Source organism: Podarcis raffonei, chromosome 3 (assembly GCF_027172205.1).
Source record: "Podarcis raffonei isolate rPodRaf1 chromosome 3, rPodRaf1.pri, whole genome shotgun sequence".
In the NCBI taxonomy this organism is placed as follows: Eukaryota; Metazoa; Chordata; class Lepidosauria; order Squamata; family Lacertidae; genus Podarcis; species Podarcis raffonei.
Genome location: NC_070604.1, coordinates 101,121,240 through 101,409,597, shown reverse-complemented (window position 1 = coordinate 101,409,597; position 288,358 = coordinate 101,121,240). Strand labels below are relative to the sequence as shown.

Sequence of the window (288,358 nt, the reverse complement as noted above, 5' to 3'; positions counted from 1 at the left end):
AGAACCAGTGACTTTCCCCATGCCCAGGATTGATGACATTTTGACCAGGGTGAGGAAGGGAAAGATATTCACGAAACTGGACCTGAGAGGGGCATACAACCTGATACGAATAAAGAAAGGGGATGAATGGAAAACCACCATGTTCACCCCTTTGGGGGCTTTTGAATATCTCGTTATGCCATTCGGATTGCAATCAGGCTCCGCCTGTTTTCAATCGCTCATGAACCATGTCCTGGGACCTTTGCTCTACAAGAATTGCGTGGCCTTCCTCGATGACGTGCTGATATATTCAGAGAATGAGGAGCAGCATGTAAAGGATGTCAGGGAAGTGCTGAGCCAGCTGCAAGCAAACCAGCTGTGGGTGAAATTGGAGAAGTGTCAGTTTCACACCAAGGAGGTGGAATTCCTGGGGTACCGCTTATCAGACAAGGGATTAGCCATGGATCCAGGCAAGGTCCAGGCGGTGCTGGAATGGAAGACACCAAAAACGAAAAAGGATGTGCAAAGGTTCTTAGGGTTTGGGAACTTTTACCGTAAATTCATCAAGAACTTTGCCCACTTAACGGCTCCCATCACGGACTGTCTAAGCAGCAAGAAGAAATTCGTTTGGACGGCGGAGGCGGAGCAAGCATTTGAGGAATTGAAAAGGGCATTCGCTTCGGAAGAACAACTCCTGCATGTGGATTTACAAAAACCCATGAGAGTGGAAACTGATGCCTCAGACCGGGCGGTGGGGGCGGTGCTGCTTCAGCCAGGGAGCAATAAGTCGGAATGGAGACCATGTGCCTTCTTTTCGCGTAAGCTGAACAAATCCGAGAGGAACTACACCGTATATGACCAAGAACTACTCGCCATTCACGAAGCGTTCCGGAGATGGAGACACTTACTAATTGGCGCACAGCATAAGGTGCAAGTGTGTACGGACCACAAGAATTTGGAGTATTGGAGAACGGCACGAGTGCTCAACCAACGACAAGTGAGATGGGCCCAGGAGTTCTCCAAATTCCATTTTGAAATCTGCTATGTGCCAGGTCCAGAAAACATCAGAGCGGACGCTCTCTCTCGCAAACCTGAATATTTGGAGGGGGAGGGAGCGCCTGAAGAGAGACATATTATCCCAGAGGACCACTGGGTGTGTGGGGCGGCCTGGGTGGGGCAAAGAGAACTGGTAGAGGGAACGGTAAATGATGAATACGCCCAGGATAAGCTCAGAGGTTTAAGGAGAGAGGGAGAAGACCCCGGAGGTTTTGAAGAAAGAAACGGGGCATTGTATTACAAAGGGGCACTATATATACCCGAAGGGGAATTGAGGGGGAGAGTACTCAAACAGCTGCACGACAATCCCACAGCGGGGCATTTTGGGCAACACAAGACCATGTGGTTGGTGACCAGGGAGTTTTGGTGGCCCAAGGTGAGGGAGGATGTACGGGAGTATGTGAGAAGGTGTGACCAATGCCAGAGAGCCAAAGGAGAAAGGCGGGCACCAGCAGGGTTATTAGAACCGTTACCCACACCAGAACGACCGTGGGAGGCGGTATCGATAGATTTTATGACTGATCTGCCTAAATCCCAGGGGAAAACCGCCATACTAGTCGTAGTAGACCTGTTAACTAAGATGGGTCACTTTGTAGCTTGCTCACATGCAGTCACGGCGGAAGAGACAGCGAAATTGTTTGTAGAACATATTTTTAGGCTGCATGGCGCCCCCTTGAGGGTGGTCTCCGACAGAGGGAAACAGTTCACGTCCAGATTCTGGAGGAAACTTATGAGCTTGTTGCACGTAGAGGTCAACTTTTCGACTGCCAGGCACCCTGAGACCAATGGGCAGGCGGAGAGGGCAAACGGTATCCTCCAACAATACCTGAGGTGTTATGTCAATGACAGAGAGAACGATTGGGTCGAAAAGTTGGCGCTAGCGGAATTTGCTTACAATAATGCAGAGAATGTGTCCACCGGGATGAGCCCCTTTTTGGCTAATTATGGGTGCCACCCCAGGGCGTTTCCAGGGGGAGGAGGGGAGAGATGGAGTGTCCCGGCCGCTGAACATTTTGTAGAAGAAATGGAAGCGATCCATCGTCAACTCCAACTCAACTTAGAAAGGGCCAAAGAAGAATATAAGAGGCAGGCAGACAAGAGCAGAAGGGAAGGTGAAACCATTAGGGTGGGGAGTCAGGTCTGGCTATCAACCCAAGGGTTGCCGTTCAAGGGGGGTTGCAAGAAATTGAGACCCAAAAGATTGGGACCATTTGAGGTCATCCAACAGGTCAACCCAGTGGCTTTCAGACTCCGGTTACCGAACCACATGAAACTGCACCCAGTATTCCACAGGTCATTACTGTCACCATATAGGGGGGAAGGTGAAGGGGTATCCACACGGGGGCCAGCCATAGAAGAAAGGGAAAGCAGCAACCATGTGGCGGAAATCATCGACTCCAGGTGGAAGGGTAATCAGGTGGAGTATTTGGTCGCGTGGGAAGGGGAACCGGAGTCGGAAAACACCTGGGTGACGGCAGAGGAGGTCCGTGACGAGATCTTGATCGAAACGTTCCACCAAAGGTTCCCCAGGAAACCTCAGCCAGTAGCGAGGTTCCGGAGGGAGTACTTTGGCACCACCGACGATGAGGAGGAACTGGAAGGATTCAGGGAATCGGAGTTGGAAGGAGGAACAGACTCCGATGAGGAGGAGTACTTGGAAACCGGAAACAGTAAGAGGTGGAGGGAAGTGTTCGAAACTTCGGAAGATGAGGGAGGTTCCTTCAGGGGTTTTGCTCCCTCGCCTCCCGCAGAGGAGGGGAGGGAAGGGGGTGAAGGGGGCCCTGGAGGGGAGGTGGATGTCAGGAAACTGCCATCTGAGACGCAGGAGGTGAAAGGGCTCACGGAGGGTGAGAGAGACCATTCAGCTGAGGAGGGGACCAGCAGGGGGAGAAGTGGAGTTCCAAGGGAAAGTGAGTCGGAGGGAGGGCTCAGAGACACTTCAAGCGAGAACAGTGGGGAGGTTTCAGGACCTCCTGTAGGGACACCCACTCCTCGCTGGAAACTGTCACGCCGAGAGTCCAGAAGACGCGTTTCCGTTAAGGAGCTTTTATGCTGGAAGAAGTTCCGTAAACGCCCACTGTCCGATTCAACGAGCGACTGATGGAGCCATGCTTAAGGAGCTCCGTCACAGACAGAGGTTTGTGGACTTAGCCAAACTCTGAGGGACTAGGATTTTACGCACAAGCAGCTCACCATCCCATCACAATATGCTTCAGGTTACAGACTCCGCTAACCCAGAAGTAGTACCTCGGGTTAAGAACTTTGCTTCAGGATAAGAACAGAAATCAGGCTCCGGCAGTGCAGCAGCAGCAGGAGGCCCCATTAGCTAAAGTGGTGCTTCAGGTTAAGAACAGTTTCAGGTTAAGAACGGACCTCCAGAACGAATTAAGTTCTTAACCCCAGGTACCACTGTATTTTTATATTTATTTTTATATGTAAGTGGAAATCAGAAGCATTACTGCCTCCAACCGTGGAGACAGAGCATAGCTATCATGACCAGTAGCCATCAATAGCCTTACCACCCATGAATTTGTCTTCTATTTTAAAGCCATCCAAGTTGGTGCTCATCACTGCCTCCTGAGCTCCATAGTTTAACTATGTGGTATTTTCCTGTATCTGTCCTGAATCTTCCAGGATTCAGTTTCAGTTTCATTGGATGTCCACAAGTTCTAGTGTTATGAAGGAGGGACTAAACTTTTCTCTATCCACTTTCTCTATAGGTAGGTAGCAGTGTTGGTCTGCCGTAGTTGAACCAAAACAGAAAAATTCCTTCCAGTAACACCTTAAAGGTAAAGGTAAAGGGACCCCTGACCATTAGGTCCAGTCATGGCCAACTCTGGGGCTGCGGTTCTCATCTCGCTTTATTGGCCAAGGGAGCCGGCGTACAGCTTCTGGGTAATGTGGCCAGCATGACCAAGCCGCTTCTGGAGAACACTGTTTACCTTCCCGCCGGAGTGCTACCTATTGATCTACTTGCACTTTGACGTGCTTTTGAACTGCTAGGTTGGCAGGAGCAGGGACAGAACAACGGGAGCTCACCCCGTTGCCAGGATTTGAACCACTGACCTTCTGATCGGCAAGCCCTAGGCTCTGTGGTTTAACCCACAGTGCCACCCACGTCCCTTAGCACCTTAGATACCAATTAAGTTTGTTCTTGGTATCAGCTTTCGTGTGCATGCACACTTCTTCAGATACACTGAAACAGAAGTCACCAGACCCTTATATATAATGAGAGGGTGGGGAGGGATATTACTCAGAAGGGTGGTGGGAATGGGTGGGTGATTGGCTGATAGCGAGAGCCAGTGTGGTGTAGTGGTTAAGAGCAGTAGTCTCGTAATCTGGGGAACCGGGTTCGCGTCTCCGCTCCTCCACATGCAGCTGCTGGGTGACCTTGGGCCAGTCACACTTCTCTGAAGTCTCTCAGGCCCACTCACCTCACAGAGTGTTTGTTGTGGGGGAGGAAGGGAAAGGAGAATGTTAGCCGCTTTGAGACTCCTTAAAGGGAGTGAAAGGCGGGATATCAAATCCAAACTCTTCTTCTTCTTCTGATAGGTGTGGTAAACCAGTTGATGACTGTTAATGACTGGTGACTTCTGTTTCAGTGTATCTAAAGAAGTGTGCATGCACACAAAAGTTGGTCTCTAAGGTGCTACTGGAAGGAATTTTTAAATTTTGGTTCCACTTTCTCTATGCCATGCATAATTTTATAAACTTCCATTATGCCACTTCTAAACTAAAAAGTCACAGTCCTTGCAACCTTTCCTCATAGTGGAATCATTCCACCTCCCTGATTATCTTGCTTGTCCTTTGCTGAATCTTTGACAACTCCTTTTTGAGTTGAAGTGACCAACTGTGGTCACACCATAGATTTGTTGTCCCAGAACTGTTGGAACTGCAGTTTTAAGCACAAACATACCTGATAGCAAGCCCAAGGGGATGATGGGGCTTCTGACACCAGTGTTACATGCCACCCCAATCTCCAAGTGGTGTGAGATCCCAGGGGCACCAGGCAGTTTCTTTTCTTTGTTGATGGCTCATCTCCTTGTCTTTGTTCTGTCTTAATGGCTCATCTTTCAGGCAGTCTTTGAGCACAGGGAGCTGAGGCCAGCTATTTAGAGTCTGACTTCCAGTTTAACTCTCCAAGCATTGATTAAATTCTAACACTTACTAAAGCCAGGAATTATGGAGTTCTTACACCCACGAACTCTGGCACCCACAAACTCATAATACTATTTTGGAATGTTGTTTCTGTAAAGAGTGTCCAAGGGTATCAGAGTGTTCCTATTGTATTGCATTTTAAGTTCTCTAAATGATTTCATTTGACAGAATTCAGTGGGGGGAAGAAGAGTTGTGTCTTTTGTTCAGTGCCCACACACCAGGCAGTCCACTTGGCCTTGACGCCATTCAGAGAAGGGAACATTTAATGCAATTGCTGGTTATCAAAGAAATTGGTCCTGGCATCCTTTTTGCTCCTCTCCCCTTGCCTGGCTGTTCATTTTCCTAATGAAAGCTCCACCAATTAATAGTGCCCTTTTCCAATCTCACTAAGTGAAGAGTTCTTATCTCCTGCTGCAGGCTGTGATTGATTACAGGGCTGTAACTCTATTATTGTCAAACTGCAGTAATTAAGAGCTTGGAATTATAAGAAGGGTTTCCCCATCTCATCTCATCTCTATTCAAGTATTGTTTTTCAATTCTGGTGCTCATTCAACTCTTCTTAGGAAATGATGGGAACGTGTGATCTGATTCCTAAAACAGCTTGCCAATGGAAAATTAGTTTCCTGCTCCCCACCTCTCTCATCCACACTGCCTTTCATGCAAGAAGTTTTATCATTTATCTTATGCTTATTTCACTCCCCCAACCCAAAATTCAATATATTGGTGGTACCTATTACACTAATTGGATTCTGAGCTATGCAAAAAGATTTGCATGCATATGAAAATGTATTCCCAAATAAAATTTCCCTTCCAATTGAATTTGCATATTTGGATTCAGCCTAGTGCAGAGGCTCCTTGAAGCTACAGGAGCTCCTTGTGTGCAGGAGATCACTGTTGATGCAAGGACTTTCCAGTGAACCTAGAGGTTCTCAGGACAGGTAAAAAGGACTTTTTACACAGCATATAGTTAAACCACAGAATTGGCTCCTACAAGGTGCATTGATGGGCTGATGGCCATCAACTTTAAAAGGAGATTAGACAAATTCATAAAGCTTTCAGTTCCTAAAGCTGGCTACAAGTAATGATGGTGATATATTGTCTCCAGTATCAGAGGTAGTGCTCTAGTGCTCATGCCCCGCTTATGGGCTTCCCACAGGCTTCTGGTTGGCCACTGTGAGAACAGAATGCTGTGTTAGATAGCTCTTCTTATTCTCCTCTGGCCTTAGGAAGTCATCCAAACCCAAGACCCACCAAGTCAAGTGTGCTAGGACCCAGCAAATCTCACCCAACTGCATCAGGAAAAGGAATCTTAGACATAGCAAATCTATCATTTGGACTTCTGGGCCCAGGGAAAGATAAACCACCTACAGAAGAAGAACAACAACTTGGAGCAGTTGGAGGTAAAATCAAGTAACTGATCATGGCTCTGCAACTTCTAAGTTGGAATTGTAATGGACTTAATTCCCCTCAAAAGAGAAAAGGTGTTTTTCATATATTAAGAAAAGAACAATTGGACTTGATATGTTTACAGGAAACACATTTAATGAGGCTACACAGGAAAATACTTATCAATAAAAGATTGGGACAAGAGCTTATTTCGTGTGACAACGTTAAAAAGAGAGGAGTGGTGATATATGCGAAAGAGAAACTACTACCGAAATTAATTTTTAAAGATGAACAAGGAAGATATTTGGCAATTGAAATTCAACTTCAAGGAGAGAAATTTCTGATTGTAGGGGTGTATGCACCGAACGAGGGGAAATCCGAATTTTTTAAGAAGTTGCATGAGATCCTTTTGGACTATATGGACTATAATATAATCCTGATGGGGGACATGAATGGAGTCGTATCTACTAATATGGACAAGGCACAAAAACAGGTAGTCACCAAAGATGGTAGACTACCAAAAACTTTCTTTGAACTAACTGACAATATGGACTTGAATGACATTTGGAGAATTAAGAACCCCCTGGGGAGAGAGGGAACTTTCTTCTCTGCAGCTAAGATGACATGGACTAGAATTGACCAAATTTGGATTACTAGAGGAATGGCACCAAAGATAAAGAAAGTGGAAATCTGCCCTAAAACTTGCTCTGACCATAATGCTGTAAAGATGGAGATGAAGCAAACATCAACCGGCACCTTCAGATGGAGGATGAATGACACCTTATTTAGAGATGAAGAAGTATATAAGAAGGCCCAAAAAACTTTGAGAGATTATTTTGAAATAAATATGTCAACAGATGTTGAAAAAAGAGTAATCTGGGACGCAAGTAAAGCGGTGATGAGAGGGTTTTTGATACAACAGAATGCAATAAAGAAGAGAAGTCAAAATGAGAAAAAAGACAAAATTTTAGAGAAAATAAAAGAAGGGGAGAAAAAACTGAGAGTAAAGCCAAAGTCTTCGGAGATTTTGAGAGAAATAAAACTTTATCAAGTACAATACATGGAATTGATGAATCAGGAAATAGAATGGAAAATTAAACAAATGAAACAGAAGACATTTGAATCAGCGAATAAATGTGGGAAGCTATTGGCTTGGCAATTGAAAAAAAGACAAAAATTAAATACCATCACAAACTTGGAAGTAGAAGGGAAAGACATACATAACCCAAATGAGATTAGGAATTGCTTCCAGAAGTACTTTAAACAACTATATGCACAAGGGCCACAGAATGAAATGGACACTGACTGTTTTTTGAAAACAAATGGATTACAAAAAATTTCACAAGAAAGCAAACTAATGTTGAACTGTAAAATATCTGACCAGGAGATAGAAGGTGCCATCCAAAATATGCAACTAGGCAAGTCTCCAGGACCGGATGGGCTGACCTCCAGATATTATAGATCTTTGAAACAGTGGTTATTACAACCTCTGAAGGAAGTCTGCAATGAAATTTTGGAAGGGAAAAGGGCACCAGAGTCGTGGAAGGAGGCTTATATTACACTAATACCGAAAACAGAGACTGAAAAGACTCAACTTAAGAACTACCGTCCCATATCCTTATTAAATGTGGATTACAAAATTTTTGCTGACATTTTGGCTAAGAGACTGAAAAAAGTATTGATGGAGGAGATCCATAAGGATCAAGCAGGCTTTCTTCCGGGAAGACATCTATCGGACAATTTGAGGAACATAATTGACATTTTGGAAATGTTAGAAGTGAATATAAACACTAAAGCAGTTTTTATATTTGTGGATGCGGAGAAAGCTTTTGACAACATCTCTTGGAGTTTTATGAAAAAGAACTTACAGGGTATGGGGGTGGGTCAAGGTTTTGAGAATGGTATAGGTGCAATATATTCTGAACAAAAGGCCAAATTAATTGTAAATAACGTGGTCACGGAAGAATTCAAGATTGAAAAAGGGACACGACAGGGGTGCCCAATTTCCCCATTGCTTTTTATATCGGTCCTGGAGGTCCTGCTGAACATGATTAGAAGGGACCGGCTGGTTAAAGGTATACAGGTCGGAGCCAAACAGTACAAATTGAGAGCTTTTGCAGATGACTTAGTCTTAACGTTACAGGAGCCAGAATCTAGTACTAAAAGGGTTTTGGAACTAATTCAAGAGTTTGGTCAGGTGGCAGGATTTAAACTGAATAAGGCAAAAACTAAGGTGTTAGAGAAAAATCTAACATTGATTGAAAGAGAGAGGTTTCAGAATGAAACAGGTCTGACTGTGGTTAAGAAGGTGAAATATTTGGGGATTAATATGACAGCAAAAAATGAGAACTTGTTTAAAGATAACTATGAAAAATGTTGGACGGAAGTGAAAAAAGATTTAGAAATTTGGTCAAATTTGAAGCTTTCCTTGTTGGGCCGAATCGCAGCTATAAAGATGAATGTATTGCCTAGAATGTTGTTTTTATTTCAAACATTGCAAATTGTGGACAAGATGGATTGTTTCAAGAAGTGGCAGAAAGATGTTTCCAGATTTGTCTGGCAGGGCATGAAGCCTAGAATAAAATTTAAGATATTAACGGATGCAAAGGAAAGGGGTGGATTTGCCCTGCCAGACTTTAAACTTTATTATGAATCAGCAGCATTTTGCTGGCTGAAAGACTGGCTGCTTCTTGAGAATACAGACATTCTAGATTTAGAAGGTTTTAACAATGTATTTGGGTGGCATGCATATTTGTGGTATGACAAGGTTAAAGCACATAAAGCATTCAAAAATCACATGGTCAGGAGAGCGTTGTTTAATGTTTGGATTAGATATAAGGACTTATTGGAAAATAAAACCCCAAGGTGGTTGTCACCAATGGAAGCGAAAGCACAGAAAAAGCTCAATATTTAGGCCAAATGGCTGAAATATTGGGAAATTTTGGAACAAGAAGGTCATAGATTAAAATTGCAGAGTTTTGAGAAACTAAAGAACAAAGTGCAAGACTGGCTTCATTATTATCAGATAATGGAGGCATATAATTTGGATAAGAAAATCGGCTTCCAGGTGGAAAAATCAAAATTGGAAACAGAACTGTTAGAACCTAAAACTAAGATTTTGTCAAAGATGTATAACTTGCTGCTGAAATGGAATACTCAGGATGAGACGGTTAAATCTGTTACGAAAAAGGAGCAATGCAGAAGCGAGCTCCAGGTGGCTGGAATGGTAAACAGGAAACTGATGTTATTGGAATGTACCGTGGGAATAAGAGACAGTGTACTGAGCACCGGATGTTAGCTCAGAGTGGCACATGACCCTGTACTGGAAGTACATGGGTGGAGTTTTTCTCTCTCTACAGTTGTGAATCAGAGGGTACAGACGTGTTTTCTCTGTACTGGTGAAAGACAGGAATAAAGACATGTAAATATTTTCCTGTCTGTCTCATCCCCCCCCCCCCCCCCGGTTATGGGAGGGGGAGGAATGGTGTGTTCTTTTCACGTTTGAAAAGGATCGCCGAAGAGACCTCCCTTGATCTTGCCGGGAGAACGCTGGCAGGGGAGGTCAACAAGGATTCAAGCCGGGCACCTGGAGGGTGGTCAAATTCCTCAGAGCTAAGCTGGCTCTGCTGGCTTGAATCCGACAAAATCAGCTATGATTAAATGGGCACAAGATGTAGGACATAACATTATGTTTGCTGACTGGGAACAGTTGTGGACCACAGGTATGAAATTTACGGCATGTAATGCCTTAAGGGAGAATATCATGAAAATGATATACAGGTGGTACATGACCCCAGTCAAGCTGGCAAAAATTTATCACTTGCCGGATAATAAATGCTGGAAATGTAAGGAAAGTGAAGGTACATTCTTTCACCTTTGGTGGACGTGCCCAAGGATTAAGGCTTTCTGGGAAATGATTTATAATGAACCAAAAAAGGTATTTAAATATACCTTCCTGAAGAAACCAGAGGCCTTTCTTCTAGGCATAGTTGGCCAACAGGTGCCAAAGAAGGATAGAATTTTTTTTTAATGTATGCTACAACAGAAGCAAGAATACTTATTGCAAAGTACTGGAAGACACAGGATTTGCCCACTCTGGAAGAATGGCAGTTGAAGATGATCGATTACATGGGATTGGCAGAAATGACTGGCAGAATATGTGACCAGGGAGAAGAGTCGGCGGAAGAAGGTTGGAAGAAATTTAAGGATTATCTACAAAAATATTGTAAAATTAATGAATGTTAGAATGATGTTGGATGGAATTTAAGAGGTTTTCAGCTGTAATGTTCTGAGGGATAGGGGGGAAAAAGAGAGGTGGAATTAGGTTAAGAATTATGGTTAAGGATTTGCTGAATCAATAATTTGAATTGGAATACAAAAAGGGGAGGTATGAGGAGGTCGGGAAAATAGGTCAATGAAAGTAAATTACTATGACCTTAATGTGTTTTTAATTTTTATGTATCTTTTTTTGTTCTGTTTTTTGTATTTTTTTCCTTTTTCTTTTTGATTTTTTATATCTTTATTGTATTAACTTTGAAAATCTTAATAAACATCTTTTTTTTTTTAAAAAAAAGGACCCAGCAAATCTCTGGCTCAGTCAGCTGATTCCCATTGCAGCCAGGCTACACAAGTGTGAGCCCCACATCCTGGCTCAAGCTGGCGATATGGCAGCATAATTCCCTCATCTCAACTCAGCTGGCTGAGCTGAGACCGGCAGATCTTACACTGCTGTAAGCCCTGAAAAATAGGCATTCCAGGGGGTTGACAGGAATAGGATCAGGCAGGATCCTTATTCTGACTCTTAGCTCAACCATGTTAAGCAGCAGAATATACGCCCGCAAAAAAGGGTGGTTTACTCAGTCTACAGTAGCCCCATTCCTGAATGGCATTTGAAGTAGGGATAATCTATGCTGGCTTAATTTAATAAATTCCACTAGCTTCCTATATTTAGAATTATTCTGTAGGTCTCCATTCATTTGAAATTATGTGTATGAGATCCAGAAGGAAAATCAGTGGTGCTCTACATCATCATGCAATGTCACAATATATCTAGGGTAAAACCTTATTGGCTACATAATATCACATGTCAGTGGTACTAAGTCACTGATGGAAGAACCTGGAGCATCAGAGATGAAAAAAGAAGGAAGGAGGGCGAATCTACCAAATCAATCTTCTTCTTCTTCTTCTTCTTCTTCTTCTTCTTCTTCTTCTTCTTCTTCTTCTTCTTCTTCTTCTTCTTCTTCTTCCTCCTCCTCCTCCTCCTCCTCCTCCTCTTCTTTATTTTGAAAGGGGGAGATGGACATTTAAATTTACTACCACAATGGTCAGTTTAAATGGGGTTGGTTTTTTCTTTTGCGCTACTGCTGACCACCATTGGAGGCAATATGCCTGTGAATATAATTTCCTTGGAATGACAACTGGAGAGTTTGCTGTTTCACTCAGGCCCTGCTTTTGGACTTCCAGTGGGCATCAGGCTGGCCACTTTGAGAAAAAGATCCTGGACCACATGGGCCAGATCCAGCAGGGCACGTCTTATGCTCTTATGTACTATAATGGTACATGTAATTGAATTTCATGAAATTTCAGACCAGCCTTCTCTAAATGTGGTCCAGTGCCCAATCCCCTGTGAACAAGGGAGATCTGGCATTGCCTTTCTGCTTCTCAATTCCTGGCAACCGTCAGATTCCCTAAGTGATGTGCTATTTTACTTAATCCCATAACAATGCCAGCCTGTCCTCGGATGCATTGAGCCTGAAGCAAGCTGAGCTGATTTGCTCTCTCTTATCCCTGTTGTAATGTTCCCTCCTGCAGTCACTCTGCAGGATTCCACCTTGATGTTTCTCACATGCTGCATAAGACGAAGAGCCCGGTGATTATTTCAAAGAGCTATGAATATGCTGCTATGGCTGCTATGGCTTCATCATAACCATTACAGAAGATAATGACAGAACAGTAAATAGCAGCTGATGTAGGCAGATCTGTGGGAGACGACAAGAGCTGCAGACCTTTTGTTGCCTCTTCACAGCATCTCTCGTTTCTCACTTTCGTCCAGAAATGGCAATTATTGGGTTTCTTTTTTTTAAATTTTCTTGTTACCACATATCTAATCATCATCACCACCACCACCATCATCATCATAGAATCATAGAATTGTAGAGTCAAAAGGAACCCCAAGGGTCATCTAGTCAAACCCCCTGCAATGCAAGAATCTCAGCTAAAGCATCCATGACAGACGGCCTTCCAACCTCTGCTTAAGAACCTCCAAGGAAGGAGAGTGCACAACCTCCTGAGGGAGACCATTCCACTGTCGAACAGCTCTTACTGTCAGAAAGTTCTTCCTGATGTTTAGTTGGAATCTCCTTTCTTGTAAGTTGAAGTCAGTGGTTTAGGACCTACCTTTCAGAGCAGGATAAAAACAAGCTTGCTCCACGTGACAGCTACTTAGATATTTGAAGATGGTTATCATATCTCCTTTCAGTCTCCATTTTTCCAGGCTAAACATAGTCAGCTCCTTCAACTGTTCCTCATAAGGCTTGGTTTCCTTTCCTCATAAGGCTTGGCATTAATAATAATAATAATAACAACAACAACTAGAACACAGAAAGCTGCTGCGCACCGAGTCAGACCATTGATCTAACTGGCTCAGTGTTGTCAACTAGTTGTAGGGTCTCCAGGCTTTCAGGAAGTGGCATTCCCAACCCTACCTGAGGATGCTGTGGACCTTCTGCAAGGAAAGAAGTGGTACCTCGGGTTACAGATGCTTCAGGTTACAGACGCTTCAGGTTACAGACTCCGCTAACCCAGAAATAGTACCTCGGGTTAAGAACTTTGCTTCAGGATGAGAACAGAAATAATGCGGTGCGGCGGTAGCGGGAGGCCCCATTAACTAAAGTAGTACCTCAGGTTAAGAACAATTTCAGGTTAAGAATGGACCTCCAGAACGAATTAAGTTCTTAACCCGAGGTACCACTGTACTCTGCCACTGAGTTGCTGCTGCTGTTGCTGTTGTTGCTGCTGGTGCTATTCTGTAGAGCAGCAACCAACAGTTGCTTCAGATGTCTTGTGAAGACTTATCCTTTTGCCCAAGCTTTCCCTGGCCCATAAAATTGGACCCTTTACCCTCTTTTCTAGGTGCTGAAATCCCAAGGAAGCAGAAAAGACTTTTTATGTATGTGACCACGGCTGCATGGATTTTACTGGCCCAGAGATGGAAAGAAGATAAAGTCCCTACCAGAGAAGAATGGCAGATGAAGTTGATGGACTATGCCAAAATGAATCAGAATCAGAAATCAAGAAGACCAAAATTTAATAAAGAATGGGGAAAATTTATAACTTATCTTAAAGACCATTATAAACAGTTAAAATCGTTAGTAGGATTGGAATATCACTTGTAGTTTAATGGTGAATTTTGGATATACTGGAGATGTAAAAGTTTTGGATCATCATAAAAGATGCAGGAGGAAATGATAAATAATAGGATCCATAAAGGGGAGGATGGAAGTCCAGGAGATTCCTTGGAATCTTGTTTTTATGATTTATGTTTGATATAGGATTGTAAAATTTCCATCTGAAAAAACATATAAATAATTTTTTTAAAGTTTTAATCCTTGGATGTCTGTTCTATTCACTTTTATATTGCTGTTTTATTGGTTTTATTGGTACACACTTAGATATCTTTGAAATATTAAGCATTATAAAAATGCTTTTAAATAAACAAATATGGTAAATAAATAAATAGGTTTATGCATTGCCCCAGTGGTTGTGGAATCTCTGGTTCCATGGGGGGGAATATATAGTCCTAGTTGGTTGTGAGCTCAGCTCTGTATTACGCCTGCTTGCCAGCTTGGCCTTGGATGATCAGATGACACATTGTTTGATGGCCATTCTCTGTAAATTACAGGGACGGAAACATTTTCTCCTGACTAATGACCATCTACGTGTGTGAGCAGTATAATTAATAGATCTCATCTACTGGAAACATCTCCCATCTCCAGATTGCTTTTAGAGCTTCAGAAACCAAAACAGCTGATCAAGCTGCTCTTTCAGATGCATGCATAAAAATTCTTCCATATTAACCCATCACTCTCAATCACTCTCATTGATCACTGTTAAGCTACATCAACTACTAAGTTAGCTGCTGAGTAGGAGCATGCACAGAATGTATTTAATGTTACCCGCTTTCTCCTCATGAAACTCTTGTTGACCTCTGATGGTGTGACCAGGCTGCCCAAGAAAAGTTTTGGTTTGGTACTTAACTTTTTTTTCTTTTTGGATCAATTCCCTCCATCTCTTCTTGCAAAAATTGCATGTGGTTGTTGTCCCCTGTCCACAGCTTCAGACCTCTTTTGTTTCTGTCTGTTTCCATTGGCGGTGTGCAATGTCTAAAGAGCTCCCTGCTATGGCTGGTGTTGGGGACTGCAGTGCTAAGAGGGCAATTCAATAAGTGGCATGCGCATGGAAGCACTCATGTACCAGCATTATGATCCAATAGACAATTTTGCCCATTACATTGTATACTGATAAAAAAGAGTTCCTCTATCTCTACTTTAGTCCACCCTGCCTCAGGAATAGGTTCTATTTGTCCTTATCACTGTTCACAGCAGATCATAACAGTAATAGCATGGCCAATGTTGTACAGGATGATGGGAATTAGTCTAAACAACATCTGGAGGATAGCATGTTGGCTTCCATGGGATACATCAAACTTGGTGAAACTAAGCAGATTTGGATCGGGTTGATGATGCCTTGAGGAGAGACTGTCTGTAAATCCTAAGGGACATTGCCTTGCTTTTCATGGTGGAAGAAAGGTAGGATATAAATGCAATTTAATAAAAGCAATACTAATGATAACAGTAAGGAATAAATTATTAGTAGGTTAGAGCTAGTTATTGGTCCAACCAGCAAGGTGGTGGGGGTGACTTTTGCCAGTTCTCCCATCCCCTATAGGCTCTTGTATCCTCTTTTATTCCAGAGGGTTGGGGAACCCTGTGGAACAGGAGGTGGAAGTGGGGGCCACAAAGGCAAAAGGAATCAGTAAAAGCCTCCTTCCCCAATCCACCAGTGGAACCTTTCTGTTGGATCAAAAGCCTTCTGTTGACAGAAGCAGCCCTTCTGCTCATGGGTGGCAAAGTCTGGATCCAACCCATCATAAATATGTTATAGACCCATCAGTACTTTCTCAGGCAAATGGTTCTAGAAAGCTGAGACTGATTTTGTCAAAGAGATCACATTTATTTGTCTGCCTGCGGTCTCATCTGTAGTGTGTGGCTAATCCTGCCATTTTGTCCAGATTGTCATCGGTGAGCTTTTCCAATCTTCTGCAGTGTCATTTGTTTTTCCTCCAGGCTTTCCACTGAGCTCCTCATTTTGTCTCTCATCTCTATCCCTGGCCTGGCTTCATGGGAAAGTTCTCAGCAGGGGGAACATGAATTATGCAAACTTCTGAAGCGTCCCTGCTCCAATGTCACGTTTTTATCAGTCGCTTCATCAGGCACAACAGCAGCCAGAAGCCTCATCCAGAGGAAGCAAAACATGCAAACACCACAGATTTGCCAAGTTCTAACCAACAAAATCTGCTAGTCAGTTTTGGTGCCAAGCCCAGCACAATGCTGTTCTCATGACAGTGGCCTCCTTGCTGGCTGCTCTAAGAACTCTGTAAACAATTTTGGGGGAAATAATAGATGCAGTGCTTTGGGCTATGTTACCATAAAACCTGGGATAAACAAACCAAGGGACACATTGCCCCAATCATGTGGTATTTCTGGCTCAATTGGGAAGTAAGAATTTGACTGGCTGCCAAGTTAACAATCGTGTGCACTTGCAAGTGTGTCCTTGAATGATCAGATTGAAGAAATGGCCTTCGCTTTCCTTAAAGTCCATAGCTGAGATGATCTACTGATCATCATGTGCTTTCTGTGCAGAACATCCCAGTTCCAATCCCTGGCATCTTCAGATAGGGTTGAGAAAGAGAGAGAGACCCCTGCCAGAAACTGTGGAGAGTCAGAAGTCAATGTTGACAATCCTGAGCTATAGACACGAATGGCTCGATTCAGTGTAAGGCAGCTTCCTATGTTCTTAAAAGGTCCCAAATTCATTCCCTGGCATCTCCAGGGAGACACTCCTGCCTGAAACCCTGGAGACTTACTGTCAGTCAGCAGACAACTCCCAGTAGACAAACACAACATATTCCAATTACAGGCACAATGACAGAATAACTAATACTGAGCCAGATTAGATCACAACAGATGATCAAATTATCTTAAAAGAATCATTGCCAGTTTGGTGTGATTTTTATGCATCAGTGTAGCCCCTCCAAAGTGAGATGTGGCTATTGGGAGGACCTGGGGCAGATGAAAGCGTCTGGTTCTGCTGCTGCAGATGCACCATGGGGTTTCTTCTCTCTATGCGCCTTCCAGTGGTCATTCTTTGGTCACTGCTATGAATGCACAATCTGACTGTCTCCACACACTGTCTCCAGGCATCTGCAAGGGATTCCCACATGGTGGAGTTGATGTTGCCAACTTTCATGTGCTGCCATCTTTGCAACACAGATTTAGATGAAGGACAGCTAAACTAATGGCTTGAGTCCTCCTAATTGTTAGTATTGTAATGTCTCATTCTCACATTGCATACTGTTGCGGTTGCCTTTAATTACTTAATTGATGTATGAGTATGGGAACTATTTAAATGTCTCCTCCCTCTCTGCTCTCTGCTCTGCTCCTCTGCTGAAGAAGATGGGTGTGAGAGCCGTCTTGTTGTTTTGTTATTTGCTTTATAAATAAAACCTTTGATGTTACTATTCTAACCACAGTTGCTTCTCCTGCATTCTGCTGTAAAGGACTGAGTTTACTATCTGCAAACGGGCGTTTAATGCTCACATTAATATGGTTACACATGGAACCCACAAACTAGAACTGGCTCTTGGCTGCTCCATCAGGCTTGAAGGATGCAACAAGATTCCTTCCCCAATGCATTATTATTAATACTATTATTTGGCTTTATTAAGAACCTTTCACAAGACAATACAGATGGACTGAACACAGGTAGTGCATCTTTCCACCATGCAGCATAGGTAGTGCAGAGGAGCAGGCACAGTACTCTGCTCTGTTGGGACCTGAGTCTTGCATGGGAAGTGAGCAAAGTCAGACCAAGTCCCTTGTAGGCAGCATCTAGATCAAGGGAAGTAATAGTGCCACTGTATTCTGCTCTGGTCAGACCTCACCTGGAGTACTGTGTCCAGTTCTGGGCACCACAGTTCAAGAAGGACACTGACAAACTGGAACGTGTCCAGAGGAGGGCAACCAAAATGGTCAAAGGCCTGGAAACGATGCCTTATGAGGAACGGCTAAGGGAGCTGGGCATGTTTAGCCTGGAGAAGAGGAGGTTAAGGGGTGATATGATAGCCATGTTCAAATATATAAAAGGATGTCACATAGAGGAGGGAGAAAGGTTGTTTTCTGCTGCTCCAGAGAAGCGGACACGGAGCAATGGTTCCAAACTACAAGAAAGAAGATTCCACCTAAACATTAGGAAGAACTTCCTGACAGTAAGAGCTGTTCGACAGTGGAATTTGCTGCCAAGGAGTGTGGTGGAGTCTCCTTCTTTGGAGGTCTTTAAGCAGAGGCTTGACAACCATATGTCAGGAGTGCTCTGATGGTGTTTCCTGCTTGGCAGGGGGTTGGACTCGATGGCCCTTGTGGTCTCTTCCAACTCTATGATTCTATGATTCTATGATTCTAGGTCAAGTCTAGTCAAATTCAGTCAAGTGAAGTCAAGGTAAGGTCTCGTGAAACAGAAATCAGGACCCTGGACAGCTCCCAGTGGGCCCTGCTTGCCAAGCAATGGCAAATTGTTGCTTGAAGAGGAAGCTGTACCCATCTGAGGTCTTCTAAGAGGAGGCAGAGCTGCACTAGACTAATATAAAAGATGCATAATGGTGTAATCCTGTACTAAAATTAATTCCAAGCTGGTCATGTATATATTCATACTTCTCCCATATCAATTTTTTTTAATGAAATAGGGTATACAACTGATCCCTAAGGGAGTCTACAAATCATTTTTCTCCTTTGAAAAGGCTTTATTTATTTTTCTGTTGAAAAATATGCCACAGTTTGAATCACTGGAGTGGAAAATGAAGTAGCCTTTAGAATGAGTGCTTATACTCCCCAGCCAGAAAGCACAATCCACGAGTTTTGGAAGTCCCCAAAAGATTAGGATGCATGGCAGAAGCAAACAATGGCATTGCTCCTTATCTTTTCCTGATAGGAATCCAATATTTTGCAAGTAAAAAGAAGTAAATAGGATAGACGAAGAAAAGTATTCCCTGAACAGTATCTTAAGGCACATGACAAAGCAGCCTTGATAAAGCGGAACATGTCTAGTTCTGAGCAGTGTCAGGATGGAATACTGCTGAGGAACTCTATGTGCACCTTCTTGAATTCTATTATGAAACAAGTACGCAGGAAACTTTATAATTCATGCTATCTGTCATGGATGCTTTAGTTGAGTTTCCTGCCTTGCAGGGGGTTGGGCTAGATGACCCTTGGGGATCCCTTCCAACTCTATGATCCTATGATTCTATAATGGAAGAACATAACAGCACTGCTGGATCATGCCCAAGGCCAACCTAGTCCAGTGTTGTGTTCTCACAGTGGCCAGCTAGATGTCCATGGGAAGCCCATAGCAGGACCTGAGCACTTCCTCCACTTGTGACAGTGCAAGAAGAAGAAGAAGAAGAAGAAGAAGAAGAAGAAGAAGAAGAAGAAGAAGAGGAGGAGTTTGGATTTGGTATCCCGCTTTTTCACTACCCGAAGGAGTCTCAAAGCGGCTAACATTCTCCTTTCCCTTCCTCCCCCACAACAAACACTCTGTGAGGTGAGTGGGGCTGAGAGACTTCAAAGAAGTATGACTGGCCCAAGGTCACCCAGCAGCTGCATGTGGAGGAGCGGAGACGCGAACCCGGTTCCCCAGATTATGAGACTACCGCTCTTAACCACTACACCACACTGGCTCTTAGGAGGCCTCTATTCCCCTAACACAACTACAATTCCCAGAGTTCCCTGTGAAGAGGGATTGACTGCTAAACCACTTTGAGAACTGTATCTCTCTGAGGGGACTGGGGGGGGGGTCTCCTAACAACTCTCAGCACCCTTAACAAATTACAGCTCCCATAATTCTATGGGAGAAGCCATGGCTGTTTAAAGTGCTATCATAGTGTTTAGAATGTATGGTGTGAATGTGACCACCATGTTCTAACATACTGGACAAGTTTTGAGGTAACAAAAGCTGCTAGTGCTGCTTTATAACTAATTGCTTTGTCAACCTATTACAAAATATAATGTCTGAATAAACACAATCCGGAGAACAGAGCCTACCTTTCCTGAAATTGAAAAATTGATGGACTTTATCCTCTGTGCCACATTGCTGCCAAGGAATAAGGGCACTGAAGTGAAGACACAGTGACAAAATAACTAGGAATGGGATTAATTTCAAAACTAGATTAGGTAATAAACTGTTTCCTGTCAGGCAGTCTCACCCTGATAACAGAGACTTCTGATACGAAGGACTGGTTGATTTATATATTTGATATCTTTTAAATATATTGATTTCCACAGCCTGTTCATGTTTTTAAAAGTGTACTACGAAATAATGTTCCTTGACAGAAGATTAAATACTGAGATTAAAATAAACACACATGCAAAAGAAAGCCGCTCTGGGGAAAAAATAATAATTCTAAAACAGATTTATAGTTTGAATTTTAGAGTTTGTCATATGATGAATGTGATGCTAATAACCAACACCATGATGAAGGTCTGCTATGCTTGTGTATACTGTATAAATTGTCAAAATTAATAATAACAATAATACTTAAAAAAAACCATTCTACAAGTTGTAATTGCTTCTATTTTTTTCTTCCAAATGTTACCTGTAATCTAAAAACTAGAAAGTGAAAATTATTTGTTAATTAATTTATGAAGTACCTTATTTACATCCAGTAGGCTATCTCTATAAGGGACGTGGGTGGCGCTGTGGTCTAAACCACAGTGCCTAGGGCCGATCAGAAGGTTGGCAGTTCGAATCCCTGCAACGGGGTGAGCTCCCATTGCTTGGTCCCAGTTCCTGCCAACCTAGCAGTTTGAAAGCATGTTAAAATGCAAGTAGATAAATAGGTACCGCTCTGGCAGAAAGGTAAATGGCGTTTCTGTGTGCTGCTCTGGTTTGCCAGAAGCGGCTTAGTCATGCTGGCCACATGACCCGGAAGCTGTACGCCGGCTCCCTCAGCCGATAAAGCGAGATGAGCACCACAACCCCGGAGTCATCCGCGACTGGACCTGACAGTTGGGGTCCCTTTACCTTTACCTAGGCTATCTCTAACAAATCATTCGTGAAAACCTACAATTATTTAACTCTGAATTCATCCTATGAGTTCTGGTATAAATACATTGGCAGACGCCTGTCCATTATATACCCCACATACTTTGAAGCTGGTCATGAAGAACATGCTATGAATGTTGAATTTCACTGACTTCCAAGTTCTGCATCTGTGGCCCACTGTGGAAGTCACAAAAATTCAGACCTGAGCCGCCAAGGAGGAGTCTGTATCAAAATCTCAGGCTGAATCAGATGCTGAGGGCCGGGTTGGGTGGCCAGAGTCCCTGTAGTACCGGGGAACCCAGTTTACTGCAGGCCTGATGGGCCACCACATACAGCAGTCAGACACAGAAACATGGCTTTCCATATCTAGCCCTGACAACACAGGATGTTTGTAGTTAGCAGTCGTTACTTTTTCACAAAAGGCAATGCTAGGTTTGAGCTTTCCACAAGAAAAGTCATGGGACACAGTGCATGTATGATTGGTCCCCATTATCTTTCTCTAGGAATTTATTATTGCATAAGAACAAGGAACATGGCATGTGGAGGTGGAGATTTAATTCTCTCCAACTCCCTGTGGTGGCCCCAATAAAAATCCACCTCCCCCTTGCCTGTTATTAACCCTGGAAGAAGGACTGGCCCACCCATGAGGCAAGGCGAGGTGACTGCCTCAGGCGGCAGGATCCACGGGGGCAACCAATCCCAATATAGAACATCATTCCTCCCCACTAGTTTCTGATAGAGATCTTCCCTTACCATTTCTTCCCAGGCAGGGAAGCGGGTGCCATTTTGTGGTTCGCCTCAGGAGCCAAAATGTCTTCAGCCAGGCCTACCTGCAGGGAAATTTCCCGTTAGTGCCAATGGGAGCTTCCCTTGTAATCTGTCTATCCAAATACAGTGGTACCTCGGGTTACATATGCTTCAGGTTACATACGCTTCAGGTTACAGACTCCACTAACCCAGAAATAGTGCTTCAGGTTAAGAACTTTGCTTCAGGATGAGAACAGAAATCGTGCTCCGCCGTTGCTGCGGCAGCAGGAGGCCCCATTAGCTAAAGTGGTGCTTCAGGTTAAGAACAGTTTCAGGTTAAGTATGGACCTCAAGAATGAATTAAGTACTTAACCCGAGGTACCACTGTAAATTTTTATGCTGCTCTTCAAACAAGGGAAGCTCCCAGAACAGCCTACAGATTTAAAAGAAACATTAAGTCAATCCCTACTTTCAGGTTTGACGCGGGTGGCGCTGTGGGTAAAACCTCAGTGCCTAGGACTTGCCGATCGTATGGTCGGCGGTTCGAATCCCCGCGGCGGGGTGAGCTCCCATCGTTCGGTCCCAGCTCCTGCCCACTTAGCAGTTCGAAAGCACTCTTAAGTGCAAGTAGATAAATAGGGACCGCTTTATAGCGGTAAGGTAAACGGTGTTTCCGTGTGCTGCGCTGGTGCTGGCTCGCCAGCTGCAGCTTCGTCACGCTGGCCACGTGACCCGGAAGTGTCTTCGGATGGTGCCGGCTCACGGCCTCTAGAGCAAGACGAGCACGCAACCCTAGAGTCGGACACGACTGGCCCGTACGGGCAGGGGTACCTTTACCTTTACTTTCAGGCTTACAATCTGAAATACATGACGCAAAAGGCAAAGAGTCAGGAGGAAATTACAAGATCTAAATTACAATACCTTCTCAGAACTTTGGAAAAGTGGGAGTGTGTGCCAAAATGTGCTGTTCCAAAGTTCTGCAGTTCTAGTGAAAATCCCTGCTTCCCTGGGCATGATATTATCTTTGAAAAGAGAAAAAGGCATGATTCCCAGTGATGTGATAGGCATCACTTCTAGTCTGGCTTGCAGTGGAGATTGGGGCTCACTGCAAGCCAAACTGAAATTCACCACCCACCCCCTGTTATTGCTGGAAGCACATTGGCTAAGCACCATTGGAGGCACCTGATCCCTGAAGGTAAGATGGCTTCACCAAGACATTTGTCAAAAAGCTTTACAAAGCCAAATGCCTCTGGCTCTTGCTGCTGGCCTTGTCCAATTCAGCAGCTAACTCACGAGTTCCATAAAAGCCTGAGACTCTTATACTAGCACTAATACCCTCCAACACCCAAGAAGCCATCCTACATCCAGTATCAGAGGGATTATTAAGTTTTTAAGTGCTGTTCTGGCAGCAGTGAAGTGGCTTCTAATGCAGGTGTATTTTCTTTTTTAAAGGAGGGATTCCCCCCCCCCCATCAAAAAGATTTTCAAAGTTGAGATGAGGCTAGAAAGAATTCATCCAAAGTAGAGATGGACTTAGTGCTGCAAGTCACACTGAGATGATTCTGTCTTAAAAGCACTCATTCACTCTCCTTATTTAAAAGTCCCTTTTACTGCTGTATTATTATACAGAGCAAACAAACCTCTGTTACTCTGTATTAAGAAACAGTGCCATTGCATTTGTCGTAAGCACTAGAGAGAGCAGGGGAAGGGAAGGAACCCTAACCGAAAGGTATTTTTCAATCTCAGCAGATCCAAACGCACAGCCTTCTCCTGTGAATACCTGTCAAGGTTCCATAAAAAATAGTTTAAATCCCACAGCCTTGTGGAAAATCACAGATTGTTATCTGTAATTCTGGACGGGTTTCTGTTTTATTAATTTCCATGCATTACAGAGCATATCACTTATGAATAGTTAATTTCTGAGATGCTAAATCTACTATGAGAATATAAAGCAGCTTGTTAAAATTACAAAATCAGAGCACAATCGGTTCCACAAAAGGGGATGGATGCCAAGAGTGGGAAAAGGAAACAGTTAACGTGGTTGCTTTTGATATATGGGGATACATTTAAGCATGTGGCGCTACTTTTTCTGGATGTTCAAAAAGCTAGAGAGAATGGTTGGTACAAAAAGCCAGAAATTCTTAATGAAATAACTGGTTCTTATAGGGAGTAATTCTATGTTTTGTAGACTGATGTGGGCAGAGAAGACGGTCAGCTCCACCACAAAGGCTAAGCTGCTGTCAGTGTGTTGCAAGAGGCAGGGGTCCAAATAAGGTCTTAGAGACAGGATGGCAGGAGAGACTGTGAACCCATAGGATCGCAATGCCCCTTGCTCCCCTGATGCCTGGTTTAAAAAGAATGGTTTAGCAATCAATCCCTCTTTACAGGGAACTTGGGGAATTGAAGCTCCGTACAGGGATCCTGATGTTGGGAAAGATGGAGGGCACAAGGAGAAGGGGATGACAGAGGACGAGATGGTTGGACAGTGTTCTCGAAGCTACCAGCATGAGTTTGACCAAGCTGCGGGAGGCAGTGGAAGACAGGAGTGCCTGGCGTGCTCTGGTCAATGGGGTCACGAAGAGTCGGACACGACTAAACGACTAAACAACAACAACAAAGAGAATAGGCATCTACCAACAACTTTCAGCACGCTTAAGAGGCCACAGCTCTTGGAATTCTTTTTTTGGGGAGGTGGGTGGGAATCCACAAACGTTTAAAGTGGTACCACAGGGCTTTAAATGTAGGGTGTGAATGTGACCCAAATCACCTCCAATGGTCCTTCTGTCTCTTAACATTCTGGCTTCTAAAAGTCAGAATTCATAACTGGAAAGGCTCTCTTTCGTATCCCAACCTGCCACACCTCAGAAGGCTGGACAAACAAACAAACAAACAAACGAATGAATGTGTTCAAAGCAGCTAACAAGCATACAAATAAAAGAGGAAGCCAATCGATACAAGAAATACAACTGTGCCCCTGCCCATACACAAAGGTTGTACGCTCACTTTGATAAGAGTCTCACTGTGTCAGGGCTCCAGTAAAGCAGAGCACAGCATGAACTGTCCAGTCTTTGAGCAGAAAGGAAGATGAAAGCATCTGACAATGCCTCTTTTATGGCCAATTATGCTGCAGGATGGCTCTTAACCCTGAGCTTAAGCAAGGCAAAATGTCATTAAGTTGAAGTGCGGAGAAGATTATAAGCACTTTATTAAAATAGTGCTTTGCCTGGCAATATATATATATATATATATATATATATATATATCCATCCTCACTAGCCAAAGGAAGCAGCTGCAGCTAGCTTTAACCAATCTATATACGATTTGTACCAGTGTGTAATACCCTATAATTTCCAAGATATATAAAAATTATCTCTTTCCCTATCATTCATAGCAAACTCATTTCCCCACTGAATTTCTCCACGGCATGTAAGGCAATTGTCTCAACCTTTTAGATCTTACCGTTTCTTATTAGTTTTGCTTCCCTGTGTTAAAATGGCAGGGTTTTTTTAAAAAGAAAAGGAAAGGAAAAGGAAGTAAAAGTGTGACCATTGGAACAGGACTCTGGAAAACTGGAAACTGGAACATTGCATTAAGCAGACCTGCTTCAGGTGGGTTTTATGATATATAGGCTATTTGCCTCCATATCCCTTTCTGCATGTTAAGTCCCATCTGCATTATACATTTAAAGCATTTCCCAAAGCATAAGAGGGTTAAAACAGACCTCCTATTCTACTTCCTACCTTACTTTATACTAAGACAGAGATAGGCAACGTTGTGCCCTCCAGATGTTGTTTGACTACAGCACCCAAGAACTGCAGCCAACATAGCCAACGACCAAGTATCATGGGATTTGCAGTCCACTTTAAAAAGTGTATATTGTTTTAACAGCCATGCTCTCCCCCAAATCCTGGGAACTGTAATTTTAAAGGGTGCAGAGAATTTTAGGAGACCCCCACCCTATTCTCCCTCATAAATTCCCAAAATTCTAGGGAAAGAAAGATTGGCTTAAATCACTCTGGGAATTGTAGCCTTGTAAGGAAAATAGGAGTCTTAACAAACCCTTAACAAACTTCTGTCCCCAGAATTCTTTGGGGAAGCCAAGACTATTCAAAGTGGCTTGATACTGCTTTAAATGTATAGTAGAGATGGAGCCTTAGGCAGCCTAGGCTACTAGCATTCATGATGCACCATCCTTGAGCCAACCAGACTGCTCTGGGCTGACACTGTGGATGTTAGCCACAACCTGGTGTCCATTGGTAGCATGCAAAGAAGGGCAACACATGAGTGAGAGCAAGCTAAGCTTAGAGGAGACATAAGCTACGTACTCATCAGTACAGCAAAATGCTCTTTCAAGGACCAATTTGAACTCAAATATTAAAATATTCTTTCTTTCTTTCTTTCTTTCTTTCTTTCTTTCTTTCTTTCTTTCTTTCTAATAAGCAGCTTGAGTTGGGGGTCTGGGTTGAATAAGAGCTGCAGAATGGGGACAGGAGTGTGTGCTAGTCATGTCCCCTTCCTGTGATTCTAATGGTCACCAGTCTGGTCCTGCTATTGGTGCCAACAGGAAGCACTGGTTCCAGTAAGGAGCCCACACCACATTCCCTATTTGGCTTGTCTCACTTGTGATATCTATTTATTGTTTTGAAATTTCCCCAGAAGGCCAAAGCAGTTGTGTCTAGTTTGGCATGGTCTCCAAGAAGGACTTCTGCTATTAGTCAACCATTTCTCAACACCGGTGTTTGAAAGGCTGCTCAAACACTGAAGCAAAGTCCTGTTGGAATTGCTCTCATCCTCTTCCAAAACAAAATCTAGCTAGCTCTACCCCTGGACCTTGTCGACACTCAGGGAAGTGGGGCGTGTGTACACAACAGCATGCTAGTTAAGATTTTAATCAGAAGCAGGTGTTTTGGAATGGCTTCCCATTTGACGGCTTCATGAGAATCTGTCTGTATTTGAACTGGGCAGACTGTTCCTGTTTGCATCCTTCAAATTGATAATTGCTTCCTGCTCTCCTGAAGGACATCAGTGTTGGCATGGGAATAAATCACATCCTTTATACAATGCACATGTTGTTTCTCTACAGATGTTTTGACCATAGAATTACAGAGTTAAGAGGGATCCAGTCCAACCACCAGCTCATTGTATGATCTACAATGCAGGATGCAACCCTACAGCAACCCTACAGCATCCTTGACAGGAGACCGTCTAGTCTGTCCCCAGTGAAGGAAAGCCCAGCAGCTCTTAAGGCGGTATATGCCAATATTGAACATTTCCTGCCATTAGGAAGGTTCTCCTAACATGTAGCTAAATTATAAAAAGGTAAAGGTACCCCTGACCGTTAGGTCCAGTTGCGGACGACTCTGGGGTTGCACGCTCATCTCACTCTATAGGCCGAGGGAGCCGGCGTTTGTCCACAGACAGCTTTCTGGGTCATGTGACCAGCATAACTAAGCCACTTCTGGCGAACCAGAGCAGCACACGGAAACACCGTTTACCTTCCCGCTGGAGTGGTACCTATTTATCTACTTGCACTTTGATGTGCTTTTGAACTGCTAGGTGGGTAGGAGCTGGGACTGAGCAATGGGAGCTCACCCCGTTGTGGGGATTCGAACCACCGACCTACCGATCGGCAAGCTCTAGGCTCTGTGGCTTAGACCACAGCGCCCCCCACATCCCTGGCTAAATTTTGCTTCCCTGCAAATTCAACCCATTGCTTCTCATTTCTGTCCTCTGCTTACACACCATGCATTCAAAGCACATTTAAAGCACATAGCTCCTCCAAAGAATCCTGAGAAGTGTAGTTTACCACCTCAGAGCTACAATTCCCAGTACCCTTAAGAAACACCAGTTCCCAGGAGTTTTTTGGGTGGAAATAATGTGCTTTAAATGTGCTTTGAAAGTATGGTGTCAATGCAGCCTGTATCTGTTCCACCTTCTGCATGACAGCCCAAGATCTTGTCTCCTCCCACTAATCTTCTTTTCCCCAGGATAAAGATATCCAGCTGATTCTGCCAGCTCACAGGGAAGTGACTTCTATGTCACCTCAGTAGAGTTAGGATTCATGTCCTAATGGGAGTCCCTGTTGGCATAAGTGTGCTCAGCACATTCATTAGGGTTCGCACCCAGGATTTTTTTTAAAAAGGCAAACATTTATTGAATGCTCAATCATAAAGCACATATAGTGACTATAATTGGAGAGTGGGTAACACTTAGCTCTTCTTTTACTGTCATTTCTGGAGCCAAACACCCCACTGCCACTTTCAGAGACAGATGCAAGCAGAAGCTGCAGGTCCATTGCAGCCTTTTTATTCTGCCTGCATCTCTCTCTGTCTGCTTCACCCCATCGCTGCTTCCCCACAACAGCTGAGGGAGCCAGGTTGGTGTTCCATACTATCACAAACCTAATATTTTTAAAATATTAGGATGTGCTGGGGTACACCTGGCACATTTCATGCACCTGTCTATGCCTGCTAGTCTTCAATGCATCTCCATAATATTTTTCACACAGCTGCCTATTAATCTTGGCATATAAGCCTCTCCTCATCCCCTTTGCTCCCAACTGCTCTTAATCTTTAAACATAATAAGGTATTGCCTAGACGATGATTTCAAGATCAATTCGTTCTTCCCCTTGCTCCTTTTTCTTTTTGTCCTTGGCACTCAAGTCTGGGTTTTAACATTGCACAGTCATCCACCCACTCATCCCTTCAACGTGAATATGAAGCAGTGATCTCATTGTGCGTGTTAAATTTTTAGGGTTCTGCAGGGCACAGAAGTTATATGCACTCGGTGGGTTTCCACCAGTTGCACCACGGGTTCTCAAGGAAAACACATGTTTTCGGCCCGGAGATGGAAGCAATAAAGCAAATTGTGCATTTTGACTTTTGGACACAGGCACTTCCCATGTGTTGTTGATTTGGGACAGTCATGGCTGGGCAAACAGAGGAAGGAGAGGAGGAGAGATGAAGGGCAGGTTTGTGAGCTCACAGGTTTCTCCCAATCTCCTAAACATGTGCTGTGCAAACAGGGGTGCCATCTTAAATAAAATATTGGGGGAAGGGGCAAAGACAACCTGTCCTGCACAATCAATCACATGATGTGGGGCACACACACCATTTGAATGGCAATGCCCACCAACTTGGCAGCCCCCTCAAAAAAGTGGGGACAAAGACCTATCAGCCCCTAGGAGCTGGCTCCTATGTGTGCAAATCCCTAATTTCTGAGTAGCAAGAGACTGCAAGGTTCCTGCACTTTCCCAGAGTTTGGTCCATTAACTTCAATGAATCTACTCTGATTACGACTCTGGATTGGATACAGGCTTTCCTTTCTCTGATATAAAGGATAGATCTTTTCAACACCTTAGTTAGTGGCTTTAATTTTTTTAATGGAACTTGGATGCGCTCCTTCAATGTGACCTAGTCAAATGAGTGCCCCCCACCATGCTTTATTAAAGAAATGCTGAAACACATCAGAGAAAGTTGATGGGAGACTAAAAAGAAGGGCATCCTTGATGTCTCCCTTTACAACAAAGCTTGCTATCAAAAGGATCAGGTTCCTTTCGCTGCAGCGGGAGAAATGTCGAAAGCCATATGGGAGTTTTAATCTCTTCTTGGGTTGGAAATAGCTGCCAGACTACAGATAGAAATGGGGGATTCTTTGATGTTGTCAAATAATTAGCTTTGGTTCTCCCTCTAGGAATATAAGCAAAGTGATCATACTTGATGGAAACAGAAAGTTATTAAATTGGAGGGGGGATTAGTACTTCTCTGTCTGGTTATCCATTAACAGAGGTATACCTGAACTTGGTAAAACCAGCCCTTGTCGGGGGCACAGGTCCTGGCAGAGGGCCATAAAAACCACCTGGAAAGCTCAGTTGGTAGAGCATGAGACTCTTAACCTCAGGGTCGTGGGTTTGAGCTTCATGTTGGGCAAAAGATTCATGCATTGTGGGGGGTTGGACTAGATTGCTCTCTTGTTCCCTTCCAATTCTACAATTCTATGATTTTATTAGACCATGGTATGTATTGTGTAAATGTGTGTGGCAATCTCCTGCCACTATCACAGCAAGATCAACTGCAGAAGAAGCTTCCCATCCTTCTTGCGCTGCAGCCCAAAGGCATTCGGTAAAATGATTTTCTTTTTCAGGGCAGGGGTCCTGATACAGCTCTTTGCCAAGGGTGCAAGGAACCCTATGTACGCCTCTGTTCATTAGTTAGTCCATTAGCTAATTTTCTCTGCTTGGAACAACCGGCCTAGGCAGAGATCTTCAAACCTCTTCCAGATCGCCCACACAAACCTGCCCAAAGCCAGTGGGCGGGGGGAGGGAAACCCAGGCACCATTTGTTTGGGTCTTTTAGCCAATCTTTTAAAGCTTCAGCAGTTGGAAGCAGGCTTCTCCAAAGCCCGAAGGCTTGGGAAATGCAGGGAGTTTTCTGCCTTCCAGGACCCTTTGCCAATGATTTCGCAGATGCCAGGCTCTTAACCCCATAATTTAGGCTATAATATTCCGCTTCAGAATTCAAGTGCTGCAATGGCAGCTGCATGGCACCCAATATCAACTGCAGATAAAAATGATAATGGCACTTTTCAACTGTGTACACGCAAAACTGCAAAGATTGTGTAGGACATTAAGCCATCCTGTGCCAGGCAACCTCTCATCTTTAGAACAGTTCCCACGCAGTTTTGAAATGCCAGCTCATGAATCCCCACAGCTTTTGAAGTAGATTGAGATATTAAATGTAACTATGTTTTATTTCACCGCCACCTTATTAGAATAAAAAGAGATAATGCTCATACATAGTATCATCATCTGGGGAGAAAATTTCCTTACCTTATCATTCAAGATAGGAGGCAACTTATTTTCCAGACACAACCATTTAACCAAAGAGTCTAGTTTGAAAGAGTAAGCTTTCAAGAGCTGGTCAAGATAAGTTTATTTTATTTCATTCTTGGCTTTGAAACTTAATAGCCCACCTCTGGATTTCACAGAAATCAAAGGATGCTGGATATCACTTTGGAACGTCTATCCCTTTTGGTTGACCTTGGGGATGCAATTGTAGAACATGGAAGTTTTTTTCTGTAACAACAGTGGTGGCATCCTGTATAATCTGGAATTGCAGCAGGAAGACATTTTGATGATCATAAAGTGTCAGCAAAAGGCAACTGTAAGCACATCTTAAGACACTCTGTATGGGTTTGTCTTAATGTGTTTCCACTCACACAAGCCAAACTCCTGATTGTCACTGATCCTTCCTCACCTTAAATCCCTGCAATCAACTTAAATTCCTCCTCCCCTCCAAAATGTTATTCCTGGAGGTTTAGGGACAGAACAGAACATGATATAATGTGGTGTGATACAGCAGGTAGTGGGGATTGGCAAAAAAATGGGTGCCCAAACCGGGACAAGTGGAAGCATTTTCCAATAAGGCGAATCACCATTGGACTGTGGTGTAGCGTGGGTTGCCAGCAGCCAGGGCAAGGCAAATATTGTGTCCCCTAAGCCGTGGACCATGTGCTGTGCTTGCCACACAGAAGGTGTTAAGAGGAACAGCCAGGGGAATGCCTCTTCACCACTCAGGAAATGGCCCCACAGGCAGGCCTCATGAGAAGAAAACAGATGGAGTATGCATGCACCTAATGACATCAGCATCATCCTACCTGGGAGTAATTAAATGGGACTTCTGAGTAGTCACGGTTAGGTTTGCAGCCTTATTAAACATGAGTTTACAAAATTCATTTCTAACGTGAAGTCTTTGGAAACCTTGAAAAATTAATTGCACACACCCCCTCCGTTCCACTGATTCATGTCTTTTATATCTTCACATCTGGATGTCTAAGTCATTCTCACTAGACTTCAAGAAGCAATTATTAATTTCATCCCTTGCCTCTACTGGAACAACTAGTCATCAGGTACTCTTCCTTGATACAATTTTGGAAGGGTTGATCAGAGATATTTCAAATGGTGCCCAGCTAACACTTAATCCCACCCCTTTCTACACTACCATTTACCATCAACAAGACAGCCTTCTCCCGAAAAACTGTAGACATTCTGCCAAGCAGCTGTAACTCCCATAGAGAAGCCAAGGCCTGCTCGATTGACGTCCTGGCTCTTAAGCAAAAGATTAACATCTCTGTGGAATTGATTTTGCACAAACTGTGCCTCCATGTGTGACATCCCCCCCATTGCTGCCTTGATTGCTTGGTACCACCTTGGCTTCATCTCAGTGATATGGGGCCAATTGCAGGCAACACTCCATGCTTTGATGAAACCATTAATCACTGGATTTTACTGCCTTCTATAATTTCATTGCAAAATGAAGTCTCACTGAAAGTGAGAATAATGTTCCCATGGAAACTATTTATGGTGTAAAGGAACCAAAATGAAAGGGGCATATGTGTATGTGTATGTATGTGTATACACACACGTATATAGAATGCTTTCCCTTTTTTAAAAAAGTATTTGTTCACAGTTCTGAATCTCTACAGTAAACACCATTTATTATTTGTAGCTTCAAAATGGCTTCCCAGGCAACCTGAGCACCAATGGAATGTGGTCTTTAGTGGTGGACTTGAGCGTCATGGCTCCCTGTGGAGGCCAGAATTTAGCAGGTCCTCTGCAGGCCTTGTGCTGTCTTCCAAAGGGAGGTAAGAAGGCGCCCAGCTTTTGGAAGGAGGCACAATGGTTCCTAAAGCCCTCTCAGCTCGGAGAGCACTAACTAGTGCTTTGGGAGAGTGGAGGGAAGACTCTAGGATCCTGTCAGAGCCCCACACCTCCTTCCCAAGACCAGAGCCTCACTTACTGGGCTTTGAGATGGCGCCCCCTTGACTCAGCACCACCCACACAGCCCTAAATCCACCCCTGTGGTCTTGTTACTACAAATTAAGTGCTGTTTGGCCTCTGTGGTGTGGGCAACAAGGATATAACTACAGTGTTATTACAGAACAACTGTAGAGAGCTGTGTGTGTGTGCATGTATCCTGAAATCTGCTTTTAGGGTTGTGATCCTACCACAGACCTTGAGTGCTGAATGAAGTTCTTCAAGGGCATCATCCAAATCCCAATGACTGATGGGAGAAATCTATCCACTGACCCCAAGGAGCAATACCGCTCCCAAACAGGGAGGCCACCAGTCCTGCTTTACAGTAGTCCTCTCTTTGAAGGTCTGTCTGGCCCAAGACCTGCTCAAAGATAAAGAACCATAAGAAGAGAGAGCCTTGATGTTGCCCATCATCAGTGCCTGAACAGGAGACTAAATAGGCACATAGAGTCACTTGAAGTTCCCCAGAAACCCATCCCTACCCCCATGAGAGAGCAGGGAATCACCTGGAATCAAGCAGAGGGATCTCACATGAATGGACCTCTCACCTTCTGCTCAAGCAACCATTTGATCCAAACCACCTTGCTTATATACCGCTTGGGCTTGTGAAAGCCTGTATTGTAACTTAAGCAAGTCTCCCTGTAGTCTTGCAGCCCTGCATTCACTGGGGCCACCTACCAACTTTTCTCCAGATCATCCATTGGATCATTTGCAAGCTCTTTTCATCTTGCAAATATACAAAGCCGAAACAGGCTGGCAGCCAGCAAGGACACGGCATGTGGAAGTACTTTACTACGTTTTCACATAGTTTTATTTTGGGCTTTTTTAAAAAAAAAGCGCTCTATTCATTTGGATACTTCCATTTGCATTCACCTACTTTGCTCAGTGTCAATATAGACGTCTTGTTTTTAAATGTAATAAATATTATATGCGGCACTGTGACATTTCCTCCACGTAAAATTGTGCATTTCCTTGCCTTGAAAAATGTATGGCCTCAAGTACCAGAGTAATGGTTGCTTCTTAGCCTCTTGGGCAACACAGAAGTGTTGCGTGATAGTGAATAATGTGACTCTTTGCACAATTCTTCTTCTCAAGGCTGCTTCTCAGTCCAAGTTATTGGAAGCAGCAGGGACCAGCTCTTAGCTGAAAACGTCATTGAATTCAAATTGGAGGGAATTACAGTTCTCTTAACAGAAATATTCAGCTCCTACTTATGTAGCCTTAGGGACCAAACTAGATGTGGCTTTAGCACCATAGAATTGTAGAGTTGGAAGAGGCCTTGAAGGTCTTCTAATCGAACCCCCTGCCATGCAGGAATCTCCATTTAACCCATTCCTATGAAAATCCGCTCTCCTATTACTCCAGGAAGGAAGTCCCCACCTTCATCTCCCCTCCTGAGACACATAGCAGGTAGACCGTGGTGAGATGGCAAGGCAGAATCAGCATATTTTGCTGTCCAAGTCAGAGGAGCAGATGATCTACCTCCACCCCAAGTCAAGTTCCCAAAGCTGGTCAAGTTATTTGGACATCTGAGATAGAGATTCCCTCATGGCAAAATAACAAGAAAATAGCAATGACACACCATCCATTTACTAGCACTTTTATACCACTTTTAACAGCCCTTGCTTTCTGCGAAGAATCCTGGGAGTTGTGGTTTGTTAAGGGTCTCCTAACAACTCTCAGCACTCTACAGTTCCCACAGTTATTTGGGGAAACCGTGACTCTTAAAGTGGCATAAGAGTGCTTTAAATGAATGGTGTGGCTATGACCTCAGTGCTTCAGGAAGTGCGAATTAGAGAGGTTCATATAAAAATGTGCTCCAAATCTAATTTATCTCAATCCTTACCTGTAATGCAAGGTACCTTGAAAACCTACATATAGCAGATGCTCATGGGCCATGAGCTACACCTTTGTAGGATCTTCTGGTTAAAAGAAGATTAAAGGTAAAGGGACCCCTGACCATTAGGTCCAGTCATGACCGACTCTGGGGTTGTGGCGCTCATCTCGCTTTATTGGCCGAGGGAGCCAGCGTACAGCTTCCAGGTCATGTGGCCAGCATGACTAAGCCGCTTCTGGCGAACCAGAGCAGCGCACGGAAACGCCGTTTACCTTCCCGCCGGAGCAGTACCTATTTATCTACTTGCACTTTGACGTGCATTCGAAGTGCTAGGTTGGCAGGAGCAGGGACCAAACAACGTGAGCTCACCCCGTCGCGGGGATTTGAACCACCGACCTTCTGATCGGCAAGTCCTAGGCTCTGTGGTTTAACCCACAGTGCCACCCGCATCCCGGAAAAGAAGATTAGCAGCAGTCTAAAGTTGCCTACCACTACTTACTAATGTTTTCCGGAGTATACAGCCTTTGTTTATTTTGCCAGGCATTCATTGCCAAGCAAGTGTTCATTATCCTTCCTTGGATTGTAGTGGGTCTATTATGAGAAGTCAACAACAGGCACATATCTGACGATAACAGAAGATGCCATAGCATCGTTATTAAAGAAAATCCCACCACAACTTAGCTAATTATAGCCTGGCTTGTCTCAATTTGCTTCCTACCATCTGGGAATACCGCTTGCTCTCTTCATACTAATTTATTAGCTCAGTATTTCCTAAACATTATTTGACCCGGGGTGCAGCTGCTCCTGCCTCTCATTTATTTGTTTGCAGATTTCTATCTAGCGATGTTTCTCCGTCACAAAATAGATCCCAACTGCGGAGCCCATTAGGAGAGGAATTTGGGCCAGATGCTGTCATTTGGCTGAACTGAGGAAGGGAGCAGGAAGCAAGGCCAGGAGGATTGTCTTTGCACATCAAGACTTGGTGACAATATCATGTCAAAACAGCCTCAGCTTAGATAATGAGGATTCCCAATGGTCTCTCTTTCGACAGAATGAGGTAGCATTGTTTACACATGTCTCTCCCAAAACATCAGCACAATTCCCTGAGAATCATGGGGATAATGCTTTGGGATGGGCCACAGGTCTGTGGCAGAGCACATGTGTTCAAGGCAGAAAATCCCATATCCACAGAAAGTCTAGGTTAGGCTGGGGAAGAATTGTGCCTGAAACCGTGGAGACTTGCGCTGGAATTAGAATCACCCACAGGCCATTTCATTGGCTGATTCAGCAGGGGTCAGCAAACCTCTTCAGCAAGGGGCCGGTCCGCTGTCCTTCAGACCTTGTGGGGGGGCCAGACTATATTTTTTGGGGGGAGGGAATGAATGAATTTCTATGCCTCACAAATGACCCAGAGATGCATTTTAAATAAAAGCACACATTCTACTCATGTAAAAACACCAGGCAGGCCTCACAAATAACCCAGAGATGCATTTTAAATAAAAGCACACATTCTACTCATGTAAAAACATGCTGATTCCCAGACCGTCTGCGGGCCGGATTGAGAAGGCGTCCGGCCCCCGGGCCTTAGTTTGACTACCCATGTTGTAGGATAAGCCCAGTCTCTGCTGGCTCATTGTAAAAGAGAGTGCAAATATACTGTCAACACGCCACCCCAGACTCCAAGCGGGATTCCAGGGGATAGGTAGAGAGTGTGGTGTCTTTATGATATATGGTTTATTTACACATATACAGTGGTACCTTGGGTTAAGAACTTAATTCGTTCCGGAGGTCCGTTCTTAACCTGAAACTGTTATTAACCTGAGGTACCACTTTAGCTAATGGGGCCTCCCACTGCCGCTGCACCACCGGAGCACGATTTCTGTTCTCATCCTGAAGCAAAGTTCTTAACCTGAAGCACTATTTCTGGGTTAGTGGAGTCTGTAACCTGAATCGCCTGTAACCTGAAGTGTCTGTAACCGGAGGTACCACTGTATACAACCTGAGCCTGTGATGGAGGGGTTCACAGCATTAACACCCCAATATGTTTTTGCTTCTTCCATAGCCACAGCTTTGGATTCCAACAGAAATCAGGCACAGCTCTGTCTCCCAGCTGCCCAGTCTTCAGTCTTGCTTCTGCTTTATGGTCTGCAGCCCAGGCAAGGACCACGTCCTTTCTGTAACTCTTTCGCACAAATCTTCCTTTCAACTTCTACCCTATAGACATTAACAGTGCAATCCTATGCATGCTTGCACAACAGAAAGCCCAACCGAGTCCTCCTATAAAGAGATGAGAGCATGATGTCACTTCCCCCCCCCCAAAAGAAGGTGCTGGCACTCTGTACTGCTGAGTATCTTCAGACAAAAGCACTGAATATAGATTGATGCCATTTCTTTATTTCTAAAAATGTTATTATTCCACCATTTCCCCATTCGTCAGCCCTCAGCAGTAAAAATCCTCCCCAATAAAATTTTAATAAACATATGTAATAAATATTTCAACTTTTCATATGACTAACTCATCAGCAGGTTTTTCTGGCTCACTGTTCATAGCGGCAATTCATCTCCCTGTTATAGATATTCTGAAAATAGCTTCTGTAGAATTCCAGAAGTCTGAGTGAGAATCAAATAGAGAAACTCTGCTTCACTCTTTCCCTCTCTTCTGCTTTCCCTGTCTTGATGAATTGGGAAACCTTGCAGATGGAGTGCTTGTCCAGACACTTAGGAGTAAATATATGCATCAGGCTCAGAACAGCAAACAGGCACCCAAATCGAACATTTCTGTCTCCTAAGAGAGACGGAATGAAATGGATGACTGTGTGTTCATATACAAGGGCAGTGCTGGTCCCAGGCTATTTTGCAAGGCTAACTAATCGCACTCCCCACACAAAAAAATACAGTTTTCAAAATCTGACGTGTTTTAGGAAAAATGAAAAGCACAAAATTTGAAATTGCTAAATGTATTTTAAATAGGAATGACAAGTAATGCAACAGTCTTTGATCACCTTTTTCAAATACAAAAGAATATTTCAGCACAGAAATCATTTCGAATAATCTTGTGAAAGGTGATGTTATAATTCTAAGTCTCTTAAAAGTTTCAATTCCAGACACATCAAAATCTCACTTTGAGTGCCTTTTCCTTTGAAATTGTTGTCACCAATTCCTTCAGGTCAAGTGCTGATGCTTGGGCATGTTCAGTTGATATAGCTGCCACACCAAGTAGTCTCTGATGGAAGGAATGTTGTGCCACTGAGGCCACCTGAACCTTAAGCAATGGACCCAGAAGTACTCTCAAGTACCTGCTCCTTTAGAGGAAGTGTAGCCCCATCAAGAGCAAGAAGAAGAAGAAGAAGAAGAAGAAGAAGAAGAAGAAGAAGAAGAAGAAGAAGAAGAGTTGGATTTGATATCCCGCTTTATCACTACCTGAAGGAGTCTCAAAGCGGTTAACATTCTCCTTTCCCTTCCTCCCCCACAACAAACACTCTGTGAGGTGAGTGGGGCTGAGAGACTTCAAAGAAGTGTGACTAGCCCAAGGTCACCCAGCAGCTGCATGTGGAGGAGCGGAGACACGAACACGGTTCACCAGATTACAAGTCCACTGCTCTTAACCACTACACCATCCTGTCTGGGGAACCACCCACTAACAGTGCCTCTGTCTTATCTGGATTTGACTTCAGTTTGTTGGCTCTCACCCAGTCCATTACCAAGGCAAGACACTGGTCCAGCACTTCCATTGCCTCACCTGCAGATACAAAGGAGAACTAGAGCTGTGTGGCATCAGTGTTTTGCTGATAATGTGCCGCAAAACTCCAGATAACCCCACTCAGTGGTTTCATGTAGATGCTAAAAAGAATGGGAGATAAAATTGAACCCTGAGGATCAATGACTAGAAACCCCTGAGACACCATCTTGATAGTATATAAAATGTTTTAATAAAGATCTTTGATGACAAAAGCCTAAAGACCATCTTGCTGTGAGACCTGGAGGACCTGCTCCCTGCCTTGCAGGATTTTTGTACTCCACTTGTATTGTAACTTTAATGCATCTAGCACTATACCCATGGTCAAAAAAGAAAGAAGGAAACAGGAAAAAAAATTAGTTTCACTCATAACAGATTTTTTTTTAAAAAAAGAAAGAAATAATTCTTTAATGCACTGGAGAAGGGAAGTGTGGATACTTCAAATAAAAGTTCATTTTAAAAAATGAGAAATTTTTCTTTCAGTGATGGTACACTGTTGTGTATGAGCAGGGTATCATTTATTGTTATTCTAGCTGTTTTCTTTCCGATGAGCTCCCTGATGAATTGCCAGATATGCACACATTCTTGACCTACTACCAAGGAACATTTAAAGAAAAACAAGTACTTTTGGACAAGAAATGGAGAGGGTATATATGTTATACATCAGGACTTGTTGATGAATCCTTATTTCTTCTTCTTTTTGAAGTGTTTCGAGAGAATGGCGGCTGTGCACCAATTCTTTCTGTTATATATAAAAGAAAATCATTACAAACTGCACCCGGAATAGGGGTGAAGAAAGTATACTGGTCACCATTTATTTCTTGGCTAGGGAACCTATTTCTGACTGAAGGATGGATTGCAACTTGCCCAACATTCCAGTGGCCACATTCAAATGGGTGGGGCATAAAGTGAATTGGGTGAACCCCTCCAAAAGGAAAAATCATGCAGAAAGCCCGTCTAGATGCAACTTAGGCATGTGTTCCCATAGGGATGAGCAAATATGTCAGGTGGTTCCCCCCTACCTGTTACTCATTTTTCTACTCATACATTCTGTTCTCTACATTTGCACATCTGTTGATGCTTTTTAAAAAAGCCCACAAGAAAACCGATCAACATTTTTCTGCATGAATTTATCCTAAGATGCACATCCTTGTCTGCATCTTTGCCTAATGTAACTACTGTACTTCTGCAAAGCAATTCTCCCTAATGTCCACGTTTTACACTATTTCCCCTAATATGTGCATGTTTTATGTACACACCACCCTAGTATATTTATTTTGGTACACATTACTTGGCTGGAGAACTGTGTTGCAAGACCCGAATACATCTGAATTTTGAGCGGTGGCCGTGTTCTGATTCACGTACTGTTTTGGAAAGTGCAAATTTCATACATTCACCTTTAAAAGCAAAATGAACCGAATTCCTTCCCCATTCCTAGTTATCACAGACATCTGACCTCAGGAAACATGGGCAGCAGCAACAACTGCTCTGTAGTAACACCCCCAATGTTCTAAAAAGATGCTCACAGCCATTGATTGTAAGTCTGCTGGGAGGGAACAAGATTATTTCCATTTTACATAAAGCTGGAAGCATATTGTAGCAGGCTCTAAACAAACAATTGCAGCAGTCGTAGAAATCATAGTAATGACCGTGATTAAAATATATTTGGCGTTTTAGGTTCCCCCTCCACTGCAGCCTAAAAGTCTCTTTTATTTCAAGCTACCTTTACTCTGAGGCAGATGTTTAATGCAGATAAATAAAGTGGCTTCTCCCTTTTGCTGATAGCGGTGATGAGGTCATTAAACCCAGAGGAAGGAAAGAACTGCCTTTGGAGAGAGCAGAGCCAGTTTAAATCTTCATAAAGTGCAACTGGCAAGAAGCTCCTGCTCATAAATTCTGTTCCCAATATTTTATTGATCGGCGTAGGAGTTTGAGTGGTAGCTTCCCCCTGCCAGCACAATGGAGTTACAACCCGAGAGAGCTTTAAATATTAAATACAACTTGGTAGATTTATTTCTAGTGAGCAGGGAAATCCCACTGTGTCAGCACATGGAGGTAAGTTTCTTTATGGGCAATTTTAAAAAGCTGAACTGGAAGGTCAGCGGACCAGCACAGTCTCTCAGAACTGAAATGGAGGGGGGGGGGACTGGCTTAAGGAAAGATTTAGCTGAGTTCATGACAAAAACATCAGCATTGCTCATACATTCAGTTTATAACTGCCAATAAATTATTAGTTTCATAGTAGGAAGAAGACCCACCAGGGCATTAGCCACCTTTCCGCCCACTTTTGGTGGCAAAGGCCAGAGTTCAAAGGGTGGGGGAATGACGCGCAGTTCTGCACCACCTGAGAGCCAGTGTGGTGTAGTGGTTAAGAGCGGTAGTCTCATAATCTGGGGAACCGGGTTCGTGTCTCCGCTCCTCCACATGCAGCTGCTGGGTGACCTTGGGCCAGTCACACTTCTTTGAAGTCTCTCAGCCCCACTCACCTCACAGAGTGTTTGTTGTGGGGGAGGAAGGGAAAGGAGAATGTTAGCTGCTTTGAGACTCCTTAAAGGGAGTGAAAGGCGGGATATCAAATCCAAACTCCTCTTCTTCTTCTTCAATGCCCACTGCTGAAGAGGCAAGCCAGGTAGCGTCTTACCTCTTTGGGTGTGATAATTGTTGGGAACACAGGCCACATCAGGAAATACTGGCGTTCAGACATGGAACCTTTGGATCTGTGTGGGGTGAGTCACAAAACTGAGGGATGGAATGTTGGTCTCTGATACTCTAAGGTCTAGATTGGCTGTATCCACATAAGCTGTCCACTGTACCCTCCTGGACAGGAAGGCCTATGTCTGCTTAGGTTGTGCTGTTGCCTGAACAACAAGGTCTTCCTTGCTCTGGAATGTTCCTTGGCTTCTGGTTTTGCTCATTGTTCTTAACATCTGCCCTGCGTTTGCCTCCGAGTTCTTAATTTGGGTCTTGTCTTCTTCTGGCTTGCTCCTTGGTATCAACTCTTGCTTTGTCCCGCAAATGCCTTGCTTGGCCTGGTTTGGGGCAAGGGTCTGGTAATCTCTACCACATCCTCTCTAGACTCCAGTTCCAGAAGAACAGGATAAGCAAAGGAAAGTGAGGGAAGCGGTGGATGAAGGACTGAGCAGTGCAGGATCCCTTCAGAGAGTAATGAAGAGGCACTAAAAAGCAGTTATAAAACAAAGAGAAGATGTAATGGAAGCATAAGGCGGCGAAGGGAGTTAAATGATTGATAGTACTAAAGGCAGCTGCCAGGTCAGAGGAGAAGATGGCTCACGTATTGATGACTCAGAGAGCTGAATGTGTTGATGGGAAGGAACTATAGCTCAGCTGTAGAGTACGTGCTTTGAATGCAGAGGGTCCCAGGTTCAGGTCCCTCACAGCTCTAGTTAATGGATCTTGTGCTGAAGGGCTGATATTTATTTATTTATTTATTTATTTATTTATTTATTTCATTTTAAAGGTGGTGGTTGTGGGGAGACCTTACACTGAACCACAGCATGCAAATACTAACATTCCTCCTATGCATAAACCTACAAAATATTCCAATTAATACTAAGGAAGTTCAAGATAAAATTGGAAATTAAAGCGCGCACACACTCTGAAACATAGCCCACATCCACACCATAAGGTAAAGCCCTATGATACTGTTATAAACAGCCGTGGCTTCCCCTGCAAAAAACTCTGGGGGTTGTAGTTTGTTATGAGTGCTGAAAGTGGTTAGGAGAGACCCTATTCCCCTCACAGAGCGACAGTGGTTTAACAGTCAATCCCATGAGCTTTCTGCAGATGTATGGTGGCAGAGGGAGATTTCTGGCCTAGCAAGCTTGCCACTGGTGTATCTATCATCACTGCTTAAGGCCTCTAAATCAGTTTGCTGATGGGAATTGGATTGCCAGGGTAACAAAAAGTGTTTTGCTTGGCATCCAAAACACAAGGGTTAGAGGTGGCAAATATAATGGGAGGAGAATAAATGGGGGGGGGAGAGGTTAGCCATATTGTAACAACAACAGTGGGACGCGGGTGGTGCTGTGGTCTAAACCACAGAGCCTAGGACTTGCCGATCAGAAGGTCAGCGGTTTGAATCCCTGAAACAGGGTGAGCTCCCGTTGCTTGGTCCCTGCTCCTGCCAACCTAGCAATTCGAAAGCATGTCAAGTGCAAGCAGATAAATAGGTACCGCTCCAGCGGGAAGGTAAATGGCGTTTCTGTGTGCTGATCTGGTTCACCAGAAGCGACATAGTCATGCTGGCCACATGACTCGGAAGCTGTATGCCGGTTCCCTCAGCCAATAAAGCGAAATGAGTGCCACAACCCCAGAGTCGTCTGCGACTGGACCTAATGGTCAGGGGTACCTTTACCTTTACCTTTAACAACAATAACAAATATCAGAAAATCAACATTGGGGAATCAAGAAACTTTAGGAAGCAGTCCTTGACAGCGAGTGGTGATTCAAAAACAGAAAGGCAGAGGAAAGCAAATGAAGTTGTGTCTCTTGGTACTTTTGCAAGGTAGCTTATTGAGGACTCTTTGATGCTCATGCACAAAAGTTTTGCAGAGAGTCCACACCTTATCCTCCTCATCCAAACACTGCCCCCTATTACTTCCCTATTTAATTCAGATTTACCATTTCCTACCCATCCCTCCCTCTCAAAGACAGTAAAACACAATGGAATGGGGAAATAACATGGGATGGCATTTTGATGAGGATGATGTCATGTGGATGCTGCACATCAATTCTTCAGTAAACAGCCGCCCAGAAGCACCCTCTAAAATGCATGACTCTGCCCTACAAACGTGTCCAGTCAAAACAATTTAAGCAATTTTAGATCCCCATAAAACATGGTTTTATTGAAAATACTGATGTCTTGGGGCTGAACCATTTTTTCCTTTGCTTTGTAGTTTACCTTATTGGTTTATGTCCTACTTCCTCTCAACGGTTAGCATCAGTGTTTATTCCCTTGTCCATCTTTTCTCGAGTTTGTACGTTTATCATAGATTGCCCATTTCTCTGTTACTGTCCTTTTTAATCAAAAAACAAATTTAAGCAAGACTCCTTTAGTTTTACAACACTTTCCCCCTAACTAATAGCAGGCTTGTTATTTGTATGCTGTCATCCTTGAAGTTGTTATGCTGTGGTGAAAAGACATTTAAAAAGTAAATGGATCACATATCTGTCAGAAATGTATTTTTTGCTTATTGATTTACAGGGGCCAAAGATGCTTTATTTTGCTGTGCGAATTGTTTGCTCCTGGAAGGACGGGAGAAGACGCTGCTGGAAGAATAGGCACCAATTAAGGATTTCCAGAGGGGCAGCCATGTCAGTCTGTTGGAGCATGAATAACAGAGAATCTTGTGGCACTTCAAAGAATAGCATATTTATTATGGCGTAAGTTTTCATGGTGGCATGGACTGTAGTCCAGGAAGGCTTATGACATAATAAATGTGCTAGTATTCAAGGGAGGGGTTGTCAACAGGCCCACAGTCATTAGTGTGCACTGCTTCCATTGGCATCTCCTGGTCATCCTTGTTTGTGCTCATGTGTTACTGGATGCTAGGATTGGACACTTTCCTCCCTTCAATTCTGAACAGGCGGGAAGAGCTTCTCTCTAAGCAAGTATGGTGGTGGCTGAGGCAGGGGCCTTCCACCTCCCCATTGTTGGGGGGAGGAGATGATGGAGGGATGCACACATCATTTTGTGGTTTTCTCTCTTCTTCAGCTCTTTTAGATGCGGCTGCTATTCTGTGCTATGTGACACACACACACCCCTGTAGTGACTGGCACCCACAACAGCCTCTCAAAAATCCTAAAACTGTCCATTGCCCCCCAAAGGTGAAGCAAAGTCACTTAATAAAGATGGAGTCCAGAGAGAAAAGAAATCCTGTTAGCACTTTGCAGGGGAAACTGGAAAAAAACAGTGTATAAAATGAAGAGAAATGAACAAAAATTGTTGTCTTTCTTATTTCAGGCCTTGTATGTAGCAGGGAGGCATTCAACCAAAACGTACAAAGGGAAAAATTCCCTCAGAACTACACAGCCAATCAGGTCACACACTGCTGTGGTAGAGATCACACCACTCTTCCTGGTTACTAAGCATCCATAACACCTCCATCACCATCACCATCACCATTAGTGATATACCATATTTTTCGCCCCATAGGGCGCACTGGCCCATAGGACGCATCTAGTTTTGGAGGGGGGAAATAAAGAAAATAAAGGAAAAAAATTATTTCCCCCCCAGGCGCGGGGCTGGGGCGGAGGAAGCCCGAGCTTCCCCTGACCCCAGCCCCCAGAACAGGCAGCTCTCTGCAAGCCTTGGGAGACCGGTGCGACTTCCTGCCGGGCTCCCACGTCTTGCGGATATCTGCCTGAAGCCCAAACCAGGTCGGGGAACAGCGGGATGGTGGCTCTACGCCTCCCCGCTGTCCCCCGAGCTTGTGGGGCTGGCGGCAGGGAGAAGCGCGCTTTTCCCCGCTGCCAGCCTCCAAACCAGGTTGGGGAACCGAAGCCCAGGGCGCGCTGTGCAGCGCGCCCCAGGCTTCAAGATGCAGGCTGCTATCCGCAAGCCTAGGGAGCCTGACAGGAACTCCCGCGGGCTCCCAAGGCTTGCGGAGAGCTTCCTGAAGCCTGGAGAACGAAAGCCTGCATTCACCTCATAGGACGCACACACATTTCCCCTTCATTTTTGGAGGGGGAAAAGTGCGTCCTATAGGGCGAAAAATACAGTAAATTACAAGCTGAATTATTCCTGCTGCTGCATGTCCAACCAAAGGCTGGCAACCCCGCCTTAAGGTGTCCCAAGGTTCATTGTTGTTCTTCCGAATTAAGGAATGTCTTTAATGGGTCAAGTCCAAAGGATGCCTAAGGAAGCGGATTGCGTTAAAACAGATACACAGCCGATGCATTCTATTCTGAAGTATAGGAGGATCCTAATCATGTTTATTCAGAAGACCCACTGAGCTCAACGGGACTTAATTTTCTGTGACGGTGCTTGGGGTGCAAGCCTAGAAGGCTGAGAATGGGCCTCATTGCTTCTGTTGCCTGAATAATGAAATTCTTCTTTTCATCTGGATGTTTAGAGAAGTTAATACAAAAGACCCCCAGGGCAAACTTGGCAGGAGGGTTATGTGTTATCAGCTTGGCTGCAAGGATATCATTATTGCTAACACTTTGCATGAATGTTTAAAGAAGCATTAGATTATCTGGGGTCGTTCAGCTGTATGAACATGAAACCTGCAACATGGGAGCCTCTAGATACAGAAATTAACCGCCAGGAGCTTCCCCTCCCAGTCGGCTTCTGCTAGCTTCGGATATTAACCCGAGAAACCCGTTGCAGTTAATCTTCATTAGAAAATGTGCCCTATATAAAGGCTTGGGAAGAAATCAATTTTCTCATGTGTCTAAGGAGTTGTTTTTAGAAACAATTAGGTCAAGAGGTTATATGACTGTTGGTTTGATGAAATTACACCTTTATAGCTCCGCTGAGACCAAGAGTTTCTTTCTTAGGATTTACCACTTCATGCAAGATTTCTTTTCTCTTTACAAATTTTTCCTTGTAAATTCATTCAGAGCATTAGAGCAGAGTGTTAAATTGGCATAGCAAAGCTCTGAAAATTGTGCTACTGCTATTGCAAAATGGCCACCATGCGTCTCTCTTGTATACACTCGCGTGGAAATGTCACTTGCTGTACTTCATACATATCACGGTTTGGGGGCCTGCTGTTGTTTCTCTATTCGTGCCTATTATTGGCAACTGAGGATAAAACTATATACCTCTACTGAAGTACCCCTAGTCCAGCAGTGGCTAACTTTTGGTCTTCAGGATGTTGCTGAACAAAACCCCCAGTCATCATTGACTATATGGCTAGAGTTTATGTTCAACAAACCTGGAGGGCCAGGGGTTAGTCACCCTTGCTTTAGCCCAGAGGTGGCTAACTTGTGGTCCTGAAGATGTTGCTAGTCTGCTAGCATATTCCCTGATCACCAGCCATTCTGGCAGGGACTGATGGGAGTTGGAGTCCATCCAACAACATCTGGCAGGCCGCAGGTTCCCCACCCCTGCTGCAGTCCCTGAAAACTTATGCCACAATAAATGTTAGTCATAGCAAGCTCAAGATCTTTTGCTGCCTGAAGCAAAGGACAAGATCTGCTGCATTCCGTATGGAGAAGCTAATCAGGTGGGATCACCTGTGAAACCTTACTTCAACACCGACCATAGGATAGACCAGGGGTCCCCAACCTGCGGCCCATGGGCCAGAAGCAGCCACAGAGGCCGTTTAACTGGCCCCCGAGCCGCCCCTGAACTGAGCTGTCCGCTCAACGAGTCCCCGCTCACTGCGCTAAACCAATGCTCCATGGCTCCGGAAATCACTTCTGCGCATGCGCAGATGCCGGAAATCGCATCTGCGCATGTCCGTGGCACCGGAAATTGCTTCTGCGCATGCCCAGACACTGAAAATCACTTCTGCGCAGGCGCAATTTTCAGCATCCAAGCATGCGCAGAAGCGATTTCCAGTGCCGAGTTCTTCAAGGACAACCATTGCGACTAAGGAGGAGGAAGCTAAAAGGCGGTGCCATCCCTTGAATAAGGAAAACTTGATGATGATGATGATGTTTCTAAACTACTCTTCATCCGAGGATCACAGGGTGGTTTACAATATAAAAACACAAAAATGCATAGCATAGTAACAGTAAACCCCACTGCATTATCATTAATTATTATTCTTATTATTAATAAGAAGGCAGGCAGGTGAGGGCTGGTTGAAGGCAGACTGAGGATAGTGGAACAGTGACTCGTTTGCCTTAATGGAACAGCCTGCAATGGATTCAAATGACACAGATCCCTTTAGTTGCTTCCCAAAGAAGAACATTACATGGGGAGTTGCAATCACAAATCTCCAATGAAACATGCAGTTCGGAACTGAGACAATGAAGCGAAATATATATATACATTGCTGCAAGCAAGCTGGTGCGCTGATAGGGAATGCACAACCTAGAAGCTGCTTAAAGACATCTCTGTTACACAGCTGCCTCTCCTGTCCAAAGAGATATCGCCTGAACAACAGCACAAATCCTGCTTACAGCTACATTTCAGAGGCAAAACATGCGGCTGGGCAATTGTACTTACAAAGTCAATGAAGCGCGATTAACAAATTGAGGAGGCTCTCTGATATGTCAGCCTAGGGAAAAAATGGAAGCGAAGCTACTTGAATTGATTGGAGGTGCCTGTAGGAAGATTCTTAGAACTTCACTTTGAGAAAGGAGTAGAGCGTTCTCAGCTACATGTTTCGCTTGTAAGGCAAATGCATGATGGGAGTGGGCTGGGCTGGGGGGCTTGCAGGGAAGAAATAGTAAATAGGGGAGGGGGCTTAAGGCTTTCCCTTGCCTGTTGATTTCTTCCTGAAAATATATTCCTAGCTGGGTGTGAGGAATTTTCAAGGTAGAATCAGGAGGCACTTTCTTCCGTTGTTGTTGTTGTTGTTGACCTGCCCTAAGGTCCGCTTCTAGTGTTATGGAGAGGGAGAAGGAAATCTTTATTCTACCCACTTTTTCCATGCCAGGCATAATTTTACAAACTTTTATCATGTCACTTCGGAGTTGGGGAAAGGCATATCAACTCAAATGAGCTCGGGAGCAACTGTCTCTTTCTGTTCCCAGGAGAAGTCAGGCTGGCAGAATGCTAATTGGCTGGCCCTTGTGATGATTACCTAGCCATTCCCCATCACCCTGTCTGACTGTACAGACAGCTGATTGGCTGGTCCTTGATCACAAAGTCACGTCTTTCCCACTCCCCCTTGCACAGAGCTTCAAGTTCAAAGTGTGTGTGTGTGTTAAAAAAAGCTTCACCTTTGTTAGATTGGTATAAATGGGTGTAGGCAAAGTTTTTATTATAAAAGAGAAAATGTTTCTGCAATCTTACATATTGCAGTCTTTATTATAGATGTACACCTTTGTCAAATCCATGTATTTGTAATTATTATTATTATTATTATTATTTAAAAATACATATAAAAATATAACACCAAATAAATGTTGAAGTAGATAAACTTCCCAGGTTCTTGGGAAGAACAAAGGTTTGAAAAGCCAGTAAATGCAGCAAGGGGAATAGAGAGGTGAAAATCTATACTGGGCTTTGAAGCAGATAGGTGTGTGAAATATACTCGGAGTCAAGAGTGGATTTCATGCTCTTTATTCAGCTCATAGTGGTGAGGAAGAACGGAAGTTCCCACAGAATGTCTGCTTTATATACATTATTTACACAATGGGCCCCACTAGAACTAGAAGGACATGACAACAGATTTGGTTGGCATGCATACTTAGGGTATGGGAAAGGGAAGATTCATAGAAGTTTTTACAACCATATAATCAGGAAATCATTAATGAGAGTATGGGAGAGATATAAAGACTTATTGGAACAAAAGACTCCGTGGTGGCTTTCACCACATGAAGCATTACTGCTCAAACCACTTGGAAAGAAAGGAAAATGGCTCACATATGCTGATTTATTAAAGGAACATGATGGGAAATGGAAATTAAGAGATTATGATGAGATCAAAGACCACTTTCAGAGTTGGTTTCATTATCGACAATTACATGAAACATATAAAGAAGACTGTAAGAAAGGATTTAGTTATACTAGATCTAGGTTTCAAACGGAAGTGATTGAAGGGAAAGTGAAATTACTGAAGGCCGCATATGGCATACTATTAGAATGGGAGACGAAAGATGAAGAGGTAAAATCAGTTATGATTAAATGGGCACAAGATGTAGGTCACAATATTATGGTGGAGGATTGGGTTAAATTATGGAAAACTGACTTAAAATTTACAGATTGTTCTTGAAACTGGCAAAATTGACACATAAGCTACGGGACAGGGTTAACTGTGACTTTAAGGATGAATGGGAACCTTTCACAAAGTATTTGAAGATGCAACAAAGTGAACTGGACTCCTTGGCAGGTTTTGAATAAACATCCACAATTTTTTACTGATAATAATTAGCTAAACAGTTGGAGGATCTATACAACTCTGTAACATGCAGAAAATAGCATTATTGGAGAAACCAAAGACTGGAACTGAGGGAAGTCGGGGGGTGGGGGGATGGGTTTTGTGGGGGGAGGAAAAATGGGGGGGATAAGGATATGTTTTTGGAAAATATGTTTTGTTATAACTTTGAATTAAAAAAAATACACAATGGCCCCCACGTGATTGGCTAATTCCACGATTCTCCTGTAGGCCAATCAGGTTGCGGATTCACTTCCACCTGGAGCTGGATTGGGTGGCTCCTGTGGACCAATCAGTCTGCTGCATTCTGGGCCCTATTGTTCTAGGACCAATCAGACTGCTGCATTCTGAATTCTATTGTTCTAGGACCAATCAGACTGCTGCATTTTGGATCCTATTCAACTCAGTACATAACAAGTGTGTCAGTAGAGAAATGAAGGTTGGGTGGGCAGAGCAAATTCTGCAAGCAGGAGGGGAAATCCTACACTCGCTTCTTGAGAGAGTTACATTTTCCCCATCCTAATATTTTTTTTTTATATAGATATTTATTGACATTTTCAAAAAATAGAGAAAAAACAAAAAAAACCAATTACTTGTATTCCAGTTCCAATTTTTAGCTCAGCAAGTTCTTGTCCCCAAATTTTACCTTATTATATTTAATTCATTTTAGTTAACCAATTTTAACTTATAAACCTCAGTCTTTATACATCAGTACTTATTCTTAAAAATCTTTTTCTAAGGTCGACCCCAGTTCCCTTCCACGAATTCCCCATTTTTATATTAGTAGCAAAACAGAATAAAAAGAAACAAAGTATAATTATACACCCTTTGGATTCCCAAAGCCCTACCCCCCCCTTTCCCGGTTTCGAACCCCAACAAGTGTCCATCAGTCTATCTGCTGTCAGCCTGGTGACCTCACGTCCGAGGCTCTTAATTCTCTCTCAATTCCTCTCTGCCGGTTTTTTTGATAGTCCTTTATATTGGACACCAAATCTCGAAGAAGCTCTGTCCCAATAAGGTCCATGTTTCTTCCAGCCAGACCTCCATATTTAAAAGTGGAGCCGAAATCTTGTTTCTTGCTTCTCTTAAGTCCAAATGTCCCAAAGGCTCCAGTTTCCACTTTAACCAAGTTTGTAATCCATAGGTCAGATGTCCACATGAGGAGATCTCTCCATTCTCCATTCTTCAATTCAAACCAAATTTTCATCATCCTGTTCTTATTTTCCTTTGTATCCATCGGCAGGACCCGACCCCTACTAAGCCGATTCCCTCCGGAGCTCGGAGGGAATCCGCCATTAGACGATGGCGCTAACCCGGAAGTCCATTTTCCCCATCCCAATAAACCTAATAAACCCATCTGCTCCGTCTACTTTGATAGCCATCAGCCATTTGTCACAAAATAGCGTACCATTTAGGAACTCGTCCTACTATGATTCCTGCAGCACAGGATATTTTTACGGAGTTAATTTAATTGTCTTCAAAAATTAAAATTAACATCATGTCATGAAAAGATAAACATTTTAAAACCTCATTATCTGTAGCTTTTGAGAGAGTTATCTGGAGTGCTTGTTTGAAATGATCAAATTGCATTTTCTTTCCATGAAGCATCTTACTTTTGAAATAAAATCCATTTAAATGTAACTCGTGGTTTCCCCTCCCCCGAGAGATAATGAGAGCACCTTCACAGAAATATTAGCAGGCATGGGAAACAGACTCTGAAATTTCCATCTGAAATTTATCTCTTGAAATGACTCACTTTCCTGTTTTGTCTGCTTAATTATTTGTTTGCTTTATCTGATTCTCATTATTATGGGTGGTGCTTATGTCAAAGGGACTCAGGATAAATTAAGCAACTTACGAAAGTTCTCAATGTTGTTCCAAGATTTGGTAGTCTAACAAAAGAAATTTCCAGACTGTTCCAGGACCTGACTAAATTAGTAAAGAAGAACAATTTGAGGCCACATCTGCACCATATATTTAAAGCACTATTTCACTTTATCAGTCATGTCTTCCCCCAAACAATTCAGTTTAAGGGAACTTAAGAGTTGTTAGTAGAGCTTCCCCCATCCCCAGCCCCCAGAACAGGTCCGGGAGCGATGGTGAGGTTGTGCAACCTCGCCATCGCTCCCGGAGCTTGCTTGCGGGACTGGGGGTGGGGGGTGGGGGAAGCCCGAGCTTCCCCCATCCCCAGCCCCCAGAATGGGTCTGGGAGCGATGGCGAGGTTTTGCAACCTCGCCATCGCTCCCGGAGCTTGCGTCACTGGGGGCGGGGGGAGCCCGAGCTTCCCCCGTCCCCAGTCCCCAGAACAGGCTGTTGCCCGCAAGCCTTTCGAGCCCGGGGGAACTCCCATCGGGCTTGCAAGGCTTGCGGATACTTTCCTGAAGCCTGGGGAGCGAGAGGGGTCGGTGCGCACCGACGCCTCTCGCTCTCCAGGCTTCAGCGAAAGCCTGCATTCGCCCCATAGGACGCACACACATTTCCCCTTCATTTTTGAAGGGGAAAAAGTGTGTCCTATAGGGCGAAAAATACGGTATTTAGACAAAGTGCCTTTGGTCTCAAAGGGACATATCATAATTTTCAATCTGCTTTTCAAGTTCTATATCAGGAGCATTGCTAATTTGCTTAATCCCTACATCAAATCCTTTCCCATGCCGTGTACAAATAATCAACTTGAATCACATAAATGTGCAGGCTGATTTGCCCCATTAATACTAATAAAAGTAAGAGTCAGTGCAGTGGTGAAGGCTGCAGTCCTGTAGACCCTTAACAGATGGATAAGTCCCTATGAAGCCAATAGGGCCTATTTGTGAGAGGACATGCATTTGAGGTTACGCTGCATATGTTAAACTAGGCAGTCCCCACTTCAAAATTCTTCTCTCTGTCTGGGGATGCCTAGGAGGCCTTAGACAAGCCTCTATGCCAGGGTTGTCAGTTTGCATTTCTTAGTACAGAAAGTATTGATCCGATGTGTAGAGTTCTTTCCTATTCTAATTAATTCAAGAAGCTTCTCTGTGTGAAAGAAACAAGTAGAAGTTTCAAGGTGTTTGGGTTATTCCTTCAGAGAAGCTGAGTACAGCTGGTTTAAACTGTTTCTGTTATCTTTTCTGTCAAGGTCATGCTATAAAAGTAGGGCCAGAAGGAGCCTGGGTTTCACACTCTATCTCTTTTCCTTCTGGTGTGGTGTTCTGCACATAGTATGCTTAGTGTTAAGGTTTAAACTCATTATTATAAGTTATTGTAAGTTTAAGTTAAGTCTGCCACAACTGGACTTCTTATGGACAGTGCCAGTTCTGAATGTATTGGATTTGTGACCATTATGCTCATTTGCTTTCAGTAGCAGTAAAGCTCTGCTGGATGAAATACAATAGCCTCTGGTCTATTTTTTTTTGGAAGCCTGCAACGTGTTTAAGTTTTTACTCTGCTAACTATACATTGGAATCTGCTCTGGATCAATATTGGGTAGAATACTATGACAAGGGGATGAGTTGCTTGTGGCCATAGGAGCCAACTACTTGGAGCCGTGGGGGCTTCAGCCCCCGCAATAAAATATTTGAGGGGCTTTCAAATGGAGTGTGTGCACTGCATCATGTGATCAATTATGCGGGGCAGGCCTTACCTGGGCACCCCTGTTTGTGACCCTTAGGAAACTGATGGACCACAGGCAACATGGCAGATGGGGTGATGGGATGCTGTAGTACAGGCATCCCCAAACTCGGCCCTCCAGCTGTTTTGGGACTACAACTCCCAGCATCCCTGACCCCTGGTCCTGTTAGCTAGGGGTGATGCGAGTTGTAGTCCCAAAACAACTGGAGGGCTGAGTTTGGGGGTGCCTGCTGTGGAGGGCCACAGGTTCCCCATCCCTGCTCTATGCCTTTTCTGATGTGTATCTCCAACATGAGGACAATTATAATGACCTACCTTGCCAGACATCTTGTGGGATGACTTTGGGAGAAGAGAAGGCTAAGGAGAAAACCCTACACAAATCCAGAGAGGAGGTCTAAACTGGTTGGACGGAGTCTTGTATGCCTCCCTCCAGGAACTCCAGCAGTCAAGCTGGTGCCAAATTTATTGCTCTGCTTTCCTTTGGACCACATCAGTGAGGCCAAGAATAGGATCTTGTCATCTGGGCAAGCCAGGACCTCCATACACACTGCTCAGGCTTGCTCTCTGGGGAGGTCATTTCGGTGCTGCAAATGCAGCAAAAACGACACAAGAGGCAGCAGTTGTTTTTATTATTATTATTATTATTATTATTATTATTATTATTATTATACCCCACCCATCTGGTTGGATTTCTCCAGCCATGCTGGGTGGCTTACAGCATATATAAAAACATAATAAAGCACCAAGCATTAAAAACTTCCTAATACAAGACTGCCTTCAGATGTCTTTTAAAAGTTGTGTAGTTCTTTATCTCCTTGATATCTGAAGGGAGGGTGTTCCACAGGGAAGGCGCCACTACTGAGAAGGCCCACCTCATAGTAAGAATTCCTTATTTTTACCTTTCCTTGGCATAATCAATTACTTTTTAAAAAATAACCTTCTCTCTTGGTCCATATGTATTTTCAGTTAATTGTTTTAATTGCCAAGAAAGATGCACTCCATTATTAAGCCATGAATGAATTGCAAACAATATAAATATTAGGCACAAGTATTGTTTTCAATTTCTACTCCACTAAATAAAAAGCGGAAGAAAATTCAAATCTAATTAACAGCCTTTGGTATCATGTTTGAATATATTCATTTCTTTGTCATCACATTGCAGAAAATTAATGAATCATATTATATTGTAGAAGTCCATCAGAAATAATTATGCTATAATTATAGCTATTACAAGAACTATAATTGTCTTTTTGGTTCTTATTTTAGAGCATGTACTTGAAATATAAGAAAAATTGAGAGACAAAGAATAAGTAATATAAAGTCAGTATTAAGGTTAATAAAAATGTTTTAAATTTATAGATTATAGTTATAATGCACACTTTGAAGTAAGGGAAATAAAACATTTATGGTCTGTATTTCCAAATTAGGCTGCAAAAGCTATAGCCATTGGGAGAAAGGCCCATTGAACCCAATGACACTTACTTCTGAGTAAACATATTGCAGGATTGCTCTGTTAAAACATGTTTCCTTCTGAAGCCTAATTTTCTGTGGTCTGGGACCGTTTGATGCTAGAGTATTACTGAAACTAGGCAGTGTGTATGCAAAACCATTAGGAACTCTATGTCGGAGCCTGTTTAGTCATAGTAACCAATGGTGTTTCTCTATATCAGGAATCCAGTTCATAGACTCCACTTCACTTCCTTGCATGCCAATTTCCAGGCCCTATCTAGACTCTGTGCTATCTAAACCCCCCTAGGAAAAGCCACTGTCATTCAGTGGTAGAGTATCTCTTTTGCATGCAGAAGTTCTCTTGTTCAATCCCCAGCATCTCCAGGTCGTTCTGAAAGAGACTCCTTATCTCAAACCCTTGAGAAATATCTGTGGGATGTAACATAAGCAGCAAAGTACAACACTTCCTGTTTGCCCAGAGTGGAAACGCAGGGGGGTGTTGCTCCACAGCCAGGAGGACTTCCTGTCACACCTGGTCTGCAGCTTCCTTCCCCTGCGTGTGACCAGGTAGGTAGACGTGACCCTGGGAGACCCCATAAAAGGGGCTGGTCACACAGCCATCTTCCTCTTGTTCTTCTTCTTCCTCTTGGTGCCATTTCTTCTCTTGGACTGCACTGCTGGCTCCCTGCCAGCAGCACATAGGCCCATCCTTACAAGGATGTAAGCCACACTGTATCTGTAACTACAAGCTAGAGCCTGCCTTCAGGGATCATACTGTGAACTGAATGTGAGTAAACTTCTTATTACCTTTAAAAGAAGCTTCTTGTGTCTTTATTCTTTTTAGGAGGGATAAAGGGGACTTACCAGGAACAGAACCCAATCTGGAGAAAGCCAGATTGGGTTGCTCAAGTAAAGAGATTCAAACGAATCTGCCAACTAGCTCCCTGCTATATACAGTCATACCTCGTGCTGCTTTAGGTTCATGTTGCTTCTTTTCGGCTTGCGAATGCGGCAAACCCGGAAGTGTATACTTCTGGGTTTTGCCGCGCGTGCGTCCACAGAAGCGTTCTGCACACTTCGCACATGTGCAGAAGTGCTCTATCGCACTCCACGCTTGCGCAGAAGCGCCGCTCTACTTGCGGACTTTTCGGGGTGCGAATGGCACCCCAGAACAGATCATGTCCGCAACTAGAGGGACCACTGTATTGTATACAGTGGTACCTCGGGTTAAGAACTTAATTCGTTCTGGAGGTCTGTTCTTAACCTGAAACTGTTCTTAACTTGAGGTACCAATTTAGCTAATGGGGCCTCCCACTGCCGCTGTGCGATTTCTGTTCTCATCCTGTTCTTAACCCGAGGTAATATTTCTGGGTTAGTGGAGTCTGTAACCTGAAGTGTCTGTAACCTGAAGTGTCTATAACCTGAGGTACCACTGTACTCTGCTGCTGACTCACAAACATGAGTTAGGAAGGATACTATTAAATCAATATATCCTCTCCTAGTATCTACAACATTCCCTGAATATCACCAGTCATTGTTGATGGTATTGAGATAGATTCATTGACTTGGTGTAAGGCAGTTGTCTCTGCTCCTCATCACTGGGGGAGATCTTCTTGCATTCCAATGGAATAAGCAAAGTATAAGCTGGCTGGATCAGGTCAATGGCCCATCTAGTCCAGCATCCTGTTCTCATCTCCTGGCCGCCCAGATGCCTGCAGGAAGCCATAAAGCAGGACCTAAGCACTAAACCACTCTTCCCTCCTGTGGTTGTCAACATCTGGCATTCTGAAGCAAACGGTCTCTGAATGTGGAGGCGCATACACTGCATGAAGGAGTGCTTTCTTTGATCTGCCCCGACTGAAACTTCCACCATTCAGCTTCTTCAGATCTCCACAAGTTCTAGCCACCTCTCCTCTCTTGAAATGAGAGACTGCCGTGGTCAGCCTTGCTAAAAGACTCCACCTTCCACAGCATAGCTGTCAACTTTTCCCTTTTCTTGTGAGGAATTCTATTCGGAATAAGGGAATTTCCCTTAAAAAATGGGAAACGTTGACAGCTTTGTTCCACAGCCACCGCTCCAATATGCATTTCTGCTTGGTTGACACAGCTCCAAACTCTTCAGCTCTTAATGCAGAATTTGCTCAATGGGTGTCACCTTTCTCGCTAGTGACACAGAATAAAAACCGTAAACGAACATGGAGCTTTTCCCACTCTGCCCAGGCCAAGGTGGTTTCAAGCTGCCTTGTTTACACCATGGCATCGGCAGACCCCCCCCCCCAGCCCTTGCTTTCATAAACCCTGCAATGTTATTAAAAGCCATACCCGTAAATGCTGAACCAATCGATTCCACCATGGAGCTGTCTGTCAGGAATAGCCTCACAAATAGATGGAGCTTGATAGGGGTCACAGGTGCTGGAATGAGAGGTCACATTTATAGCAACAGCTTCTCCCCTGCCCCCCCCACTTCTGATAAGCTCTCTCCAGCCGCACGGAAACAGGTTTATTACAGTAATTTCAGCAAATCCTTAAACGAAAAGCTGGCATGTTTTTAAACATCTTATCTGCCGGACCAGGATGTAATGCTAACATCTCTCACAAAAGCAATTATATTAAATCCTTACGGAGCAGGGGTTTACATTTGGAGAGACACCATGGGGAAGATGTAGCAAAACCTCCTTATACATTGAATTCCAAGTTGTGGCTGTAAATGATTTACAGAAAGAAAAGGATGCTCTCCTCCACCCGCAGTGACTTTGGTCTAGTAAGCAGAAATAATCATATCTGGTACTGTTTTAAGGATGATAAAAACCGGGCTTCTGCCAATCCTCCAATATGCCCATAGAATACATGGGTTGTGCTTCAGCCTGGCACGATATTCAGTGAAAAGTCTGGTGCAGATCAATTGCACTGCATCAGTATCACATTACATTGCACGACATATATGAAAATGCTTTAAAAATAAGGCTGCAACAGTGATATAAGATAAACAGAAAATTCAGTTAGAGAGGATTTGAGGAAGTAAGTTATCAATGTAATGAGAATTAGGTATTTGAAAAAATAATTTTCTGTTGTGTTTAGTTTATTGTTGTAGTGTGTTTTTCTTTGTTGTGTGTTTTGTTATGTTATTTTTATGATAAATGTTGAAAATCAATTAAAAAAATGGGGGGGAATCAGGCTGCAACATAAAGGAAACACAAGCAGTAAACAGCAAATAAATAAATAAATGATTACACATACAGTACAGTGGTACCTTGGGTTACAGACACTTCAGGTTACATACGCTTCAGGTTAGAGACTCTGCTAACCCAGAAAAAGTACCTCAGGTTAAGAACTTTACTTCAGAATGAGAACAGAAATCATGCGGTGGCGGCGTGATGGCAGCGGGAGGCCCCATTAGCTAAAGTGGTACCTCAGGTTAAGAACAGTTTTAGGTTAAGAACGAACCTCCAGAACGAATTAAGTTCTTAACCAGAGGTATCACTGTACTTCAGAGCTTGACTAGATCCTTTCCACACTATCAGGGTAACCCACTCAGTCAGAGTTTCCATAGAAAGCTCGACTAAACCGCAGGGGCTGGAACGGGAAGAGAGGAAAGTCCCTGCGCGCGCCAGCCTTAAGTGTGCTAGGCCACGCCTCCCCCGCCCACCGATTGGCTGGCCGGGTCGGTGACACGCCCGAGGATTCCCCTGCTCTCGCGGGGCTGAGTGCGTGGGGAGGGGGTGGGCCCGCAACCCCACCTCCTCTCCAGCTCAGAAGTGGCTTTACCAAAGTGGAACAGAACCAGTCTTTAGAGTTTATGTGTGTTTTACAACAATAGCTGCTAGGGACACGAGTGGCATTGTGGTCTAAATCACTGAGTCTCTTGGGCTTGCTAATCAGAAGGTTGGCGGTTTGAATCCCTGTGACGGGGTGAGCTCCCATTGCTCTGTCCCAGCTCCTGCCTACCTAGCAGTTCAAAAGCACACCAGTGCAAGTAGATAAATAGCGGGAAGGCAAATGGTATTTCCATGCGCTCTGGTTTCTGTCAGGGTGTTCCATTGTGCTAGAAACGGTTTAGTCCTGCTGGCCACATGACCCGGAAAGCTGTCTGTGGACAGATGACAGATTTGATTGGATTCATAGCACTTTAAATGTATGGTGCAAATGTGGCACAGAATGATTCAAGGCCTTTTGCCTTCCATGGCCTCCCACCTGATGTGCTCCTGAGTCCTAACAACAACAAAGATGTTTCTTTCTATCGACTGTTCAGAAGAGGCATCAGCTGCTTGCGAAACATTTCTCCCCTTTGACTTATTAGACTGAATTATCCTGCACAAATAAATAAATAAATCCCAACATTTTCTTCCCCCACTCTCCCCATATTGATCATATATATATTCTGCCCCCTAGTGGCAACAGTGTTAAATTATAGAGAGAATGTGCCGAAAAATATTGTGTACACTTACAGAAACTATAGGAAGCTGGAATAACTTCTGCTGGCATAATTTATCCTTAATCCAGCTCCTATTTTGTAACCATTACCTGAGGCACCCAAGCAAAATTTTATTTAACATCCCTATTAATGTGGAAATTGTTGAAATATTTATAACACAAAGTTATCCACAGTTTTGTTTACACAGTAGATGCTGCTTTAGGGACCGTTATCAATCAAGGAAAGCAATTTAAAAGTACCAGCCCCTCTCTAATGAAGCCAATAAGATGAGATGCAAAGGTTTTTAATCTGCTCAGCAGTTATGGCCAGTGGTATTGTAGCTCTTTCTTCTAACCCAGTTATATAGGACCACAGCACAGATAGATTAGAATTCAAGCTTTTTTTTTTGTTTTTTTGGGGGCCTATGCTTGCGAGATGTAACATAGTAATAATAATTGTACAGGATTATTTATCCTGATGACCAGTATTTCAAGAAAAATCACAATTCATTTTGCAAAAGTTTGTCTGGTGGACTTCAGTAACATGTACCTGCGTCTTCTTCTCAAGCTTAGTTGAGCTGAGAGATCTTGAAAACTACACTTTCCATCTCCCCACACACCCCGCAAAAGGCCCTGGCCCTTTTTTCTTAATCCTCCTACTCTTCCTCCTCTGTGTGTCCCACACCAGTCCTGTGAATGCATTCTCTACTTCTCTTTCCCAGAGCTACCTGGTGTGCTCCTGAGTCCTAACAGCAAAGATGTTTCTTTCTATCGACTGCTCAGAAGAGGCATCAGTAATAATGCCTCTATGGCTGGGCAGGAAAGAGTGGGAGCAGGGGAGCACCTGCTGTCATTCAGTCCCAATGGGTGGTCAGAAAGATTACATGGTGGGTTTCAACAAGTGTTGCATGGGCAGGGGTGAGTGGTGCTCTTGGTGGGCAGAAGTTCACTTAGGACCTCACTGCAAATTAAAAGGAGTAATTATTCTGGGTTTGCAGGAGCCTGGTCCGGTGAAGGAGAGAGAGTTTATGCATGGGCAGAGGGTCAGTCAGACTAAGAGAGCAAAAGAGGGGGGTTTGCAGGTGCCTGGTCTGTCCAGTGGAGAGCAGGGGGATTGAGAAAGAGAGTTGTTTTTGTTGTTTTTGTTGTTGTTATTTTATTCACATAATATACATTCTTTACAACAGACAACTCCAAAATAAAATCATATATAGCAAAACCATAAGTCTCATGTTTTCATTTACACTGATCTCCTTTCCAATACCTTTACTTGATATTTCTTGCTGCTTTCTGCTTTCCTTATAGAACCTTTATGGAAATTTAAATCTCTTAAATCCTATACCAGTCTTTAACAATTTCAATTAATCCCTTCACCTCCTTCCCCCACAACCCGGTACTTCCCTCCACCTGTGTGCGATCTTCTTTGCCTACTATTATTTTTGTTATTCCATCCTTAATATAATATTATCCTATCTCCTTGCACCTTTGAGAAAGAGAGTTTTGGCGCAGGCAGAGCTGGGTGGGTTGGAGATGGAGACACCGAATCAGAGAGTGAGTGAGCGTTTGCATGGACCTGCTTTGAAGTAATTTCTGCACCAGGTAAAGTATTTCTTAGCACCCCTCCCCGCTGTATTTTGCCCGACCTGTCCTTTATTTTGCTCGACCAAAGGTGGCAAACCTATAGGACTCTAAGAGCCCTGATCCTGCTAGGTCTCTCACACATATCGTATAGCATCTCTCCCTTTCTTTAGACAAGTAAACTCTGGAGACTGTCAAAAGTTTGGTCTGGCTCTGAACAGCGCCTCCAGCAAAGTAAGGAAGATTGTGAAAGTTATACTTCAGGGGGAGGTGATGGTAAGGGGTAAGAAAGTGAGATCAACTTAGCAGCATCTGTGACCCTGATATTCACTTAAGTAGCTTAATCTAGACATTATTTTTGTCGGCTCCACCTGCCCTGTGCGTCACAAAGGGCAAGGAGGGTAAAAGGGCAAGTAGGGCTCATTACCTTTTCAATCTTCCCAGGATCTTTTCTCCTTCAGGAATATCATTTGGCAGACCTGCCATCCATCATGACGTCAGCCGCTCTGCCTCCAACTACTTAGAAAGCCTGTCAGTGTCTCCATCAGCTCCCCGTTAACAAAATGCCATCGCTCAAGGTTCTGGTACCTACAGAGATCAAAAACCTTTTGATCTGGGTAGCATATGGCACTTGACATCTCTGACTGAACAGCTATGATTAAAATAATAAAGTGTAAAATGCAGAATATAAATAAGCCAACTTTAAAAAAGAAAAGAAAAAAGAATTCTTCAAAAATTTGTTTGCATGAAATTAACTCCAGAAGTTAAAATGTTTTGAAGGCATTGCCACTCACCATGTGTCTATTTGTCTGGGGATCAGAAAACCACCATTTTCCTTTGATTATTCCATTTTTTCCCCCAGCAGGCTACTTTTGCAATTTTGCTTGATCAGATGAGTTGAAATCAAGAGCTTTTTTTTGTATGGTTCTGTAGGCACTTAGAAAGAAGAAAGACCTTTAGCAAGGATGGAGAACTTCTGTCCCACCAGATGTTGTAGGAGTCCAGAAATGGGGAACCTATGGCCCTCCAGATGTTGTTGGACTACAACTTCCATCGTGCTGGTTGGCCATGCTGGTTGAGGCTGCTGGGAGAACAACATCTGGGGGCTCACATGTCACCAAGCCCTGACATCTGGCTAAGAGTGGGGCACAGGGAGGCAGAGTAACTGGCAAATCAGCAACACCAATACTATTTCCCCACCTTTTAAAGGCCAGTAAAGTAAGGTGTGGGACTGGGATATTGTTTATGGAGAGGTCATTTAGAGACAGAAGAGAGGTTGGTCAGCATAATGGGTCAGCCCAGACCGGACCAGATCTCAGCATCCCACACCCACATATGGTATGACCTCCAATGTCCTTCATGCAGTATACCTAGTGTTCCCTGGTAAGGTTGAGGGCTCATTGTTGATGTTGCTCATTGGCAGCAGTGGAGAATACTGCCAGACATAGGAAGCTGCCTTCTGCAGAATCAGACTACTGGTCCATCTGGTACCAAGTCCCCACCATGGTCTCGAGCTAAATTCTGGACAATGAGCCTGAATTTTCCCTACACCATGCGCACAAGCACAACGTAAACCTAAACCCCCAAACTTCCCTCTTTTGTTTTAAATTCTACGGCGCAAATGAAATAAACTATTAAATGCATGCTTCAATGAAAGACTATTATTTTATGAAGGAACTCCGCATTTTCTTTTTTAAAAAAATATTTTAATTGATTTTCAATTTATAATAATAATAATAATAATAATAATAATAATAATAATAATAATAATTTTTATACCCCACCCTTCCTGGTTCAGAAAACCGGGCTCAGGGCAGCTAACAACAATTTTAAAACACTTAATTGATGCCACAAAAACCAGCCTAAAATACAGTATAAAACATGAATAACAATAAATTCAGAATTCAAAAATCAATTTAGGGGGGAAATCCATCCAATAAACATTAGATGATCATCAGGGCTAGCTGGCTAAATTAGTCCTATTTGGGCCAGCGAGGAGACCAGGGGAGAATTAGCTGTGGGATCCCAGAGTGGATAATCTTCATAATAAGGGGAGGGGGAGGGAAGGAAGGGGAATAAAAGATCAGGCTGAATTCAAATTGAAAGCCAGGCCTTGCGGAAGTTATAGGCCTTGCGGAAGGAAGTTAAATCCTGCAGGGCCCTGGTCTCATGGGACAGAGTATTCCACCAGATCGGAGCCATCACTGAGAATATCATAACATCTTATCTCCATTATACGTTTTTAGCTCCACCGAGCTACTCTACTTCCCTCCGTTCCGTCGTCTGGCTTTTTACATTTGTCCTATCTTACCCTAAACTTGATGCACAAAATAGGAAATTTCTTCTGATAAACGCTGCATGATTTATCTCAGTCCTGCCAGTGTCTTTACATGTTTACAGTAACTGTCTATGTATTGAATAAATTTGTTCCAATCTCTCTGAAACACTTGGTCACCCTGGTTTCAGATTTCCCCCGTCAGGTCTGCTAGTTCGGAACTCTGCATTTTCTGTGAATGAGTAATGACTGACCAATCAGGGGCAAATATGGGGCAAATATGGCTGGAAAATACAATGGTGCAAAAACACAAGAGCAATGCTCAGCAGCAATTTATTCACCTTGCGGTTGTCACACACTCAACTTATGTGGAAATTATGCAGCTAAACCTTTCCCCCCTAGAACCATTCAAACTGTGTTGCACCTGTTCAGTTCCTGTCCTAAGCGATGGGAATTACTGCAAAACTGTATGGGTTGTTCTCATTATGGTATGGATGAAACCAGATGATGAGGTTGTGTTGAATGTGTAAAGCCTTTTGCAGCTCACTTGCCTGGCATTAAATGAGCACTAGAAGAACTAAATTTGATGGCCAAAACAAGAAATGAAGTCCATGGCATCCTTTGCCTGGGTGTTAATGTCAGCCATGCAGTACAAAATATTAGTAGAAGGAGAAACAGTTGGATAACACCCTGGAAGACAGAAGAGATACCATCAAAGGAACAATGGCAAGAAAAACTGATGAACTATGCAGAGTTGGCTAAGCTAACAGATAAACTACGAGAGAAGGACAAAAAGGACTTTCAGTCTATTTGCAGAAACAACAAAATGGACTGGATTCATTGGCAGGTTTTGAATAAACGTTCACAACTTTATTACAGTAACATATAATTTAGTGAAATGATAAAGGAAGTTACTTTTATATAAAAAATACAGGAGAAAATAAATAAAATCAGACAACTCAGTAGAGGGGGAGTTGAGGGAAGTCCAGGGGGAGGGAAGGGAGAATAAATATATATAATATGATGATTGAGATTTGTATTTTTATTTGTTATAAAATTCAATAAATATTCTTTAAAAAATATATTAGTAGAAGGAGAAACAGTTGGATAGCACCCCGAATGTTCTGAATTCTTTGAATAACTCTTATATATACAACTGACAGGCAGAGAATTGGAAGCCCTTTATATTAATTTCTTTGTCTTTGTCTTCCTTCCTTTTTTTATTCCTTTACTATTTTGTCATTCCTTAATCACTTTTATCTCTCTGATACTTTTCCTTATTATTATTTGCATGCATATGAAGGTGATAGCTGGTTGGCGAAGGACCCTGTGTGAGAGGCAGGGAAGGGGAGATCTACCAGGGATGGAGGCAGGGAGAAGAAAGGGAAGCTCTTAGGTAAGTGCTGCAAGGGTCCACCCCCTTCTGTGTGAGACAAGGGTTAAGATCTACCTGTGAGAGAGGACTTTTCCTTCCTTCCTTCCTTCCTTCCTTCCTTCCTTCCTTCCTTCCTTCCTTCCTTCTTTCTTTCTTGATTATTTTGTTTTTTATTGTATTATGAAAAGTCTTAATAAAATCTTATAAAAAAAGAGGAAGGGGGGAAAAGAATGTATCTGGTAAGTGTAGAACAATGTAGAAAATGCATTGTTCAAAAGAACGCAGAGTGGAAAACTTGTTGCAAGCTGCAGAAGGACCAAATGTCAGAATAGCAGATAAACACTAAGTGGAAGCAGAGCAGGCATGGAGTTAAACATGTTTTCTCTTTCAGGTTCCAAGCACTAAAACGGAAACCACATGACTTCATGCTCTTTAAGTGTGTCTAAGACAAGTGTTGGGGATTTTGCAATCTTTGCCTGTTGATTTGTTTTAAAGGATTTGCATGCAGCTCTCTGGCAATGTTTCCAGGGCAGTTTTAGATCCCTCCTTTTGATCACAGTGAGTGTGCAAGGCAGCTATAGGAAATGGCTGTAGCTGAGTGGTAGAGCATCTTGTTTTGCATGCAAAAGGTCCCAGCATCTCCAGGTATTGCTGGAAGAGAGTTCCTGTCTCAAATAGCTGCTGGTGGTCAGTGTAAATATTGAGCTAGATGGACCAGGTGGAGAACAGCAGGAAATAACTGTATGCTGCTATACTGCCCCAAATCTTGACACCTTACTCCTCTGATTTTCTGAGTTAAGGGCCTTTCCCCACCTGAAATCAAATGAACACACACAGGAATGCTAAATATGTACTGCATTCCTTTAGTCTTCTAAAAGTGGCTTTTATGGCATGTGAAAGCTCAAATATACAGTGGTACCTTGGGCTACAGACGCTTCAGGTTACAGACGCTTCAGGTTACAGACTCCGCTAACCCAGAAATAGTACCTAGGGTTAAGAACTTTGCTTCAGGATGAGAACAGAAATTGTGTGGCAGTGGTGCGGCGGCAGCAGGAGGCCCCATTAGCTAAAGTGGTACCTCAGGTTAAGAACAGTTTCAGCTTAAGAACGGACCTCCAGAACGAATTAAGTTCTTAACCCAAGGTACCACTGTAATACGAAAATTAGGGAAACAGAAAATATAAATGGGAATGCAGCCTAAGCAGGAGCCCCCTAGAGAAGAGCTTAATATGTGAGTAGCTTTAGATGGGAGGAAATGGTAGAATATCACATTAGGACCTAGGGAAATGCAGCTTCGAATCTCCACGTGGAGCATTCACGACACTGTTGGTGACCTTGAGCCAAACCCAATCACTCCATGTAACCTACCATGGGGTTGCCAATGACAAAAGGATTTTTTAAAAAAATGGGAGGAGAAGAGTCATACACTCTGCCCTGACCTCCACAGAGGAGAGTGGGGATATAACCGTAACCAGCAACATAATTATAAGATGCCTTAAGTTTTCATTAGGAGAGCTGCACTGCCCAACCAACTTCATCTTGACACTTAAACTGGTTGTTATGTCTGTCAGGCAAGGCTGTTCTAAAGTGCCAGCTTCAGCTTTGAAGATCGATGGTTTTCCCATGTGTCAGAGGAACCAATAAAGTGCAGATGAGAGCTTCAAGCTACTACAGGGAGGCTGTGATGACCTACATACTGATGATGCCCCCAATGGCCTGCTCCAAACTATAATTAAGGGGTGACAAGGAAAGTCCTTGAAGTAGTCAAAATGCCTGTGGCATAAGCAGGGGCCGTGTGACCTTGTATCTCTCTTCTTCTTTGGCAGGTTGTGTCTTGTGTTGTCTGTTTTTTTTAAAAAAATTGAGTTCAAGATATATATGTGGAAATTGGTATCTACTGATACTCTAAGGTCTAATAAAGATCCCCCCACCTTTCTGTACTATATGGAATTCTAGCATATCATTTTTTAACATGGGCTACTGATTGCTTTGTGACAGTTCTGGTGGGGAAATAGTTTGATCTCCTCTAGGAAGGTCAGTTTCTCTCCCCTACTCAGTGCACTGAAATCTTTGCAGTGTGCCAGTAAAAAACTGCAAATAATTTAAAGACAACACCGTCGTGTACATGTAGATGTGACCTTAACCCTTCGCTGCTTGCAAAAAGTAGGCCACTAATCTAATATGGTCATTTAAATAGACCTACGTATATAGTAATGTTGTTACGTATATAGTAATGTTGGGACGCGGGTGGCGCTGTGGGTAAAAGCCTCAGCGCCTAGGGCTTGCCGATCGAAATGTCGGTGGTTCGAATCCCCGTGGTGGGGTGCCCTCCCGCTGCTCGGTCCCAGCGCCTGCCAACCTAGCAGTTCAAAAGCACCCCCGGGTGCAAGTAGATAAATAGGGACCGCTTACTAGCGGGAAGGTAAACGGCGTTCCGTGTGCTGCGCTGGCTCGCCAGATGCAGCTTTGTCATGCTGGCCACGTGACCCGGAAGTGTCTGCGGACAGCGCTGGCCCCCGGCCTCTTAAGTGAGATGGGCGCACAACCCTAGAGTCTGTCAAGACTGGCCCGTATGGGCAGGGGTACCTTTACCTTTACCTTTATATAGTAATGTTTCCAACTGAAGGTAAAATTTATATTCAGGATTATTGATTATATTGCACAGGGATGTAACTCTACAGAGAGGAAATAAAACAAGGTGGGGAATCTGTGGCTTTCCAGTTGTTCTTGAACTACAACTCACATCATCTCTGACTGTTGCTCATGCTGTGTTGCAGTACAACATCTAGAACAGGGGCTTACTGGGCATGGGCCGGATCACTCCCACAGAGATTCTCCGTGGGCCGGACCATCACAGTGCAATACTGGAAATCGCATCAGCACATGTCCGCAGCGCCGGAAATCGCTTCTGCGCATGCCCAGAAGCCGAAAATCGCTTCTGCAAGTGGTGGGAGGAACTTTGTCAGGGGGTGGGGTGTAGCCTGTCCCTCAAGTAAAAGGTAAAGGGACCCCTGACCATTAGGTCCAGTCGTGACCGACTCTGGGGTTGTGACGCTCATCTCGCTTTATGGGCTGTGGGAGCTGGCGTACAGCTTCCGGGTCATGTGGCCAGCAGGACTAAGCTGCTTCTGGCGCACCAGAGCAACCCACGGAAACGCCATTTACCTTCCCACTGGAGCGGTATCTATTTATCTACTTGCACTTTGATGTGCTTTCGAACTGCTAGGTTGGCAGGAGCAGGGACTGAACAATGGGAGCTCACCCATTCGAACCAGGGATTCGAACTGCCAACCTTCTGATCTGATCGGCAAATCCTAGGCTCTGTGGTTTAACCCACAGCGCCACCCACATCCCTTGTCCCTCAAGTAAAAGACCCTTAATTGTTAGTTTCAGCAAGATGGCAGCCATACGTGTATAGCCTTGTCCCCTGTCCCCGCAAAATTTGTTGTATAGCCCAGCCATCTACTTCCACTGTGCATATATTTACCAGCAGTACTTCTCATTCCTCTGGTTGAATTTGCTGAAAGCTGACTCAGAGACCCTGAGTTTGTAATACAGACATGTTCCAGAATGCAGCCTGACAAGTCGCGAAGTCTTCCTGGCAACGTTTCCACCACTTAGGATTTATGGAAAGAAAATAGATTTTTGTTCTTTTCCATGCAACATTGGTCCTCAGTATTGGAAATGTGTGCGAAGGAGATTTACCGCTTGGCTCTTAGGGGATCCTCTCATTATTACTGTCAGGTTTTTGCATGTGTTTGAAAAAGAGCTTTGCAGGCGTAGAATTTCTGGGCAGCTTTTGGAGATGTGTTTGCAAAGCAGCGCTAACCTTTGTGAAAGCATTGCCCCAGAATGAAAAAGTTGAAAAGATTTAAGCGGCAGATTAAATTGGGATGACTTACGCAAATTTGCAAAAGTCTATCTGGCTGCAATTCCAATTCTATTAAACTCAATGGACTTTTAAAAGCCTGTTAACAAATAGTGGACCCAATCTAGCCAGCTTCTGCATCACTCTCAATCCTCCTTTCTTATGCTCTTCCACAGGCAGGAATTTCCTGTTGCTGACCCCTCTCCCTATCAGTCTTTCCATGAAGGGAGAAGGGAGCTCTGGGGATGGACTAGGGTAGACATGGATCCCAGTTTACAGAGGACAAGAGCCAGTGTGGTCTAGTGGTTAAGAGCGGTGGACTCGTAATCTGGGGAACTGGGTTTGACTCCCCGCTCCTCCACATGCAGCTGCTGGGTGACCTTGGGCCAGTCACACTTCTCTGAAGTCTCTCAGCCTCACTCACCTCACAGAGTGTTTGTTGTGGGGGAGGAAGGGAAAGGAGAATGTTAGCCGCTTTGAGACTCCTTAGGGTAGTGATAAAGCGGGATATCAAATCCAAACTCCCCCTCTTCTTCTTCTTCTTCTTCTTCTTCTTCTTCTTCTTCTTCTTCTTCTTCTTCTTCTTCTGTTTGAAGGATCCATCTATTTGAAGGGCTGTCTAGTTACAGTTCACATCATGTTTAAAGATTTTTTAATAACTATCAATGGGGGGAGAAGAGTCCTTGAACAGATAAAAGTTCAACAGAGCTGGTTCACCCATGAGACAGGGTGAATCAGCTGCCTCAGGCGGTGGAAATGTGAGAGGCAGTACCCTCCGCCGGCTCCCCACACTCCTCACTGCTTTTGCCGCTGCCTAAGAAGCAACCAGGTAAGTGTTGCTGGCTGGTTTCCCTTGCCCTGCCCATAGGGGCAGAAATAAACGAGCATTGATGCCTTGCATAATGCCAAGAGTCTCGGCGAGAGGGTGGCATTTGAGTGCACAGCATTGCACTCATCCAAATCTTCCTCCCACAGTTGAGCAGGGTGGCAAGGTTTGCAAGGGTTTTTCCTTGAGGGGAAGCCCTTACAGAGGCTCCTGCACACCCCCTCTACATGGCAGCAGGTGCCAAAACATCTCAGGCCACTCTTGGTTAAACTGTGGAGCTCACTCCCACAAGAAGTAGTGATGGCCACCAACCTAGATGTCCTTAAGAGAGGGTTAGATGAGTTTATAGAATAATCGAATTTGTAGAGTTAGAAGGGACCACAAGAGTCATCTAGTCCAACCCCGTGATTCTGAATGGAGCATGGCTGTGTTGGCCGGGGATGATTGCAGTTGTCGTCCAAAACATCGGGAGGGCACCAGGTTTAAGAAGACTTCCATTGACAAACTGAACCCTTTTTGTCTGAGTATATATATCAGTAAGGTAAAGGTAAAGGGACCCCTGACCATTAGGTCCAGTCGTGACCGACTCTGGGGTTGCGACGCTCATCTTGCTTTATTGGCCGAGGGAGCCGGCACACAGCTTCCGGGTCATGTGGCCAGCATGACTAGGCCACTTCTGGCGAACCAGAGCAGCACACGGAAACGCCGTTTACCTTCCTGCCGGAAGGTAGGAAGGTACTACTACTTGCACTGGCGTGCTTTCGAACTGCTAGGTTGGCAGGAGCAGGGACCGAGCAACGGGAGCTCACCCCTTTGTGGGGATTCGAACCACCGACCTTCTGATCGGCAAGTCCTAGGCTCTGTGGTTTAACCCACAGCGCCACCTGTGTCCCTCTATATATCAGTACTGAATGGCAAAATTTAGGAGATAACGTTGTATATCTTCATATCCTTTGGAGAGGGTCATGAGCCCAAATATGTAGGAATCTAAAACATTGTGGGGAGGGAATAATTTATTTTTCCTATTGGGAAATGCTATGCTGAAACACTAATTTGAATATTATCAGCATGTCTGCATATTAATCTTTCCCTCATTTCCCCAAAGTTAGACCTTCTGCTCACTACATGGAGGCAGATGAAGGGAGAAATGTTATCTGGTTAAAATTGAAGGCATTGATTTTAATCAAAAGGAGCTTGTTGGCTTCTGTCTTTCCAGTGGGGAAAAGCCTTCTTTAGACCTTCATTATATGAATATTTAAATGGAAGGCTTTATGAAACTCGCTTAATTTTTTCCTTAGTTGTTCAGGCCACCTGCCCTGTGTGATTGACTTTCAGAGATGTATGAGTGAGTGCACAAAATGAATCCCCTGAGGTCCAACCAATCCATCCATCACTTTCAGCTGAGAGATGTGTCAGCTGGAGTTACTCACAAGCCTCAAGATAAAAACCCTTCACCAGAAGACACCGAGTACTGGCTGTGTTCTGTTGATAAAATCTCACAGGCTCACAGAAATAGTGACGAGCATATTAGGGAAGCTATGTGTCCTATGTTAAAGAGGACAGTTCTCTACTGGAAGGCACCCTCTGTTTAGGTGGCTCTCCAGTCCAAGTCCAGTTTAATGATAACCATGAGAAGGTGAGCAGGAGGTGTCTTGAAATTGCACATCAAGAGTTAACAGCACCTGGACAGCTGACTTAGCAGTGCACAGGTGACCTGTGGACGCGGGAGATGCTGTGGTCTAAACTACTGAGCCTCTTGGGCTTGCTGATCAGAAGGTCGGCGGTTCAAATCCCCATGACGGAGTGAGCTCCCATTGGTCTGTCCCAGCTCCTGCCAACCTAGCAGTTCGAAAGCACGCCAGCACAAGTAGATAAATAGGTGCCACTGCGGCGGGAAGGTAAATGGTGTTTCTGTGTGTTCTGGCACTTGTCAAGGTGTCCTGTTGCACCAGAAGCGATTTAGTCACACCTGAAAAGTGAGATGAGCACCCCATAGTCGACTTTGACTGGACTTAACCGTCCAGGGGTCTTTTACCCTTTTTTACTTTTAGAGGTCACCTGGTCCTACCTAGTCTTTCTCAGTATGGTGAAAAGCATTGGATTTTTATTTAAATCATAATAAATGGATTTAGTTTGAATATATCAAAGGCATCTGGACTGAGGTTTACCACTGCTGAGATATAGAAAGCAACGGGGCAGCATCTAACTAACTTGTCCCATCATTTCAAGGATTTACACTTCTGCAATGGAACTCCGCCCCCCATTCTCTCCCAGCACGTGCTCCACACCCTCCCCAAATCTGCCTTGGAGAATCTGGTGGAACCCTTAGAGCAGCCATTTCATGTCATGTTCCCCCCTCCATGGCAGCCATTTTGTGTCTGGTCTTCAAAATTTCATATGTAGCTACTGGTCCCCAAAGGTAGGTATAGAGTCTGTTTATAACATAGACACGTCTATGCTATTTCTGTAGTCTGTAAGGTACATTTGAGGCCTAGTGATTTACTGTCTGTAGTTGATGCTGCAGCTTTTATCTCCCTACTATCAAAGCAAAAGCAGTTTTTATAGGCAGTCTCTCATATATATATATATATATATATATATATATATATATATATATACATACATATATATACATAAAAGCAGTGGTGAACCTCAGCCCAAATGCCTTTCTGTCTGGTCACTGGGACTCTCCTCAGACCACACCTGCTCTTCTCAGGTGACATCCCTCACTGGTCTTGTTCAGTGTCCTCCTTGAGTGCTTTTACCTGGCTGTGTCCTTGAACTATTATACAGTAATCACTCTTTTCTTTTCATTAAACCCTTGGGATGAAAAAGGTTCCTCATTTTTAATATATTCAAACTAAATCCATGTTGGTCTAGGGGAGGGAGAAGAGGGAGAAAAACAGTAGCAACAAAGGGATAATGAATCTATTCAAACAGCCTTTGGATGATAACTCAATATATTATTGATTGCTCTCTCCAATTAAAGTCCTAAACCACACAAAATTGACCTGTTTTACATTTTGCACCCAGTGGGATTTCTACATTTTTGGACGGAATATTGTGCACAAAATCACCAGAGTATTATTATGATCAGACTGAATAGAAGGAAGAAGATATTTTGGCACCTCATTTCTCCTATGCCACATATGTATGCCTGGAATTATTTTACTGTACAAAAGGGGCTTGTTAAACATTAACGATTACTATAATATATTTCATTCTAGCGCAGAGAGGGCTGGGGAGCCATCCAATGATTTCAGACAGCGATTTCCTCAAGAATCACCACATATGCTTTCTCTGAGAATGGAAAAAATGTTATCATCTGGCTATATGCTTTATCCTTTGCATGAATCCCAGCTGTCTTAATCATTAGTCATTGTAGAATTATAAACCTCACAATAGGAAAAGACAAAGTGTCTTATTTTATCCTTCTGCTAAAATTCAAAACCCATTAAAACATCTCTGTAAAGCTCGATGTCAATACCAGCTAGAAATGTGGGATAATGGCCTCTCAACATTCTCCATCCTATTTGTGGGCACAGAAATTGGGGTGGGGTGGGGAGGGGACATTTTCTCAAGGTGGGGGAGGGAGAAATTTGCCAGCCATGTCTCAGGGTTGGGATTCACCTTTTAGCAGTGACACAGGAACAGGAGCACAGGAAGACACCTTGCAGAGTCAAAATATTGCTCCGTCTAGCTCCGTATTGTCTGTGTTGACTGATTGTGGCATTCCAGGGTTTACAGACAGGGTTTCGTGGCCTGGCTGAAGGCAGAAGGGTGGGGGGGGGCCCAGCTGGGGAACCTCCAAGGGAACCCCCAGGGAAAGAAGACTCAGAGCCAGGGGGTTGCTTGTGGGGCAATGATGAGTGGTTACGAGGGAGACAAGGGAGGGGGCAACCTGGGAGGAGGTGGTGTCAGAAGTTGAAGAGGCAACAGGGTTTAGTGAGCAGGAAGAGGTTGGGCCAGAGAGCAGTCCAGAATCAGAGGCAGGAGAGGAGACAGAGATGAGAGGCTGCTGAAGAAGCCAGGGAGTCTCCTGCTCCTGCTTCGACCAGTTTCCCTCCCCCCTAGTCTCCCAGAACACACAGAGGAGTAAAGAGGGCAGAGCAAAGAGAGACAAGATGGCAGAGCCTTTGGCTGCTGGAGAAAGCACTGGAGGAGGGGCCTTAGAGAGTAGTGGGAAAGTGGGGACCATCAGTCCTTGCCACTTCTGCATTGGGTAAAGACCTACTGGGAGGAGTTGCTGTGCTCATGAGGCCTGCACTGTTTTTGTTTCTTTGGGTAAAGAGTTAACTTCATTGACACCAGGTGCTTTATTGCTGACCTATTCCTGACACAGGGAATCTCTTCCAGCCCAACCTGAGGATTGAACTTGGGACCTTCTGCATGCAAAGCAGATACTCTACCACTGAGCTACAGCCTTTCCCCCTTGAAAGCCCACTATCTCAATGCTGATAGGAGCTTACTCCCCCCTCCCTCCCTCCCTGAACTCAGAGGGAGAGCTCAGCTGGTTAGAGTGTCGAGCTGATAACACCAAGGTTACAGGTTTGACCCCCATATGGGACATGTTTCTTTGCCCTGATTTATGATTAGTAAATCTGTAGTTGTAGTATACTTCCACAAGCCTGACACATAATCTGTGTGTGCAGTTCGCTCTGCTGATAGTGTGCCCTGGCTTTGAAGCCCAGGTCGCTGATTTGTGTTGGAGCGGATGCCGATGGTCTTCAAAGTGGGAAGACTGGAAGGAGACGGCTCAGCTGGGGCTAGTCAGCTGGCCTCCCGGCCCTCTGCACGCCAACAGTTGCATTTTCCTGCATTGCAGGGGGTAGGATTAGATGATCCTCAGGATCCCTTCCAACTCTACAATTCTATGATTCAATAATTCCTTGTGATCATATCTGTACACAATTGCACTTCATCTAATCCTGCCATTTCTCATAATTTAACCTTCTTCATCCAATCCTCCAGTTTGCAGTAATTTGCTTGCTGCTGACTATTATTAATTCAAGATTCAGGTAGGTAGCCATGTTGGTCTGATGTAGTCAAAATAAATTAAAAAATTGTCCAGTGGCACCTTTTGTTGTTGTTTAGTCATTTAGTTGTGTCTGACTCTTTGTGACCCCATGGACCAGAGCACGCCAGGCACTCCTGTCTTCCACTGCCTCCTGCAGTTTAGTCAAACTCATGTTAGTAGCTCCAAGAACACTATCCAACCATCTCGTCCTCTGTCATCCCCTTCTCCTTGTGCCCTCCATCTTTCCCAGCATCAGGGTCTTTTCCAGGGAGTCTTCTCTTCTCATGAGGTGGCCAAAGTATTGGAGCCTCAGCTTCAGGATCTGTCCTTCCAGTGAGCACTCAGGCCTTATTTCCTTCAGAATGGATAGGTCTGATCTTCTTGCAGTCCATAAGACTCAAGTTTGGTCTCTAAGGTGCCATTGGACATTTTTTAAATTTTTAATTTATTATTAATTCAGTTCCCTTTCATCTATTAATTTCCCCAACACATTAATCAACTTCCCTAACCTAAAGAGCTCCCAAGGGATTTCCGGGGGGGGGGGAAGGGTCAGCTAGCCTAGACCTTGAATTGATGTTTGTTAAGAGGCAGCCTTATTCATCAACTGGAGTGGTGCAATCAAAATGCAGATCAGCCTTCACTGAAGGAAAAACCCTTTATCTGTTAGCTAAAGAGAAAGGAACAAAACTAACATCATTGACAACAATGCATGTTGCATAGGCCCCTTTTAAATGTGCAGTTAAGGGCTAATTAGTAAATGTTGTTCATGTTTAATAATATTACTGGATTGGCACATGTTGCTTTCCAAAGCATAGGGCAACATCTGTTGATGGAATTTCCTAAATTTTGCTTTATTAAGCACAGATGGGATTATTGGGATACCACACTGCAAAGGGCTGCTTGATCAAGGCTTCGGAAGTTAAGAGTAGAAAGTCTCAAAGAGATTTTGGTCACATCCACACCATCATTTAAAGCATGCTGCTTCCTAACCCCCACCTTAAAGCCTGGAACTCTAGTTTTTAAGAGTCTTGCAAGTGCTTTGGAAAATGCGGGACATCTCCATTTTTATTGAACGAGAACAGTGGCCATTTTGGTTGCCATGACCTCACGCAATGGTCCCATTGTTGTCAGCTTTCAAGAGAGCTTAGACATTTTTCTTCCATTGCATTTGATTGCTATTAACAAGCTGTGCTGTTAGTTATTTGCTGCTGCTTATAGATCAGTGGAGTTGATGGGTGTATATCGCTGTTGAATTTTAACTTTGTGTAAACCACCTTTTGAGGTCAGTGTGCCCTGAAAGGCGGGTTAGAAAATTTTAAAATACAGTGTTTCAAAACAAGCATTTTAGGTTAGCTATTAATTATCCATGTGTGAGAGCGGGTGCACAATTAAAATTGTTGTCCTTTCCAAACCTTTGGAATAGGCTGGACTATAAACAGAATAAATATGATATTCTATTTTACAATATGGCAATTAGAATGAGAATATTCATTAATATTCACCTGTCTCCAGCAGCAGATGGTATGTTTGCTGTCATTCAACCAAGAGATTCCTACAAGTCTAAGGATCTTGAATTTCAGTTAGAAATTCCATTTCTGACCTGAAGTTTTAGATTTATAAAGTTTGCATTCTAAATAAAACCAGTGGAAAAAATTGGCAAAAGTCTGAATATTAATTTCAGCTCTGCTGCACATCATTTCCTGCTAGCTGAAACCTCTTTGGATCCTGGCCAATATTTGTAATCACATAAGCAAAACAGATGAAAAAGATCTGCTCCACCCACGAGTTATCGAAACTGTGGATTAGAGCATAGACTCAGTGGGGGATAATATTAGATTATTTAAGGTCCACTGAACACTTAAAATATGTTTCCGTGAGCTTTATCATCCCCAGTCATGAGGAACAAAAGCCAAGGCAGCATTTTTCTAAATCACAAGATGTGCTTTACAATTCATTCCACAATTTCTCTTTAAATTCACCAGCAGGTTGATTTGACTTATTGCAGGGACATTTTTCTTCATTCTTTCCTGATGCAACAGAAACTTCCCTGAATTTGTTTTCACTCCCCCTAAGTCAGGAAGGGGGACTTGTGTCCTTCGGGATGTTGATGGGACTCCAACACCCATCAGTCACAGCTGGTATGGCCAATGGTCAGAGATGTTGAGAGTTGGAGTCAATTTCTGAAGGCTCACAGCTTCGCCATTCCTGCCATAGATGTTCACGGTTAACTTTGAAAGCACCCATGCACCTAAGTCCCTTACTTTAAAAGCACCCAGATTCCAGAAAGCGATGCCATTGAAATTTGTAGTCATGTGCTCAGAGAAATATGCACTTGTGCAGTTTGCAACATTCAGGTGTATTATGAATTGAATGTCTTTTCCTTCAAAATTCTTCCCCAGCTGGAATGGCAAAACATTTGCCAATTTCTTGAGCCAAAAGAAATCTCTCAGAAAACAGACACACTTTTCCTGAACTCTCACGAAGAAAGAGCTTCACATTCTAAATCAAGCTGAAGGGAATTTGGCTATTGTAAGGCTCGGAGTTTTATAGCACAGCTCCCACTGTCTCTCTTTAAAAAAAAAACCAAAAACCCAAACCCACAGCAATCAAACTTGGGTGTTCAAACTCACTTCACCTTCCCTATACCTGTGCTTTGAGAATAAGATGATGATGTGTTTTGAAGTGGTGATGCTGCCTTGTGGTTCCTGTTTTTCCACTACACTATGCCTGAAACACACAACATCTTCATTTACTCACCTGGAAGGTTTGGAAGCACCTGATGGGGAGAGGTTTCACATTTTCTGGGAAGAGGAAGAGTGACCCATGGAGTTAGGAACAGGAAATAGGAGGCACTTGAACTTCCTGTTTCCTTCACAATCCCATTGGCCCTGAAGTCCATTGAGCTAAGTTCATGCATGACTGTTCATCCCACGATGACTTAAAAACTACATGCTGAGTTACATGCTGCCACAAGAGATTAGGGCCCTGCGGGACTTGACATCTTTCCGCAGGGCCTGCAAGACAGAGCTGTTCCGCCAAGCCTTTGGCCAGGGCACAGCCTGACTCCCTCCTTTGGCAATCCTCACAGAACTCTACCCAATGGTTGCCATCAATTTGATTTGAAGTAATTTTTTAATGAAATGATTTTAAAATGTTGTCTTATTTTATTGTTGTTAGCCGCCCTGAGCCCGACTTCAGCTGGGGTGGGCGGGATATAAATAAAAATTTATTATTTTATTATTATTACATATGCAAAAGGGCCATCTCAGTTAAAACACCAGAGAGAGAACACTCTCCATATTACCTCAGGTACAATGGCATCTCGATTCAGTCTACACATTTAGCTAAGTTCACACATTCAGCTGATAACTATCAAGTTATGCTACAAGTTATATAAAGGCCTGTGTGAACCAGTCTAGTTAAGATCTGCAGTTGAAGGTTTAATCAACAGTGTTGGCTTGCTTGACCGGAATCCTGGTAGGCCACAGCCCTCTGCAGGCATTCCTTTTTCCATGAAATCAACATTGTGTAGAAGAGGAAGTGAGGGTCAGCATTCCAGGTCCTGCTTGCGGGTTCCCTTAAGCATCTGTTTGGCCACGAGAGAACAGGATGCTGGACTAGATGGGCCACTGGCCTGATCCAGCAGGGCTTGTATTATGTTCTTACGTTATGTGGAAGATGCTGGTGGTTGAAGGAGGAGGGTGAATGTGCTTCTCCCTGATTCTGCTTCCTCGTCCACATGATATTAATTGCACACGTAGACTAATTCTGCAATACAGCCCATGAAACCCTTGCTTGCCACCAAAAATGTGACATTTATAGTTCTTCATCATCGCGTAAGACTCTGATCAGTTACACAGCATAATAGCAGGACAGAAAGTTCTTTTACTTGCAACTCATGTGCTAGTTAGAGAGCAGCTGTGAGCCGCAGAAAGAGAATCATTCACCATCAAAGTCATTGTGGGCACTTCCAGGCTAAAATTAAATTGACTTTCCGCTCTGTGTTCCAGTTCTAAGAATACAGTATGATCGGGATCACAGAATTGTTGCTGGGTAGAATGTGCTCTGTTCTTGGAGATGCTGCAATGTGCCCGTGTGCCACACCAAACGTTTAAAGGACCTCCCAAAGAATTATGGGAACCGCTGTTTCTTAAGTGGGCTGGAATTGTATCTCTGTGAGAGGTAAATCACAGTTCTCATGATTTTGGGGTGGGGGGAGGAGAGCAATGTGCTTTAAACATGTCCTAAATATATAGTGTGTATGCAGCCTTTGAGTGGGTTCAAATTCCCACTCTGTTGTAAAGCTCACTGGGTGACCTTAGGCAGTTCGCTTACTACCTCTAACTTACCTTGCAGGGTTTGTGTGAGGATTAAATGCGACTGGAGGCGGAGGGAAGGAAAAGCCACAAATCCTACCTTAAGTTCCTTGGAGGCAGGGTGGCCCATGAATGCAATAAAATAAATATTACCGTTCTGCCAAAGTCACAGAGACACAAATGGATGGAATCTGACTGCACAGAAATGACATAATTTTTTTTGAATTATGTGCGGATCCTGTGAACTCTGTCTCTTGTGCAGCCTGAAAGAACTCAAGAAGGGAGGTCACATGAGGTCTCACAGCACTGAAGCATCCTGCCAGCTGAATCCTCTAAAGAACTCATCGCTGTCTCTAAGGGACCCCATCTGAGCAAAACAGGTGAAACAGATGTTGCAACTCACTGCCCTGAAAAATCACAATCAGACCAGGGAGACGCAACTGAACTGACAAAAGACTGAGCATCTGGTTCATCATAGATTGAAATGGGAGGATATGTTACCTTCCGGACAGTGATGTGCAATTATCTGAAACAAGCACAGAAGACTCTGATTAGGATGATATTCAGCCTGTATCCTTAAGGAGAGAACTAGGAACCTTATCTGAGGCCCTTTCATGAATAGGATGAAGCCCATCATCGCCTGGAATAGCTCAGTTGGTAGAGCATGAGACTCTTAATCTCAGAGTTGTGGGATCAAGCCCCACGGTGGGCAAAAAGATTCCTGCATTCCAGGGGTTGGGCTAGATGACCCTTGTGGTCCCTTCCAACTCCACAATTCTGATTCTGATTCTTTTCTCTGAAGACTTCGCTGTATGGCAAACACCTCTGGTCACACAGAGGTCAAAGACAGCACAGTAAGTCAATGGTCCTTCAACCAGCTTCAGCAAAGGAGACAGCACCTGTGACCCTCCAGGTCTCTGTTAGGCTTCTGTTATCCCCAGCTCCCTGCAAAGACAACATTTCCAGCAGCTGGCAGAGAAAGAGGATGCTTCAGCCAGCAGCGCTATCCAAGGTCCTGATCTTGTCTGCTTTGACTTGATTCAGAGTGGACACCGCTTGCTTCCTCTGCATGAACCAACTCTGCACCACAGAATATGTGCCAAAATGTTCTGCAGTGTACAGGGGGTTCCTCAGCAGATACTTCAAAGATGAAAGGAATCCCTGACAGCATAAATTTAGCAAATGGGCAATAGGAGACCTCGTTGTCTCTTCTCTAAGTACCATCTGTTGTCCTTTCCTTAAGGTCATGGTTAGGGAATCCTCTATGCAAATCAGTGGTAAAGGAAAAGGACCCCTGGATGGTTAAGTGCAGTCAAATTTTACTATGGGGCACAGTGCTCATCTCATCTTTCAGGCCGAGGGAGCTGGCATTTGTCTGCAGACAGCATTCTCGGGTCATGTGGCCAGCATGACTAAAATGCTTCTGGTGCACGAAACACCATGGCAAGTGCCAGAGGGCATGGAAACACCATTTACCTTCCCACTGCAGCGGTACCTATTTATCTACTCATGCTGGTATGCTTTCAAATTTCTAGGTTGGAAGAAGCTGGGACAGAGCAATGGGAGAACACCCCGTCGCACGGATTCGAACTGCCGACCTTATGATCAGCAAGCCAAAGAAACTCAGTGGTTTAAACCACAGCGCCACCCACATCCCTTCCGCAAATCTATGAAGGAAGACCTGAAATCCTTTCCTCAGAAAAACAGGACTATGTTTAGGGGTAGCCTAAGATGACATAAACCCTAAACATTAAAAACTCATTTAAAGATTGGGTTAACGAGACAAAGATTAATATGTTCACACTGCGGCTTCTGCATACTGGCACAACAACACCTCCAGTTCGATTTGCAGCTCATCATCTCTAATGGAATGTAAATGTTGCTGTCACTTTTAGTGTTCCTCCTCACTGATTCAGAAGATATCATTTTGTAAGAAGCGTGTTTAAAATTTAACAAGTTATTCTGCAGGATCAATGCAAAAACAACTTAAGCAAGATTGTGCAAAACTATTCTGATACTTGTCAAATACAGATTACAGCTCTTAGGTTTGTTTTTACAAATTATACCAATCTGCTTAAAAAAGCAAAAATGCAACCTATTTTAGGACCAAGTTTATGTGACTTAGGTGATACCTGAATGCATCTACTGACAGGGAGGGGGTGTTAAGTCTGGGGTGGATAAAGATGGATCCTGAACTCTGAGGCAAATCAGAGAGCATAATAGGGGAAGAGGTGTTTTTGGTTCATCAGAAAACCAAGTGGAATCTGTAAAAGGCTGCACGATTCAAAGTGAGGGTGTCAGCAGTACTTTGTGGCACCCCAGGGATCCAGACCTAAAAGAAATATTCTGCATACAAAAGCCGACTGAAAGCAAAAGGAATGTCTCTAAACTTACCCTAACCCAGGGGTTGGCAACGTACAGCCCATGGGCCGGATGCGGCCCATGAAGACTGTCAGAAGCAATTTCCAGCCCCGCAGTCAAGTGCAGACGTGATTTCCGGTGTCACACTGAGCCAGTCCAGCCCACGGACGATCTCCATGGGAGTGATCCGGTCCATGGCCGGTAAACCTTGCCGACCCCTGCCCTAACCCAATAAAGCCAGGATAGGATGATGGGGGGAAAGAGCAAACACTAGAGTCGGGAGAAGATGAAAGATGACCTCTGCTATGGTTTGCAAGTTAAGCTTATCATCAGAGGGAGTTATTTTGCCCAGAAAGCAAATCCCTGTTAATTATTCTCATCCCTGGGCCAATTTCTTTGAAATTTGGTAGGTTTATTACCCTGGGGTATCTCTCATATATGTTTGCCATTTTCAGATCAATTGTCCATGAAACACTAGGGGAAATTACATTATTCTTTTTTTACTCACCCTAAAACAATAACAGCTGCCCTTGCGGGAATCAGCTTTCCTTCAGAAATTTTGCAGGATTCGTGTTCTCAGAAAGGGTGAGATTGGCTGCAGATTTCATCCATTTCTGCCTCAAACTGAAAAGTTGCAGATGGTTCATTGCTGAGTGGGAATTTGAACCCTGGTCTCCCAGGTCCTAGTCCAAAATTTTAACCACTGCAGCACACTCATCTCGTTCAACTTTGCACCAAGACATTTTTGAAGCGTTTCCTTGGTAGATTATCTGGTAGATTCTCATGCAAATACAGAAATGGATGTAGGAAAAATGGATGTTCATATGAGATACCCCAGGTGTGGGAGAAGAAACCACAATGGCAAACTATTGCAGCTTCCCAACCCGGGTTTATATGTCAGAGAGTCCCTGAACAGAGCCGTGTGATTCATTATGCTGTGGAAATTACCAGGGTTACAGAGCTCTCTGTCTAACGAGATCACCTGCTTGGCTAATTAACACCTCCAGCAATTACAACCTGGTGTCTGAAGATTCCTAAAGAGCCCCCCCCCACCTCCAAGCAGCAAGTAAACATTAAACAACCTTGCACAGCTACAGCCTTTCCTGGGCAGACCACTTTTTCTACATCTCATACACTCACCGCTGGGTCATTTTAACATAAAGGCTATTGCTAAATATTTGCACAAAGCTATGCTTTAAAAAGCAAAGACCTCACCTTGCCAACAAAGGTCTGTATAGTTAAAGTTATGGTTTTCCCAGTAGTGATGTATGGAAGTGAGAGCTGGACTATCAAGAAGGCTGATCGCTGAATAATTGATGCTTTTGAATTATGGTGCTGGAGGAGACTCTTGAGAGTCCCATGGACTGCAAGATCAAACGTATCCATCCTTAAGGAAATCAGCCCTGAGTGCTCACTGGAAGGACAGATCCTGAAGCTGAGGCTCCAATACTTTGGCCATGAGAAGAGAAGACTCCCTGGAAAAGACCCTGATGTTGGGAAAGATGGAGGGCACAAGGAGAAGGGGACGACAGAGAACGAGATGGTTGGACAGTGTTCTCGAAGCTACCAGCATGAGTTTGATCAAACTGTGGGAGGCAGTGGAAGACAGGAGTGCCTGGCGTGTTCTGGTCCAGGGGGTCACAAAGAGTCGGACACGACTAAATGACTAAACAACAACAACAACCATGCTTTACTGAGCTGCATATATAAGGCTAAGCAAAATGCCCAAACACAAACACAATCACACCACCACGTTTGAAGGTGGAGAATTGGGGAGGCATGGTGTTCATTCGGTGGTAGGAAATATTTCAGATGAACATATCAGAAGAATGTTGGAAGAACCCAGTGGACCATCTTGTCTAGCATCCTGTGGGATGCCTGTGGGAGCCCTGCAAACAGGACCTGAAGACAGGAGCACTCCTGTGATTCCTCTGTTCTACCTCAACTGTTGGAGGAAGTATGCCTCTGAATCCTAGTTGATGGGGAAAGCATCCCCTCCAGCATTTCTCCAATGAAAATAGGGACACCCTATGGAAGGCTAAGTAGGACTGTTTGGGGTCCAATCAGAAACAAGGGTGGCTTCTGTAATTCCGAGACTGACCCTGGAAAATTGAGACTTGGAGGGTATGGGAGAGTGCTGTTGCACTCAGGTGCTGCTTGCAGGCTTCCCGTAAGCATCTGGTTGGGCAGGATGCTGGCTGAGTTGGGCCTCATCCTGCAGGACTCTTCTCCTCTTCTTATGTTAACTCCCATCAGCCCCAGGCAGCAGAGTCAATGGTCAGGGATGATGGGAGTTGCAATCTCTGCAGCACATCAGTTTGGGGAAGTCTTTCCTTTGGAGACAAGTCAGGAACATATTGTGCTGTACAGCCGATAACTTCACCTGTGCCAGTTTAATTACACCAGTATTTATAGAAGCTCCAGCCAAAGTTTTGCAGGCCACAGATTCCCTCCTGCAATATCCATTAGGCCTTGCCTTGCTCAATTATCTCCTTTGAATCAGTCCTGCAAACATTATGAATAATTAAGGCCTTGGGAGACTTGCTTCAACTCCCAACCTTTGTTTGCAGCAGATAGACATGTACCGTATATTGATTTTGTTCCACTCACAGGATCATTAGCCTTTGAAGTCATCTGAATAAACGCAGCTTTTCCCCTGCAAGATGAAGAGTTCTTTCCCCATGCAGCCTTTCCTCTGACGGACAGCATACCAGCTTTGAATAGTGTACAATATTAAGCAGAGGCTGGGATGGATGACCACCTCTCAGGGATAAGGAAGGAGCAGATTTCCTGCGTCAACCAGGGGATTGACTCAGTGAACTTCCAACTCTGTAGTTCTAACAGGGCAGGAAGTCATTGCAGAGCCATCAGAAACTAGACGCAGGTGTCCCAGGTTAGCTCAGTAGGTAGAGCACGAAACTCTTAATCTCAGGGTTGAGGGTTTGAGTCCCATGTTGGTCAAAACATTCCTGCATTGCAGAGGGCTGGACTAGACAACCCTCTTGGTCCCTTCCAACTTATTTATGTAGACAAAGATTAAGTGTAAGGTATTGGTTGTGTTTAGAATAGATTTATGAAAGATTAAGAAAACTTATTGATTAGAATATTTGTATGAGATTGTATGGAGAAAATATGTAATAACAGATACAATTTTGCTCAAAATGTATATAGGAAGTGCAGTGTAAGTGATGGAAGTCCATCAATGAAATTTTATTATTGAGATATTTGTAGAATAAATTTGGAAGAAATTCTTCCAATTTTTCTTCTTATTTTTTCTTTTTCTCCCCCCCCCCTTTTCTTCCTTTTTCCTTTTTTGCTCTTTTTATATATGTGTGCTTATCTGAAATATATATGTATGTATTTGCAGTATGTTGCTTGTATTTTGTAATAATTATGTTAAATAAAATTTAATAAAGAAGAAACAAACAAACTAGACGCAGGTGTCCCAGGTTAGCTCAGTAGGTAGAGCACGAAACTCTTAATCTCAGGGTTGAGGGTTCAAGTCCCATGTTGGCCAAAAGATTCCCGCATTGCAGAGGGCTGGACTAGACGACCCTCTTGGTCCCTTCCAACTCAACAATTCTATGATTCTATCACAATGTCTTTGGTTTTGGCGGTTAGGCATTGGTAGGGGTATTATTATGTAGATGTGTTGGGGGGGGAGGAGCTCCATCACCTCCCCAAAATATTGAAGGGTAGTCCAGTAAAGGATTCCGGGGAGTGTTGCCTCATCTGAAACCTATGGAGGCCAGGGCCTAAAGCATGCCCCTGAGCGGTGACCCCGGGGAGTTCCTAGTTGATGTGCATCAGCAGGGCTCCCCTGCTGGTGTTAACCCTTCCCAGTCTTCATGCAAGCAGGCTGAAGCCGGATAGTCTGATAGGACCAATGCCTAAGCCAATACCGCTCTTACCTGTAATCAATAAAGTTGTTGCCAATTTTTGCCCATTAACCTAAAATAATGGTGTCCTGTGTCTTTATTCCTACTGGGGGGAGGTGGGAATCACCACGCAACACTTACTGTGCTTAAAGTAATAGGCAGATCAATCCTGTGGGGCTGGGGGTGAGCTTCTACGGTGGAGGAACATAGGAAGCAGCCTTAGACCAAGTCAGACCATTCATCCATCTAACTCAGTATTGGTGACACTGGCTGGCAGCAGCTCTCTGGTCTTTCACTAGCCCTGCCTTGAAATGTCATGGATTGAACCAGGGACCTTGCAAAAGTGTGAGATCTTCCACAGAGCTTCAGCACCTTCTTAAGTTTTGCTGGCATGCTGAGCTTGGGGGAAAGTTGCAGTGAATGGGAGGGAATTAACTGCAGCAGCTCCAGGGTTGACACAGCTGAGGGCTTCTTCTGGGGTAATGTCAGAGGAACAAGGACTGGAAGCCTGTGAACACATTTCACTTCACTTTTAATTTGTATACTGCCTTTCTATATTACTCTACACAAGGCTGTTTGCAAGCTTAAGAAACAACAAAGTAAACAGCAAAGATCACACACCTAATAACAATCTGATCCAATGAAAAAGTCATAATAAAAACATAACTTTAAAATAAACAATTTATAGCAAATAAAGCAATGTTCAATAATCCAGTAGAACAAAACAGTAAACAGTAAAATTAAACATCAGCAAATAACAATTAAACCGTTTATACTTAACAATTACAATAAAGAATTACTAAACTAAAATAATGGCAAGTCACGATGCATAAATGCATAAAATACTACAAAACCATACAAAAAGATCAAATTGAGAAACATCTGTGCCCATAGTTTTCAGGGGCATATTGAGGAGCTGCCTGGGGCATAGCTGCCCTCCAACTTGCAGAGTGGCACTCATGCCACATCTGGCTGGCTTTAGATTGAAGCCTTAATTGTATTAAATATTATTAGTAAAACGTGGGAAATGATGTTCTTGCTTCCGAATAATACCAGTTGCTGGAAACGGCAGGCAGAGAGAGTGCTGCTGTGCTCAGATCCTGCTTATGAGCATCCCACAGGCATCTGGTTGGCCACTGTGATAACAGGATGCTGGACTTCATACCCTCCAACATTTCTCCAATGAAAATAGGGACATCCTAAGGAAAAGCGGGACATTCCAGGATCAAATCAGAAACTGCGATGGCTTCTCTAAATCAGGGACGTCCCTGGAAAACAGGAACACTTGGTCGGTCTGGGACTAGATGGGACACTGGCCTGATCCAGGAGGCTTTTTTTTTTCATTCTTAAGATGAACTTGTTACAGGTTCTGGCCTGGCTAAAACCTTTTGCTCCACAATTGTTCTCTAGAAAGGCAGCTGGGGATTTGCTGTCCCAAAACTGTGACCCCTTTTGACAGTGATGGCATCCAAGTCCCCACAGGTTTAATGTTTTTTCCCCTGCGCAGCCCTGCCAATGTCATCCCAGTTGCCCATCTTCATTGAAAATTATCTTTCCTCCCCTCCTTTGAACTCTAATGAGCATGAAGATGAAAGAAAGCTTCAGCGCTGTTTTGCTGAAGACATAATTTCTTCTGCTGTTAAGTGGGAAACAATAAATATATTCCTTTGTGTAATTTTTTGTGACAACAGAAAGTTATGGTGACAACTAAATTAGAATTTTCCATGCCAAAAAGAAAAAAGAAAAAAGGATAGATCAGTATGCAATCATTTTGCAAGCACCAGGGAATTTGTTGATCAGAACAAAAGGTAACTGGAAGTTGTGCCATGGGAAATTTGTTTCTTAAGAAACTCATATTCATTAGTTCAGAAAAATTGCTTGTGCATTCACCCATCATTAATTCAGAAAGGTGCTGGAGTTATCTAGCTACTCCTGGGGCAAAGCAGTGTCATGTCTTCCTGTCTGCTACTGAGCCAAGTTCATAGGTCTTGTAGTTGTGTACAAAGCCCTAAATGACTTAGGCCCAGGATACAATAAGGACTGCCTTACCCTGTGTACCCCAATTCAACAATCAGGGGGGACACAATTAGTTGTTTCCTGTGGACTAGAACCACAACTCATGTCAACAAGAAGAATTGCTTAAGGGAAAAGTTTTCAATTAGCAATAATTGCACCTCAGATTAACCTCATTGGTTATGATACTGCCACTGTGCAAAGTATAAAATGGAACCCAACGCATGTTAACTGGTGGATCAGGAACCATTACTGCAGGGGTGGCTAACACCTATGTAAGATTGCCTCTCTTACTACTTTCAAATCCACCCCTCCTCAAAACACACCTTTCCTGAGAGGCCTTTGGTACAATCCCCACATTCCCATGTCCAACGGTAACTTGAGCCTATAACAAAACTACCATATAAGCCCAGTTAACTGAAACAATAAGCTATTGACTCTCTGTTTGCCTCTGTTTTCACTTTCTTCATTCGCAAGCTCCTCACATACAGTCGTACCTTGGTTTTCGAACAGCTTAGTTTTCGAACGTTTTGGCTCCCAAACTCTGCAAACCGAGAAGTGACTGTGAACTATTTTTGGAAGCCGAATGTCCGGCGGGGCTTCCATGGCTTCCGATTGGCTGCAGGAGCTTCCTGCAGTCAATCAGAAGCCACACATTGGTTTCTGAACGTTTTGGAAGTCGAACGGACTTCCAGAATGGATTCCGTTTGACTTCCAAGGTACGACTATACTCAGTAAAGCACAAACACCAAGCACACCAATAGGTCTATATAAAGAATACATTATGTTATGAGTCTGGTGGGGTCAGAGCTCAATGGACACAAAAGTCTGACCTGGTATAACAAGGGAGCCAACACACACAAGATATAATTCAGATTTTGCCACCGCTTTGAGCAGGGCTGTTGCAACCATAGCTCAGTTGGTGGAGCATGAGACTTTTAATCTCAGGGCTGTGGGTTCAAGCACCATGTTGGGTGAAAGATTCCTCATGCTCCCTTCCAATTCTATGAATCTATGATTCTGTGATTTACATCATAACTGATTTAAGTTGCCTTTATTTCACTGGGTCTATTCTAAACATAGCTATGCCTGCATCCAACACTTAATTTCTAGGGCGTGTGTGGGAAATCAGTGGCCCCTCTAGATGTTGCGAGGACTACAACTCCCTGCACCCCTCACCATTGGCCACACTTACTAAGGCTGGTGGGAATTGGAGTCCAAGTGTATGTGGAGAGCCACAGGTTCCCCACCCCTGTTCTGGAGACCTTGAGAAGAGGTTTGAAATAAGAAGTGTCCCCAAAGCAAAAAACCAAGCACAACCTGGCATGTCTCCCCAAAACAAGATTGCAACATGACAAGGTCAGAAATTTAACTGAAAAATGAACAGCTGGGGCATATGATATCTCCATGAATTTAATCCTGGTTTATCCCTTATAGAGATCAGACCAGTTCTGGCCCTAGGCAAGGACGTTGATTCCTGAAGATTGTCCTCTCTCTCTTTCAAGCAATTTCTCTGATTAAAATAATAACTTGGGAAGAATACAGTTTTGTCATATGGAGAATATGGACTGCTTGTGTAGCGATGTTGTGGCTGTGCTAAGTGAGGTAGAGTCGTGTGTGCTCAGATTCTAACGTGGAAGAAACGAGTGCAGTCAGACATGCTGTGGGTTTGCCCGTCTTCTTTTATAGAAAAAAAAGGAAGCTTTGGAACTCAGTTCTCTGTAGTAAAAGTTGCAGTGTGCACTGCTCAGTCACCTTCGCATGAAGATAAAACTGAAAATAGCTGTACTTGCTCAAAACCCCACAAAATCAATGACTTCTTGTTAAGATTGGACTCATTCCTTGCTTAAAGTAAAGTGCCACGCTGGAGGGAAGGATCTCCTGATACAAGTGGTGCCTCCAATCTTTAAACCCCGATTGATGTTGCCCCTCTTCTCCCTCCTGCTGCCTGTAGATAATCCAAGGGTGGTCATGACCTACATGCAGTAATCATTCTGCTAAATTCTTTGCTGTGCCCTCAGTTTAAGTTCAAATCCGTTCCTGATTACAAGACAGTTCTGAGAGTTACCAGGGGCTTACATTTAATCTTCAAGGAGCAGACATAGCTGAGAGATCCAAAAACCCTTCTGTTCACACTCTTCTACCTAGTTCGAACTAACTCAAAGCAGTCACATCCTAGTTTTAGTGCCTGCTGTTGATGTTCAATTTCATTGCACACACACAAGCCATTTCATCCACAAGCACAAGGATATCTGTTATTTATCACCAGTGTCAACTCCTGTTCAAACATGTTCCCGGCTTGGTTTATATAAAAATACATCAAAACAATGAAATTTACAGATGTCATAGTCAATTCATTTCTGTCTTGCATCTTTTTTAAAAATAAGATTTTATTAAGACTTTCATAATACATTACAATAAAAAACACCATACTAATCTAAACAAAAGTAAAAACAGAAAAACAAAGAAGTATACAAAGTCCTCTCTCACATGGACTGCATTTTCCACAAATACATCAGTGCTGAAGGGGGATCTCATTAAAAGAAAACCCAGTCTAAATTCAGTAGAACAATGCAAAAGAATTACTAGGACACACTTTATACAGGTCTGACCTTGTATCTGGTCTGGAAGCTGAAGCTGGTGCAGAATGCAGAGGCCAGACTGCTCAAGGGAGCAGATCTCTGGCAACTCTGCTGTTGAGACAGCTGCACAGGTTGCTGATTTGTCAGTGGGTCAGTTTCAAGGTTCTTGTTTTAATTTACAAAGCCCTAAACAATTTGGGTTCAAAAGTACCTCAAAGGCCACCTGATCCCTTTTGCTCCACCTCAGCCACTGATACCCTCAGACGGAGCACGACTGGTGGTGCCCATGGACCTCCACATATTGTTGTACTCCATCTCCCATCAGCCCCAGTCAACATGGCTAAGGGCCATGCCTGCTGGGAGTTGTAATAATAATAGTAACAGCAGCAGCAGCAGCAGCAACAACAACAACAGGGTGTTGAATGGTCTCTTTAAATTTGAAGGTTCATTATTGTTTCACAAGATGTGTATTTTTTTAAGGGCCAGAGCAAATAACGTGACCTAGTTTTACAGCTGTGAAACAGTATAGCAGGTGCTGCTAAGTTGTGTTAATTAAGCTGTGTCAGCAATTGGGTATAGTATATAAAGAGCAGCACCTAGCTCTCTCAGTCTCCTGGGGGATGGGTTAGTGGTTGGGTCATGCTTGTTGATATATTTAGTGTAAAAGGAGTTTTTGTTTTTATTATTAAAACCTAGCTAAAGTTATTTTGTGTTCCTTGTAATGTGTGGTCTCCCCAGCAAGCTCTCTGCAGCGCAACTAATGTGCAAATAGCCAACACAGGGTTGCCCTGGCCGCTCTGGGTGGCTCCCAACAGAATATTAAAAACACAATAAAGCATCAAGCATTTAGAAAATGTTGTAGTCCAGCAACAGCTAAATTGCAATAGAAGCTCCACTGTTAAAGAAGTATAGAATTGCACCCTGGATTGTTTTGAGCAGTCCATTCAGCATCTAGAATTGTGAATTTTATGAAATGTAGTAGAACTGTTTCAACTTTGTAGTGTTTCAATGATGTTGCTTTATCAATAATATTGTATTTCGCCACTCCCTGGGCTCTTTTGGGAGGAAGTTTCAATTGGAATAAAGATGGATGGATGGATTGCATAAGTAAATGGACTGTGGTCTTGCATTTGCAAAAGCTGGTAGCCTGAATAAGGTTTTGAACTGCAGGAAAATCGGAACATGCCTGACCACTGAAAATATGCTCGACCAGACATTCCCAGCCCATATCACAATACATGCTCCTGGAAAAAATGCAAGCAAGGAAACCTGACATCCAGATTAGGCGAGGAGTCCGTTTATCTCTTACCCTACTTGGCTTGCTCAAGCTCTGCCGTGTTGCGGAAACTTCTCTGCCAAAGGAGATCAAAAGGGTTTTGGCACCGAAAAACCATTCAAGGAAATAAGTGGCTCAACAAGTACATCATGAGTCATGTTGATTTATGTTCCGTGCGTGTTTGTTTTTGCAGGCTATTAAGCGAAGGAAAAATGATAACCAGCTACAGTACATTGATCACTGTATGGAACTGCACACAAAGGTAAGCACACGATTCTCAACACTATTTATCACCACTGCTGGAACGTTCACAAAATGTGAATTAAGTTCTCAAAAGGGAGGCCTCTCTTGTGTCATTGCGTGTTCCATTCTTTCTTTCTTTAAATGGGACAAGCCTTCAGATCCCTTAAAAGCCAAGGCTCTGCATAAATGAAACCACAGGGGTTGGCTGACATTGGTGAAATGAATCTGTCTGGCCACTCCTTCCAAGCCCATTTGTATTGTCACTCCAGTGCTATGGCAAGATTTCACTTACTGGCTAAGACCCCTTCTGTCATTAAGGCCACAAGTAAATGTTGCAGAGTGGAGTGATCCCTGTTCAGGATTTCACAACTCAATTCCATTCCCTCCTGCCTCACCCAGTTTTCCATCCTTGTCCCCATCAGTCTGTCAGAACTTCATGGCCAACGTTCAGTTTTCATTGGACCGATTACTGATCCAACTCAGAATATGGTAGACTCTTCTTCCTTGGAAGTTGTTAAACAGAGGTTGGATGGCCATCTGCCAGAGATTCATAGAATCACAGAATTGTAGAGTTGGAAGAGACCCTGGGGGTCATCTAGTCCAACTCTCTGCAATGCAGGAATCTCAGCTAAAGCATCTATGACAGATGACCATCCAACCTCTGCTTAAAAACCTCCAAGGAAGTCCACCACTTTCCACTGAAGTCTATTCCACTATCAGACACCTCTTACCATCAGAAAGTTCTTCCTGATGTTTAGTTTGAATCTCCTTTCTTGTAACTTGAAGCCATTGGTTCAGGTCCTAGCCTCCAAGAAGGGGAAAAACAAACAAACAAACAAAATTATTTAGCTGTGATTGCTGCATTGCAAGGAGTTGGACAAGGTTACCCTTGAGATCCATTACAAGCATACAATTCTATGATTCTATTATTCTGGGGCCCCCTTCTCCCTTAACTTTTTTCAACAACAACTTCCAAACCTGCTGATATCAGTTGCCCTCTTGCGCCACGGTGGCACAGTTTTGCGACAACACAATGTTGGCTTTTCAATGAGCCGTCATTCTTATTTGTTTGCACGCTGTCTGCACCATCAGAAGTGTTGTGCCACACTTTCCAGAGAACTTCCCCCTCACTTTCCTTATCGCAAAAGGTCCACTCTTCTGGGGCAAGCAGGTTTATTGCATCAACTATAACTGCACAACCTGAATTTGCCACCCGAAAATACTTAGTCTGAAAGTGCCCTCAAACTCACTAAAATTATTGTCCATTTATACTCACCCACTCACCTGCTTCCTTCATATAGAGGAATGGAAGCAAAATAATATATATTCTGACCAGTTTCCAAATGCTCAACATTTCCTATGCTACCCTTAGAGTTTTAGGATATCAGGTCAAAGTGGGTGGGTGCATTTTGGTGGTTGTTGTTTTGTTGTTAATTAAGAATTTCCTGCTCAACAGACCTGATTTGTACTATTTTTTATCAGAAGGGTGCACAGCGTTTAGAAGAATTCTGCTCTCTGAGTATTTCAGATATATCATGCCAAGCTACGGAAATTAAAATCCATTCCTCAGCAGTTCCGGTAACTGTTTATAAATAAAACTAAAAGAAATTTCATGGTAATTTATATAAGTTAATTAAATAGGCATGCTTATTTATTGTACTTTCAATTCCTTTAAGGGTTTTTTTTAAAAGGTGCTTATCGAGAAAACAGAGGCAGAAAACCTGCAAAACTACTGAATAGGAACTGATTGAAATGCTAACATCCAAAGTCATAGAAGCTTTGCTACTTATATATTTATTTGTATTTTCAACATTTATATCCCATATCATCAACATAGATTTATATTCCTAGGGCAGTTAATAAAGTAGCACAGCTATGGGGAACCTTTGCCCCTCAGATGCTGCTGAACTACAGCTCCCATCAGCCAGCATGGGCAATGGCCAGGGATGGGGAGAACTGTAGTTCAGCCATATCTGGAATACCAAAGGTTCCCCAAAGCAGGACTATGTTATGGACTACAATTCCCATCATCCCTGACCTTTAGATCAACTGGCTGGGGCTGATTGAAGTTGTAGTCCACAACATCTGGAGGGCACCCATTGGCAACCCTTGCTTTAGAGAAAAGAGAAAGTGGGTGGGGTTCAATGTCATGTTACGCAGGTTTTTGCAAGCATTTCAGGGAAAGATCATATGTGTCATTGCAAGGAGGACTCTCCTTCCTTGGAGGTTTTTAAGCAGAGGTTGGATGGCCATCTGTCATGGCTGACCTAGCTGAGATTCCTGCATTGCAGGGAGTTGGGCTAGACCACCCTCAGGTTCTCTTCCAACTCTACGATTCTATTATTATATTTTTCTATGTTTATATTGCTTTTTAGGGACACAGGTGGTGCTGTGGGTTAAACCACAGAGCCTAGGGCTTGCCGATCAGAAGGTTGGCCGTTCGAATCCCCACGACAGGGTGAGCTTCTGTTGCTCGGTCCCAGCTCCTGCCAACCTAGCAGTTCGAAAGCACGTCAGAGTGCAAGTAGATAAATAGGTACCGCTCCAGCAGGAAGGTAAACAGTGTTTCCGTGCACTGCTCTGGTTTGCCAGAAGCAGCTTAGTCATGCTGGCCACATGACCCAGAAGCTGTACGCCAGCTCCCTTGGCCAATAAAGCGAGATGAGCGCCGCAACCCCAGAGTCGGCCACGACTGGACCTAATGGTCAGGGGTCCCTTTTCCTTTACCTATATTGCTTTTTAATGAACAGTCTGCAAGTGATTTACACTATACATAATGCAGCCAGACATATCAAAACACTGAACAAAATCAATACAGTAAAACATGTCTGAAGGACGCCAAGACCACATCCAAAGCATATAAAGTGGTATCCCGGAATGGTTCGAAAACCAAAGTGCGGCTTCCGATTGGCTGCAGGAGCTTCCTGCACTCAAGCGGAAGCCACATTGGACGTCCGGCTTCCAAAAAACATTCACAAACTGGAGAACTCACTTCTGAATTTGCGATGTTCAGGAGCCGATATGTTCGACAACAAAGGCATTCAACAACCAAGGTACCACTGTATTGAATTCCACATTACACCACTTTACCAGTCATGGTGTCCTCCAAAGCATTCTGGCTTATCAATCTATCCCTCTTCCCAGGGAACTCTGGGAAGTTGTAGCTCTGTGAGGGGAACAGAGGTCTGCTAACAATTCCCAGAATTCTCTGGGGGAAACCTTGATGGTTAAAGCAGTATAATTACGCTTTTGATGTATGGGGTGGATTGCAGCCTGTGAAGCCTGGATTCTGAAACAAAAGCCTGAGCTAGCGGATTTCTTGAATAGCTCGATATTTAATGTGGTCTGGTGTGATGAGGAGCGCAGGCAGACCAAGCAAGGAGAGCTGCCAGATACTGAAGGCTACCATAAAACCAAGGCAGATTATTATGCAGAGTTGTGAATACAAACAGCTGCTCATGAAGCAGCAGCAAATTACATTAGACGGTTATGGTCCAATTTAAAAATTGCAGCAGCTGAGAGCATTAAGTGGTGAGCCGTGTCTTTGCCCCCATCCAGCTAACTCTCTTTTCAAACTTATTTTGTTAGGAAGGAGGAAAGGTTAGGAACTACCAACAAAAGGCTGGCAGCGGCAGAAACGTCACCCACAATTTTCCTTGCTCCCCAGTAGCTATGGAAGCCTCTGTGCAAACGTAGGCCGTATTCACACCACATGTTCAAAGCACTAGGATACTACTTTTAACAGTCATGGCTTCCCCTAAAGAATCATGAGAGCTTTAGTTTGTTCAGGGTGCTGAAAGTTGTTACAAGGCCCCGTCACAGATCTACAGTCCTCAGAGTGGCTTAACAATCAATCCCTCTTCATAAGGAACTCTGGGAATCGTATTTCTGTGAGAGGAAAAGAGATCTGCTAACAACCCTTAACAAACCACAGCTCCCATAATTCTTTGGGGGAAGACATCACGGCTGTTTAAAGTGGTATCCTAGTGCTTTAAATGTATGGCGTGACACATCCATTGCCACGAGGAATCCCGAGGAATATAGTCTTCCAATTAAACCTATAATTCAGCCTTTGCCAACCTGGTGCCCTCCAAATGTTTGGATGACAACTCCCATCGCTCCCAGCATCCCCCAACTCTCAGTAGCAGATTCCGCACGTGGGGTGAGAAGGGAAAGTCCTATTTTGTGAGTAGAGGTTTGTTACACTCTCACAATGGCAGTGTTGGATGCAAGCTAGCGTCTTGGATGCAAGAGAGATGGGATGGTGTGCCACAGGCAAAAGCCATATACAATGTTTGTTTGTGGTGTAGTGGTTAAGAGCGGTAGTCTTGTAATCTGGTGAACCGGGTTCGATTCCCCGCTCCTCCACATGCAGCTGCTGGGTGAACTTGGGCCAGTCACACTTCTTTGAAGTCTCTCAGCCCCACTCACCTAACAGAGTGTTTGTGGGGGGGGGGGGGAGGGAAAGGAGATTGTTAGCTGGTTTGAGACTCCTTAGGGTAGAGATAAAGCGGGATATCAGATCCAAACTCTTCTTCTTTGTTTGTTTGTGACATCAAGTGTGATTATCTTTGGAGCCCACCCACAAGTGAAACTCTAACAGCTTGAAGATGAAGACAAAATGGGTGATGACACTGTCTGCAACAAAATACACATTTTCTTTTCCAGTCAGAAGGGCTGTAGCTCAGTGATAGAGCTTCTGTTTTGTGTATACAAAGGCCCAGGTTCGATCTCTGGCCTCTCCAGGTACGTCTGAGAGGAAAACCTAGATGAAATCCTGGAGAACCACTAGCCAATCAGAAAAGACAAAGATGGACTAGTGATCTGACTCTGCAGTTTCTTATGCTCCTTATTCTACGTATGCCCTCACAAACCATGTTGGATTTGCAAATAAGCAAGAATCTAACTTGGTCATCCCAGGTCTTAAGGCATATGCTGGGAAAATACTTTTCAGCTAACTTATGGAGATAAAACTGGGAAGTTTCCCAAGTCAGAGGATCTTTAAATACTGGAAAATATTTGAAAGTTGCGATGTGCATCTTCATGGCATGTTTGCTTTACTATTTTAAATGGATATGGATGGACTGGATATTGGCGCCAGGATACAATAAAAAGCAGAATAGCTGGATGCCTCATGGTGAAATAAAAAACCAGGCATTTGGTATTGATTTTCTAATTCTAAAAAATAGAGCTTGGATCAGGTGCATAAATATATTGAAAGCAGGCTCTTTGAATTCTAAGTTTGCCAAGATGCAGAATCAATCCAGAAACCATTATTCTCACCATACTCCCCCTCCCATTTCTCTACAGCATCTCATGAGCAGCTTGTATGATCTGACACCTCCCTACTTCCTAAAGGCCTTCGTAGCATTACTATTTCAGGTAAAATTCTTCTAGATTCACATTTATTTATTTGTGGATCTGGAGGGGTTGAACATGAATGTCATTGCCATTCTCAGTTGTGATATAACAGCTTGCCTTGAAAGATATTCCTGGTGGTTAGGCTGGCAGATGAGGATGATCTGGATAAAATAATCTACTTCTTGTCTAAGAGATGGAATATCTCACTGTTAGTTCAGTGGCATGCGGTGTCTGTAAAATCAAATAAAGGACTTCGTTGAACCTGCCCAGGTGCCAATATTCTTGGGTGAGCACTTTCTCTCTGTTCCATCCACACCAGAGGCACAGTTCGTGGTGACACAAAAGACGGAGCCTTTTCTGTGGCTGTTCCCATATTGTGGAATTCTCTCCCAAGAGAGCTTAGACTGGCTCCCTCTTTGTTACCCTTCCACTGGCAGGCTAAGACCTTATTCAGACAAGCCTTTGAAAATTAAGGTGCCAGTTACAGCAGCGAGAATATTAATGGCCCAAAGATGGAAACAGGAGGAATTACCGACCCTGGAAGAATGGAGAATGAAAATGATGGACTATGCAGAACTGGACAAATTAAGTGGGAAGATTAGATATCAACGAGACCATAAGTTCATCGAGGACTGGGGAAAATTTGTAGAATATCTGAAAAATATATGTGATGAAAAAACAATGTTCGTGGGATTTCAAGAAGCTCTGTGAAAGGTTGAGGAGTATTGTAAAAAAGAAAGTAAGATTAGGAAGGCATATAAAAAGGCAGTATTAAATTTAGGAAATGCGTAACTAAAATTTAATTACGGATGATTGGCAGATAAGCTGAAGGAAGCCCATAATATATAATTTGTGATAAACCTTTGATATGGTATTATATGTATATTGTATTGAAAATTAATAAAAACTTTCACAACAAAAAAATGAAAATTAAGGTGCAGATGGTGCTGATCACTCGGTCTCTGTCAGGCCAAACTGCTTTCAAGTGCTGGTTTTAAATGTTTTTTGATGCAAGAGAGAGGCATTATGGGTGAGTGGTTTCTGTGTCTGATGCGGTTCCTCTTCCCCCGAAGGAGCAAGTTTGCAGTGTGAGGATGCTTCTGGATCCATCTGTGTCATTGGAGGCTCCTGGGAGTCAGGGATCATTCTCCGTACTATTATTATTTGAGGCACTGAGCCCTCTACCCACTCAAGAGCGGAATATGCACATGCAACAACTCACCAAACAATGAAATACTGTCCTGGCACAGTAATGTGTTCTGGATTTAGAGCACATTCTTCCGAGCTAATGATACATTTCTCTTCTCTTTATACATTTGAATTCCAACTATTTTGGTTGAATTATGGTCTTCATTTGGCAATGTGCTTTTGCAGATGAGCGATTCCCAGGCCTTGCATTAAAAGCTTTTAATCATTTTGCATGTTGGCAACAAGAGTGAGCTCCAGGGCTGTCCAGGGGCTTGGAGTATATTCAGCGTAACATAATCATGTTCAAATGAGAGACTCCTTCCACAATCTGTTAAGGAGCAACTGGCCAAACAAAAACACTTTCATCTGACAGGGTTTCCTTCATTCCTATCTCAATTTCCCATTAAGCATTAATTCTAATGCCTATTTTTGTAGCTATTATATTAACCTATCACAATAACATATTATTCTTGCACCAGCTTGATAGCGGTATGAATAAATGATAGCAGCTTCGGAATTACCAAGCTGATGGGCAACTTTGAATAGCTGTAATGAAATATTTACTCCTATTGGCAGTAAAATAAAGCCAGAACGCTTCAAAACTAAACAAAAACAAGAAAGTGGAACCTCCTTGGAAGTGGAATGATAAGTGTATGAAGCAAAACACTCCAATTTTATGGATGTTGAAACTACAATTATTAAATTATCATCCTTCATTCTTCTTTTTGAACGTGTTAGTTACTTGTTACAAAAAAGATCTCCAAAAATGTGCAAAAGAACTCGCTCCTGCAGGATGGCCACCAAGGACTGGAGAAAAAGACTAGCCATGATGACTGTGCTCTGCCTCCACAGTCATAGAATCATAGATTTGGAAGGAACCCCAAAGGTCATCTAGTCCAACCCCCTGCAATGCAGGAATCTCAGCTAAAGCATCCATGACAGATGGCCATGCAACCTCTGCTTAAAAGTCTCCAAGGAGGGAGAGTTCACCACCTCTCGTGGGAGGCTGTTCCACTGCTGAACAGCTCTGACTGTCAGAAAGCTTTTCCGAATGTTTAGTCAGAATCTCCTTTTTTGTAACTTGAAGCCATTGGTTCGAGTCCTACCCTCCAGAGCAGAGGGAAACAAGCATGCTCCCTCTTCAGTATACCTGAAGGAGCATTCCCCCCCCCATCGTTCTGCCTGGACACTGAGGTCCAGCGCTGAGGGCCTTCTGGCAGTTCCCTCACTGCGAGAAGCCAAGTTACAGGGAACCAGGCAGAGGGCCTTCTCAGTAGTGGCACCCGCCCTGTGGAACATCCTCCCACCAGACTTTTAGAAGACATCTGAAGGCAGCCCTGTTTAGGGAAGCTTTTAATGTTTAATGCATTACTGTATTTTAATATTTTGCTGAAAGCCGCCCAGAGTGGCTGGGGAATAAATAATAACAATAATAATAATAATAATAATAATAATAATAATAATAATAATTCCATGTGATAGCCCTTAAGGATATTTGAAGATGGCTATCGTATCTCCTCTCAGACAGAGGCAGCAATGCTTCTGAATATCCGTTACTGGAAACCAGAAAAAGGGGGAGGGCTCTCTTTCTCAGATCCATCTTACTGGTTTCCTACAGACTTCTGGTTGGCCACTTTGAGAACAGGATGCAGGACTAGATGGGTCACTGGCCTGATCCAGCAGCCTCTTATGTTCATAGATGTAAAAGGAGAGACATAAGTAAAAACACATTATAATGTAAACACATTTACACAAAAAAAACCACAAGCAATTCATTAAAAAAAATCACAAGGAGCGGCAGAAAAGCTTCACCAGGAAGCAATTAACAGCAAACATCATAGTCCATCAAAAGCCTGGAAAGTGGGACTATCAGTTTTTATCTGGCATTGAGAAGTTGTCAGCAATGGCATCTAGCAGATCTCATTGGGGAGAGTGCTCCACAAATGGGGAGCCACAAGTGAACAGAAAATGGCTTAATAGTATCAAGTAGGCCAGCTACTTCACCTTTTCATTTCAACACACACACAGATCTGTGCCCCTGTTTATCTGTAAAGACCTTAGCAGCCTTGAGAAATGATACTTTAAAACAGGTAAGAATCGCACGGCACTTTGAACACAGAAAAAGAATGACAGACTCAATGATTGAGCAAGACAAATTGACAAAAGCAAATACCATCTTCGGCTCAAGCAACAATCGCTCCGGGCTTTGAGGAAATAAATCTGCCTCGAATCTAGCAGTTTTAGGCAGTGTCGTGCTTACTGTGCAATGCTGTTTTAGCTGCGTAGTTTTTAAATGATGTAGCTACTGTATTTTTATTATGCTGTGCATATAAACACAAAATCATCACCATCATCAATTCTGAGCCTCATATTCAAGGACTCTTTTGCAAGCGCAATTCCGAGGCTCTGAATCCAGTCACTGTTTTGCAAATTCACTTCACTGAAAAGAGGGCTGTAACTCTTAGCTTACAGCAGAGCTCCATCTAGTGCTTAGTTGCTTTTGGAACTAAGGTTTAGCACACTGACATGTATTATTATTATTATTATTATTATTATTATTATTATTATTATTATTTAATATAAAAAGCCTATTCTTGAAGCTATTACCTACCTTACATTTGCAGTGAGGCTCCAATTGCAAAATGGCCCGCTTAATATGCAATCATAGCTTCTAGGTCATGGCACAGTGATGGCACTGTTTTATGTGACACAGTGGAAATGAGAAAATCATTGTAATGACGTAGACAAAGGGCCTCTTCTGAAAGTATTTAGGTTTAAATCTGGGCATAAAAAAAATGCATTATTCTTGTACACAATGGGTTTCCCTTCCCAAGATAGTCAAAGAAGCTATCAGAAGCAAGAAGGCTTCCTCTAGAACATGGAACCCTTGTCCAAATGAGAATAAAAAAGAACACAAGTGAAAGAAATGCAAGCAGACAGAAAGTCATGTCATAAAAAAGAATTTGAGGAGTGCAAAAACTCTCTGAAGTATGTTGGGATCAGCAACAGTGATTGGGGCAACCAGGAAGCTTTATTGTAGCTGAGATTTGAACCTGGAACCCGCCATTCCAAATCCAGCAATCTGAGCACTGCTCCATGCCAGTGTAAGCAGATTATTCATATTCTTATGTTAGGAGCCCAAAGACTTCTCCAGCACTCAGAAATCTGGAAAAAACAATACTGTCACTTTAAAAATTAAGCTTGATGAATGTGTGAGGAGATATTTTACTTATTATTATTACTACATTCATATCCTCCCCTTTCTTCCAAGTATCTAAGGGTGGCACATACAGTTCTCCTTCTCTCTAGTTTTATCCTCACCACAACCCTGTGAGGTAAATTAGGCTGAGGGAGAGCAGCTCCATTGAGCTTCCTGAGTGAGTCTGGATTTGAACCCTGGTCTCCAGGTCCTAGCCCAGTACTACTCTAACAACTACACCACACTGTCTCTATTGTAAATATTAAATTAATGTTCCATGGTTTATGGTGCAATTCTACATGTCTGTGCAGACATGAGTATATAGGATTGCAGCCTTAGCCCACAGAGCTGATGTCCCAATTGCTTTCTCTCTTTTAGAAAACTCAAGAGATTTTTTTTTTTAGGCATTTCAAGTGTAGTGATAGACACTGTCTATCTTGTTTTTTGCCTCAGGGATCTTTGAGCAATGTAGGGCCTTGATTTTCAAGGATTCTACACCATGCAAGGACCCAACCATTGGAGCCAACTCCTAGGAGCTGAGGTCCCTTTCCCCCCCCCCAAATAAATTACTTGAAGAGGCTGGGCCACCCCAAAGTTGATGGGCATTGCCATTCAAATGGTGTGTGTGTGGCACTGTGCTCAATTATGTAGGGTGGGGAGGGTTACCTCCCCCCATATTTTATTCAAGTTGGCACCCCCGGACCCAAAACATTGAGAATATGCTCCCTTGCTGCAGATAATTGCAGTGGTGATGGTGGGGTGTTAGGAAAGTAGAGCTTGTCGTTTGTGGGACTATTAAAAGAAATGCCTGAAGAGGTAAAAAGAAGAGGTAAAAAGGACCCAGTCAAATTTGACTATGGGGTATGGGGCTCATCTCCACTTTCAGGCCGAGGGAGCCAGCATTTGTCCGCAGACAGCTTTTCGGATCATGTGGCCAGCGTGACTAAACCGCTTCTGGTGCAACTGAACACTGTGATGGAAGCCAGAGCACATGGAAATGCTGTTTACCTTCTTGTTGCAGTTGTACTTATTTATCCACTTGTGCTGGTGTGCTTTTGAACTGCTAGGATGACAGGAGCTGGGACAGAGCAATGGGAGCTCACTCAGTCTTGCAGATTTGAACTGCCGGCCTTACGATCGGCAAGCCCAAGGGGCTCAGTGGTTTAGACACCACAGTGCCCCCCACGTCCCTGTGCCTGAAGAGGACTCCATTTTGTCCTCATGTCCTTTTCTGTGCAAGCAACCATTTTCTGGGGTGCTTTCAGAGTGCCACTGTTTTCGGGTGAGATTCACATACCAGCAAATTCAGGTTGCACAATTATAGATGATCAGGTAGTCTCATCCAACAAACTTGTTTTCCCCAAAAGGTCATACTTCCCTGCCAAATAAGGAAAGTGAGGTGGGAACGTCCAGTGGTACCTCAGGTTACAGACGCTTCAGGTTACAGACGCTTCAGGTTACAGACTCTGCTAACCCAGAAATAGTACCTCGGGTTAAGGACTTCGCTTCAGGATGAGAACAGAAATTGTGCAGCGATGGTGGCACGGCAGCAGCGGGAGGCCCCATTAGCTAAAGTGGTGCCTCAGGTTAAGAACAGTTTCAGGTTAAGAATGGACCTCTGGAACAGATTAAGTTCTTAACCCAAGGTACCACTGTACTGGAAAACCTGGGACAACACTTGCTCTAACCTCCCCACAAGCAAATAAGAAATACTCCTTACATATAGCCAACACCATCTAACCTTCCAGCAAATGAATCAGGATGAATGCTCAATAAACAGGCTGTCTGGAAGCAGCCCATCAGTTCCACAGCCATTTCACCAAAACTTGCATCAGTTATTCTTCTGCATTTTAAGGGAGTATATTTTACTGGGTGGGGGGGGGAGTGGAGAGAGGTAAGAAAAGGGGATTTATCTCTGACTGGTAAAAAAAGGAAACCAACGAGAAGTGCTTTGGACCCCAGTGAGGCTCATGCAGAAATGCTGTGCTATTTCATGAAAGCCGCTCTTGGTTCTTGCATTTGGGATATTTAGACTTCCAGGCAACACTCAGCTGCAAAGTATTTTGGCTTTTGGCAGGGTATACTCTTGTTCCAAACGCACATGTGAAATGCATTCCAGGGTAATCTTTGAGAGAAGTGGGCCAGATGGTAGCAGTCATAAGTGACCCAATTCTTTTTTAAGCCTGCGCGTTTCAAATGAGGTACCCTGGGAAGGCTTGAGCTCTCTGCTTTGCCTTTCACACACAAATGCACACCATTTTAAGGCTGGTAAACAGCTGGTTTCTTGCGTTTTTTTAAGGTCACAGTAAAGGAAGAAAACACACACACAAGATCTGAATGAAACCAACCACCAGGCCCTGTGGCCTTTGAGCTTTGAAAGGTTTCCCAAATAACAGCTGGACACGAACGCCAGCAAGCAATCCCCAGACCGTTTGCAATTCACTTCCTGAAAGAGAAGGATCAAGGGGGCAGCTTTCAATCCTCCAGCAGTGCTGAGGAAAATAAATACTTTCATAGGGCTTTATTGAAAAAGGAAGCCCCCCCCCTTTTAATGAAAAAGCCATGATGACTATCAGCTTGAGCTGCCATAAAAGTGTTGGACGGGGGAATTCTTTGAAGGGGAAACTCTGCTTCAAATGTGTCACACTTCCCTGCCTGCCTCTTCTCCCACTGCTGGAGCAACAGCCAGGTAAGGAGGAGTGAGGAGGTCTTTTCCAGTTTGGGTTGAAATCTGAGCTAGGCGAAACTTCTGGAACTGTAATGCTCTCCTATGCCAAGGGGAGGGAAACTGAGTGACATCCCTATGCATAACCCAACCAGTTAGTCATGACTAGGGATGGCGGGAAAATCCAGTCCATTATCCATTTAAAGCGGAATTTATTAAAAATCACATTTTCTGAAACAGTACGATAACCAAAACACAGCTTTGAAATTTGCACTTCTTCGAATTTTGCGATGCAGTTCACCAACCAACCAATGTTTACAAAAAAAAGGATCTCCCCAAATAAGCACATCCATTCAGCTTCCACATGTTGAAGTTGTTGGGCACTAGCATTCAAGAGCCACCAGCAAGTGGAGGAAATTTGCTGCTGAGCATTAAAGAATCATAGAGGGCTGTGAGGATTTCAGCTGTTGCAGCTGGAGAGGGTGCACAGATAAGCTTGGGTGATGTCCTGCTGAGCATGTGGGATCTTTGCCTTGGGAAGCTGCATTAGTGCTATTGTGTGTTCTGAATGGAGGGATGGGGGATTTAAATATATATATAAATTCCTTCCAGTAGCACCTTAGAGACCAACTAAGTTTGTTATTGGTATGAGCTTTCATGTGCAGGCACACAAAAGCTCATATCAATAACAAACTCAGTTGGTCTCTAAGGTGCTACTGGAAGGAATTTTTTTATTTTGTTTCAACTACAGCAGGCCAGCATGGCTACCTACCTGTAACTATATATATATGTTATTCTAACGTAATGACCATTACTAACAACCCAGAGTTGCAGTAACAGGGTACAGTGGTACCTCGGGTTAAGTACTTAATTCGTTCCGGAGGTCCATTCTTAACCTGAAACTGTTCTTAACCTGAAGCACCACTTTAGCTAATGGGGCCTCCTGCTGCTGCCGCGCTGGAGCACGATTTCTGTTCTCATCCTGAAGCAAAGTTCTTAACCCGAGGTACTATTTCTGGGTTAGCGGAGTCTGTAACCTGAAGCGTCTGTAACCTGAAGCATATGTAACCCAAGATACCACCAGTTTTACATCATACTGTATACAAAGTGAGCAAACAATAAATAACTAGTAAGAGGGGGAAATGGTAACAGGCCAATACAATTCAGGACATCACCTGTCCTGGATGATGAATGTTGGCCATCTAAGTCCGAAGCCTAAGAAATAAAATCCCTCCAGATGTGTTCTGGATCTCCCATCCCTCTGGAGTCATGAAACTGAGGTGCTATTTTTTCCCCTACAGTAGTCAAAGTCCATAAATTCTTATACCGCAAATATGGATCCACCCCACCCCCCACTTTTTTCATTGCTGGGCTACTGAAATCCTAGATGTGGAAAATTGGATTCATATCGTGTTCAAAGCCAAATTTATCACATTTGCACTCTACGGCACAATTACGAGAACTGCAGGAGTAAAAGACCCCAGGTCTCAAATCTTAAGCCTGGAATCTTTCTGCTTAAATTTGCTGACAAGTGATGAAAGGAAGGGAAGGGGGGAAGAGGATGCACACATGATGAAGGAAATGCAATGTTCTCTGAACTTTTTACTGCAAGCAAATTTTTGGAATGTAACTGCAGAGAACAAAACTGCAAGATAAGCTTTATCTGATAAGCTCAGAACATCTTTGTTCTTGGAAATGGCCTGCCTAAATTCCTTATCTGTAGCAGAACAACGCACAAGTATAAAAATAAATGTAAAAATGCCTGCTTTCTCAGAGGACTGGCTTAAGCAGGACACACTGCTAGTTTCCTGTCTGCTCCTCTCAGTAATATATTGTGTCAGCTGTTTTGCAACCCCAAAATAGTTATTGAAGATTGGTTTTCCTCTACAGAACCAGAAAATGGATCCTTCAAAATTTGCACTTATCTGAATGTTGCGATGCACTTATCTGAACATTGCGATACAGTTCTCCAACAAATGCAGTGTGTCCTCTTCCAGCTCATAGAGAGCAACAGGGATGGCAGATCTCACATGTTCAAGCCCAGAACTTGTGTTGCACTTACTTGCGTGTAATGCCTGAATACGGCTAGACTTGCTGGATTTAACTGCAGCTTGCATTTGCCCTTATTCAAAAGAACAGTTGCTGCCTTTAGTATTATTGTTCACCGATTAATGATTTGGGAGCTGGCATTTCTTTTACTCCTTTAAATCAAGATCCATCTTCTTCCCGCCTCTCTGCCCATGACTTGGTAAAGCCAAAGGAGAAGGCTGATGAAATCTGAATTCACTAATACTGCCAGTGAGCAGACTCTGAAGAGACCATTTTGTTATGTTCTTCATATGGAATCAATATGGCAAATGGTAGCTCTCCCAAACATCCTCTCTTCGGGTGGGGAATTATAGGCCTCCAGCGCCAGGCAAGTTGTAGGCGCAGCTAACAACAAATCAATGCAGAGTTATGAAACGCCAACGCCGAGTCGATCAAAAAACCTGCAGCAATCGCACCAAGCATCTGATTTTCATTCTCACTCTTTATTATATGTAGTAAAATATGAATTTCAGGACAAGACCTGGCATGGAAAATCTGTGATGAAAATCTGTGCATATAAAGCATAGACCAAGCTTGTCTCCTGTTCAGAATTGTGCAAAATTGCAGAGCAATAAAGAAAACAACCCCTATCTTCAAAAAAGGACTATAGGTTATGGGGCATTGCAGACAAATTTTCTCTACAAGCTCTCTATAGCCGGATATAAAATAAATAAATATGTATCTAGCTGTGGTCTATATTATTGTGTGCAAGCCACCTACCACCAATACTGCTTTTAGGGGGAAGAGTTATGGAGGAGCAAATGTAAGTGTTCCTGGATGGCACTGGATTATCTAGATCCAAGCCTATCTGTGTTTAGCCCAGGTTTGGCCTTAGGAGTTCTGGAGCACAGGACCGTCAGCATGCTGACATGCAGCTCATACTTCCCCATAACATCTAAATCAGGATTAGGCTGTACAGGCCCTGGAACAGCACCTTTATGCAGTGGATGAGGGCCAATAAGCAGAGTTTAAACCCTGGGAAGACAGGCACCTTTTGTGGGTGGTGGTGCTGGGGTTTTTGTGCCCAGAAGATCTGCTAGCTGCATGTTCTGGATGGGGCTGGATGTTGTCCTTTGAAGAAGGCAAAACCCTCTTTCCCTTGTGCTTGAGTCCTGCTAAGAGTTAAAAGCAGGCCTGTAAGTTATCAAGCTCTACAGGCCTTCCCAATCTCTCTGGAGCAGCTTCTTTCTGAACTGATGGAATATTCTAAGTGCAGGGAGCCCACCCTGTAGTGCTGCGTACAGAGCACATCTTGCTGTAGGAAGAGAAGGGAGAGGGCAATTGACATATTTTACTTTGGTGAAATACTAATGGTTGAGTATCAGCTGTGTGTGAACCCCACATTACAAGGTGGACTGAAGCAATTTGGGGAACGTTGTGTTGTTCCCGAGTCAGATCACACCATCAACTAGTCTTCTCCAGGCACACCAGGGGCTCCATAAGCTTGAGAGTGGCTACATGGCCTTTAGCCCTCACATCTCAGCACCAGAGTCCACTACTGATATAGTTGGAAAACAAAAGATTATTTCATTTGGTCCATGCACGAGCCTCGGAAAGGACAGTGAACAAGTTAACCTCTTCTAAGTGCCGAGAACAGTGGTGCTTAGAGGAACCACAAAATGGCCACCCACTGTTTCTTCCCACTTCCTGAAATATGCAGGAAACACATACCTAATGGCCAAGTTAACCTACCAACCACTCTGCTTCCAGACTGGATTTATTGCAATGTGGGGCTGCCCTTGGAGAGGACTCAACTTCAACTGGTCAAAATGCACTGGCCAGATTACTCGCTGGGAAGAGCTGCATCACTTGCCAGTTTGTTTCTGTGCTCGTGTTTGTGTTTAAAGTTCTAAAGGACTCAGGCCCCAAATACCTCAGCGACTGTGACTCCTTGCCTACAGAACCCCTCACGTGTTAAGATTGACAGAGGCAGCCCTCTTGAAAGCTCTACCATCTCCAGACGTTTGCAGGATGTGTGTGTGATGGCAACCCAGGAAAGAGCATACTCTGAGGCAGCTCCTAAGTGTCCCTCTCCACAGAGGTGTGTCTGCCATCTTCATTATGTAGCTTTCATCAGATGCTGAAAACACACTTTTGTTTCCCTGCATTTTATCCGAGATATATATTTTAGGACCCACCCTATTCTCAATTGTTGTACGTTTTAAATATTGTATTGCTAAAAATTGTTTAAACTTGCCCTGGGATCTCATGATGAAGGACAGCTAATACTACTGTTACTAGTAGTAATATTTCTGCATTCATGAGGTACTATCGCAGCAGCATCTCCACATTCATACGTTGTTCAAGAGATGTGGTTTCCCCACAGAAGTCAAACTGTATGGGACTCAGCTTGTAAGTTATGCCACTTCACAAACGTTGTGTCCACATGGCTCACTTTGTTTTTGGAGTTTTTCTGACCCATAAAATGATAGAAGACAAGGGATATATGTGGGAAAGCTGAAGGTAATTCCTAGGGCACCATGCTGTCTACAGACAGGCTTCTCCTGAGACCACTAACATTATTAGTCATTGATGAAAAACTTGGCAGTATTCTCCTTTTTTGCACTTAGTGAGAGAATAACAGACAGAAACAGAAAATTTTCTGAAAATTTCATTTTCTTTAGAAATTGGCATATTGAGAGTATTTAAAATACTGCTGCTGGAAACCAGGAAGAGAGTCTGCAGAAGCCGCAAAGCTGATCTTGTTCCAAACTTATCTCAGCAAGTGTTCTTGCTGCAGCCGACAGAGACTCCAAAATGGAGAGTGCGTGTACTGGAAATGGAGTTCTCCAACCAAGTGGAATGAAAAGCACTTCATGTTCCTTTGTTGCCGCATTATGTAAATAAAACCCAACTGTTCGTTGTTTACAGTTTCAGAGAACTGAAGCCTGAAAGCTGAGCACTAACCAAGATGAAGTTGCTTCTCCCTTTGCAGCATCTCAAACACACACACACACACACACTACTTTTCTTCTGGCAATTAGGCAAAAATTCCAGTCAGGGCCTGAGACAAGGCAGCACCTGAGGCGAGAGGGACAGCTGCCCTCCCTCGCTCTCTCTCACATCCCTTTTTAAGTTTTGCTTCTGCTGCTGATGTGGCAAAAACATGCCTCTCCTTCCTCTCTGGCCTTGCTCTGAGAAAGAGAGTCAATCCTCAGAGAGAGGCATTCTGGGGGAAGTGGCTGGGGAGAGTGCCTGCACCACCCGCAATTTTCCAAGGTGGTTAGACACTCGCTTTTCAAACCGCTTAACCATTTTTAAAGGCCCCCTTCCCTTCCCCAGAGAGAAAATGGAGGCATGCTAAGGCAGCAGCAAAATGTTAGGAGCAAGGGAAGCGAGAGAGGTGGTGGCAGACGAGATACCTGACTGGGGTCCCAGGAAACAATAACTGCCCCCCCCCCACTGCCTGATGCAATTATTTTGCCAAATGGCTCAGCTGGTCCTGTCTCTAGTTCAGGCATAAGCAAACTCGGACCTCCAGATGTTTTGGGACTACAACTCCCATCATCCCTAGCTAACAGGACCAGTGGCTAGGGATGATGGGAATTGTAGTCTCAAAACATCTGGAGGGCCAAGTTTGCCTATACCTGCTCTAGTTCATGTCTTGATCATCTCCCACCTTGAGTAACACAAGCTTCTCTTTCATCTATTGTTTCACCTTTATGGGACCCTGTTGTCATCATTATGTTAGAGCAACAGGTGGTGAAACACATTCTTCCTTAAACCCCAACACTCATTTCCTGTCTGTTCCTAAATGCAGCTCTCTTCTTGCCCCCCCTCCCCACTTTTCCACTCTTCTATTGCAATAGAACTTAGTAAAACCTCCAGATACAGTGGAAGTATACACCAGATTAAACAACTGAAGGCTATTGCCCGGTCCATTCTAGAGACGTATGAATGGCATTCTGCAGTGTTTGTGCAAACGAACACAGTTGAGTGGAAGGAGAACATCAGCACCAAGGATGGGTGCAGCTTAGCAATAAACTTGGCCAGAGGACCAAAGAGAGTGCCTGAGATAAAGGACCCCGGGAACCCCTTATCTGTGAGCAAATGCTTGCCTTTCCCCCATATAAAAAGTAGATTAGATCGTGGAAAGCGCTTATTCTTCAGAATGCCATAATCCATTCTGCAGCTTCCCCATTCTTTAATGATTAAAGCCCAAGCAAAACATCTGTCACAAATAAAAGACTGAAACAATGAAGTCTCCTCAATCTCGCTTGGAATGTGAACGAGCAAACATCAAGCAATTAAATTCTGTTTTCCATCCAGCTGTTAACTCCTCCAATGCCAAGAAGCCATTGTTTTCAAAGCACTTTGTTGTAAAAAAAAAGCAGATGCAATCGTATCTTTTGGTACATTAAGTTATAATCGCAAGGGATGGGGCTTCCATGTTCAAGAGCCTGTAAACATCCCCTTACCAAAATCCCAAGAAGTGGCCATTTCCAGATGAATCTGAAATTCCACAAGCATCTGGCGGAACTACATGGACCTTGGGTCTAGTCCAACACAACTAAATCGCCACTGAAAGACCAGGCTGGTTGTGGCTCATGGGAACTGGAGTCCAAAAGCACCTTTGGGTGAGATGGGTACACAAAATCCCCCAACCCTGCTCTAGAACAAATGCAGTAGGAATGCTATCTAGTTCTAAAAGCTCATGTCATACTAATTTTAGTGAAACTGGGCTCCATTGGGCAACAATTCTGAACAAGCCGATTAGATAAATCACTGATATATTGCTCCTAATGTTAAAAAACACATAACTCAATTCAAATAAAACAAAACAACCACACCAAATGAGGTGAAAACTATGCACAATAATGTCTTCTTTTCAAAAAGTTGTCTTAAGATGTAACCTTATACGGTTGCTCTGAAAAAGGGTTTTACATGCAAAATTTATTGGGCACATCCCAGCCAATTGTTTCCTAGTCCCTTTTTTGACATTCCTTCTGGCTTGCTCCAGAGTTAAAACTGGTTGCTTGGGTGAAGCTATCCCAGAAATGCCTCTCCACCTACAGCAATCTACGCAGAGCAGTGATTCCATACCACTAACATTCACTTTGGCCATTCCAAAGAAGAGTCTGTGGAAGACTTGCACTTCTTCTCCGGATGCCTGTGAATTAGTATGGGGATAAAAGGATGAACGCTCTCTCTGTGCAATGGTTGCACAGCTAGCCCACCTAAACTGGAACCAACAATTCAGGTGAGCAGAAGATGGGTACTTAAAAACACGTGCAAGGTGCAGCCCCAAAGAGAAAAAAGTACCACGTTATTTTGATTCTTTTATTATTTTTTAAATCTTCAAATTTTTTTCTGCCATGAGACAGGAATGCATGATAGAAATGGCTCAAACATCTTCACATGACACTCTTTAAATCATATTTCATTCACAATTTCCCCCTAGAACATCTACAGTTAACATAAACCCACCCATTTCCATCCATTATCACAGATTAAATTATCCATTAAACAGTAGTTGCCAGCAATCGAAAGCTGTAAGGCTTTTTTTTTTTTTTTGCATAATAGAAAAACAACAACCCTCCTTTAGACTACAGCATGAGAAAAAAAAAATCACGTTCTCTCTCTCATTTTACATGGCAACCCCCAGGTAATAGATATTTTCAAAATGAAATGCATTGTTTCATGGTATTCATCGAGGATGAAAAAGAGAGTTATGCGTCCAATAAGCTTTGAAAAAAACATTACTACATAGTACTTTTTCACCATAAGTGTATTCCTTTTAAAGGAATCCATTACACTAGGATGGGAAATCTGTGGCCATTCACACATGGTTGAACTACAATTCCCATCATCCTTGGCTATTGGCCATGTTGGCTGGAGCTGATGGGAAAGTCCAAGAACCAGCTGGAGCAGCCCAGGTTCTCCATCTGTGCATTACACCTTGACACAATCATCTGCAATCGTCTGCCTTGCCCACTGACATTATTTGGCAAGCAGCTAATCACACACAAGAGTTCTCCAACACCATTACTATTTAACAGCACAGTTTTAAAATAAAACGAACAGATAAATGGGTTGCTTGGAATCCACGCTTCTCTCCCGTTTGAAGAGAATTATTTTGAGGTTTTCCGGAATGGATGTAAACAAAGAGGAGATATATCTATCTATATATGTATATGCATACATACAAGTGTCCTTTGGGAGTTCATTTGAGTTCTCAATGTTACCAATGATGAATAGATACCTGATCTGTAGTAATTACTCCTGAGAAGATACTAGAAGGGAATGACAGTTCAGATGCACTTTGGAATGGCACAATCACGTAAACGCTTGCACACTTAAGACTTAACAAACTCATCCAAAGTTTCTAAAAACAATTCTAAAAACTAAACTCTAAGATATCAGCACAATAAAAAAGAAGATCCTATTAAATCAAAACATAAAACAACTAGGATTTTTTTTTCCAGAAAACTTTTTTTTAAAATGTAGGAAACTCTAAGTAATTAAGAAAAACTTAGCCGACAGGATTTTTTTGTGTATTTTTTTTTAAATGGTACTTTTCCAAATGCATAATAAAATGCCATGGTCTCCCATAACTGGCCAGGGTCCAGCCGTCTCAGAGCTGCAAGATTTACAGCAAATGGGCAAGAGGAATAAAACAAGCACAAAAAAAACTGTAGCACGCAGAAGAGAAAAAATCCAAAAATATCCTACATAATCCAAGTTAATGTGACATTTACATTAGAGCAATTAAAAAAGGAGGCTGTAAAAAACCCCATTTGAATTTTTCTGATTATGACGGTTTTTGTAAGCAATTGATTTGTTATGTTAATCCCAAGCACCAGATTTCATAACAATGATATTCCTCTAACATTGAGCCTCTTCGCGAGAGAATGAGCTGTATCGTCTGAAGGCCAAGTTTAACTTGAGAATCTGAACTTTTGTCATCATGCAATCAAGTCAGTTCACATCAAGGTCACAGTAGGTGTTCTTGAGTTTCAATATGTCTAGGCAAGTAGCTCCCTGGAAAAGACGTCCTACGGTGCCTGTCAATTAGAAAAACTACGTGAAGGTGGTTGTCTTAAAAGACCCAACTTAAAATCCATTGTCGGGGAAGGAGAAGTGTTCGTTAATATGAGTTGCCTTAGAGCTAGCTAGCAGCACCCAGGTGGCTAGTAGGAATTAGTAGTGTTAGAAAATTGCATAGGTGTTAACAAAGAAGGCAGAGGGCATGATGTGCGATCGTGTTGTCCTCTTCGCTTCTTCCTCTCTTTTTAATATAAAAAAAGAAGGTAGAGCTCCCATCAAGAGCTTGCCGTTTTATTGGCTTTGCTGCACCCGGGTTGCATTATGCAGAAGGTATGACTTAGTCCTTCTGGTTTGGTGTTAAAAAGTTCTTTCACAGGAGGCTTCCCTCCGCCCCTCGGCATACAGCTGGAGCTAATTTCCCCTTCTCCTCTAGCCCCTGGCCATTTGCACCATGCCTCTTTCCGACGGCAATTTCAGAATTACATTTAATCTATGTTTACATCCTACTATCCTGACCAGCTCTTGAACGGAACTGCCAAGACGGGTCCTTACAATAGTTCCATGCATTGAAAACAGAAGATCGGACTAAAGGTCGTCGACTGAAACCCAACAACTTGGGTTGCTCCTAGACTGGAGATGCTCCCCCTTCCCTCTCCCCTTCTTGAACCCTACTCCCTTTTACAAAAGTATGCACACTGAGGGGATTTTCTTTTCTTCTAAAAAGACCAACTTGAACTTGCAGCTGTTAAGACAACGGAGAGGTTTCCTGCTGGTCTTCCGTAATAGTGGATTCGCTCTGCTCCTCGCTTGTTTCGTTGGATGGTTCTTCACCATTTGGCTCTCCTGGATCCAGACTGCTCCCCTCACTTTGCTCCTCGTTCTGCTCTTCATTGGCTTCCACAGTCTGCTCCAGATTACTCTCCGAGGACGTCGGGGAACCGTCCGTTGCATTTTCATTGGCCGCCATTTCGTCCAACGGCTGAGCGAGGGGAACGGGGGTACTCGGCTGCACAAAGCTTTCGCTGGCACTAGCGGGCACTTTGGCCGTGCCCATATCTACCGTGATGTCGTTGTGTGGCAGAGTTACTTTCTCCACAAGTCTCCATTGGATGATACTCATGTCTTTGCCTCCAGTTGAAATCAAGTGGCTGTCGTTGTGAGTGAAGCTGACGTTAGTCACGTGGCTGCTGTGGGCGCTGTATTTATGACTTGGTGCCTGTTGAAACAAACCAGGAAATGACAGTCTGTGCTACTTGATGAGGATCAGAAGACCAATTGGAATAGCAGCTTCATGCCAGCATTTCAACACTGCGAATATACCCAGGAACAAAAATATGCTTCTTACAAGGCCAGTCTAAGAATCTCCCAATTTAGAAGGAAAGTAGGGGTGATTCAGGGGAGATTTTCATAGTCTTGAGTTGGATGGTGCTATTAACAAGGCATCTCAAGCTGGAATCCCTAGATTCCTGAGTCTGTGGACTTAGGTACTCCCAAAATGCTGCATTTAAAAAAAGTAAGGCCAACAAAGTTAATACGCTGAGCTCCAGGGGGCCGTGGGTTGAGAGGCAAGGGGGATTTTTCATTTTGGATGACAGGTTTAGACTTTAATCACACGGTATTATTTTTCATGGGCACTCTAAACCAGTGATTTGGGGAAGCAATGTTGAAACAATCCCCTCCCACTTCTCCCATGAAGCCCAATGGATCTCTTCCCCACCCCCAGCAAAAACAGCTTGCATCCCAATCAAAAGCTGGGTTGGGGGGGCAAAAATCCACTTGCACCAATGACCCTGGGAGCAAGAGAATATTTCTGTGAGTGGGGAGGAAGGGAGCAGGGGGAGTTGGTGAGCCTTTAGATGTGATACTGGAACAAGTTTACTACCACTCCAGTATGAGCACACACATGGTTCCACACATGCATGTATCACCCTTGCCCCTAAAAATGTGTCATCTAGACATACCTTTGCCTTGGAGCAGGGATACTGAAATAGATGGACTTTACAAAAGTCATCAGCAACTGCGATCACCTTCCTGTTGTGGGACCTGATAAGAGCATTTATGTCTGTCCCGTCTGATCCTTCAGGCCACACTCCTTCAATAGAGGAAAGACAACAAATTAGGGTTGTCACCTGCTTGAAGAAATCTTTGCTGATTAGTCACATGAGTGAGCAAGGCAGTTCTGGAGACAGAGGCACTGTTTAGATGATGCACAGAATGGAATCCTGCAAGGGAAAGTGACTGAAGAGTGAGGAATATGGCTTAAATCACTGTGTGGAAAGAAAAAGTCAAGCAACCTACCCCTTCCACTACCAATTTCGGAAGCAGCTTCTTGAAAAAGAGGGTGGGAGAGGCCATTTTCTTCACACAGACACTTCTTTTTTGCAACATTAGCCTCTGTTGAAAAGCTGCATCCCTGCTTAAATAGTAGAGCTAAGAAAGTGCTTCACAGTTAACACTGTGCCCGCTTAGCTTTCCAGAGCACCTCTGATTTAAAATGCAAGAAGGGTCATCTTTGCTACTCACCAAACACCTGAAATCCCAGCACACAAGTGTATGTCGTCCAATCTATATCCTTACACTCAGAACGATTCCTCATTAGTTTGCAGCCGGCTGGAATGTCCCCTTCAAAAATAATAATAATGCACAACCCTTATTGGAATTACATAAGCGGCATTTGTTTTAGCCGTTTCTGACATTAAGAGTGTTACTTTTTCTTTCTTTCTTTGAACAAGCATCCAAGTGCATCTTCTAGCATTTCTATAGCTTTAAGGGTATGAACTGAGAACTCATGGGTCTCTTGATGCTGCTGGAGTACGACTCCTGTCCCTGAAACCACTGGCTGTGCTGGTTGGGGGAGTTCAGCAACATCTGCAAGGCCACAAGTCTCCCGCACCTGGCCTAAGGCAAGCCTGTCTTTCTCACATGGATATATAAACACTGGCTTAACCAGCAGGGCTATACCAAATATTAGGGAGAGAATGTATACAAAGCTACATGCAGCTACCAGCCAAGTACCAGGGTCCCCAAGTGTTCAGCTTCACCCCATTTTTGGAAACGCAGGAGGTTAATGGAGACCCAGCAAGCTGCTACACTCTGCCAGTGTCCTGCCTTTGGGCAGGCCGAAGGGCCACGAAGCACGTGGCGTGCTAAGGAAAGAATGCTAAATAAATGCCAAGTAGCATTATTCCATTGCTAAAGTGAAGTTTTAAAATGCCAGCAGGTGTCTGCACCAGTAAGTGACACAGGGCTCTAATGAGGCAAGGGTGTGTGTTGTTTTTGAAGCCGAAAACCTGCTTCGTGACACATCACACACCAGCACCACTCTCCCCTATAAACTGTTAAACTGATTGATGTCCCTGCAGAGATGTAGGCTATATTTAGAAGCTCTGTTAGCAAGAAGCAGCTCTGAATAATATCAGAAGGTCAGGTTACAGAAGGTCACGCCAGTATCCCCTGTCAGCAAGCGTTTTGCACCAACAGCTTGACTTGCATCAGCCTCCCCACCACCTCTCTCCCTCCACCTTCCCGCCCCACTGCCTCCCATTATGAATGTTCAGGCACTCCTGTAGGCTGGAGGTAATTACAGCTTTGTACTCACAGTATAGTATTTCATAGTCTCCCGAGTTTGACATTATATACTTATTTTCTGGGGACCAGTCAAGGTGCGTAATATAGCTGGAATGTCCCTAAAACACACACAAACAGCAAAAAAAAGAGAAAACAAGCAAGCTATCAAAATTCCGATCAGCAGAAAGAAGTATTTCCGCCTGCTTCGCTGTTTAATCCCCCTTTGAGAAGTTCATAGAAGCAAAACGTCACGACTGACTGTAGGAGTAATTTACCAAGTTCTATCGCTGCAGAGAACCCATTCATTTTGATGGAATGCACGTAGAAGCCCATGAATTGAACTGCATAGGACCTGCTGATTGCACTCCACAGATACAAATGCTTAAGTTCTTCTGCCTGGTTATTATAGATAATTGGATTTTATGCTGTGTTAAAATTTCACCAAATCTTCAACAAAAGCAAGCTGATGGGATGCTAGAAGATATGCAGGAATGCAATGTAACAAAGGACTGTTTGAAGTGTCTGAAGCTAAATTTGTATCTGGCAAATGGTGAGAGAAAGAACAGCAGCTTTCGTCTACAACAGGTTTAGCTTTTGCTGCTTTGAAGTCTCCCCATGACCTGAGCTATAAGTAGGTTCAGACCATGGTTTAGCCATGTGCTTAGGCTGTCCCTCCTCGTCGTCCTGCATCTCTGATTGCCCTTCTTACTTCTGACTCAGCGGACTCAGCTATACAGCTGCAAATAAAACGTTTTAAGTGTGTTGTAAAGTGCAATATAAAAATATTACACTAGATGGCGATGGTGAGCTATGGCAAATTCAATATCTATTTCAAAACGTTTTTTAAAAAAGCATTTTCACAGTGGGGTAGATTCCACCAGTATCAAATCGTAATTTGCCAGCAGGTTAACATTTCAGCAAAACATAATTTGCCTGGTTCTCATACAATGACAGATTATAATTTACTACTAAATAGGGAGCAAGAAGGGAAACTCAGGGCTCATCCACATTATGCCACTCATCCACATTTTGCCAATCCATGGTCTGGTGTTACACATCTGAGCAGCCATTTACACATTGCAGCAGCCATTTCTGCAATTACTCCAGCTGCAGTTCAAGTGGAAATTGTTGCTGTGAGATTCATCTACGTATAGGCTGGTTCACAACCAAGATTTCCTCATGTGATTCAAAATGCAGGGAGATTTGTCAGGTAGAGGGGGGAAATAAGCAACTGGTTTATTTGAACTAGCTTTTAAAAATGTCCTCAATTGGTTTGGAAGACATGCGCCAGGGTTAAAAAGCAAAAGCTCTCTCTTTCTCTCCCTTCCCCTGCTCCTTCTCCTCATCCTGAATCTTCAAGATGCTGGAAGCTAGAACTGACATGGGGGGAGGTGCGGGGAGAGAGTTGGGACCACCATTTACTACATCCTGCCAGACATTTGGCAGCTGTAAACATTCCGAGGGGAGGCAGAGAATGGGTGGGTGGGGGGCCAATTGGGAAGGGGCGCTCTGGAGTCGGAAAATCCCTTTGAGCCAGCAACTGCGATGGGAGAGGTCTGGACACCACATTGCTTCAATAGTTGAAATAGCAGAGTTTTGCATTCCATTCGAAAGGAAAAAACCTCCCCTCGGCAGCGACCACAGTGAGAGACATATTACACTTCGCTTCTGATCTACTGTTCACATAGTGAGAGTAATCACTACTGGCACCTTTGGCTAGTAAAACTGAGTGAACAGGGAAGCTCCCTTTCTCATCGCTAACGACAGTCTTCTTGGATATGAGAAGGGGAGAGAGAGAGAGAGAGAGAGAGAGAGAGAGAGAGAGAGAGAGAGAAAATGTTAGGAGTTAAGAGTTGTTAGAGTGATTTATGTTGAACGGCCAGACAAGCTTACTCACGTTCAAGTATATATGAGCAGAAGCACCCTGAAGTCCATCCTTACTGCGTAAAGGATGGGGACAAGCAGAGGTACGCAGCACATGCAAGAATGCTGGTGCAGGAATTGTGCATGCAGCCCTGCCCCCTCCACACTTTGAACCTTCGCACGCCCATAAAAATTCCAGAACATGCCTCTCACTCTGCATATATTGTATTATCACACCTATTTAGAGACTACTTCATGGTATAAAGCCATTGACAGCACACAGTAACAGCAAAACACAAGAACAATAAAACCATCCATACAGACTCTAAACAGAATGAAGCCATTTCATCAAACACAAAATAATTAGGACTCCACAATGTGAAGAAGAAGAAGAAGAAGAGGAGGAGGAGGAGGAGGAGGAGGAGGAGGAGGAGGAGTTTGGATTTGATATTCCACCTTTCACTCCCCTTCAGGAGTCTCAAAGCGGCTAACATTCTCCTTTTCCTTCCTCCCCCACAACAAACACTCTGTGAGGTGAGTGGGGCTGAGAGACTTCAAAGAAGTGTGACTGGCCCAAGGTCACCCAGCAGCTGCATGTGGAGAAGCGGAGATGCGAACCTGGTTCCCCAGATTACGAATCTACCGCTCTTAACCACTACACCACAGTGGCAAGACTTTGCTAATAGTTTGCTAAAAGTTTCTGAAGCAACCACAGGGATACGTTGTCATCTTGTTACATAGTACACATCAACGGACATATGCATCTACACACAAGTGTGTGCTGCACACAACGTGAAGGTAATATCTGAAGGCAGTGTATGGATACAATGCTGTCCTTGTACACAGAAGATACAGTTTAATGCACAAAGGCCATGTCTCCTTCTGGTGCTAGAAATATGAATTATGTACTACTGTAAGTATGGCGCAGTATTATAGAGCCCTGACGTCCTCCCTGCCATCTGGACAACATCTGTACGGGCTGACCTCAGGTTTGAACATGGAATGCAAAATTTTATTCTGAATAAGCACACCAGTTTTCATTTAGATATCCGAGATTGCAAGGGAGATATCACATTGAACTACATATTTTCCAGACTCCTTGTGGTTCGAAACACAGAAAGCTTCAGACTTCCCCTCCAATGCCCCCATTTTCAAGGGAGATAGCACAGTGCATTGCATTTTGCATTTCCTTCTCCTGGGCGGTAGGAATGTTGAGCTGGTTGGTACCCAAACACGAGGCACACAAAAGAGCCCTAAACACACAGACCAAACCTATTCTGATCAGTGTTTGGAATCCTCATATTACAGAACAAACAACCAAAGCAGGGATGAGCTAAGCTGAGGCAATTTTACAATGATTCAATATTCAAAATATGCACCCAAAACAATCCCTCTGAACAAGAAAACACTCTCAGAACTAGCAAGTGAAATAATGGAAACTGAAATTCCAGGAGCCTTTTAATTCATTTAAACTGGGAAGAACATAAGGCACACCTTTTTTATGAACTGGCAGAGAAATCAAGAGGCAAGCAATTCAGAGCTTTTAATAGGAATTGTAGTGTCGGAAATGGCTCTCCATTGGACTATTTGGCTGAATGATTGTCCAAAGCATAGAACATGGGAAGCTGCCTTTAGCAAGTCAGACCTTTGGTCCATCTATCTCAGCACTGCCCACACTGACTAGCAGTGGCTCCCCAAGGTTTCAGAAAGGTGTCTCTCCCAGCCCCTACCTGGAGATGCCAGGGTACCTAAATTTAGGACCTCCTTGCATGCAAAGCATGCGTTCTGCCACTGGGCTGCAGCCCTTTTCCGAGGTGCACAGATCGCCCCACGCATGACACTGTGTGGCAAAGCTTGGCCCTGATTCCATGTGTTGGAACAAGGGCCCCTGAAGAGAATTGCCTGCACAAGAGCAGCTGAATATGTGTAAGAAGTTAGGCAAGACAAGAGTATCCCGTATCTAAAGCAAGTCTGCACAACACTCAGCCAGCGAAGCTGAATATGGGCCACTGGCCAGCTACTTGATAATTTTGCTGTGTTTGCAGCCTCAGGCAGGCCACAGCATATGTGAGCAACATCAGAAGGCTCAGAGTCTGGGAGGTATGTTTTGGCTGCAACAATAACAGGGCAGAAAGGCAAGAGGGGGCAGCAGCCGTAGAGACCAGGCTGGGAAGGAATTCAAGGCAGATACTGGGGAAAGGGGTCACAGAAGGGACAAGGCTTGGGAAAGTATTAGCAAGTATTAAAACAACAGCAACCCTAAAGCAGGATCAGCAGTGGAGACTTCTGTATGAAAGACTGTCAAGAAATGCCAGGCATCTGTTTGATAAGTCCACCGGCATCCTTCTCTGGCTTCCTTTTTAATCATGTGCCGGGAATCTTTGGCCCTCCAGATGTTGCCAAACTACAACTCCCATGATCCTTGGCCATTGGCCATGCATATTAGGGCCGATGGGAGCTGTAGCATTTGGAGGCTGGGACCATGGAGGAAAAATAACAACCAAAGTAGTCTGGCAGACAATGAGCACCTGACACACACCAGCCAGCCCTTCTAGTTCCCACCATGTCAAAGTGGTTGTAGCCAGAGGTGCCAGTGTGACCTGCTATACTGTTTCATGACCTTTCTTGATGTCCTAAACAATGTCACTGTGATCTAGTGTCAGCCTACCAGTTTTGATTCGTTTCTCTTGGAAATAGCATCTACATTAGTACACCTAATTACAGCCCTGCAAGGGTAACACAGGATTAAAAATGACCAAAAACCAACCAAACAACCAGGGGAAAGAAAACCTGGAATTCTGTAACAGATGCGCCTGCGATGCATCGTTTGAATGTTTAACAACCATCGGTTCTTTTCACAAATAATTATGTTAAATTAGAAATTCCCCACAAGGGGGCAATAGATTCTACAGATACACAATCCTCGTGCGCTGGAACAAGAGGATAAATGCTGTGCGATAAAAGTCCGCATCAACCATTGAAAGCAGCGTGAGTCAAAAGGTTATGTGCATTTCCTGTGTAACTTAGTGGAAGCCTGCATTTTTGACAAGCTGGAGCCCTGATCCCAGAGGATGGTCTGAAGGCACATGGTGCAGGAAGCTTGCCGAAGCTAAGCAGGTCTGGGTCTACTTACTGCACGGACGGGAGACGACACAGATTGGAACCATATGCATGCTGCCTTGTGCTTCATCGCTGAAGAAAGCAATTTGGTATTCCTTACTCTGACTAACTAAGGCTCTTCAGAATCTCAGGGGAGAGGTTGCAGCTCAATGCTAAAGCTTTGCATGCAGAATGCTGCAGGTTCAGTCTCCTGCATGTACAGACAGGGCCAGGTAAGACCTTGTCCAAGACCCTGCAGAGCTGCTTGCAGTCATTGCAGACAAAACTGAGCTAGATGGATCAAAGTCTTGCTCTGTCTTATAAAGCTTTCCTATCCTTGAGTGATACTCTTTCCCTTAAAATTCACAAGGCATTCCATCTTTGTAACTGGTAGTCACTGATCCAGAGTTAACTGTAATCTCTGACACCCATGTTCATAACAGTTAATGCACTTAAAAGAGCCCATATTGCATGGGAGGGAAGAACCCGTGCCACTGACCCTAACCACATGCTTCCCGCTTTCTAGCATGATCACAGCTGAATTGCTACGCTTCTGCAGCAACATATGAAGGGAAAGAGAGGATGGGAAGACCCCAATTTTTCATTGCCTTTTAAAAACCAACACGAATCCTGAAGTTAGCGTGCTGCAATGGATCAGGTTATGGTTTTGGATGTGGGTGCACAACATCAGTTCCTCCAACAAACTTTGTTGACATTTACCAGGTAGTGTGAGGGCTGTTCGCTCCCTGCCTGTTGAAATTGTGTGGGGTGTGGATTTTGACTCACAAAAAAAACCCCTTTTGGCATCACAGTACCACAGTGAGCGCTTATGGGAGCAGCCAGACTTAAAAACAAATAAAATAATAAAATATAAAATAAAATGGAATTTGTCTAAGTGACAATTTGGGCTTTTTTGTGGGGGCAGAAGAAACTATTATGGGGGCCCATGTGTTGCAGGTTAGCCATGCCTGCTCTAGAGATACATGCTACCCCACCACAGTTTTTAAAGGCATTATTAGGGTTCCTGATCATTATGTGAAAAATTTCACACTGGTTGCCATTATGTTGCATGCAAAATCCTTTTACTGTGACCAATTCATTCTGCATAGGAACTTACAGTGCACTTTCCATATCTACTGTACTTCCTTCCATTTTCTGTCACTGTGTAGAGGTAAATGAAGTTATCGTGGGATCCCACTGCAAGTAAGGTGCCATCTGCAATGAAAATCAGAAACAGACTGTATGTTGTGATATCCACTGCCGACTGGCATACCAAACATATTCCAGATATGCTGAACAACTCCCTCCCTGTATAACATCATCCGGAGCTCATGGGGTGGCCTCGCTGTTGGCGATGAAGGAGGACTGAAAACACCACATGATGCAAACAGCAGAGATGGGAATCCAGATGTTGTTGGAGACCCAAGCCCCATCATCCCCTCACAACCGGCCACATTTGCCGAGGCTGGATGGGAGTTGGGAGTCTGATAACATCTGGAGGACCACACATTTCCTATCCCTGCCATACCGGATAGCCTCTCATAATCCATTACTGAATTGGCCCCAGAGAACTGCAAGGAGAAGGAAGATTGCAGATAGAAATTTTCCCAATTCCTTCCCCTGCAACTCCTGAAAGCCATTTCTGAAGGCTGGGTAGAAGTGGACAAATTCAGATGGAGACACCCAGTTTTCAGCATTCCCTGTTCCATCAACCCACATTTGTTCCCCACCCCCACCTACTTTCAGGAACCACAATCTGGCCATATTGCAAAAAACTATGAAAGAATCAGGTTTTGGTTTTGCTTTTTCCATTCAATTAAAAGTATGTAAGTGGTAGGCAAATGCACCAGAATCAGGATTGGCTGGCAAAGCTACTGAGTGTATCTCTTGTGGCAAACCAAGAGTTGTTGCAGTCCACGAGTGAATCTGCCTCTCCAAAGCTTTCTGACCATTCCCTGCTAATTTAAGCCTGGTTAGCCAATAGAAATCTGGCATCCCCTCCTTTTCTTTTGTTTTTTAATTTAAAAAACCTCCTGTTATGTTGCCCAGGTGTTGTTTAAGGTTCTGTGGAAGGTTTATGCTGATTTTTGTAAGCAGTCTCAAAAAACTTTGGAAGAGCGGGATACAGATTTACTGAACACTTAAAAAAAAATATTCAATGCATAAAACTCTAAACATGCAGGAAGGCTATTTGGAGTAAGACTAGAATAGCTGGGTGTTCCTGCAGAATGCAGGCATTTTTTCACACTTTGCATTCAGCTCAAGAAGCACCTGTGCTAACTGAGAACTCAGTACTGGATTGTGAAAATATTTGTCCATCTGAACGCCTTAATTTAAAGCACAGTTAGCCATGCTATGGGCTTGGAACATGACAAAAGAGTCCTCTGAAGTGTCTGCAAATGATAATGATTTCCAAGTAAGCTGATTCACACAGCAGGAATGGAAGAGCTGTCCGTGTAAAGTGACAATTTGACAGACTCAGGGGGAAAAGAAGAGACTGTATGTTGACTGCCTCCCACAGAGAATCTCAGCCAAAATCTTACAGCATGCAGAGCTGCATCTAATGGAGCTCCAGTATACCTCTCCTCGCAAATGTAGCCTCTATGCTTGGCGCACTATGACACAGAAAAAAAGTTCCTTTTCAGACAAGGAACTCCTGGTTTCCGCTACAGAATGAAAGACCTCCTGTGCAGGCTACTCTCAGTCAGTGTTAGAAAGTGAGATACGAAAGCTAGGAGCTAAATGGCACCTTAAGCCGAGGTTATGGGTGCTGCAATGGAGTGTCTAGGCATGCTTTTCTTATAACAATAATACAAAGATGAAAATGAATGAACTGCAGCTAAAATATTATGTTCATTTTTCACATGGTCTAGTCCTTCCCCTGCCTGCCCCCCTAATATTCTTAAGAGGGTCTCTTTCCCAGTCTTCAGAGAGTAGCTGGAAGTGGGGAGGCAGAAAAAGGTCCTCCATTCCTTCCAGCAGTGGCAGTTTCAATCTGAAATCTTAGGCGCAGTACTGAGCCCAGAGCTCAGAAACTGCTCGCACTAACAAATTTTCCTGTCGCAAATGGGAGTTTTGAACGCTGCTCTCAGTATTAGCAGGGCCCCACCTGAGGACATGAATGAGCTATCCAGGGTCAGGCTCAAAACAAATGGCCTACATGCCTGGCAAATCAATGGGGCACCTGGCATGAAAGTAGCAGAGGAAAAACTTCCATTGATTCTCCTTCCCCCTAAAATATTTTGCAAAAAACAGGAAATGGCAACTAATAAGAACTGTGCTGCTTCCGGGGGGGGGGGGGGAAGCTGCCATGGATTATTGCAGCCATCCCAAGTCACTACCCAGCAATATGAAAATAGGTAAGTACATCAAATTATATCACAGACTTAAAATATTAAGGGCATAAACAACTTAACAATACACAAAGATTATTGTACTGCTGAGGTTGACCCATTCAGCAGCTGTTTAACATGCTTGGATCATAACTCCATAACAAATTGTCCCATTTTTGTAGGCTTGCCATTGCTTATATACCTGGTGGGTTATATTTTCCATCTGAATTAACATCTCGAAATGCTTTATTTAGCCTGCTATTCATGGAGAGAAGCTGGCAAACAATACTGTTGATTCAGGTGCAGCCAAAACACAAGTGAAATCCTTCATTTCTGCACCTGCTTTACAAATGATCTACTTTGTTAATGCTGGAACGTAATCTGACGTGAGTGTTAAAGCCATACTAAGACCTATGTAATGTTACCTTGTTTGTTTGTTTTTTGAACGAGAAATCTAAACATGTGTTTGGAAGGATGCAAACACTGAAATTCAGTGCAGTTTTGCCTACCTACTGTGTAGCGCATCACCGAAAGCTGCTCATTGCCATCTGTATGTATTGAAACCAAATCTCTTGTTTCGGCATCTAGAACAAACCACCTGTTAAGAAGAAACAGAAGGGAAACATTCTAGCAAAAGCGATGACCATTTTTTTTTAAGGCTCTCTGAGCTATGATCACATTCCTCTGACGTTACATTCCTAGAGACATGTGATGCTGAAAAATACATTTTTTGCTAGTGTGTGTGTGTGTGTGTGTGTGTAGTACATGCATATATTTGTGTTATGTTTTTCTGAATATGGCACATTTATAGTCTTTCCGGGGAGGTTTGCCTGCCACCATCTTTGTGGTCTTTTCAGCATGAAGTGAAGACCTTTCTGTTCAGTCAGGACTTTTACGAAACTTAGGTAGTCTAGGCCTCTGTTTTTGAAACCGGTTTATAACTCTGGGTGTGTGTGGAAAGTTCCATTCCATTGTATTAATGTTAATACAAGAGGTCTGGAGGACAGCAGCACGAGACAGGCCTTCTCTGCATTGGCTTCCCATCTGTGGAATGCTCTTCCCAGGGAAGTTCACCTGGCACCTTCATTATATATCTTTAGGCGTCAGGCAAAAACATTCCTTTTTAACCAGCCTTTGATTGATTTGACTGACATCCTATGCCCTTTTAAAATGTGGGGTATTTTGGGGAGGGGAGGTTTATTGGGTTGTTGTTTTTATTTTGATTATATATTTTGTGGCTTTATATTTTGATTTTGTTCTGTGAACCAGCCTGGGAACTTCGGGTATAGGGTGGTATATAAATTCAATAAATAATAATAATACTAAATAATAGTTTTCTTTTTCAATGGTTTGAGGTCTAACTCTGTTTTTAATTACAGTGGTGCCTCGCAAGACGAAAATAATTCGTTCCGCGAGTCTCTTCGTCTAGCGTTTTTTTCATCTTGCGAAGCAACCCTATTAGCGGATTAGCGCTATTAGCGGCTTAGCGGCTATTAAAGGCTTAGCGGCTAAAAGGCTATTAGAGGCTTAGCGGCTTAGAAAAAGGGGGGGAGCGCGGAAAAAATCGCAAGACTCGCAAGACGTTTTCGTCTTGCGAAGCAAGCCCATAGGGAAATTCGTCTTGCGAAGCGCATTGAAAAACGGAAAACCCTTTCGTCTAGCGGGTTTTTCGTCTTGCGAGGCATTCGTCTTGCAGGGCACCACTGTATTTTTTTACTTATCTATTGTAAACTGCCCCAATAACTTTGTATTAAAGTGTCTTATACAAATGCTGTATATGTACTGAAGGGGGTTGGATTAGATCAGGGTTCCCCAAACTAAGGCCCGCGGGCTGGATAAGGCCTGAGGGACTTGTTTATCCGGCCCGCGGCAACCCCCACCGCCCGCTGCCGCCACCTGCTCTTACCGGCTCTGTGCTGTGGGACTGCCCACTTCCGGGTCAGAGGAGCACCGGAAATAGCTTGTGTGCATGCGCAAGCATTATTTCTGGTGCACATCCGGGTCGGAGGAGGCCCGTGCACATGCGCACAAGCTATTTTCAGTGCTCCTCCGACCCGGAAGTGCGCTGGAAATAGCTGGTGCGCATGTGTATGGGCACGCGCTCCCCTGCCCTCCGGCCCGCCACGCAATCAGCGCTGGAGACACCGGCCCGAAGCATGGTAAGCTTGCTGACCCCTGGACTAGATGACCCTTGGAATCTCTTCTATGAACACAACATAAAATATATAGAACTGTGATTCTACAGCACACATTGTTACATTTAAAGCATGCATGGAAAACTGAATACTCTTCATAGTTCCAAAGGAACACGAAGGGACGTGATTGACTCAACCTGCCAGTGGCTTGTCATGCTCAAGTTGAGCAAACAAAACTCTCAACTGCAGCAGACAGCGTGGAAGCTGGCAATGTGTAGTGGCTCAAGAATGCAAGTCACAGCTTGAATTTCACCTTAGTCCCACCTGCAATATCTGCATGATAATAGTAACAAGTCTGAAACCATGCCTGAGGGGGGAAAAGCACCCCAAGAATGGAAAAAAGGAGAAACACTTCTCTTTGTGACTAAGCTCTGCAAAACTTTAGTTATGACCCTCAAAAGAAGAGGTACGTAAAGAAGATAGGCTTCTGGAATGATGCAAAAAGCTAATTTTACAGCTTTGTCCTACAAAAAAGGTATGGTTTCAGAGAACCGGTGCGCTGTGTTATTATGACGGAATAACACAGCACTCAACTTAAATCCATATGGATTGATTTTCTCCACCTGTTGTGTGAAGAAAACTGTATCCCGGTATGCTGCCGCTCATGAACAGGTTGCCAACAAGGAGACCAATTACAAGTAATCGTTAACATCCCATTTGCATGCACTGGGACACACTAAATTTGCAGTCCACAAAGGTTGAACATTGTAAATGCAGTGCTCTTAAATCTGCAAGGATGCTGAATTTTTCTTGGGCCAGAGGCAGCTGGGGCCATTTTACTTAAGCTACCAGACTGCCATCTATAAATAGTGTGCACAAAATTAAAAACATGGGACAGCAAAACAAAATTCATCTTGACATTTTAAAATCCACATCACGGGCAAGGCTACATAGTTAAGTTCTCAAGAAGAAGTCATCCCTCGTTATTTTCAAAAAGCACTCCCAAGTCTGAAAACCAGATATCTGGAAAATGGCCTATTCCAAATGGCTTGGACCCAATTTGTGGTTAAGGGACCACATGAAAGACATAAAACATGAAGCAGCTCAGCATACCACCACAGCTTGTGAATATGCTGTGTGCAAGATGGATGGAACCAGTGGAAAAAAATGGCTGAAATATTTTCATTGGACAGCAGCAGAAACCACTTTCAATAATATCATGGGGGGGCAACGCAAAAATGTGGGTTTCACCTACAGCCAATTTTGTACTGCAGCTGGATGACTGACGTGTTTCAGCCTGCTGCTTTGGTGTTGAATAACATTCAAGCTTTTTTTTTTTAATGCCACCGAAATTGCTGGTGTTTGCTTCTGCTATTCGTGTTAAATCCCGACAGATCTAAAGTAGGGAAGGTGCTAATTCTTTATCGAAGGCACACAAAACCACCATACATGCAGCTTGTCATCTACTTGGGATCTCTTATAATGCAGCAAGTATTTAAAAAAGTGAACTTAATGAAGAGAGAATCTAGCAAAGGGTACCAGGAAGAGGAAAACTGTGTCCTTTCCTAAAATTGATTCTACAAATTGTCACGGATGACGACAACTTAATGCTACAGATTTTAAAGAAGTTTTTTGGGGGGGGCAGGGGAACAGGCCAATCCAGGACCTTAAGTATTAATTTTACATATCTAAGCAAAGGAAGGCAGGGATGTGCAGACCTGCATTCTTCAGTGAATGGAATGGCATATCCATTATAGTTTAAGGAGCTCTGTGCATGCTCATCGGTGGGTCCACGAGAAGCCACTGATATAGAAGCTTGTGTTACTTTGCACAATCAGTGGCTTGGTTCCGATAGTCAAGATGTACAGGAGCTTCAGGCATCTGCACACAACCGCTTCATTCTTCACTTTACATGAGTAAACAAGCCAGGAACCAGAGTTAACCATATCTTCATGTTACGTCCCAACGGTGAATTGAAGTGAATAGTTTCGAAACAAACCAGGATTTCTGGAAGCCAACTTTTACACAATGATTTCATATTCCAGCTGGTTTAGAAGCCATTAATATTAGTTTCCCAGTTCAGATGCAATAGGAAGCTATGGTTAACCGTGGCTTCCTGGCTTGCTTCACTGGTCATGCAAAGTATCTGCATATGGGTGCATAAAACTTGTCCGTATCTTTGCTTATTAAGCTGAGATCTTGATGGCTTGAATGCAGCCAGTGCAAATCTTTGGATTTTGCAGTATCTGCTCCAGAATTTTAGAGTCTGGTTCTCCAGAATTTTAGAGTCTGCACTGCTTGAGTCTCAAGGAATACAGAGCAACCTGGTTTGGGTGAAGCCAACCTACTGCTTTGCCTCTGGGCACTTCAGTCAAATGCCTAAGGCAAGGGCACAAGGAACAGCAGGGCTTGGTTATTCTGTGCAACTTGTGGTACCTATCCATCTATCCCGCTATTTTATATTTCTGCACTACAGCTCCAAGCTTGCTATTTTACTGCCACTGTGTGCAAATAAGGATTTTGTATTCATTTCTATTGGCACCTGTAGGCTCTTGCCAATTCACCAAAGTAAGCGAGGAAATAATTGGTGTTTCTGAAGTAACCATGCCCATTACCATAACCTCTGTGCAGTTCACTCCCGTGGAGACATATGCAAGATAAGGGTTCACATGTGCATTTGCACAGACATGGGAGCACGTCTGTGATCTTTACCCCAAACATATAAGTTTGCATTTTGTTGCTAGCCAGAGAGGACATTGACTATGTTGCTCCCATCAATGTAGCATGTTGATTAGTGCCATCCATACACAGGCATAGCTAATGGAGAAGCATTAACATGAATCTACATTATGACTGTTGGGCACAGATGAAGTTGCCAGGGACTCTATGGGTGTTTTGCTTTAAAGTATGGAGCTCTTTCTTTTTTCCTTACACCGCTATTGTGCTCTTGATGTTACCCCTAGGACAGCACAGAGTATTAACTAGTTATATGGGTGCAATTTATAGCACAGCTCCCGGGATCTTAGCTGCCAGATAATTAATTTCAATCAAGACACTGAAAGAAGCAGCTATGTGTTCCTGTAATAAGCAAGCAGAGAGCAAATTTGGGTGTTAAGTTCACTTGAGGCAGTATTGTTTGCAAACTTTTTTTTTTATGAATAGTGTGTGCATGTGCTGTCACAAACCTTTTAAAGAAGTGGGTGGGATAGAAGGATAAGAGAGTAACCCCATGAGATTAATTTAAAAAGAAAACCAGCAATCCCTTAGACCCCTGGTCAGCCCTGTTAAAACTTACAACTTGGGCTACATGTCTGGCACTGTCCACATTGGAGACAATGAATGCCCCAAAGCTCCTACTTTTAACGAAGACTGGTGCTCTTTCATTCACTTGATACATGCATGGAAGGTGTCTGCTTATACAGACCACGACTCCGTGAAATGAATTTCCTGTATATGAAAATCCAGCAGTTCACATGCAAAGCTCCGTTGGAGCTTTTTATTACTACAGCTGGGTTTCGCTTTGGGGAAAATATACATTCCTCGAGGATCTCTCATTTCCAAGTGAAAACGTAGGCAGCAAGCAGATGGTAAACTAGCCCAGTAAAGTTGTAGCAGGCTGTGAAATGTTGGGCTTGGCTGCAAACTAAACATTAATACTTTTGATTGGTAGAAGAAAATGAAGAAGAAGAAAAAAAGCCACTCCATAATTCCCCAAGCAATAACGAAATCACAGGTCTCTGGGGAAAAAAAATCTCTTGCGCTTGGCCTTGTAGTATTGATGACTCAATTGTTAAGCAGTTGATGGATGTTTGGCAGTTTGAATGCAGAGCAAGCATGATAAATGCCTGTAGGGCTGAAACAGGGTAAAAGACAACATATATAGGTGTTGTTGTTTTTTTTTGCAAGGTTCATTGGCTCCCTCTTGACAAAATTTGAATGGGATTGCATTGTAACATATCACTGTGCTGATCATCACAATACAGCCCTTCCTACCCCCTCCCAAGTATTCAGTTCCTCCAGCCTACAGAGAAGACAAAATTTTCTTATGTATCAGCAAAATTGATTACGGAAAACAGAGTCCTCTTATTTGGGAGAATATCTGATCTAAGGAGTTTTCCTTATCATTCCAAAAGACGTTTGCATTTTACTACCATGAAAAAACAAAGGATGAAAATATGAACACACGAGATCTCTAGCTGGGGTAGGTCAGCTTTGTTTTGCTTGCGTAACGATAAATTCCATTGGCTTCAAAAAATATATAAACGTGTTAATGTGTCACCATTATATTTTTATGTTCTCCCCCCCGCACCTCCCCAGAGGTGGTTACATACCTGATATGTAGGGAAAGGAGAAGACATTGGAGTGAAACAAACAAATTACCAGAACAATTTCCTGAGATATAATAATTGCATTTGCTTCGCTTGAGCAGAGGGACAAAAGCATTTACCTTCCTGAGTGTGTTCCTATCGCTACCACTGTTCCACTTGGATGGAAGTCAGCACAATGTCCTGGTTCCTGAAAGACACATTTTGGTCTTACGATTTAGGCTGAAACCTAGTTAACATTCACACAAAAACAACATATATGCCAAACTGCCTCACCTGGACTGAAAAAAAGGAAAATGGCGCAAGCACCACAGTTCTAACTTATAAAGCAAGATGGTCAGTGATTGCTGCAATATTTACTGTCCTCGTGGTAAGATTTGAATCAATTAACTCTTTCCCGCAAAAATAACATTTCTGAATAAATTAGTCACTCAGGTACCCTGATGATATGGAAAGAACTGTACTCCAACTCTCCATGATAAGAGATTCAATAGAAGAATATAGTTTGGGGATGGGGAACCTGTAGTCCTCCAACTGTTGTTGGGTATCAACCCATCAGCTCAGCCAGCGTGGTCAGGGATGGTAGCAGCTGTAGTTCAGCAACATCTGGAGGGCTAGAAATCTTAATCAGGTAAAGGTAAAGGGGCCCCTGACCATTAGGTCCAGTCATGACCGACTCTGGGGTTGCGGTGCTCATCTCGCTTTATTGGCCGAGGGAGCCGGCATGCAGCTTCCAGGTCATGTGACCAGCATGACTAAGCCGCTTCTGGCGAACCAGAGCAGCGCACGGAAACGCAGTTTACCTTCCTGCCGGAGTGGTACCGATCTATTTACTTGCACTTTGACGTGCTTTTGAACTGCTAGGTTGGCAGGCGCAGGACCGAGCAATGGGAGCTCACCCCGTCGCGGGGATTCGAACCGCCGACCTTCTGATCGGCAAGTCCTAGGCTCTGTGGTTTAACCCACAGCGCCACCCGCGTCCCCTACCTCATGCCTAATTTTGAAGGGGACAATGCAAGAGCGTCTTCACTGTCCCTGATTACTAAAGCACAGTATATGTGTGCAGTGCAAGGAAGATAACAAGCTTACTAGCTGCAATGAAGGGGAACCGTAAGTAAATGCAAAATGAAGAAGAAACTTAGGGTTGCCTTCAACTAACCCTTACCCAGAGCAGACCCAATGAAACTAATGACCTGAAGTTAGTTCTGTCCATTAATTCCAATAGGTCTATGTCTACAATCCTGAGGTTCCATGTTCAGATGACCACTAACCAGACTATATTAACGCCACACTTTTGTATTGTTCTTAATAACATGCGTACAAAAACACTGCCAACCCTCCTCCACACCAACAAGGCCCAATGACAAAGCACATGTGCTCTACTTCTGAGCTATGCCCCACCCCTGACACTGCAAAGGCACTGCCATTGCTTGTTATGAGATGCAGTAGTACAGGCTGGCTCCACCCCTAAGAGGAAGCTCTACTTGTGTAGGCAGGGAAGCGTCCTACGATTACAGCTGACAACTTCAGAAAAAGAAGCTCGCATACCTCCACCAACCTGGTCCATTCAAGTGTGTGGTCCGCTGAGTTCCACATACAAACTTGCCCATCTTGAGCACATGTTAAGAAGAGATCTTTAAAGGGATGTGTCGCCAGGCCCCAGAGCTCGTCTGTGTGCCCCTATAATGTAAGCAAAGCAAACCTGAATTACTGGACAGCTATCTATAACCTGTAAAGGTAAAGGTAAAGGGACTCCTGACCATTAGGTCCAGTCGTGACCGACTCTGGGGTTGCGGCACTCATCTCGCTTTTTTGGTACAGGTTCCCGGTCATGTGGCCAGCATGACTAAGCCGCTTCTGGCGAACCAGAGCAGTGCACGGAAATGCTGTTTACCTTCCCGCCGGAGTGGTACCTATTTATCTACTTGCACTTTGACGTGCTTTCGAACTGCTAGGTTGGCAGTAGCAGGGACTGATCAATGGGAGCTCACCCCGTCACGGGGATTCGAACCGCCGACCTTCTGATAGGCAAGTCCTAGGCTCTGTGGTTTAACCCACAGCGCCACCCGCGTCCCTCTATAACCTGTACCAAACCGATTAAATCTCAATGGTGCAGTTGAAGTAGTGGGTGGATGGGAAAGGGGGTGAAGTGAACTCACCTGTACTTCCACTTGGAAACCGTCATTAAATGTTCCCCGCAAAATAAAATTCCGCGAAGTGCCAAGTAGAAATTGGTCAGCTTTGCCTTCTGCTACAGCTCTGATTGTCCCATATTGATCAGGAACCTAATAAAACAGATTTCCCATAAGCTCAATTATTTTAGTCCTCAGAGCATAACAGTTATAATTTCTAAAAACAATAGCATCTTGAAGCACATGCAGAGCTGAGGAGGAATTTGGAAATGGGTCTAAATCGGCACCAAACTATTTTAAATCTAGTGCTCCACTCATGACATACACTACAATACTTGTAAAGAACACATTGAATGGAGTAGAGTAAGGACAGCTATCAATATTTGCCTAACAGGCTAGTGGTTAAATTTGAGGGACATCCCTGCTGGTTAGACCCTCTGCTGCCAACTTATCCTCCCACTTCTCCCAAAGCAAGGCTTTTCTGGACTTGAGGAGGGATTGGCAGGGAAGGCAGGGTGCCCAGAGACAGGAGTGCGAGATCCAGTTTGGAAAATGGGTCTGCTTAAAGGGCAAACTGTGCTCGCCTCAAACAGAGCTGCTCAAATGAAGACAGACTCTGTCCCTACTCATCAACAGGAGCAGCCTGGATTATTGAAGCATCAATAAAATGTTTCCTTGGCGCTGATGACAGCAGCATTTAGAAGTGGCTTGCTGGGTTGAGTGTAGCTGCAGTGCTAGTTTCCTGGCAAGGAAAGGAGGGGTGAGCGGGATGGGAGGGGAAGTTGGTGTGGTGCAAATGCAAGTGGAGCCAACTTGATCTTCCTGCCTGTGCATTTACACCATACTGACCTCTCCATTTCCTTGCCCCTCCTGGTGTGAAACTGACCTGCCAGGAAGCTAGCATAGTGGCTCCACCACATCTGGCAAGACGCTTCTGGCAACTATGTTTTTAAAGGCCACTTAAAAGGAGCAATCCCACTAAATTCTATAAGTGGTGGGGATGATTCTTAGAACGCACCATTAAGGAGTTGTGTTGCACTGCTATCTGATTTCAGAAACACAAGCATCGAAGAATACTTCAGAATGGATACAAACAAGGAAGAACCTGTTATACTGAATTCTTCGCTGCACACCGTTTTAAGTAGTCTCAACAGAATGAAGGCTTCTCATGCAAGTATGTTAAAGACATATCTCAACACGTGAGGAACAAGCGTTGGGAGTGATAAAGAATCTTAACATCTGCTGGCTGCTTCCTTACATTTTCTATTATAAAACGTTCAATTTGCTTGCCTGTCTAATGCCAAGTAGCACTATAAGAGGAAATAAAATGGGGGACGGGGGACGGGGGACCTCAAACTAAAAAAATGCAAAGATGTTTATCTAACTACTATATTTTTCCCAGAAGAGCTGGCAGGATTTTTCAGCATCAAATAACAGCTGTATACAGAGAACATGGCACGTTAACAAAGGGAATAGGATTAGGAGAGATAACAATCTACATCACTCAAGTTGCTGTTTACCAAGTTCAATGGTGATTTATATCCAGTTGGCATCTAACTTGTTGATTTTATTAATTATCTTTTTAAAATGACTCTTTTGAAGCCATTTCCCTTACCAAACAGGTATATTAACACCCCCAGAGGCTGTGAATTCATCACCGCAAATAGAGATTAAAATGTCATTTTGCTTTTTACTGGGAGTTGCCAAGGCCAGGTGAGGGGCGTGCTGGAGTGGGACTTGGCAATTTTGGGTTCAAGCTGCCGATCACCTGTGGATTTCAAGACAAGCTGTGATGCATCTGTCATGTTTCCCCATTTGTAAACTGGGAGTGGCACTGAACTTAACTTCACAGATAAAACCAAGGGCAGAATTAATCAGCAACATCTCTCTGCATGGTGTTCAGTAAGATGGAGCAGAGCTGCACAGACATCATTTTACACAACCCCGATTCAATGGGGCTTACTAAGGAACACTTCCCACTGGATTGAGCCCAGAGAAACGTATTGTGGTACAGACATGTGTTGGCGAGAGTCCACCACGGCAAATGTGGAAAGTGGGCTTGAAGTGAGCAGGCAAAGTTGTATGAATATGACAGAAGGGAAATAGTCACATGTGGGCAGAATAGACTCAAGGGTCTTATGTTCCCTACCAACTCATACAAGCTCACTAGGTGACTGCAGACTAGACAATCTCTCAGGGTTGTTGTGAAGATAAAAACAGAAGGGGGTGGGAATCTTGTATACTGTCCTAAGCTCATCAGAGAAATGATGAGGTAAAAACATTAATAATGAAATCAATTGGGGGGGGGAGGGATGTAAATGAAGTTGTAAGTAGCACAGCAATAACAAGAAGAGCAACAGCAGTACCACAATTGCAATGTGCTTCCATTTCTTTGGTGACAGTAATATGCCTACCTCTATTTCCCTTTCAGGGTTCAAGTCATGATCCCACAGAATTATTTTTCTGTCCTTCCCACCTCCAGTGAGCAGCATCCCGTTCCTCATTTGGCAGAGGGTGAACACGCTGCCATTGTGAGCTTTGATTTGCCGACTGATCTGATACACACCTGTGGTCACAGCAGAAAGAGTACTAAGTTGCTGTAATGGTTTTGCCAGTTTACACAGAAGAATAATCAGAAAAATGAAAATATTACATTAAAGACAGACACTTTTTTTGGGTGGGTGGGTATTTTTTCCTATGTGGATGGTTTCAACAACACCGTGATTTTCTAGCCTGCCAAAACAGTTTTTACAAAGTAGCTTCCAATGGTTTCATGATCACTCCTGTTGGGAACTTGGTGGTCAATTTCCTAACAGAGATTCTAGGGGTTCAAGCCTGCCTGAATTTGCAATCTAACTATGCTGTGGAATCTTTTGCCCTAGATCCTAGACTGGCAGAGGCTTCCCACTGCCATTCTGTAGTGACCAAAGTCCTCTCTGAGTATTATAACAAAAGCACAAAGTCAGTTTGGATGACCATGTCTCAGTTTAGGAAGCATGATATGCACAAACCTTCTACCTGCACACTCCACGCTTGCGCTACCCCCTTCCATCCTCCTTTCTCAGCAGTAAGTTAGGAAACCATCAGTTAGCTATGATTTCCCATTGCATCTGAACTGGGAAACTACGGTTTCCAGATTTGGGACAAACTGGAAACTTAAACCACACTCCTGGTTTGGGTGGAACAAGAGACTATAAGCTTGTAAATTTAACTGTGGTGTGCCGACAAGGGCAGGGAGGGAAATGGCTGCATGTGTAGGCATATCTTGGCTTGCTAATGTGATGATCTGAACTGGGCCACGGAATCATAAAGAATTGGAGAATGTCTTGTAGGCCATTTAGTTCAACCACCTGCTTGAGGTAGGAAATCCAGAGCTAAGAGCCTTCCTTTTCCCCCAAGCAATGGTTGGCAAGCTTCTGCTGGAAGAGCAGCAGTGAATAAGAGCCCACAATGCCTCTGGATAACTGGTCCTAGTGTCAAATCGCTCCAGTAAGAAGTTTCTTCTATTGTTCAACCAAAAATTGCTCTGCTGTTAATTCAAGTCCATTAAGATCTAGTCCTTTCTTCTGGGGCAGCAAAGAAAAAGAAGAAAACGACTTCTGGAACTAAAACATATTCTGGGGCCAACTGCCTTGGTGAATCATGGTTTGAATACAGCTACATATATGCTTTTTAAAAATGATTTGATGTCTTTTTAACTTTGATAGATAAAACAGAACCTCTAGGCTCGGAGGCAGTAGGATACTGAACGCCAGGTGCTTGGAGGGAGTACGGGGTGCTTCCGAGCTCAGAGGCTCTCATAACTAGAAGCTATCTGCCCAAATTTTCAAAAACAAGAGGTGTGTCTGTGAGAGGAGTGTGTGTGTGTGTGTATTGTGAGGGCCGGGGATGTCTAGGGTGGCTTTCGTAAAAGTTGGTAATGCTACGGTTTGCTATTTTTCTACATTAACACTGAAGGATGAATTCAGAAACAAATGTAAAAAAAAAACCTCTATAAAACCTGCATTAAGTACAGCTCAGGTGTGAATTGGATTACTGGTGTAAAGGCTTTGCACGTAACAATGTGCCCAGATATTTTAATTAGAAAACCTTACCAAACAACATTAGTTCATCTGGCTGCTACTGCAAAGGGTTGTTTTTTGTTATTGTTAATCTTCAAGATTAATTTTTAAAGGGCAGATGCCATTAGGTGTGAACTACCATCTGTTCTAGGATAAAATGTATATATAACAAATGTGTGCCTAGCTTCAAAGCTCTCCATAAAACCCAAGTGAAAGTAAAAGATGCCAACTTTACTTAGCAGGCCATCTCTAGGGAGCAGTTTGCTTTATTTCTCGATGTAAGCACAGAGACACACACACACACCTAAAACTCCATTAAAGCCATGATAAATTCAACAGCACACATCAGCCATAAAAAGTCCAACTCAACAAAATCCTGGGACCATTTAAATAATTAATACATTCAACTTTTCATTATGGAATATTTGCTATGACAACTATAGCAAAGAGCCATTTGGGTTATTATGATATTAAATGTACGATCTATTTTATAATTAAATTTTTATTTTATTCTTTTCTTCAGAAAGAAAATTTGCTGAAAATATATATATTTGCAGTTAAAACGTCCTGTTCTGACAGTATGTTTTTTCTGGCATGCCCATTTAAGCCCCAGCATTTTAATTAGCTGCCAAAAACAACAATTATCCTTGGATTTAAGAGCTACCTTAGGGCTCAGCAATGCCAGACCTGCATATGGCTGGTTGCAAATAGTAATTCTTCTTTAAAATTTTAAATTGAAACAAAACGCTGGCCTATAAAGCATGCTTAACTTGAAAGGCAGAAAATTAAAATTAGAGAAAGCTCTAATGCCAGTATCTGGTACATTACATTTTTTTTTTACGTATTCCTTTCATGTGTGTGTCAATATTAAAGACTAAATACTGCTATATAAAACTGTATTATGTTAAGACATCTTCTCCAATGTGATACATTACACATTGAAGTTAAGAGGTTTTGCATTGCTCATGCATATTTCTTAGTGTGCCTCATCCTAAGCACTGAGCAACTGCAGAAGCGATTCTTGACAATCTCATAGCCCATATGATGGCGCAGGCAGCCACATGCACCTGCTTGAGTCCCTAAGGAAAGGGGACCAAGTGTAGAATATGCTGATATTTAAGATGGGCCAGGCTAGGTAAGCCAAAGGATCCATCTAGTCTAGCTTCCCAGTTTTCACAGTGGAAAGCTGGATGCCTCTGGGAAGCCCGCAAGCAAGAGATGGAAGGCAATAGTTCTTTGCCTCTTCTGTTCCCCAGCAACTGGCTTTCAGTGCCATGGTGTCCCTGAAACCGCTGGAGGTAGCAAATAATCACTGTCAGGCCTACCCTCCATGAATTTGTCTAATGTCATCTAAACCACATGCCCCCTCATACTGCAGCAGCGACTTCCAATAAGCACATGCCATATGAAGAAATAGCTTCATTTTGGCTGTCCCGAATCCAAGTCTCTTCTGAAGTATACTAGTAAAAATTGTGGTTTTTAACCATGTTTAAAAATTCTTGCTGAGAAGCATGAACGGGAAAGTTAAGCGCTTGCTGATTTCAGAGCAGCCTGGGAGAAAACTGTATGGTTAGCCCGTAATATGAAAGCATGTTTTTTCAAAATCATTATGGCTACTGCTCCAGTGTGTCAAAATGGGAAGAAAATTTCCTGGAGGGCAGTTCACTAAGAGTCACCTGGTGTTTTTTCATGGATTGACACAACAGGCTGAAGATGTATGAAACCTGCATGCACCTGACAATTCCTTCGACTACCTTTGTAATTCCTTGCATTTTATGAATTTTTAAACCTATCTGCCCCTATATATATATATAAGCCAGTTTAACAAATTGCCATACCTTTCGATCCTTTCCCAGGAGTGGCTTCTACAGAGGTTTTGCTCCATATAAGCATTATCCCACCTGAGTCTCCAGTGAGAACATCTCCGTTTCCTAAAAATGCTAAGCACTGAACAAATTTGGGTTTTTCGTATTTCTAAAAAAAAGAAAGAAGGAAGGAACAACAAAATGCATTTTTTAAAAAAAGTACAATATGCAAGGCAGATGTACAAAAGCAAAACGGGCACAATCCAAAACATCTCGTTCCAGAGACATTTCCGTGGGCTGCTTCAAACATGGTAGCACTCTCTCCATCTCAACCATTGCTTTGGAAAATGTGAGGGATGACTGCCATTCATTATGCCGTAGCACTTGAAGAAGAAGAAGAAGAAGAAGAAGAAGAAGAAGAAGAAGAAGAAGAAGAGGAGGAGTTTGGATTTGATATTCTGCTTTATCACTACCCGAAGGAGTCTCAAAGCGGCTAACATTCTCCTTTCCCTTCCTCCCCCACAACAAACACTCTGTGAGGTGAGTGAGGCTGAGAGACTTCAAAGAAGTGTGACTCGCCCAAGGTCACCCAGCAGCTGCATGTGGAGGGGCGGAGACGCAAATCCGGTTCACCAGATTACAAGTCTACCACTCTTAACCACTACAACACACTGGCTCTTGAGTAGAGCAGCAGCAGGACAAGATGCTTAGGCTGGTCTCCCGTTTTCTGCTTTCACTGCTGCTTCCACCCCACCCCACTCTGTGGAGTTGTATCTTGGAGACCTGTATCTTGGAGACTGAAGATGCATTTAGAACTCCACAGGGATGAGGAGAATAGAGGTGCTAGAGAAACCAGAAAAGGTTTTGAAGAGGGCACCACAGATGTTCAGCTGAGTATGGGAAACAAGTCCAACAAGATGGATGAAACTGGGTTTATTTAGAAAGGGGTGGATTTGCCCTGCCAGACTTTAAACTTTACTATGAATCAGCAGCGTTCTGCTGGTTGAAAGACTGGCTGCTTCTTGAGAACACAGACATTTTGGATTTAGAAGGTTTCAACAATGTTTTTGGGTGGCATGCATATTTGTGGTATGACAAGGTTAAAGCACATAAAGCATTTATAAACCATATTGTTAGGAAAGCATTGTTTAATGTTTGGATTAGATATAAAGATTTATTGGAAAATAAAACCCCAAGGTGGTTGTCACCAATGGAAGCGAAAGCTCAGAAAAAGCTCAATATGGAGGCCAGATGGCCGAAGTATTGGGAAATTTTGGAACAAGAAGGAGATAGACTGAAACTGCAGAGTTTTGAGAAACTAAAAAACAAAGTGCAAGACTGGCTTCATTATTATCAGATAATGGAGGCTTACAATTTGGATAAGAAAGTTGGCTTCCAGGTGGAAAAATCTAAATTGGAAAAAGAACTGTTAGAACCCAAAACTAAGATTTTGTCAAAAATGTATAACTTGCTGCTGAAATGGAACACTCAGGATGAGACTGTCAAATCAGCTATGATTAAATGGGCACAAGATGTTGGACATAACATTATGTTTGCTGACTGGGAACAGTTGTGGACCACCGGGATGAAATTTACGGCATGTAATGCCTTAAGAGAAAATATTATGAAAATGATATACAGGTGGTACATTACCCCAGTCAAGCTTGCAAAAATTTACCATTTGCCCGATAATAAATGTTGGAAATGTAAAGAAAATGAAGGTACATTTTTTCACCTTTGGTGGACTTGCCCTAAGATTAAGGCTTTCTGGGAAATGATCTATAACGAATTGAAAAGGGTATTTAAATATACCTTCTTGAAGAAACCAGAGGCCTTTCTCTTGGGTATGGTCAGCCAGTTGGTGTCAAAAAAGGATAGAACTTTCTTTATGTATGCTACAACAGCAGCAAGAATACTTATTGCAAAGTACTGGAAGATGCAAGATTTACCCACTCTGGAAGAATGGCAGATGAAGATGATTGACTGCATGGGATTGGCAGAAATGACTGGCAGAATCCGTGACCAGGGAGAAGAGTCGGCGGAAGAAGATTGGAAGAAATTCAAGGACTATTTACAGAAATATTGTAAAATTAATGAATGTTGAATGATGTCGGATAGAAATTAAGGGGTTTTTTAGCTGTAATGCTTTGAGATAAGGATTTGCTGAATAAATAATTTGAATTGGACTACAAGAAGGGGAGGTATGAGGAGGTCAGGGAAATATGTCATTGAAAACTAAGTATTGTGAACTATATGTGTTTTTAAACTTTTTTGCTTTTTGTTTGTATAAAAATTGGAAATTTTAATAAATATCTTAAAAAAAGAGAGAGAAACTGGGTTTATTTAGCCTGGAGAAAGGAATACTGAGCAGGGGCATGATAGTGCTCTTCAAATAAATAAAAGGCTGCCACATAGAAGAAGACAAAGACTTGATTTCCGTTGCCTCAGAAGGCAGGACTATATCTAACAGGCTTGATATCACAGGAGGGAGGACTTTAGTTGAGTATTACGAAAAACCTTTCAACGGCAAGAGCGGTTCAATGATGGAAATCGTTACCTAGAAGGGTGGCGAGCTCTCCTTTCCTACAGGTCTTCAAATGGAAGAAGGACAGCTATCTGAGGGAGATACACTCTTTCTCTGGATTCCCTATGTCAAGCTGATGGCTGGGCTAGAAGATGGCCTAGAGAGCTCCATCCTGTTATTGCATGAGGTGGAGACATGATTATGAGTGGGAATATGGCTCACAAGGACAAGGTTTAGTGACCTTGCACTCCCTTGCCCAAAATCACTCTCTGGAGGCTTTGCTATGTGCATTTTACATTGGAAGTAGTTAAATGCATGTCTTTGTGTAGTCACTCAATATATTAGATATGGGACCTATTAGGCAGAACAGTCCTTTCTTCTCCACAACAGTTATCTAAGGATCATCAGTCTGATAAATTCAGATGATCTTGACTACCAAGGAAGGAAGCTTGCCCAGAGAGGAAGAATGCTTACCCCAAAAATCCCTTGCTTCCTTGTCAAAGAATTGCCGCTCCAAGTCCAGAAAAAAATATGGGATTTGCCGGATGTTATTATTGTGTCTTTGTCAGTTGGATGGAATGCTACTGCAAGAACAACTTCGTTTGTAGTCTGTTGAAACAACAAAAGGCAGTTACCACGGTTAACATTCCTGCTTACGCAGATAAGTGGAGACAATTCACCGTTATGCAAACAAATACCACATAATGGGCATGCAAATGAGTATATTTATTAATAGCAGTTCATTCTTGCTACCTGGGATTCTCCAAGCCACTGTCCCCTGCACATGCCTGCTTTGTTTTAATAAATTTTTATTAAGGTTTTCAAAGTATTACAAAAATAAAAAAGAAAAAGAAAAAATACAAAATAAAAACAGTTAAAAACAGTTCAGTCTTTTCATATCTTATTTTTCATTTGCCTGTTCCCCGGACCTCCTCACACCTCCCTTTTTTGTATCCAATTCAGTTAGTTGGTTCAGCAAATCCTTTCCCTCTTTGTTTTTATCCTAATCTTTAATCTTAATATATTATAAATTTAGACTATCCCCTGTTAACAATCCATTTTTGCACATCTTTATAACATTACTGCTGAAAACCACTTTACTTCAATCCAACATCATTCTAAGATTCATTAATTTTGCAGTATTTCTGTAAATAGTCTTTAAATTTCTTCCAATCTTCTTCCACCGACTCTTCTCCCTGGTCTTTGAATGTACTCCATCTTTGCCACCAGGCCCCTGCACTCTGTCCCACATTTTTAAGGAGGGCTTCCTACTTTGAAAAGAGGCTTTTTCAGAATCACCGAAGAGGGAAGGGAAATATGGAAAACCTTCCATTGTGAACTTCCTTCAGTTAATTTATCATAGGATCCAAGCCCATGTTATCTGGAATACATTCATTTCCCAATGCTAATAATATGAGGCTGAAAGCAGAAGAGATCTAGGGTTTAATCCCACCTACACACTAGCCTCTCTTCAGTTTGCAGGTGTGAGAAATAGGGCGAGGGATTGAGAAAATGACATTAGGTTCTTGACACATACAATGAAAGATCCTTCATAAAGATAACTTCTGTGTCAGAAACCACGTGTGGCTTTGTAAAAGCACCAAATAAATAAAAATAAACATCATATATCCTGAACTTTTGCAAATATTTTGCTCTATGAAGCTCTAAAATAGGCTTTCTAAGATTATCTGACTTACATGGGCTTCTTAAGTTTTCTATTCACATTTCTCAATATCAAACACTGAAGAAGCTGCCGTCTCAGATAACAAACATTTACTACCGTTCACGACATGTGTATCTGTGTAATGATTTTGTACATATATGTACAGGATACTGGATATATGAATTCTACTAATTACCTTAATCTCGGCTACTTTTGATCTCTTTTGCCAATCCCAGACAGTCAGCATGTGCTCGTTAGAATCATCGATCACACACAAATGTGTACCTGAGTCCTTAAGAGAAGAAATTAGCAAAGCATGTCATCATTAGATGTAGGCTAAGCTACAAGTCAGATAGAATTCAAAACAGTGGAGAAGACCTTGCAATTGCTCCTTCCTAGACCTTGGCTACAGCTTGTGGTTAGTGAGGAGAGAGTTTAACCATAAACCCCAGTTCGGATGACATGATGAGCCAAATATTGCCTTATGGTGCAGCACTAAAAAGGGCTGAGGAGGAAAAAATGGCTGCAACGTCACTCCAAGAGTCCACACATTTGCTGGTCTTGGTAAGCCACAGTTTGGCCTACCAAGTCATAAGAAGCAGGCCAATGTGATGTATGCAGATAAAACTTGTACAAATCCATTTCCCTATTATTTCGATGATTATTTGAGGTTATTAACACCTAGCATTCAATATTTACAATGACATTTTACTTACTTTCAAGTGCAGATTCACACACAAACCAGATGCAACAACAGCATGGCTTGGGTTACATGCTCAATCTGTAAATGACTCTGAACGTGGAAGGAAATCGGCCACAAGTGGCCAGCTTAATCTTTCTGCTAGACTCTCAAGTTGCTACGTGTAAAATCTTGACACACCAGAGCAGCTGCTGCTCATGCTGTGGTGTAGTAGTTGAGAGTGTTGGACTAGACCTGGGAGAACAGGGTTCAAATCCTCACTCAGCTGTGAAGCACACTAGGTGACCCTGAGACAATTACACAGTAACATAAGAATACAATCGCATCTGGACAGGCTTAGGGTAGATAACATGCCCAACATTAGAAATGCTGGAAACGTCTTATCACATCCTAAAAGTCAATCCAAGCAGCTGATTTTCTCTTCTACCTTTGTCTAGTATACTGTCCACTGCCACATATCCCTAAGTACATTAAATGTGCCCAAGATGTAACACATGCACATGTTCCATTGGTGCTAAGTTAGATAAAAACTATTATTAAAGTCAGGTAGGTCACCTTTGACCTGAGAAACCTCATACTTGTTTTCTTCTTCTACAAAACCTCACTATTTTGACAAATGTAGGATGCACTGCTATCACCACCCCATCAGAGATGTAGAAATACAAATGTTTATGCTACAAACACTGATATGGCCAATGCTGAAGTACTGAGACTAGACAGTTGCTATTTAAAGAAATGGATAGGGCTAAGCTATTTTTGAAAAGGGCAGAAGTGCAAAGCAAGGGTTTCCTTATTTCCTGTTCTAGGTCAAGTCCAACATCAGAGGGGAAAACAAATCCTTTGTATCAGAGCTTGCCAAAATTTAGCCTTCCTGAACTTCCTCACAAGAAACAAATCTTTCAGCAGGTGTTGAAACAAATACACAATGCAGCCTTCATTTCTATTTCTGGCGTTGCTTGCGGACTTTGTGGGGTTCTTTTATGTGTTGTTGTTCGGTCATCTGTCCTGTGTTGCACCATGGAGAGCTATCTACCCTCTAGAGAGCCGCGTTTTAGTAGAATGTACACACCCATCCCCACAGTTCTCAACACTCTTAAGTTGCATGTTAGGTGACTCATTCTGGTTTTTCATTATTTTTCACAATTAGGGCAATTCGGGGGGGGGGGATAAAATGTCATAGCATAGACTTGCTGTCAGCAACTGTCAGAACACTAATTAATGGAGATTTCCATAGGATCTGGCTGCTTGAGAACTAAAGCAGGGTTGGGGAAACCCATGGTCCTCTCGATGCTGTCGCATGCCAACTCCAATCAGCCCTAACCAGGCACTGCCAATGGTCACTGGCAGAACCTGGAATACAGTAACATCTGGGAGGCCATGGGTTTCCCATCCCTGAGCTGAAGCACCACAACTCCCATGCCACTGTACTGTGTGCATGTCATGTGTTGATCCAGCGCACCATGCTGCTGTAGGAGGATTGGCTGGAACTGCTAGGCTGACAATAACCTTAGGACAAAGCTTTGTTGTACAAAGCTACAATGCCCTGGTGCAGTTAACTAGCAAACAAACAAACAAACAAGAAGAATGCACAGAAGTTGCCTCTGAGGATGGCTGCAATTGGACAGACTGAGTTGGAAACCATGCACCAGCTTCATGAGTACAGCACTCTGCACACAATATGAAGCATATTTTTCCATAGTGGAAAAGGAACTGATTAGCAGCATGGATGGGGCAGACTCTCCTACTCACTTTATCTGCCACTGGATGCAGGTTTACAAACAGGTTAGCACAAGTCATACTGCAAACCCTCAAAGCTACTTAAGTCCCTTAAGTCCACAGAAGTAATGCAATATCAAGTTTTGTTGCTTAACAACAAAATACATACAAATCCACAGGTGTTTCACACAACCTTGCATATAGTAAAGGTAAAGGGACCCCTGACCATTAGGTCCAGTTGTGACCGACTCTGGGGTTGCGGCGCTCATCTCGCTTTTTTGGCCGAGGGAGCCGGCGTACAGTCATGTGGCCAGCATGACTAAGCTGCTTCTAGCGAACCAGAGCAGCGCATGGAAACGCCGTTTACCTTCCCGCCGGAGTGGTACCTATTTAACTACTTGCACTTTGACATACTTTCGAACTGCTAGGTGGGCAGGAGCAGGGACTGAGCAACGGGAGCTCACTCCATCGCAGGGATTCAAACCGCCGACCTTCTGATCGGCAAGTCCTAGGCTCTGTGGTTTAACCCACAGCGCCACCCGTGTCCCTGCATATAGTAGCTAGTTCTTTAAAAAGGTGATGTTGTGTACTATATATGCCTGTCAGCCATTTCCTTGCTGTATCTTACATGACTCTGGTTTGATTGAGAGGGAGGGGGTGATGTTGTAAAATCCAGAAACTTTTTTTGTTTCGTTTGTTTAAAAATGCATTTCCCTGCTTACCGCTTTTGAAAAATCCAGGCATCCTACTCCACGCTCGAAAGTCCCAAGGCCAATGACTTGCAGAGTTGCCACACTCACCGAATCCCATACTCTAACATGGGGAGGCAAAGACTGAAAATGAAAACAATTTCATGGAAATGGTTACTGAAAGGAGCTGAAAATAGAAACATGCAAAATTAGCCTTACATTAAGCAGTTTAATCTTTTGGTTGAGGTGAACACCACCAATTACTGAGAAAGGAAGACCTTGCAACAATACGGGTAACTGAGCATGCTGCTTTTCAGATCAACCTTCAGAAACAGGATTTACAGTGTAATCTTATACGTTTGCTTTAAGGCAAGTTCCAATGTTGCTTGCTCCTAGGCAAGTAGGTATAGGATTTCAGCCTTACTTGCAAACACCTTGTCACGAGAGGGGGACCAGTCTGAATAGCAACTAACCAGGCATTTGGTAAAACAATATTTGCAATGGGTGGGATCTAGAGCTGAACAAGCTGAAATCTGTTCACATCACAGGGTTCACCCCCTCCCAAAAAAGCCTCCCCTGAGGGATTCGTGATAACAGACACAAAAAAAGCTAATAAATCATGAAACTAGCAAAAATGACTGATGCAACAGGCTCTGAAATGAAGATTAATCTGCAATTAATCCAGAATGCGGCAGCTAGACTGGTGACTGGGAGTGGCCGCCGGGACCACATAACACCGGTCCTGAGAGATCTGCATTGGCTCCCAGTACGTTTCTGAGCACAATTCAAAGTGTTGGTGCTGACCTTTAAAGTCCTAAATGGCCTCGGTCCTGTATACCTGAAGGAGTATCTCCACCCCCATTATTCAGCCCAGACACTGAGATCCAGCGCCGATGGCCTTCTGGCGGTTCCCTCACTGTGAGAAGTGAGGTTACAGGGAACCAGACAGAGGGCTTTCTTGGTAGTGGCGCCCGCCCTGTGGAACGCCCTCCCATCAGATGTCAAGGAAATAAGCAGCTATCCTATTTTTAAAAGACATCTGAAGGCAGCCCTGTTTAGGGAAGTTTTTAATATTTAATGCTGTATTGTTTTTAACACTCGATTGGGAGCTGCCCAGAGTGGCTGGGGAAACTCAGCCAGATGGGCGGGGTATAAATAATAAATTATTATTATATTATTAGGTCAACTATCAGCTGGTGTAACTTCATTTCTTTGGAGTGAATTAGTCAAAACGTGACCTCGGTCAAAGTGTCTCTTCCTCCCAACAGCCAAGTCGTCCATCTATATATACTTTGCAGAGATGAGACTGGCTTTAAGTGCCAATCACAGCTATGCACAGGACTGTTTATGAGTGCTGCCACTTTGCTGTGTGCTCCTGCCGTGCTTTTTTGCCAAAGGCTTTGGGTCTTTTGACTAAGGCACGAGGTCGTGTTTTGTTTTCCTTGAAGCTGTCAGAGCACATAGGTAGCCTCAGTTCCAGTAAGAGTTGCTCCCCCCACCCTTTGGGAAGGGGAGAGAAGAGGGATGGGAAGTCTGGCTAAAATAAATGTTTCAAGATCCCCGCGGGCCTTCTGCGGGAAATACGCAACGCACAACGCATTAAGATTATGCATGAACTTGTGCTTTTCGAATTATGCACCAGAGGTGAGCAGAAGTGAAAAGCGGACACTCCACAAGGCCTTCCTGGTTCCCATAAACACAAACCAGCTATTGAGGCAGGATTTCTTTAAAAGCTTACTCTTCCATCTTTATCCACTCCAGCTAGCTGTCCAGTTGCAATCCTGATTTTGTCTGGGTGCACAGCAAGGCTAGAAGACACAATGCCAACAAGGAAGTCACTTGTTGTGGGCCAACATTCATGGTAACAACTTGCTTTTACAAATGCCCTTTCACGGAACCCCTGTTCTGAGAAAAGAAGAGTGTGACACTGAACAGCTTTTAGCACAACAGCAGCACATTGCTTCTGAGGGTTGTGCGGTCCGTGTGCAGCTTGGAGTGTGCTAAATCTGTTATATGGTGATGAAGGCAAAAATTTCATAAAATCATAGAATTGGCAGGGACTATGAGGGTCATCTATTCCATGCATAGGCAAACTCGGCCCTCAAGATGTTTTGGGACTACAATTCCCATCATCCCTGACCACTGGTCCTGTTAGCTAGGGATCATGGGAGTTGTAGTTCCAAAAAACATCCGGAGGGCCAAGTTTGCCTATGCCTGATCTAGTCCAACAGCCTGCAATGTATTCCTAGATCTCTGTAGCCTTCAGATCTCTCTCCATGCCACAACCCTCACTGAATCTGCCTTGCAGCTGGAGTGCTTTTGCCTGGCTGGAATGTGTCCTTGAACCCTTGTTTGTCTAGACAGAGAGGAGCGTGTGTGAATGTGTCCAGAAACAATCCTGCTCTACAATGGGGGGGAAATGGCATTTGTTGCTCCACCCGCTTCTCCCTCTGGCCGAGCCTGCCATTGGTTTGTGGTCCTTGGAAGGTTTCCCAGGAGGAAATGTGGTCTTAAGGCTGAAAAATGTATCCCATGCCTGCTACGGACCAAGCACCAGACTCCTCTTTCTTCCTCACTAAAAAAAACAACCTGTTGCTCTAATCCAGATTCGAATGACCTCGCTACTATTTTCAGCAGATCATTCGTATGCAAAATCTGGTACAGAATATGAATATCACATTTGTAAGACATACCTCAGAAGCTTCACAACACTAACCATTTAATGCAGTCTGTATGTCCCAAGTAGTGGCGCTGAGTCCTCTCTTCATAGTTAAACAGTACTACCACGGATGCTATGAAATATACTATTTCTCCAGTAGGAAGGAGGTAAACATTGGCTCGACAGTCCCTTCCACGATAGCCGTATCTTTTTTTTTTTAGGTCAAGGTTTTTAAAATGCATGAATATTAAAAGAGAATCAGTTCCACCAATCTCACACTGTGAAGGTCTGTGGCAACAGGAATGAATGGATCATTCTTTCATAATCTGCCTCAGATGTGAAACACTGTACCTCTGCCATACATATATTTTAACTTTTGTGAAGTCAGATTCCCCTTGCTTTTTGGTGTGTGTGTTAAATAAAAGCCACATAGGAAACAAATGTACTGCAAGTTGCGTGAGTATAAAACAAACACACGAAGACTACTCAGAAGTATGAAGATTAAAACAGAGTCAAGTTTGTAAACCTGAAATATGAAATTTTCATTAGGCAATAATAGAAGCCGCTGCACAACCTTTAAGTACCTTAACCTGTTTTGCAGTCATGGAATTGCATCAGACAGCACAGGCCTTCCTATTGCTCCATTCCGGAGAGGAAGTGTATCAGTTCCATTTGGCCTTTTAAAAGAAGTGTGTGAAAATTCCAAAAGCTCCTCGCAAGGTGGCAAGACACCGCTAAGCAATTGCAAAATATTCAGAACCCTTTTTAGGATTCCAGCAGGAGAAAAGTAATTTTTAAAAATATGGTGTGAAATAAAACAACTTCTGCACAATAGAAACATGAAGAAAATAAATAAAATATTATCCACCGCCTCTTTTTAGTTTCTGCTACCTGTTTCTATTTATTATTATATTGTTGGTTTCAATTGTGAGCTGCCCTGAATGTTGTATACATGACAGACAAGTGGGATATTCCTTTTTTATTTATTTAATATAAACGAATAAAAGAGGCCCAGGTAAAGGGGAGAGAGGCAGAGAGATGGGGCTGCAGGGCTTCTCTACCTGTTCTGCAGAAAAAAACAGCAACTTTTGGCTTCTCCTCTCTTTGAAATCTTTAAACCCCAGCTGCTCATTACAATAATTCTGTCTAGCTGTTGTTGTTTTACTTCTTCCATCCAAATCTCTTTTACCTTTTTGTCATGTTTTTTGCAGGGACTGTCTGGTTACTGAAATCTGTCAACTACTCTTGGGAGTCTTTTCTGACTAAAGAGTGGGATAAAAATGCTTTAAATAAATACACATAAAACATAAGGAGACTGGAAACTAAAATACTCCTACACACACAAACACTCTTATTATTTCAGGAGATTAGCATAGTGGCAGCATCATATCTGCGCCGGTACCTTCACAAACCATGGTTAGCACTAAGTCACTGGCCTGAGTCACATATTATGCTAAGCCAAACCATGGTTTAGCAAGGATGCATCTCCTAGAGGAGATCATGGCTCCTTTGCTGAGCCATGGTTTGGCTTAGTGTGTTGACCAAATCTGGGTTGATGGTTTAGCTCTCTCCAGGCTAACTAAAAGCTACAAAGGTATAGGAGCCTTAATACATCTCGTTGCACTGATACATTTTATTTGGAAACATTTCTGGGGTGTTAGCACTAGATATCCTCTACTGAACTAAATCAATCTTCCTCAATCTTGGCACCCCCTGTTCTGCTGGACTTCAGCTTCCACCTCCCCAGACAACATGCCTAACGCTCAGGGATGAAGGGGCAGGAGGTCCAACAAGGTTGGAAAAGATTGGACTATATGGGTGCTTGGATCTGGTCCTGCAAGGAAACTCTTCAATGTTCTCAAACGAAACAGTAACCCAGCGCTTAACTGTGTGGAATGTGCAAAGCATTGGAGGGACTGTGGGAAAACGCCTGTGCCAAGCAAGAAGGAAGAAGTCAACACAAACAGCACCAGGAAACTATGAGTGGTTACCAGACGAAAACCAATAGCCTATTATTTAGTGATCCCAAAATTATTTTTCCCTTAGAGGAAGGACTTTTCTTTTTCTTTACACTATTATTAAATTATGCAGGCTTCACAGTGAGAAAAGAAAACAGGAAACTAGACAGAAAAAGGAGGGGTGGGGTGGGGAAAGAAAAAAGAAAAAACCACTGGAAAAACAAGTGGGGTTTTTTGTTTTTTTGTTTAGGTTTGTGATAAGGATACACCCACTCCAGTTTTAATTTCTCAGAAGGCAGCTCTGTCTTGATTTCGTAATATTTGTCTACCTCCGAAGGAAGAAACATTGTGATTGGTCGTCCCCGCATGAACATCTTGATGTACTCTCCTTCTGTCAAAACAAAACAAAAACATGCACTGTAAGTGAGTTTGCTTTGCAAGCAGAAATGTTAACAGAGCCTGTAAAGAACAACATTTTTAAAAAGTGTAAGCTATGGATTTGATACAGATCCTGGTAGGACATCATCAGTACAACTTTTCTGGCTCAGACCTAATAAGGCGGAACAAATACACTCTTCTTTCTCACCACCCACCAAGATATGCTTCTGACCATCTTATCAACTTCAAAGCCCGATGGATGTAATCTATGGGCTGCTGCCCTCTTACCGAAAGGCACTGAATCTTTGTCAACATTTGCTGCTTCTCCCCACTTCTCCATTCAATTGGTATTCATTTAACAGTTCTACGTGGCCACTCCTAAAATTTCTAAGGAGAGCAAGACTGGAGCCTCTCTTCTTCCAGCCCAAGACACAACTTAAGAAAAAGCAAAATGTGCAAGTAGCAGGGAGCAAGGACCAATTTTTACAGGCTCAGGAAGAGGCACATTAAGCCGTGCCTGGTGGGTGAGATGCCATCCCACTGCTTTTCAGGTTGGCATAACCACCCCATTACCTTTCTCCAACTTTGGGCTCTGGCCATATAGAAAATTTACTTCCTTTGCGGTTGAGCACAAGACTGTCTCCACTTTGAAATTATTCACCCCCACCCACTGCACGTTGAATGGAAAGGATAGATTAGGGGTCAGCAAACTTTTTCAGCAGGGGGCTGGTCCACTGTCCCTCAGACCTAGTGGGGGGCTGGACTATATTTTGAAGAAAAATAAAAATGAACGAATTCCTATGCCCCACAAATAACCCAGAGATGCATTTTAAATAAAAGGACACATTCTACTCATGTAAAAACACGCTGATTCCTGGACTGACCGTGGGCCGGATTTAGAAGACGATTGGCGAACTAAGCCGCTTCTGGCGAACCAGAGCACCACACGGAAACACCGTTTACCTTCCCGCGGTACCTATTTATCTACTTGCACTTTGACGTGCTTTCGAACTGCTAGGTTGGCAGGAGCAGGGACCGAGCAACGGGAGCTCACCCCATTGCGGGGATTCGAACCGCCGACCTTCTGATCGGCAACTCCTAGGCTCTGTGGTTTAACCCACAGTGCCACCCGCGCGTCCCACCCATGGATTAGACACACTGAAAAAGTCAAGACGTATGCAGCCTGCAGTGTGAATGACACCACAAACAGAGACCATTACATTTTAGAGCCTAAAAAGAAAGTATTTCATAGGAGAGAGAGGTAAGGCCAAGTCTATTAAGAAACTATGTTATTAAATTGAGAGGTAAGGCCTATGCGGTAAATAATATATACACCTCATCCCAATTAAACTCTGAAGAGCAAGCTTTATTCTTCTTCAGGTGTTTTATTGTAATACCTACCAAGGGGGAACTTTTACGCATCTCAACATTATCATCAGACTGATAAACGTTCACTTAAAGTTAACTATGGCTGTCACTGAATTAAAGGGATTATAGTTCTATTCTATTCAAGGTTTATTAAATCTGCATAAATCAATATTTTTCAAGGGATGGGATCACCTTTCTATTGTCTAAGGAAGCCTTGCTGCAACTCTGGGTCCCCAGAGGTTGTTGCACTACAGCCCCCATCATCCCCACCTAGTATGGCCAACAGCCAGGGATAATGGGAACTGTAGTCCAACAACTTTTGAAGATCAAAGGATTATGGAGGCTGTTTCAAGTGTTTTATATTGATTACCATATTTTTCGCCCTATAGGATGCACCATCCCATAAGGCGCACCTAGTTTTTGGGGGTGGAAATAAAGGGGAAAAATTATTTCCCCCCCAGGCGCGGGGCTGGGGCGGGGGAAGCTCGAGCTTCCCCCGACCCCAGCCCCCAAACAGGCAGCTCTCTGCAAGCCGTGGGAGCGCTCCCGCTGCTTGCTGAGAGGTGTGCGAAGCCTGGACGCGCTGAGCTGAGCGCGCGCAGGCTTCGGCATGCAGGCAACTCTCCGCAAGCAGCGGGAGTGCTCCCGCTGCTTGCGGAGAGGTCCGCGAAGCCTGGACGCGCTGAGCTGAGCACGCGCAGGCTTCAGCATGCAGGCAGCTCTCCGCAAGCAGCGGGAGCCCAGCGCTGGGCTCCCGCTGCTTGCAGAGAGGTGTGCGAAGCCTGGAGAGCGTGAGGGGTTGGTGCACACCGACCCCTCTCGCTCTCCAGGCTTCAGCGAAAGCCTGCATTTGCCCCATAGGACGCACACACATTTCCCCTTCATTTTTGGAGGGGGAAAAGTGTGTCCTATAGGGCGAAAAATACGGTATCTTTTGGCTGACTGGTCTCCTCAGATTACTGCCAAGGAAGCTAGTTTTTGTGTGGTAGCCATAGCTTGTCAGCACAGGATCTTGTCCTAATTTTAGAATTATTAACACTTAATTGTCGCTCATCATTTTAATATACAGTGAGGGAAAAAAGTATTTGATCCCATGCTAAATTTGCCTGTTTGCCCTCTGACGAAGAAATGACCAGTCCATAATTTTAATGGTAGCTTTATTGTAGCTGTGAGAGACAGAATAACAACAGGAAAAACCCCAGAAACCCAGAAGAAAAAAGTCAGAGATTTATGTGCATTATAATGAGTGAAGTAAGTATTTGATCCTTTTGCAAAAGATGACTTAGTACTTGGTGGCAAAACCCTTGTTGGCAAATACAGAGGTCAGACGTTTCTTGTAGGTGGCCACCAGGTTTGCACACATCTCAGGAGGTATTTCATCCCACTTCTCTTTGCAGATCCTCTCCAAGTCAGTAAGATTTCGAGGCTGATGTGTAGCTACTCGAACCTTCAGCTCCCTCCACAGATTTTCAATGGGATTAAGGTCTGGAAACTGGCTAGGCCACTCCAGGACCTTAATGTGCTTCTTCTTGAGCTATTCCTTTTTTGCCTTGGCCGTGTGTTTTGGGTGATTGTCATGCTGGAATACCCATACTTGACCCATTTTCAATGCCCTGGCTGAGGGAAGGAGGTGCTCATCCAAGATTTGATGATACATGGTCCTGTCCATCATCCCTTTGATGCGGTGAAGGTGTCCTGTCCCCTTAGCAGAAAAACACCCCCAAAGCATATTATGTCCCCCTCCATGTTTGACAGTGGGGATGGTGTTCTTGGAGTCATAGGCAGCATTCCTCCTCCTCCAAACACGGCGAGTTGAGTTGATGCCAAAGAGCTCGATTTTGGTCTCATCGGACTACAACGCTTTCACCCAGTTCTCCTCTGGGTCATTCAGATGAGCACTGGCAAACTGCGGACGGGCCTGTACCTGTGCTGTCTTGAGCAAGGGGATCTTGCAGGCTCTACAAGATCTCAGTCCTTCACGACGTAGTGTGTTACCAACTGTTTTCATGGTGACTATGGTCCCAGCTGCCCTGAGATCATTGACAATTGCCCCCTGTGTAGTTCTGGGCTGCTTCATCGCCGTTCTCATGATCATTGCAACTCCACAAGATGAGATTTTGCATGGAGCCCCAGATCGAGGGAGATTGACAGTTATTTTGTGTTTCTTCCATTTGCGAATTATTGCACCAACTGTTGTCACCTTCTCACCAAGCTGCTTGGCAATAGTCTTGTAGCCCAGTCCAGCCTTGTGCAGGTCTACAGTCTTGTCCCTGACATCCTTGGACAGCTCTTTGGTCTTGGTCATGGTGGCTGTTTTGGAATCTACTGGATAGTTTCTGTTGACAGGTGTCTTTTGTACAGGTACTGTTAACGAGCTGGGATTACAGGTAAGACCTCTCCCTTACAGCAGGTGCTTCTAATCTCAGCTTGTTACATACAGTGAAGATACCAGGTAGCCCAACATCTGGCTGGTTGATAGGGGATCAAATACTTATTTCACTCATTATAATGCACATCAACCTTTCCCTCCTCACGGTAGTTATTTTATATTTCCTAGTGTTTTGATATTTTACACTGCTTTTAAATTCTATATTTAATATTGTACTTAATGTACCATACTGTGTCTTATGTATTTTGTTTTCTTCTCTCTTTCTCAACTGGTTATTGACCGAAATAAATGAAATGCAATTATTGCCCTAAGTGAACTCAGAAGTGTCACGAGAGAAACAGGAGGTTCAAGTGTGGTGCTGTGGAAGTTCAGGTTATAAATAGCACTGACAAAAGACACCAAGCATCTCTCCTGTTTCCTCACCCCAAAGAAATAACAGGAAAACCAAAGTAGCATTGTTTTCTTCTGGTAGGCTACGCAAACTTCAGAGAACTCACTGAGCACATTTTCAGACCTTTTTAAATTAAAAAGTCTGTATAAACAAATTTTGATTGACCTTACATGGGGGCGGTAAAGCCTCTCACACACATCCTTGTTTCTCTTTTTGAAATCCAACACCACAAAACGTTCTCTTAGGTATACAAGCCGACAGGGCAATTATAGCATTAATGCAAAACTTTTTTTTGGAAACTGTACAGATAATGGCAGCTTATCAACAAAAGCATTTTTACCAAACAGAAGGTTGTTGCCCAGGGACAAATTCCTGTAAATACAAGCTAGGAGAAGCAGCAGTTGAACTCCCTTTTAATTTATATTAGCTTAATTGCCGTGTTCTAGAACATCAAACTGAACTTTATTGGTCCCCTCCCAAACTGTTTAACTGTGGGCTTTTAAGGATATAATAAGATGAAGTATTTCATGTGTACCTCAAGCATACGTCCTATACCCTCTTGTTCCCTGCCCTTTATCGTCCAAATAAGAAAACAAAAGGCCTCGTTTGAGAACAAATAGAACCAAAATGAAAAACAAAACACCCAAAGCATCCTTGTAAGAGGAAGGAGACACTGGTTTAATTTTAAATGTCATCATCCAGTTGGTGGGAGCCGCAACCTTTGTATTAAGCTCTGTAAATGCAGCATATGGAATGTTTGTAATAAAAAACCTGCCCTGAATTGCTTCAAGATGATACCTTTCATAGCAGGGATAGGAAACCTATGGTCCTTCTCAGGCTTCCTCAACCTCGGCCCTCCAGATGTTTTGAGACTACAATTACCAATCATCTCTGACCACTGGTCCTGCTAGCTAGGGATCATGGGAGTTGTAGGCCAAAAACATCTGGAGGGCCGAGGTTGAGGAAGCCTGGTCCTCCTGATGTTGGTGAGCTACAACAGCTGGCTGGGGCTTATGGAAGGGCCACAGGTTGCCCACTCCTGTTTTACGCATATTAAATGGATTGCATGCTATTACATCCATGTACACAGAACTCTTCTTCCCATGAAACCAAGACACGGAGGTTTTCTCTTGTTGCTGCTTGCAGAAAAGTTGTGTAAACCAAAAATTCGATACCATAGCATAATTAGAGCAATCAGGAAGAATCTTTCGCAGTTTCTTATTGGTGTCATGTTCAAGGGAGGAGTGGGAAGGCTGGTGTTTTCCATGGTGATTCAGCTGCTAATTCAACTATCATGCAATGATAGTTTGAAATGGACCATTCAGTGGTTTAGTTCTGCCGCTGCTGTTAACAGATGTGAGCCAGTTGCCATAACGTACTTGGGCATCATGAGGTATGCATGTCAGCAACACACATCACTCATATCCAAACACTCCACACAGTTCAGCAGTACAAAATGGAAATGCTTCTACATACTGCAGTGGGGGAAAGCCGTCACACAGAGGCAATTCCAAGCAGTTCCTATATGATTTTAGGTCATGTTGACACCAATTCTTATTTTCCTAAGGAAAGAGATCCTACTGTTAAAATTCTGATCCAATGGTCTTCTTTTCACTTTGGAAAAACAACAGCACTAATCTGTGGTGTTGTAAAGGTAAAGGTAAAGATACCATTGCCCGTACGGGCCAGTCTTGACAGACTCTGGGGTTGTGCGCCCATCTCACTCAAGAGGCCGAGGGCCAGCGCTGTCCGGAGACACTTCCAGGTCACGTGGCCAGCGTGACAAAGCTGCATCTGGCGAGCCAGCGCAGCACACGGAAACGCCGTTTACCTTCCCGCCAGTAAGCGGTCCCTATTTATCTACTTGCCCCCGGGGGTGCTTTCGAACTGCTAGGTTGGCAGGCGCTGGGACCGAGCAACGGGAGCGCACCCCACCGCGGGGATTCGAACCGCTGACCTTTCGATCGGCAAGTCCTAGGCGCTGAGGCTTTTACCCACAGCGCCACCTTGTAGTAGCACTTATATGATTTGGCAGCCTTTTCTGCAGGAGGTTTTCCTTCTACAATAATTGCAGAGTTGTCTCCAATGTTTCCTTGCTGCAACTCGAGGTGGAAAAAATAAATGCAACAATGCAACCAAGTAAGAGATGAGATACGCATCTTTGCAATGCGGAGTAAGTTAGATGTGCATTTAGGAAGAGACTCAGAGATGTTCATCACCTCTATTTTATGGCCACTTTCAATGTGCTATTTTTAAAATTAAAAGAAAACCAAAGGCAAAATGTATGAGCGGGCACATGGTCTTAATTTTTAGAGCTCTTTTAGAACCATTCTGCACTAGGAAGGTAAATTGCAACATGAGGAATTATAAGAGGTCAGAAAAACCCTTCCTTCAATTTATTCTGTTGGTTTTAAGGAACAAAAATAAATAAATTCCCTACATTAAAAAAGCTCTATGTACAAACTGCAAAGTGCTTCAAGAAGAAACCCAGCTTTAGGGAGGGGGTGGGCCTCATAATTTCATACATTCAAATCAGGTACTTAAGCATGTAATCCTGTATCTCATTTCCACCATTATTGCTGAAGGCATCTGCATGTAGAGACCTGCTGCCACTGGCAGCCAAGCATAAAGGCTGTATTTCACGTGCAGCCAAGTTAAAAGCAAAGTCCTTAAAATAGGTACTGGCACACAACTGCATCCTTGATCTAAAGCCAAACATGGCAGAAAATTTATTAAACCGTTAGAACAGATTCTAAAAGTCACGGCATGTTCTAGATGTTAGTTTCAAGGAATTTGTACGCTTTTTAAAAAATGCACGTACACTTGGCTATAGCTGCTGAGAGAGTTGAAGTGGTTTAAAGGGAAGGGTGCCCCCACGGGCATGCAATGGGCATGATGAATTCTTTTATTTAAACAGAAGAAATGTTTTAAACGATCTTCTGAATTTGAAGGCGACAATTACAAAAGGACAGCAGACGCCACGGAGGAAAGAATGCAATTGCCCCTTTGTAACTGCTGTTATTTCTGAAGACCAGAGACTCCTGAAAAACTAGAAGGAATTCAGAGCTGCCGAGTGGCTTGGACTCAACACAGTGGGAGGGCAACAGGAAACACGAGTAACGATAAGAGTCCCATCTACATATGTGTTTATAGTGCCCACAGTTGAACTTGTTATAGTTGGATGTGTGAGGCTGTATGTAAACCACCCCCAAATGCAAGAAGGTTGGCATAAGCTTTCATGACCAGAGTCCACTTCATCAGATATCCTCAGTTGGCAAGTACATTTATATACAGGTGCAATGAGAGAAAGTAGACAGCAGGGCCAAACAGCAATAAAATAAAATAAAACCACCAGCTAGCTTATGATAATTCATGCAAACCTTAAATGTGTACACAACTGGCACAATGACCACTTGCAATATCAGTAATTCGTAATTTATTCTAGCACTGCTAGGAGAGGAAATAATAATTATGTTATTTATTAAACTTGTATAATGCCCTTCATCCGAAGATCACAACATAAAACTACAAAATGAGGACACATAATACATAATGAAAACAAACCAATAACTCGCCTCCTACAAAACACATATAAAAGGCCATGGATTGGCTGATTAAACGAAGCTCTGGTTACAGACAAACATTTTTGACTGGCACCTAAAGATATGTGATGAAGGCCTAAACAAACAGAAATAATACTTGTTGACAAGTTCTAATTCATCAGTTCTACTCTGGAATCTCATTTTTTTTTAATGAGAACAGAAACTTTCAGGTCACCAGGGGGAAGGGCCATAGCTTTGAATCTTCTGGTCAGTAGGAGAAGGGGCATGCATTGCTTTTGGGGAAAAGGTTCCATGTTCGATCTCTGGTGTCATCAGGTAAAGAAAAACATTGGAGACAACAGATTCCGAGCAAATAATTTTATGTCCAACTTTGGGCAAACTGAGGTCAGTCTTATTTATGATTTATTGAAACCAATTTCAAATCTTGACTTAGGAAGCTGCCTTGTTTCAAAAGAACATAGACGAACCAGAAGTAACAAGTAAAGGGAAGCACATGAATCCAAGAATCATGTAGGTTCGTTCCCATTAAGATAACCATAGTCCATCACTTCACTGCAACACTGAGAGACAGCGCCCCATTAGTTCAGACATCTGACAAAGGGGACTCCAGTGCATGACTGCTTATGCCATTGTAAGTGTTACACATTTGAGGTGCCAGAAAAAGGCAGGTAGTTAACCTCCACACACGACATTCAGAGCTCCAAAGCTGGGTTTCACAATGGAATGAGAATTTGCAGCTTCGTCCAATATGATTTCTCAACTACACCAGCAAGATTAGGAAAATGCCTGAAGGGCATTATAAAGTCAAAAGGCTACCGGAGAAAGCTCCAACAGGGATAATATGTCAATTACCAAAAGTCATAGCCTTTCAGTTTCACAATTAATCACGCTTTTTTCCTTCTCAACATCTTGCCGTTTGAAACGTATCAGTCGTTACGTAAGAAAATCAGACGAGACACCTTGCGTTGAACTGCTACTCACATCTGCATCCAAACCAGCTAACCAACAACATTAATTAAGATATTAAGCACACAGTTAAGTAATACAAGACTGAAAAAGCAAGATCTAACAGAAACAGTCCCATCAGCACCTGCTCAGACCTTTTTTGTACTCTATTATCCCCATTTTGAATTTTTGTTTGTTTGTTCAAATGAGTAAGTCAGTAAGATTGGGCCCAAACATGGTACTGAGTTCTAGGAATAGGGAAACCCACGAGCTCATTAAGGTCTATGCTCTCCTACATACCATATACCCTACATATCATAATAATCTACATACAGTGTGCCACAAGAGGAATGCAGAAGCAAACAAATGACACAATTGCGGAATAGAACAGATAGCTGCTACAAGGCAAGCAAGTGATCCGAGTACAGGGAAAGGAACCCTCAGATTTCTTCCAGCAGGGAATTGTGCAGACTACAGATTTGTGGAAAGCATAAAGAATAGAATTTGTGTGTGTGGTTTTTTTTAATGCAATGGCTATGCTCTATATGACATGCACATGAGCCAACATGCTCCAGGTTTCAAGCTTCATGCTTCAGTGACATTTGCAGATCAAAGCCAGTCATTCTCAATCAGGAATAATATTCTTAGCAGACAGTAACGATACATACACTGTTTTTTCTCTCTTTCAACAAGCCAGCAGCAGCCAGACAGAATTTACCGACAGAAACAAACTTTAATCTTTCTTTTTGTTGTTACCAAAGGAGGATATTTTCTGTTATTTGACTGCATAGTACACAATTTGTAACCCAGAATACCGAGGGTAAAAAGGGATCTTTTAGTTGGCATTTCAGGGTACTGTTAGAAGACAATTGCCTGGATAATGTTTAATGTACATGTATATCATGTCCATTCTCGGAAAGAGGAAATTAAGCATATATCAATTAACATTTTAGATTTTGAGGGTGTGGGTTGGGGGGGAGGGATATGATGCTTCTTAATTACAGTATTGCATTATTTAGGTAAAAAATACAGGAATAGGTTTCTACTGAAATTGAATAGGTTGAACCCATGTGCTTTGGGAGACTAAAAAGCCAAATAAAAGATCAAAAAAGCATTTAACTAGGAAAGCAACCAGCTTGCATAATTTTAATCCTTACCTTGGCTGTTCTTTTCTCGAGCTGACATTTTTGCTGGTTATGGGACAGAAATAAAACAGCTTACAGGTGTCTCCTGCCTTGGGTGAAGTCTACCATTCAAACCCAATCTAGTATTTTTAAAATGCACATGGGAAACAGATATAGCACATCATATACGCATTGCAGATTTTCCTGTTTTTTGTTTTTTAAAAAATGAATAGCATACAACATTCACAAGAGGCAGAATCCTCTTTGCTGAGACCAAGCCAATTTCAAGAGTGCTTGGGAGTTTATCGCTCTGATCCAGAGCCTCGTGTGAATTATGTGCGCTCTTCAGAGTGTTTGGACATGTGAGAAGCCTCGCTGGTTTATAATCATGAAGGCAGCAGATACAAACCCACAAAGGAATGTGAATGTGGAGCAGCTTAAATGGGAAACCACTTATAAGCAGGTGGAGCTTCATGCATGCAAAGTTTCTCTGAGACACGGATACTCTTTTCATCTTTATAGGTCTGGAGCCAACAGAGAAATGCCGCTGAATACAGTATACAGTGGTAACTCGGGTTAAGAACTTAATTTGTTCTGGAGGTCCGTTCTTAACCTGAAACAGTTCTTAACCTGAGGTACCACTTTAGCTAATGGGGCCTCCCACTGCCACCGCACGATTTCTGTTCTCATCGTGAAGCAAAGTTCTTAACCCGAGGTACTATTTCTGGGTTAGCGGAGTCTGTAACCTGAAGCGTCTGTAACCTGAAGTACCACTGTACTTTGAAGCAAGCCCTAATCATCATATTAAAACATGACTCAACTTGTAGGTTTATTATAGTTATCTGAACTGGACATAGAAATAGATTTATCAGTCTTAGCAGAAGCAACAAGCTGACCTTGAGTAAAGGTCTACTCAAAAACAAATGTTTCCAATTACCTTGGCTGACGATGACATCTTTGTGTCTAGGGAGAGAAATGCAGGTTCAATTAATATATATATATTTATATAGATAGATAGATAAACATTAACTTGAAAATAAAAGATGTTATTAAATGTTAGTTTGAGTGCCTAGTCAAGGGTGCCCAAACTTTTTCCAAAGAGGGCCAGATTTGATGAAGTGGACATGTGTGAGGGCCGACAAAGTTGTAAAGTTGTTGCCCTTTTTTTAGGATTGAAGTTGTTGAGTTTTTTGGGGAATTTTGCCCCAAAGTTGTTCATGTTATGAAACTATGTTGGGAAAGAAAGCTTTGGAACACACACCTAACTATAGTGAGTAGAATTACATACCCTCTATCCGAAAGGTGGATAAAACACATTTTTCAAAATGGCATTTTACAATTACATAACACGTCTAAAAGCTCTAATTAAATAAATTTCTCTTCTTAAAGTAACTTGGTGTATTGTGGAATTCAAGCTAAAATATCCAGTTAAGCAATACTAATCCAATAAAGAGCTGATTATTCCAAGCCAGGTATTTAAGGGGGGGGGAGTACTCAGTTCCAACTATCTATCTATCTATCTATCTATCTATCTATCTATCTATCTATCTATCTATCTATCATCTATCTATCTATCTCTATCATCTATCTATCATCATCTATTTATTTATTGTAGAAGGCTGCAATGCATGCAGCGCTTCACCCAACAGATAGAGCTGCATTGTTTGAGCTCTGTTCATACATTGCACTGAACACTGGTGCAAGCTGTCTCTACAAATGCACAAGTTTTTGAGTGAAACAGTATGCAGCTCAAACGCTTGTATACAGATTGTGCACTCACTGAATGCTACATGTGAGTAACTGTATGAGTGTATAGCTTAACTATTTGTGCACACAGGGTTTGTATACTCTGATTGTATACTCATTCAATGTAACACACGAACTGGAAAAGCGGGAAATTCTAATGTTCAGGAGCATCAGTTATGTATCGAAGAACGACAGGAGTTATAAATCAGGGTGAAGGACCACACAATGATATAATACACATTTTACAGAACTTTAGCATTAACTCAGGAGAAAATGTTCGGCACTGAATCAAGCACTTACTTGTCTGCATTCTTGCCACTTTTTGATATCAATTTGGAGGCAGAGGTTGCCCTCATTAGTTTATTACGACTCTCTTCTGAACTTTCCCATGCACTGTGTGATTTTTCAAGTGTTGATGATCTCTTTACACTAGAAAACAAGCACATTTTATGTCCGATGTTAAAGCAGGAGTGAATGATGCCACATAACAATTCGTACTGGAAATACAGCAGCTCAAGCAGCAGCAGATGAAAGAGAGGCCAGGCCAGGACATCCTTCAAGCAAATCCAGAAGACCCCAGAAATAAGGATAAGAGAAAGCGATCTAAATGGATGTTTGTAAACCGTCAAAAGGGCAACTTTAAACCTAATCAGTATAATGTTTGAACACTGTCAAGTGCAATGTAAATGCCATTTTTAAAAAGTATGCGCTATGCTTTCTTATACTTTGCAATCTGCATATTATTATTATTATTATTATTATTATTATTATTATTCATGCTAAATCTAACAAAGGCTTTCATGGATGAGTAGTCTGACCATCCAATGCACCATCTGCAATTCAAAACTCTGCAAATGCAGATTTGTTAAAAGCATGCTTCTAATTTGGTTTGGTTTTAGATTCAGGATGGTTATAGGGGAAGATGCTAGTTCACATCACAATTCCACAGTTGCCCAATAGACAGCCTAGCAACTTATCCAGTTAAAACAATTTCCGGAAGGATGGTATGCGAAAACTACCAACGGCAAGTTTATTTCTGCAAGACCTTCAGAAGCTAAAAAGGGGGGAAAGTGACAAAAAAGTTAGGAAGTCAAACATTAGGGGAAAAAAGTGCACACAGACATTTCTTTATGCTTTGGCAGATTAATATGCTAAACCCAAGAACAAATGCCTTCGTACAGCCAAATGCCAGACAGGAGAACAGACCAAAGTCCACTTTAAGTTTGTGCAAGATAACAGAGAAAGAGTTTATGAAAGACTTAAACATGCATTAGTTGGGGCTATATCAAACACTATGCTTTTCCTACGCAGGAAGCATTGCCATTTAGAGGAAAAACACACAAGCTGGATGTGTGGCAATTACAAGTTTATCTACTTTGCTATGTGTCCAGGTGCCGGGAAATGATATGTGGCTGCAGTGTCCCAGCAGGTATACATATGCAGAAAGAGTCACAGGTATACAAAGGCTTCAGTTCAAAGGTGCTCTGGCATAAGCAGACATTTCCACTCACGCAAGATACCCTCTTTTATGCTGAAGCCTGCAGGGCCCCATCTCACGCTGCTGGGGGTCCTCAGACCTTCAACACGGGCTTTTCAAGGAATGCAGAATGATGCAATGAGAAGGAAGGGGCAGGAAAGACCAGTATAGTGAGAGGAATTCTGCTTATGTGTCTTAGGAGCCAAGCAGTGTAGGAAAGTTTATAATAATTGAATTAACTTTGAAGTAAGAATTTCTGGAATCTCTCCCCACTCCCCCTTTTGGAAGTATGACTGATGTAACCATCTTCTTGAAATCCTTTGTTAAGGGAGAGTTAAAGTTATCCCCCCCCCTTGATCTTGAAGCACCTTCCACCAAGTTAAATGAATTTTAGAATTTCTGCTTTAATTCATGTAACTCTTATCGTATGTTTTTCGACAACTCTTAACTGCTGGTGTGGTTGGTTGTTCTGTGTAAAGAATTTAAGTCTGATTTTAGCAAGAGATTTTAAGGGTTATTTATCTGGCGCTGCTCTCAGTAACGGACCATATTCCTTTGCGTTTGGAAGGTCCCAGATTCCAATGCCTGGCATCTTTAATTAACATGACTGGGTAGCAATTAATGGAACAGAACTTTGCTTAAGGCCCCTGAGAGCCTATGAGACAATACTGGCCGTATACACACCATACACTTAAAGCACACTTATTCCCTCACATAATCTTGGGAACTCAATTTGCTCCTCTCAGAGCTGCAATTCCCAGCACCTTTAATGAACTACAGTTCCCAGGATTCTTTGGCAGAAAATTGTGTGCTTTAAATTTATGGTGTGTACACAGCAACGAAGGAGATGGTCAGGCAGCTGGTATTTGATTCAATTATCCAACTGAACTGGATTCAATTATCCAATTCTGGAGTTATTTTAGGGTACTAAAATTTGATATATTCTGAAGGTAAGGTTTAATAGTCGTGACCTGCTATGGGGTTTCTCTCTCTTGAAAAAGAACGGCAAGATAGAATAACAACCACTGTATTTGAATAATTTCAGAGACCGTTCCAACTGCTACTTTCATTTGCAAAAGGATTATTGTTTCGTTTTTATCTTTTATGTATATTTTTTGTTAAAGTTTTTCTTGGTTTAGAAAAGTACATGCATTGTCTTTTTTCAGGTTGTACAGTCTGTTTCTGTTTATATTCAGTTTATATAGTTATTGCTCAGAAGCACTGAGAATTTTTATTCCAAGGACATAGCAGTTCATTCTTTCCCAGCTGTATTGTTCTCTTCCAGAGAGGTTTGTGCCCCAGAACTACAAGTGCACTGGGGGTGCTGCTTGTTGTTTCTGCGCTCTGCCCTAACCTTACTGAGAACCCACTGCTCAGCGATAGATCACATGCTCTGCCTGCAGAAAATCTCGGGTTCAATCCCTGATATCTCCAGCCAAAAGAGTCTGGTAGCAGGTGATGAGAAAGACTTCTGTGTAAGACTCTGAAGGACCTCTGCCTGGAGAACTAGATACTGGACTGGACAGTCTGACCAGGGTTGGTGTAAGAAACTCCCCGTGTTTGTACAGCAGCAAGCAACATCTGAATTTGTAAACTGATGAAAAACGGATAACAGAAGCCCAGTGCACTGGTCTAGGGGGCCTCTGCATTGTCCCTGTTCTCCCAGCACCCTGTGGGGAATGGTGCAGGTACTGGCAGAGACTTCAGACAGGAATTTATATCCCATCTGTCCACTGAACAGTCCTGTGCAGAGGTCCTAATGCACACATCATCCAGCCATGAACTCACTTTCTTATGCTGCTTGGTTTAGAGGTGTGCAATAGCATCCAGTACCACCCTGATGCAGCACTTAAGGGCTGTTTTACACACACGCAGAAAGATCGTGGGTGGTTTTGTTACAGGCAGCGCTGTTGCTCAATTCATGAATGGTCTTTGTTCTATTTTCTGGTTTAAGGCAGGTGTTTATGTGTGATATTTATATTAATTACCTCAATGGATTGCAGCCTAAAACGTAATGTAATTGCTTGAGATGCAAGGGAGTTCTCCAAGGCGCAAGCCTGGGCAGTGTGCATGGAGGTCCTAGGCTGCCCAGATAACAAGATCCCCCTTCTCAGCCTCGCTAGTGTGGTCCAAAGGAAAGCAGAGCAATATGTTGGGCACCGGCTTGGTTGCCAGAGTTGCCGGAAGGAGGCATACAGTTAATCTAGGTGTAAAGAACTGGATATTGTTGGTGAACAGAGGAAGGGGCCACTGTGCACCCATGCAGAGACTGAAAAAGAAGGCAAAGCAACACACTGAAAAGCTGTTTGAGAAGCAAGGAGCCAAAATTAAAGTTTGCAAACTATACCAAGCAGACCCGAGAGCTATTAGTATGCCATCACGCACAGGCAGCACAAAGTATTAGTTAGATATGTTTACAGAAACTATGGAACGCATTTAGATCCAAATGTAATCGTTGCAGATTTCTGTTATGGTCATAGACGTGAATGCTGGGCTCAAGCTCATTAAACTGAAAATGTCTCTACCGCGTTTACAAGAAAATCGGTTGTATCAAGGGTGGTTGGGTAGAGGCTGATACAGTCAGAATAGGTGGCAGCAGTGGCTGTTGGGGCTGCATTGTGGCTTCTTACTAGGGTGCAGAGGGGCAAGGCAGCAGGAAGGCAGGCATGATGCCTATGTACCAGTGGGAGCTCTGGATGGGCTCGGCCAGTATGTTTGCACCATGATGTCCTCCCTGATGTGTCAGCTCTTGCCCTCCACATCCTCATTAAATGAAGAATTCAGTTGAGTGGCCAAATGCCACTGAGAGTAGGGAGTCCACGCTCAACAGGGCTGTTTGGGTCAGCCCCATCACTCTCACACAAATTTCCCCTTTCATGCCAGATGCTTTACTGTACTATAAAGCCCTGGGGTTGTGGCTCAGAAGTGGACTTGTGGGGGACAGCTACTCTCTGGCAAACAGTGGAATACCATTCCTTTGAAAAGAGGAAAGGGAATATCTATCCTCATTTGGCTGGTTCACATGTCACTTTAAACCATGGCTTTGAGTTATGCTCACGGCCTGGAATGGGCCTGCTCCATGGACTCATTTCTGCCCCCCTTGGCTCAGGTTCAAGTGTCATTTTCCACAAAACCTCCCTAGCCATTAAACATGAACCAGGGATTGTGCTTCATCAAAAGCCACTTTCATAAAGCCATGGTGTGCAGCTAAGCTGTTTTGAAACTGACCAGAGCTTGTCATAAACCAGGACCCCTGGTTCCAACAAGCCAGGATTCATGAAAAGTGAACCTAAACTCTGAAGAAGTCCATTTCCCAGGGACTGGAGCTGGGGGCTGCGGAGCGTCATTGTCAGAGAGACAACATGTGTGTCTGAGATTCTCCTAAACCTTCTTCCAGCTCACACATATGCTGTGCCACTAAAAGCAGGGTTTAGCACCACGTGCAAACCAACCGGTTATGCTAATCTTTTGGAAAATGGTTTTATAAAAGACATAGGCATGCTTTTAATTGGGAGCAAAGCGCAATGTTAGTATCGTTGCAACCACTTCCTAGCTGTGTACTTGGGTACTTAGGAAACCTTTTGCCTGGAGCAGAGCTCTTGACTTCTGGGGTCTGCCTGTGTGTTGGGAGAGTCTGTGCAGAGGGCTGGGGAGAAGGTGAAGGTGATGCTTGAGTTTGTGGGTTTTGATCATTAGAATGAGAGTCCTCTTTTTTCTCTGTTTGTCCGTGAAGTTTTTCCTTCCTTTTTTCTGTACCACTGAAAAACAAAGTATAAGAAAGAGGTAAAGATTGTATTTTTAAAATGAACGCAAAATGGAGAAAAGCGAAAGGGGAAAAAAAACCCAACACAATGAAAACATTTGTGCAAAAGAAATAATATGTCAGGTTAACGGCTACAGAAACCAAATATGCAATTCATTTTCTTCATGAACAGCTTGCTTTAAGATCTTTTATTTATCTACCAAACATAAAAAGTGGCTCTATTTTAGATTACACAAATCATCTGAAACTCACAAGTATAGGTTGTTATGTGCTGTATTGGTGTTCACATATCATTATTATTATTTTGCAAAAAGCAAGCAGTTGCAACAGAGTAGTTTTTATGTCTAATATACTTCTAAATCATCAAAATTATATGTCCTCACCTTCTGTAGATGCACATTTAGTGTTCTGAAGAATAAACTAGAGCTTTGGTCTCATTGCTTAAGAAATAAATGCACCCCCAAATTTATCATGCATATTTCTTTTCCTTATGAATTTTTTGAAGGGTTGAATCCAATGGTTTCCTTTCTGCTGATGGAAGGCTCTTTGATCCAACAGGGATCATCCATCAGCAGAACAGTGAGGAGGAGATTTCTGCCCCTACAGCCCCCATGCTATTTCCTTAGCTGTTCCCACAGGATACCTGAACCATCTGCAGCAGATTTTGGAAGTCTATGGAAAGCTGCAAGCTGAGGAGGGATTGGTAAAAAAAAATGTCCCTCCCCATTCTTCTAATGGAAGACCCCATTGGACCAAAATACCTTCCATCGGCATAAGCGATATTGTTGGATGCAAGTATAGTTTACATTTTTGAAAAATAAAGTTAAGAAGAGGGCGGGGGTAAACCACTGCTGCAATTAACTTTCAACTTTTTCCAGGATCTCTGACAAAGCAATATTGTATGTAAAAACAAACCGTAGGAAATGTCTTACCACTAGAGAAAACAACTTTGAAGTTTATTATTATGACAGATGTACTGGCAGCTCTTGCTTGCTGGTATTGTGACAGTCATCATGCCAGTTATCCTACAGTGAATCAAATATTGTCTTTCGTTCTTTTTTGTCTCTTCCAGGGTAGTTACATCCTGAATCAAGACTCGTTTGGAAGTGACAGCTAGACTTCAAAAGGAACCACTGATGTTCTGCTTGCTATTAAAATATGTTGCAAATATTGATGATTTAAGCAGCATTTCTACTAATATGGCATATATCATACTTAATGGGGAATATTAGATTCAGCATGCATGAGCTAAGATCATTAACTCCTGGGGCTGAGATGGGAAAACTGATCCTCGTGATGTCATTGGACTACAAATCCCATCTTCCTCGATCACTGGCCATTCTGGAAGGCCACAGGTTCCGCATCTCTGCTATACTGCGAAACTATCTTATTCCACCATGGATAGAGCAATGAAATTTCAAAGAACAGCAATTTGGACTTATTTGCACATACAACAACACAGGCCATTCCTGTAGGTCAAAGGCAGAAGGGATTAAGGGACAGGCTGTATTTAAACCACAAACAATGCAGACATCAACACAATCATCATCATGCAAATGGGCACATGGCAGATATATGACACAGACCTTCAGAGAAACTGCTTCAGCTTTGTGTCTTTACTAGGAAAAGCCCTGAGATTTTCAAATGCAACAAACAGAAAGCTTTAAAATAAATAAATAAGCCCAGAATACCCAGGACCTATAAATATATCAGAATACCACACAAACATGTTTATGTTAGCTTCTGGCCATCAGGCAAATGGTTAAGAAAAGTAGTTAACTTCAACTTCTATCCTCCCTATCTCTTTTTATGCCTTGGGCTTTCGATAGACAAAAATGGAAATAATTGGCCCTAAATCAGGAAGCAGGTAAAACGGAGACAAAACAAAGGGAGAATGAAGGCAGAATAGGCTACAAAGTGATATAGCCAGCCATTTTTTAAAATTTCTAATAATGGTAGTAATACTTGTAATAGTAGTAGTAAGAAGAACAATAATAATATCCGTGCTGACTACTGACATCAGTCAGACTCCTTTTTTTGTGTGTGTGCCTGTAGAATGTAGAAATGTGCTTTAATTTTATCAGTGATTTTATTTATTTTTGGAATGTTATAAATTGCTTTTTTTTAATGGTTAATTTTATAGTTTTGTTCTTTTTGTAAACTGCTTTGAGGCTTTTATTACAATCAAGCAGCATATAAATTATTGCGAATTATTCACAAGTGAGGTTCCTGGATGGATAGGGATTTGAACCCTGCTCTGGGAACTGAGTACACTCTGACTTGTGTTCCACATTTCTCAAGTTTATGTATTTATTGTTTCAAGGACGAGGTATACCTTTTAGCAGCAGACGAAAGTGTTTCTTTTCGAGCTATTGGTATGGAAGGGCTATGGCTAGCTTTTCTGCTTCCTGCACTTCCATTAGTGATGCAGGACAGGGAGATAGCTTCACGGAGGCCCGGCTGACCTACGAGAAACACAATGAGAAGGTAATTCGTAACAGCCTTCAAAAACATCCCCCACTGACATTCAAATTGAGATTTATCACATTTGAGATTGGCTTTGATAGAACAACAGTGAATATAAAAAGGCTGCACATCTGGTCTATGTGTGGCCGGCTTGTCAGTCAACAACGGTACTTGAGCAGAATCCAAGCAAAACAGCCCTTTGATATCCTTAAAAATCAATAAACCACCATTTGGAAAAACAGTTATAACTTGCTCCCGCCACCCCCGTTTTATACAGGAAGCATTTTTCCTTCACACAAAATAAATATCACTTTTCCGCCCACCCAAGCTTTCAACATTGTCCTATTCTGCAAAGGATGTGAATACTGTAGAAACTAATAATCAAAACTCTATACATGCATAGTTAACAAAACAAGTAACTTGTTGACCAGAACTTGGAGTGCATTTGTTGATGTATAAAATACTGAAATGATAAATTTAACTTTAAAGTTTATTTCTTTTAACTTCAAAGACTATCATTAGGAATAAAAATAAACCAAATACCATCAGGTTGCCAGATGTCATTTGATTGTTTTGGGTTATTATTTTTAAAGGATCCCCCCATACTCTAGATCAGAGAGCAAGATTACAATTAAAGTGAAGTCTAGGAATACAAATATATTTATATATACACACACACTAAGTCAGACTAAAATGCATCTTGCCCAGCACTGTGACTCCATGGAAGACAGAGTACATTGTCATCTACAGAAAAGATTCCAGGTCTTTGTCATTTTTCCTCTCTTTTCTGATAACTTGGCCTTGCAACTTATTCTTCAAAACCCTCCATGGGTTTTGGCCACCAGATGGCTCTTATTTCATGACCACCATCATTAACATACTGCTTCAGTTTAATAAGATGAGCTACTGTCCATAGCAATATTTTCCCACTGCAAACCTGATCGTGACAGCTCGCCATTACATTTATTTACTTAATATGGTCTGATGACAATGAATACGTAGGAATGTACACTAATAGCTTGTACTGCCCTGTCTGTTGTATAAGGAGATGGCAACAATATCTAATATATTTATATTTAGTAGGGGGTCCCCAAACTTTCTGAGTCTGATGGCACATTTGGCAATCTAACAAACTGCTGTGGGCACCATAAAGTACCAATTTCAAAGAAGAAAGTTTGAAAGACAGCTCCCCAACAGGCAGAGCAGCTACACAAAGACACACAAAAAAGGAGGCAACTCCACCTCCCTGAACTGGAAATTCAGAAAACCATTTAAAAACTGGGAAGGACCAGGGGCATTGCCGGGTGCCAAGGGGGTGTCTGTGGGCATTGTGATGCCCACAGACACCATGTTGAGAATGCCAGGTATGGTGAATGATATTATTCTTTAATGTCTAAATGTTACCACTGCACATGGAATGTTATGAACATAATTTAACAGCTCTGATGTGCACTCAGTCACTTGGGCTCAGACATTGCTCAATGAGAACAGGAATTGCCCTGGCCACTTCAGAGCGAAAGCAACTTCCTTTTGCACGCAGCAACCTGAGGAAATTTTGGCTGGGTGCCATCGAGTACTATTAATGAAACTATTTCTGAGATCCTTCCCAGGGATCAGAAAGGCAGAAACTATATCTGAGACGCTTCATTCGCCCTTGAACTGTAGGTGAACTCCCTTCCATTCTGCATTACCATAATAGATCAATACCTCAGAGGCTGCCAGTTCTATGGAGTTGTGAATGGGAGGGACACAACTACCACAGCTCTAAATTTCCTGTCAGACAGAAAGAAAGAAAAAACATGCTTTCAAATTTCACAGGAAATATATAAATTCAGAACCGAAACAGGCATTTATCAGATGTTCAAGAGGAATAAAATTTGCTTTGATGAAAGGAAAGAATTGGGGTGGGGGAGATGTCAATGTTTTCCCCTCTCATTTATCCTAAAATCACTAGCATCCATATAAACTGAAGAATAAAGGCTTCCTAATTGGGGAGAGGCTTCTAAGGTTGCTCAGCTAAACATGCTTACAAGCCCCCATCTGACCTTTATGTTAAATACGTGAGAGATGGGAATGGAGTGGGAGAGACCAGTAGGCATAATTTCGGGAGGGGGAAGGGCTGGTACACGAGCTCCCTGCCTCCCGCATCAATTTTCCCCTCACTTGGTCACACTGAATTACCTGAAAAGGGCTAAATTTGTGTTGAAATGATGTTCAACAGAACAAATTGTCCTGGGTGATAGATTTTACTTGATGGATGCATAAAAGGTAGCGTTGTGTGATTTGTTTGCAAATATTTGTTTATAATTCTAGATGGCCCTTCATCCAAAGGTTTCCAGGAAGGCGCACAACAGGACCATCAAGAAGCTTGGACAAATTCATGGGGGATTAAGGCTATCACAATGGCTTCTAGCCACAATGACTATGCTCCATCTTCATGGTTGGAGTTGCTGGAAACTACAGAAAGGACAGTGATCTCCCACTCAAGTTCTACTTGTAGGCATCTGGATGAGCACTATGAGAACAGGATGCTGGAATAGATGAGCCATTGGCTTGATCCAACAGACTCCGGATGGAAAGCAGGGAAGCCCTGTTCCAAGATGAGAAGCATGATCCAAGGATGCTGAGACCCAAGTCATTATTCTAAAGGGGATTTTCAGGTAAGAAGGTGCTCTACACCTGGCTACACTCTGCTGAGTGTCAGCAGCATTTATACAGACAAATAAGCCCTCTGGAATGATATGTTACATGACATCAATCTTACAATGCCTTGGTGACGCTTTCCATTTGCATTAGCCACCACAAATGACCATGTGCATGTATCATAGAACCATAAGTGTTGGAAGGGACGCTGAGGACCCTCTAGTCCCTGCAATGCAGGAACATTGCAGCTGTTCCTTATGAGGATCAAACCTGCAACCTTCACCATGCTCTAAACAACTGAGCAATCCAGCTTGTGTAACCACTGCAGGGGGCGTTTATGAAAGTCCAAACGGAACTTGGTTATCTCAAACAGCCCTAACACAGTAACATTTTTGCACTTACTATACATACAACCATCTGATTTTATGCTGCATGTAAATTGCCAAACCAGAACGAACCATTACAGCTAGACTAGCTCTCGGTGTTATCTTTTGGCTCAGGACAGGAGCCAGATGCAAGCTGAATGTAAAATGAGATCCTGTGTTTGGGCAATGAGGATTAGAGCCAAACTGCTGGAGATCAAAGTAGTGAAAATGTCTTCCACAGATAATGGATTCCATCTCCATTCTGATAATTTTCATAGAATAATATCTGCCAAGCTTGAGAGACCCCTTTCATTAAAAACCTGTCAAGTATGTGTGTGTGAATGAAAGATAACATAGATTTAGACAAAGCCCTCTTTAAACCTTTTATGTTGCTCCTACAGGCACATAATCAGAGAACAGAAATGGCTAGAGAAAGATTAAGGCCAATTTTGTTGCAAGAATGCATGAACATTGCTCTTTGGGAAACAGAACATTTGTGGGTTCCTCTGGGCTTTGCCTTTGTCCTCACAAAAATCCCAGCTTCTCAATTACCTTATAGTTCCTTTAAGCTCTTAAAAACTTTTCCACAATGTGCTTTTCCCTACCTGCTCCATTTCCCCTCTCAGTTTAGAAAAGAGTTAACACTGTGCCTGCCTGCAATGGCATTTTTAATTATCTGTAATTAAACGTTCTTTTTCCACAACCCTTTTTGCAAAGAGATAAAAAATATGTTTGTTTGTTTTTCACAGTCTGAACTGACCTGAATCTTACAATCTTCACTCTAGAACAACTTGAGAATGTTTGCACCCAGAAAAGAACTTGCAGGCTACAAGCTGTTATGGGCAGAACTGGTTGCCATTAGAGAACAACGGTGAATATGCATTTTTAGATACACAGAAAAATTACAGACAGGAGGACTACAGGGTACGTTAGAAAGCTACTATGAGAACCCTTGGAAGCTTTAAGACAGCTCAGTGCCACAGGACTGGAAGAAAGATCAAGAAGAGTCGGGATAGAACTGACAGAGATTAAGGGAACCGGGTGGTCATACATAATAAGGGTGAGGCAAGAAAAGGGAAATAAAGCTGTCAGTACCTCGTGGCTACGCACTAAATGACTTTATTAAAAACCAAACCTCACTTTTCATACCCTAAAGCTTCCACTTTGCTACAAATCTGCCATCCAAATCCCCAACTGCCCTGATACGTAACATATGTTATAAATATGGCTATTACTATACTTTAATAATTCTTTAGCGCCAATGCACATGCATAATAGTAGCATTGCATTCCTTAATGAAAAACTGCTACACCAAAAGTATATTCGGGGGTGTAAAATGTACTTGTTTGCTTTCCTTAATTAATGTTTACAAATGCACAAACTCAGTGCACGGGGTGGGATATCAGATTCTCTAGCTTTATCATAAAGTAAGTATGACTGTACTGCTCCAGCCTATGATTCATAATTTCCGATATGCTGTCTGCCATGAGCGGCTGATGGTCCAACCAACCCCACAGATTAACTAAAAATATTAGCACTGTTCATAAGAAGCACATGTTCCATCAGAGCATGAACAGATCAGCCATACTGACTAGCTTTTACTAGCAAATGCTAGCTTGCCTCACCTCCTGATGCCTACACATTTAGCATGTCTGCAATGAGGAAGCTTTCACATATACAGCTGTATGCATGACGGTGTCCACAAAATCTGGAACCCTTCTAGATTCCAGAAGACTTTGCACAGATACCTGCACTGTGCACTCAGACATCAGGGGGCACTGTGCATGACATACGGTTAAGATAGTTGGTGTGATCCTGTCAGTTGAGAGAGTGAGAGTTTTGTAGGGACAGGGCCTGTCAGGTCTGTTATTTTCTTTGTGACATACTTCACAACACTCAATTTTGTAGGCACATAAACTGTTGATTAACTGGTCTGTTTCATATCATCTCCCCACCCCAACTCCCTATCTGAACTTGATGGCCTCTATATGTGTGTTAATGCAAAACTCATCCTATGAATAATTTTTAAAAACAAAAATCGAAGCATCTTTCACATTTAATCAGAAGTCCATCATTTTACCCATAATTCATACTCGCTGAAAAATATAATCAAGGGAATTTTTTTTATTACGTTCACAAATAATTTCTTCAAAAGGGAAACAAATGTAGGCTCTTCTACATTAAAATAGAAACGGCAGCTGTAAGTGTGAATGAGAAGCGCTTCCGCTTTTCATACTTCCTGGGCAGTGTCCAAAGCATCTGGTATCCACTTCTCTCTCCATGTCATTACAAAAGAAATCCAAAGAGAAGCACTCTGGCACTATCCATCCCATTGCTTCTGGGAGCATCTCTGAAGCCACTAAATGGCCACCGACCTCTAGCATCTAGGAGCAGTTAAGAATAAAATATACCACCAGTAATTCTCCATTGCAAGATCCATTTGCAATGAGTGGCTTTATCCAGCTTCTCAAATCCAACACAGGTCTGATCAAGAAATGCTTGCATGAAACCTCCCTGTGCATTCTTTACGGAATTCTTTAGAAAATACTGGGGAGTTTCCAAAAATCTGTGCAAAATCCTTTCTCTCTCATCAATTTAAATGTTAGCAAAATGCTAATTCTGAGTGACTGTTTAGAAAATAATTAAACTCAATGCAGAAGACTACCAGGGGTTCCCCACAAGGGTGAGGAGGTAGGTTCAAGACTCCTCAGTTTCTTCCCTTGTAAACTTTGAGGAAGTTCTATCTTCATCTGAAACCGGGGTACGCACCCTGGCTAAGAATGAAAACTCTGGTTAGCATTAGCCAGTGTGGTGTAGTGGTTAAGAGCGGTAGTCTCGTAATCTGGTGAACCGGGTTCGATTCCCCGCTCCTCCACATGCATCTGCTGGGTGACCTTGGGCCAGTCACGCTTCTTTGAAGTCTCTCAGCCCCACTCACCTCACAGAGTGTTTGTTGTGGGGCAGGAAGGGAAAGGAGGATGTTAGCCACTTTGAGACTCCTGAAGAGGAGTGAAAGGCAGGATATCAAATCCAAACTCTTCTTCTTCTGGTACAGCCTTTGTACGGATAAGGCAACGTTAAAGCACATAAAGAAAGGAAACTGAACAACAGGAAGGGGAGAGATCTTTTCATTTTAAAACCGCAATTTGCAGGGGGGTAAATCTGCACCATAGATCATTACTCAAAAAAGGTTTTGGTTATTTGTCAACATATTCCCCAAATCAACATGTAAATATTCTGTTTCTAGCTGATATTACAGGAAATTCTCTAAAAAAAGAAAGAAAAGAAGGGGGGGAGCCATCTAGTTTCAAAGTCACTACAAAAGTTGTACATTCATTCAAATGTAAACTGAACCCTGGCTGTACTTCTCCTGTAAAACAATTCCATCCAGCTGTGACACACATTTGCATCTCCAGAAACGGTGCTTATGTGGGAGACAGATAACATATCACATTCTTATACTCTCCTATTCTCCGCACACAGAGTGCAAAGAATTTTTCGCCATTAGAGATTCCATCTAAGCCAACTCTCAGCTCTTTGCCTCCACGTTCAGCAAGAGAGGCTGGTCCATTTATCTTCCTCTGGGGTCAGATGCATTACGCTAGGCTTTCAGCCTGGAAGCAGCTTTTTCAGAGGGGGCGCAGTAGCCTTCATCTTGCCCTTCAAATGCAGGCTTAATCCAAGCAGTCTCTAACTAGTGCCATTGTGTGTGCTGTGGACATGTCTTTTCAGTCCGGGCCTGCAGTCTTATGTTACATATATTTTGACACCCTATGAGGTCCTAATGCATTTCCCAGACACCAGCTGTGGTGCAATCTATCTCGCTGGCAGCCACAAGCGCCAGAGTATACCTTCCTCCTCCTTCTCCTCCTCCGCTGCTTTCAGGTTGTCGTTTTCTGGCATACTATGCAAGTGCCAACATTTTGTAGTGTGAAGGGAAAAGTCATGAAATACTGACATTCCGAGACTTTCCAGAAGGCAAAACATCCTAGCAGGAACAAGAGATGCTGCTGATCTCCCTCTGTTTTTCCCACTGCGTAATACACACCTGCATGAACCTCTGTTGGTAGGGATATATAGGAACCTATCATGTGTAAATAATTTCTTCATGAAAAAATACTACAAAAGAGTACACCTGTGGAAGGCTGGAGTAAAATTTTTTTATTTCATTTATATCCTGCCTCCTCTCCAAGAAGCTCAAGGGGGCGTACGCAGTTCTCCTTCTCCTCATTTTATCCTCACAAGAACCCTGTGAGGTAGGTTGGGCTGAGAGGTAGTGACTGGTCCAAGGCCCCCAGTAAATTTCAAGAATGAGTGGGGATTCGAACCATGATCTCCCAGCTCCTGTTCCAACACTCTAACTGCTACAACACACTAGCTCTTAAATACCTATTAAGAGATCACCTTGTCGTTTTAATCTAAGTGCAAATTTAGAAGACTAAAAGGTACCCCAAATCCAGGATCATTTCCAGATTATAAACTTGATTTTTCAAGGGGATTAACACCCCATCCAAAATAAAGGGTTTAAGCAAAAGGAGTTCTGTCTGTGCAACAGGACTTCCTCTCCTCCCCAGAACAGGGGGTGGGGGGCGAGATTGGACAAAGAGCGGAAGTCCCATTGCACAGACAGAAATCCTTGTGCTAATTAGTTTTATCCATTAAAAGTCATCCCAAAACAAACCCAGAATCCGCCTCTCTTCTAACCAGGAACACCTGTTTTGTCTGGAATAAGCTTCAATTTATTAGCACTCATTCAGCTCCTTGCCCTCTTCCAAGACACTTCGCTTCCCTGACATAGATGAAAAGGAGTAACAGAGATGCATGTCATCTGCACATTGATAGCAATGTATTTCAATTACACTTACTTAGGCTTATTTGCAAGCTCAGTTACACATTAGGTCTTCGTGGAAAATGTGAAGAAAGCAAGACAGGTGTTCTGGGAGACAGTTCCAAGCGTACAGGCAGCAAGAAAGAAAAGTATGAAGCCTTTTGGCTGAAGAAAGAGATCCTTAGCCACTGGAGGATGGTAGAACTGGAGGAGAGAAGCTCAGGTGCAGGGATATATTGGGATGCAAGGGCTGAGAGACTTCGGTCAAGACCATGGAGAACTCTGAAGGCAAGGACATAGGGGATTGTGCTGGATCCAGATGACAGAAATCCAGTGAAGGCATTTAAGACAGTGTGTCGTATGATCAAAGAAAAAAGAGAGGTCTCTGCAAACTGTTTTTTTCAGGACAGCGCTGGATAGAAGGGGAGGGACCAGGATGAAACAATGAAAGAGAATAACAAGGAAAGGAAAAGATTACTGTAGTCTAGGTGCTAGGAAGCCAGAGTTTTTGCTGAGGTGACTGAGAAAAAGGGCCATATTTTTGCAGTGCTGTAAAAGGAAGAAGCTACACGTTTTGGCAACAGACTGGATATGGGTAATGAAAGCAAGAGAGAGAAAGCAATCAAAGCTAAAGTCAAGGCTGTGTGCTTGTTCCACAGGGTGGATGCCAAGGAATTGATAAAGAATGTGCACAGGAGAAGAAGGCTTGGGAGAAACTAAGGGAAGCTAAGTCTTGCACAGATTGCATTTGAGACAACAACAAAGCAACAAAGCAGAAATACCAGAGATGCAGAATTGCGGTGAGGGGGATAATTTGGGGTAGTGAAAGAGAGAAGGTTAGACCTGGATCTCAACTGCATGCAGGTGGAACTGAAAAGTCATGGGGTTTGAGAAGGACACGGAAGAAAAAATGTACTTAAACAAACAGAGGGTGAAGACAGATTAATTAAAATTATTTCATCATAACAAAACAAGACAACACTCAGTACTGAAAAAAATCACCCCTAAAGAAACAGACTTTGAGTCTTCAGCATATGATGAAACAATCCTTCAGTGTGAATGAGGAAATAAAACTGAACTTAGCACTTTGTTCCTTCCATATTTGTTTGTTCGTCCCAACATTCCAGTTTAGTACTTCACAGAATGCATACACATCCATTTTAAGGCAACCGATAAAAGAGGGAAGAAAGGAAATGGGAACTGTAGGTTTCTGGTTTGCATATGTAGATTTCTGCATCCTTAGAAAACTTGTAGAATGAACAAGGCTCTGCAACCATTGATGCAGTGAAACACAATGTGCTGAATAAAAATCCATCCTTCACCAACTTGGTGCCTCCAGATGTTGTTGGACTACAATCCCTATAACCTTTGACCATTGCCATGCTGACAGAGACTGATGGGAGTTAGAGTCTTGCAACATATTGAGATCACCAGACTGAGGAAAGGCAATTTAAACCAAGTTTCTAACATTCCGAAATGTGACGTTTGTACATGTGAAACTGACCGTAATTGATGTTCCAACTGGTTGATTGACAAGAGAGAAGTGGGCATTGTAGGTAAATTCATGGAGTACCTGCGGATTACCTTGGGCTGTCCAGCCAATCCAAAGAGTTTAAAGGGCCCTCTGTTGCCCTTGCAATGTTCAGTCAATGAGGTAAATGACTGGTCTAGACTCTAGACAATACACTCAGCCATGATGGTAGCTTGAACCGTGGCCAGGCCACCAAGATTCCCCAAACTGGACTTGGGTAACTGGCTAATCATGCATGAATCACTTTGAAATATTGCTGGACCTAGACCAACTTCTGTGATTTGCCAGACAGTTTTCTGGAAGCTCCCCTCCCCTCCAAATTAATGTTCTGTTGCAAGATTTCTGCTTCCAATTTTTTAATATGTATTTTCAGTTTAAATGCACAGTGGCTGAAGTGGTTTCCATCGATAATGTGCAAGTAATAACCGCTGCTTCAGAATCCTCAAGTATCTTTCCTGGTCACAGTATTTGCACCCTATTTTGTTTAGGTACAGTACTGTAAAATCTACACCAATAACTAAATTGACCTTTTCTGTTTATAAGTGTTTTCTGGGGTGGAGTGGGGGGAGGGCAGAGGGTATTATCAATTTTGAATCCATTCAGTTTTCTCTAGTTTTCTTCAAATAAATATTGTTTCTACATAAGATGACCCAAAATTCACAATGACATTTGGATAAATTAAAATGTGCTTGCTTCCAGAAATAATTTTTGCTGCATTGATGCTGCAGAAGATAAAATCCTTCTTTTACTGAGACTTTCAAAAAAACACAACCCATCTGCTTTTTAAGGATCTAATAGAAACAGAATTGTCAGTTCTCTCTTGAACTCTTTTTTTTCCTGAAGGCTTGCCATGAGCATTGCTGGCCACAGGAATTATATTTCTTCCAATCAGCCAAACAGCATGGCTGGTTTTTAAAGCAGTCTGAGATAAAACCTGTCTTCCCTTTCTTTGCTCCTTTGGGCATCATGCCAAACCATGGCAAAGGAATCTTAAGTATGGTGGCCATGACTGACATCTGAACTGACAAACTGTAGACACAGCCATAATTATGTCTCTATGGTACAGCTGTTTCTGCCGGCAGAAGAGCTGAGCAGACGGAAAACCAAAACAGACAAACAGTTCAAAACTCTGGTTTGTCTTCTAGTTTGGAAATACAAATCATGGTTTGGGTTCTAAACTATGGTTCATGTAAACCATGGCTTGGTGTGACGTCTGAACTGAGCTCTTGTGTCGCTACAAGAAGCTGCCAGCACAAGGACCATGTGCAGAATGAATATAACATGAACAACACGTGAGTGGCTTTGCAAGCAAGGCATTCATGTAAAGACAATTACATTTAAAAACCAACACCCAAGAAGCATTCAGCCTTGCATATATTATATATTTTAATTGTGGCCCACAATGCTGAATGCACTTTCCACACAAGATTACAATATTGCTTCATGCTACCCATCTAATTCTTAAGACCTTGAAAAAGCCTGCTGCTCCTGTAATTAATGGCCCAAACATTTATTATGCTTTTCTACTTTGGAATAAGAATTTCTGTGTAACTGCTGCCAATAACAAAAGGCACTAGAACGCTGCTAATGGCTCTTAAAACAACAAATTTGCTTTTATAAATGCCATCTTGCTTCACGTACTTGTCATGGATCCTCTTATGATATCATCTTACTTCATCAAAAGCATTTTCTGGGTGGGATTACAGCCTTCAGCCAACTCACTATATTCATTCTGTTTGGCCTGCTTTAAACTAGATGCAAAGTACTTTTAAATAACCACCCCTTCCCCCACACATAATAGCTTAACTCCTTGATCAACAGAGATACCTTAAATAATGTTGTGACAAAACCCACACATTCATGAAACTGTGAATGGAGGGCTGTTTCCTTCCCTCCCACTTTTGTGAGGGCAGGAGGGCAGAACTACAGTGAAAAGTTTTCAGGGAGGGGTTCCTGGAATCATAAAAGAGCCTGCTGGATCAGGCCAATGGCCCATCTAGTATAGCATCCTGTTCTCACAGTGGTCCCTCAGGTGCCTGTGGGAAACCGGGAAACTGGATTCGACAGGGTTTCTCTATTCTTAAAAACATTATTAAGTGATCGTGTTTAACCCTTTTTGCCAGTGCACAACACTCCTGAGCTTCCTGTACATGCCAGAAAGCCCATAGGAGGACCAAGGTATCAGGACACCCTTCCATAGGTTTCAAAGAAGAGTGTCTGGCCAGGAGATGGCCTACAGAGAGCCAACAAGACCTGGGTGGTTTTTTTAATATAAAAGTTACAACCTTTTAACATAATAAAATTCACCTGGGACTCTCAGGTGCCAAACAGTTTCCAGTGAAGTAACTGCTAATTTGTGGCAAGACTGCAAAAGAAAATTACTGTTTGTTTGTTTGTTTAAAAAATCTGCAAATTGCATTTTACAGGTTCTTCTAAAATTCTCCTCACCCCCCAACACACACACTTTGTTTTCTTCATTGCTAGCGCTAGCTTTTCTCATATTTTTTTACGAGGAAGGCACACAACTCAGCAGTAGAGTACCGTATTTTTCGTTCTATAGGGCGCACCGGCCCATAGGACGCACCTCGTTTTTTGGGGGGGGGAAATGAATAAAAAAAATTATTCCCCCCCCCAGCCGCGGCTGCCGCCCCAAGCCTTGCGCACACCTGCCCGAAGCACGGGGCACCCTCCGGAGGGCTCCCCGTGCTTCGGGCTGCAGGCTGCCGCCCCAAGCCTCACGCGCTCGGCGGGACCTCCCGCCGGGCGCGCAAGGCTTGCAGACACTCGCCCGAAGCACGGAGAGCCCTCCGGAGGGCTCCCCGTGCTTCGGGTGACAGGCTGCCGCCCCAAGCCTCCCGCGCCCGTCGGGACCTCCCGCCGGGCGCGCAAGGCTTGCGAACACTCGCCGGGGCTGCAGGCTGCTGCCCGCAAGCCTTGTGAGCCCGCGGGAACTCCCGCCGGGCTTGCAAGGCTTGCAGATAGCTTCCTGAAGCCTGGAGAGCAAGAGGGGTCGGTGCGCACCGATGCCTCTCGCTCTCCAGGCTTCAGCGAAAGCCTGCATTCGCCCCATAGGACGCACACACATTTCCCCTTCATTTTTGGAGGGGAAAAAGTGCGTCCTATGGTGCGAAAAATACGGTACATGCTCTGAATGTAAAAGGTCACAAAATCTCCAGGTAGACTAGGAAAGATGCCTGTATGAGACTCTAGAGAGCCACTAACAGTCACAATAGACAGTGCTGAGACAGATGGACAAATATTCTGTCCAGATAGAGAACGGCTTCATACATTTTCAACAGTATCATGTTGAAAACAGCTCACAAACTAGTTCTTAGAGCAGACTTCTCCAGTCTGGTGGTCTCCAAATGTTCTGGACTACAGCTCTGATCAGGTCCAACCAGTGCAGCCAAACTGGCTGGGCCTGATGTGAACTGCAGTTCTAAACATCTGGAGGGCACCAGGTTGGGAAAGGTTGTGTTAGAGAAAGCGCGTCTGTGGTTTTCTGAGTCTCTGCCTTGAGGGAACGTCCATGCCAACTTGTCTGTGAAGAACCTGCTGGCAAGCTGCCACAGAATTTCGGTGAATTACAGAAGATTCTAAGCCATAGTCTAGCCAATGAACTTAGGATGCTATTCAACGTTACTCATACTCAGCGTAGACCCAGTTAATTCAATGAGCCTACTCTAAGTAAGCACCTTGGGGAAAGGACCAATAGTAGTAGTAGTAATAATAATAATAATAATATTTATTATTTATACTCTGCCCATCTGGCTGGGCTTCCCCAGCCACTCTATCAACCCTACCTATGTTCATTCTATGTGACTGCTATGCGAATAGTGATATAACAAGCCAGGGGGACACCTGGCTTGCCATTAGTAGACGTGAAAAGGATCTAGGAATCTTAGCAGACTACAAGCTTAAAATGAGTCAATGTTGCAATGCAGCAGCAAACAAAACTAATGCTATTCTAGTGTCCAGGTCAAGGTAAGTCATAGAATTACTCTATTATCTCTTGGTCACACCACATTTGGGGTACTGTGTCCATTTCTGTGCAGCACAATTTAAGAAGGATATTGACAAGGTAGAATGTGTGCAGGAGGGCAACCAAGAAGATCAAGAGTCTGGAAACCAAGCCTTGTGAGGAGCAGTAGAGGGAGCTGGGTACATTTAGCGTGGAAAAGAGGATATTGAGAAGAAATATGATAGCCATCTTCAAATATCTCACATGGAGGATAGAACAAGTCTGTCTTCTCCTGCTCTGGGGAGCAGGACCCGAACCAATGGCTTCAACTTACAAGAAAGGAGATTCTGACTAAACTTCAGGAAGAACTTTCTGACAGTAAGAGCTGTTTGACAGTGGAAGAGACTCTGCTGGAAGGTGGTAGACTCTGAATCATTGCAGATTTTTAAGAGGATTGGGTGGTCATCTGTCATGGGTGCTTTAGTTAAGATTCCTGCATTGCAGGGGGTTGGACTGGATGACCCTCGGGGTCCCTTGCAACTCTACAATTCTATGATTAACAATTAAGAACATTAATAAAAATGCACTCAGCTTCCCTGAAGAGCTGCTGCCAGTTAGTGCAGACAATACTGAGCTAACAGACCAATAGTCTGACTCTGCCTAAGGCAGCCTTTTACATTAGTTTTTTAATATATCATTTTCAACAGTCATTCAACATAATTCACATCTTATACAATCTTTTGGACTTCCATCAACCACATCTGAAAATTTTTCAATTTCTTCACTTAATTTACATTTCTTAATTTCACTATTGCTTTTAATTATCTTATCTATTAGCTCTCTCATCATAGCCTTCCTTACAATATTTCATATATTCCTCCTTACAAAACTTCTTGCAGTCCTTCTAGCGCACGGGTGTCAAACACAAGGCCCGCGGGCCGAATCCGGCCCGCCAGACCTCATCATGTGGCCCGTGTAGCCAGCAATTCCTGGTGTCCGTAAGGGCCGCCCCCCTTCCCCCGCAAGCCCTTTTATCAATGACAAAGGCAGTAACGCTCCTTCCGCGCCTGTCCGGCTCTGCAAAAGGCAACCCTTTCACGCGCTTGATTTGCAACCCAACCCAGCCGCGCGGTGCCCTTTCGGGTTTCTCCCTCTCCTCATCGCCAAGCCCCGAATCGAGCCCGCCCTCCGCTGTCAAGGCCTGTCTGGCTCGCAGTACCCATTGCGGCGCTTGCTTCTGGGAAATGCGGACTGCTTCCCAGCTCTCCGCCCTCACTTTGCCCGCTTGGACGGAGCAAAGCACACGACACCGGCTGCGCCATCGCAGGGTCCGCGCGTGTAAGAGCCGCCGCTGCGCACGAGGCTAGGGATCCTTCTCTCCCTCCCTCGGTTCACCTTTGGCCCTGATCGGAGAGGCCTGATCCTGGGCCATCGCTTGCTCTTCCCTCTTGCACGGGTGACTCGCCCGCCGCCGCCTCCTCCTCCTCTCCTCCCAGAAAGGCAGGCTGGATGCGGGAGGGTCGCTGCACCTTTAAAGTCCTGCACATTTTCTGCAGTGTGTACAAACACCGAGGTCTAGCCGCAAAGTTAGCAAGCCTAGGCCCTTGTTAAGGTAGGCTGGAGGAGGGTTGGCTCAGAAAGCTGCGCGGGTCGCTCTGTGCGCGCCCCCCTCCAAGCAACCCACGCGCGCCAGGTGCTGGCTGAGCAAGGTCGCTGCTGCAAAAAAATAAAGAGAGCACGAAAGCAAAACCCGCGCGCCAGGGGAAGCTAGGCCGGAGGAAGCCGAGCAGCGCCGGCGGACACATAGTCCTACAGATACAACTGGCCCTTTGAAGGTGACCAAACTGCTGATGCGGCCCCCGATGAATTTGAGTTTCACACCCCTGTTCTAGCGTATTCTGTTGAATACAGTTGCTTTTCAAATAGTTCACATATTTATTCCAGTCTTCTGAGAATCTCTGGTCCCGCAGGTTTCAAATCCTTCCTGTCACCTTATCTAATTCTGCATAGTCAATTAATTTCGTCTGCCATTCGTCTTTCGTCGAACCTTTTATATTCCTATTGTGCATTGGGTCAAGCTCAATCAGCTTCACTAATCTTTGTCTTGCTTTATATTTTAATGATTGTTATTAAAATGTGTTCTGTGAATCAGCTTTTCTTTTCCCTTTGTGCTTTTTTACACCGCTCTCAAATTCTTTTTAAATCAATAAACATCCCCCCAAATGAACGCCAAACCATGTACACTCGAGGCCTGCCTTACCTTTACTCGGTGCCGATTTTCTCACGGATGCGACATGATCTTCGGAGATGGCAAGGCGGCGCAAAACGTCAGCCAAAGCTGCTTTCAGCACTGTGATTTCATCCTCTTGTTGCTGCACTCTCAGTTCAAGAGCCGAAAGGCGGTCTTGGACATCGGATGTACTTGCTGCAGAAATGCTGTCATCTGCCAAGAAAGAAATAATCAGAAGGAAAGTCATGCGGCGTTCTAAAGCTCTGTTTGTGAAGGGTTTTGAAATGAATGCAAATATATCATTAGTCATGTTTATACCCCAACCCTTCTATACAAAGTGCCCAAAGTGGAAGGCAGCAAAATCGGCATGAAAAATAGCCAGTCCACTTAACACCATTAAGCAATGCCACAGTATAGAATGTTAAGTCAGCAAAAATGCACAACAGAAGGAAAGGCTCTGAAGCTCAATTGTAACACGTTTGGCTTTGTATTAGGACCACCACACAGGGGCAGCTTTAAACAGCTTCACTGCTAATGGACATTTCAGAACTGTTTAGAATTTAGATTTTGCCAATTTCCCTTAGAGCTCCCAGTGCTGGCGGTCCTCTGTCCTTTTTCAGGAGGACAGCAGGGCTCTGCAAAAGGAACTGATGAAAACCTCTCCCAGCGGACTATCTCATGGGTAGAGTGCCACGCAAATGTGATCCGACACAGTGCTGAGTTGAAGCTGCTCTAAACATCAGACTTAAAATTTTCTTTTAAGGGTGGCTCCTGAACAAGAAAGAGGGATGAATTGTCTATAGAATCTTAATCTTTGGAAATGCAGAATCTCAACTTGAATAGAGCATCGCTATTAATGACAATCTGAGATCTTAGGGGATATCTTATATGAAGTAGACATTCAAAACCTGCCCTTGGAATATGCTGAGGTCACTGGGTCAAAAATACATTGGCTTGTATCCAAAGGACCGCTAAGTAAGTGTTCAATCAGCGCAAGGATTTCTTCTTGCGCAGCGGGAACTGTCCTCCACCTGCCCTGCCCCCTCCCCTAAATCTGCTCCAGGGGGTTGTGTGAACCCCCAAAATGGTTTTAAATGGTGCGCAGTGAGAAGCCCTGTTGCATAAGCAGAAATCCTTGTGTTGACGGGGGTTGTTTCTTATTGCTAGACTGGATACAAGCCATAGAATGAAACTTACCACCATTGTTTCATTAATTTGAGGAAGTGAACCCCACCACCACCTGCCTGATCCTTCCTGCTGAACAACATTAATTTCTGGCTCATGCCCCTACTCTCATACCATCCTGCTCCAGTTACAACTGGTGTTCTTCGTGAGCAGAATATTGAATGTAAATGATGCTAGTGAGCAACACAGAAACACATTTAAAGACACTCCTGTAATAATCAAATGAAGGCACACAAAAACAAACCGAAAGATGAAATTACTCAGGAATCAGTACTTAAAGCGAATCTGCTACCACAGACTCAATTCAAAGTATCACTGGTCTATTTCTAGATTACTCATATTGGTGTATGATTCACATCTCCCACTGCTGATCATTTCAAGATGTTCCACTGCCAGTATTATTTTTAAATTTGGCAATTATCAACTGATTATATTTTTAAGCGATAATTATGATAGCTGCTCAGCACCTACACCAGCGAGTTAATACAATGGTGACTGAAGAAGAAACAGGCCCGATTTACAAATGCAAAATCAACTGGCAATAATGCAGTTCCACAGATAAGAATCTAAAGAAGTGCTAGCGACTCGTGGCAGAAATGTGACCCCATTGCATGGAAAGTGCTATTTTGGGCTTACTATCAGAAGCAAAACATGCAAGATGCAAAAGTAACAAGAACCCTTTCTTTAATATACATTCAGCTCTGCTGAAATACAATGGGCAGTTGGGGGCCATCACATAGATATAAAGAGCCTGAGCTGGAAAAGCTTTACAGCTGGGGAGTCAGACTAGTCAAGAAGTTGTGGAATCTCTAAAGGTTATTAGCGAGAGGATGAATAACACCTGTTATGTCTAGGGATGTTCTAGAGAATTTGCCCTTCCAACTCCCGATTCTATTTCAACAGGAGCCAGATTCAACAGATACATATTTCTGGCTTTCGTGTATCTTTAAAGGGGATTTAAATAGCTTGCAAACATATGCAAATATCACGCCGTTACGGACATTTCAGAACTGTTTAACATTTTACATCTCACGTGCCAACCCCACCCTCCTGGGGTCCCAAGCAGCTGTACTCCTGGCGACAGAGATACTTGGTGTGTTTTGTAAGTGGTAGAAAGAAACTTATAAAACACACCAAGTATCTCTGTCGCCAGGAGTACAGCTGCTCGAAACCCCAGGCTTCATGTTTTTTCCTGCATCGTGATTTTTGTGATTCACTGCCCCCTGCAGGAATCTGCCAGCAGAGTTAATGGGCTGAAGGAATCGAGAGAAGCATTGGCTGGCTTCATATGGGGCAAGCAGGAAGTAAAAGCTTTAGAAACATAATGACTGTGAACTAGAAGGACATGAGAAAGAATGAATTTTGAATACTGCTTGGGTAAATAGAGTCTTTGACTGCATGCTTCAATTGCATGCATCTCTGAGCAATTGTGCCCTGCTTGCACTGTGTGCACATAGCAACTTTCCTGTGACAGAGATTGTGCTGTAAACTACATTAATCCAAAGTACTGCTAGGAGGAGTTTTATTCAAACCAGCACAGAAAGCTTTTACAAACCTAGTAAACATGTTTTGCTTATTCCAATAACAAACTTTGGCAATTAAAAAAAAAAAGTGGTGTGTGGCCTGTAGAACATATCTGCCCAGAAGCAGAGTCGTGCTGTTTAAACCCATCATTTCCTGATCAATTCTGGAACATTTCAAAGACAGAACAGGAAAAAATATTGAAGTAATTATGCTAGATAATCTAAGACAGCGCACGCTTGACTCTTCATTTATGAACTCATGTTTATTTTATTGTGTCACTGATGTTAGTTTGCAACTATTCGCTCTCCCAACTCAGAGACATGCTTGCAGTCTGAAATTAAGGGAACTTCCTTCCCGAAACAAGGTCACATTTATTTATCTGCCAAACCTATACCCCTCTTTTCCTCTAGGGAGCTCAAGGAGGAATACGTGGTTCTCTTCCTCCCCATTTTAACACAGCGCTATGAGGTTTGCTAAGGCTGTGAGTGTGGCTGGCCCAACTCACCCAGTGTGTTTCATGGCTGAGCAGGGGAATTGAACCCTGGTCTCCTGGGTCCTAGTCCAGCACTCTAACCACTACACCACATTGGCACTCTATCGGGAACACTTCCCAATTTTACAATATTCCAACAGGATCTGTATTTTCTTGAAACTTCTACAATAGAAAGCTGGTCTTTTAGAGGAAAGAGCAAGAGTGGTAACTTTGCAGGGGGTAGGAGAGGCAGTAATTACACTTAACTAATTCGTCGGTTGTAATTTTGAGCTGTCACATACAGTGTTAGAAACTAAGATATGGAAGCTAGGAGCCTTAAACCTAGGCTATGGGTGCAACAACGGAATGTCTAGGTGAGCCTTTTTGTAACAAGAATACAAAGCTGAAAATGAATGAACTGCAGCTAAAATATTATGTTCATTTTTCACATGGTCTAGTCCTTCCTTTGCCCACCCCCTAATATTCTTATGATTCTCCAGTCTTCAGAGAAGAAGAAGAAGAAGAGTTTGGATTTGATATCCCGCCTTTCACTCCCTTTAAGGAGTCCCAAAGCGGCTAACATTCTCCTTTCCCTTCCTCCCCCACAACAAACACTCTGTGAGGTGAGTGGGGCTGAGAGACTTCAGAGAAGTGTGACTGGGCCAACGTCACCCAGCAGCTGCATGTGGAGGAGCGGAGACGCAAACCCAGTTCCCCAGATTACAAATCCATCGCTCTTAACCACTACACCACACTGGCTCTCACCACACAGAGAGTAGCTGGAAGTGGGGAGGCAGAAAAAGGTCCTCCTTTCCTTTTACTCTGCAGTTTTAATCTGAAATCTTAGGCGCAGTAGTGTGCCCAGAGCTCGGAAACTGCACACGCTAATGAAATTCGCTATCTCAAAATGCTCCTAGAACAATTGGAGTTTCGAACACTGGTCACATAACTGAGTTGGCATCAGCTTGAATCTCTACTGCTTGTAGAGATATTACCATCTAGTTAAGGCTCCTGGCACCATCCATGCAATGCAATATGGCTGGAAACTTCCATGTAATTGAGCCTGGGCATGGACACAGGGGTTAATAACAACACAAAGCTGCCCTTTCATTTCAGTGGGGTGCAGCAGCTGTAAGAGTTCTCTGATGGATCATACCCTTTCTTGACATGGTGATGTGTGAAAAAATACTTTGAAAAATATATCCAACTTTCATGAATCAGCTGCAGCACTACAACACAGTGGGACTAGAATTCTGACCAGGGAGTTCTTGGGCAAATGTGATTTTGCATGTTGGCCGCTTTGAGACTCCTTCGGGTAGTGATAAAGCGGGATATCAAATCCAAACAACTCCTCCTCCTCCTCCTCCTCCTCCTCCTTCTTCTTCTTCTTCTTCTCCTCCTCCTCCTCCTCCTCCTCCTCCTCCACCTCCTCCTTCAGCTGCTGTTGTTTTTCCATGTGTTTCCTTGCCCCCTGCCCCTTATCAGAGTATTAAAGTTTGCTGAGAGGATAGGATTTGGTGTGTCCAGTGGCTAGGAGAGCCTTTCACTAGCTCCAGAGAAGACAACCAGAGCGATTTCCCGACCAGAATGGCCTGAACACAGTAGTCCAAGTAGTCCTTGAAGACCAAACTAGTGGCTGCAACTAGTGCAAAAGACAGCAACTCATCTGCTCACCGGGGCAGTGTATTGCCATCATATCATGCTGCTGCTGAAAGAACTACACTGGTTCTCACTTAGCTATCAGGCTAAGTTCCAAGTGCTGCTGGTATAGGATACCTAACGGTTAGTCTCATACAATATATACACAGCTGATTGCTACGCTCTGCAGGAATGTGCATCTTGAAGATAATAGTTCATCAGGAAGCCCATTTTTCAGAATATAGGAATCAGGTCTACACTTTTGAATTCTCTCTCATTATATATCCATCATGTCCCTATTGTCTTTTAGATGCCAGTTGAAGACTTTTGTTTTTTTTTTTATAACAAGCCTTTTAAGTGGGGATATTTATCCCAGGTGGTATCTGGATTGGATTTGAAATTGTTTTTATATACGTAGTTGTTTAATCATTGTTATACATGCAATTGTTTTCTGTATTCTTTTATTGTATTGTGAACTACTACTACTAACAAAAACAACCACCAACTTCATTTCTCAACAACCAACACAAGAGGAGACAAAGAAATATACTGCTGTTCAGACATAAATATTAAAATGCAAATAGCACAGAACACTCCCACCTTTTCCCATTCCAGGTAGTAAAGCAAGAAAATCCTGCTGTTAAGGAGAAGTCAGCTCAAAAGAAAAATTAACCTGAATCAGCTCTTCCAGCTCCACTTAAAGTTGCTTTTAAAAAGAAAAACAAGCATTGTTACTAAAATTAGCACTGAAAGGTACCAGTGATATGCTGATGTTAACATCTTGCTGAAATGAACAAGATATAGACAGGTAAGCACTACAGACCCTTGCAGCCTGTGCCACTATTCTGCAGCCAAGTTTTATTCAAGGATCACTAAGCCAGCTTCTCCCCAGCTTTTGCCCCCACTGATGGACTGCAACTCTCATCATTCCTGACCACTTGGCATGCTGGCTGGAAAAGACGGGAGCTGCAGGTTCACCAACATCTGCAGGGCAATAGGTTGAAGAAGACTAGTATAAGCTATTATACTAGGCATAGGATTGGCTTGAAACTCACCTGCACGTTATCAAACGATGGGTGGGATTCAACAATTGAGCCCCATCAGCAGAAGCCCTGCACAAGGACCTCCATTTGTATGGGGGGGTTCCCCCCTCCCTTGAAATTGGCTCATGGTGTGTGTGTGTGCCAGGAGAAATGCCAGAACAGCAAGCAGGTGGAAGGAACAGGGATCATATTCCATCTGGTAAGTGGAAATGCTTTCCCATACGGAATAATCGCCTTAGCACAACACTGAATTCCTCTCCCTGGACTTTTTGTTCTCCTAGGTATTAGCTTCTGTGGAACAGCCATGCTAGTAGGTCGCCGCAAAGAGTTTAAACACAGCGGGCATAGGATGGCGGGATGCCCAAGCCCTAAAGTTACGGTGCCTACTTATCTAAGCAGCAACCTTTCTAAACATCATAATCGCAAACACCTGCTAAGAAGGAAGTCTGGTTGATTTCAATGGGACTCATGCATTGCAAGAGGTTCTTCAAAGCTCTTGTTTGATCCCAGCTTCCAGCAGTGTGTGCCATATGAGAAACTCCACATCTTCGAAGGGAATCATGTGGAGAGGCTTCAAGACAGGAAGAGGCATTAAAAGTCAGGCAATCTTTCTGGGAAGCCTGTTCAAAGAACTTTCAGAAAAAGGCAAACTATAGGACCCCCCTCCCCCCCCCAAAAAAATCTGCATTCTGGCGTAAGACTCTTTCTTACTTAGCTCAGAACTAGAAGTAAATAGCCAGGCAGGTTTTTTCCCCAAATACTGCCCAAGTACCATTATGAGCTGTTTAAGGGCCAATAAAGAGAACTTGATAGTTTAGCAGATTCAGAGTGCTGGGTTGGAATTTGGGATGGGTTTACACTTCCCCTAAAAGGTACAGATATATAATCCTGGGGAATCTCTCCAAGACTTGGTACTACTGCTGGATTCAGAGGTAGTGATTGCGGCAGCCCAAAGTACCTTTCACCAGCTTAAGCTAGCCAAACTCCTCTCTCAGATTTTGATCTTTTATTTAAGCACTGGTTCCTGTGTACTTTAGGCAGAGCTGCTCTTGAAAACGGATTGGAGGCTTCAACTGGTGCAAAATGCAGTTGTTCATGTATTGATGAGTGTGAAAAGCCATCTCCCTAGTCTTCGTTTGCACTAACTCCTTATTTCTTTTCAATAACACATTATTATTTGCAAAGGTGGGTTTTTTTAACCCAATTCTGACTAGTGTAATTTCCCCTTCCTTCACTACTGTGGTTTAGCTCTCTTTCTGTATCCCCCTTTCATAGCTTTTATGACACTTTTCAAATAATTTTAAGTCATCTTGAAACTCGAAATTTAATTAGAAAAAGAAAAACCATGTAGACTGCACTAGGCACATTTGGGTGCACAGGGTGGAGGAGAATAGTTCTTACATGCTCATCCTACTATACACAGATCTTTATATTATTATTTTTTAGAACTTCCAAAAGAGTATGTTACAGTGGTACCTCAGGTTACAGATGCTTCAGGTTACAGACTCCGCTAACCCAGAAATAGTACCTTGGGTTAAGAACTTTGCTTCAGGATGAGAACAGAAATTGCGCTGCGGCACCGGGAGGCCCCATTTCTAGTTCTGACCGGACCTCCGGAACAGATTATGGTTCTAAGTAGAGGTTCCACTGTACAAGGTAAGTCTAACAAAACACTTGAGCAGCAGAAAAAAATAATAACCAGCTAGATGTCCACACAACCACTTAAAACTGACAAAAACAAACAGTTCTTTTTGGGGGTGAGTTGCTGAGGTTAACCAATACTGAAAACACTCAAACAGAGAACAGTCTTTGCACACACAATGAATGGTTAGTGAGAGATTCAAGTGAATGTATTTCAGGCACCACATGCAGAAGCAAGTATTGTTTTTAATCCCACAATATTTTGTTTTTTTTATTTATTTTATTGAATTTGTATAATGCCCTTTATCCGAAGATGTCAGGGCGGTTCACAATATTGGAACATACCACATACTTGTGGCAGTAAGGACATAATATGTGCACAGGATCCACAGGTGTTGGATGTGAAGTGGCCTTTGGAATACTCTCCCTCTTATCTCCTCTCCCATGGTGTGATTTTAGCTTTCCAGTTGCAGAAGTAATTAAAGGTACCTTCCCAAAGAACGGTCACCAAGAGAACAAATTCTGAAGCAGAAGGGAGGACTCTAAAACTCGAATGAAGTGTAGCTTTGGGAAATAACTTCAGACCAGACTGTTCATATCCTACTACCCTATCATTTATGCAACAAAAGCATGTGAAATGACAACAAGCTGCTCTTGGAACTTCCTGTTCCAACAAGCTCTGCTTTGAAAATAAGTTTTTAAAACCTTTCACTTCTCGATTCCATATGCTATTGGATGTGTTTTGATATTCCCGTAATCAACAACCCCCCAAACCACACCTGCACAATCTTTTTGCATGGGAAAGTTTTGCTCAGACCCTTTGGTTAGGATCACATGCAGCAAGAGAACAGCTGCATTTCAGTGGCCTGGACTTCCAGGACGTCTGCTCCCATTATTCCACACAGAGTTCTAATTTAGTCCCACATCATAGACTTGGTATGTTTAGAAGAGCTCCACGTATGGGATCATTTGCATGAATGTGCTATTTATAAACCCTGTTTTACACATCGCTTTTGTTTTTAAATACAGGATGTCATACAAGGCTTTGTTTATGTGGACTAACTGGTACCAGGTGGAGAATAATTTCACCAGCCACGTTTACATACGCTCGTTAAAAACCCTCCGTTCCCAGGCCAAGTGAACTGAGCTCCCACTGATCACCCTCACTGCTACAACAGGACCTATTCTTCCTTTTTGGAAACATGCAGCACATGTCCAAAGTTAGAATGTGTGTGTGTGTGTCCTGTCAGGTCTTAAGGGCACGCATTTACACTATTTAGATGCACACTTCTCTAAAGGGGGGGGGGCCCTCAGAAACAGGACCTGGGAAAGATGAAGGTTGACACTTAGTTATTTTTTTAAAGGGGTGTTTGTGTATGTGTAGGAGAAAATGTTCACCCAAATCTATAGGCATGCACCACTGCCACTTATTGCAGTGAATGTGCATTTTATAAGTGAAAATCAAACCTAACCTATTACAGTTTCAGTGCCCCAGTTCAGCTGTCAATCTCGCTGTTCTCTCAGATTCCATGCTGTTTCCTGTGAGGTTAAAAAGCACTTTCCAACTGATAAAAAGGAGACCCTCTGTAATGGATCTACATCTGTTTTGCTTAAACTGTTGCATACACAAACACACACACATACGATAGGTCAGGAGGGAAAACTACAACTACTCCCAAGAGATGCAGTGATGCATGGCCAGAATCACATAGGTACAGTCTAGACAATACTACACTATCCGGCTAAATATTTGTTTATTGTGGAGCTCACATATTTATAAGTTCTACTATGAAAATGAAGAATGCAAAAACCTAACATTTCACAGAGAATAGCTCAGGTCAAGGATGGAAACATGAGGTTCTCCAGGTGCCTTTGGTTTCCAACTCCCACCAGCCACAAATGGCCAAGGGGGAGATCATGCTAGTTGTTGTCTAAGTACCCCATCCTTGGTTCAGGATAACCTTTGCTCAGTGGAGAAATAAAATGTTGCAATTCGCTCGCATGCAGTCCAATGGAAATACTGAGCCATGAGATTCTGCCGCATGTCTGAATCAGCTGTAAGGAAGTATCTTGTGCATTTCAGAAAGGAATCAGACGTGCTCATTCAGTTCCTTGGTGGTCAACCTCACATGGAAGGAGAATTCATCGTTTCTGGTTTACTAAAGTGGCAAACTGGGAACACGGGCATTTTCTGTGAAATTGTGTAAAGAGTATGTAATAATATGGTGTATATATAATACGGTGTAATAATAAATAGGGAATCTAGGTTATGCACTTTCTTGATTTACAGATACTCATTAAGAATCAATTAACTGCAGAATTACTCTTCCCTAAAACAAAGATTGCTTTAATGTTAAATACTTTTTTGTGTATTACTCATTATCATACTCTGATCAACCTCCCTGCTCCTAGTTATTTGGATGAATTATTATGGTCATTACAAAGGGGGAGTGCAAGCAGCACATGATGGATGACTGATGTCACCAGTGTAATTATGACCAGCGGCTTCAAAAAAATAAAATAAAAAATTAACTAATGCTGCCTGGTTGCTCTCTGAGGTTACACAGAGGTAACTCATTATGTAAAGAGAAGTGTGAGAGGGGAACTGTAATTCCTATAATCTCTGCATATTTATCTTATGCAAGTATTAATCTCTTTAATGAAATTACTTCCTGCAGTCAAATACCAAACCATATAGTGGCCTTAGAAACCACACTAAAGCCAGAAGAGCCATAAGTTTCCTCTCTCCCCCCAAAAAGGAGAGCCTTTGTAAGCTACGGATTACATTATCTGGTTTACGCTGCTCAGCTAAACAATCGTTTGTTCAGTCTTAAAGGCAGGCTTTGCTCATCATTCTGCACAGTGCTGACATAGTCTAGGTTATTCTGGGCACAGCTGGAAAAGGCAAGACATGCTCTGAGGTATCAGTTACCTGAAAAGGGAGACGCAAATCAGAAAAGCATTCAGAGTGTAGGTTTAATATAAAAATTGTGGGCCTGATCCAGACAACCCTGAAGAAAAGCAGTCACTAACTTCCCTTCATTTTTCAACACACGGTAACTACAGTTTGCAAAACTTATCTATATGTGCATCTTCTCACTTATAATGAACAAGCCTAACATATTTGCAAGTGTTTTAAGCTACCTCTCAAGACAGCATTACAGGTTGGGTCTTTTCTTTCTTTTTTAGAAATTAAAATTAAAACTTCTAGAGGCACAAGTTGTTATTTGCTGCTTTTATTTGCCATTCATTCGCCCAGTTTGCACATAATGCCATAGCTAAGTGTAAACACAAGGAGAAGGGGACGACAGAGGACGAGATGGTTGGACAGTGTTCTCAAAGCTACCAGCATGAGTTTGGCCAAACTGCGGGAGGCAGTGGAAGACAGGAGTGCCTGGCGTGCTCTGGTCCATGGGGTCACGAAGAGTCGGGCACAACTAAACAACAACAAAGTGTAAACAAGCAACTTTCTTTGGATGACAACCATCCTACCACAATCTTCCTTTCATCCTGTCAGATGAAAATATTGAATCTGGAACTCCAAAAAATAAAAAAAAATCACCTTCTCAGCTCCTTTGTCAGAATAATCACTTCTACTATTTCTAAAGTTCATGGTGCGAGGGGCGTTATTCATGCAGCCAAAATGGCAGCATCAACCCACAAGACAGCGAAGTCTTCAGCCCTAGGGGAACTTTAAGGAGGAGAAAAACCTAAGCTGGACAAAATGGCCAAATAAGAACTCAGCAACCTCAATAAATTTAACCACCACCATCTCAATATCTGTGAAATACTGACTAAATGTTGGGTGAAGAAACCAAACCAAGCAGACTGGAGTGGAGCTGGGATCCTAAGCAGGAAGTATTCTACCCTGCAATATATTGTTGCTGGTCCAACTTGGTTTTATTTAATATCGAAGGTATTAATAGGAATAAAGGGGAAATTGTTTTATGAGTTAGGTGTATACCCCACTCTTCATCTGAGGAGCTTAGATCAATTTCCACACAGTTCGAGAGTTATCCCATCTGGGAACCTTTAGACTCAAGACTCTTTGAACAGCACACTGCACACTTTCTTATGTACCAACTATAATTCTTTCAGGCATCAGTCCTACACAAGGCCAATTCAGTACTGGTTTGAGGTTTGTTTTGTTTGTTTTTACTATCAAAGGGTATATAAATGTTATGGAATAAATACATTTCATGACACCAGGTGAAGCACCTAGGATTATTTTTCAGAATCAAGGACTAAAGTTGAAGATACATAACACCTGATAGAAAAAAACACATTTGTTCTCAAAATCTTGTTGTTTCCTCATCTTTCCCCACTACCCTAACAAACAAGAAAAATGATATCATATGTGAGCAATAGACACTCCTAAAGTCTTTGCGGAAATATGCTTCATCACTGAAACCTGGGCCACAAATTTATACCTGTGATGTGAACCTTACTCTCACTGCTAGTTCTCTTAAAAATAAAATAACAATTAGTATTAAGAGACACAGCAACCATAGTATGCACAATATTCAAATTAAGGCTTGAACACTGGTCTTTGTAGATATTCTTGCTGTCATGCCTGGGACTTAGGCAGGAAACATTCCAGGCCACTAGGTACCCGGGGTTCTTATATATGGGGTGTTTAAGTCAAGCAATTTCCAGCCCTACAACATACTGGTGCTTAATTGTGGCAGTAGGGTGAACAGCTGTGAAATATTTTCCTAATCATGACCTTACACTAAAAGTGGCTTTGCTTTGTATTCGGGTTCTATGAAAGATCTGGTGCATACAGCACTATCCTCTAGAAGTGGCACCTATAGACAGATCCTTATTGCCTGGTGGATAGTTTTAACAGTAACTTACAGAGAGTAACTGTCACCACCAGGAAAATGATTTTCCAGAATATGTATCTGTCCACAGTAAGACTATAAGAATATATGGAGTGGACTGTATTAGTTATTTTGCTTTCACCAGTTTGATTTGTAATGTCAGATTGTAATCAAAATTACAGGTTGTATTGCAAAGCTCTTTGATCCTGCATTATTAATTTGGCTCAACCACAAATGAATTGATTTTGCACAACATTGATCCACAGATGACCTTTCAGTGTCCTCCCCTACTGTTTCATTAAGGGCAGAAATGTGTGGCAGGATGTGGCCCATACTACTTCTATGTTAATTGTGGCTACAGCACAAAACATACTTACTTGCAGGGAGTCAAACTGAACTGATAAAAAAGTTTGTTTGTGAACCATAACAGAACCAGAACTTCTATAAAATATTTTTTCCAACTTTACTCAGACCATAGCCTTAAAATGAAATCAGGTGACCGGTTTAAAATGAGTGATCAACTTTGTTTCAAGTGTTAAAAATGAACAACAACAAACATCCACCAGCTTCCCAAGTAAAATGAAATTGTGAACATGTACAATTAAAGCCCGATAGCTATTTTATGCATTCCTCCCCCACAATTATACAAATGTTGCTTCTGCATAGGCTTCTATATTCTGCCCTGCTAAAAAAGGTCGAAACGACCTTTTATGTTAAGGGTATAGCTCACTTTAAATAAAAAAACATGCTACAAATGGAACTATTTCCCCTGTTATTTTCATCTAAAAGCATCCTTTATAATATCTATGGGTTATGTCTGATCTAGTGCTAATGAATTAGGTCACTTAAAAGTAGCTTTGCTCATGAAACGAAACACAACCAGTTACCAAACCTGTACTGGGGTGAACTGGAATAGCATACAAAGCAAGGTTACAGGTGTCAAAATAAATACAAAATAAATACATGTCAGCCACAGGCAAACTAGGTTCCCCGCTTGCTTACCTGTAAGCACAAATATTTCAAGGGCTGTAGACCGACATGTGGCATGTGCAACCTAAGCTCCTCATTCAACTTTAACCAACCCTTCCCCAACTATGTTTAGTGCTTTTTTTGTTGAAAAATAATAGTCCTTAAAAAGTTGTTACCAAAGCCCACAAATGTAACCCAGTGCCAGCAGTATCAACAGGATTTGGATTTGCAATCTCCAATATGGAACTCAGTGGAAACAAAGAAGGTGAATCTCTTGCCTCCCTCCACTCCATTTCCTGCCACATATCTGCCTAATCCAAGGGAACAAATTTTATCCTGCATGAGAGTACTTAACTTCTTGTATTAGCAAGCATTCTAAACCAACAAACTCCAACTAACCCCCAACCCAGGATTTCAGCACCTTTGTATTACATATTGTGCTATCATTGTTTTTGTTGTTTTTGCAGCACTGAACATTACTTACAGAATTTATTTTCAAAAGTGTGTTTTTTCCTACCAATAAAAGTAAGTGTGGAAAGATATAACTTTTTTTGGTGTTCAAAGCAGTTTCTATTTTAACATTTTATATCTTTCTGCAGAAGTCATTTTCTCTTCATCTTAATGCTCTAAAACTGCCCCCCCAAAGAAAAGAACCTGCCTTTTTTACACATGTATTAATCTGGACAAATCAGCAAGATTAATATTTCTATACTCACTTATCATTAGGTGCATTTGTAAAATAGGGTTGCATTTGGAGCTCCTCCACATTTTGTTTTGGCTCTGTACTCTTGGCCCAATATTTCTAAACAACCACTGCAAAAATTCTATGAACCAAGAGCTTCTATAGGCAGCTTTCTGCTATATACACAGATCTAGCTACTGATAATGATGTATGCATATGAAGTTGTGCTGAGATGCTTCAGTAATTGCAGATTAACGATCACAAGAAAGCCAGGAATAAATTGGTCTGGAAAATATCACACGCTGTGCAGAAAGACAAACCGTGCTGCGAATGCTCAAGACTGCAGCATACATAATGACTTATTGTGCATAGATGTTTTACGGTACTACTTCCTGAGGGGGCCCCCTATGCAATCCAAAACTTTCCTCTAGGGGTTCAACCTTTCACTGAAAGTTAAGTCTAACTGAAGCATCTTGCACACAAATATGGAAACATGTTTAACACATGCTGAATGTTAAAATTCAATGATACAACAGGTCCCCCCCCCCTTTCCAAGCATGCAATATTCAGATTTATTTCATGGGAGGGGATTTTTCATACCGCAAGAGTAGTCTCACCAAACGAAATCGTTTGGTTTCTGCTTTCCATTGTACATGAAAGGCATTAACTAGCAAAAAACAGATTTCCTTTAAGGCTAGGAAAGAACTAAGACTGCAAAGAGGTAAATTACTTTTCTTCAAACTTTGTATGTATTTGTGAAGGAAGTTGTAGAGGAAGATTTACAAAAAAATAAAATAAAAAAACAAGGTTTGGGGGGAAGAGAAGAGAGGGAGATAGTCCTTTCCCCTTGTGGGTTAGCAAGAAACTGCGGTGGCTGTACTGGTGTTCCCAATTAAAGAAGGGGGAGGGAGGTAAAGAAGTTATACTTTACCGGTGCAGAAGTTCATAAGTGCTGATGAATTGCACACCGAAGCAAGGCAAGGCAACGCGTCTTCCATTCCTGCCACCTACGTTACGAGCCGCGAACCAGTTCTGTCTACGTTCCCTGTTTGCTGCCTTTCCCAGAGTTTCACGGCAATCCCGAGTTTTCCAAATCAGACAACATACTTTAAATATTCTGAGGAAATCCTGCCAGTCCAGATGGCCCGCCACAAAAGCACTTATGCAGAGCACAAGCAAGAAGTCCCGACAATCAGCTTTGCTCCTTCCGAGCCCTGGAACTCTACTGAGCAAAAGAGCTTTCTGCGTTTGAGAGCGAGCGTGTGTGTGTGTATGTGTGTGTGTGCTAGAGAGAGAGGGAGAGAGGCAGAAGGGGTTGGGATACATAAGGGGAGAGGGGGAAGAAAATCTGAGACTGCTGTAAGGAGTGGCTAAACCTTAGACGTCACAAATACACTAATAAAGGCACTTACTAGCACAGACACAACACAGCAATCTGTCTTGCAGCACAAAGTAAGAATTAAAGAGCTCACTAAGGGCTAAAAGATTGCTTTTTCTTCTTTCTTTTTTTAAAAAAGTTGGTGATTAAGCAGGCTATATGATTTATTATTATTAACTAGCATGCTAAGTTGACTGGGACACAACAGTGTCAACATAATAGAGACCCATCTTTTGTTTAAAGCAACTGAAACAAGAGATTGCATTCGGAGCCCTGAATCTTAAGCTCCTTTTTTTCCTTCACATCAGGCTGAATCGCTGCCACAATTTGTACAGGCAGCTTAACAGATCTCTACCCGTGTGAGCCATCCTGGACCCTGTGATTATCTTCAGAGGCTCTTCTTCATCTGCCTCTTCCACAAGAAGGGCGGAAACGTGAGAACGGATCCCTTCCGTGATGGCTCTCTGCTTGTGGAATGATCTCCCTGTGGAGGCTCACCTGACACCTTCGCTACATATCTTTAGGCGCCAAGCAAAAACATCCCTCCTTTCCCAGACCTTTGGCTAATTTAACAAACTGTAGCCAATGGGTGGTATTATTTTTGTTTCGTACTATGGTATGTATTTTTGTGTTTCTATATTGTAAGCCACCTATGATCCTCAGATGAAGGGCGGTATAATTGTTTTTTAATGTTGTTGTTGGCGGCATCCTTCTGTCTCAAGAGACAATGGAGTGCGTCTCCAGAGCTGAAATTAAACTGCTGGGAGAATTAACGAGATCGGTAACTCGTTAAGGTTGCCTCCTGCATGGCTTTTGCTGTGTTATCAACACAGAAGTGATGTCTCCGGGGTGCAAGCATGGGCAGTGTGTATGCCCAGATGACAAGACTCCACTTTTAGCATCACTGATGTGGTCCAAAGTAAAGCAGAACAATACATTTGGCACCAGCTTGGCTGCAAAAGTTGCCAGAAAGAGGTGTAACATGATCAACCGTCTTAGGGAGTCCACTCCGGATTTGCACAGGATTTACTACTTAGCCTTTTCTTTTCCCAAAGATGTCCCACAGATCAGCCGCTAAGACGTTAAGTAAACAAATGAACAAATAACCCAGCAATCCTGCAGCATCATAATAAGGAAATGGGCGATTTGGCCCCTTCATTTGTTGGGCATTTTTACTCTTTAGGGTAGGGTAGGGTAGTGATAAAGCGGGATATCAGATCCAAACTCCTTTTCTTCTTCTATTACGGTCAGAGAACTCATAATTTGATTTATAAAATATATAGTTCTACAATTAGTCACTTCAGGGAAAGACGCAAATAAAGGGGCAATATTTTATTTTTACTTTTAAAAATGAGAAATAAAGTCAAAAGGTATGCCAAGGGAGAGCTGAACTTCCTATGAATGCACCTAGAAAATAAAAAATAAATAGACACTAGTGGTTTGAAATCAAGTTAAGTCAATGTTGATAAAAAAATATTATCTCATGCTTTCTAAGAGCATGACTTGGGGCTTAAACGCTTGAAGTGGCAACTCTTCTGGAAGGCCCACTAGCAAGTGAAGCTTTTGGGAAGTGGGCTTCGGGCAGGGGTTTCTTAGTAGTGGTCCCCCAGCTACGCCTTTTTCCTATTTTGCCTCCTTATTGACTAGCATTAGCTACAGCCTCCTTTCTTTGTGCAAGGGTATTGCCAGCCAGGGGTACTGCAGCTGTTGCTGCTGATATAATTATGGTTTTAGTGTTTTTATATTTAGGGATGTTTGTGATTATAGCATACCATGCAAGTGTCCCAGAAAAAAACAGGACATCCAGGTTTTCCCCCTGGCAAGAGCACAGTGGTCATTTTGGTGGCCATGATCTCACACAGCACCCCAAGACATGTGTTTTTGGGTGCTGTGAGAGGACAGCCCCCCAAAAAGCACATCTTTGGAGCACCATGATCTCACGCGCGTCACTTGACCCATACAGGAGCACTTATGGGAAGAAGTACACCACCATTTTGGGAATCAACATGTTGGAGGGTATGGTATAGTTGAATTGCAGTTTGCATACAGCTGTGGCATTTGCTATGTAGCTACTACTACAAGTCGTCCTGGGACCACTACTGATGAAAGGCAGCCAACCGATCCAACAAATAAGTGATAAAAGAAGATCCACGTCGAAAGATCAATGTGCGTAGCAAACAAGCTTCACCTAAGCGGACTTGCTCACACACATAAACAAAATTATCCAACACAGTCAGTTTGAAAAGGCATTAGGTCTGTGGTTTTACATCTAGTGTGGTTGGACAGAACACTGCAAATGGCTGGAAGAGACCCAAGTTGGAATTCCTGCTTAACCATGAAGAAGCACACTGGGCAAACTTTGGTCGATTTCACTCTCTCAATCCGGCCAACCTCACAAAACCGTTGTAAGGGTGACATGGGATTTCCCCATGTACAAATGCATCACGGAAGAAGGAGAAGATGCAAATAAGGCTGAATGATACATCTACAGCTGCAGCGTTTTAATTTAGAAGGAGGGGGCAACACATGCACAAACAAGAATTTGCACCGAGTTGGAGAGGCATAGTAACTCCCAACAATTGGTGGGGTGGGGGGGAGGGAGAGATGCAGCTTTCTCAAGATTATCATTTCATTAAGTGTGTGAGAGAACTCATATTACAACTGCACTACAGTCCATTTAATATGATCATGCTTTTGTCTGACTTGCAAAATTGAGCAGAGCCAGAGGAAAGTTAATGAATGCAACATGTGTTCACTCTTTTGGTAGCCGTGCCTAAAGCCAACTGGCAGAACGATCACAGCAAGATAAATGTCAAAACAAAGCAATCTTACTGTGTGGAGAACTCTCCACCCCCAACATCTCTTAAATATGTTAAAAGAAATTTACATCTCTCCAAGCGCTTAGCCATCGAAATGCAAGATTTTAATACAAAGAAAAAGGAACCCTAGAAAAGAACTAGCATAATGTTTACTGGCTAACAAAGATACACGGCATTTTTATTCATAAATGGGTGTGTAGCATATAATACAGTAGTGAATTAGTGCATTACTGCAGCACTGTTCTCTCACACTTAATATAACTATGCATTTAAAAAAGCCCTCAGTTGTCATCACATTTCAGTGCACTGATTTACTCACTCCAACAGAGCTTACTGGGAATCACTGAATTCTAGAGAGGCAAAATCAGGTTAAACTGGCATTACAGTTAATTACTAATGTTTTACAAGACAGTGATTGTCAGAAAGATAGAGTAAATAAAATGCTTATACTACACTACATGCAACAACAAGAAATGTGCTGCAGAGTTAGAAATGCTAAATGGTCATGTTCCACAGTAAGTATCAATTGTCACCTGTGGACGCAGATAATAACTTTTCCAGTTTTCAAGACTCCCATTGTTCTAGGTGTATTTTGAGACAGGGAATTTCACTAGCACGAGCGGTTTCTGAGCTCTGGGCGCAGTACTGCGCCTGTGATTTCAGATTAAAACTGCAGAGTGGAAGGAAAGACCTTTTTCTGCCTCCCCACTTCCAGCTACTCTCTGAAGACTGGAGAAGAGACCTCTATTAAGAATATTAGGGGGTGGGCAGGGGAAGGACTAGAACATAATATTTTAGCTGCAGTTAAATGATTTTCAGCTTTGTACAGTGGACGCTCGGGTTGCGAACGTGATCCGTGTGGGATGCACGTTCGCAACCCGCAGCATCCACAACCCACAGTGGGGTGTCTGTGCACACGTGGGTTGCGATTCAGCGCTTCTGCACATGCACGACTGCCAAAACCTGGAAGTAACCAGTTCCAGTACTTCCGGGTTTTGGCGGTCCACTACCCGAAAACACACAACCTGAAGTGTCTGTAACCCGAGGTATGACTGTATTCTTGTTATTAAAAAGCATACCTAGACATTCCATTGTTGTGCCCATAACCTAGGTTTAAGGTGCCATTTTGCTCCTAGTTTTCATGTCTCTAACCTTCCAGAATTTCTTTTTGGAAGCTACAAGAAGCAACAATAGGGAAGGCCCCTACTGTGCATATAGCCTCCTACTGACTCAAGTCTTGGTCCAACACTTTATCCTTGAAATTCCAATGGCACTCCCTTCACCCTTCACCCATAAATCACAAGTTCAAATGTGGGCAAGTTTTGTGCACTCTGTGGCTGTCCAACACTGTCTCCTTCGTATGTGTATGTGTCTGTGCGCATGCACTTGTGTGTGTTTGTGTGTGTGAATGAGTAGACCACTAATATATCTGCTTAAAGTAATGAACCTTATTCACATTTTTTCTGCCTCTCTTTGCCCCACCCTCCAGGGTATATATTGGCTTGTAATCCCCCCCCCCAGCAGTTAGGTTTATTGCAGGATGCGTAAACAAAATAGCTCTGCTAAACCATTTCCTTTAGATAAGTTTAAATGTTCCTGTTTATGGAGGTTTGAGGCATACACCCACGTCAAAACAAACCACTATCTCCTGTAACTCATAAATGTAACTGTTCTATCTGAACCCCTACAGCAACAAAACTTATTCCCCCGCTATGTTCCCATGAGGTTCTTTTCTTGTCTTTGCAAGCATTTTAGGACAAGGAGTTGAGTAAATGGATTTAATGTCAACTAATTTAATGACAGGGGTGGGGATTTCTTAATATTTGAGAGTATTGATTTAGTATGATGCTTCTGCATTTGCATTTTCAGGAGGAGGCGAAAATTCAGATCTGAAAAATAAAATAAAAATCAAAGAATGATTTTTTTTTAAAGGAGCGGGTTTATGAACTGACTATTCAGTGCAATCTTGTATAAGAAATGCACAGCCAGCTTGTAATCACACTGTGTGCATTATCTTTAATACTAATGTAATTTTTCTAACGAGGGATGCAGGTGGCGCTGTGGGTAAAAGCCTCAGCGCCTAGGACTAGCCGATCGCATGGTCAGCGGTTCAGATCCCCGCGGCGGGGTGCGCTCCCGTTGCTCGGTCCCAGCGCCTGCCAACCTAGCAGTTCGAAAGCACCCTCGGGTGCAAGTAGATAAATAGGGACCGCTTACTAGTGGGAAGGTAAACGGCGTTTCCGTGTGCGGCTCTGGCTTGCCAGAGCAGCTTCGTCACGCTGGCCACGTGACCCGGAAGTGTCTGCGGACAGCGCTGGCTCCCGGCCTCTAGAGTGAGATGAGCGCACAACCCTAGAGTCTGGCAAGACTGGCCCGTACGGGCAGGGGTACCTTTACCTTTACCTTAATTTTTCTAACAGAATATTGCCATTGTTCTGTTGCGGTTAATTGAACTTTCTGTAGACTATTTTGCCCCCTCATGATTTACTTCTTTCTTAGATAGAGGAAATGTGGTTTGATTCATGAGCAACTGGAAGTGCTACATAGAAATATTTATATTTAGGTGGCTGCTGTTGATAGTTTGATAAAGTCAAAATTCTGAGGGGTTATGATGGAATTCTGAGTGAAGATAGACAATATTTCTTCCTGAATGACACTTGCATCACATCCCATATTGTTGGGCATTTTAATTTAACTGCACTGCTGCCTCTGGTCAAACAGAGTTTGAAAGGTTTCGGAACAATACCCAAAAACCGCCCCTTTAACAGAGGCAAAATTGGGATGTGCCTGAGGTGCCGCAGCAAACGAAGGTCACCCTAAAGCTGATCAAGTTATTTTGGCACCTGATGCAGAAAAATCCCAGGTGCCTCCTAGGAGTAAAAATTCAACAATAAGCTATTCTTTATTACTATTTATTAAATTTCTATACTGCCCTTCACCCGAGGAAAACAGGAATGTTTACAATAAAAAACAAACCAAAAATACATAACATAGTAAGAAACAAAACAATAACCCCCCTATGATAACTAACCATTTGCTGCCCTTTCATGGCACCCAAAACCACATCCCTCACACAATAGCTATAGGACTTTGGCAAAAAGGGTGCAAGTGACTAAAAGAGGTTATCCACAGTGTGTCTGTTGTGGGACCGTGTTGCCCTCTAGGAATTCTCTTCCACAAGAGTCTTGCTTTAAAAGAGCTTCAAAGTCCCAAGTAATGCACTTAGATCAGCCTATGCTTTTCAGTTCAGAAATGGCTCTGCCTCAGGCTTCAGTCATATATGATTAAATTTATTTTGTTCAAGGTATATATTTAAAATGTCGGGAGCGGGGGCTCATAGTACAATTTAAAACGTAATAACCACTCTAGGAGAGCAGCACAAAAATATAGGCAACAAAATTCAAAATCAATAAAACGGAAAAAGTGGAAAAAGTCAAACGACAGGGATTGTTTACAAATATGAATGTTTAACATGCCAGAGAGAATGAAAACATTTTAAGCTGGTGCATATAAGATGGTTAAATGGATGCTGGGTGGCTGTGATGCCCTGAGCGTTTTATCTATGTCTTTTGGTTTCTTTGTGAACTTGCCCTAGACTTTCTTCCTTTCTGTGAACTAGCTATCAGTAACGCCAACATACAGCCTGTATACTCTGCAGCTTCTAGACTGAACTTCATGAATAGTCTTCTGAGAAATTGCAACCTCCATTTTACAGCCTGGAGGTCTTAAAAACTTACTTACTTACTTACTTACTTACTTACTTACTTACTTACTTATTTGCAATGTCTAGTAGCGTGGTAGTGGCTACACCTTGTCCAAATAAATATTTGATTTCTTTTATTTGCATCAGTGTCTGTTTCCTGATGCAGAATACTGATGAATGGCCCAAACTAATTCTAATGAGGAACTACCTCCTGTGGTATAGCTTTCTTAGAGCAGTTAAAGACTTTCTGTGAAAAATTCAGTGTTAGAAACTGAGATATGAAAGCTAGGAGCTAAATGGCACCTTAACCCTAGGTTATGGGCACAACAAGAGAATGTCTAGGCACGCTTTTTTATAACAAGAATAGAAAGCTGAAAATGAATGAGCTGCAGTTAAAATATTACGTTTATTTTTCACATGGTCTAGTCTTTCCCCTGCCCACCCCCCTAATATTCTTAAGAGTCTTCAGAGAGCACCTAGAGGTGGGGAGGCAGAAAAGGGTCTTCCTTTCCTTCCACTCTGCAGTTTTAATCTGAAATCATAGGTGCAGTACTGCGCCCAGAGCTCAGAAACCGCTCGTGCTAATGAAATTCCCTGTCTCAAAATGCACCTAGAACACTGGGAGTTCCGAACACTGGAAAAGTTATTAGTTGCTTCCACACCTGACAACTGATACTGTGGAACATGACCATTTAGTATTTCTAACTCTGCAGCACACTTCTTGTTGTGTAGTATAAGCATTTTTATCTACTCTATCTTACTCCAGCATTTCTGACAATCACTCCTCAGTTTTAATCTGAAATCTGAGGCACAATACTGCGCCCAGAGCTCAGGAACTGCTCACGCTAATGAAATTCCCTGTCTCAATGCAACAACGGGAGACTTCCGGGGTGGCGCCATCGGCAATGGTGGACTCCCTCTGAACTGGAGGGACTAGCTCCGTGCGAAACGGGTCTTACCCGCTACGACGAAGCGGGGACCCTTTAAAAATCACAGGCAGATGAAGCCTGTGACCATGGGACTCGGCGGGCACCTTTAGCGCCCCCCCAACCCACAAAGGAACCCATTAACGGGCTCCGAAGCGAAGAGGGGGAAGTGGCGCGGTGCTGTGAGTCAACTGCTATTTCCGTGGAGCGAAGCCGCATAGCCATTGCCGGAGAGCGCTGCCTTCTTCTTGGGACAATTTGGCTTCTAAAATAATCACCCGTGAGTACTTAAACCTGGAACAATTGGACTTTAAATAAGGACTTGCAAGCAGAAAGGAATCGGTCTTTAAAAAAAATTATTTCAATTTGGTACTGAGACGGGAAGGTCTAAACAGGAAGTCAGCCTTCTGTTTCTTTGTAGTCTGAATAAAGCAAAGACAACGTAAACTAGAGCTCAGAAAATCATTTCTAAAGGATTGGCTTTCATCATCTAAATTTGTTGAACCCTCCTTCGGTAGCAGGAGAACCTGCAGAAGTGAGTCTAAAGTAAAGTAACTTTCCATCGTCCTGATCCTGGAGCGGGGTGTCAGAACTGACGTTTGAAGCTCATTGACCAGAGACAAAAAAATTTTGACAGATAGCCAAAAGAAGAGAAACATAGTGATTCCACTGTTTCCTTCCGCATTTTAAAGGAACAAATATCGACAAAATATCTCAAAAAGAAAAAGAAACATTGTTGTTAGATTTGTCCTCAAAAGAAAGAACAAATAGAAGTTTCCCCCCTAGAGGGAGACTGTGAAACTGTAACTAATTCCAGGGAGCTTACAGCTGTCACACATTACAATCGTGGGAATAGACTTGTGACCTTGCAGGACAATGTATTCAGAAGCTCTGTTGTGTGCCTTTTATAAAACAAATGCCCCACTGGAACAATTACATGAGAAGACGAATTTGATGACTGACTCTGTTGGAAATTTTAAACAGGCAGTGGGAAATTTTAAACAGGCAGTGGGAAATTTTGACCAGGCAGTGGGAAAATATATGGAACCCACCCAGGAATTAAATCAGGAGTGTGTCCTGACAGAACAGATGAGAGAAGAGGATGCTGCTGAATCCTGGGCGCCAGAGTTGGAGGGAGCTGCGGACCTGCAGGAACATGAGCTTTTGGACTTGACAAATGAACTTGGAAAAAACCAGACTTGGGAAGATAAAGCTTGGACTGGCTTGGAAATGGGGGGTTGGATTGATCCCCCTGTGCAGGGATATTTGGACTTCCCGAGTCTGGCAATGGGCCGTGAGAGGTTTGGAGCTATGGGGGCTTTCAATTTTGGAAGGATTTTGAAACATGTTGTTAAACATCACACGGAGTTTAGTTTGGACTATAGAAAAGGGGCAGATTTGTTGAAAAGGGTCAAAAACATTACTAAGCTGGAGTTCCCACGAGTGAAAGGAGAATATGAAGAAGAGCCGCGGAAGGGACATGGAAGAGACTTAAGGGCCTCGGATATAAGGTTACCAGGTTAATGCGCCAGATCAATGGGATAAAAAGGACTGACAAAACCCGGGACCAGGAGGAAGGGACGCTGGATGAAGATTGGATTGTCTTTATTTCTTTTTTTTGTTTGTTTTTTGTTGTTTTTTTTGTTACTAGGATTGTTTTATAAAATTGATGAAGGTTAGAAGGATGTTGAAATGAAATTGCTTGGCCCTAGCAAAAATGTTTAAAGAATTAGGAAAGAATATTATGGTTATTAGAAGTTGGTAAAAATAAGACTTAAGCTTTAAGTTTGAAGGTTTTCTACAAGATAAGATGATAATAGATTAAGGTAATGCAATGAAAGATTAGGATAAATAAAGAGGGAGAGGATTTGCTGAATTAATAAATTGGAATACAAAAGAGGGAGGTGTGAGGAGGTCCGGGAAATAAGCAAATGAAAGATAAGCAAAGGACAGATGGAATTGTTTTTAACTATTTGTATTTTTGTATTTTTGTATTTTTCTTTTTTATTTTGTAACATTTTAAAAACCTTAATAAATATCTTTTAAAAAACAAAACAAAATGCAACAACGGAAGTTTCGAACACTGGGTTCGAGACACCTCCAGAACATCTGGTGTCTGGCATGCAAGGAGCTCTGCCTGATTTCTAGTCACTCCCTTTTTCGCTGCACTTTCCCACAATATTTTGAAAGGGTACCTAGACCTCTTTCAGAAACGGCAGGCGACAAGAAAACCACACCATGCTCACAGCTCGGGAACTAACCCAAGGTCTTTTATAATAGTATAATCGGTGGGGGAGGGGGTATTTAATTCACATGTGAAGCTAGATGGTTAAATTTGCACTTTCTGAAACAATACAAGAACCAAAATAAAAGTGAATGAATTGGAAAACAATAAAAAGGAGACACCCGTGCCAGAGAGCTATATATCCCAACTGGGGAAGTTTGTCTGAACAAAATGTCTTAATTTGTTTCTGGAAAAATGCAGATAGTGGCCTGCCTGTCGTATCTCAACAAGAATACTATGCCACAGAAAAGAAACAGTTGTAAGCATAGGAAATTTACTGGGTTTTCAGATGCCAATGCTAGTTAGCTGACTGATATTGTAAGACACAGCAAAGTTGGAAGCCTTACTTTTTAAAATGTTAGATTCAGAAGTACCCTTTGCATGGCAAATAAAATCAGGGATGGAGACCCTATGGCCCTCCTGAATTTGTTGTACTGCAACTTCCATCAGCCCATTCACCGTACCACTGGTAAAGGATGAGAGTTATAGTCCAATAACATGTGCAAGGCCACAGGTTCCCCACTCCTGAGTCAGTGTTGACTTGGAAGCAGAAACCTAAGATAGAACCAGGGAAGATTCACATACTTGGGATGGCAAAAGTATTTACTTTTACCTTCCATACCACAGAAATGGTAGAAGTCCTGCATTTTGTGCGAATTAAGGAAAGAATTAGAAACACTATAGGTGCAATGTAAAAAACAAAAACAAAAAAACCCTTCTCTATATATAGTTACTGAAAATCAGTATTTAATAATAGATTCTGGAAATAGTTGAAAATTGAGGCCTTTTTCTTGTGGAAATGGAATTCAACATTTTGTTTTCTAGGCCTACGTAAATTAGAAATTGAATACATTTTGTCTCCTTCCTCACCCTGGCTGATGTTTTACATGGAGGTTCTAGTTTAGCATTTCGCTCAATAAGAACATACCTAAAAAAATTTAAATAATCAAAACTTAAGTTGTTAACGTTTACTACAGTATGATTACTAAATAAAAAAACAAACATGTCTACCCGTCAAACTTTGGATCTGCACATTCAGCCCATTCGCTTACAACTTCTCCCACTACAAATAAATTGCTAACTTAGTATCTGAGCTGCTCAAGAGCTGGCTTTGAAGGTGACAATTTTCCTTTGGCACAAAGGCAGTCCATATGCCTCACACCTGTTAAGTTTTTCACATTCAGGAACATAGATGCATACGCCACAGGAGCAGATATGCCTGCAGCCATCTCCCCCCAGTTCCTACCCACCCATCGCCAATCTCATGTTCTGTATATGAGCAGCCCACTTTGGGTTCTACCCTTATGCTAGCAAGAATTACAGATTTCAAAAAACGTCTAGCAGCTCCAAATAGTTGGCTTGCAACTAAGATGGCACAGTGTTTCCAGCTAATATCAGTTGGGGATGGGGATGGGGAGGAAGGAACTCACTCGCCTGCTGCTTCCCCTTCTAACTCCCAATCTTACATTGATGTCAGAAAAAAAATAGCATGTAAAGTCACCTGGTTCAACAGACACTCTGTTATCGCCACAGCTCTCAAGCCCTGCAATTATGCCATAGACTGTGTTTAAAGAACTGCTCCATCAACAAGCTCCTGGGCCAGTCAGTGACCACAGTCAGATGTCATTAGCATCTCAAGAAGCCAAGAATGGTTGTGTGGTCAGCAGGGCAGTGCAGAGTCTCCTGCTGCTCCCTGCTCTGACTGTAAGCCTCTCCAAACAGAAAGGCAAGCTTGTTTCCTACCGCATCCCAAAGATTAATGTGCGAGTCCTTCCTAATGCTGAAATTACAAAGATTTTGACGCTTGGGGCATAGTTATTCACTGGTTCAAGTTCAGTTTTACACTCAAAGGGTTGTATCTAAAGTCATACTCAGAGCACACTCATTGGAATTAATGGACACAGTGGAACCGCAAAGGCAGACTGCGATGTCAACCTACTGAATTACATTCATCAAGACTACCAAGGCCAAGTTACAAGATTCAAGTTACAAGACAGGTGATTCCGACTAAACACCAGGAAGAGCTTTCTGACAGTAAGAGCTGTTCAACAGTTGAGCAGACTCCCTTGGGAGTTTGTGGACTCTCCTTCCTTGGAGGTTCTTAAGCAGAGATGGCCATCTGTCATGGATGATATAGTTGAGATTCCTGCATTGAAGGGCTGGACTAGAAGACCCCTGGGGTCCCTTCCAAATCTACTATTCTATGATTCATCACTTGTGGACTGAAGCAGGACAATGGATTTTTATCACACTACATGTGTGAATTGGTCTGCCAGTTCCAAGATGTTAAGTGCTACCAGCTGTTTTTGGAGGAACAGCTACTGCTTAGCATCCAATGATGTGGTTCCATTAGGGCAAGCATTTCGATTTGTGTAACAAAACTTGTCTCCTTTTGATGTTCACAGTCTGTTGCTGCCACCACCCATGGACTCCAAAAGAGTGTGCACGCACATACCAAAATAAATTTGATAGGTTTTATTAGTGCCACAAGACTCTTGTTTTGGTGCCCTCTGGAAACTCCCAAGTGTGTGTAGGACTGCGACCTAGTCACAAATTAACTAGCAAGTCAGAGAACTAGCAATAGAATAAAAGATGTGAATAGCAGTCCAGAACAATAGGGAAACCACAAAGCCTGCTATCCCAGTGCTAAAGTAGATGCTACTCATCATATAAACACAACAGTCCATTTCGAGACTTGACCTTTTTTCAAGTTTGTTAATAGCCAGGTGGTAATTTTAGATTTTGGAATTTTTATGGTGCAATAAAAATTATACAAAGAATAGTGTAAACCGATATCTTGCTTGTTTAAAATACACCAGCAATTATGAAAAGAACATTTCTAGTCCGTAAGTAAAATACTGTTTAGATTTAGGTTTGCTACCTGGCTGGTGTTACACTACACTTACAGAAAAAGTGTTCCCAGTCAGGCTTTGGAAGGCAAAGACATTTGGGGATATTTATATGCCTGTGTTTATATGAATCTAAAGAAGTGAGCTATCTTACCTGAACAACGTTATGATTTGTTTTAAAATATTCATATACCATCTTTCACTGAAATCACAAGGTGGTATATACAGGTAGTAGAAAGCACAATGCAAAATAAAACAGCAGACAATAGGTCAGGACAGACAATCCTGTTTTGTTCCAAATTGACAGATAAAAGGTATGCAATCACTGGTAAGACACTGGTTAGCCAGCAACCTGGGTTTGGTGCCATTCTCCAAGACTAGGTACCCATCGTTCAATCAAGTGAATGGACTTGGGGCAGTGTTCCAGCATGGTTTCATCAAGATCAGAAGTGTTCCAAAAGGAGAAAATTTTAATTCATTCCCTTCAAAGTCAGTCACATTTTCAACTCAGAAAGATTCTAAATTCCAGAGCACACTTGACAAAGCTACCAAAGATGCAGAGAACTATAGAAGCAGAGATTGTGTTCTTAAAGGGTATGTTTTGTTAATTTTATGTTCTCTCTAAGGAGCTGATGAACACATAGGGGTACAAATTTTTTTAAAGTGTTTAAATTCCATTGACAATCTGTGTGTCAACTGTGAATACCAAACACCAATGCTCTAAAACATGCACTTTCATAGCTACTGAGATAATTTTAAAAGTGTACACGGTCTACCATTTACTACAGAAGGCATTTCACTATACGGCAGTAAAACATCAAACGCAGTTGGCCACACAAGCAATTCTTCTTGCACAAGCAAGAGCTGACAATCCCATGATTTGTAGTACATGCAATTTTCCAACAAGGCTTCAGTGTTCAAGTTCCAACAGAACATTGAAACACCTTCTTTTTAAACTCTATGCGAACAATGGATCAAATGGAACAAAACTGCAATTAACTCCATCTGAAAGGGATGTGGTGTATTTACCATGCTGTAAAGTAATTGTGTCATTGAGTGCATTTCAAATACCTGGCAAGATAAGGCATCATGTAGCTTGAATTATGGAAGAGAGACGGAAGGAATCTGACCAAGGACAATGATGTGTCAGATTTCAGTGAAATTAGGAAGGCTCAATTTAACCTTGTTAACATTTCTACCATGGGGGGAAAAATCCAACAGCTTTTATTTCATTTTTATTTTTTTAAAGAAACAATTCAGATAACTTTTTCTCACCCTGGAATATGGTGGCATAAGGTGAGTTGAGCGTGCTTTAATAACTGTAATTGGGATTTTACTTTAAAAGTTAATTACCCTTTGGAAAGGACGAGATTTAAATACAAATGTTATAGATCCAATTATCGGTAGCAAGGACTGAATGCAGAAACCACAATAAAAAGAACCAACATTTTTAAGGAGTTCCACAAAGGAATGCATAGTTTTCACATTTTGCTAGGGCAGCAGTATCTATTTTTCACTCTGTAACTATTTATTCCTAAGCACACCACAGAAGTTTCAGCTCCTGGGTTTCCTTCTCCAAAATAAATGCATTAAAAATATACACATTTAACTTCAATCCAGTCAACAACGAGAAGGAGAAAATTCAGAAAAGCTATTCCATGAATATGCAGTGCAGCACCACTATACATGAGGGGTTGCATTATAGTATAAATAAATAAATAAATAAATAAATAAATAAATAAAATGCATATACTGCAGACTGTCGTGCATTTTAACCCAAGTGGATCATAAAAAGTTCTTGAGAATGAGCTTATCAAGGCCTTACAGAAGAATTGGCACAAACACAGTAATTCATCTGCATCTGGAGTCACTTTTCTCATGCAACACTCTTCAATCAAGTCTGAAGGAGCCCTTACTTTAATAGAAGAGCTTTTCCTGTATCCAATCTGATATGCAGAAGAGGCTTTGGATCCAACCCAGAATGTATTGTTAAAATCTGAAAATTGGTACCCATTTCTCCTTAATTTCAAAGCGTGCTCCAAAACCAGTTAAGATGCTTTTACACCCCACAGAAAGCTGAAGTTTGCTATGCATGTAGTACAAAACACTGCAATTCCTGTTCAAGTAAAAAAACAACCATACTTATAACAGCTAAAACTCAGAATACCATGTTTGCCTCACAGTATTTGAAATTATATTTGCATCCCACACTTCTTTTAAAAAATTCATGAAGGTTCTCCTGTTCCCCCACCCACCCAATTTTATCTTGATAGCCATTTGGTGTTCCATGTTAAGCAGAGGGGGAAAATGAACGGCCCAAATGACTCAGTAAGCTTCAAGGCGAAGCTGAGGCTTCTCTGGTCTATGTCCTGCCACAATACCACAATTTAGAGGATGCAGCAGGCAAAATCACACATGGGACAAAATGCTAGTCTGCTGCAGCTCAGTTTTCATTCGCACACTCCAGTCTTCCTTCGGGTGGGTGAGTACGGAGAGAATTATAAATCAGAAATATGTGCTTATGCTTTCAAAAAGCAAGCTTCATTTATAAAAAAAATAGAGCATGAGAATGAATACACACACACACACACACACACACACACACACACACCCTCTCAGAATGACAGATGTTTCAAAAGTATGTCGTTGTTGCTTTAGGCACAATAAATATAGTTTTCATTTGCTTATAAAAGCAGAATGTTTTCACTATTTTCGTTTCTGTGCCAAGAACAAGAACGCCAAATTTGAGTTTGACAGATCTTTTTCACGTAAAAGGGGATATATGGCTCTCGTGACAATTGATCTGAAAAGGGATCAAAGAAAGAAAACTGTGTCAACCAGGCAAGGTTAGCACGCGAGATTCTTGCCAGTAGGCATCTCCTACTTTTCAGCACCTCACATTCCACAGACCAGTACCAGTTAATGCTTTATCCACAGTAGTGAAACTTTTCGGTTTCACATAATAGAATATAAATGGTCAGAATAACCACTTGCTACCTACCCTGTCTCTACATAACTGTACAATACTGTTACACAGGCTGCCGGTCCAAAATATATAAAACTGTCCCATTAATCAGAGAAAACTCATCTGTGTTAGTAGCAGCTAGTCTGCTCCAGGGATGGATTTTGTATCCATAGAAATCCCCAAGCAATAGGAATATTGCACCACTCCAAGGCTGCAGTCACTTCTGAGAACCAAATGAGTCTGAGGCCACTGAGGCAGATATAAATTCCTTCTTAGGGAAACTCATTCTCACCAAGCTTATGAAAAGGGTCAGCAGTTCATTTCCTGCAAGTCTGAATCTTGAATTATTTGAGATACGTGCACGCACACACACACACACACACACAGAGAGAGAGAGAGAGAGAGAGAGAGAGAGAGAGAGAGACACGTGTGCACACACGAAAGATTATAATTAATTCCATTTCTATACTGATTCATATTTTTAAGAAAAAAATCTTGAACCAGTTTACAACCTACATTGAAACATCAAACAAAACAACCCAGAAGTAAGTCAAAAATAAAGCATACATTCAAATTAACAGGAAACCAAAATATGTTATTTTTTTTCAAAAGAAAACATTACAAAGGCCAACTACAGAATGCACCTTTAACACAGCAGTTAACAAAAAAGAAACTTACAAATTTCAGAGAAAACATTCCTAAAGGAAGTCAAATATAAACTGAATACTTAATGCTGCACAATTAGCAAAATAATAAATTTTATGCACAGACCATACCGTATTTACTCAAATGTCATGTGCACCTTTTTTGGCCAAATTACGCTGTGAAAATTAGGGGGCACATTAGATACGATGGCGCATTTACAGTTGCCAGTAAATACTTTTATTGTTTCTAGGTTTTCAGAACTGAGGTGCGCATTAGATTTGATGGTGCATGAGATTCGCATAAATATGGTATCTGCTGCTGTTGCTGCCAGTCCTGCCAATGGTGGTTCATGGTGAGCAACAGCTGTGAAAGCTCAAGCTGGAAGACCTGGGACTGCAGGAAGAGATCCCAAGAGGTACAGATGTCTACTCCTGCTCTAGCATTCACCACGACAGAAACAGATCAGCCAGTTATCCACACCAGTCATACAAATATGCTTATGCAGCTCTGAAATATCAAATCCTGGGTCCTGGAGGACTCTCCAAGAGTATTAATATTTTAATAATTTTTAATAGTTTTAAGCGTTCAGTGCATTTCACAGATATTCTCTCCATAATCTTTGTAACAGCCCTGCAAGAAACACCAATGTTGATGTTTATTTATACACCTTGTGCCTTTCTGCCAACACACTCAAAGCAGCTTCTATTTAATAAGGATTTACAGACTATGAGACATGAACCCTTTTCTTGAAAGATGGGGAAGGGGGAAAAAACAACCCATACACAATGCCCAGTCTTTTGGATTTTCTGCTTCTGCCCCTGAAATCAAACATGCAGCAAGGAAGGAAAAGCTGCATCTATGAGAACATATCCATCGATCAATCAACCAACCAATCAATCAAGGTTCTGTGCACAAAGGTCCCAGAAGATCCATCATCACCATTAGTCATTAGTTCTATAGGCATTTCAGACCAATACAAAATTTCCAGAAGAAGGGGTAGACATTTGAGAGTTTCATTGAGAACAGTTTTTGGATTTAAAAAAATGTTACAAAGATTAAAAAGTGTGCCTGTGTGTTTAAAAGAAGAAGAAAAATGAGAAGTATACAGAAGATTCCTAATTAAGTTCTCCTTGACATAAAATTAATGAATACAACTCACTTAGGTCCATTAATTTCAATGGGTCTACACTGAAAACTTGGCTGGATAAAAAGCCTTGGTATCATCCCTGCATACACAAGCCATCTGGTCCGCAGTTCCTTTTTTCTTAACGTGATCAGAATAGAAGCGGAAAGCAGTAAATTGTCTTGACCCAGTGAACATTCTGTGAATTTTTATTGTGCAGTGGTGACTCAGAGAAAGGGCAAGTCTAAAACATACTTCAATAAGTTGTTATGCAGGATGTAGCACTTGTCTCCCAGTGTGACCCACTTCCCTTTCCTCCCAAGTCAAAAAGCTAAACGCTGTAAATCAAAACCAACTTGTTACAAATCCAACTGAGCCCCGCTGGGTCCCGAGGGCTATTGCTATCATCTTTCCCACCTACCCTCTGAGTCTCCCTGCTGTTTTGCCTGAAGATTATTATTATTATTTCTGCATAGCAAATCACTCAAGCTTGGAGGAGAATTCATGAAACATTTTCCAAAGCACTATAGAGAGCAGTATGGTGGATTGGCAGTCAAGGGCCTGACTAACTTTGCCATTTCTTTTCAGGCATTGCATCTGTATATCTACCTACATCATCATCATCATCATCATCATTATTATTATTATTATTATTATTATTATCATTCTTATGTATGCCAAAAATGTCCCATGGCAACGTACAGTAAGCAATATTTTTTTTTTAAAAAAAGCAAAAAACTAATACAGCATAATTTTATAACTTGCATACAGGAGCAACAAAAAATGGCAATGCACTAAATTAAAAAAGAAAGAAAGAAACTTCGCAACCTCAGCATGATCCCCATAAATATAACCAAGCTAGCAGATAGTCCCAAAGCTACAGAGAAGCTTGAGAGATCAACAAACAAATACCAAGGAGAAAGAGAAAGTCTTGTGTAGGTGCCAAAAAGATGGCCATGACAGCACTAAGCAGACAGTGTTAAAGTGTTCGATCTATATATTTCTAAGGGCACCAAAGGCCAGATTCAATGAACAAGTTCTGCGAGGGGAAGTCCGCACAAGGGCCTCTGCTAGTGCTTTCACCTCCTCCCAAACTGAATCGGGGGTGGGGGTCAGGAGAACACCCCCCCCCAAAAAAACCCCAGCATGCATGCAGGGGGAGAAGGGGGGGTCTTTCCATCCGGCAAGCCGAAAAGCTTTACTGACAGAACAAATACCGCAGCGCTATGTTGAATTCCTCCAACAGAGATCAAGGAAAGAAATAGTGTTCCTACAGGCTTGTTGAACCCATCACCAGGGAGATGGAGAGGGGAGAGAGAGAGAAAGTTCTAAAACTGCAAAGGAACATCTCTTTCAGCGCCATGTTTGCTGATGAGGAAAGGGCCAAAGGGGTCGTGTCAAGAGAATGTGCAGACAGAATGTCAAGAGGCATCACTGCAAGTTCCTCTGCTGAATCCTCGTGTCTCTCAGCACAGGAAAGTCAATCCAGTCCAGTGAAGCCAGCTCAGAGCTTCAGCAAAAAAGAGGGATAAAGAAGCAAGAAGTGTGCTAGTTGGACAAATAACAAATGGAGGGATCCAGACTCTTACAAGGGTCTTTAAAGAGGAGCAATACTGCTGCTGCAATTATCAAGGAATGGCAGCATTAAATTTCAGTTTCCAAGGAGGCCTGAAAGCTGTGTTAGCTTGCATTATGAAGACTGATTAACTTGCTTCACAAGGAATGTGAAACATAGACCAGGAGAGGTCATGATAGTCCAAGTCAGGAGTGAGTCTTGAGAGGTTTTAGCTATCTGACAGACCAATTTGACCTACAAGATGATAAGCAGGCTATTCAGCACTTATAGCATTGGAGAAAATGTAAGATCTCCATGAGGGCAGGGGCCATAGCTCTGCTTTGTATAAAGCACAGTTCTAGGTTCAATCCCCAGCATATCGAGCTGGAAGAGATCCCAGTCTGAAAGCATGGAATGCAGTTGCCAGTCGGTGTAGACAGTGATCAGCTACATGGAATAACTGTCTGACTCAGCATAATGCAGCTTCCCATCTTCCTGATGTCATTTGTTGGCAGCAAGAATTTGTTCATAGAAACAAGGAAGCACAGAGGCAATAGCCATCTTCATTTGCTCAAAGAGTTTGTGTCCAAAAGTCCAATGCATAAGCTACAGTCAAGGATAAAAGGTAAAGGGACCCCTGACCATTAGGTCCAGTTGTGACCAACTCTGGGGTTGCAGCGCTCATCTCGCGTTATTGGCCGAGGGAGCCGGCGTACAGCTTCCGGGTCATGTGGCCAGCATGACTAAGCCACTTCTGGCGAACCAGAGCAGCGCACGGAAACGCCGTTTACCTTCCTGCCAGAGCGGTACCTATTTATCTACTTGCACTTTGATGTGCTTTCAAACTGCTAGGTGGGCAGGAGCAGGGACTAAGCAACGGGAGTTCACCCCGTCACAGGGATTCGAACCGCCGACCTTCTGATCGGCAAGTTCTAGGCTCTGTGGTTTAACCCACAGCGCCACCCACACCCAGTCCAGGATGCCTTAGGGCTTTGTCATTTGATCTCTGATCATTTTTATCCTACATTTCCAAAACTCAGGACTTCTCATATCTCAGTTGAATCCACTTTAAAATATATATATATATAATCAAAACCTTTACATATGAAAGACTAACATTCACAGTATAAAACCGACACTCGCATATGCTCGAAGTGCAGGTAGGAGGAACAGCATGTCACTGGCTGACCTCAGCCTCCAACCTCCATATACTGGGGCAAAGGCATGAATGGGCTTCTATAGGCATGGACAATTCCATGCAACTAGGGACACCCGTCAGCCAAGGTTACCAAACATGTGAAAGGCTGGAGTGTGCACACAGAAGCATCCTTCTAAAACTTCACATCAATATGCTTTGATTGTAGCCAGCAAGCACAATTCCACTCCTTGGCTCCATGCATGGTGAATCCAAGGCTGGAGTCAACTTATACACAGCAGGTGGGAGAAGAGGCCACAGCAGAATCCTAATACCCAACTTTCCAAGTCCAAATGAAACAGATGTTGCATTATGTGCTGCTTTAAAAGACAAAGGAAATAAGTGGGCATTGGACACCTCTTCCAGGAGTGTGTCCCACTGCACTGGGGCCGGTTACGTTCTCTTGGAAACATGTAGTCCCGTGAATGTAGCCTCCAATCACTTGCCTAATGCATGTTAGAGATTTCCCCCAGTGCACTATACGCTAAGCTGCAATTGGGAGCAGGAGTCAAAGAGAGTACATTAAACAAATCATATATTATATTATATTTATTTGCTGCCCTTCTGGTGTTAAAGCACTACTCAGAATAGCACACAACATTTAAATTTACAATTTTCATAAAATATAAAACAATCCACCAAGGAAATAGGATTCATGGAACACAGAATGCTCTCCTCCCCACAAGATCATGGTTCAATATTAAGCCTCAAAGTTGGTAACTGAATTTGATTTTAAGCATATTAGGCAAAAGAAATTTTTTGCCCTTCCTCTGGTTCTCATCCTCTTCAGTTGCTCTAAGCAGGATACTAATACAGGAAGGAAGGCAAAATACTTGCACAAATGAGGAAGTGAATGTAACAGTAAGCATGTTTGTGGGTAGGTGATAAAAGGGCCAAACTGTGAACAGGAAAAGGTCAAAGGAAAACTAAAGAATAACGCTAATTTCCAAGTCCAAGGCTACTTAAAGAGGTAGATGAATGCCCAGTTATAGAAAATATAGTAATAAAGTGTTTAAAATGAAAAATAAGGGTTGGAAAAGCACTGAAAAGATTTGTGAAGTTTCAGGCTTCGTAAAGACGAATGGAGCAGAAATATGTGTGCACATATACCTATAAATCACAAGCAGGGAGAGTGCTGCTGAATTCAGGTCCTGCTTGCAGGGTTTACATAGGTATCTGGCTGGCCACTGTGAAGTGGTGCAGAAATAAAATGGCTAGCACATCTGCAAAGCTAAGCAGTGTCTGGTATGGTTTCAAATGTGGATGGGGAACCACATGTTGGGATTCCTGCATTGCAGTGGCTTCCTTGGGATCCCCTTCCAGCTCTACAATTCTATGATTCTAAAACAAAGTGGAAATTCAACAAGGCTTACCTGTTACTGAGAATACATCTGATGATGCGGATTACAGTCCACAAAGGCGTATGCCATAATGAATTTCTTATACAGCAATACTAACCTGACTGGGCAACAGCAAGGGATGGTGCATCCACAAAGCCACTCCACATTATCAGCCCTGGTACTCACACTGGCCAGGGGCAGATGCTACTTCAGCTTGGAGCTGGGGCGGCTTGGAATCCAGTGGATCCCAGGTCAGGTCAGCCTCTCACCACTCTGCTTTGGGGCTTTCCACAGGCTACCCCAGAATCCCAGTGGTTTCCAGGGTTAGGACAGCACTTTTGTCAGCCAAAACAAGGTGGTCCACACCAGAGGAGTCATGCCAGCATCACTCTGAGGGCAGAAGCTGGTGGAGCTTCTGCTGGTGGAAGGCCTCCACTCCATTCAACCCAACTCCATCCCCGCCCAACAAGGTGGATTGGAGATTTGGAATGCAGCTTCAGCCATTAGGATGCCATAGAACACTTTGCGTTCATTGCTGCAACATGGACTACCACAGTTCCCCCTCTGAAAATTAGTAAAAATGATCAGACCTGTGTGAATCTTCGATCTGCATATACTCAAATGCTTGTGAATACTCTTTGGGCGCAGAAGTTTTCCTACCGATGTCAATTCACTGAGCACACCCGGGAGGAATATACATCTGGAATGACTTCCTCAGTTGCCTCTAGTAAAGAAGCTATCCCAAACATGAGAACAATCTGCATGCACTGGAGCCTTCCAAAGGACATCACCGGATAATGCCAACATTCCTAGGTCTTGGTTAAAAACAACTGCCAAGTACTGGAACAGTATAATGCTTTTCACATACCTCTGGATCAAGTATTCAAGACTGAAGCATTTTGTAAATGTATGAAAACCACGAGTCTGTCTTTAAACTAAAATCCCCTTAAACAAATGAATTCTGCAATATTGTGCAATCTGTTAAAAAAAAAAAGCAAAAGGCAATTCTGCATGCATAATGACTTTCACCCCAAGTTTCAAAGGGACGTCCTTTGTTTCAAAAAGGCTATCCCTTTATCCCAGCACATCAGCTTGTCATAAAACATAATGCGTACTGCTTATTTTAGAAAACCAGAACTCTGGCATCTAAAGAACAGATGCTATACCTCTGCGGTGTCATCTTTGATCAGGCAAATTTCCATAGCTGATTCTTAGTGGAAACCCAATAGTCCCCTTGACGGTTCTGACTCCTGACGTTTCTGAGAAGTCATAAATGTACTGTTCTTTAGGAGAAAAATATCTCCCAGGATAAATTTAGCTCTTCCATTGACATTTTATCAGATGCATGGTGTGCTCCCTGCTGCTACTCTATTCTTGTTCTTAGAACATGCAAATCAAATACTATCTGGACAAGATGTTCAGTAACAGGTGGGCATGGCAGACTTTTAACAACAAAAATATTGAGCATTTTCCACATCAAAGTTTTGCAAACAATAAAAGCAAGTGAACACACTAGGTACCTAATAATATTTATCTTCAGGCTTCTTCAGATTAACATTTCATCCTGGGGAAAATTGACTCTGGCTTACAATGTTCGCCCAGGACTGGATACAAAATGAGGCCTAATTAACTTTATTATGTGCACAAATCTCTTGTACACTTTAAGCAGATTTGGAAATACAGAGTCCTCTCACTCTTCAGTATATAGTGGTACTTCTGGTTAAGAACTTAATTCATTCCAGAGGGCTGTTCTTAACCTGAAACTGTTCTTAACCTGAGGTACCACTTTAGCTAATGGAGCCTCCCGCTGCTGCCGTGCAGCCAGAGCACAATTTCTGTTCTCATCCTGAAGCAAAGTTCTTAACCCGAGGTACTATTTCTGGGTTAGTGGAGTCTGTAACCTGAAGCGTCTGTAACCCGAGGTACCACTGTACTTCTTCATCTTGCATTAGCGTAAGGCTGATTTTGCAACCCAGTGTAAATTGGAACAATTTACGGTTTAATTTGATCCAAGACTCCTGGTTGGCAATTAAACTTTAATTAGAAATTGCATGGTATGCTAAAGATAGATTTCGAGAACACTAGTCAACAACTGCAGACCTTTCCACAAGCAGTTGCAATAAGGTGAGTGAGCACAAAGAGGTGGGAGATGCATGTAAGTCACTTCCTAAAATGTATTTGAGGCTGCTGCAGATATCCTCATTCCTCCTAACAAAAATCATCATCAATGTTGATATTCTCTGGACCGGAGTAGACATGTCCCAGATCTTCTCCTTTAGTGAGGCTAAATAGGTCCACCTTAGACAAAGGCAGGAAATGGCTTGAGCAAAGACAGGAATTTTAATTTACTGAAGATACAGTGCCCACAAATCTGTTGATTTCATAGTTCTATAGGGATCCAGCAAGGAGGACAGTAACTGGTGTTGTTACTACAGGCAATCAGTTAAACAAAAGGAAGGGTTGAAGAGCCATTGCCAGGTATCTACCCGTATTACAAAGCTAAGCATTTCATCTGAACATTATCTACAGGGCATGAAGATAGGTAGCTTTCCAATGACTCGGGACAGTCTTCACCAATCTGGTGCCTCCAGATGTTTTGATCTACAACTCCCTTCAGCCCCAGCCAGCACCCCCATGTTGGAAGTCGTAGTCCAAAACGACTTTGGAGGATACCAGGTTAGCAAAGGCTGGCTTAGGGATTAGACTCACAAGCAAAAAGCTGAAGAACCAGAACATTTGGGCTATAAAAATAAACTGTAAAGTCATTAAGATGCAAGCAGGTACATCTGCGTGCTCAGGCATATCCTGAGGCCTATAATTATTTGCAGAGTAGTGCAAAAGTCAACGCTAAAAGCAATTTCACAATAGTAGATTGTGTCGGCTTGTTTTTCCTTGATCGTATAAATCTTTCACTGCTCAATTTTATGTTGCAAAGGTCCATGCAATCATGATCATCATCTTAGGGCTTGTGTAGACCACAATTATCTGGTTTCGGCATAATCAGCTGCTGATATTCATGTGAAAGAGTACAATCTACAGCCTGAAAGAACCTTACTAGTTAAGCTGCACTTCCAAGAAGAAGAGTTTGGATTTGATATCCCGCTTTATCACTACCCGAAGGAGTCTCAAAGTGGCTAACATTCTCCTTTTCCTTCCTCCCCCACAACAAACACTCTGTGAGGTGAGTGGGGCTGAGAGACTTCAAAGAATTGTGACTAGCCCAAGGTCACCCAGCAGCTGCATGTGGAGGAGCGGAGATGCGAACCCGGTTCACCAGATTACGAGTCTACCGCTCTTAACCACTACACCACACTGGCTCCTCACCTAACTTTTATGTATGTCATTAAAGAGGGTAGATGTATCTCCCTATCCCTAGTCACTGTCCAGGTTAATGTCTTTCACTAGTGGAGCATTTCTTATGTGTCAATTTCTACTCTGCAACTTGATTTGGATGCATTTCCAGATAGAAAGTTCCAGTAGCAAGCAAAGAGCAAGATTTTTTACCCAAGACCCCGGAGAGCTGCTGCCAGTCGAAGCAGACAAATTGACTAATAGCCTCACCTAAGGAACTGAATTTTTCACCCATTAGAACCAAAAGCAAGGCTCATGTCAATGAGGAGCTGTGCCTTCAGTGCTGTGTGACCACCTTTGTGGAAGTCCTTCCCAACAGAAGTTCCAACAGGCACCATCCCTGCTGAGTTTCAGAAGCCTGGTCAAAACCATTTTATTTCAGGAGGCCTTTATGGGATGAATGCTTATCTGATGTTTTAAAACAGGTTTCCTCAACCTCGGCCCTCCAGATGTTTTTGGCCTACAACTCCCATGATCCCTAGCTAGCAGGACCAGTGGTCAGGGATGATGGGAATTGTAGTTTCAAAACATCTGGAGGGCCCGAGGTTGAGGAAGCCTGTTTTAAAAGTTTCTAACGTTCTTTATTTACATTTATGAGACCTTAAAATTTCTGTCGTTCAAGTTATGTTTTAAATATTTTACATTTTTGTATATTTTTTATTGTTCTAAGCCCCTTTGAGACCTGGGTGGTAAAAAGCAGGATAAATTTTTTTAAAAAATAAATAAAATACCTAAACATTGCAAGTGCATTGAATTATCATTCTGAAATGCTTCTCTTAACGTCCTAGAGATTCAACAGCACAACAGAAGGTTTAAAAGAAATGTTAGGATAGCCACTAGAATGAAGGCCTTTTAGAAATGGCACAAAAACTACTTCTCTGGCTGAGAACATACGTTAATGGGAAACACATACAGATTCATTAAGTAAAAATGCAAAGCAGAATGATCAAAAATGAGATGTTCTTCACAATTTTTACAACACCTGTAAAGATGGCTATCATTAATTCAAGCAAACATTATGTATAGGCATGTTTGGAGAAAAAGGATTAATCATGAACTTGGCAAAGAAGTATTTGCCGCTGGGGTCCAAATTTTCAAAGTGTTTGAATGGGAAAATTCAACTGTTCTGATATGCAAACTACACATTTGCTTATATCTGTGTGGACTGCTGCAGGCATAAAGGGGCGCATATTCTTTTGAAGGCCTGTTTTAACCACAAATTTAGCAAATAGGGAATTCCACCCCCCCTTAAATTAGATTGCTAAAATCACAGAATTCTAGAGTTGGAAGGGACCCTGTGGATTACCTAGTCCAACCCCCTGCAATGCAGCAATATGCAGCTGTCCCATATAGGGATCAAACCTGCAACCTTGGTGCACCATACGCCAACCAACTCAGCTAATGAAAATACTATCTACATTTTTATAACAATCCCAGATAGAGATGTGAAGTGGTGTGTGAACATAATGCAAGAGAAGACGTTCTGAACATGCAATGCTCAAGCAAACAATTCACTGTTGCAACAGGAAATATGCGGTTCTGGTGTTCCACTTAATACTCCAGCTTGTACAAGCAGGGATTACCGTTCTCCTTCCCATAGCCCCCTGTGCATGACCAAAATCTGCTCCAGCGAGTTGGGTGCCTTCTGGAGCAGATGAGGGGGAGTGCAGGGGTCTCGAAAGGAATGGGAAGCCCTATCATATTCACTAATGTTCTAGCAAAATAAGAATATATCAGACTTTGGGGGCAACGTCTCTTTATAAACCGATTTCTATCAACCAGAGAACAGAATATATACATATACATACATATATCCATACATATATACACACACAGACACACAGACACACTCAATTTATATATGGTTTTAATCCTATTAATGTTTAATTTTTTAAAAAGTTTGTTTTCCCCCAATGTTTTAAACTGTTCTTATTTTATCTGTAAGCCACCTTGAGTCTCTGATAGGAAATTAATTAATTAATTAATTAATTAATTAAGCCTTGAGTCACAATTAATTAATTAAGCCTTGAGTCACAACAATTAATTAATTAATTAATTAATTATTGTTGTGACTCAAGGCTGAGAAAGGCTTCTCTAGAGGAAACGAAGTAACTCTGGAAACTAGTCCTATAATACTAAAGCTAATTCACGGAGCGATTATTGTTATGTAGTGCTATCCATGCAATAAGGAGAGGTATCAGAAATATGGAATATTAAGTGGTTTATAAAGGTTTTTAAATAAAAATAAATAAAAATTAAATCCATAGGCTTGGGGAACCTCAAGGTTTGAAAAAATACAGGTATCTGAGGGTGTGTGAGCTTAGGTGGGAGAGGTAACTCAATGAAGACTGAGCATATACACAGTGTTCGAAATTTTGCACCTGGCTTTTGATCACTTGAGAGCAAATGAAGATGCCTGGATGCCAAAATGGCACGTGACATCTCCACTGTCTGGAGTTACATGCCTAGGGACAATTGGGTCTGCACTGTTTTCACACATGAATACCCCGTCCTGTAGAATTCTATCAAGTTATATTTAATCTGCACAATCAGAATGGATTTCTGGAACCAAAATGTTTTTTTTTTTTTTTGTGCAGCCTGAGCAACAGCAGGCACCATTAGGAAAAAGAGGTCAGAATGGGCCAAAATATGTCTCTGGATCAAGTGACTATTCTTCTCAAAGCTCTCAACTCAAGGTTGTCATCTGAACTAGCCAGATGTTTAACTGAGAATCAAATCAAAGTCAGTCCATCATTTGAAATACTGTATAAGACTTCAGAGCCACCTCCTTGCCCCAAAATGGCAACTAGACATTTGGTGACTGTAACCTTGGTTTAAGGAGCCATTTGGCTCCTAGCTTATATATCTGAGTTTCTAACAGTGTGGCCACAGATTGCTGTGTATCTTTGGCAGCACAGGGAGATGAAATAAAGAAGAATGGTCAAATGAACAGTCAGTCCACACGGCATCCTTTCAGGGCAGGCACCACTCATTTTTACATCTGTGTAAAACCTTACCAGTGCCTGATATGTTCATGCAGTCAGTTCCAAACTATTGCTTGAGGGGAGGGAACTTGAAGTCCACTTTACTACCTCAATAAAGCATCTGCAAAAGGTCAAAGTGCTGCCAAGAGTTGCCATAGACAGTACTCTGTACTAAAAGCCACCTACCAGAATCCATCAAACTCTGCTGCTGCCCAACTACAACTGAATACAATTAGCAAACAAAGCCTGCCAGCAAAACTGTGCTCACTTGAAGGAATTTTACAACTTCCAGCACCGCTCCAGAAGAATGGACGTTAATACGCTTCAGCTGTCGCTTTACTCCAACAGATACAAGCACCAGATATTATTACAAGGAAAGGACAAAGATTACAAGAAAGACCTGAAGGCAGCTTCAAAGAGGTGTGGTTGTTAAAACCCTACATGGCCCAAGTCAAAAGAGAATTAATTTTGGCACACTCGGCTTCCTGTCTTCAAAGAAAACCTGACAAGGCTACCTTTTCTTACAGTAATAAACAGTTATTGGGACTAATTTGCATTCAAGGTCAGAGGAGGGAGATGTACTACAAAACAGGATACCACTTGAGCAGAACGTTTGCACATTGTCTCACATTTGTAACTTAAGCAATAACAACAACAACAACAACAACAACAACAACAACAACAACAACAACAACAACAACACAGACTGAGCACAGCTGAAGCCACTAGCTCAAGTCTAAAGCTGTCACCAGGCAGGTGAAAAGTGCAGATTTACACCAAAATTAGGAAATGTAGAAAATAAATGCATGGATCCTTTTAACATCAAACTTGGAGATGTCTTATTATTCAGTCATAATGTTCTGGGAAAATATCTCTCACTCTCTGCCTAACCCACTTCTCATTGATGTTGGGTGGCCTTGTACACTGCTCAGGGATATTTAGAGGAAGGAAGAAAAAGAAGAAGTTATTTTTGCTAACCACCTGGTTGGTTCTTCATTTATGTCTTAGCTCTTAAAACTATCCTCTGGGAAATTATCCTGTAAATGTTCTGTTGCAGGGATGGGAGCCCTTCTGAGCCTCTGGGCCGGATCTTTATCTCTCACTGCCACCCCATGTGCCAAATTTTGGCAGAAGGGCAGGTGCACTCTCTCCCTCCTAGGCAATTAATGCAAATAGGTTTCAGGTAAATTGTGTGTAACAAAGTAGCACTTCAATTAAGAAATAGCATACCTTGCAATATATGGAGGAATTGCAACATTTCCTCTACCTGATTTCAATGCGTTCCTAGTTGTTCAATGGAAACAGCATTAACTTTTGCAGAGTGATCATATTGCAGAGAGTAATTAGACATTTCAAAACAACGGGGAGGAACCTCACATAGACAACTACTTCGTTTATGCACAACAATTTTAAATGCTTTTGTTTGTTCTATTTTATTTTGAATTGTATTGTTTTGATGCTTTTAAAAAAAAATGCCCCCAAGAGCAAAGTTGCAATAAAAAATAATATGAGAACACCTAGAAAAAGATGGCATGCCTATCAATAAGAGTGGGGCTTTGCAGGAAACACAGAATTCATGTAGGAGGTTCTCCACCCACCTTCCACTTGCTACAATGCTGTGGGTTAGGTTAGGTCCAAGGTCACCCAGAGGGATCATAGATAAAACAGAGACTTGAACATGGATCTCACTGTACCACACTGGATCTCCAGTTAGAAGGAGAATATGTTGCAGGCTGTAGATTTTAAGCTTCTGAGTGTTAAACAGGCCACCCACTTTTTAATTTACATACTATAAGAAAGGCACATTAGCATAGTGGAAACTTCCAAGAAACCCCCCCCCCCGCTGTATAAATGATAATCTAACACAGGGTTTCCCAAACTATGGACCACCAGCAATCTACAAGCTTCATTCAGTTGGTCAGTGGCATGTCTATATTAAATATTCATATTATTGATTTCAATTGTATTTTTATTGCTTCTTTTATTTGTTGCATTGCAATTTGTTGCATTGCAACTGAAACTCTATGGAATGCAAATTGTAGTTCTATTAAATACAATGCAAGAAATAAAAAAGCAATTAAAAATCATGCAGCATCTATCACAGCGTATAACAGCTGCTACAACCTGGGGCAGGGGGACCATTAGGTGATCTGTCAAGACAATCAGTGACGTTGGAGTGGTGTGTGGGAAGCAAAAGGTTTGGGAACCACTCATCAAACTCACAGGACAGTGGTGGGTAGGACTACATCGCATGTGAATTATGAGTTTCCTGCAAAATCCCACTCTGCAAAATATTTGTTTTCTTGTGCATATAAATTCAAAGGTCCCTTCCCTACTTTGAAAAATAATTTGACGTGCAGAATTGAATCTGGTACTGGAGTTATAAACCAGTGATTCGCAAACAATGGCACAATGAAGACTACTTCTTGTGGTATCAGCAATCTTTTCAAACCATTTCACTTAACTTATATTGCAACCAAGTGGGAGGGGAGGACACTTCACAGGCTTCATATTTTAAAATTAGCTTTGGGGCAGAGGGGGCAATTTTCTCTAAGACTTGGACATGGGGCTGGGGGGGATTAAACTTCCCTTTCTCTGCGCGGTGAGGTCCCAACCCTGATCCAAAGTAGAAAGAAAATAGGACACAAAGAATGCATTTTAACATTTTGCTTATTGGAAGGGGACTCGTTTCACACTGAACATCCAGAGGGAGAAGGGAAACTGCCCGAGTTAAAATCTTATGGTTGTGGCGGGCTTTGTGGACTCCTGTGCAGTAATAGTTGCATGCTTGCAACCACATGCTAATATGAGGTGTTTCTTGCTGGCCCTTAGACTGGACAGCACACGGATGATTTGTACTCATGCTATAGTGCTATAGTGAACCTGCTTTATTTTTCAGGTGGCAGAATTTGCTGGTGATATTCAAAAGGAGCCTTTTAGCCAATGCACAATTCAGACTGCGGGTTGACAGACAAGACACATCCACAAGCTCAAGCTTCCTTTCACTGAATGTAATGTTCATATAACGTATTTCTAAACAAAACTGGTCCCTTTCGACACTAACTAAACGGGAAAGATGCACACTGCACCCGAACAATGCTACAGAATCTGTGTTTTAAAACCTGAAGTCGTGGCTCGACATGTCTCAAAGCACTAAAAATAATTACAACACAATCAAAGAGCAACAATTGACAAGGAGGCAGATTTAGCATATGTACAGGGCAGCTACTCAAGGTGTGGAACTTGTTCAAGCATGTGGCGGAACAGATCCTTTTAAGAGATAAGCAGGCTAAGTGCTATAGAGTTTCACAAAGCAAAATCAAAGATTCAAAGAATCATAGAATTGGGTAGTTGGAAGGGATCTTGAGGGTTATCTAGTCCAATCCCCTGCAATGCAGGAATATGCAGGTGGCCCACATGGGGATCGAACCCACAACCTTGGTGTTATTAGCACCATGCTCTAACCAACTGAACTAACACCTCTGAGAGCAGTTACATGTTGTGGGAGGCATTCTTGCCCACAGGGCTATCTACAACAGCAGGCAGTGGGCCAGGGCAACAAACTAAGATGTGCACATGCACAAGCAAATCCTCCTCCATTTCTGTCTCACACCCACCTACAGAGAGACAGCAGCATGGAGAGGGGTCTTGAGTTGGCATTTTGCACTAATATGGAAATACTATTGTACCAATAAGCTGCATTTTCTCATTATTTACATGCTGAAAAAGCACCCAAGTGCTATTCACAGTCCATGACACCATCTAATTTCCAGTGTTTTCTGCTGTGTACAGCAAAAGTAGGGGACGGCCATTTGACCACTAAGTGTTGATGTTAATACCACTCAAGGTAGTGAATTGTCAAAAGCAGTGCTAACCTGAATAGCCGTGTGGTGGCCAATTTACTTTTAACGTAGCCAATAAATTGTAATTAGCGCCCCTCTCTGCACACGTTATAGTACAAACCCCTTATAACAGATGGAAAACGAGGAGTTAGCAAAAATGTTTCCAGAGATGGAAGACAAGTGAAGGTTGCATGTCTTCTGGGACAATGGTTAACAATGAGCTGTAGAAACAAGATACTGGGGACACACACAATAAAATATGCTAGATTATTCTTACAAATTCAAAAGGCACAGATGTGAAAAATTCAACATACATCCCACTAACAATTCCAAAAGTGGATGTCTGATCTATTCCTAGTTGCTGCTTCAGAAGATAACAAAACCAGACAAACTTAAAGTTTTACATTTGTGATCCTTACAGACTTGTAGTAAGTACACACTTTGCATTCAAGTGTTCATAGCTGTGTTTTCAACGGACAATTTAAAACAGGCCCACAGAAGGGATGTGGCCATATTTTGTACCACCAAGCAATCCCAAGTAGTTTCAAGCAAAGGCTCAGAGTGCCTCTGGTTATGAAGACATGGATTTATATAAGGGAAGGAAGGAGGGGTAGAGAATTTATGCTTACTACCTTGTGTGTAAAAGCGGCATTACCCCCACAGCACTCCCGAGCTCGTTTTATACAATCAGCTCCCCACCCCCACTGACACTGCGTGTGTTTTTAAGAATGTGTGGCAGGGGTGGGAAACCTCCATCTAGCAAGACCATGTCTCCCAAGCCATGCCCACCTGCCCATCAGCTAACATGACTAAGTAACATTGGTTGATGAGTGGCTAGGTAGTTGAAAGCTTCTGGGTGCTGCTTCACCTACCCCACAGGTCAACACTGACAAGTGAATGAGACTGCCCACCTATTGGTCATCATGACATCAGGTGACCGGCAGGTGGATCACAACATTCACTTGTCCAAGTTGGTCCATGCAGATGGGGTGAATGGTTCACCTCCCTTGATATCAGTATGGGGATAACCAGACACACATTTTAAGTATTTTACATTCATTTTTTTATACAGAGTCTTGCAAAATCCCTCCCTTACAGGAGTTTGCTGTCAACCTTTGCTGTGGCAGATGCCTCTTTCAACACTACTTCCCCTAGCTCTAGGGCCAAGCAACACCTTCAGTGGGTTGGATTTAGCCAGGGGGGGGGCTCATCTGCCACACCTTAATTTAGAAATTTGCTTCCTGAGCTTCAAGATGTATGATGATCCTTAAGTATTGGGGAGGGTTTTTAAATTTATTTTACAGTTTAAACATTTCCCTGTGTTTCAAAGTACATTAGACAAAGCAAGGATTCTCCAGGAAGTGAAAGTTGAACCACAAGACATCATTGTTTGCTAAGCTTAGCAGATCCCTAATCAAACCTCAAAATCTCCTGAATATGCCACCACCCACAACCTTTGAAACAACTAAGGAGTTAAGTAGGAGACGTGTCATTATAGAAAGATGCATTAACATACTGCCCTTACAACATACACATAATTTTCCTCTCTGCCTACCCTAAAGCAAAGCCACAAAAATAATAGCCAAATATTCTTACAGTGGAAACTCTATTGTGCCCATTAGAAAGGATCATTGTGACAGCACTTACACAATGCATCACCTTTTCATAGCTTGCATCTCGCCTACCAGCTTTTTATATTGCAGACAGGAAAAACTTCCATTTGTTTACTTTTTTCATTACAACTAGTTAGAACTAAGAGATGAAAGTGACTGCCAAACAAGAGCATTCAAGTTCCAAAGAGGTTTTCCGCATTTTATTGGTACAACTGAAACTTGATCCAGGTAAGACAACACTGCTGTTGGCTCAGAAGACTGCTTACCTGGATGGCAGTTTGCAACTTGTTTTGAATGCATTTGCACCCGTGTCTGATCTCCCATATCTTATTCACACGTGCATGTCAACCCTTGAGCCTTGACTTGGAAATCATAAAATTGTAGAGTTGCAATGGACCATGATGATCATCTAGTCCAACCCCCTAAAATGCAGGACTATGCAGCTGTCCCATAGAGGGGTTGAACCTGCAAGCTTGGCATTATCAGCACCATATTCAAACCAACTGGCTGACCACTGAGTGATAAAAGCACACATGTATGAACTGTTCCTCTGGACTCCTTTGGGAAGAAGGGCAGGATATATACTACAACAACAGTCCTTGATACCAGTCAGAAAAGGGGGTTCATTATAGCCCCTGCATTACAGAATACTACTCCCAAATAATTTACACAAATATGTCAAGCTGTTTTCAACATTCAGTTGCTGAGAAATTTCTCTCACAACTCTTTGAGCCAACATATATATGAGCAAGTCAGAAAACATTAAATAAGAGCACTGAAGAGCATTCTACAAGCTTAGACAGAAGGGTGATATCTGCAGTGAGATACGATAAAAGGAGGTTTTTTACTTGAACAGGATATTGATGGTGGTGAAGATAGTGGAACAGTCAACTGTTAGCAGCAATTAGTCCAGTGAAGCAAAAAGTAAATAGGTCTTGGCATAGGCATAAGCCAAAGCCCGATATATTGGCAGAAGAGTATTAAATGGGAAAATATTGCAGTCCAGAAAACAATACTAGCAGCCTATGGTGCGCAGACAGAAACAAACATTCTGATTAGGTAGATCTCATTTTACTCTCCCAAGAGTAACCATTTAGGATATTCTCAGACTCTGTCAAAATTATAAAAATTACTACTTGTGGACAACATGAATATAAAAATGCACAATGGTTTTTGCCCTGTTCAAGAGGCAGAGAGCAGATATCTCAGTTGGAAGGGGGAAAATTACCTACGAAGTATTTTTAATGAAGATTCACCCTTGTCCATGTTACAAAAAAGAGGTCCAGTGCCGAGGGCCTTCTGGCGGTTCCCTTGCTGCGAGAAGCCAGGTTACAGGGAACCAGGCAAGGGCCTTATCGGTAGTGGCACCCACCCTGTGGAACGCCCTCCCATCATATGTCAATGAGAAAAACAACTACCAGACTTTTAGAAGACATCTGAAGGCAGCCCTGTTTAGGGAAGCTTTTAATGTTTAACAGACCACTGTATTTTAATATATTGTTGGAAGCCACCCAGAGTGGTATAAATAAAATAATAATAATAATAATAATAACAACAACAACAACAATAATAATAACAATAATAATAATAATATCAGTAGACTAGTCTTGAGGAATAAGTCAAGTCCAAGACTATCTAAGGGCGAAGTTTTCCACCCCTATTTTAGTAGATTACTACTTAATGTCTGTTTATCACACATTAGTGGTATAGCTACTGACTCCAAATTCAAATGAACTGGGATTTCTCAACGTTATTCTGGCAAGTTCATCATGTATTTTGCACCTCCTCTTTCTATGCTGTGGTTTGCAATCATTTTGTTAAAATCAATTGAGTGTATGTAACTTGCATGTAGAGCACACTCTGTCCAGTTTTACCTCCAGGTGGCTATCATGTTGACAGTGCAAGCTGGAGCTTACTGACAGCAAACAAAACTGCTACAAGCCATGCATGTAAAATTCAGATACTCCATCCACAAGATAACACAAGGCCATGATTTTATAGCTTATTTGAGACATCATATTTCAGAGCACACCAGTTTTACAAACCAAACTGAGATGTTCGGTATTGTGCAAGAATTTGACTCAATTGAAATTTACAGGAGACATGCCAGCTTGTGCAACATACCATTTCTCAAACGTGTCAGCCAACACAAGCATACATACCATGTATGCTGCAGGATTACACACTTCATTTTACAGTGATTTCACAATACAATAAAAACATATATAGAAAATTGGATATATAAAAACAATTTCAAATCCAATACAGATGCTGGCTGGAATAAAAGTCTCCACTGAAAGTAGAAAGTCTTCAACAGGCACCCAAAAGATAATAGTGATGGCGCCTTTTCGATATGGAATGGGAGGGAGAGTCAAAGCATAGGTGCCGCCATGCTAAAGGTTTGATTCCTACGTTGTCAGGGACTGGGCAGAGGAGGAATGGTGGAGACCACCTCCCCATCCTGACCCTTCCAGGGAGGAGGAAGAGGAAGACAGTATAGGTTTAAAACAGGGGTTTGAGGGAGGTAGCAGCTCAGAGGTAGATGAAGGGGAAAGCTGGGAAATCATGAGAGAGCCAGAACAACCCTCAGTTGATACGTTGTCCTTAAAAAGCATTCCAGACCCTCCATCTCCCAGAACCCAGCGAGCCTTAAAAGTAGGAGAGCAAAGAGCTCGAAGACAGAGGGCACATAGCAGCATCCATAGAGGAAACGATGAGAATGACAAATGAGGAAGTGGGAGATTCACTCGGGACAACGCCATTATCCAAGAAGCTGGGTTCTATAGGCTCTCTCTGTAAAGACTGAAATAAGCCATCTTTTAGGTATTCTTGTCTCAAGGGCTATGTATGCCAGTACCATCATCTTGAACTTAGCTTGGCAGCTAATTGGCAGCCAGCGCAATTATTTCACAGCAGCAGTGTCGCATGATGGAGATACTCTGACCCAGTGAACAGCTGAGCCTCCGCATTTTGCACTAACTGCAGCTTCCGGGTACACTTCAAGGGCAGCTACACAAAATCAGCATTGCAAAGTATGACACTTGTACCTACATCCCAAATCAAATAAAAGTTGCGCTTCTCAGTGCTCCTCCGGCTCTTGCATTTGGAAAATGAATTATTAAACTACAAGACCATCTGCTCTCTGCTATCCAGGAGACAAGAACGATGTCTCAGCAGTCTGATTAGTGCATTTTAAAACCATGGCTCCAGGCGCAGTAATGCCTAATCCACATGATACTAAAGGGAGAGATTTCCTGGTAATGAGATAACCTGTGCCTACCAGCCCATGTTCCTTATAATGTCCAGAGGCTATGGACAGCATCTCTTGCCTCCATGGGATTAGAACGCAAAGTTTTCACAGTATGCTATAACGCAGCATCTTTTAAAATGCAATTACTACCATGCATTTCTTGTGAAAAAGTGCATGTCAACTTGAAACATAAGGTGCTTATTTTAAAATAACTAAAAGAGGAAACTTGACCAGAATCCAGAAAGAACTTGATTAGATACATATGGGATTTTAATGTACCTATATCACAGATTGAAAACCATGGGCTCATTGTTTTATTTTTGTTCAGCTTCACAAAAAAGAATGTGCAAGTGATAGAATTACAGACCCAGTTTCATTTGCAGGTGTTGCTTTGGCTGCCACGACTGGTACTGCCACTATCAGCTTGGAACTCAGGGCAAACATGGACATCTGTTCACCAAGCTGCTAACTAGAGCTAGCTTTCCACAAATCCATTTTTACTCCGTATTCCAAATCCTTAATTGTTCATAATGTCAACACTTCTATTTGCCCTTTCTTTTTTTCACTCAAAGCCGGCTGGCACAGTTAGGCAGAATGCAAATACATTTTTTACTGCTTGTTTGCATGTCCAAGTCCAAAGTAAGCAGATAAAAAATAATAATAAGTGGAATTAATTGATTCGGGGATGCTAGCAAGCAATTCGTGTTGAGTAATGTACAATGATTATGGTCTGCCTGGAAGGAATACTGACAGCAATTATATATCGTAAAATCAGGAACCTGGCGTCAAAATTAGAACTTAAATATATTGGCACCACTATGTACTGGGGAGCAAAAGCGGGCCAAGTTAGCAACATTAATAATCATACTTCAGAAAAGAAAATAACTCGAACTCTCCATTTGACCACATATGAATAAACAAATACATGATAGAAGGCATACGGATCACACAGCCTGTGGATACGTATCCTCTCTTACCTGCTTCAGGTTAAGTCTATATCCAACATGGTGCCCTTCAGATGTTTGGGATTGCAATTCCAACTTGGGAAACATGGAAATACTATTGACACAGATGTGTCAATTGGCATTTGCCTGCCTGTCTATGACAAGAAACACCTGGGGAAAATAAGGGACTTCACACTTTCTTCTCTGTAATCTGATGCTCTTTTACGTTTAGACACACGCATAAAGAAACTGACCATGTTCATTAGCAGTTCCATTAGCACAAGGACTTCTGGCTGTGCAACAGAATTCCCTTTCCCTCTTTTCTTCCCCATGCAACACCCTCAAGTCTCTTCCAGGGGACTGGGAGAAACCCTAGAACATATTTGGGAGGCGCAGGGGGCATATGTGGGGAGAGGAAAGGGAAGTTAAGTTCTGTTAGCACAAGTTCTGTTGAATACTGCCAATAGTAACCAGGGTCTCTTACTGAGTTCGTGGCTGAAGAGAGAGGCATCCATGGTCACATCCACCGCCCCTCTCTCTTTGACAATTTCTCGTATCCAAGTAAGATTGTCTTCCATGAACACAGTCTTAACGGTGTGTCTGTAAGTGACGGTGGAGGCCAATTCTGGATCCACACGTCTGTCACCTGGGTTCTATATCAACAACACCTGTTCTGGAGCAAGATTTCCCCTAAATACTTATATGTTGCATCTATGGGGCTGAAAAAGGACAAGACTGAAAAATGTGTGGGTATGCAGCATTAACATGGGCTGATGAGTGCTTAAAAGGAAAAACAAACAAACTAGTACATACCTCACGATTTTGGAATTTTTGGAGCTTATTTACAGCAAGTATCTAAATAGCATAAACTTTGAGGGCTAATTCAATTCTGGTTGCAGCACCTTTAAAATGATATTGCAGAGCTGCAAAACGAGCCGTAAGAGGGAATGGTGTGTCAATTCTCATGAAATATGTGAAGCAGCATTTACTCTATGATTCTTGCGCCAGAACTAATGTGTAAGATCAGTAATGCATTTTAATACTTTAACCTGCGAAAAAGCCCTAACCCAAAAAACGAGTAATGCTGTCATTTTTATGTAATTAAATCCATGACATTTTCATATGGAATACATACCATTTGTCAGAGCATGCACGCAGATATATGCCAGAGTCAAAAGAGCCAACAACAACATTTCATTATCAAGCTCTTTTTTCAGTTACTCATAACTTTGACAAATTGCATCCATATGGTCTGAAATTCGGTGTATATGATTTTCTGCAGACAATGTTTAAGGTTTTGAACCTAGCTATTCTGCCGTTTTTGAATTTCTGTTTAAGAAAAATGATCTTCTAACATGCTCTGATCAAGAAACTGAGCTTATCAAAGCAAAGCTTATCTGTCTTCACACCGCAGTCTTTATTGAAAGAGCTCAAAGACTCTAGGAGAAATTTTTAAAGTATGAATGATTATAGGCAGCTCCCCACTAGATTTCGCACACACAAAATGAGAACGGATTCAAAAGGTGAGAGGGGTGTTTCACAGAGGTTTACATCCCCATGGAATCCTCTCTGGTAATTTTCTAGGGGTCACTGAAAAAATATTAAATTTGATAAGATCACTCAAGAGATGCAAACTTTCTGAACATTCTGATAGCATGTGGGAGAGGAACATTTTTCTGGGGCCAGGGGAGAGAGAAATATATGCAATACTTTTTCAGCAAACCTAAACTTAGTTTTAGTGCTTTGACAGCATAACATGCATTAGCTATAATTTAGCTAGAATATAAAACTCTACTATTTGGCACATTTATAAAGCTTACAGAATCCCCCTTTGGATGTTTACTCCGACGACTCCCTCTCTTTAGCAAGAAGTAAGCATACAACAGGAGTGTTGTACTATACTCAGAATACTACATGCTGCATACTGGAATAGTTCTCAGGTGCCTTAATTAATGAAGTGATATCAACTCCATGGGGTGACAGCTTTCTTGAATAAAATAATATGGCTAGTCTGGGTACAGTATGGGATACTTATTGAAAAAGAATGTTCGTTTTATAGGGTATTGGGAGTGCAAGAGACAATACTGTAGTAGGAAATTTACTCCCATTGTAATAAATGGAAATTTCCTTTTGTCGTTCTGTATTTTTAATTGCATTTTTTATATTGAGTACACAGTGACTGTAGCTTTCTTTTTTAAAAAACGAACAAACCACAAATATTTTGCAAATGCAAGCATACAGGTGTGAACTCAGGCATAAAGCTCATGGAGTTCAAGGTTAAGGGACATGGGTGGTGGTCTAAACCACTGAGTTTCTTGGGCTTGCCAATCTGAAGGTTGACAGTTTGAATCCCCTCAACAGCAGAAAGCTCCCGTTGCTCTGTCCCAGCTTCTGCCAACCCAGCAGTTCAAAAGCATACCAGTGCAAGTAGATAAATAGGTTCTGCTGTGGCGGGAAGGTAAATAAAATTTCTGTGCACTCTGGCTTCCATCACGGTGTTGCACTGTGCCAGAAGCGGTTTAGTCATGCTAGCCACATGACCCAGAAAGGTGTCTGTGGACAAATGCTGGCTCCCTCGACCCGAAAGAGAGATGAGTGCTGCACTCCATAGTCACCTTTGACTGGACTTAACTGTCCAGGGGTTCTTTATCTTTTTACCTTACCTACTAAAGTCTTAGTTTTGTGCAAGGAAACAGTGGGTAGAGGCTTGGCACATTTGACCCCAAACTCTGATGCTCCCCACCTGTAATATACACACATAGATGATCATTCCAATGCTGCAGATTGTATTACGCAAAAAACTCTGTGTGTGTGTGTGTGTGTGTGTGTGTGTGTGTGTGTGTGTGTACTGGCAGACAATTATCTTCAGTGCTAAGTTCAAAGTGCTAGTTTTGGTGTATAAAGCCCTATATAGTTTGAGACCAAAATGCAGTCATACCTTGGAAGTTGAATGGATCCGTCCCAGAAATCCATTCAACTTCCAAAACATTCGAAAACCAAAGCAGGGCTTTTGATTGGCTGCAGGAAGCTCATTTGACGTTTAGTTTCCAAAAATAGTTCGCAAGCCGCAACAGTCACTTCCAGGTTTGCAATGTTCGAGAGCCAAAATGTTCGAGAACTAAGCTGTTCGAAAACCAAGGTACAACTGTACATGAAAGACCATCTCACCCCTTGTATACCCAACCAATCACTGCATTCTGCAAGTGAGGGCCTCCTGTGGATATCACCCTATCAGGGGATACCTTCTGCATGATGTAGGAAATGGGCCTTTAGTGTTGTGGTACCTACACTTTGCAATTCCCTCCCCTTGACAAGCACCACCCCTGCTGTCTTTTTGGTGCATACTGACGCCCTTCCTCTTCCAGCAAGACTTTCCCACTCTGCATCTGTACTTGAATTTATTATTTTATCATTATAACATTAGTAACCATTTAGAAGAATTTTGAGTGCGTAAAACTGTCTTTAAAGCATTTCACTCATTCCAGAAGATAATATATATTATAGAAGTTTCTTCTCAATGTTTTTCCAAAATTCCAGTTGGGAAAACTGAAAAGAATCCCGCCCCCCGGGGGGAAGCAGAAGAGGGCATATTTTTCCATTTCCCCCCATATTTTCTCAGGCCTTCACATCTCTCTAATCATCTGCATCAGTGGAACATGGATGATTTGCTTAGATACAAATATGTTCTTCATAAGGCAGACATCACAATTCCATTTTCTTTCATCTGTTCTACTTATGAGACAGACAACTTCTTTTTACTTTTGTGTATACAGCTGCAAAAGAGCCACAAAAGATGTAGGATTATTTTATGTATTTATCACTGTTACACCCATGAGAATGTGAAATTGATTAACCCGAACCTTTTAACTGAACCTTTGAAATACCCCAACAGCCACTCCCCTTTTTATTTCCTTACCGAATTTTCCCCACTTCTCACCATCTCACAAAGTGGGTGTGAGAGACACTCATGGGAAATTTGTGTTAGTCTCATTAAGATGCTTCTGGCTTCCCTTAAAATTCCTCATAGATTTTTTCTGATGAGGAACTTCCACCTGTACTTAAATTTTGCCTTGAGTGTATCGTTGGAAACAACTCCAGTAGAGTGGTACCTCTGGTTACGAACTTAATTCATTCTGGAGATCCGTTCTTAACCTGAAACTGTTCTTAACCTGAGGTACCACTTTAGCTAATAGGGACTTCCACTGCTGCTGCACTGCCGCCACACAATTTCTGTTCTCATCCTGGGGCAAAGTTCTTAACCTGAGGTACTACTTCCGGGTTAGCGGAGTCTGTAACCTGAAGTGTTTGTAACCCGAGGTGTTTGTAACCCAAGCTACTACTGTAAAGAAAGCATATACCTTGTACAAAAGCCATATGCCTACGTTATTTGTTACCTGCTTCTTATACACAGGAGCCTGATGCTATCCTTGTATCACTCCTTTTTTTTTTTTTAGTTTATCACTGTTTGATATACGTTTTCTGAACAGATAAACAAAATAGTCCACGTATATTATAGGCTAGAGTACAATACTTATTAACAAACACTTCATATTAAAACCAGCAGACTTACTTCTCGGTGCACCTGTTTCATACTGGGGTATCAAAAGCCATTTTCGCTTAAAATGAACCACCACCAATATTCTGTATATTCAAATATGAATATGTTTACATCTTGGAAAGACAACAGTCACTATTTTCCAGCCTGGGAAAAACCAAGGGGTAGCCTACAGCTAAAAGCAACTGATCATTTCGTCCGTTGAGAAGAGTGGAACTTGCTCCTGAGCAAGTCAGAGTGCCCAATTTTGGCATATTATCTAAAGTAAGCCCAGCACTTTAAAAAAGATTTAAAAGTGACCGCCCATGTTTAGTGCTGTTTGAATCCTCCTGGGTTACTAAACCCGTACTTCTGCAAATATCCTACTTTGTAAAGAGCTCTACTGCCTTATTTAAATCCAGTAGATTAAAATATAATCCGGGCAATAGGTGGGCTCTATTTTCAAACACTGGGAGTAGCTATTGCTTCTTTATCTCAGAATCGTAGATGTGCAACTCTATATATTCACCACCTATAGCTTATTCAGTCTGCAATCTCCATCTTGGAACAGAACCTAAAAACCTAGCTTTACACCTACAACACCCAGCCTAATTTTTCTCCTTGTTTTGTATTTTCCTTTGTCCTCACAAAAGCATCACTCACGAATATAGTAAAGTTTACTCCTGATTCAGTTGTCTGGAGTGCCACTTCTATAAACCACCACAGAGGTAGCTAATATGGTGCCTACCAGGAGTTGTCGGACTACAACTCCCATCAGCCTCAGCCAGTAGAGTCAATAGTCAAGGATGATGGAAGCTGTAGTGCAGAAGGCAACAACAATGACTGCCCCTGCATTACAGTAAATTCTGAACACTGAAATATTAAACCCAATTTCTATTTCTAAATAAAACAATAAAACAACGGAACAGGGGCCATACTACGCAGGGGGTTTTCATCAATAACACACACAATAGGTTTTATTTTTCTATTTGTGTGAAAGAATATAATAAATCCTTGAGAATTAAATTACTCATATACAGACAGAGGCTCTTTGAAGATTTTAACAATACAGGGCTTCAGCTCTGTAGAGAAATATTCATATGTTCCCCCTCCTTGAGAGGATTTGCATCCTGAAAGGTGGGGTAGAAATAGTTGTAATAAATAAATGAATAAAATAGATTTGAAGAGTACAGTCATAATAAATACCATATCCTTATCCAAGCAGTATTGTGCTGTGATATCATGCTATTTCTATAAATAATCAAATCAGAAACCGTCAGCTCCAGAAATCTAATAAAATTCAGATTGGCTTTTTCTGCTATGTGAAACGAGCTTTCCACCTGGAAAGATCATCTGGGAGTAGAATGTAGCCTTGCATTCTAATCCATAGCAGAGCCTCCAAAAGTAGAGGGAGAAAAGAAGAACAGAGATAAAGTGCATGCACACGTTTTAATTTCCCCCAGAAGAAGATTATACAAACAGCTTCACTTCAGAAGGACTTCAACATTCTAGTATTACCAGAGAGAGAAATGAAGGCTAGGGGTGGGGAAGATAAATCCTCTGAACATGGAAGCAATTCAGCATCAGGGTTATTTAAGCAGCTGGCAACGCAGAATCATAGAATCATACAATTGTAGAGTTTGAAGGGACTCCAAGGGTCATGTAGTCCAAACCCCTGCAATGCAGGAATCGTAACTAAAGCACCAATGACAGGCGGCCATCCAGTCTCTGCTTATAAACCTCCAAGGTAGGAGAATCCACCACCTCCAGAAGGAGTTTGCTGTACTGTCGAACAGCTCTTACAGAAAGAACACAACCGCTCAAAGGGCAGAACGATTCTCCAACCAACTGCATCCATGATTGATTGAGACCAATAAGTAGGCATTCAGTCTTAAGCATGACAAACATTCTCCATAATAATTTCTCATGAGCTCATAAATTCAAAAATATAATGTCTGCAGAATTAATTGGGATCCAACAAAAGGGCTTCTCTGCTTAGAAGTGCACAACACATTCACTCATAATCTATTTTGCATTGGTGTGACATCAATAGCCGCAGTATTGGGGGTTGAGGGATGCTACACCAGATCAAGGACATTTACATTGTGGAACTGAACAGGACGAATTTCCTAGAGACAGTCAGAGGACAAGGGGAGGCTGGTGCAGTCAGCATGTTACCCAGCATCAGGACCATCATAGATGCACAAGCATGCACAGAAACTGAGTGTTAATGATTTGGACAATTGACAGCTCCACAGAATACAGCTCTTCCCACTCGTTACCATGCAACATGGAAGGCACCATCGCAGTTAGCCTTGTCTATCACAACCTATCAGCATGTACAAACTACAGCAGGGAAATACAGCTCATACCCCACAATTGTGCAGCATGGGGTAACCTATGCAACTGTGAATACCCATGAAATACAGTCATTTTTCAAGTACCACCCTCATTTGTCCACTTGCAAAAGCTATAGCGACTTTATATCTCCAAGGAACCTGCATCCTGAGGTTTCTGATTCATAAGCCATACATTCTTCACAGACATAAGGAAGCAGTTAGCCTGACCAAGAATGATACATGGCTTCAGCTGTAGGAAAAGCCAGATTCCCAATGGATTACTTACTCGGATCAGCATAAATCGATGCAACAGCTTAATAAACGCTTCAAATTATCGCTGCAGAACTTGTGGGCCTGCAGTGCTGAAGATACCCCCTATGTTATTCCTGGGGAGAAAAGGTGATAAAACAGTGAAGATCTAACGTTCACCCAGGTTACTTCAAAACTAGACTGCAATGATGTTCTCTGCACAGAGCTGCCTATGAAGACAGTACAGAAGCTTCATTACAGAATGCAGCTGCCAAGTTGCTTGTGCAAGTCAGGTGCCTGAGCATGCAATGCCAGTCCTGCATCCATTACAGCAGCTTCTTTGAAGACCTACTTAGATCCTTGCGAACTCACCTGGGCCCTGCTCTTTAGGTCCACTATTAAGAACAAACCAGTTGGGGGATATCAGGGAAAGGGCCTTCTGAGAGGTGGCCCCACACCTTTTGAATTTCCTCTCCTGAGAAATCCATTTGGCCTCCTCAGACGTGAATTTTAGGTGGGCTCTAAAGTCTTCTCAGTTCTACCAGTGTGAGAGCCAGTGTGGTGTAGTGGTTAAGAGCAGTAGACTCGTAATCTGGGGAACCGGGTTTGCGTCTCCGCTCCTCCACATGCAGCTGCTGGGTGACCTTGGGCTAGTCGCACTTCTCTGAAGTCTCTCAGCCCCACTCACCTCACAGAGTGTTTGTTGTGGGGGAGGAAGGGAAAGGAGAATGTTAGCTGCTTTGAGACTCCTTCGGGTAGTGATAAAGCAGGATATCAAATCCAAACTCTTCTACCAGTCCTTTGTGTGGTTCTGTTGCCTTTTTATTTGTTTTATGTTTCTGCTGCTTTTTAGTAATTATGATGCACTTAACTGTATTTATTGGAGGGTTCTTTTTCTCAAATAAATAAATAAATAAATAAATAAATAAATACTGTACACCACTTCAAGAGGGTTTTGCCCTGAATTCCACTTATAAATGATTTAAATAAAGTCATTGTTGCTTTGCCAAGTTATTAAAAGTGGGCTTAAAACAGATTTAAAAGAATGGCTTAGTACTTACGTGACCCAAACTACTAAGGCATTTATTTGGAGGAGAGGGCTATCGACGGCTACTAGCCATTATGGTTATTGTTCTGCCTCCACAGATGGAGGCAGCAATGCTTCTGAATACCAGTTGCTGGAAACCAAAGGAGGCAAAAGAGTGCTCTTGTGCCCAGGTCCTGCTTGCTGGTTTCCCACATGCATCTGGTTGGCCACTGTGAGAACATGATGCAGGACTAGATGGGCCATTGGCCTGATCCAGCCAGCTATTCTTACATTCTTAAAGAAAATTACCGTATTTTTCCATCTATAAGACACCCCCATGTATAGGACGCCCCTATTTTGGGGGGCTCAGATTTAAGAAAATGGGGGGAGATGTATCTGTGTATAAGGCGCCCCCTAATTTTTAACATCATTTTTTAGGGGGGAAACCTAGTCTTATACACGGAAAAATACGGTATGTAGTAATTATTCAACTCCAAAATTACTGCAAGAAAACTTAGGACTCCTGTTACGTGCTGCTCCTGGGAGCACTGCTTTCTTGCCTGCTTGCTTTCGAAGCCTTCTACTAAGGGTCCTCACCAATGCCAGCCTGGGCCCCTTCCCAGGGCTGCTAAACGTCATTCATTGCCACTCATCTCCTGCCAGCCTTCTGGATGTGTTTTACTAGCAGGGAGTTGGCAGCATTTGACTGGAAGCAGAGCCAGTGCTAGGTTCTGATCCATGGTGGCCACCCAACACCTAAAATAATGAAAAAAGCAATGTCTGACTTGACAAATGGCATTGTATCTTTGGTTAATCCAACATGGCAGGCAGATTAGAAGCAAACACTAAACTCACCACTTACAGTGTCATATTCTCTACCCATTAAATCCTTTTCTCATACTAACTAGATTTTAATGTGGTTTTATTATTTTACACAAGAGCCCTAATGGTCGCTTTTAACATCACCTTAGTTGTGTGAAAAAGCCCCCCACCCTCCCAACCCTTTCACTTCAAGCCCACACAGCAAAAATACTAGTTTGTTGCTGCTTCCTCCTCTATGTAGCATTCATTTCCAGCAAGCAAGTTATGAAAACGGGTGTCTTGCACAGAGCGCCAGTTAAGAAATAATTAACTTTAATGTCACTGGCTATTATAATCAAGAACATTATAAAATGAAAGTGCCCCGTCTTCAATCCACTGATGTTCCACTTCCTTGCAGGCTTCCTGTTGTAAATTGAAGTAATGGAAGTCCTTGAAAAATGAGTCATCTCAAACAAGACCTAATCAACAAGATAATCATTAACTAAGAACTGGCGCAAAACCTTCAGTGGAATACAATTAAGCCATGTGTTCATTCCTCAAGAGAGAGGAAATGCTCAAAGTAGAGCAGAATACATACTCCAGCACTTTTCTTTGTGAAGCTGATGTTCGGGTTTTTAAAAACTTCAATGGACTAAGCTTCTCATGCAGTTTGAATTGCACTTAAATTGCACAGCTATATCTACTCCACTAATTAAAACTGAATTACTACCATCAAACAAAACAGGCGCTAGCGGACATTCCACCCAGCGCCACCAATGTTCTACACTGGCACCACACCTAAACCATATATTTAAAAGACTGTTATAACACTTTAACAGTTACAGCTTCCCCCCAATGAACTGTGGGAACTATAGTTTGTCGAGGGTGGTGAGGGCAAGCCTGGCAGTTTCAAAGGTTTTTTTAGTTTTGTTACTAAAAAAAAGTACACTTGCTGTATTTGGCCCTTCTAATGTAATGTCCCCTAATCAAATTAGCCAAATTTGCACAGGAAAAAATTATATTCTGGAAAACTTACACCACTATTATGGAGTTTAGCCTGGCACAGACATCGTCCAGATTCAGATGCCAGCTGAAGACCCACTTTTTGCGCAGGCTTCCTGAAGCTGTTCAACTGACCTATATAGCAGCAGGAAACTTGACAGGCTTGTGATATTATCTGCTGTCTTAGTACCTTGTTGTATGTATGCATTTGTTGTAACCTGCCCTGAGGTTTTCTGATGAAAAGCATTGTTGATAAGGTTTCGTGTTGGTTTTTAATGCATAAGGATAACTTAATTCTGGCTGCTGATGTGGCAAGAGCAATTCCTTTTCACTGTTACATTGGGGAAAAAGCACATTGTACTAAACACCCTCTTTAAAAATAATTAAAAGTGGTGCCCTAGCCTAAAATTGTCCATCCAAATGACCATGGAAGCAGGGACTGCAAGAAAAGAATTGTATGATTGAACAAATATTTGTTCACATACTAGAGTGTTGATGAAGACTCAAGATGAGCAGAAAAGAGGACTGTGCTTCCCCAATTGTCAGTTACCCCTGGACTGCAGAGACAATAGAAAGCACCCATCTGCCAGCTCAGGGTCAACCATTTACCGCATTTTAGTCCACCTTTTCTTCAAGGTGCTCAGGGCATTTACAGGATTGCCTCACCCTGTTTTATTCCTAAAACAACTTTGTAGGTTAAATGGTGCAAAGAGCATGATTTCTCCCAGTGTCACCCAATAACATATGTGGACAATATTTTGCCCACGGTACATGGCTCTCTCGCTGTTGTACATTAAATACGCGTTCCTTTGAGATCTCAGCTATGGATCAAGTAGCAATTGCCTCCCAGCACAATTGCAATGGCTAGGCACGTACAGTCTGGAGACTTGTGTTTTATTTCTCCTTCTGAACCACAATGTTGCCTCTCTCTCTGTCCTCATCTCCTGCCTACATGCAGTGAAACAATTGTTAAGAGGATTACACAAACGAGAGGATAATGCAAGCAAAACATTTCTCAGTAAATGCACACGTTTTTTGAAGCTTCCAGGAATAGCCTTTTCCCATCTATATTGCAGGGTACAAGTTCCTGGATAGCAGAAGTATCTAACTTCAACATTATTCTTCACTGGTAAGGCAGAAGTTATGAACCTTCTAACAGTGATGGGCAATCTGGTGCCCTTCAGATATTGTGGACTTCAGTTCCCATCAGACCTAGCCAGTATGATCAGTGGTTGAGTAAAATGGAACTGTAGTCCAGCAACATCTGGAGGGAACCAGCTTTCCTACCCCTCATCTGCACTGTGTACATGAATACATTCTAGAGAAGGCAGTTAGTTGTCTCCCATGTCACAGAGATCAGACTAGGCTCCACTAGAAGTTGGTGCAACTCGTACAGCACGTTGGCGACAAATATTCACACAGTTGTTCAAAAATTTTACAGCATTTATCAAATTTGTGAGAAAAAGACAATTACTTACAAAGTATTGTTTTTAACACTCGATTGGAAGCCGCCCAGAGTGGCTGGGGAAACTCAGCCAGATGGGTGGGGTATAAATAATAAATTATTATTATTATATTATTATTACAAAGTGCTATGAAAACTTACAAACTACCTAAAGTTAAGTGAACTAGCAATATCAGATTTTACTAGGTTCTTACAAATTCTTGACTCAGTTTTTCATTTTTTCTTGTTTTTTAAATAAGTTCAAGAAGATTCAAGAAAAGGGTAAGTTCAGCGTTGTTCCTGGTAGCTGTGAGGTGCTGATGAAGCAGCATATGAAGTAATAAAGAAGACAGGGTGCCAGCGTTCTATCCCCGTTTCGCCCTAGCAGTCCATGCAGTTGAGAGGCTGCTGTTTCACCCCCAGTGGGGCCGGTTTGTTGGGGTTGGCGGATAGCACACTCCCTGAGCACAGTTTTCTGGGCTTCTTCAGTTGTCTCATGCCAGTGATGCGTCTACTAGTGCTAACTGATAATAATCCAAACGGAATCTTATCAGATTCAACATAATACACTTCTAGGTGTTCAATTAAATACAGAGTAAATATAAATTCTCCCACTATATACAAAGAATCAAAATTATGTACTTACATATCTTTGAAGAGACAATTTCTTAGCTTAAGCATACAAGACTGAATAGCTTAGCAAGGTAGCCCTGTTTGATTACAGATATATATATATACACATTCTCTCATTATAGGTTTTCAACAGGTCTTTTACATTAGTAGAGAGGTTGGGCATTTAGTGCCACTGATCCTGTGCTATGGAAGATTCTTCCTGCAGAGATTCAGCGGGCACCCTTGCTTTTGATTTTCCAGCATCTCTTGAAAACCATTTTGTGTAGATAGGCCAATGCAGTTGCTTAGCCAGTCATTTAAACAATTATTTTGTACTATTTTTTATTTTATTGTATTTATTGTATCGTACAATATATTGTATATATTATACACCACCATGTTGTATTGGATGAACTGCCAATACATAAATATTTTTACAAAGAAATAAATAAATAAAGAGGTGGAGGTAAGCACATGAAGGCTACAAAGGAAATCACTAATTATATCATGTCTCTAAAACCTCAGTGAGCTGTTACTTATGTGGTTTGCTTTGGCAGTGATCAGTGTGATGGCGGCCATGATGGCCACACATCTCACGTGTTTTGTTGAATTTAGCACAATAAAGCCTCCTGCTAGGGAAAGAACAAACAGTTGCGCAACATTAGCTAACCATAGCATAATTTCCTTCTTATCTCATCTGTGAAAATACAGCATATTTGTTAAACCTAATTAAAACTAATCTGGAAATTGCTCCTGATATTATTAACACATGGATGGAGAAAAATAAAGGGCCAGCAAGCCAACAACCATCCCTTCATTAAACATAATGATGGCAATGATTATCTAAACTGAGAAAAGCTCTCTCAATCGCCCTCTTATTTTAGCACGCTGCACTGCATCCAAAGTGATATTTGCTAAGTGGAGAAAGCAGGTGATTTATCCCTGCAACTGACAAAGGTTATAAATGCTGCACCTTTGACTTTGAGAATACTAGTGAGCTATGTAAATCAGGGGTGGGCAGAAGGTAGATTTGGGATCTACCAGTATGGGTGATTTCAGGCAAGGATTTCCAACTCCCAATCGTTTAACAATAGCAACAACAGCCTCTCTCCCAACCCACTAATTTACAGTGGTACCTCGGATTACAGATGCTTCAGGTTACAGACTCCGCTAACCCAGAAATATTACCTTGGGTTAAGAACTTTGCTTCAGGATGAGAACAGAAATCGTGCTCCGGCAGCACAGCAGCAGCAGGAGGCCCTATTAGCTAAAGTGGTGCTTCAGGTTAAGAACAGTTTCAGGTTAAGAATGGACCTCCAGAACGAATTAAGTTCTTAACCCGAGGTACCACTATATACTGCTGAAATAAAGAAAAACTGAGAGGAAGGCTGAACCAGGCTGTGAGCTCAGTTCAGTTCTGGATGTCGAAACAAATTTGTAGGCTCATAATTCTTTAATTGTAAATGTATGCCTTTTGCACCAGTTTCCAATTCATGGGTATCGATGTTTGAGTAAAAAACAAGGTAGAGGTCTGCATAACCCTAATCTAATTAACTTCTGCCTGTGTGATTTGTTGCTTTGGCTATATTTTTTTCTGGATGGGGTCATTTATCTCATGTAGGATCGCCTCCTTCAAGAACCAACGGCCAGAACATTGATCCACATAGAAACACAGAACATAAGAGGAACCCGCTGCATCAAACAGAAAGTCCATCTAGTCTAGTGTCCCCTTTCCCACAGTGGCCAAACCAGGCATCTCTAGGAAGTAGAATATGCAGGCTGTATCTCTCTCTAACTATTGCTCTCCAGAAGATGGTACTCTGGAGGCATACAGCATTCACCGCACGTGTTCTCCAGAAACTGGTGTTCAGAGGCCTACCCACTACAATAGTGAAGGTAGTATACAACCATGATGGTTAGTAGCCATTGACAGCCTTATTCTGTATAAAGTTGCCTAAATCAGTGGTTTTCAAACTCCTCTCTCCACAACCACTTAAACATTGCAGAGGGTGGACCACTCAATTTTTTATGCCTGTTGGGGCAATTTTTCTGGTGCTGTGCTAGATTGCTGTATGACTTTTGCATTACAGCTTGAATGCCACAAATTCATATTAAAATACAGCAAAATGCAATGCATTTCTGGCTCCTAAGCCTCTCTCCACAACTTTCAAATTGCTCCCTCCTGCCTATCACTACATTTCCCAAAGTTCTCTGGGAAGAGGGACCACTCTGAGAATTGTAGCTCCGAGAACAGGCGTCTCCCAACAAGTATCAGCATCCATAAACTACATTTTGCACAGGATTCTTTTGGGAAGCCATGACTGTTTAAAGTGGGATGTTGTTGATGCTTCAAATGTACGGTGCAGATGGAGCCTAGGACAGGGCGGGAAACCTTATTCAATCTCAGTACTCTTCCAAGAGGCTCCATTTGAGGTGCCTCTCTCCATTCAGGCAAGAAAAGAGGCATTGTCACAGTTTAAGGACAAACTCCAGCCAAGCAAAAGCACTCAAGGAAAGCATGGAGCAGTACCGGTGAGGGCTGTGGCCTGGGAAGAAGGGGCATGGTCTAAGGAGACTAGAGTTGTTTAGTCGTTTAGCCGTGTCCGACTCTTCGTGACCCCATGGACCAGAGCATGCCAGGCACTCCTGTCTTCCACTGCCTCCCGCAGTTTGAGGAGACTAGAGTATCGAGGGCTAAATCTCCTGAGGTCTGAGGTTTCTTCCTCACTACTGCACAAACAAGCAAGGCTTTGGGGATATAAAAGTATTAAGTTGGCAGTTTACAAAGCAGGGTGGTGCAAGGGAGAGTGTGCCTTAGGAAACACTACTATAACGCCATCACAAAATCATCTGGAAAGAAAACAGCTCATGACAGTCTCTGGCACGGAAAGGGAATATGGAAAGCATGTCGACCAGACTCAGAATTAACGAAAGAGAAAATATTTCTTAGGAAGAGTTGCACTGCATGCCGTACGGCGGCGGCCAGATGGTGTCGAATCCTGGCTTTTTCCTGTCAGCGCTGCAAGGGCCGGGCACTAGCTGTCAAGGAAGGAAAATTCCAAGTCACTGCACAAGAGCTGAATTAGCAGTTAGGAGCCAGAGTACAAGCGAACAGAAGCCACTGGATGCCATTCACAGAACACAATGCCAAAAGCCATCACAACTCTCCTCGTTCTTTCTTCACTGTCATCAAAGCGGGAGCTGCTGCCCTCGCCATCCTTGAAGAGCTGGCAGCCTTTCCATGCCTCCCTGGAGACCAGAGGCCAGCTTTCCAAACCAGAAACACTCCCACGCAATTGTAACCAGCTTCAGATATATATATATTTGCTCCAGCTCCCAGCAAAGACTGACGGCCATTTTTCACGGGACAAGAGGTTTCTTTACTAAGTGCGCGTTGAACTAGGGCTGAATAAAGTTCTTCCGAATAAGGCTTTTGTTCAAATAAATGATCTGCGGTGCAATCTTGTATCAGCCCATAGGATTCTAGTATGAAGTACGGATCACTTCCCTTCAATCCACCATGAGAGAAAGAACAAACAAAGGCTGAGGCCCAGTTTTACCTGGCTGAGACGAGTGAGGGGAAAATGTAGTTTTTGACTTCACTCTAACGCAGCACCACTCTTTCAACAAAAAAGTTCTCAAGCTATTTACATATAAAAACAGTGTAAAAATTTACACAATTCTGGAAGCCTTAATCCTAACATTTTCATTAGACTATCTTGGAGATTACACCTTTTACAGTGGAACCTTGGTTCTCTAACTTAATCCGTTCCGGAAGTCCGTTTAAGTCCCGAAACCATTCGAAAACCAAGACATGGCTTCCGATTGGCTGCAGGAACTTCCTGCACTCAAGCAGAAGCTGCATCGGACATTCGGCTTCCGAAAAACGGTCGAAAACGGGACACTTTCTTCTGGGTTTTTGGCGTTCGGGAGCTGATTTGTTCATCAACTAAGCCATTCGAGAACCAAGGTACCACTGTATAGGCAGATAAGCAACTCTGGCTTTTTGGTACCATAGATGGAAGCTGGTGGCAGTGTAGGGAAGTGGGGATAATGACACTTTGTCATGGTCCAACCCCTCCCAGATGCTCCTTGCTTGCCCCAGGAGACCAGGCTGATCTGTCAGTCTTATTTGCCAGATCTGAAAAGCCTTGTTCACTTAATGATAATACACCTGGAGAAACCTCCAGTCCTTCCCTTTTCCTGCAGCAACCTATGCCCTCTCGTCTGGCATGCCTCACCCCTGATCTGTTGAGAAGAAGCACATCCACTGCTTGAGGTCAGCTTCCTCTCTCTTTCCCACACCTCTTCAGATCCACTGGAGGCTTATGAACCAGCAGAGGGAACACAGATGCCCCCTAAACCTTAGTGGTTCCCACCATGGCTACCTCTACAACGTCAAGCCCTTTTAAAAAGAAACTGCATTTTTGAAGTTAGGGAAGTGACAGGGAAACGCACCAAAAAGTGAAAATCTACAAACTAATGGAGAAAGTGTATGGTCACTGCACAAACAAATCAGGATAATTCTGGCTAAACGTGTGGTCTTACATTCTCCTCCCACAAACAAATACTAGATAAATAAATAAAAAAATTGTCCAGAGGAAACATATGTGAACAATGTGTCACATCTATATGTTATTAAACAATGCCTTCAGTTACAGTTAAAATGTATAACTGGAAATGTAACTCACATGGAAATTATCACATGATTTCTCAGTAAATAAAACCACATAGTCTAACCTCCATGTAAGCTTTGTGTAAGCAAATGAGAAAGAATGTTTAACAAACAGGTCATGTGGAAAAGCCCCATGTTCTAGTCAGATCAGCAGCACTGACTAGACCCATTGGGTGATATCCATCTACACCTCATTAGCAGTCTAAGAAATGTTCTCCTAACTGCCACAAAGCTATGGCCATCGTTTTCTGCCTTGGAAATACATTACAGAGGGTCAGGCCTGGGCAACACACCTGGACAGGTGACATTGACAGCTCCTGATGCTCCCTACAACAGGATGATGAAGAAGAATTTGGACTTGATATCCTGCCTTTCACTCCCCTTCAGGAGTCTCAAAGCGGCTAACAATCTCCTTTCCCTTCCTCCCCCACAACAAACACTCTATGAGGTGAGTGAGGCTGAGAGACTTCAGAGAAGTGTGACTGGCTCAAAGTCACCCAGCAGCTGCATGTGGAGGAGGGGGAAGCGAACCCAGTTCAACAGATTACGAGTCCACCGCTCTTAATCACTCTTCTTCCTAGGGGATAGATTTTGTCTGTTAAACTGAAATGTAAGTGCCACTGAGGCTTTGCAATATATTAAATGTATTAAATCAATTAGATCTGTTAAAGGAGATTAAAGCACTAAATGCTTTAGAAATAAAATGCAGTTACCAGCCTTGTCACACATATCCCAAGCATCCACAATAGAAAGCAAAGGCATGACAAATATAATTGATCCAGTTATTGTGCTCATCACACCACCCAACTAAAAAGAAAGTGTTATTTCAGATACTGCAGTTGTCTACCCTTTGTGTGTTTCAACAATGCAATGCAATGCTTCTTTCCATAGCGTGGAGGGTGGAGAGTACTGCCTGTAGCTGAGCTGCCATGAAACCCTCCCCTCAAAAAACATCAATAAGAGACTGTGCATTTGTGTGCATGCATGTGCTTGCGTGTATGTGTGAGTGATAGAGGCTATTCGCTTCTCCTCTCATGTAGCAGTGGAACCACTTGACAGTCCTTCTGGTGTTCCCATGGCCTAGAGTTCACCTCCTAAAAAAATGAAAAAAGCCATTTAACATGTAACTAGGGCACACTGCTCTAGTCTGAAACAGAGACAAAGCAGTACCAACCAATTACCACTGAAGTTTGTCAGCGTACATGGCAGAAACAGACACTCCAGCAGTTACCAATTTCACTTCAAAATACTGAACTGTGGAGGCAGCAGCTGGAAATGGCCTGGATTTTAAATTCTACGTGAAGGCAAATACAATAATTCCACCCTGGGTGGAGTTGTTTTTTAATCTCTTTTAACTATTTTATTATGCTAGCTTGATGAATTTTTAAATTGTTAGCTGCCCCATGTAGATATTTGAATATTTTAATTGTTGACATAACCCTTTCAGCTAGGGGCACATTAAAATTTATTTTGAATGTGTTTAAATAGCTAATAAAAGTTTCCATACAGATGTTCAGGACTAAGCCCACTGTAGAAGTGCGCTCAGAACATTTTAGGCTAAAGCAGAATTTTCTCCCCAGATCTAGTAAAGAAGAAACCTGTTCTTCCAGATTTGTTTAAGTCACAAAGCTGAATTCCTTCTTGTTTATTTCTTTAAAAATGAAATAAAGCAGTAATACATTTGAACAGATACAGATGCACAGTGCTGCAGAAGGCATAGTGAGGGTGGAGAAGTGAATCCTACTTGAAGAATAATAGAAGGGACAAATAAGAAGAGATAATTGGCATTTGATATGGAATCAGCACAGAGGGGAGCCGAGGGAAGCAGCACTTCTTCGAAGTAGAAAAACCTGTATCAACTCCCATTTTCAGGTTAATCCACATAAAGCTACATAACTTCTTTACCTCAAACAGAGATGTCTTACTGGGTCCTCGTCTGCCAACACATAACTAATGTAAGAAACTAGGCAATCATCTTTTTTAAAAGAACAAAAAAATAATTCAGTTTCACACATTCTGGCACAAGCGCATGCCAAACATATTCTACTGCTGAAAACTCACTTCATTAACAAAAAACAAAAAAAGCTAACCACTGCTGGCATTCTTATACAGAGCACATTAGCAGAATATCTGCATAAGCAAAGTCACATGTTATCCATATTAACAGCAATCACTTCAACTCGGGGAGTGGGGTAGAGTGACTAATGAAAGAAAGTCTGAGGAGTTTCATACGAAATGCTGGTTTCCAGCAATTACATACTGCAAGAAAATATAATTAGATAGACTTGCAAAATGTTACTGCTTCGCTTGAAAATATCTGATTTGTATCACCTGGAACAAAACACTATTAGAAAACACACCGTTATTTTTTTAAAAAAAAATCAGAGCAGCTCTACATAAACTAGTGTCACAAGCAAAGAGGGTGGATAGATAGGGGAGTGGTCAATTACTGGACATCCTATATTCTTTGAAAGAGCCATTTCCCTCATAAGGAAATGATACAAGATCTGAGTTCTTTTTCTTTCCTCCTTCTTAGTGACTAACTGTTCACAAGGCTTACTCGCCTGAGCTCTGCGAGTGCAGCTTTCTCCTGATTGAGGTGCAGTGTTTGAGGATGGGGACATTCACAGGGAAAACAAAATGCATATTTACAAAGCTATTGTACTACCAACCTTACTGTATGCTTGTGAAACATGGACCACTTACAAACGCCTTGAAAGATTCCATCAACAGTGTCTCTGAAAAATTGTACACATCACTTGGGAAGACAGGCAAACTAATGCCAGTGTACTGAAAGAAGCAAAGATCACCTGTTGTAGCAATGATTCTTCAACATCAACTTCGTTGGGCTGATCATGTTGTGTGGATGCCTGATTATCGTCTTCCAAAGCAACTACTCTATTCCAAACTTAAAAATGGAAAGTGTAATGCTGGTAGTCAACAAAAGAGGTTTAAAGACTCTCTCAAGGCAAATCTAAAAAAAAAAGTAGTATAAACACCAACAATTGGGAAATACTGGCCTGTGAGCACTCCAGTTGGAGAAAATCCTTTACCAAAGGTGTCATGGACTTTGAAGCTGCTTGAACTCAGGACAAAAGGGAGAAACGTGCTAAGATTTGGCAAACCCTCATCGTGATCAACTCCGGCGTCCCCACTGTGGAAGGACGTGTGGATCCAGAATTGGCCTCCGCAGTCACTTACGGACTCACTGTTAAGACCGTGTTCGTGGAAAGCAAACTTACTCGGCTACGAGTGACCGCCAAAGAAGGGAAGAAGACTAGGCTTACTGAAATCAGCCCAGCCATCTTGTTCTTGACCAAGTAAATTACATATTCCAAATAAGTTCCTGAAAATGGAGCAGTATTAAAAACCACTTCTACACTTTCCTCCAATTTCAAAATTATATGCTCTGAAACTCATTTCCGTTTTCACCGCGAGCAACAGGAAAAAAACGTTTTACAAGGTGGTAGGTGGGTCTACACAGCCTAAAGCAGCTGCACTAATTTAAATGTGGGAAAACTACAAAGATTCAATTTACGTAAGATATATCATCAAGTTTAAACAAGACAGGTAAATGGTTTTATTACCCATGTTACATAATGTAAGAGGGGGAAAGCTCTAAACAAATTATGTTGCATTCAGGCAGATGTTTACAGCTGGCATTGGCAATGCAAGGGAATATTTCTCTTCTTGAAAAATTGAAGCTACTCACATGTTGACAGAAACTATATGGCTTTGAATTGTAAATTTTCCTACAGGCCCTTGGTGATTTTTTGTTTAAAAACGGCCCATAGCTCCCAAACATCTGAAGCCCAGAGTCTAGTGGTCAGATTCATGCCCTTATATATGTCATCTCTGCATAACCAGCGCTATTTTTCTAGAAAATGAGGTGCTAGAACTCACAATGAATGCCTCCCTTGTCCTCTTATAATGGCAATGGCGCCCACTTGAGAGGTGCTGGAACTGAGTTCCGGCTGGGAAAAAACCCCTGAGCATATAACATTACCCGAACAAGTTTCCTTCATTCCAAATGTCACAAAACCAAGAGGCGGAAGCACCACCAGATGAAAAAATGTATCTCAAGGGCATGTTTCAATACTGTTCAATTCCACCATGATGCTCATTAAGTGTTCAACTCCAGAATGCACTCAAACAAATTATAATGGCCACTGATGAGATAGAACCCCCAGGCTTATGGAGCAAATGTTATCAAGATTGTTGGAGACTCAGATGTTTTCAAGCTAAAAGCAGAAACACTGGAACTGACAGGTAGCATGCTTATCCTAAGGAAAACTAGTAACAAGCCTCTACAACTACATGTAGATGTTAACCGCAGCAACTGTTTCGGCAGTTGCGTGACACAGCAACCTTGCCTATACTAAAAAATGTCAGGATGTGACCAGTGCTTACCTAGAGATGACCTTGGAACCCCACATATGCTGCTTTCAGTTCTGCACAAGAAAGGCCGACTATAAACGCAAGTAACAAATTTGCAAAACAATTTACTGAAAAATGACCCTGCCCTTAGGCAACCTTGTGGCAGCCTCATGTCATCCCAGTTTCTCTACTGCCTTGAAATCCATATTCAGTGCATAGCTCATTTGTTTTTAAAGGGATGTATTCAGCTCCAAACAGAAAGAAAGAAATAAAAATGGTTAGCAGTTCAGGGCTCCTTAAACTAAGGTTCCCAGTGACAAGAAAATACCATTTCATTCCAAAATCCGTAAGAACCCTTGTAGCTCAAGGTTCATCGTGTGGGAGTCAGAATATTACTTGGCTCAACTCTCTTTCTAGAATTTTGTTTCTAGATATATACATTATAAGGAAACAGAAAAGTTATATATACTGTATGACATGCATTTCCTTATCTTTGCATTGGAGAAATAAAAGGGTACAGACTAATTAAGGCATGAATACTTAAGAACTGTTTTCCCTTAAGGAAAGTGGTTTCATAGAATTTGCCCAAGGAGTCAGAAAGACACTGTGTACAGTGAGGGGGGGGAAGTATTTGATTCCCTGCTAAATTTGCCCGTTTGCCCTCTGACAAAGAAATGACCAGTCCATAATTTTAATGGTAGGTTTATTGTAGCTGTGAGAGACAGAATAACAACAGGAAAAACCCCAGAAACCCAGAAGACAAAAGTCCCTCACTGTATCTCCCCCTCCCATATGGCACAGGATCATTACCCTTTGAGATTACAGCCTTCCACACCCATGGGATGGCTTGCAAGAATGGTTGTGAGAAGACCTTTCAGGGCGTTTCCAGGGCTAGTGCTCTAGGTTGTACATTACAGACAGAAAGCACAATGTTTAAATGCAAACAGAGAAATCGGCACTCTTCTACGACATCCTTTCTAGGTGCTCGACAAGTACTTAAAATTGTTCTCTCATACACATCCGCATGTCCTTACTCAGAAGGATGGATAAATCCATCCAAAAAGTTATCCCCTTCAAGGTAAGCCAGATTTTTGTGTTTAATGTACTTGACAGCGTTCCTTCAACCAACTAAGCCATCAACCTCCCATGTTCCCAGGACATAGTTGAAAGCCTGCCAGTTTAGCTGGATGCACTAGAAAGGCTCACATAATTCCAAGTTGTTAAAATAATATTGTAGGTAGTATTTAAAATAAGGACAGAAAGAGTGCATGGCTCACAAGCCCAGGACTGGGCAGGCAGAAACTCTTAATGAAATATTGAGCACTCATAAAGAAATAAAAATAAAGACTACTTTGTTCTTTTCTTTAGGGGTTAACACACACACACCCATGATGTGAAGACCCCCATTAACAAGCTTTTAATCATGAGTTTAAAAGACTAGGAGATCATTCCCTTCGTGTAAAATGACCTCCCCACTGAGCTGGATCTCATCCCAACTTTGTACTCTTTCAGACACCCATTCAAAAACCACACGTTTCACCAACTCTTTGCAGTTGTCTTGGGTTGTTGTTGTTTTTTATTTAATTACAGTGGTACCTCGCAAGACGAATGCCTCGTAAGACGAAAAACTCGCAAGACGAAAGAGTTTTTCGTTTTTAGAGTTGCTTCGCAAGACGAATTTCCCTATGGGCTTGCTTCGCAAGACGAAAACGTCTTGCGAATTTGTTTCCTTTTTCTTAAAACCGTTAATACCCAGGGTGCATTGCTTGAAGAGGTGCAGTTCCGTGCTTCGCAAGACAAAAAATTCGCAAGACAAAAAAACTCGCAGAACGAATTAATTTTGTCTTGCGAGGCACCACTGTATTCTACATAATGTGTATGTGTGTGTATCTTTATGTTACTTTAGTTTTTTTGTAAACCACCCTATAATCATCTTTGGTAAAGGACGGTATAGAACTCTCTTAATAAATAAAATGTACATAATGTGTCCTCTAAGTGTGCCTTTCATCTATGGAACCTACAAAGGTTGTGCTAGTAACTAAGAATTTGTATTTGGTAGTTATATTCACAACCTCATGTTTCTCAACCAGATCTGCTAATTAACATAATATTTTCAGGGATATTTGCAGGAGTGACCTGCTGTATATATTTTTCTGACACAAAACCAAAGCAAATTTCCTAACACCACACCATGCATTCACAGAGAAGGTTGAGATTTGAACCCAGCTCGCTCAAGCTCAAAGTCCAACTTACTAACCCCTGGCCCACAGCAGTACAAGACATTTTGCTAAAGGGGTCACAAGCAGTTTTCGGTCACAATAGTGCCAAGACATTCCCATTCTTACGCCACTGTATTTCCGCAAAGCGGATACAAAAATGGGCATAAGTTACAGAGTTGGTTAAGATTCCTTGAAAGAAAATAAATGGCTTCAGCTGTGAAAGCTAGCTTGCAACATATGCATTTATACCCTCCCTCTAGCACTTTAAGACGTCAGCAGTTTCCCACGGCTTACATACAATTCTTTACTTCTAATCTCAAGCACAATTTTTCAGCAATTATCTGTAGAAATGGATTTGTTTGATCTCACAAGTTTCCACTAGAAAGTCCAAATTCAGAGGACAGCTGTGTCAAATATTTCAAACTGCAAGAGGCATGGTAGGAAGGTATTTCTGCCTGCACTGTCAGAGCACCATCTGCAATAACGTTTCTGACATCCAGATAACAATGACAGGAGGAATTATTAATGAGGCAACTGGCTTTGCAAAAAGGCTTACTTCACTGGGAAAACACATGCTCACAATAGCTGTGACAATTTATTCTCAGCTAGCTAATTAGCTTGAAGAATTTGCAGCTTTCCCAGCAAGGTATTTAAGCAAATGCACTTACACAAGATTCCCAAGGCGTTAAGAAAACATGGAAGCCCATACAATTACTGTTAGCAGGTACCAGCTAGGCATAATAAAGTTACACAACAATAAACTGAAACTGAATGCATAAAAAGATAGGAGGAAGGACCTATAGTGCTGCAAGAGAAGAATGCTCATATAGGTATGCATGCCTGGCTTATGAAGCCCTTACATTAGCTACAGTAAGTTCAATATTTCTGTGAGAAAGTTTTCTACATGCAGATGGAACTATCCAATCGCAGCTCAGGATTTTCTCTGGACACGATTATTCTGGAAACAGAATGATTATTATTGCACAACCACTCTATTAGCACGTCAAAGCTAAACATTTGGGCATCTGCCCATTAGGAAGAGAGAGCATTGTTAAAATGTGGTAAGCTTGCAGTCAAAGTACAGTTGTACCTCGGAAGTCAAACGGAATCCGTTCTGGAAGTCCATTCGACTTCCGAAACATTCGACTTCCAAAGCTTGGCTTCTGATTGGCTGCAGGAAGGCTGCAGGTTTTCGATCCTTCGGGAGCCAAAACGTACAAGTTCCGAGGCATTTGAGAACCAAGGTACGACTGTAACTGCTATAAGAAGATGGAGGGAGAGAAGGAACTGGAATCACCCTTGATGCCCTGATACCAATATTTAGTTGCAAGGACAAGTGCTGCAAATATCAAAGGGCTAGAACCGTTCCCAAGTGTATCGCACAATACTTCCCCCAACATTTTTAGCAATAAGTTTCGATAGATTCAACGGAGGCTTCAAACACAGCTGGTACAGGATAGTGGCTAACAGACTGTGTGGTGACTAATTAATAGTAAAAGCTCACTGTGTGATCTTGAGCCAGTCCCCTAACCCACCACACAGAGCTATTGCAAGAATAAAATGGGGTGCAGGGAGCTGTATGATGCCATCAGATCCATGGAAAAAGGGCAGGAGAAAAACACAAACAAATAACAACAACAACAACAATAATAATAATAATAGCATGCAGATGTGGAAAAGCAAAACATTCCAATCATTAGCTATTTATAGGGAGCTTTAGTTGTATAAACATCTGCAATGCCCACGTGCCAGATCTTAACCTAGAATATAGCTACGTATGTTTGAACAGTTTGTAGGGTTATTCAAAATAAACCCCCAACAACGCTGTCCTTTCATAGACAATGCTCTCCACCACTTTAGCCAATTCTTTAAGTAGCTCATCTTACCAGTAGTGGTGACAGCAATATAAAGGTAAAGGTAAAGGGACCCCTGACCATTAGGTCCAGTCGTGACCGACTCTGGGGTTGTGGCGCTCATCTCGTTTTATTGGCCGAGGGAGCCAACGTACAGAGCAGCGCACGGAAACGCCGTTTACCTTCCCACTGGAGCAGTACCTATTTATCTACTTACACTTTGACGTGCTTTCGAACTGCTAGGTTGGCAGGAGCTGGGACCGAGCAACAGGAGCTCACCCCGTCACGGGGATTCAAACCGCCAACCTTCAGATCGGCAAGTCCTAGGCTCTGTGGTTTAACCCACAGTGCAATATACCTCTCCATTATTGCCTGGCAGCAGAGTGAGGGTAAGAACCATTGTTCTCACTCCTTTGTAGCTTGTCTACATGGTGACATAAAGCCGGATCAGAGCAAGGCCATTGCTTTCTGCATTCACAGCACCATGAAGTGCAGTTGTTAATGTTGCCTGGACTGCCAACAGGTGATGAAGCAAGGAAGAGCCCGTTTCTTAAAACGGTTTGTCCTCCAGAAAAAGCTTCTGCGATGAGAAAAAGTTCATTTTAGAAAATTTGGCTTAGACCAGAAGATTTTAAAAATCAAATACAACTCACAAATGAGCATATTGAAACAGAGCTCTGGGTAAAGGACAAGACATGATCTGATAATGCTTGCCATATGTAGGCTCTCTTCACAGCAACAAGAACCAACAGCACAATTATAAATGGAAGAAATACTCACACGAGTGATAAGGTCTTAAAAATCATTTCCATACAAGAACAAGTAACTCAGTGGTGATTTTATAACCTTGAATAAGCATATTCTGCCTGTGTGTGTGTGTGTGTGTGTTTAAAATGTATTTTCTTTAGGAATACTAGGAAGGTAGGAGGGCGGCATTTAAAGGGTTGACCGAATACTATTGCTCTTTGATATGCTGATCAACCTCAACATTGGAATAAAGATGCTCATAAATATTAACTATCATCTTTGCATGAGTCACCCGCAGGCAAAATACATTCTTTTTAAGAAAAAGGAATGGAGCCATTATAATTTCATTCTGCGTACTTTCTTGATCACAGGGTTCAAAATGCCCAGGAAAATTATTTGAGACTGGATGGAATAACAGGCAGGGAGCCAGATTTAAGCAGCATACTGCTAATTATGGTTCACCGATTTGGTTCAGGCAGATGCCCCAACTGCCAGAATAAACATTTTAAAACCTAGAGGGTTAGGCTCACGCTCAAGATCATTTCAATAAGTAACATTTTCCAGAAAACCCAACAAGAAAGTGTTATGGGTTTTAGTGTAGGGCTGCAGAACTGAATTTATACATTGTGGTGTTATATGTACTTCAGACAAAGAGGGAGTATTTTGAAATTTATTTCCCCCTCATCATAGCTTTTAATACAGTACATGTGTACACATGTTTTCCTTCCGAAAGATTGTAAAGAATCTCCTTTTTGGAGGAATGTTCACTTTTTCAGCTATTAACTGTTTTTTATGGGTTTATCTGTTAGCACATTTTCATCCCATCTTTCTTCAAAAAGACTTCAAGGCAGCTAGCAAGCTTAACCAAAGTTTTCTTAAATAAGGAATGTCTATACAATACAAACAAACAAAGACTGACTGCAGCCATCCAATCTTCCCAGGAGAGCAAGTTCCAAATCCTTTACAGTGGTACCTTGGTTCCCAAACTTAATCCGTTCAGAAGTCCGTTCCAAAACCAAGGCACGTTTTCCCACAGAAAGTAATGCAAAATGGATTAATCCGTTCCAGACTTTTAAAAACAACCCCTAAAACAGCTATTTAACATGAATTTTACTATCCAACAAGACCATTGATCCATAAAATGAAAGCAATAATCTATGTACAGTGGTACCTCGGGTTAAGAACTTAATTCGTTCTGGAGGTCTGTTCTTAACCTGAAACTGTTCTTAACCTGAAGCACCACGTTAGCTAATGGGGCCTCCTGCTGCCGCTGTGCCGCCAGAGCACGATTTCTGTTCTCATCCTGAAGAAAAGTTCTTAACCCGAGGTACTATTTCTGGGGTAGCGGAGTCTGTAACCTGAAGCATATGTAACCTGAAGCGTATGTAACCCGAGGTACCACTGTACTGTACTATAAAATAAGACAACAATGTAGATGGTTAAAAAAAAAACTTACCTGCACTGATGATAGTCATTGTTTGGATGTGGGGCTTTTACCCATTTCCACAGAAACACAATCAATCAATCAGTAGCTGAACTGAGTTCCAGTCACAAAAACAAGTCACAAAAATGAAGTCACAAGTCAGGGTCTCATAAAACGAAGAACAAGTCACAGTCACAAAAACGAAAAAGCCACACAAACAAAAATGCAAAAAAACCCCAACCCAGCAAAAACAAAAGCACCAAATATCAGCTCAGAACACTGCAATCAGAAACGGAAGGCTTCATTTACAATGGGGGGGGGCAAATTAGCAGCACAACAGTCAAAACGGAAGGAAGAAGGCTTTAATTATGATGCAGGGGGACGTAAATTAGCAGCGCAACAGTCAAAACGGAAGCTCAGGAGCTTCCGAAGCAAAGTTCGCAAACCGGAACAGTGACTTCCGGGTTTGCAGCGTTCGATTTCCAAGTTGTTCAAAACTAAGATGTTTGAAAACCAAGGTACTGCTGTATATGAAACGTGACTACTTTATTGTCTTGTTAAGTCTATTACTGAAGATACCACTTAGAAGCTGTCTCTTTTATTTTTGGTGCTGCTTCCTTCTCAGCCCCCCACTTCCAAAGGTCCATCTGAACATGTATCACGTCAGCACCCAAGGACAAAGAAGAGCTCAGGAGCACTCCCAAACTAACAAATCTAGAAGAATGTCATTTCATTCAGCACAAATTTAAATAGGAAGGCCCACAGCTCAGCGGGAAATGACCTATTTTGTGTACATAAGGTTCCATATTCAGTCCTCAGCATTTCCAGGTAGGGCTAGAAGACTTCTGCCTAATACCCTGGAGAGCCACTGCATAGACAATATCTAACTAGACGGACCAGTCGTCTGTCTCAGTATAAAGATTCAGTATCAGCAGAAATACCTTACTACCATATCTCACATTGTAGTAGTAGTAGTAGTAATAATAATGCATTTAACTTGCATGATCACAGCTTTATCCACTTGGTTGCCGGCCATCCGCAACTGCACTAATTAAACGCATGTAAGGCACAGAGCATGTAAGGCACAGGGACGCGTGTGGCGCTGTGGGTTAAACCACAGAGCCTAGGACTTGCCGATCAGAAGCTCGGTGGTTCGAATCCCCATGACGGGGTGAGCTCCCGTTGCTCGGTCCCTGCTCCTGCCAACCTAGCAGTTCGAAAACACATCAAAGTGCAAGTAGATAAATAGGTACCGCTCCGGCGGGAAGGTAAACGGCATTTACGTGCGCTGCTCTGGTTCGCCAGAAGAAGCTTGGTCATGCTGGCCACATGACCCGGATGCTGTCTGCGGACAAATGCCAGCTTCCTCGGCCAATAAAGCAAGATGAGCGCCGCAACCCCAGAGTTGGTCGCGACTGGACCTAATGGTCAGGGGTCCCTTTACTTTAAGGCACAGAGCTTAAAAGCTCTTTCCGCACTGGGTTTTCATGCAGGGGCAGTTTTGGGGTGGTTCTGGCTATATGCAATTTCAGCTTTACGCACAATCCCCAGAACCTAACCCCCACTCAGTTTTCAAGTCATCTGTATTAATTTACCTGTTCTTCGCTCTAAGACCCCAGAGCAGCCATCAACAATTAAACCACAATGTTAAAAATGGTTTATGTTAATAACGGAACTATTTAAAAGGTATATCATCCCAAACATGGAACTTATAACTTATCATGTGGTTAAAGCACCTTGTCCAAGAATAGAACACAGGGAGACTGGCCAAAAATTCTCCAATATGGTGGCAAGTTTTAAACTAGAAAGGAGTTTTAATGGCTCTCTTCTATTAATCTTTAGCCTACCTTGGCTCTCCATTTGAAAGAGACAGGTAATAAATGCAGTCACTATAATTAAAGTCACCATGTATGGTAAGCTAGTATTATCATCTTAATATTGCAGGTGGGGAAGTGTGATTTGCCTAATCCCACCCTGTGAGTTTACAGCTGGCATGGGATTTCAACAGGGGAGAGGAGCCTTTCTGGCTCTCAGGTCACCCCAGCCACTTCTGAACACTCCTGATGAATGAGAAGGAAAGCAGAGTCTGCAAGACACATTAGAATCTGTTCAACTGCTGATTCCTAATTTAGGAAGATAAACCTTCCTAGGTTTGCCTTCCTAGATTGGGACTTAGTATACACACACTGGGGGTAGTTCGGCAGAACATTCACTCAAGTTCCTGAATTTAATTCACTACTGCAAGAGTAGAAGCTTGGGGAGGAAATGGGAAGGAAGCAATTCTACAGAATCACAAAACACCAGTAAAGCAATCACATAATTGGTCCAGAATTTAAAAGTTTGGCTTCTCAAAAGACTTTGACTTAGTGAGGATCTACCCCTCTTCCCCCCACCCCATTAATAATAATAATAATAATAATAATAATAATAATAGGCAACTGACCTTACAAAATGCATAAACTCAACCTAAGGCAGCAGTCCCAAAAAGCATGGCATGCATTTACCGTATTTTTCGCTCTATAGGACTCACCAGACCACAAGACACACCTAGTTTTTGGAGGAGGAAAACAATAAAAAAAATATTCTGAATATCAGAAGCCAGAACAGCAAGAGGGATCACTGCGCAGCGAAAGCAGCAATCCCTCTTGCTGTTCTGGCTTCTGGGATAGCTGCGCAGCCTGCATTCGCTCCATAAGACGCACACACATTTCCCCTTACTTTTTAGGAGGAAAAAAGTGAGTCTTATAGAGCAAAAAATACGGTAATTAAGTCCCATTACACTCAAGCTGGCCTACTTCATAATGAAGGCATATACCCATGTCTGGACAGCAATACTTCAGACTGCATGCAACTGGTGCTGCACACAGAAACATGACGTTTTACTGAAAAGAGCAGTAGTCTGACACCAGGTATACAATATTTTGTTTGTTTGTTTGAACTTTGTTTGAACACAAGGACTTTTGTGTGTGTATGAAGGAGAGTTAACATGTAAACTAAGGGTACACTCAGTTATGCCTTGCTAAAATACTGGGTCCATACCATTAACTAAGGCTAGCACTAGCTATGCACGTCTCCAGTTTCAACAGGACTACATGACACATCTAAGGTCATGTCCCTTAAGATCAGGAGCTGGTCGGTGCTCTTTCTGTATGCCCAACGCCAACATGTGTATCTCTATTCTTGGGACCTTGCCAAGTAAAAAAAGAACAAGCTATATTTGTGACCAATTCTTACATAAAAAGATAAGCTGATTTATGAAATTCGGCTCTGTGGAGATTAAAACTGATCACATGGTTGGAAATTGAGGAGGGAAAGAAAAGGTGAAATTCTGCATGGACATTCCAAGGTTATGCAGGCGATAAGCTTCTCCAGAGCTATGGAACTATCTTCCTATGAACGCCAATGCAATATTTTTGCCCTGATCAAGAGTTATTCGTAGCTTATCATTAGTAGCTTATTAGAAGTGATAAAAACAGAAGGGGGGGTCAAGTTCCCTGGTGACTGGTTAAGTTGGCTGAAACTGATGTGAGCTGGAGTTCAACAACATTGTGGGGGGGGCACAGACTCCTCATCCCTCGATTATAATTCAAAAAGCAGAAATGTTTCAAGAAAGGTTGCACTTCTGCAAATACAAAACCCGAAGGACCTGTTCACTAGAGGCTGAAGTGAGAAGTGTGAGGAAACTACAGTCTGCAGACTTAGATTCTATTCTATTTGCACCCACTTCCCCTAGTCCTGCTCAGAGACCCAAGTCGTGATTATTTGCCAGACAAATGGTCCAAGCAGTGAAGTTCCTCAGAGAACAGAAAAATAATTTTAAAGTGTTCTTTAATGGCAGGGGGTCACTGCTGAGATTTAACCCTGCATTAATTCTGACCTCTTGCTCGATTGTAAAAGGCAATGTACATAAATGTGGGTATGCACTCGTTCCTCCTAGTTAAATAATTTTAAAGTGTTAGTAGCTGCTCCAGATCTGTTGGGGTGGAAGCAGAGAGACAGGAAGGCCTTGCTTACATGTCACACAATCCAAATACAGTGGTACCTCTGGTTACGTACTTAATTCGTTCCGTAGGTCCGTTCTTAACCTGAAACTGTTCTTAACCTGAAGCACCACTTTAGCTAATGGGGCCTCCCGCTGCTGCCGCGCAATTTCTGTTCTCCTGAAGCAAAATTATTTCTGGTTTAGCAGAGTCTGTAACCTGAAGCGTATGTAACCCGAGGTACCACTGTAGTTAATGTTTAAGTATGACTTAACACAAATGAGAAGTGTGGTAATACACTCTGCTCAAACATCACTGCTTTATTTCACCCTGTAGAGAGCAACAAACCGCAAGCCTTGGTTTCTCGTGCTTCATGAACACGGGCTCATGGTTTGCTTCTCTCCAAAGCATCAGTATGGTTTATTCTCTGCTTGTGGTTTGAGGAGAAATATTGACTAGTTAAATGTAAACCATGGTGTGACGTTCAAACACAGCCAGTGAGATACTCATGGGCACTACTCAAGAAACATCCACAATGATCGTATCTAAATTCTGGCTGCCAGTCAAGCTGCTGGGAGTTTATTCCATCTTTCACAAAAAGCATCTGAAGAACTGCAAAAGACTAAAACAATCTGACCCCACAGCAATATGGGAAAATGAACATACAGTATCACAGGAAACAACTTTTGTACAATACACTTTATTCTCCAGCAAACTACTGTCTGCCCACAGTCAGTTAGACAAGTTTCTTCCTCAGGCATCTATTTCAGAGAGATAAAGTAGCTTTTACAGTGGCAAATTATGTCATGTGGTCAGGTCACTCTCAGTTCCTTACAATGCGGAAGGAAGATTTAAGGCTCAACATGGGCAGGCAAGGGAGGCTGAGGCCTTTCTCATCCAGCCTACATTTTCCCACCCAAAAGCATTTCTCTCCCATCAGGGCTCCATAATCAGAGGTGAACTCCAAGCAGTAGCAAGAACAACTGTGGAGTAGAGATTCTGAGGAAGGAGTGCAAAGCATGGGCTGGAAAAGGGGTGTGATGTTGCATCTCAGGCTGTGCTTTTACCCCATCCCACATTAAAGGCCATTGGAAGCACAGCCCCCACTTTAAAGAAAATCAGCCCACATTGGGTCATACTAAAGCATCACATCTGCTTGCATCCTAAACCTTTTTCAGCAAGGCGACTGGTGAGCCGGGAAAAGAGCAAAGACATGTGAGGCCCTAGACAAAAGTGAAAACACTATTTAGCTTCATTGCCTAAAGGCAAATAACAGGTTCATCCACGTTAACTCCCATGCCATAATCTCCAACCCTATGCACACACCAAGCAGTGCAAAGTACTGGATGCACAGGAAAGCAGGTGCATCAGCCAATTAAACCTCTGAGAAAAGAAGAGCAGAGAGAGATAAGCACACTGTACACCTCAACCAAGACTGCCAAAGGATTTAGTTTCGTTCTCCAGGCAGCATTTTACTCCATATTGTGACTGGTGGTGTTTGTTTTTGTTACTTTTTTTTTCAAAAGATACAGGCTGGGCGACAGCGTGAGGTGGCACCCCACGCTTTTCCCTTTGAAACGCCCATTTGCAACCAAATGATAACGAGATCTAGACCATGCATGTCTCCCAGCGCTTTCCTTAAGGCTGGGTGGGGGGTACGCGAGGGGGTTGGGGGGAATAAGATTTCTGTCTTCTTCGTCGACACCCCCTCCCCACACTTCAGCCAAAGGAGGGAAGGCGGCCCCGTCCCTCGCGAGGCAGACCAAATGACTGACACCGACGCGTTTCCCTCCGATGCCCGTCGCTGGTTATCTTTCCACACACACCCCCAAAAATGCACCTCCTCACCAAAATGCATTTCCTGGGCGGGAAGAAACGAAGGGGTTTTGCTGGGCAGTTCAGGAAGAGAAGAAGGAGATATTGGGGGACGAGCAAGCGACGGCGAGAAGAAAGATGGGAACTGCATCAAGGTAACCCTACACGTCAACCCCCAAGGAGGGGAGGGGGGTCACAGTAATAAAAGATCAAGGCGAAGAAGTGCGGTGCGTTTTCCTCCTCCTGCACACACGCCTCCACCTGAAAAATCCCGGGCCGGGGGGCGGGGAGTCCCTCCCTCCCTGCTTCGAGCGAGGCACCCCCGCCCGAGGGGGCAGCGCGGCACCTCTCTCCCTGCTCACCCTCCGAGGGGCAGCCAGGCGCCCCAACTTACCCAAACTGCCGGCGAAACCGTCCATCTTGGGCGCAGAGGAGCCCCGCGCGGAGCCGCTGTCGTCGCTTGGGAAGAGGCGGCGGGCGGATGAGGGAGCAGCTCATTCACCGTCGCGGCGGCGGCTGGTGGCGGCGGCAGCAGCAGCTACTCCCTGGGTGCCTGGGGCAGGAGCTGCTCGCCTCGCTCGCTCGCCCTGCCCGCCTGCCGGCTGGGCTCTCCCAAGCCGCGGCGCTGCTTGGCTGTCGGGCCACCCGCCGCTCCTGCTCCCCACGCAGCTGGGCAAGGGCGACGCGCGGCCGGTACCCGCTCGCCTACCCGCCTGCGCGCCCGCTCGCTCGCTCCTGCCCTCGCAGCAGCTGCTGCCGCTCTCAGGCCCGCCCCGCAGCAGCCCTCTTTGCTTTCGCGCTTCCGACTCCGCCCCACTTGGCAGCCGGGGCTTCCCCTCCAGCGATGGTGGCGCTGCGCACGCCGCGCGGGGGTGGGGGGAGGAGGAGGAGGAGGCTCCGGGGCTGGCGCGCGCGGGAGCGCGGAGAGCAGCGCGAGGCCGAGCGGAGCCTGGAGAGCGGCGCACCGGCGCCAAGACCGGGCTCGCTCCGTGGTCCCAACCGGCAAGTGGGCCCGCGGTCTGTCTTGCAACAGGTTGAATTGAGTCGAGTAGTATGTCGCAAGCAAGCAAGCAAGCAAGCGCCGGACCATTAAGTTGCAGTCTCGGTGCATGTGCGCACTGTGAAGTTGCTGCTGTCTTCTGATGGGTGTGTCCTTTGCTCTCTTGCTCGGGAATAAGTCGTTTGGGGGGCAAGGCGTAGGATTCTGCAGTTGTATGTGGAAAAGAAGCCCCTTGGTCTTAGGTTCACGTTTGTTTGTTTGTTTGTTTGCTGCATATATAAGGCACCTTTTTCTGCAAGGAGCTCAAATGTGCAGGCACCCTTCTGAGCAATTTCTGTGAAATTAGCCAGACTAAAATGGAGAACGCCTGGAATTTATTTATATGGTGCCATCTATGTACATGTGGTTAATGAAGAGTCCTGCCATAATGGGTGGCACTGTGGTCTAAACCACTGAGCCTCTTGGGCTTCCCGATCAGAAGGTTGGCGGTTCGAATCCATGTGACAGGGTGAGCTCCTGTTGCTCTGTCCCAGCTTCTGCCAACCTAGCAGTTCAAAAGCATGCCAGTGCAAGTAGATAAATAGGCACCGCTGCGGCGGGAAGGTAAACGCCGTTTCCGTGCGCTCTGGCTTCCATCACGGTCTCCCATTGCTTCCGAAGCAGTTTAGTTTTGCTGGCCATATGACCCAGAAAGCTGTCTGTGGACAAACGCCGGCTCCCTTGGCTTTAAAGCAAGATGAGCTCCGCAACCCCATAGTTGCCTTTGACTGGACTTAATCGTCCAGGGATCCTTTGCCTTTTTACCTTTTCTTTTAACACTCTAAGGCAGTCATTTTCAACCAGTGTACTGTGGCACCCTGGGACGCCTTGACTGATGGTCAGGCGTGCCGCGGGCAACACTGGCCTCTGTCCCTCTTCCCTTCCCTCCCTCCTCTGACGCCCTCTTGCTTCTCTGCCTCCCAAAGGCTTGCAGAGCTGTTTGTTGCAGCAGCCCTGGCTGCAAGCTCCCCAGGCGAATGGTGCCTCGGGCTGGCCAGGGGGTGCTTACCAGGCCCCTGTGGGGCAATGTGAGGAGGCACCTCTCTTGGGGAGGGGGACAGTTCAGAGACCAGGGGTGGCAGCTGCGGATGCCCAGAGAACTCTCAAGGAGAGGGGAGAGGAGGCTGAGGGAGCACTCCCCAAGGGAGGGTTCGAAAAGGGGCGAGGGGCTGGCAGCTCTGCAGGCAAGGGGTGACATAACTGGGTTCCTGAGCCCCACAGGGGTGCCACAGAAAGAATGTAGTTGGTCAAGAAAGCTGTGGACCGAAAAAGGTTGAAAACCTCTGCTCTAAGGACAGACACACAGGAAGGGAAAGGTAGGCGCTAGCAGGAAGAATGTGTGATTATCTTAGTAGTACATATTTTTTCTCATAATTCGTAACAAATAGAATATAATTTACATCCCATCTTAACCCTCTACTGCACAAAGGCATTGTATCATTACATATTGAAAATCATAGTAATATACCTGAATGCCTTTGCTAATAATAATCTCCTACATAACTTAAGGGGACATAATTAGGGAAGGTAGTTCATTAAATTATCTAAAACAAACATTAATCACAACACTACAAATGAAGTATTTTATTTCTACTTACTGCTTCTATCATGCTATTAGGAATCCAATTTGCTCACCAAACTCAGTAGTGCACAAATTTCGTTCATGTCAGTGCGTTCTAGGAAATGTTCCGTGACATTTTGTGGATTCTTGAAAATGGTTTCTTGAAAATGGTTTCCAGAATTTGTAATGTATTATAATGATACAGCTGGGATTTGCTGATGGCCAGAAATATAACTGTGTTCCAAGAAGTAGACACATTTATGAACGATGGGAATGTTAATCGCTGTTAACCACGGAGTTTTCTGCACAGTCAAAACTTGTCTGAAATGCTTTTGGATGTTATTCCCCGAGGTTCTCTTGCAATGACAAAAATGCAGTTGGTCATCTGCACATAATGGATTGTTTTTGGTTCCATTTTTAAACCACCCTTCATCAGTTAAGATCTCAAGGTGGTTCATTAAAATAATAAAATTTCAATATATAACCATTCAACAAGTGTTAAACATTTTAAGATAACGGTCATTGCACCAACACAGCTGCAAATTGACCTAAACCTTGAATTTCCATTTTCTTGAAACAGCTGACCAAAAAGACACATCTTTACCTGAGGCTGGAAGCCCCAGATCATCTGTACCTCCAGGGGGAAGGGGAGGAAGAATTCCATAGTTGAGGTGCCACTACTGAGAAAGCCCTGTCTTTCAGGCTACACCTCTTGGCAGGGCAATGAGAAGGGCCTACCAATCTAAGGGCCTAAGCTGGCTGATACAGAAAGAGGAGCTCCTTCAAGTATTTGGGTACCAAGTTATTATTGGCTTTACACACCTTGAATTCAGCCTTGTTAACATACAGGTAGCCATGTAGATCCTATGGAATCTGCATTATATGATTTCACATGGATGCACTGGTCAGAATTCCAGCGGTCATGTTCTATACTAGCTACAATTTCCAGACCATCTTCAGCAGTAGCCCTGCAGAAAGCACATTACAATGATGTAAACATGAGGTTACCTGGGCATGGGTTAGTGTGGCAAGGCTACACCAGTGGTCCAGGAATAGCCATAACATCTGAGACAGATGTAGCTGGGAACAGACACTCTGTGCTACTGATGCTATCTGGCTTACCAGTGGCAATGCTGCATCTGGGAGTAACCCCCTTTCCCAGTTATGTACCTGCTCTTTCAGAGGGAGTGTGACTGGAACAGTACGGAAACCCCAATTTTCAGATGTGAGAATTGCTCACCAACAGTGCTGCCATCTTCTCAGGGTTCAGTTTCAGCTAACTGGCCCTTATCCAGCTCATTGCTTCCTACAGACACTGTTTCAGCACCTGCACAGCCTCACCTGGTACATATGCAATGGAGATGGGTTTCATCTACATATTGGTTACATCATGCTCCAGATCTTCAAATGGCTTCATAGTCATATTAAATAGCATGGGGAACAGAACAGAAGCCTGCAGGACTCCACAGCAGAAATCCCCCAATACTACTTCCTAGGAATAGTCCTGCAGGTAGGAGCAGAACCACATAACATCCAACTTCTTCAAGCCCCAAACTGGGACTTGCGTCTTCTGAATCAGCGTCTTGCTCTTACCCAAAAAAAAGAGTGGCACCCAAAATGGCTGCCATGATCTTGCACGAGAAAACAGGGTGTCCCAATTTTTCCTGGGTACTTGGGCGGTATGAAACCACTGTATCACCCTGCCTCCAATTCCAGATTTTGAACGCTATCAAAAGCTGCTGAGAATTCAACAAGATCACATTCCACCATCACCTTTCTGATGCAGATCATCAACCAGGGCTGTTTCAGTGCCAAACCTGGGCCTTAAACCAGATTGGAATAGGTTGGGGAGACTTGCTTAGCTGTGGAGCTGAATGGCCATGGTGATACTTGTCCTCTTTTGGGAAAATAAACAAATACAGGTCTGGCTATATGTATGACTCCTTCAACACGGGAGGGAAGAATATATGTTTAAAATGCATCCTGGCAACAAGTAACATGCTCATTCTCCCACAATGCGTGGAGAAGTTTGGTGTTGTTTTTAACCTGCTTTTTATATAAACTTCTTGACTGGCAAGCCTGCAAGGGTTTTGTGTGGGAGAAGAGGGAAGACGGACATTCAGTGGGTGGCATGGTTAATAGGAAAGAGGAAGTTAAGACAGTTTCTTTTATGTAAAAGCAGATTGCAGCTGGGGTTTAGAACTTGCTTCCAGAGCACCTGCATGATGTCACCAGCTTCTTTCAAATCCCTGCTCAAAATCCACATTTTCCGTGAAGCCTTTGGCTCAGTTCCCTAATTGCCCTGAACTATTGTAGCTAAGCATGTGTAACTGAAACAATCACATTTTCCCTTCCCAGTTCACCCCTGTCTCCTCCTCCATTCCCTTTCTTTCTTGCTGCTTCTTCTCTTGTTGAATTATGAACGTTATATAAATCAATAAAATAGTTTCTCTCGTGCAGAAAGCTTCAAGTCCTCATTATATTTCTACCTGCAAGGGCAGTTTAGGGTTTGGTTTTGTCTTTATGGGGGGGACATTCAGAAAAGCACCCCCTACCTGAAATTCGAACTGGGGCAGCACTAGAAAGACTGGGTCATGTTGATGCACATGTGAAAAAGACCTGAAGGAATCTCCGTGTGTGTATATTCTCTTCATAGTCTACAGGGTGTTAGCAAACAATGCAAGGAGATTAAATTAAATGGAACCGAAGTCAAACATGTACGAAGATGATGTTAAACAGAACAGAATGATGATGCAGCTGTTCTGATGACAGTTAGCTTTTCTCCTGACAAGACCAAGCTATGACTGGCAGGATTTGGCTGCCATATCACAGGAAGATTGTCTAGTCTGTCTGTGTAAAGTATAATAACTGTCCAAGGGCTTCTATGGGGAATTAAATGGACGATGAATAATGCAGGTCATCCTTTGTCAATCTCCCTTTATGTCAATCTCCCCCCCACCCTTGCACATTCTCCAGGTCTATCTCCACAACATTTCTTCAATTAAGATGCAGGGGTAGCAGTGACGGGGGGGGGAAACACTTAGGAAATTCACATTTTTCAGGTAGGTGAGTTATTTTAAAAATCGGCATTTTTGCTGAATGTGAACTTTGATCGTGAGGAACTCGCATAGCCTCACAACACCACTGGGATATGCTGAGTGCAGAATACCATAAATAAGGCTTCAGACACACCACATATTTAAAGTGCGTAATTTCAGCCCCCTGCCCCAGAATCCTGGGAATTGTAGTTTACACAGACCTATAGTTCCCACCACCCTTAGCAACGATACAATAATCTTTATTGTCATTGTCCCGTACACAACAACAAAATTGAAAAATCTCTATCAGACATTCACAGCCAACAAGCCTGCTATCCCAGCTATCCCAGCCTGGTTAGCCCCCTAAAAACTCTGATACCCCATAATTAAATACAATATACTCCCATAAAGACAACCTTACACTGCATTTAAAACCAAAATCGCATTTGGATAGAAACTGTTTCTCAGGCGGCTGGTTACAACCCTGTACCTTCTTCCAGAAGGCAGAAGCTTAAAGAGATCATTTCCGGGGTGCGCACTATCCTGCACTAGCTCTGCTGCTTTCTTAAGGCACCTAGAAGCATAGATTTGATCCAAGGTGGGAAGAGTGCAGCCAATTATTCTCTCCACAGCTTTTACAACCCTGGACAGCATTGTTTTTTCCCTGACCTACAGTTCCCCAGATTATTGGACAGGGGAGGAGGGTGAAGTGCATTAGATGTTTGTTATATACGCAGAGCCTAATGTCTGTACTACCTCATAACTTAAATGAAGCCTAAGGGAAATTTAAAATGCTTATTTAATCAATTATGTATTATTTAATCATTTATAGCCGGACATTTACTAAATAGCCTCAGGACCAGTTACAAAAAAGCATAGCTATTAAAATAATAAATTGCAGGTCTTTATTATTTCCAAGAGCACGAGACATATCATGATCCTTCTGGGGAAGTTTGTCCATTTTGGGTCCCCACCCTGCACTCAGCTCTCGCCTGTGGCTCCTTGAAGCTGTCAGCATGGAACAGCGGCCACATCCTGGGAAATAGCTTCAACTGGCCAGTAAACCAGGTGAGGGTAGCCAATGGGTCTCAAACCCTCAGTGAGTTAGGGTCTTCACCTGCATGCAAAGACAGGCTCCAGTGGATTGAACGGACAAGATCAATAAGGATCCAATGGCCAAGAAGGTGGTTTCTGCATGTGCTGTTGAGGGAAATGAAATCCTTTGGGCCACATCAGTGAGGACAAGAGTGAGGTCTTGTCATCTGGGCACCCCAGGACCTCCATGCACACTGCCCAGGCTTGCACCCTGGAGAGGTCACTTCAGTGCTGTTAATTCAGCAAAACAACACAGGAGGCAGCAGTTATGAGTTACTTGTTTCTGCAGCCACAGCGGGCGCTGTGATTCTCCAAAGGTTTGACTTCACCCCCTTGAGAAGATTGATGCCAGCACTAGAAACACTGAATATATGAGGCTTAACTGTCATATAGCAACAGTCATATATAACAGAAGGAAATATGAGAGAGCAGGTTCTCTTCATCAGTTCAGCTCAGAAGGCAGCAACTATTGGGTTCTCTTGTCACTGAACTCTTCCCATTCCTGCTGGTCATTAACAATACAGTAACTAGTTAATGTAACTAAGAACTAATGGCTGAGTTCGCTTTCCCCCTTCTCCCTCCCTGTCCCTTTTCCTTTCATGTCATCTCTTCTACCTTGTGAGTCTGAAGGCGGGGATTGTCTTATTTCTGGCTTGTAAGCTGCTTGAGAGCCCTTTTTTGGCTGAAGCTGAGTAAAAATGCTTCAATAAACAAACAGGAATTAAGTGCACTAGTCAGTTTTTTACTCCCTAGTTTTTTCCTGCCAGGAAGGCTCAAAAGGCCTGGCTTCTTTCCTCGGTATTCTCTGCTTCCTATGGGTAGCGCAACCTTTCCCAGAGTCCATTGCTTCCAAAGTCAAGTGCTGATAGAGTGCTGTCATCTGTGTAGGCAATGTTTTGGTTTGTTGGAATATCCTCTCTGTCCACCCCCAGATGGGGACAGATAATTAATGGATATTTCCTTCCATAAGCATTATTAGCAAACCACTGGTGCAGATCATCAGTATCAGATCCCGAATTAACTCTATCCACCCAAAGGAAGTACATCATTCAGGTATCATATCAGTTACTGGCAGCATGATATAGGAATGAATTTATATATATGATAGCTTACGACTCTGGAATTGTGCCAATGCAAAATGATAACTTAGATTTTCCTTGATGACTTCTTCATGTCAGCTTTCCTCTGTTCCAGGCAGCCAAATTGCTATTGGAAACATGGAAAACATGGGAACACCCCAGGATAGCAAACTGCTTTCCATGAGCGCTCAGTCTTAGGAGTCCCACCCAGGTTTTGCAAATCTCTTCGGATGCTGCAAAAACCCGAGGGGAAGCAAACTCATTTTTCACCTCTCATTTATTGTAAATTCAACATCGTATCTGAGGATGACAGTCATTCATTTTAAATTCTTCAAGTGCTTCCATGCTTTCTCAGGGGAAAACAGGCATTTAAGGATAATTTATAGTCATAATCCCTAAAGGAGTTCATGCATGGGGCCCAAGCTAAAGGTTTCCTAATTGTACATTTTGAGAAATGCAATCAGTTCTCAAAAACGACATGTCCAGCAGTGAAGGGATTCATTTAAAAAACAACCCAGACCCATCTTTTACAGCAGGATTGGGCAAACTATATCAATGGACCACATCCATCCCATCTAGGCCTCCCCCAGTGGTTGATACTGGTGCCTTCTGCAGCCATGGAGATACAGAAAAACATGCCACATCTCTTGAGGGTTACCTTCTGATCAGAGAGAATGAGAAGAACAGTCACCCATTTGCCAAACAACCCAGATGTCTCTGGAGAGTTTGGGCTGGCCAGGGATGCCTGAATGACTTACTATACCTGTTTCAAAGGGGAAAGGGATCCATGGATGGGATGGGGGGGAGGGAGTCAGGAGATCCAGAGTAATCTCAACATATGGGATTTGTATGATCTTTTGATGCAAGTTTATTTTTATTTTTTCCCTTTCATATCTTTTTTCTATCTTGGAAAATCAAATTTAAAAATTATAAAAAGAAAGTACTCAATAAATTGAGGTTCTGCCCCTCCCCAAAGCCTGCCCCCTGTAATGTCCTCTTTTGGGGGGTAATTTCACCTGTGATTTCGCCAAAAATGCTCCACAACTTTAGGGGGTAATCTCCTTTAAAAAGCTCACTTTGACTGCCTCCTCCTCAACAAAAATCCTGGCTATGCCCATGGATGCATTCTATAGTTTCTTCACTGTGTGAATAAGTACCGTATTTTTCGCTCTATAAGACGCACCAGACCACAAGACGCACCTAGTTTTTGGAGGAGGAAAACGAGAAAAAAAATATTATGAATCTCAGAAGCCAGAACAGCAAGAGGGATTGCTGCGCAGTGAAAGCAGCATCCCTCTTGCTGTTCTGGCTTCTGGGATAGGTGTGCTGCCTGCATTCACTCCATAAGGCGCACACACATTTCCCCTTACTTTTTAGGAGGGAAAAAGTGAGTCTTATAGAGCAAAAAATACGGTACTTCCTTTTGTCTTTCCTGAATCTTCCAGCGTTCAGCTTCATTAAAATGTCCACGAGTTCTAGTGTCATGAGAGAGGGAGAAAAACATTTCTCTAGCCACTTTCTCCATGCCTCACATAATTTTTATTAATTTCTATCATGTGGGCTGCATAGGATGAAAGGTTCTCCATCCTTGTCGTGAAACTCAAGGGTTATATCCAACAATAGTTTTATTCAGAGAAGAGCTATTGAATCAACAGACTTAGCAGCTTAAATCAGTTGAGTCTGATGGATCTACTCTGCATAGTTACTAAAATCACCAGCACACAAAGACACTAAAGAAAGCTAAACAGAGAAGAAGGCTAAAAACCAAGGTTCACAGCAAAAAAAGGAAAGGCCCACAGCCACTTTGCATGGTGCATTTGTGTTTATAATTTCAATGTATGTTACTTGGAGACCTTTGGGTAGCAAGCAGCTGACAAGTTTCTGCAGCAGCAGCATTTCACTTCTAACAAAATCATATTTTTCTGATTATGATGCAGTAAAACATTCATTGAGTGATCATTGAAAACATTCAGCGAGTGATCTTCAACCCATTGGTTACAATCCCACAGTGATTTCCATATTCACTGAGTATTGCTCATGAATTCTCATAACAGTGCATTCTATGCAGGTAAGTAACAACTCCTCTTCATCCTGAGTCCCCACTTTTGGTTTGCAAAACCAATAAGCCCTTCAGGTAGCTGTAACTGTAATATTTTCCTTGATTTCCGATGTTCAGGTGGTGAATGTCGTTACTTTATGTAGCCAGAATGGCAACAGCCATGCACACAGGGGTGACAAAAACAAACCCCTGTGTTGCAATACAGAGATACATGCTCAAATACAGCAGCAACACGTAGCTAATGGATGTAATAAATGCTACCAATAATAATACATTTATTACATTCATTAGCTACGTGTTGCCGCTGTATTTGAGCATGCAGCAGCAGGCATGGGGGAAGCCCCAAAGTTTGCAGAAATATAAAACATTCTTTTAAAAAATCAATCATATGGGGGGGGGGGCAGCAAAAACAGTCCAACGTGGATGAGTTTGCTCAGTAGCCAATTTTGACTTCTTGGGGGGGGGGGGCAGCACTGGGGATGGGATGAAGCATTTTGGGAAAGGGCATGGCCGGCTAGCCAGCATCCTGAACAGCAGCGCCGCAAACTGCACATTATGTTGCAGATTGGAGATCCCACTTGTTCACGTCATATTTTTGAAGCAATATAGAAGGGATACTGGACTTGGGTTGTAAAGTAGTTCCTAGCATGTACATGAAAGATAACGTAAGAGTAACTCTCATGTCTTAAATCATAGAAGAGGATTCTCACCATACTGTCACTATAAGCTATACGTAGAAGTATGCCTACCTTAAATTCAACAGCAAACTTCACATGGACCATAATTCATCCAGTGACCTTATTTTCCTTTCCTTCATTTGCCGTCATGCCCGAATGATAGAGTAAAGTTCACCTAATGCAAGGGCAGGGGAAAAGTTGTATCATCTGATGTATAAACCTTACACCTGATTGATGGAAACTTCCTTGGAATAAATACCATATTAGGAAGATGTAATGAAGGATCACATATATTTATTTGAAATTTTGCCATAGCCACCCCAAGAGGTTCCCATCAGCTCCTTACCATGTTTAAATATTAAGTATTTCAAATACAAACACCATTTTTTGGAGCAAAAAAATATCAAGCATGAATTTAAAAACAAATATGCCACATTATATCTGAATGAGTAGAAAAACTATGTTATCTAAGCTTTCACCACCACCCCATCTTAAAAATGGGCAAAATAATTGGTGTCCAACACGACAGCATGCTATAAAGTCCCACTAAGGTAATGGATCTGATGTTCTTGAAATGTGCAGCCATCATTATCACCAACCCGTCCTGCGGTCAAATAGCTTGTTGTCAATTAAATTAGAGGTATGTGTCATCAAAAGGATATTAGATGTTTCAAAGCTATAATCACTTCAAATAGTTTAAATTAGCAGCACTTAGAAGCCTCTTTTGCTTCCATTTTTGCTTATAAAAACACAGAAGAAAACCACATGCCCCAAATGTACATGGTGATCATACTTCAGAAGCAGATTATTGGGCCAGGGAAGACAGAATGCCTGAAGCATCCCTTTGTGTTCTCTAAAAATAGTTCGTTTCCATCAGTGAAACTGGGTGGGTATGCTGGCCTCAAGGGGGAAACACACTCTATAGCGTCTTCCCATTTTCTGTCTGTGCAGAACACTAACCGCAGGCTTTCACCGCAAACAAAAAAGAAAATAATAGCTAAGCTGAGAGATGAAGCTGACTTTCAATTTCAGCTGTCATTTTTGCAATTTCTGTCAACATCCTTACTGCAACATAAGCAACACAAGCAACCAGACAGAAGATCTCTAGTTATTACCTGCAGCGCACAGGTAAGGGTGCAGCAATGCATCCGAAGGCGACTTAAGCTACCCTTGAGAATGGCTTTATTCCAAAAAGGAGTCAGTTTTTATGAATCAAGTCGCGTCAGGCTGGGTAGCATTAATATCTGCAATATATAGCTCTAAGGAAATGCAATAAATCAAATCAAATAGTTCATGTTTGGCATTCATTTCCAAGTTCTTAAAGAAATGGGAGTGCCTGATCACCTCATCTGTCTCTATGTGGGACAAGAAGCTACAGTTAGAACTGGATATAGAACAACTGATTGGTTCAAAATTGGGAAAGGAGTATGACAAGGCTATATATTGTCTCCCTGCTTATTTAACTTATATGCAGAATTCATTATGCAAAAGGCTGGGCTGGATGAATCCCAAGCCGGAATTAAGATTGCCGGAAGAAATATCAACAGCCTCCGATATGCAGATGACACAACCTTGATGGCAGAAAGTGAGGAGGAATTAAAGAACCTTTTAATGAAGGTGAAAGAGGAGAGCACAAAATATGGTCTGAAGCTCAACATAAAAAAAAACTAAGATCATGGCCACTGGGTGCATCACCTCCTGGCAGATAGAAGGGGAAGAAATGGAGGCAGTGAGAGATTTTACTTTCTTGGGCTCCATGATCACTGCAGATGGTGACAGCAGCCACGAAATTAAAAGACGCCTGCTTCTTGGGAGAAAAGCAATGACAAACCTGGACAGCATCTTAAAAAGCAGAGACATCACCTTGCCAACAAAGATCCATATAGTTAAAGCCATGGTTTTCCCAGTAGTGATGTATGGAAGTGAAAGCTGATCTCTGAAGAACTGATGCTTTGAATTATGGGGCTGGAGGAGACTCCTGAGAATCCCATGGACTGCAAGAAGATCAAACCTATCCATTCTTAAGGAAATCAGCCCTGAGTGCTCACTGGAACGACAGATCCTGAAGCTGAGGTTCCAAATACTTTGGCCACATCACAAGAAGATGTGGAAAAGACTCTGATGCTGGGAAAGATTGAGGGCACAAGGAGAAGGGGACGACAGAGGACGAGATGGTTGGACAGTCTTCTCGAAGCTACCAGCATAAGTTTGACCAAACTGTGGGAGGCAGTGGAAGACAGGAGTGCCTGGCGTCAGTGGCGTAGCGTGGGTTGTCAGCACCCGGGGCAAGGCAAGTAATTTGCGCCCCCTAACCCGTGGATTTTAGCACTCGAGTGCGAGCGCCACCCCCAGATGTTGTGGCCGGTGCGGCCGGCCCCCCTGCACCCCCCCACGCTATGCCACTGGGGCTGGGGGCGAGCGAAGGAGCCAAGGACCCCCCCCCCAAAGGCTCAGCAGGAATTTATTAAATTTATTATTTGCGGAGCCCCCGGGCCGAGGCAGCCGAAGCCCCCTCCCCTCGGGCGCCTCCCCGCCCCCTCCTCTCCTTGGGCTGTAGGTGGAGCCCGCGCTCCGAGGCGCTCCAGATCCGGGCTTGGCGAGCGCCTCTCCTCCTCCCGGCCGGGTCCGGGGGCTTCCAGCCGAGCTCCGTCCTCGCCCCCCCCCCCGCCCCGCGGCTGAGACTTGCGCTGAGAGCCGGAGCCAGCGGCGCCCCCTTCCGCCGGGAGACCCTCGCCCACCCGCCGGCTTCCTCTCGGAGGGTTTTGGGGAGCGCAGGGCGCGTCGAGGCCCCTCGGAGCTCTCCTCCCTCCCAGTCGGCAGAAGCAGCCGCCACCTGTGGCTGGGCCGAGGGGATGGCGTCGGCGTCGGCATCGGGGTGCGGAGGCTGCCCGCACCCGGCCAGGCGTCGGTGGCGGCGTCGGCGCTGCTGCAGCGGCTGCTCCTCCTGCGAGCAGTGAGTGGAGCGCAGCCGCAGCGGCGGCGGGGGGCGGCGCGCGCGCTAGGGCGCAAGGCTGGCGGTGGCGACGGGGAGCCCGGCAGAGGAAGGAACTTGTCCCTTCCCTCTGGACTCGCGCCCCCCCCCCGATGTTGCGCCCGGTGCGGCCGGCACCCCTGGCACCCCCCACGCTACGCCACTGCCTGGCGTGCTCTGGTTCATAGGGTCACGAAGAGTCAGACTCGACTAAACGACAGAGCATTCAATTCTGCTGTGTTATTTGATTCCATTAAAATAAATAAATCTGTTTGCAGCCCCCCAACCCAGAAAATCATGAGAGCAAAGTGATGAAATTTGGGGTGGTATGGTGCTGTGGGTTAAACCACAGAGCCTAGGACTTGCCGATCAGAAGGTCGGCGGTTTGAATCCCCGTGACGGGGTGAGCTCCCGTTGCTCGGTCCCTGCTCCTGCCCACCTAGCAGTTTGAAAGCACCTCAAAGTGCAAGTAGATAAATAGGTACCGCTCGGGTGGGAAAATAAACGGCGTTTCTGTGCGCTGCTCTGGTTCGCCAGAAGCGGCTTAGTCATGCTGGTCACATGACCCGGAAGCTGTACACTGCCTCCCTCGGCCAATAAAGCGAGATGAGCACTATAACCCCAGAGTCAGCCATGACTGGACCTAATGGTCAAGGGTCCCTTTACCTTTACCCTTACCAGCATCCAGTTCTTTCCTGCTGTTTTCATGGGGGAACAGAAACACACATGTGCAGAAAGGGGGCGGGGGGAGTAGCGATACAATACTGTCCAATGTTGTTTGTTGTGTCACACCATGCCCTCTGATGTGAATGAAATTCAGCATGGTATATCAGTCAAAAAACCACAGTCAAAAAACCATATCAGTCAAAAAACTACAGTTCCATAATGCAACAGGTACTGCAGCGTGAAAGGTATGTTAGGAAATGAGACATTATACCCAGGAACACAATTGCACTGGATGTCTGAATGCATCCTCTATCCATTTGTTGGAGACTTATGGGGTCCTTGGGTGCAGCAGGTCATTGAATGGTCCTGCTGCTTCTGAGAAGGGGAATGTCTTCACTGTCTCTGAACTGCAGTGTGTTTCAGTCCATGCCTACTCTTTGCCATCCCATATGCCCCATATAGAGACAACCTTGGCTGTGAACAACCAGCTTCCCATAATAAGGGGAGTCCCAGAAGAAATGGTACCTGCTCCTTTACTGTGAAACTTCCCACATTCCTAAGTTGTGTGGTAGAGTATCAAACTGGAACATGGAGCATTTAAGTCATGTCAGCAAAAAAGGATTATAAATTAAGCAGCAGTATTTGATAGTCATGAAATACAGTTCTTTCTGTTAAGGGCACACTGCTTTTTTAAGGGCACAATACCATCTTGTAAAACGAAGTTAACTGCGAGTGAAGGATTAGTTACCGCAGAAAATGTGTTTTCATTTCCATTACATATTCCACACACACAAATTATAGCTCCTGATTAATGACATTGACAACTGAGGCAAAAGGCACAGACTCGGTTCAGGCACATTTCATTTACGCAAGGGTGCTCATTAATCCCCCCCCATAGAATGAATACATCATTTCCCTCTATAAATCAATGCTTTATTTGTGCTCCCCTCTCCCCCAAGATCCCAATAACTGATGTTTCATTTTGTCCTTTAAAGGGAGCATATGTTAATACATAATGGGAGCCTGCCTACAAATTACATCCTAGCTTACAGTTCTTAAAACTAAGGGTAGCATTCAACTCAGTGTAGCTGGCCTTACTCAGGGTAAAACCATTGACTTTAATAGATCTAGCATACTCACGCTGGTTAATTTCAGTGAGTCTATTCAGAGTAACACTTAGCTGAATGCCACCCACTGTGTCTTGGGTACTGTGTTTTGAATTTTGAAGGAATTAAACCATATCAGCTGCAGCACAGGTTAAGCAAAAGGAACCCTCAATATCAGAGGGCCACAGAAAGAAGACAAAGACAAAGTGGACACACCAGTGGGCGAATGTTTCAAAACTTCCCAGAATGCTTTGCTGCAAACCTGAAAGTTGTCACTCTTGAACAATTTCAAAGAATGCTTACTTTATAAGCAATCAGGCGATTGGCCCATCTAGTTCAGCCTTGTCTGTGCTGAGTGGCCGCTGCTCTCCAGGATTCCAGGTGAGATCTCTCCCAGTTCTATCTGGAAATGCCTGGGATGTTTTGCATGAAAAGAATGTGCTCTACCACTGAACCACATGACCTTTCAAGTTATGAAGGAGGTCAGTTATTTAACTTGAAGAGATATATAGCTCACTGCAGGCATCTTAAGCAACAATAGGATGGTTTTAATATCCCAGTTACAGTTGCTGTGAACTTTGCATATTGTGTATGCCTTAACCTTTAACTGAATTGACATCAATTGTGCCTTTTTTTATTTCATTGTCATCTGACCCTGACCCTACTGTTTTCTCCCACTGCTCATTATACCTGCATTTGTGTGTGAAAATGCATTTGTGTGTGAAAATGGATGACATGGATTCTAGTTACCCATCTTAGAGGTGCCACGAGACTTTGCAATTCTTACTTTTATAGACTAACACAACCAGCTCTCTGGAAATTAGCTCCACAAGATAAATAAATTTTCCTTAAAAAAGCAGAAAGTTGTTTTAAAATGAAATGAAGCATCTAGTGACATACATCCTGCTGTGTACATAACCAGACCTTTAAAGCACATTCAAGACACCTTGAAGAATTCTTGGAACTGTAGCTAACCTTTCACAGCTCTTCTATTCCCAGAATCCTTAAAAAAACTACAGTTTGCAGGATTCTTTGGGCAGTGGGTCTGGTGTGCATGCAGCTATGGAAAACAAACAGTAAACTTTAGGTTTACTAAAAGAAAGAAGTATATTTTATCCAAAAAAAATAATAATAAAATGAACAGGAAGACTCCCCTGAGTGAGTGCCTGAGGGCCCTGCTCCTCCCTGCCACTTACCATCTGGCCTGGGGCGGGGCCTGAAGCCTCATAAGGACTGCGTGGTGCTTGCTGCCTGCTGCCCAGGAGGACTCCCCTGTGTGAGTGCCTGAGGGCCCTGCTCTTGCCACTTACCATCTGGCCTGGGGCGGGGCCTGGGGCCTCATAAGGACTGCGTGCGGCTTGCTGCCTGCTGCCCAGGAAGACTCCCCTGAGTGAGTGCCTGAGGGCCCTGCTCCTTCCTGCCACTTACCATCTGGCCGGGGGCGGGGCCTGAAGCCTCATAAGGACTGCGCGCTGCTTGCTGCCTGCTGCCCAGGAAGACTCCCCTGAGTGAGTGCCTGAGGGCCCTGCTCCTTCCTGCCACTTACCATCTGGCCTGGGGCGGGGCCTGGGGCCTCATAAGGACTGCGTGGTGCTTGCTGCCTGCTGCCCAGGAGGACTCCCCTGTGTGAGTGCCTGAGGGCCCTGCTCTTGCCACTTACCATCTGGCCTGGGGCGGGGCCTGGGGCCTCATAAGGACTGCGCGCTGCTTGCTGCCTGCTGCCCAGGAGGACTCCCCTGTGTGAGTGCCTGAGGGCCCTGCTCTTGCCACTTACCATCTGGCCTGGGGCGGGGCCTGGGGCCTCATAAGGACTGCGTGGTGCTTGCTGCCTGCTGCCCAGGAGGACTCCCCTGTGTGAGTGCCTGAGGGCCCTGCTCCTTCCTGCCACTTACCATCTGGCCTGGGGCGGGGCCTGAAGCCTCATAAGGACTGCGTGCGGCTTGCTGCCTGCTGCCCAGGAAGACTCCCCTGAGTGAGTGCCTGAGGGCCCTGCTCTTGCCACTTACCACCTGGCCCAGGGCAGGGCCTGACAGGCCTCACGAGGACAGTTGTTACTGCCGGGGGGCACAGAGTGTTTTTAAAATGTTTTAAAAAAAATTCTTTTGGATTTTTTGTATGTGGGGGGTGGGGGTGGGATGGATGTTTGGTTGGGCTTGGGGAATTATTAT

The 288,358-nt window shown here is 42.9% G+C and overlaps 1 protein-coding gene and 1 pseudogene across 12 annotated transcripts; both read right to left on the bottom strand.

Moving 5' to 3' along the window:
* Positions 1 to 86,118: 86,118 nt before the first annotated feature.
* LOC128411665 (uncharacterized) lies at positions 86,119 to 86,280 on the bottom strand (annotated as a pseudogene).
* A 23,662-nt stretch (positions 86,281 to 109,942) lies between these two features.
* EML4 (EMAP like 4) lies at positions 109,943 to 271,669 on the bottom strand. 12 transcript variants are annotated; one of them, XM_053383308.1, is made up of 25 exons: positions 271,294 to 271,669; positions 270,254 to 270,307; positions 185,090 to 185,272; positions 169,371 to 169,500; positions 166,842 to 167,030; positions 162,096 to 162,224; positions 160,987 to 161,012; positions 160,083 to 160,115; positions 150,159 to 150,282; positions 147,991 to 148,140; positions 147,013 to 147,082; positions 145,308 to 145,418; positions 142,366 to 142,461; positions 140,981 to 141,115; positions 138,016 to 138,151; positions 134,531 to 134,682; positions 132,144 to 132,269; positions 131,533 to 131,664; positions 130,107 to 130,174; positions 124,034 to 124,122; positions 121,310 to 121,407; positions 115,262 to 115,349; positions 114,187 to 114,285; positions 113,625 to 113,755; positions 109,943 to 112,879 (listed from the first exon to the last, which is right to left on the bottom strand). In XM_053383308.1, the coding sequence occupies exons 1-25, from the start codon at positions 271,316 to 271,318 to the stop codon at positions 112,409 to 112,411; spliced, it is 3,045 nt and encodes a 1,014-aa protein (XP_053239283.1). In that variant the 5' UTR covers positions 271,319 to 271,669; the 3' UTR covers positions 109,943 to 112,408. The 12 variants fall into 12 exon arrangements, with proteins under 12 accessions (XP_053239283.1, XP_053239284.1, XP_053239288.1 ...); XM_053383309.1 differs by having other exon boundaries at positions 166,851 to 167,030; positions 271,294 to 271,668; XM_053383313.1 differs by lacking the exon at positions 160,083 to 160,115 and having other exon boundaries at positions 271,294 to 271,668.
* Positions 271,670 to 288,358: the final 16,689 nt, after the last annotated feature.

Coding starts and splice junctions, on each gene's coding strand:
- EML4 (XM_053383308.1), bottom strand. CDS start 271,318: ATGGACGGTTTCGCCGGCAGTTTGG. Junction 124,123..130,106: donor ATAGGAACACACTCAGGAAG/GTAAATGCTTTT, acceptor TCTTCTTAACAG/GTGGTTTGTTCTAGATGCCG. Junction 112,880..113,624: donor ATCCCTGCTCCAAGGCAAAG/GTATGTCTAGAT, acceptor TTGTTTCAACAG/GCACCAAGTCATAAATACAG.